Here is a 205,064-nt window from a genome sequence, read left to right as displayed (position 1 = left end):
AACTCCTAAATCCATGTTTAGCACCTACCAGAAGTGGCCTGTGGCTGCAGAGGGAGTTGTGGGTGCCTGCGCTTTGGAAAATTGGGCCACCAGGCCTCATGGTGGTTTTCTCCATCCACTGACCATTTCTAAATGTGACTTTTTTTTCTAAAGCTCTGCTCTAGGAATTTTTGTGGGGAAGTCCTGTGCTATGTAGGAGGTCAGACTAGAGGTTCACAGTGGTCCTGTCTGGCCTTCGAATCTATGGATTTAAGAACCTGACTGTAGTCAGCCAGGTTTGACAGTCTGGGCCCCAATGGGTAGGCATAAGAGGCCACGCGCACAGACCTCTGGAGCCTTTCAGAGTGGAAATAAACCTGGCTTTGCCCTTTCCTCTCATGGGTTTGGCAGACTTTCTGTTTGCCCTTTGGAGACAAGCGCTTTGTCCTATTGCACCAGGCAGGCATGGCTAGTCCCTGTGCACACTGGGGCTCCCCCAAAGGAAATACCCAGATAAAATGGTTGTATCCCCTCTTCTGCTACACTACATTAAAAATGCTTCTCTACCTAGCCCTGCCCTTGGGAAACGTATCCAGACAAGATCTTGTGACCTGCTAATGAAACTCTAACTTCATTGGCTCATGACAGCCTTGGCCCTCACTTAAGAACATAAGAATGGCCATACTGGGTCAGACCAAAGGTCCATCTAGCCCAGTATTCTGTCTTCCGACAGTGGCCAGTGCCAGGTGCCCAGAGGGAACAAACAGAACAAGTAATCATCAGGTGATCCCTGTTGCCCATTCCCAGCTTCTGGCAAACAGAGGCTAGGGACACCATCCTGGCTAATAGCTATTGATGAACCAATCCTCCATGATGGATGCTGAAAGGCAGTCTATGGAGGAAGCAAAAATCCAGCTTGGAAGAGATCGTCATTTAGCACAAATGCTGTACCCAGTTGACTCTGCAGAGGGAATTGAGGTAGATCCAGTTCCTTGTACCGTGATGTGGTTGCTGGGGTGGGGTCAGCTTTTTCCTCCATTCCTAGACAGCTCTCAGGAATCAGCTTATCTTGACACTCCTCAAGCTAGTTGAGTTGGACAGGGACAATTGTCCTTGCTGGCGTTCCCTGGACCCGAGAACGCCATACAGAGCAAGCAGTTGAGCAGACAGCAGTTTCGTATCTCTCCGAGCGGCCTTTAAAAAGGGTCTATTGCAATGATCTCTGGGATGGGAGACGCTCTACATCAGTCTGCCCCGTGGAGGCTGAAGGTGTAAGAAGCAGGTTTGATTTCCTGGCTGGGAGCAGGGCCTGGGAAGTCTCTGGGTGTTGCCTGGTTAGGTGGGGAAGTGTTAATACCACCCAAGAAGAGTGTGGATGCTTCCTAGTGCTTGTACTGAATTCTGCTGCCTTGTAAGGAGTGCAGCGCACTAGGCGGGGTTGGGATGGGATTCAAGGCTATTGCCCACCTGATGAGCAAAGGTGGTACAGTCTGGGCAGGCGGGGGTGGGGGGAAGGCAAAAGCCATGGTACTCTGACAGCTCCCTTTGTTGTCTCTAGCAGTGAATGACATTGGAGGCTGCCGGGAAGGGGAACTGTGTAATAGGCAGTGATGGCTGTGGGAGGGAAAAGTGAGCAGGTGCTGCTCGCTGGCTGATCCATCACCCAACCGGTGCCCCCCCAAGGCGTGGGCTGGTGATTGAAGTGACGCTCATCATGAAATTGTGCCGAGTTTGAAAGCATTAACCCCTGTGCGATGGCTAACTTCCACCACAGATAACTCCATCCTGCAACCGAAATTCCTCCTGCTGTTTAAAATGGCTGCTGGTGTGCTCCATCCTAGAACTAGCTGTGTTCCAAGGACTGGGGAACAATAAAATCCCGGTGTGACGTCATCTGGGCTGGAAGCGGCCATATGCACGTACCTTACTTTTTTCACCCCTGTCGAATACCTGAATTTGTGGTGTAAACATCGAAGGAAGTTTGGATTGCAAAGTGAGCCATGTGCGTTTGTGCTCTCGCCCTGCAGTTGCTCACCTTGACTGACTGGTTCTTGAGAGATGGTTGCAGTTAGATTTTCACCTTCTGTCCTGTTCCTGAGTTCTCCCAAAGCCTTCGCTGGCTTTCTAGGGCGGCCCACAGGACGCTAGGCCAGTTCTTGGCTGAGCCATCCCCATGACGTGCCTCTTTGCTTCTCATTAACTATTCTGGTTCTGCCCACGTGGTCTGCTGGTTTGCAAGGAATGTAAATCCAGCATCTGTCTGTCTGGAATTTAAGGCTGAGTCATCCAGCCGTGATTCACACTCCCAGAATTAAATGCCATGTTGCCTTTTGAGCTTTTCTCCCCCCATCGCTTCTACAATAATATGCAACAACACCCTGGCAACGCAGTAAATGGCAGGCTGTGGTTTGGACTGCATCCTGTCGGCTGCAAGGCCCCATTGCCCCCACGAGGTGGAGGCAGAAGCAAAGCTAAGGAACTGCAGTGGAAAAGCTTCACTGAAAATGAATCCTGTTGAAGTACAGGTTTCGGAGTAGCAGCCGTGTTAGTCTGTATTCACAAAAAGAAAAGGAGGACTTGTGACACCTTAGAGACTAACCAATGTATTTGAACATAAGCTTTCGTGAGCTACAGCTCACTTCATCGGATCCGATGAAGTGAGCTGTAGCTCACGAAAGCTTATGCTCAGATAGATTGGTTAGTCTCTAAGGTGCCATATGTACTCCTTTTTCTTTTTGTTGAAGTACAGTACTCAAGGGGTACGGCTTTGTGCCCTCTGGGTTTTGATATGGATCAATGCAACAGTGGCTGCAAATCCCCCTCTCATTGGCCAAGTCTATGACTGGATTCTCCTTTGCATTTAGGGTTCCTCCCTCCACCCTGGGACTAATGGGTGAAATCCACCCTGTGGTGACCTCTTGTCACAAGGCTTTCAAGCCAGTCCCATACAGTAGAGGCTGACAGTTGTTCCCAATTTGTGTTCCCCGGTAGAAGTGCAGTGAGTTGAGTGAGTCTGAGCCAAACTCCTAGTGGGCAGGTACCATCATCAGGCAACTGTTGGGATTGTTATTAATATAGGATACTACCACGACACCCCTTTAACCCGAAATTCCTTTAGTAAATCTTAAGGCCCAATGGCACTTCTACAATTGCTCTAAACAGTCTAAAAATCCTAAATATTAAGCAGTGTGCTATATAAAAACAGTAACAAAACACTTATAAGCATTGGATTAAAAATAGTTACAAAGGGGCTAAACCCCTTTTGGGCTTAGGCCCACATTGGTTGGCTCCAACAGGGGCAGGCAGGTGTCATGTTCCGGTTTGCAATCCAGACCTGTAAGAGGTGGTCACCACCTGCCCTGTAACCTGGGCTGCCTTCACACATTGGGTCACAGCAGCCATTAGCAGTGTCATTAGGGTTTACCTTTTTTATACCCTTTTAACAAACAAGTGATATCCTTGCCCATTACCAGACCTTAGCTAAGGCCAGAGGAAGTGAGGGTTTTTTTGTAATATGTTAAACTTATTTACTACAACTGGTAGCCAATTAACTGTGTTTTGTTTTCTATTTCTTCAGCCCAGTCCTTAAATAAGATAACCCTGGTATTTCAAAGGGTCACACCCACTTTAACACAGCTACTCTTCTTTCTCCTGATCTCTTTCTGGTCCCTATTTGCTTTGGGCGTATTGCTCATGCTAATGTCCCAATTCAATTCAAAACCATCATTCACCCAAATCTAATGCGGGCTTCTCTGCCTACAGCAACCCCCTGCAAGTAGCGCTAGCCCCATCCCCCAGCTGTAGTCTCAGCAGAAGGATCCAGATGGAATGGGCCATGGAGGCTAAGCTACCCGTTTCCCAGCTGTCCCTTGAGGTCTGGAGTGGGGCACCAGGGCTGGGGGGAGCTCACTGTCTGGCTGCTCATGCTGCATCTGTTCTTGGTATTAATCCCGCGTGGTGCAGTTGTTCCAGACTCCGAGCTGGACAGCAGATGGGTAAATAGATGCTTGCAGGGCAGTCAATCCGGCCCCTTTCCCCAAGGCCAGGCTTTCAGACTTGCTACTTTGGGAAATGCATTTAAACAACGGTGCCTCCTTCCCGTGCAAAGCGGGGCTGGGCCTGGGGTCAGGGTTTCCGGTTGCACCAGCTGAGCCTGAATCAGGAGGACTGCCTCTTTAAATCTGGTGAACTTCAAGCTGCCACCTGGTTGAGTTGGCTCTCTCTTCCAGAGCTATTCACGGGGGTCTCCTGGTGCCATACCACCGCAGGGATGCTCAGTTCTGATGCCCGAACCGGCAGATCTCAGAGGACGAGTTGGGAGCAGGCTGATCCTCAGCTTCCCCCTCCCTTTGGTCTGCCAGAGCTTCATTGTGTCTGCTGCCCCCCAGGTCATGCTGCAGGATCTATCAGCCTTTCCTGGAGGGGCTGCCTGTGGCTGACCTGAGTAGGGGAGGCCTTGCTTGCCGTGGGAGGGATGGTGAAAGGCTGAATGATTGGGGTCTGCAGTGGTTGCATGTTTGCCCAGGTGTTCTCGAGAAGGGCATTTAACATAGCCAAGCAGTCAAGCTGGCAGAGACTCCATGTGTCTCTCATTTCCCATCCCCAGAAACTAACGATGAAGTCCTGTGAGAAATGAAGTGAGCGAACCCCTGCTCCCCATAGCCTGGCTTAGGAGTGGTTGTACTGAGCAAGGAAGGGGGGGAAGATGATATTCCCCAGGAAGTTCTCAGCCCTCCGTAAGGACTCCATCTTGAACAGCTACTAAGGATAGGCAGAGAGAACAATGGCTCGCACCCATATTCAGAGCCTCTGGTTCCCTATTAGAGCATTACGGGCCCCCGGGGAACAGAGGAGTGTCTGGCTTCAGCTGGAGTTCCCCAGGCTGGCCCAGCCAGGGGTCTGAGCCCTGTGCTAGAGGTGATCTGCCTTACGTATCACAGAATGAGGTGCCAGGGTAAACTGAGGTCCCTGACACATGGAGGGTGAGTCTGCTTAGGGAACAGCCTCTGATGATCTAGTGCTTCCCTCTGTGACGTGTCTGGGTCATGGATCGATCCAGCCCCGCCCTGTACTCTCGGCTAATACTTTGCACGGCTGTCTGAAGCCACGTTGTAAACTGCAGCCCTGCAGTGTAAATCTCCTGGCTGGCTCTGTGGTTGGGTCTTCACGTCCCATCAGAGTCTCTCCATCCTCCAGATCACCATGCAACGCTAGCTCCATGTTGACCTTCCATTGTTCCTCAACTGGGGAGAGTGCTGCTGTCCTCAGAGGCTTTGGCTGCCTAGCAGGGGCTGGCTGGCCTAGGGGAGAGCTCATTAGCACTGGAGCTGCTTTTTCGCCTCTACAGTGGGTCACCAGTTCAAATCCCACCCTGGCCTGGTAATGCTCTTGGATGGCTCCTGCGTGAAATGAGTTTGGGGGTCTCAAGACACTTCCAACATCACAAACAGGCTCTCACAGCTGACAGGCCAGGTCTGTGCTACACCCTTGTGCCGGCACAGCTGTTGGGGAGAGGGGGTGTTCTCTGATGGATGCAAGGGCCCTAGGATCTACACAGGTATTTTGCCGGTTCCTGGAGCAAGCTACCCTAGGAGCTTTTGGCTGGTGTAGTAGACAGGGATAGCTGTGTGCATCCGATGCAGTGAGCTGTAGCTCACGAAAGCTTATGCTCAAATAAATTGGTTAGTCTCTAAGGTGCCACAAGTCCTCCTTTTCTTTTTGTCCCAGCAAAGCGCTCCTCCCATAGACTTATGCAGTCTCAGAAGCCAGGGCCAGAACTAGCTCTTAATTAACTGTCAGTGGTCCTGGGGGAAGCCTGCTTTGACCGGTCCTGTGCTGTGCAGCTAAATACCAAGCTTCCCTTCATCCATTCTACCACTTTTTTCACCTGTCCTTAATTGGAGCATGGTCTCGTGAGCTAAACCTCGGTTGGGAACCTGGAGTTTGTGAGTTCTAAGCCAGCTCCTGACTCGCCGTGTGCCCTGCAGCTGGTCCCTGCTCTGTGCTTTGTTTTCCCACCGGTAAAACAGGGATAACACCCATGTCACAGGGCTGCAGGAGCCTTATTTAATTAATGCTCGATCAGCACTTAGCCGACATAAGTGTCACTCAGAGTACTTCATGGCCTTACATGAGGCAAAGGCTTGGGGCTTTCATAGCAGAGACGGAGTTTCTAGGTGCACGGAGCCGCCGTCTCCGCTCCAGGCCCAGGACTAGCCAATTTTCTTCAGGGCTGGGCCTGAGGCTGCTGAGCGGAGCCTTTCGGGAGCAGAGTCTGGCCTCGCTTCTCTGCTGAGAGATCATCATTCCGCACAGTTCACTCTACGCAGGGGGAAGCAGAGCTGCCAGCTCCTTCCTAAGATCCCCACAGACGTGCCCCCTAATCCTGGCACGTTGTGCCTGTTTGGGGACAGGCAGAGGGGCCAGGGTTACGGAGGGGGCGGGGCACCAGTTACTGGGCCTTTCGCTGGGGCAGAAGCCCTCTCTCTGCTACCACTTCCTGTGTACGTTGTGCTCTGTGCAAATTCCGGCTGTCTGCTTTGGCAGAGAGACCGGCCTGTATGCTTGGGAGCTTTAAAAACATCCCCGGCCCCCACATGAAAGCATTTCCCCGGGATTAATACAGTCAGTGTCTTCAGCTTTGCTTAACAAACCGCAGGAACATCTGCTTCATTCTCATCCCCTCGCACGGGAGGGGAGCTGCTCGAGCCACTCAGGCAACCAAATTCAGACACACACACACACACCCCTCCCCGCCACGCAGTGCCCATGCTCTTTGCTGCTTCGGGACGGATGGGTTCTAGCCGGAGCTGGAGGATACAGGCTGTGAGTGAGAAACCAAGCGCCCAGCTAGGGGGCTGAGAGAGGAAGGATAAGGAGGAGGGTGCAAAGCAGAGGAAGGTGACCCTAGGAGGAAGGGGCCACATGAGGGAACAAGGGGGGGCTGGATATCTTTGGGGAATCCTGGTTCTATCTACCCCGAACCCTGCTCAGTGGTAGGGCAGGGGTGAGGAGCAGAGGAAACGGGCATGAAAGGCCGGGACAGCTCCTGGTGGAAACTGACGTGAGCCACCCTGCCTTTTGGTGGCTGCAGCTGGATATCGTTTGTGAGAGGAGGTGTGGACACCCCTGCCTGGCTCAGCCTCTGCGGGATGGGGCCTGACAGCATGTGGCTGACGTGGGAGGGTGGGGGCGGAGGAAGGGAAAATCCACCCAATTAATTTTAAAAAGCTGTCGTGGCTCGAGCCCAAGCTCAGGTCATGCCTGGGCTGGGGGCGCCCAGCAGGCCTGGGAGCAGCTGTATCTGCCAACTGCTGAGCCCAGACCCAGCGTGGCGCGAACTCCAGCCAAGGCTGGGGGAGCCTGCTTGCTACAGCAAAGCCGCCTCACCCCAGCGGCTAGAAAGCAGCCGAGCAAAGAGCTTCTCTCTCTCTCCCTAGCCAGCTGGAAGGGACTGGCCCACGGTTCGCCTCAGTCTCTCTTTTTAGGGAATACTGCTTAGGTGTGCGAGCACCAGGCCGTGAGACGGAAGGGCTCTGGTATGTGCCCAGAGGCACTGGGATGTCCCTCTGCAGTGTGCACTCGAGACGCCAGCATCATGCCTGTAGCACGGTAGCGTGTAGAGGCCCCCTGTGTGTAGGTAAAACACAGCACTTAACCATTGCCTCTCTAACTAACCAATCCTCGGAGCCCTCAGGGAGGCTGGCCAGTGAGCACCAGCCAAACCATTTTAATGGGGGGAAACTGAGGCACGGAGAGAGGAAACAGATTTGCTCAAGGCTGTTGCATGAGTCGGAGCCCCCCAGTACAGAAAGGATGTGGACAAATTGGAGCGAGTCCAGCGGAGGGCAACGGAAATGATTAGGGGGCTGGAGCACATGACTTACAAGGAGATGCTGAGGGAACTGGGCTTGTTGAGTCTGCAGAAGAGAAGAGTGAGGGGGGATTTGATAGCAGCCTTCCACTACCTGAAAGGGGGTTCCAAAGAGGATGGAGCTCGGCTGGTCTCAGTGGTGGCAGATGACTGAACAAGGAGCAATGGTCTCAAGTTGCAGTGGGGACGGTCTAGGTTGGATATTAGGAAACACTATTTCCCTAGGAGGGTGGTGAAGCACTGGAATGGGTCACCTAGGGAGGTGGTGGAATCTCCATCCTTAGAGGTTTTTCAGGCCCGGCTTAACAAAGCCCTGGCTGGGATGATTTAGTTGGGGTTGGTCCTGCTTTGAGCAGGGGGTGGGACTAGATGACCTCCTGAGGTCTCTGCCAACCCTGATCTTCTCTGATTCTATGATTAGAACATCTGGTTCCCAGTCCGGTGCACAAACCAGGGCAGAGTTTCAGATAAAGGGTTAAGCAGTCCTGCGTCGGAGGGGTACCTGGCCCGCTGCTGGCTGCGGGTTCCATCTTTCCCTGCAGCACCGAGTGGCCAGCTGTTGGGGACAGCGCTCTGGGCTGGATCCTGGCTTTTCTATGGCTATGGCTAGTGTCCACCATGTCTCATGCGAGCAGCACGGTGAGCTTCCTCACAGAGCACCTCTCCTCTGACCTGGGGCTCAGCAGGGACGTCCGTTCCTCTGCCTTTCTGCTGAGACTGCCACGGGGCCTGCCAGCTCCCGCTGTGCTTGGGAGCAGTGGGTTGAATCACGTCCCTGCTCCTCTGCTGGGCGGAGACCTGTCCCATGTGCCCCCGAGTCCAGTGGTGACTTTACCAGACCCACAGGGGCCAGCTGTCAGATGCTAACAGCTGCCGTGGGGCGTTTGTCTCAATTATTCTAAATCCCCTAACTCAGGCGTTCCCCTCGCTAACAGACCTTTCCGACTGCGAGTAGAATCAGGGAACTGTCGGGCTGGAAGGGACCTCGAGAGGACATCTAGTCCAGCCCCACTGCGCTGAGACAGGACCAAGAAATCCTGGCCCATCCCCCACAGGTGTTTGTTCTTGAAAACCTCCTATGATACCCTCCCGAGGTAACCCGTACCGGTGTGCTTCACTAGAGTGAGAGAGTTTTCCCCCACCTCTAACCTAAATCTCTCTGGCTGCAGATCAAGCCCGTTACTTCGTGTCCGACCTTCAGTGGACGAGGAGAGCAATTGATCACCGTCCTTTTTATAGCAGCCCTTGCGTGATGTCATCCCCTGAGCATTTTGTCTCCAAGTGCAGAGACCAGCAGCCTGTTCGTTTATTACTGCACAGCTCGGTTAATTAAAGGCCTTTGATCTTTGGCCTTGTGTCTCACGCCACCCCACACTGTGCCCCTCGGTCACGCAGAAACGTGTCACCCCTGCTCTAGCTGTCGGGGGCGTTTTAGCTCATTTATTATCACAGAGGTCTCGGTTGCAATGAGCCATTCTAGGGTGGGAAATGGACAGAGAATTTTAGAAGCCGAGCTAGTCTTTTAATAACTAGCTCTTGATAATAACGCTTGGCACCGAGATGGCAGTTTTCACCCAGAGATCTCAAAGCACTTTAGAAAGGGGTGGAATATCATCAGCGGGGGGAAACTGAGGCAGAGAGGAATGAAGTGACTTGCACTGCGAGTCAGGGCAGAGCTGGGAAAAGAGCCCCAGAGTCCTGTCGCCCAGTCCCATGATAAATGGCTAGACCACAAACGACTGCCTCAAATCCTTGTAGCATTAACTGGGATGGAACATTCCTGGGGGCTGCCAGTTGCCCTGACACCAGGGGCTCTGTGATTCCTCTCAGCTATTTCCCCTTCTCTCACCAGGCCCCACCCCAGCCACAGCTGGTTTTTCAGCCAGTGACACAGGCTCCCTCCTGTGATGTCGTTTCTGCCCTAACCTTCCCCATCCTACCCAGGGCTGAGGGGTTCCCAGGGAAATTCCAGCTACAGCTGCTGCTTTGGCCTCCATGTGGGACTGTTCTCAGAAACTCAGAAAATATCCAGAGATCTGCTTGAGGCTGTCTTAACCTGCTCCGATCTCTCTGCTTTAGCACATCAGCGGGTTGACGGGAGTTTGGGGGACGAGAATGGATGGCTCAAGGGTTTAGAGCGCAGCTCCTGTGTCCTGGCCAAACCCTGGCCAAGATGGAGAAGACCTTGGGGCCTACCTAACTGCCCTCAGACAGGGACAGTCTCCTCCTTCACTTCGTGCCCTACACCCTGCTGTTGCACCTTTAGGAGCGATTCCTGGCTGTAGCTAGTGATGTGCAGTGCCGGCGGGCAGAGTGCAGGGGGCTGTTTGAGCCAGCGTGTGCATCTGGCTACAGGGCCTGGGCTGAGCTATTGCTTCCGGCACAAGGCCGCAGGGAGGGGCAGCAGGAGGGAGCTGTCCGAGAATGAGACCAGGTTGTTCTCTGGCTCAGTTCCCACAGCAATAGTGCGCCTGGCCGCTCACCTGGCCCATAGGAAACTCCCTGTACCATTTCTGCTCTCTAGTCAATAACCCCAAGCTGACAGGACAGGGAGAGAACCATTGCCAAAGAGCTCGCAGCTGGAGAGAGATGGGAATATCCTTCCCACTGCCAGCCACCAGCCCACATCCTGGCTGCAGGGTCAGCTGGGTATCTGGGGAAGAGCACGCCAGCCACTCGCTGGCGAGGCCTGGCACCACAGTGGTGCTTATGTCCCTGCTCCAGTCCTAGAGGGCTCTTCACACATCCCCTGATGGCGAGCGGCTGTGATTTGTCCTGCTAAAAATATTTACGAGGGACTGAGTGCTTGTGGGCCACCTCAAATCCTTCCCAGGAGCGAGGAAGCGCTTTTAAGGCCAAAGAACTAGGAAACAGAGTGCATGGCCAGGTTGAGGCAGCTGGGGCTAGACAAAGTGATCTTGATGCAGGAATCATAGAATATCAGGGTTGGAAGGGACCTCAGGAGGTCATCTAGTCCAACCCCTTGCTCAAAGCAGGACCAATCCCCAATTTTTGCCCCAGATCCCTAAATGGCCCCCTCAAGGATTGAACTCACAACCCTGGGTTTAGCAGGTCAATGCTCAAATCACTGAGTTATCCCTCCCCCCCCTAGAGTTTGACTGGGCAGTATAGAGATCTCACACGTAGAATTAAACTGGCCTGTGGATTAGCCAGATCCCTTGCCTGGCATTCTAGAAGCAGGTTCTTGATTTGGCTGCGTGCTCGGCCTTTGGCACCTGGAGAAGATTATCGCCAGACTGGAAAAGCTCAGCAGCGTGCATGGCCAGCATTTGGGTAACATGGCTGTCCCTGAGCGCTGCATAATTGCTGTGTGTCCCCACGTTGTGGCTTTACGCTGTGAAGTGGTATTTTCGATGGGTTGAAACAGGGGTGGCCAACCTGAGTGTGGGAAAGAGCCAGAATTTACCAATGGACATTGCCAAAGAGCCACAGTAATACGTCAGCTGCCCCCCATCAGCTCCCCCCGGCCCGCTCCAGGCGCCTCCCGCCCACTGGCAGCCCCACTGAGCAGCACCTCCCGCTCCCTCCCCGAACCTCCCGATCAGCTGTTTCCTGGCGTGCAGGAGGCTGAGGGGGAGGAGCGAGACCATGGCAGGCTTAGGGGAGGGGGAGGGAAGGGGTGGGGTGGGGGCAGAGCCAGGGGTTGAGCAGTGAGCGCCCCCCGGCACCTTGGAAAGTTGGTGCCTGTCGCTCCAAGCCCCAGAGTCGGTACCTGTACGAGGAACCACATAATAACTTCTGAAGAGCCGCACGTGGCTCCGGAACCACAGGCTGGCCACCCCTGGGTTGAAATATACCTCTGTAGCCAGAGAGACCCCTGCACCTCACGTATAACCCCCCGCTTGGGAATTCTGCACCCAATCTCAGGCTGTTTCAAATGAACTCTTGCTATGGATCAAAAAGAGGAAGGATGGTCTTGCGGTTAAGGCCCTGGAAGCAGAGCAGAGTTCAAATCTCAGCTCTAGAATCTGCATAGTTTTGAGATTCAGCGGCCATATAGTCTGGTTTTTAAAAGACTTCACGGATGACTGGAGAACTGGTAGGTCTGTGATATTGTGCATTTATTTCAGTTCGAGTTGGTTTGCGGACACTCTTATTTTGGATTGAAAGTGATTAAAATTAATTTACCTAAGGATGCAACTGTGTGTAGTTTTCTCACTGATCTCTCCAACTCGGAAAGAAAACAGATCAGTTAAATGGGTGCATTTGGCTAGAGGGGATGCAGTTATATCGATTTCTAAGTGTTTACATCAGTTTAGTCCATTTCAACATTTAGCAGGACAACTTGCATCATAGGGACACAATACATTTAAACTTGAACCAACAGCAACGCTTTGAAATGGATATAACTGTGTCCACAGTAGGGGTTTGCACGAATGTATCTGTTTTTATTCCCATTTCCAGGAGCTATGTGAAATTGCTGGAGACATTTCTCCATGGAGACCAGGCTTTAGGTTGGACACAAACTGCCTTGAGCTAAATCAACTTTAACCCTTTTCAGTCCAAAACAAAAGTATCCACCCACAGACTTGCCCCGAAATAACGAAATCAGGGGCAATTCACACCTTTTTGTTATTTCGGAACAAGTGTGTGTGTGTGTGTGTGTGTGTGTGTGTGTGTAAACCAGCCTAGTGATCCCCTTGTCAAATCATTAAAAAAACTGAAATGTAGATAGCCTGACAGTATCCCCTTCATCACTAGACCTTGTTTCCATGAACACAATCATCCCTGTCAGTGGTACATTCGCAGCCCCCATTCCCCTGGTATCTGAGCACCGAGAGAACCTGGATTTGTGCAGGAAATGGCCCACCTTGATTATCATACACATTGTGAAGAGAGTGGTCACTTTGGATGGGCTATTACCATCAGGAGAGTGAGTTTGTGTGGGGGGGGGGGGCGGGTGGAGGGTGAGAAAACCTGGATTTGTGCTGGAAATGGCCCAACTTGATGATCACTTTAGATAAGCTATTACCAGCAGGACAATGGGGTGGGAGGAGGTATTGTTTCATGGTCTCTGTGTGTATATAAAGTCTGCTGCAGTTTCCACGGTATGCATCCGATGAAGTGAGCTGTAGCTCACGAAAGCTCATGCTCAAATAAATGGGTTAGTCTCTAAGGTGCCACAAGTCCTCCTTTTCTTTTTGCGAATACGGACTAACACGGCTGTTACTCTGAAACCAGTCCTTGGTTAATTTCTCTTCACAACCCCATGTCAGGCAGGGCAGGGCAGGGCTGTTATCTCCACATTGGAAACCGAGGCACGGACAGTCGTGCCCAAGGTCACATAAGAAGTCTGTGGCAGAGTGAGGAACTAAGCGTGGGTGTCTGGCTAGCACTCGGATCATACCCCATGCCCATTTCCAATAGCTGGTGCTAACCATCAGGGCGTACGCAGGGGCAATCAAAACCGTCTCAGGTCAGGTGTACACTACAGGCTGGCAGGTATTATGAGCTGGGTTAAACCTTCTTATGGATTGAGTTAAAACCTCATTGAGCGTGATAGGTGTGAGCTCACCCTGCAATCAACCCCTGTAAATGTAACCCCTATTGAAGACAAAAGGTGTGTGTGAACCTGCCAGGAGCTTTCAGGCTGAGGGTTGTTTTGGGTAGGTGTGTGTGGGAGTGAACATACAGATGATAAGATCACGGACAAGAACAAAAAGAGAGGCAGTCAGAAGAAAAGCTGCAGGAAAGCCAAGCAGGAGCCTGTGCAACCCAGGAAAAAGAGAGAGAGAGAGAGAGCGCTTTTGGGTCTCGTGTTGGCTAAAGAAGCTTGGGGAGGTGTGGGGGGGAAGGCTTAGAGCTAAGAAACTGCTGCTTTTCTTTTTGTATGCAGTCAGTGTTTTTGGTGCCAGGATATTAGAGCCGGGGGAGGTAATGTCTTTTATTGGACAAGTTTCTCTCTCCCACCGACAGAAGTTGGTCCAGTAAAAGACGTTGCCCACCTTGTTTCTTCTATTTTTGATGCTGTCTGTGTTCAGAGACACAGGACTTTGTACATTCCTTGTAAATAAACAAAAGCGCATCAAAGAAAACACCCAGCTCCTGTCAATTTCTGCTCCCAGCTGGACCATCCACAGAACCCTGAACTTCTGACTAGCTGCTTTGGTCGAAATGGGGCAACACTGGCATAACTATACCAGCCAACCCCCCTAGCGGAGATGCAGCTTATACCAGCAAAAAAAGGGCTTTGGCCAGTGCAGCTGATGCCAGTTCCCTGAGCAAAATGAGCTATGCCAGCCAAAGGACTTTCATGCTGGGATAATGGCATCTGTGCTAGGGGTTGGGCCAGCATAGAAATGTCGGGGCGGGGGAATCACACCCCAAATCAACTGTTATCCTGGGCAAACTCTCTAGTGTAGGCCTGGCCTGAGAGGAACATTTCAATGAATCTGTGGAGTCAGAGGTGGATATAACTGCTAGGCCTTTTTTCAGAGTAGCAACCGTGTTAGTCTGTATCCGCAAAAAGAACAGGAGGACGTGTGGCACCTTAGAGACTAACAAATTTATTTGAGCACAAGCTTTCGTGAGCTACAGCTCATTTCATCCGATACATCCAATGAAGTGAGCTGTAGCTCACGAAAGCTTGTGCTCAAATACGTTTGTTAGTCTCTAAGGTGCCACACATCCTCCTGTTCTGTTATGCCTTTTGTTTTCTTTGCACCATGCGTTTAAATCTCCGAGACTCTGCTAGATGCAGAAACAGGTGGTTATTTCTGGGTTCCGGTCAGCGCAGACTGGGACAGAGAGGAGAGACACACACGCTGTGCTCTCGCCCACTGGCGCTTGGCGTTGGTTCTTTCTTGGTTTGCTGTCAGCCATGATTTGGCTGAGAGGATGTGTTTATCGTTTGTAGACAGAGAAAACATACCAGGCCCAAAGCTACACTTAAACACTCCCCGGCCTCAGGGAAAGCCTGTGGAAATCAGTGTCCTGCATCCTGATGGACTGGAACAATAGCTCCAGCACAGTGCAAACGTCCCTCATTTCTTTTTAATGGGGTGTTAACTTCAAAGCCCAGGGGTGACTATTTAAATGCTAAAGCTGCTGAAGCAAAACGCTCAGCTTGAGTCATTGCAATGTAATGGTAAGGGCCAGCTGTGTCTGTTTGACTGTGAGGAGCCATGTGAGCTATTCCCCCTTCAATCCCACCCTTACGCAGTCACACAGGCAGCTGGCCTGTGAATGTGTCAAGCAAAACAAGGCATGTCTTCTTGGCTTGGCTTTTTTTTTTTAATAGCTGCTTCTAACCTTTTGTGTGGCTTGACAGGTGCGTGACCCTCCACTGAGGTGCAGTTACCCGCGAATATCTATTACAGCTACACGAGCGTGTACCCCTCCCCACCCCCAGAGAGCGGGGCAGGGGGGAAGGGATCCAGCCCATCTCTGCTTCTGTTGCTAGGACATCTAGGCAACCTTTGAACAAGTGGCCCCAAATTAATGCTGTTGGGTTTAAACCAGTAGCTCTCAACCTTTCCAGACTACTTGCCCCTTTCACGAGTCTGATTTGTCTTGCGTACCCCCAAGGTTCAACTCACCTAAAACCTACTTGCTTACAAAATCAGACATAAAAAGTGTCACAGCCCACTAGTACTGAACAGGTTTCAGAGTAGCGGCCGTGTTAGTCTGTATTCGCAAAAAGAAAAGGAGGACTTGTGGCACCTTAGAGACTAGCCAATTTATTTGAGCATGAGCTTTCGTGAGCTACAGCCCACTTCATCGGATGCATACCGTGGAAACTGCATATGCATCCTGAGAAGCGCCCCCTGGTGCAGAGACGTGCACCCATCAGGCGAGGGCTACTTATTACAGTTTCAGGTTTCTGCCACTACGTTACCCATCCCCTTTCCACAGCCCGCAGCACGAAGACACAGCCCCAGCGAGGGGACGGGGACAGCGTCTTCGCAGCGGGGTGGTGGTGCGGCCTGAGCACAGCCTGCTGCTGTTTGAGCTGGGACCGAGGCCAGGGTCACCGCCAGCCAGTCATGGTGCCCGGGCAGCCCCGGCATAGGCGCCGACTTCTGCTCCCACCGGTGGGCGCTCGACCTCTGCCCCCAGCCCCTGCCCCACCCCCGTTCCATCCCCTTCCCCAAAGCCCCCTCCCTGCCCCTATTCCGACTCCTTCCCCAAATCCCCACCCCGGCCCCACCTCTTCCATGTCTCCTCCCCTGAGCCCGCCACGTTCCTGCTCTTCCCCTCCCCCCACTCCCGGAGCAGCTAAACAGCTGTTTGGCAGCGGCCGGGCGGGAAGGGAGGTGGAGGAGCGGGGACGGGGCACGCGCAGGGGAGGAGACATGGAAGAGGTGGGGCGGGGGGGAGGGGAGCTTGACTGCCGGTGGGTGCAGAGCACCCATTAATTTTTCCCTGTGGGTGCTCCAGCCCCAGAGCACCCACGGAGTCGGCGCCTATGAGCCCTGGCGCTGTTATTCTGCACCCCCGCTACCTGATCGCCACTGCTACGGTTTCAGGATCAGGATCAGCCCAAGTGCTGCTTTTATTATTTGTCTTCCGGTGGGGTGGAGAGGCCCTGCTCGGGGCGAGGGCTCTGTGGGGCTAGGCACGGTACATGTATATGATGAAACACCGCTTCTGGCCCCATAAGAACTCACCACCGGAGGAAGTAGGAAGAGGTGGTTTTGTGCCACCAGGAAACCAATGTTATTATTATTCGTTTGCGTAGTGATAACGCCAATGTGTGCCCCTGGCGTGGAACAGGCCCCCAGGGTGCCAGGCGCGGTACAAACCCAGAACAAGAAGAAGTGAGTCTCTGCCCCAACGAGCCCGCAATCGAAGTAAAGCCAGCACACTGCCAGCATTTGACTAGCGCCAGGGATCTCTCGGGGCACAAATGCACGCAGCCACAGACTACAACCCCCCCCTTTCCCCCCCCGAAGGAGCTTTCACCAAAACCTGCCTCCCGTGCAGTAGCTGTCCGGGCCCAGATCCTCAAAAGGTATTTAGGCTTTGAAATGGACGTTAGGAGCCTAAATACCTTTGAGGATCTGGGCCCGGACAGCTACTGCACGGGAGGCAGGTTTTGGTGAAAGCTCCTTCGGGGGGGGGGGGGTTGTAGTCGCACAGTGACAAGCCTGTGCGAGGTCCACAGAGGGCAATTTTCCACAGAGGCCGGCTTGGAACAGCTCCTGCTGCCCACTCTGCTTTTGGCTGACTTGGCGGAGCGGCTGCCCAGTGTGACCCCTGAATCTCTTTGGGGCACAGACGGGTTGCAGGGATCTCCTGGGGCTGGTATGTACATTTCGTTCACCAGAGAGAGGTCTCAAATAAAAACCAGTGTCGCACTGGCCTTCCATATAATCGCAAAATGCATGTCCATGGATGATGTCTGTACACTGAAAATTACATCCTTCAGGCCTGTGTGTAGGGACTGGGCACCAGCAAAGGTGAAAACCAGGTTTTCTGTCCCGACAAGAGATGTTTCTCCAGCTGAGTTAAGTATTGTATGGTTCACAGTGCGTCTCCTCTCACCAGTCTGAACTGAATGCTAATGAAGGCTTGTGAAAACTTCAAAAAGAGGAAAGTAACAGGAAAAGCAAGCAGGGTGGGGGGAGGGAGCCTATCTTGAGGTGCACATCAAAGGTGCGCTCAAGTATATTTGAGGGTGAAAGCAGACACCCTGGCATCCTTCATTGACAAAGTAAAGGACCAGTGAGTTTGCGTCATGAAAAAGGGTCTCAACCAGGCATGGCTGAAGATGCTGGAGAGAACTTGGGGTGAGCTAAGCTTTAGACAGGAGGGTAAATTATCAGAGACATTTAGTCTCCAGGAAGCATGTTATGATTTTGTTTTATATGTAACCATTGGCTTCCAATAGGTCTTGCTCCCTATCGCTTGAATCTCAGTTCTTTGATAATAAGCATGCTTGTGTCCACTATAGATAGATCTCCGTGCTGCAGTGCAAAGCAAAGTGATGAGCCGGAGTTGACTCTGACAAGCTGGTGTGTCCGATTCCTTTGGGACCAGCAGGCCTGGTAACTCTGAATTATGTCGAGTGGCTAAGGGGCTGGATGCAGCAGGGCACGCTTCGGGGACTCGGGGGTTGGCGTGGGCCTGTCGCTCCCTGGACAGAGGGAGCCAGGTCTGCGGAGGCCAGGATGGCAGGACTTGTGCTGCCAGAGGCTGGTGGAGTCAGGGAGCTGATCTACAGCAGGCACAGACAAGACCATGTCATGCCACAGGCAGGTGCCTCATAACCCTGGTCCCCTGAGCATCACACCGGAGAGGGGGGAAGGGGGGGGGGCTGCAGTAACAAACACGACATGCTAATTGCCTGTCTGCTCCTGTGTGTGGCCACTAGCTGCAGCCACAAGAGGGCAGTGTGCTCGCCACCCCCTGTCCTGTTAGCACTGGTACTCGCCCACCCAGTGAAGGCTAATCGACAAGGGGCAGGGACTTCCTCCACATTCACAGGGCCAGATCGGGATGTGGATGGGTGTTTGGCACTGGCTGCCTGCAGATTTGGAGCCAGCACTGCCACCGGTCCTGCTAGCTGGGTGGGTTTTGCAGCCAGAATGGCTCAAAGACTTTTTTTTTTTTTTTCCAATGAAAGCTCCATGCCAGATGACTTGGTGAATTTCTTGAAGTCCCAGCTCCTGAACTCTGGTGAGTATGAAAGAATGTCAGCTTGCACTGGGGGGAAAAAACCCACAAAGCTTCCAGCCTTCTGGGGGTAGAGACCGCTTGAGAAGGGGACCCCGAAAGACTCAGGCACCAGAAGGCAAAGACAATGACCCCCCAATTATTATTTTTTTTAATCTTCTCCTTCTGAAGCCAATCTCATTTGTGGGGCGGGGGCTGGCTAGGGATTTGGCGATTCTGTGGGCCGGCAGCAGGGCTCTGAAAGCAGGTTATTACAGCCGTCGGGTGTGAGCAACTGAGTGGGGCTGGGGACTCTTCAGGATGGGGAGGGAAAGGTATTCATAGCAGGGAAGCTGGACCCAAACTGTGCCTTTGTAACATGCTGAAATTTTCCTTCCTGGGATAGTTTCAAAGACTGGGGCGGGGGGATTCTTTTTTTCTCCTTTAAATGGAACAGGTTTTTGGTAACCACCCGGGCCTGATTCCTCCAGTTGCACCCAGGATCCAGCTGGCCTTGTGAGGAGATGTCAGCGTCTGAGGAAGAGGCACAGACATGTTCAACCAGTTGCCCCATAAACCTGTCTGGTGAATCATCCACTTCCGGTGCAATCACCTACGCTCTCGTTCCTATCGGATTATTCTCTTTGTGAACAGCCAGCAGCTCTGCCAGCCTGGTACCCTGATTCATGGCACTTCTCAGCGCAGCCCGGCCTTGGGAATGCAGAGAGGTTTGCACTTAGCACCCAGGGATGGAAACAGGCCGGGCCATGCTCTCTGGTGATCCCTGCAGCCCATTAGCAGGTGGTCCATGCAGATACCAGGCGGAATTCTGTCTAGTCCTCCTTGGTCAGGAGGAGGGTGAAGCTGGATGGGGGGTGGGGGTAGTCAGGACTCTGGCAAAGATGGCAGCAAAGACTCGTTACTATCCCATAGCATTATTAGTTCGATAACGCCACTGCTGTGCATGGGGCTGCACAGCCGGGGACTCAGAAGGGCTTCTGCCCTGAGGCGCTTACAGGTAAATACACTGGGCAGCCCAGCACACAAAGGCCCCATTAGGCGGCAGGGAGGGGAGGGACATACAGGACTCAGCATCTTCTGTCTCTGTGTTGGTTGTTTTGCACCTGGCACTTCAGGCTGCAGTCACCTGAGCCATCCTGATCTGTTCCCTTCTTGTGCGTGGTGGTCTGCCCTGGCCCGGTGTGGGAGCAGCAGTCAGGACGAATGGCCTCGGTTCCCAGCAACACAAGCACATGGGCCAGAATTTGTCCCCTGCCAGCACTCTGTGCCCCATGGGGAGACCTTGCCACATGCCCTTCCTGGGGTTTTTTTGGCCAGAGGAAGGCATCAAGTGAGAGCCAGGCCTGCTAAGGAGCCCTGCCAGCAGAGGCTGTCCGTGGGGTATCCTGATACAATGCATCTCCCAGCTAGCCTACACAGGCTCCCGCCCCATCCAGTGCTGTCCACTTTGAGGGCTGTGCTGGCAAGCTGGGTGTTCCCCGGTGGAGGGCAGGTGGCAGCCCCTCTGCCCCTAGGCGGACTCTCTTCTCCCTTGTGTGGCGCTTTACCTCTGTGCACCATGGGGCCGTCAGTTTGAGGAACTGGCTGTATCTCAAATCAGAAAAGCGGGTTCCCGGCAGGCTCAGCAGCGTGATTGGCGAGGGTGAGCGAGCGTGTTTCTAGGACTGGGAGCCAGCTCCCGCTATGGGTACCGTCTCTCTCGGGGCAGGGAGGGTCTGCAGAATGTGCTAGGGTTTGCAAAGATCAAGCCACGGAGGAGCAGCTTCACCAGGGATCTGCAGCCGGAGGATTCAAATCCCTGACGGAGGCATCTGAAGATGAGACCTTGTTAGGGGAACAAATTGTGCTCAGGGCTCAAGGGACAGGGTGGCAAGAATAAAAAATCTTCCTTTCTCAGCCACAAAGCGTTTCATTCTATCATGCCTTCAATTATGGGTGCGATATCGGGAGTTGGGTGGTCATGGTCCTCTTTCAAGCTGTCGAGTGTGACAGCTGCCTTCCAGGCAGGCTCAGTGATGGAACAATTAAATGCCCTTTTATTTAGTGATCGCTGAAACAATGGAAAATCACCGCCCAAGGACTAGACCATGTGGGGCAGTGGCTGGGCCATGTGGTCGAAGGGATTTCCTGGGGGTCTGATAACACATGCAGGGACAGAGGATTGATTGGATTTCAGCTCTGTGCATGTGCATGACTGAACGAAAGTGGGAGAGAGATAGAAGCAGCGCAAATGCCACGGAGGCACACAGAGAAGGCAGCAAGGAAGCCCCATGACAGCCCCATAAGCATTTGTAGCATGACCCTGAGAAAAAGCTTAAAGAAAGAGCTTGTGGGTAGAGTGCTGGCTGGGAAGAGGCTTGCAGCTGTGAGTAAATAATTGCCTCCTGCTCTTTGATTCCCACTGGGTTCAGGGAAACAGGGCTTTATGTACATTCTTTGTAAATTAACAGGGTTGCAGTAGCGAAATACCCGACTCCATCGCTATTCTCTCCTCCGAATGGCAACAACGTGCGAGATCCCGAATTCTGGCTCTCGTTAAAAGGGCTAACACTGGACGTAAGTCCCAGACTGAGATTTGGACACCCAGTTTTGGTTAGTTTGAATGGGAATTGGACAGCCAACTGCCCAAAGAAACTGTGAAAATCTACTCTCAGATCTTTCCTTCAAGCCATCCCTGACCTTCCTGGTATCTGTTTTCTAGCTGGAACGAAACCCAACCCCAAGGTCTGAATAACTGCAGAACTTTGAGGAGGTTGGGATCTGAAGCAAAATCTGAATCCAGATTTTTCAGCTAGCTCCCGTCATCTCTACAATGGAATTAATCAAAACCCTGGAGCCGAACTCCTGGGATGTTTGAATTTGTGGCTGATGTGAATTAGAACGTATGGCGAGCTGGCCTCTAGCCAGAATAGAGTGAGGAGCAATCATGAGGCAATAGACCGTCTTGTCCTTCTGGTCTATGTGCTTGTGATATGTTGTTTCATATCTCTGGCATCCTCATGTGAACAATAATCACTAATTAGGTGGTGAGGTCACGTGGGTAGGGCCCTGGGTTGAGAATCAGGAGAGCTGGATTCTATTCCTGGCCCTGCCACTGGCCTGCTGGATGACGTTGGGTGAATCACTTTGACTCTCTGTGCTTCAGTTCCCCTCCCAACCTTTGTTTGTCTTGTCAATTAGCCTGCAGGCACTTCGGGTTTCTCACTTTGGGGCTGTATACTTCCCAGCACAGTAGGAGCCTGAGCTGGGTTTGAAGGCTACTGCGATACAAACCATAATCTTTTAAATGACTTTTGGTGGCACCTCCTCCAAGTGAAACTCACGAGAGATCATAAAGAAAGCAAAGATCAATGAGTGTACCAGAGGGGGATGCTCCTACCCACACCCAGCAAATCACCCCCAAACTATGCAGTGCAATCCTGCATCCTGCTCTAACACCTCCCCAAACCAGAGTCAGTCATAACCCCATAGCCCTCTGCGGGGGAGCTACAGGTGCTCAGCACCTCTGAATGTTCGGCTGTTGGGGTCTGGCTGAGTTCCCCCAAAACTGAGGGACCTAAAACCACTAGCCACACTGGAAAATGCTGCCTTTATTCTCACCTTACAATTTCCCTTTCTTCCTAGCATTCAGCTAACTCTCTCTTCCTCACCTACTGTGGGCCACAATCATTTCTGGGCTAACTCAAACCACTGCTTTTACCCCAGGGGTGAATGTGACTCACTTATGATCATATTTAGCAGCTATAGGGGAGTTTATGTTTCCAAGTGCTGTGCAGTCATTTGCTAATTAAAGGTTTCAGAGCAGCAGCCGTGTTAGTCTGTATTCGCAAAAAGAACAGGAGGACTTGTGGCAGCTTAGAGACTAACCAATTTATTAGAGCATCAGCTTTCGTGAGCTACAGCTCACTTCATCACACGAAAGCTTATGCTCTAATAAATTGGTTAGTCTCTAAGGTGCCACAAGTCCTCCTGTTCTTTTTGCTAATTAAAGTTAATGATCCACGTTGTGACACTGGCCCTAATGGAACGACCCCAGGGACGGGAATTGGAATTGTGTAGTGCTCCGGATGCCTGAGACAGCTCCACATGCAAATGTTTCTTTTTATCCCTTTCATAAGAAAGGCCCTACTAGGACAGACCAACAATCCATCTAGCCCACTGTCCTGTCTCTGACATAGGCTAGTACCACAGCTTCAGGAGGAGTGTATAAAACAGGGTACTTTGGGGAGATCTACCCTGTCTTCCCCTCCTGGCTTCTGGTAGTCAGACATTTAGGGTCACCCTGAGCATGGGGTTATATCCCTGACCATCTCTTGGCTAATAGCCATTGATGGATCTATCCTCCATGAATTTATCAAGTTCTTTTTTGGAAACCAGTTATACTATTGTTCATCACAACATCCCATAGCAATGAGTTCTGCGGGTTAACTGTGTTTTGTGTGATGAAATACTTCTTCTTGTTTGTAAGAAACCTGCTGCCTATTAATGTAACCAGGTGACCCCTGGTTTTTGTAGTGTGGGAAAGGGTAAATAACACTTCTCTGTTCACTTTGTCCATAGCATACATGATTTTAGAGACTGCAATCAGAACCACCCCCCCTTATTTCCAGTTCAAAATAACCCAGTTCCCTAAACTTGGGGCGCAATCCTGCAAAGTGTTAACACCCCCAGCCCCCACTTTGGCCTGTGAAAACAGGCAGCATCTTGCAGGACCCATCCAGAAGCCTGCAGTTTGACACATTTAGGGTCTGATCCAAAGGGTCAATGGGTTAGTTTCAAAGGGCTTTGGATCAGGGCTTTATTCCGTGCTTTCCCCCTCAGCTTCCCACACACTTCCTGGAGAAATAGGTCTGTCAAGCTGTGCCAATTTCAGAGAGGTTTGGAACATCCAATCAAAGCAAACCCACACGAGTGAGCTTCCGCATCTCCCTTTACAACAACCAGAGCAAAACCCTGTGCGGCACGAGGCGGGTGTTGTATAAGCTGCCTTGGAATGAACCCGGAACACCGTACCAGGCTCTACCCACACTGTGTCAGCCAGCACTGGTGCAATAGCCCCAAAGGTGCAAGCAACACCACCCACCCGCTTGCTTCAGCGTGCCTTTGGGTGTATGACCTGTACTCTGCGGGCCGGTACAAATAGCACGGCACTTCTTCGGCTCAGCTCTGCACTGGTTTGCCAGCAGCGGTTTGCCAGCAGCGGTTTGCCAACCCCAAATGGTCAATAACTGTGAGTCAGGTGCACCCAAAATCCTGAAATTGGCTTTGAAGTCATGAGATTATGCAGAAGTACTAGATTTGCTGTTCTTTTTATTTGCCTGCTGCTTTTTGAGCCTGTAGGGTGCCCTGGGGGTCACATTCTGATGCTTTCTCCACAGCCGGGAGGGTGAGAAACTTTCTTTTTCTTTCAGAATGAAGGCTGAAGTCACCACATTTCCACTTGCATCCAGGAGCTGGGGCTTTAGGGAAGACAATAATTACCACGAGACTCGTGACAAAAGCCTGAGAGTTGGCAGCACGGCTTCTGCAGCATCAGAATGCCCTGCGAGGGGCTTCTTTATCAGCATGTCTCTGATGAAGGCTTCCAGCGTGCGTGAGATACTTTAAAAGCTGCCACCATGGCCCCCATTTCTAATCTGGACAGGGAGACGCCTAGAGAGGTTGGGAAAACCCAAAGGTGGTTTCGGAGCACTGTTCATGTGCTTGAAACACAGAAAGAAACTCCAGAAGTCCGGTGCTCTGTGCATTGGTCTGTACGTACGCATCGGAACCCTGTGGCCTTGAGTCAGCAAACACTTGCTTAAGGAGCAGAGGTTTAAGCATGGGCTTAAAATGCTTTGCCGAGCTTGAGCCTCTATGAAGATTAAGCTACACTCCTTCCTTTGCGCTCCCTTCTTCCGCAGCGTTTACAAGCTCAGTCAAAGCCCTGCCACCACCCATGACACAAAACCCACAAACTGCTCCGGGATAGAACCAGTGTTGGCATCTCCTGTGAGACTCAGTATAGCTGGGGTTTTGCTTAAAGCCCCAGTTCCTGGAGGTGACTGCACGAGAAGCTCAGGTTTCTAGCCCTCCGGTAAGGTCACCAACAGTCCCTTATTACAAGGCACGCCCCTTATTTTTGCAGCTCTGTACAAGATTGGGAGTTGCAAAAAGCAGCAAGAAATACCCTGCCGAATGTAGGCGAGGGCTGCTTAGTATAATAATACTGCTTATGGTGATAACTTAGCCACCGTATGAGTGCAACCCTGGCGTTTCAGAGCATAGACCAGAGGTTCTCAACAGGGAGCGGGGGGGCCGAGAGCAGGTTTCAGGGGGTCCTCCAAAATAAACCAGAAAGCAAGGCCGGCTTTCGACTCACTGGGGTCCAGGGCAGAAAGCCGAAGCCCGAGACCCTCCGTGTGGGACTGAAGCTGAAGCCCAAGCAACTTAGCTTCGTGGGGCCCCCTGTGGCTGCAAGGCTTGCAACCCCCTAACGCCGGCTCTGGCTTTTAATCTCCTGGGTAGGCAGAAAACCAGGTGTTGGGGCACAGGTGGGCCAGGGAGGTTTTATAGCATGGGGGGGAGAGGAGGCTAAGAAAGAAAAATGTTGAGAAAACCGGGCACAGACTGTCGCAGTCTTCTGCTTAGCATGCTCAGTGTAAGTGACAGAAGAGGGAGCCCTGTGTGCAGGAGCTAGGGAGGGGCTGAGGACAAGAGGCCTGAGCCTGATGGGGTTGGGGGGCTGGAGGGGCTGATGTGTTCAAGGCAAGGCCTGTTTCTGCCACGTGCCAACAGTCCAGCATGTGAGTCACTACACTGAGCTCAGTGAGATAAGGAAAGCTACATGAGCGGGATTAGGCCAGAGTAAGAGCAGCCCGACTGGGTCAGACCAAAGGTCCATCTAGCCCAGTGTCCTGTCTTCCGACAGTGGCCAGCCAGTGCCAGATGCTTCAGAGGGAAGGACCAGAACTGGGCAAATTATCAAATGATCCATCCCCTGTCACAGTGGGCCAGTCCCAGCTTTTGGCAATCAGAGGTTTAGGAGTAATCAGCGCGTGGGTCCCTGACCAATTTGGCTAATAGCCACTGATGGACCGATCTTCCATGAACGCATCTAATTCTTTTCTGAACCCACTTACACTTTTGGCCTTCACAACATCCCCTGGCAATGAGTTCCACAGGTTGACAGTGCGTTGCGGGAAGAAGGGCTTCCTTATGTTTGTTTTAAACCTGCTGCCTACTCATTTCATTGGGAGACCCCTGCGGGTTGTGTTATGTGAAGGGGTAAATACCACTTCCCGGCTCCTTTTCTCCACCCCTGAAGTGCTTTTATTTTCCCCGCACTCTTTGGGCAAGCAGAGGTTTAGGAGCAATGAGCGCGTGGGTCCCTGAACATCTGGGTCATCAGCGGTAGCTCACGAAAGCTCATGCTCAAATAAATTGGTTAGTCTCTAAGGTGCCACAAATACTCCTTTCCTTTGGGCAGCGTGGGTGTGCGGGGCGGGGATCAGAATCCACCTTCTTTACTGTCCGGCTGCCAAACCTCTTCTCCGGGCACTGGCTCAGACAGGGCTGAGAACTCACTGAGGACTCAGAGGGCAGGAGTGCCCAGCCGCCCCCCTCAGGATCGGGCCCCGCCCCGGCTGGGACTCCAAAGACTTGGCAGACCTGGGGCGGGTGGGGGAGAGAAAACTACATCTCCCAGGCACCCCCGCGCCCCGGCGCATGCTCCCAGCAGAGGCCGGACTCGCGAGCCGCTGGCCTTCGCCTCTCCCCCATTGTCTGGTTCGCTTCCCACCGGGGTCGCTGATTGGCTCGGCCGGGCGTCGCTCACCCCCCCCTCCCCACCCCCGCCTCCTCCCGAACGGCCCCTTCCCCGCAGCCCCGCCGCGTCCAGGCTGCGGGCTGGCGGCGCGGGGCCGGCCGGGTGCATGGGGCAGGCGAGCCCGCTGCCTGGCTGGCGTTGCGGGGAGCCCGGCGGCGAGCGCCCAGCCCGGCACCATGATGAAGTTTCGGTTCCGGAGGCAGGGGCACGACCCCCAGCGGGAGAAGCTCAAGCTGGATCTCTTCGCCTTCAACAAGGTGGGCGGGGGGGGCGGCGTGGGGCAGGACCCCCCCCCCCTCTCCCCACCGCCCGGCCCTTCCCGGGGGTGCCCTGAGCCGCCGTGCGGGGCCTCAGCCAGCAGCCCCCCCCGCGCCTCCATCCCCGCCTTGTTGGGGGGCGCTCGGGGGGTGGGGGGGGGCGCTGAGCCGTGGCTCGGGGGCTGCAGGGGGGTCGGGCTGGCTGGGAGCCCAGCGCATGCCGGGGCCGGGGGCTGCTTGCCCTGCGCTCCCGCGCCCTCTCCCCGGGCTGAGCCGGGCTCCGCTGGGGGGCTGCGTTTGCTTCCCCCCTCCCCCCCTCGGGGCGTCTGTCATCGCTTCTCTCCCCCTCCCCTTTGCCTGCGGGCCCCGGGTGGGGGGTGGGGTGGGGGGGGCTGGAGTTGGTTGCAAGAGTGTTTTTCTCGCAGCGCTGCGGGGCTGAGCTCGGCTGCTTGAGGCTGGCCCGGGGGCGCGACTTGCCCCCGTTTGCCTGTGTGCACCGTTGAATTTCGGGTGCGGGGCGGTACCGCGTTGGTGAGCAAAGCCGAGCCCCCCCCGCCCCCACTTGTCCACCTCTTCCGCGGGCCACCCGCCCCCCCCCCACCTCCCCTTGCAGGCGTCAGTCTCTGCATGTGCCCTGCACGCTGGCGCGGAACAATAGGGGGGTGCGGGGCGCCCGAGGCGCGCTCGGCCTCCAGCAGATTTACGGGGCCAGTTTTGCCAGCGAAACAGGCGAGCCTGGGGCGGGGAGGGCTCGGGCTCGAAACAGTTAGTTTTCAGTTACTCCTGCCCTCGGACGTGGTCTGGAAACCGGCTCAGGGGCTTTTTGCAGGGGAGGAGATGGAGCTGAAATGGAAATCAGCCCCTGAGCTTCCCTCTGGGGCAGAGGCTGCCAAGTGGCAGGGCTTTTGGCGGCGAAGCTCTGCGGCGAGTTCTCATTGCATCTCGGCAAAGGGGGCTTTAAAAATGCCGAATTCCCTCTGAGCTGTGTGCTCGCTTCCCCTTTGAAGGGGGAGAGCTGTGTCCCTTTGATTTATAGCCCGTTTCATCCTGGACTTTTGTCTCTTTATTGTGCAGGCTTAATAAGCCCGCTGGGATCTTTAAATTAACCTGGTAAGTGACGGGGGGGGGGGGGAGTGATACAGAAGAAGACCAGGGATCCCAGGAGCAGGCGGTGCTCCGTGTACTCTCCCTGAAAATTACTGACATTTTGTTCCTTCCTTTACGGCCAAACAGGACTCCGCGGTCCTTGGTCTCCTGGCCACAAACACATTTTACGAGGCAGGCAGAAGCCGCCTCTGTAGAAATGCTGTAAATGTGGCTGCACTTCCGCTTTTGCATCTCTCACTGGGTCGCTTTAGGGGCTCCTCAAGCTCCCCGATCTGGGAAGTGGAGTGTGATCCCTGCCCTGGTGCTGCACACACCTGCACTTCCGATCGGCACCGCCTCGGCACAGCTGCGTGTTCTGGGGTTTTTTTTAATGGAGATAAATAAAATCTCCCCGCTCGCTTGGGAGTCCATCCCGAACAAGAGCATCAAAGGTTGATGCTTTTTCCGTCCTGTCACTTGCACACTAAAGGAAGGGAGGTCAGTTACACTTTCTCGCTTGTTTAGCTTGGAAGCGAACGCGGCATGATCCTGCCGAAGGAGCCCTACTTGCTTTGTGCAAACATCCGTGCTCGTGGCTTGACAGGCTGTGGGATAGTTGAAGGAAGAATAGGAGGACTTGTGGCCCCTTAGAGACTAACACATTTATTTGAGCATAAGCTTTTGTGAGCTACAGCGCTAGGCTGCCCTGGAGTTGTAGGTCACACCTGGCAGCTCTGACCCGATGACTTTGCCTGGCCTTCTCTTCCCAGCCTTGCTCTGTTCTCTAGTGCTTGTCTTTCGGTGTCTCATGGATTGCAGTAATAGTGAAGTAGAGAGCGGGGCCCCAGTGTGCAATCCCGGCCCCAGAGAGCTTGCAGGGTGAGTGGAAAGGGGAAGCCAGCGGAAAGGGGATGACTTGCCCACTGGCACACAGCAGGTCAGTGGCTGAGTTGGGGAATAGAACCCAGGACCCGAATCCCGGTCCGGAGCTCTGTCCACCTCCCATGGGCCTCAGAGCTCTTGCATGTTGTCTGTATGTTTCGCAGGACTCTCAGTTGCCCCATAATGGAAGTAGATCTGGACCTTAGTGGTGAAGATTTTTCCTTGAAAAGCTCATAGTGGGGCTGAAATGGGGATCAAACACCCCTGTCCTGGGGCTCGTCCTGTAGGGTTGTGGGGGTTTTGACCATCTTCTCTTGTGGTGTGTTAATCTGTTCCCAAAGTGAAGCCGTAACTTGCCTAATGAAATAGGGGATGTGAGAAAGCAAGCTCTGGGGACCCACAGACCATGAGGCTTGGCTGCCTAAATGGCCAGGCCACCCGCTCTGTGCTTGGTGGCCCCACACGTCCCATGTCAGGCTCCCACTAGTGCTCCATGTGAATTTAGGCGGCTTTGGAGAGGTGGCTCAAGAACAGCCATAGGTCTAACTGGAGACCGGGATTCAAAGGGGTGTAGTGATGCAGAGGTCTCCCAAACCAGCTAGCTGTGTGTTTTGGGCTTGGGAATGTTACTAGCACTTGAGTCCTGTAGCCAATTTGCTGGCTGTTCCGCTGTTTGCTAAAGCTCCCTCCTTAATATGTGGGTCTCCCCAGTGGGGCTGGGGACAAAGCCCCGAAAGATTCGGGTCTGCCCCCAGAGGAGCAAAATACTGGACGCCCATTGACTTGCCGGTGGGTTTCCACCTGCCTTGAATGAAGGATCTGGAGGGAGTCGCAGTAAACAGCAGCTCAGGAAAGAGGGGAAGCTCCACTCTGCGTGATGCTCCGGAATGTGGGGATGTCTCTAAATGGCCAGGAGCATGGCCAGCTTGGTTGATCTGGGGAGGGCGTGGCCAGCATGATAACTGGCAGGCGTTCAGCACGGGGAGCGCGAGTATGAAGCTGAGCGTGGTCTGAACTGATAGGGACTCCTCTTGTGGTGCTGCATGCTGACAGCTGTAAGCAGATATTGGTTTTATCCATTCCTGTTAGTATAGGAAGGCTTAATGGGCTGCTTGCCCGGAGCTAGCTATAGAATTCCAATGCCAGCAGGCGGCTCACGGAGATGGTATAGATTCACATTTCATAAACAGATGCACAATGGCCATCTCTCGTGCACTGATTATGCTAGCTCTTGTATTTGCAAGGGATTGGATTAGATCTGCCAGGGTCTCTGCCAGATCACCGTGGTCAGGGATGGAATACTAACCAGTTGCTTTAGACGCTGCACTGTCCATGTCAGAAATGGGTCAGCCCAGCCTCTCTGTCTCTGCAGACCTGGGGACAGTTCTGGCTGCTGCTGTAAACCAGTTTGGCCTGGATACCTGTCGCCGGCGCACAGCGACCTCCCTAAAGGGTAGCTTCTGCTACAGAAGCCAGGAAATGCTGTAGGTCAGGGGCAGAGCTGTGGGTCAAATGCAGGGCAGAGCAGTGCACAAGAAGCCATGTGGCCAGTGCAGTTGGTCTCTTGGTATGCTAACTGCCTTCACGTCGAGAGCCTGATCCCGTGGGGTGGGATGGTCTCTCCATCCCCACTGAAGAGCAGGCAAGGGCTCTGTACCTTGCAGGATTGGGATCTGAATTACTCACACGATGGTCTGTGATGTCCTGAACTTTGACCAGTCCTTGCGGATACAGATGTCTGCATTGCCTGTACATGGAGCCCCATTAGTCCCCTCCCCAAGCAGGTTAAGCTACAAACCCTAGGAGGTCACTTCATGGTTAGGGTTTTGAACTGGATGTCACTGGATTAAGGGCTGCAAAATCCTGGCTGAGAGTTACAACCTCCAGGTCTGTCCCCTCACTGAGGCTGTCTCCTTCCTGAGGCTCCTTGCAAGTGCTGGGCTTAAAAAGGGAAGAAGGGCTGTCAGCGGTGGCAAGTTTCTCTCGGGGCTGGGCCCAGAGCATTAGAGAGAGAGGCCTGGACTCATCAATGCTTGCAGACATCTGTAAAGGAATCCAGATGACTCTGAGGCCGAGCTCGGGCACTCATCCTAAACCGCTTGGACAATCAGTGAGTTTATATCATCCCATCCTGCAGCCCTGACATCAGTTTGTGTTTACAGAACCTTTGTATTCATGGTAAGGCTGCAGATGGGAATAATTCCAACTTTGCCCATGGAACAGCTGCACCAGTGCTGACCCCGAAGTGCAGGCAAGGACGTGAACAGGGCTGTGCTGGAAGAGCTACGTGAGGGTTACTCTCACTTGTAATTGAGGCAAATGCCAATTGGCTCAGTTGGAGCAAACCCAGGCGCTGTGCTTCGGAGCTGCATTGGTGTTGCTGACCTCGGGTGCCTGGATTAGGGTTATTGCTAAATGCAAACTAGGCATGGGCACTCTTGCTCTTCTTGTTCTTCTTGCAGCTTTAAAGGGTTGGAAATAGTCGGGTGAAACTTTTCAGTCAAATAGCTTATTTGCCCCCAAACGCTCCAGGCAACTGACACTATTTGTGAATTTGAATAGTTTTGGCTGAATTAAAAAAAAGAAAATCACAACAGTTCATTTTGATACTTTGCCAGCCAAGCGTTTAACTTTTCACTCTGAAACACTGGTATGTAGAAATGGAAGTAGATTGGTTTAATTTTTTTTAAGGGTAGACGTGGTGGCTTTTTTGGGTCAAACAAAACATTTCGCTCAACCCAAACAATGTTTGGTTGCTGAAAAACCCAAACGTTCCAGGCTGGGTTTGACCCAAAGGAAAACTTTGTTCGATTCTGCCACCCGACTGAAAAATCAACTTGCTCATGTCTAGTTGGGAGGCCCAATGCGGCTTTCTCTGTGGAAACCGCAGGGCACGGAGACCTTTGTTCAGTTTGAATAAGGGCTACAAAGATACAGTGGTGTAGGTGCGCTGCTGTGAGGATGCTCTAAGCCAGTGGTCCTCAAAGTTTTGTACTGGTGACCCCTTTCACACAGCAAGCCTCTGACTGCAACCCCCCGCCCCCGTATAAATTAAAAACACTTGTTTATATATTTAACACCATTATCAATACTGGAGGCAAAGCGGGGTTTGGGGTGGAGACTGACTGCTCGCGACCCCGCCATGAAATAACCTCGCGATCCCCTGAGGGGTCCCGACCCCCAGTTTGAGAACCCCTGCTCTAAGCCCACAGGAGAAAGCTCTCCCATCGGCTTAATGTCACCTCTGCAGGAGGCCGAATGCAGCCTGCTCTGCGAAACTACAGGGCAAAGAGACGTTCCTTCACTTTTGAGTAACTTGTCTCCCTCTATCAAGTAAGAGATGAGTACAAATGGATAGTCTGGTTGGGAGCACGTGTGGCTAATAACATGTTATGGCCCCGTCACACGTTGGACGCCAGCCGGCCCTGTCCACGGTGGACGGAATACCACCTAGCTATGACATAACGCCGATCAGTAGATCTCGAGGTGCTTGACGAAGGAAGGTAAGTCTCCTCCCCGTTTCCAGGGGCCTGCTCGCCTTCTGGGATGGCTGGTGGAAGCAGATGGCTAAATATTTCCCAACCCTGGCTGAGGGGGGGCCACTGATGTGGTCCCATTCCACATGCATGCTGAAGTGCTGACTCAACCCATGCTGTGTACAGACAGCTGTAGCGCGGCTGGCCCTGTGTCGTGTGGCCATTTGCCTCGCCCGTGGTATAGGCAGGCCTCTGTAATCGGTGACACGGGGCCTGATCCTGCGGACGATTCTGGTCATAGCACTTACTGCTTGGCTCGTCTCAGGAGGAGCGTCTGCAGGATTGGGGGTGTGATTTTTACCTTGGTATTCAACCAGAGACGTTCAAGGCTGTTGCAAGCTGCAGGGGTGGGGGAGCATGGTGCCGTTCTTGAGTCCCTGGGCGGTTACTCCTGTGCTTGGGCAGTGGTTTTGTCCTGTGCTGGGGAGGCATGGCGAGAGCAAGGTCGCTCTGCGGGCTTGCTGTGGGTGCAGGACTTGTACGTGGCCGGGGTCTCTGTGCTGCAGCAGGAACTTGCTGAGGAGCAGCTCTGAGCTGCGTTCTGATCCGCTGAGCGCTTTGGGATAGGATCGTCCACCTGACTTCTATTAAGACGTTCCCCCCTCCCCACCTTCTCAGCTTGCCTGAAATCTGACTTGTATCTGCTGTAACTAGGCCCAGAGCTTGCGTGCCAGATACAGCTCCTGGGGACGTCGTCTGGCGTGGCCGGGAGGGAGGGGATGTGCTGTAATATGGGCTTGGGTCATAGAGAATAGCTCATTAAGCTGTCGCTCCGACGAGGAGTTTGAAAGCTCTCTGTGGATTTAGTGGCAGAAGGAAGATGTTGGGGAGGGGGCGTGTTAATAGTGGAGGCTTGTAGCAGGATTAATTCACTAACCTTTCACCCTGGAGACCTGTCAGTTAACAAGTAAAATGCGCTGCCTCTGAATCTGATCCCTCGAGGTCACCGACTCTCACGCTCACTGCATAACTCAGGCAGCCCGTGCACGAGACCGGGCACTGGAGTGGCAGGTACCTCTGATAGCCGTTCCGCTGGCACCCACGGCTCCTTGCTGGCACTCGCATGCACCATGCCTACAGCTCTCCTCTTCCTCTCGCTGTCTCCGAGAAGTGCAGAGTTGTCTGACTGCAGACCTACCCTTCCAATACCAGTTGGGGGGTGGGCCCCTGATCCGTGGGGAGAAGAGCATCTCACGGGCAGTGACAGATCCTGGTTCCAGCTGTAGGACCAGTGATCTTCCCAAAGAAGCTGTGTTTCTGCACGGCCCAGTGGCTCAACTCTTTTAGCCTCGTCAAAACACAAGACCGGCTCAGTCCCTTTGGGGTGCTTGACAGCTCCCAGAAATCTGTAACTCACCAGAGCTTGGGCTAAGTAAACTACAGATGCCGACACCTGGGGAGGGAGTTGGTGGCACTGGGTGTCTCAGTGTGTGTGGTATCGGGCGGGGCGGGGGGGTGTTTGTAGATCCTCTAGCTTGTCAGCTCACCTCCCTCCTATCGGACCTATTGATCTGCTTTGGTCCTTCTTGTTGCCCTAGGTCATACTCATGGCCGTGCTCCCACAAAGTCATGAGTGATGTAATCTGACTCCCCAGTGTTGTTCCATCACACCGGGGTGAGAAGCAAGTGACTTGAGCCCTATAGCTATTTTCTGCTATATTTTTGAACCTATATTCAAGATGGCTTAATCAGCAATGGTGCTCCTATAAAGGAGGCCTGACTATGGGGAACTAGCTCTTTATCATGTTAATTGGCAACAGAATGAAAAGGGTCGGCATGACTCTGAGGTGGCCGCTCATCCTGGTGCACTCGCTAGTCTAGAGAATGGTGCGTGGGTTATGGAAGAAGGAATGTCTTGAGGATGGAGTGATGGCCACTTGTAAGCAGGTACTTTAAAGGGATCTGTTGTCAGAACTTCATCTCCGTTCTGGTTCTGAAAAATTGTTAAAAAAACCCCATAAGAATGGCCCTACTGGGTCAGAGCAAGGGTCCATCTAATCCAGTATCCTGTCTTCTGACAGTGACCAATGCCAGGTGCTCCAGGGGAATGAACAGAACAGGTAGTCATCAAGTGATCCATCCCCTGTCACCCATTCCCAGCTTCTGGCAAACAGAGGCTAGGGACACCATTCCTGCCCATCCTGGCTAATAGCCATTGGTGGACTCTCTCCTCCATGATTTTATCTAGTTCTTTTTTGAACCCTATTATGGTCTTGGCCTTCACAACATCCTCTGGTAAGGAGTTCCACAGGTTGACTGTGCATTGTGTGAAGAAATACTTCCTTTTGTTTGTTTTAAACCTGCTGCCTATTAATTTCATTCGGTGACCCCCTAGTTCTTGTGTTATGAGAAGTAGTTACAGTATCTACTTTCTCTACACCAGTCATGATTTTATAGACCTCAATCATATCTCCCCTTAGCTGTCTCTTTTCCAAGGGGAGATATGATTGTTCTGGCCAGTTATGAATTTCTGAAGATCCTCTTTCAAAGTAACCCAGCTCCAAAGCAGCTAGAAATGCAATGCCTCGTTTTCAAGCAGATGGGTAACTCCTGACCAGAAGAATGCACTGCATCTTGTCCAAGTGGGGCCTGGTGATGGCAGCAGCCCTGTGCCAAGACTCTAGTTTGTCAGTTGTTGGCTGTAAAAGCGACCACAAAGAATGGTTCGAGAACAGAACTAGGCAGAGGAACACAAACTGTGGAATGCAACCAGACAAGAGGAAATAGCTCTTTCCCTGAAAGGCTTTGTATGAAACCAGACAAGGGGAATGGGGGAGGCCATGCTAATTACAGGCGTGAGGCCCCCCCCCCCCCGACTCCTGCTGTAATATTTGGAGTAGTTATAATCGGACTCTCCTTGGGTGTCGTGGTGACAAGTACAGTGAGAACTGGATCTGCTTGAGCAGGATGGGCCTGTGAGCTTTGGTAAGCTCTCTCCAGACTTGTCATGGATTGTCCTGGTGCTGCGGTATTCTTCAGATGTGTAAAGTGCTCGAATATTTAGCCCTCCTGATGGTTCTTCCTAAGCTCCCTAGAAAGATGCACAAAGTATTGTACCCTTGGTTCAGTGTTGCGTCCCCTTAGTGGCTCAATGACCAACTAGAGCAGTGTTTCTCAATGACCAGGCTGTGGACCGGAGCTGCTTCCTGAGATCTCCCTGACACCGTTTAGGAAGGCAGCAAACAGGTCCCAGGTATCAAAAAGATTGAGAAAAATGGAACGAGAGGACTGTTTGCAAGCTGGCTGACAGCACAGAAAATCTGACCCGCTGGCCCTCTGACAATGACGAATCCCTGGCCAGATGGGGACAATCCCAACTGCATGCTTGGCCTCGACAAGTTCTTTATTAATTGGAATGTTCATAGTTCCTCCTGGTTGGAGGGCTTCAAAGCACTCTAGCTTCCTCCAGCTGAGGAAACACCATCGCCACTCAGAGGGCCAAACAGGTCTACACACCCTCCTCAGGTCATGTACAGATCTGTGACAGGGCCAGGAATTTAATGTAGCAGCTCTGTCTCCTGCCTTGATGTCTGAGTTCAGTACCAGATGCAGCTGATGTTCCCTCCCTATCATTATTGTTCCTCTGGCTGGAGTGGGGAGTAGCCATCTGAGTGGCTGCCATGAACTCATCTTCCAAACAGGGTGGGCTGGGAATCTGGTGTCTGTAGGAAAATGGGGAAGAGCTAATTAATTAGCTTCTGTAAGGAATTCTGTAGCTGGAAATGAGGCAGCAGGCCCCACCCATTGGCTGCTTCCTGGGTTCCTAGTTATCCCAGGACAGTGATCTGAGATTTGAGTAATTAAACCAGGGTGAGACATGCAGATGTCTGTCAAACAGCCGTGCACCTGCCATACCTAGCTCACTTAATTGGTCTGTGGAAACCCATCCAAAAAGAGCACACCCGTGCAAGGGAAGAGCTCGGAGCAGCTGGAGCGTGAGATAAAAATAAAGTGTGTTTGCTGCTGATGGCTCGTAATAAACCAAATCTTCAGCTCCCAGTGGGAGGCGGTTTGAGAGGTGGGAGCATTGGATTTTGGGAGCTGGGAGAAACATAAAATGAGAGATGGCTAACGTCAATGTGTGTGTGGTAGGGGGCAAGATACTAATCTGCTGCTCGTTGTAGCTCAGAGAAACATAAGGAAGTACTATATGCATCTGCAGTATGTCCTGCTTTAGGTTGAAAGGGAAAGGTTGTCTCCTGGCCCGGCAGGTTGATTGTCTGGGAATACTCTATGGCAGAGGTGGGCAAACTACGGCCAGTGGGCTGGATCTGGCCCTCCAGCCGTTTTAATCTGGCCCTTAAGTTCCTGCTGGGGAGCGGGGTCTGGGGCTGCTCCGCATGGCTTCTGGAAGCAGTGGCATGGCCCCACTCCGGCTCCTACGCATAGGAGCTACCCCTGCAGGTCCCATTGGCCAGGAGCTGCAGGGGCAGTGCCTGCGGACGGGGCAGCGCACAGAGCCGCCTGGCTGCACCTCCGTGTAGGAGCCGGAGAGGGGACGTGCCGCTACTTCTGGGAGCCGCTTGAGGTAAGCACTGCCTGGAGTCTGCACCCCTGACCCATTCCAGTGCCGCAACCCCCTGCCCCAGCCCTGATTCCCTTCCCACCCTCCAAACCCCTCAATCCCAGCCTGGAGCACCCTCCTGCATCCCAGCCCTACCCCAGAGCCTGCACCCCAACTGGAGTCCTAACTCCCCCTGTTCCCCATGCCCCAGCCCTGAGCCCCCTCCTGCCCTCTGAACCCCTCGATCCCAGCATGGAGCACCCTCCTGCACCCCAAACCCCTCATCCCCACCCCGAGCCTGCACTCCCAGGCGGAGCCCTCACCCCCCTTGCACCCCAACCCCAATTTTGTGAGCATTCATGGCCAGCCATACAATTTCTATACCCAGATGTGGCCATCAGGCCAAAAAGTTTGCCCACCCCTGCTCTATGCAGTGATGTATCTTAGGGGCATATATGAGCACCTTGCAGTCTTCTGTGCATCTGTCCTTGCACGTAGGGAAATATTAATGACCATTTTATAGGTAAAAAGAAAAGGACTTGTGGCACCTTAGAGACTAACAAATTTATTTGAGCATGAGCTTTGTTTGTTAGTCTCTAAGGTGCCACAAGTCCTCCTTTTCTTTTTGCGGATACAGACTAATATGGCTGCTCCTCTGAAACCTGTCATTTTATAGGTGGTGCACAGGCTAAGTGACTTGCCCAAGGTTGTACAGGAAGTCTGTAGCAGAGCAAGGAGTTGAACCTGGGTCTTCTGGGGCCTAACCACTGTGTGCCATTCCCCTCCAGGGGAGTTGGAGGTGAAGCCTCTGGTTACAGAGGGAACTGCATACCCATTTTATTTCAGTGGTGATACCAAATCCTTTCTGTCCTGTGTGGGCTCAGGGGATCCCATAGCCCTTGATGTAGGAGAATTGTGAATGTTTCCCTTCCATTCACCCCTTGTGACTGTGCCGTGTCTTGTTGGGAACAATGAATTATTTCCTTGTGCAAGGGACTTGGGAGAGCTGGGTTGAATTTCTTGCACTCATGCTGTCCTATGACCTTGGGCACGTCAACCTCCTCTCTACGCCGCTGTTCCCGACCTAGACGGTGGGTGACGCTTCCCCTGTGAGAAAGGGTGTTGAGGGCTGTAAATGTCACTCGCTACTTATGAGTAGCTCGTTGGTGTCCTACACTGGCTACCTCCAGCCCATGTGTTTGAGCTCCTCTTCTGGCAAAACAGTTGAGTAGTTAAAGACTGTCCTGGCTCAGCCACTTACTCGCTTTGAGACCTTTGGCAAGTCACTTAGCCCGTCTTTGGTGTATCCTCATTTACAGAATGGAGACCCACATCCCAGAGGGGCTGGGGGCGAACTGATAGCTGCAAAGCACTAGAGACCCTTGGATGGAAGGTGCAGAGGGAGTGTGGTTTGTACAGTGCCCTGGGGCTGAATGGCGGGTCTGCTGGCTCTAGTCTAGCTCCAAGGAGCCTGCATTCCAAACCCTTGCTTCATACTCGGTGACTCCTCTGGCTTGCAGGGGATACAACTCCTGTCCCCTTCTTCCTCCCATGGACTGTGTCTTCAGCGTAGGCCAGCACTAGGGACAGTGGGTGCAGTACTGACTCTGAGCACTAGCAGCAGAAACCATGTTAATAGCTGATGCTGCAGAATCTGTTTTCCTTGGTGTCATCCAAGCAGTCACCAGGCCCTGTTCTACTTAGCTTAAGAAATCGGGGTGGCTTGACAGCAGGGAGCCTAGAGCTGTCTGGCTTGGTGATGACAGGCTAACTGTACACATGTGTCCCACAGGAGGAGTAACATTGGCACCCAAGTCTTTCGAAGCTATCTGATTGCTATCTTTTAGGGTGGGAGAGAGGGCACATGTGTCCTACTCCCTGGATCGCCTTTGCCTGACTGCTGTTCACTGGAACTCTCCACTTGAGAATGTGGCAAACTTTAGTGCTGGCCCCAGCCCTGTTCCCAGGAGAATTTTGGCGATATCACGTCCAGTGCATCCTCAAGAGCAAGGTGACAAGGTATCCCTTTGTCCAGGGTGTGAAGCCCCTGCTGGCATACAGACCCAGTCCCCAAACCTGGCCTTCATCGGGCTAGAGCATTAAGTTGTTCCCATGGCATTTCAGTCTTTCCACTAACCTTGTGTGTGGTGCTGTTTCAGAATATCCTGCACGTAAGGAGATCTGTGGGTCTCTAAATGCCAGAATAGGCCCAGCAGCCACTAGCAAATCAGCGGTTTTACGATTCGTACTTACCATGACGAGATCCCGAGTCTGTTCTGTGTTGCTACTTTGCAGAGTAACCATGTGGGGCTGAGATTTCGGGGAACCTAGTTGCTTGTGCTGCAGCTGGTGTCTGTGCAGGGCATGGTCTTCAGAACAAGTGGTGTGTTTAAGATGGGGCTGATCACTGATTTCTCAAGGGTTTTTGCCAAGCCATCCTCTGACAGGTTTCTGGTAAACTTCTCCCACTACCTCTCAAGCTGCCTTGTTATAATCTGATCGTGTATTTAAAAATTTAGTTGTTCTTGGACTGTAAGTTTACCAAAAAAAACGTTTCTGGCCTTTCTTTTGTACAAGAGCATCCTCTAGTCTGGTCCTCATCTAACTCCCCGCTAAGTACTGTTGGAGAAAATACTTTTGCTTTAAAAGGGGCACTTGGCTGCTGTGGGTGACAGATGTTCCACGAGGAAGCAGGCGATTAAGATCTGCTAAGTGAACGCAAGAGTTGAGTCTGTGTGTGGAAGGTGCAGTTGGGAAGATCCTACAGGCCATATGGTGGTGGTATGGCTATGTCTACGCTACAAACTATGTCAGCAAAACGTATGTCACTCAGGGGTGTGACTATGCCACCACCCCCGAGCGATGTAAGTTCCACCGACATAAGCGTTCGTGTGCATGGCACCATGTCGGTGGGACAGCGTCTGCCACTTGCGAAGGTGGGTTTTTTATGCCCACAGGAGAGCTCTCTCCCATCGGCATAGAGCGTCTTCACCAGACGCACCGCAGTGGCATAGCTGGCTGCAGTGTCACTGTACGTAGAGGCATGGCCTTAGTCCTAGAGACAGTTGCGAAGCACTGGGGAGAGCCTTCTGTGTGAGGTGCCTTGGAAATGCCAAGTATTAAATGCCCCTGCTTGGTGAGATGGGTCCTGCCCGTGAGCATTAGGGAAAGGGGTGCTGGAGGCAGAATGAGCTTCCTTCACTCGGGGTAGGAGGAATTAACCGGTCTGTATGCTGCGCCTGTAATAGGGTCTCTTGCTGACATCGCTTCCTGGATAACTTGTCCGTTATGAACACTTTTGATGCAAAAACATCCTCTGTTTCTCTGAGTTGGCAGGTGACTGAAGTTCATCCAATAATCTAGATCCAGTTGCTAAGAGGAGTCCTCCCTTTAGCCAGCCCTTATGCTGGGCTGTCCCCTAGCTCTGGTTGCGGGTACCTAGTAGAAGGCCCATATCCCACTGCCCACCTCTGCTTGGCTGCAGGGGACTCCATTCTGTGGGTAAGGAATATATTCCCTGGGTGGTCGCGTTCAGAGCTGCACACGGATTGCCAAGTGGCTGTGAGGGGAAGCGGGGAGTGTTTGCTGAGTGAGATCTAAGATTCATTCTCTTCCTGTACTGTGCTCAGATTGACCCTGACACTTGAGAGATATAGCTGGAATTCGGATGCTTGCATGTTGGTCCTGAAAAAAACAAAACAAAAACCCAGTCCTTGGATGGAGCGCTGCTGGGACTGCTCAGGGGAGGTGGGAGGGAGCGGTTGCTCCAGGCGGCTCTTCCAGCCAAGCCTGATTAGTCTTTTCTCTTCTTCCTCCCTTCCACTTCTCCTAAAACCATGGCCTTCCAGGAGGCCGCTGGGGTGGGAGCGACGCGAAGGGAGGCTGCACCTGCACTGTGTGGGCTGCGTCGACTCTTATTAACCTTCCTGAAAGGAAGCTGTGGCCAGCAATAGAAGACTGCCAGCTGTCTAAGGAGTGGTGCTGTCTATCCAGTGCTGGGAATCCCCGCTGCAAAGATCAGGCTGGGGCCGGAGCCGCGGCGAATCCAGCGCTGCCTCCCGGTTACAGCGCATGCAGGCCGTTCAAAAGGCCTCGATGAAGTCAGTGGGACGCACAGTGATTAGCGCCCCCCCCCCACCACCACCAGGGACGTCCCGGGACTCGGTAGCTGCAAGGAGTCTTGAGCCGTGGCTCTTAAATTTGGCTGCCGGTTACAAGCTGTGGGGAGATTGGACCTACTGTCTCCCTGTCATGGTCCTGCCAGTCTTTGTCTGGGGCAAGGCCTGCTTCCCACGTTCTGGACCCTGTCAAGCCCAGTGGGCCCTGATCCTTGGCTGAGCCCTGTAGGGGTCGTCACAACACAGGTCCCTCTCTGAGGAGTGGGGAAGGCGACATCTGGCCGTTTTCAGACAATGCCACGGCTCAGGCTTGGCCAAGGGCTCGGAATGTTAGGTGAGGCTGTAGCCCATGTGGCCCTTGCCCAGCCCACCGGGGCAATGGGGCAACAGAACTGCCTGGCGCCGCTGCCATACCCTAGTAAAAAGACTTTCAGGCAGGTGCTCAAGGGGGAGTCGGTCTCCGAGCAGCAAGTGAGCGTGAGGCCCTCCCCCTTCTCCCCAGCATTGCAGGGAAGGGTGGCACGTAAATTGCGAGATCTTCGTGGGCCCCGTAAATAGGGATGCCACGGAATGTCTTTTGTGCGCGCGCTGTCCAAGCCCGTGGAGGCAGCTCCGGGCGAAGGCTTTGGGATGGGCCCTGAGCCGCCACCGTCTCCGTGGGCTCATAGCGAGTCAGTCTCGCACCGCTGAACTCAGTGGCGTGTGACGCTGTCCCGTTTCTTCGTCTTCCTCCTAGACTGTGGAACATGGGTTCCCCAACCAGCCGAGCTCTCTGGCCTACGACCCCAAGCTGCGAATTATGGCCGTTGGCACCAAATCGGGAGCTGTGAAAATGTATCCTTTCTGGGCCTCTCTCTCGTGGGACTCTCTGGAGAAGGGCGGAAGGTAAGGTCGCCTCCTGCCAGCTGGGGGGCAAACTTGCTGTAGCTCGTGGGCCACCATCCAGCTACGCACGGGCCTGATATGGCTGCTGCACATGGCTCCGGGGTTGTGTTGGTCTCATTCAAACTCTTTGGCTAATTGTGGACACTGGCTTGGTCTGCTCTGTTCCCCTTGGTAGGTGCTAACTAAGCATTTCATATGGTGTCTCAAAATACCTTGCCGGCCAAGCAGCTGGGACCTGGGGGGCGGTGATCCAGCCTTGGCGCAGATAGAAGCATTTCTTACGGGCTTGGGAAGGTGTTGGGACCATTCTACGCTTGGGCTGTATTTCAGCCCAGCCCACTGCGGTTCCAGGATCAGTATGGCAGCTGATCTCGTCACAGTAGCTCATCTGCAGCTTTGAAAACTGGAATCTCTGGCTGAAAGCCTGTTGTGTTGGTTGGGACAGCGTGGTTTCTTGTCCCATGAAATAGCTTCGAGTAGCGTGAGCTTCCCAGCGGATGTCCTGGGGCTCGGCCCCTGGCTGACTGCATTGTCCAGAGGAGAGTGAAAAGTCAGGCTTATGGCACAGAACTTTCAGTTACTTTTCTTGTCTCTGCAAAATCTCACAGCCATGATTGCAACCAAGCTTAAGGCCTGGATTAACTGCTTCCCTTCTGTGCCCGCCCAGGGCCGAAGGCTGCAGAGCATGTAGTTCTGAAGGACTCTGCATAGCCCTCCTGGAAGCATGGCTAGGCTGTGTCTTGAGCATTGTAACCCACTGCGAATGGGTGTGTTCTTGCTGTACATGTGAGTTTGCTACTACCTGGCTTCTTGTGGGTGTGGGTTGTTTATACATATCTAAAACTTGGAAAACATGGGTGCTGTTCTGTTCCCACCTTTTTTGGCAGGTGAGCGTGGAGGGGATGGGGATGGAGCAGAGTGGCTCGAGGTGGGTGGGAGGACAGCCAGTATCTGGGTAAGGCATATGTGTGGAGAGGGTGTAGATCTTAACCTACTACCTCTCCAGCTGTCTACATTGGAGATAGTGGTTGGAGCACAGAACTGGAGCCCAGGACCTCCTAGCTCTGACAGATCCCTTCATTCATGGGTCCTCGCTTGTGCCTCTAGTTTCCCCATCTGTTAAACAGGGATGATGGTGTTTACCTCCTTCCCAGGGGTGTTGTTCCATAAGGGTTAGTCACCACACCTTGGGGATGGGAAGTGAAGTCATGGCTGCATGGGCCAAGTTTGAGGTTGGGGTGGGGAAGGCTGCTTGTGCTCCAGAGAGGGTGCGTGGGTGGGAGCGCCTGCCCTCTCCCTGCATGGGTGTTGCTGAAAATAGGTCTTGCCAAGATTCCAGCCTCTGCAATCAGCTGCCTGTGCGGAGCAGTGACTCAGAGTTGATCCTCCAGCTCTCAGCAGGAGCATAGCTTTTTCCTCATCTAGCAGGGTGGGTGATGTTTCCGACTCAGTGCATCGCAACTGGCCCTCTGATAAATAGCCCAGTGGCCGCATATGGGCCTTGGCTTGGCAAAGTGGTTCTAGAAACGAGTTTGTGGGTAGGGGCAGACGTGGAGGCAGTGACCAAAAGGCAGCCTCGCATCTGATACCAGTGAGCCGAGCCTCGCCTCACCCGAGCTGTGCCATGCTGTCCTCTCCTCCTGCTAGGCTAGCGCATCTGCCTACAAATGTGGTGGAAGTGGCTTTCCCACCATGCTGCTACTTTCTGCCTTTAATGGACGGGGTAAAACAGTGTCCCTGTGAGCCAAAGGGGCAGCTTCGCTCTTGGATCTCCTTCAAGCGTGGCAAACCAAACGCCTCTCTGCGGCCCCTCACTTCAAGCACAAGCCTGCTCCATTAGCATGACCTGGTTATAGCTTGTCCTGGGCATCAGGGATCTCTTCATGGAGAGCCAAATCCAGTGCCAAGATGGATCTCTGCAGCAGCTGGGCTGTCTGACTCTGTGTGAGTGTGTGTTGGACGGCCGAGTAGAGGATAAATCCAACTCCTCGTTTCCAAAGGGTGGGGAAGGAAACAGCTGAACTTGCTCAATCTTCAAAAAATACGGAATGTGAGTTATGAAGGGGGGAGTCCTCCGCTCCTAGTAGACATGGTGTCATAGCTCACCATGGAGCGGTGCCCCGGGGAAACTGACATTCCCGGATCCTGCTGGTGGCTTGCAATAGGGAGAGCGTACATGCTCGCGCTCCTCCTCTGCTGGAGGCTTCCTCGCCGCTTGCCTCCAGCTCTCTTCGCGCTGCCGTGATACCATTCATTTCCTCTTGCCAATGGCAAGTCGGGATTGAGCAGTGATGCAGGCTGGGGAGAAGGAGCAGATGTGTGTGTTTCTTCCTCCTCCTCCTTCCTCCAACAAACCTTCAGCCTAGGGGTTTATTTAAGGAACACAAACTGCAGGCTGAGGATGGCAAATTGCAGAGGTGGCTGGGGAGAGCAGGGCTGGTGGACACACACTGGGCCAGCTGCTGTCTGGGGTGCCAGGTGTTTGGTGTTTAAAGCTCCTTGACTGGTGGTTGCCTTTTTTGTTCTTCCACCTCTGCAAACAATCAGTGAGGAACGTAAGCCTTGAATGGGGACCCTAGCCCGCCAAGTGGGCCTACTAGAAGCTGTAGGGGTCCCTCCCCCCTGATCAAATAGGGCAGAGTTATTAGACAGCAAGATCTGGTGGATAAGGTACTGAGCTGGAGCTCTGGGTTCTACATAGATTGGCAGGACTTTGGGGCAGGAACTGTGGGGGTTTTTTTGTTCTGTTTGTACAGGGCCTAGGACAGTGGGGTGCTGACCCATGGCGGTCTCATAAATGCTACACTGATACAAATAATAAATGTGTCCATGCATGGAACGTACGAGTATATGTCCAATTAGGAGCTGGATTTCTCTCTGCAGTTTAAGCTGGACGTACATGTATTTTTTCAATCAGTTAAATGCTGAGGCCCGCTCGGGCTCGGACAACATTTCTTAGCAAATAAGCTGTTTTGGTTTGTTTTTTTTCTCCAGTGCAGAGAAAAGACTCCTCTCTAGAGGCAAGACATGGGCCCAAACCCCAGGCTTAGAAATGGGGTGTCTGCATGCGGTCTACCAGCGCATCTCGGCGAGATGCCGCTCTGCGTTTGTTTTTATTACTGTTGTCTGGGAGCCCCAGTAATGGACCAGTATGCCCTGGACAGCAGCCTAGTGACTTGGGCTGGCGTTTTCAGGGAATCAGGACGCAGCCTTATAGGGAACCCTTTGGGAAAGGAGCCTCGGAGCTGGGAAAGGAGCCTCGGAGCTGGGAAAGGCCAACTGGCTGCCCCTGAATCGAGCATCTGTCTTGAGCTGTGGTGGGCGGGAGGAGCTGCCCCATTGTATCCAGGGCATCCTTAACCAATCTGCTCCACGTAGCCAAAGGCACTCAGAGGAGAGGGGAGCTGGCAAGTTCTGCGAGGCCTGGCAGAGAGCGTCCTTTGTTGCTAGCTGTGTGGGGAGACTTCAGAGGGCTCGCTGGCTGCAGGCCAGGAATCAATTTGTCCCAGGGGTTTTGAGGCCCTGTTCTCCGGGCTCCGCTCCGCAGGAATGCGAGGGGGCGTTTGTCGGAAATCAGTCGGACGTGCCGGACAGGGCGAGGTGCAGAGCTGGCCCTGTCCTGGCTGTAGAATCTCCTCCCAGCGTCGCTGCTGGTGGCTGTGTCCATGGGGCCGCTCTGCACGGGGTGGGGGGGAGGAAATCGAAGAGCCAGGCGCTGTGTGCGCACCCGAGAGGGGCTCCCTTTATTCAGCGTCCTAGCACAAAGCTGGCATTTTTTTCCATTGTTCACCAGGTCTGAATGCCGGCCCAGCTGCGATGTCACTGGCCACGCAGCCCAGAAGATGGCTCTGTTTGTCCCCGCAGCGGAGAGCTTAGTTGACAGGCACAACAGACTCTGTGTGTGTGTTGGCACCAATCTGCTGCCCTGGCAACTCCCTCCCCCATCCCATGCCCCAGTTATACAAAACTGACCTAGGAGCACAGATGCTTGTACAGGTAGAGTTTAGCTCTGTAGAAACTCCTCTGGCCTGGCCTGAGTTGTTCCTTACTTGATGGGGGAATAAAACGTTCCCTTCCTCAGGAGTTGTACTTGGGCTGGTCCACGTTAACCATACGTGTACTGGTGGCAGTTGCCCGACTGGCATGCAAATAGCCATCGGGATGGTAAGCGCCTTGGGGCAGGGACCGTCTCTGTTCTGTGCCGTGCACCCCTGTGGGGTGATGCACAGTAACAGTGCCTTTTCCTCTCGCTCCATCCTGGTTATGATAGCAGCGTAGAAGCGCCTCTCTTCACTGCCTGAGGAAAGCCAGTGTTGCCAGGTCATGTAGCCTGTATCTGAAGCTATTGCTTTTGACGGGGCTGGCTAGAGCTGCTTTAGCATCGGCTGGGTGGATTGTACCCAGCAAGGAATAGCCTCAGTTGGGTAAGACTGAACCAGTGGCAGTGGATAACTTAGACAAAGTGAGTGGCTTCCCGTTCCCCTTTCTCCCGATCTCCAAGCCCACTTCTCCACGGGAGCAAGAGCTCGGTCCGGGAGGGTCAGCACCTGCTAGCTCAGAGCCACTGGCGGAAGCAGGATCCTAACTAACAGGTTGCACTGTCTGTTTCCTTCCCTTTTGTTTTAAACCTGCTGCTTATCAATTGAATTGGGACCCCTGCTTCCCGTGTCATGTGAAGGGGAAGATAATGCTTCCCTGTTTGCTTTCTCCACCCCAGTCATGATTTTATAGACCCCTATCTCAGCCCCTTCCCCCCTCCTCCCCACAGTTGTCTGTTCCAAGCTGAATGGTCCCAGGCTCTTCAGTCTCTCCTTCTATGGAAGCTGTTCCATCCCCCTGATCGTTTTTGTTGCCCTTCTCTGTCCCTTTTCCAGTTGTGAGGGGGCGACCAGGTCTGCCTGCAGTATTCAAAGCATCAGTGTCCCATGGATTTATACAGTGGCATTTTATGTACTAGTTTGTCTGTCCCTTTCTTAATGGTTCCGAACATCCCGTTCCCTTTTTTGACTGCCGCTGCATACTGAGCAGACGTTTTCAGAGAACTCTCCACCATGACTCAAAGATCTTTCTTGTGTGGTAACAGCTGACTTGGACCCCATCATTTTGTATGTATAGTTTTGGAAAAAAATAATCCCATGTGTATTACTTTGCAATTAGCAACAGTCAATTTCGTCTGCCATTTTGTTGCCCACTTTTGAGAGAGCCCTTTCATAACTCCTAGCAGTCAGCTTTGGACTTACAAAATTACTCAAGATAGTTATCATCTGCAAATGTTACCACCTCACTGTCTACGCCTCTTTCCAGATCATTTATGAATCTGTTGACCACCACTGGTCCCAGTTCAGATCCTTGGGGGATGCAGCTATTTACCTCTCTCCACTGTGAAAACTGACCATTTATTCCTACCCTTTTTTCCTATCTTTTAACCAGTTACTGATCCATAAGGGGGCCTTCACTCATATCCCATGACTGCTTACTTTTTGTTTAAGAGTCTTTGGTGGAGGACCTTGTCAAAGGCTTTCTGAAAGTCCAGGTACATCATATCCACTGGATCCCCCTTGTCCACATGTTTGACCCCATCAAAGAATTCTAATAGATTGGTGAGGCATGATTTCCCTTTACAAAAACTCTTGACTCTTGTCCAACAAATTGTGGTTATCTTACGTCTGATAATTCTGTCCTTTATTATAGTTTCAGTCAATTTCTTAGTACCAATAGGTTTACTGGCTTGTAATTGCCTTTTTTTTTTTTCTTAAATCTGCATTACGTTTGCTGTCCTGCAGTTATCTGGTACAGAGGCTGATTTAAGCAATAGGTTACATACCACAGTTAGTAGTTCTTCAATTTCATATTTGAGTGCCTTCAGAACTGTCGGGTGAATCCCATCTGGTCCTGGTGACTTGTTGCTGTTTAATTGGCCGATTTGGTTCCAAAACCATCTGTTCCTCCTGGGTCTGCCAAAGCAGTGAGCTGCGTATGCTGAAATGCAGGGGTCTGGTTTTCACTTGGACTGGCTCCCTAGGAGACTTGGGTTCCGGATTCCCCTCCTCCCACAGCAACTCCGCTTTAGAAAGCGGCAGCCCCCCTGCCACAGACTCCTCCAAGGGCTTGTTCTACATCAGGGGTTGGCAACCTTCGGCCTGCCAGGGTAATCCGCTGGCGGGCCACAGGACATTTTGTTTACGTTGGACAGTCCGCAGGCGCAGCTCCCAGTGGCCGGGAATGGCGAACTGCGGCCACTGGGAGCTTCGGGGGGCTGTGCCTGCTGACGGTCCAACGTAAACAAAAAGTCTCGCGGCCCGCCAGCGGATTACCCTGACGGGCCATGTGCCGAAGGCTGCCAGCCCCTGTTCTACATCTTCCAGCAGGGTTCCAGTGAAGGGCTGGAACTGGGCAAGCTAATTGCATCCCAGTGCTTGTTGGAGAGGCCATAGATTGTCTAGCTCCTTAATTTGCCTGCTGAATAAACTCTGGTGGCTGTTGCATGTGAAAGGAGCAAACTGTAGTTGGGGTGTGCTGCCTCGGCCATGTGACTTTAATTCTCTAGCACACTGACTTTCAGCCTGTGGTCTGTGGATCCCTGGGAGGTCTGCAGACTGCCTAAGGTTCCCAAAGGGGTCCATGCCTCCATTTGAAAATGTTTAGGGGTTTGCAAATGAAAAGATTGAAAACCACTGATTTAGCAAAATCTTGTGCAGCTGAAGCCCTGCACGCTGCTGTGAAAATTTACGCCTTCGTGGCCAGACAACTTTGCCTCAAAATAGGCTGTGATCTGTAGGATTCTCTATAGACAAGTTCAGATCAACAGTGTGGGGATATCTACTGACAACAGACAATGGTACAGTACGGCTTCTGTCAGTTACTAAACACACAGTCCTTCCCCTGGATGACTGTTAAGCTCCTTCTGCAGAGAGAGGCAACGAAGTCTCCCCCGGTCGCGGTTGGGGAATGGGTGTTTGGATCAACGTTTCATCGCTGGCATCCAGGGATTGAAGGCACTAGGGCTAAGTGTTCTGCCCAAGGCCGTGCAGCAGTGACTTCAGCACTCGGAGAGAAAGCCCTCTATGGGGGTCCTATGGATGACTCTCCAACTCTACGTGGAGACAGAGATAGGTTAAATCAGCCTCTTCCTATTGGGGCCTGGGCAAGGCTGGTTTCTACCCCCAGTGGCTTGAGGTGTTGTCAGGAGGCTGCTAAATTCCAGTGAATCTGGATATCCATCTGAACCTTGTATAGAGCTGCCGTGGGCAATTAAGGAAGCCTGTCATTCCAGTGCACAAGGGCATTTCCCTTCTCCAGGGGCGGTTTACAGAAGACGGCTCTCCTTCTGGGACTGCAGTGGTGTAGATAGAGGTTCTGGAGGACTTCTTAGCCTTGTGTAGCCAAGTGAACAATGCAGCTGTGTCCATCGGCACAGGGAGGTTAGACTTTAGTCGCCTCAGTCAGCGGTACCTGTTAGTGACCTGTCCAAGCCTGCTTGTGAGGACAGAAGCAGACCTTTGATGGATGCCCTCATCTCTGGCTGCCTCCTGATCTGGTGACACACCACGGCTGTCCTGTAGCTGAGGGCTAAACCTATGTCAGGTGCTCCAAATGGCTCACTAGCAGTAACTAGTGGAATGGCAAACACTGGCCCTTGTCACAGGTCTGGTGTTAACCCCTCATAACCCTGACTGGTGGGGGAGGGAGGAGGAATGACATCTTTTTTCCCAGCTCTTCTGGGTATCGTACGCCTATTGCACCCTGTTACCGGAGATCACACCTGGGCTTGTCTGGGAGGCTCAGCTCACTGGCTGGCATCTTACTGCTAATTCAGCTTCAGTGGATAAATATTATTGTTGAAAGCAGGTGTCGCTGGCTTGGTCCAGCAAGAATACTTGGCACTTGCTGAATAGTCCTGATCTGAGGTGGTCCCTAGGCATCCTGGTTATCTGTCAGAACCCCCTATATTTGAGTGCAGGTTTTCTCTACGGTAGCATGTAACTTAACTTCTCCACTGTCCGTACCAGTGTAGAAAGGGCGCTGGTGGTCGTACCCACTATGGCTCAACTTACCCAGGGCATAGGGAGGCTCGCTCTTGAGCTGCTGCCACTGAAGCTGCCGGAGGAAAAATGAAATGGTGGGTGAATGCAGGAGGGGGGAAGCTAGTGCAAACCCTCGCAGTGTAAAAAGGGCCGCTCTGGGGGTGTGGTTTCAGCACTTCACACAGCTCTGGAGAATTAGCAGCAGCGTGGCAGGCGGCTCTCACACTGTTTTGAGCTTGTCTTTAAACTCCTACAACTGGCTCCAGGGTTGCTGTGAAATGTAGAACAGTAGCTGCGCAAACCACGGCGTGATGCAAACGAGCACTGCTGTGGGTAATGTTGACCCTGGGGGGAAGGGAGGAGAGCTAATAGCTCACCTCTTCGTGTACACGGATCTGTGGGGCACTTGTGCATGGTGAATTCAAAGGATCTACCCCAGGAATGTTAAAAGCTTTAAATTCCCTGTATTACTGCTTAGCTATAGTACTGAGTGGGTCTTTTTTTAGGCATTGCTATTGTTAACTCTTCACTCCCCCCCCCACCAGACATTACAGTACTGGCAGGATGCGTGTGTGCCTACCCTTGACAAAAGAGAATACTGAACACGGAAACTTTCCCCAGACACAATTACCATGAAAAGTGTTTTGTGTTTCTGTAGGCCCTGGCCCTGGGCTTTCAGATGAGCCGCTGGAACTGCATATAGGAGTAACAGTGAAACCGACCCGTCTGTTTTACCTACTTAAGCTGGGTGACGTGCAAAAGTAAATGAGACTCTCAATGTGTTTTGGTTTTAAGGTGTGAAAAGCGTGGTGTGTGTGTGTGGTGTTGTGCGGCAGTAGCCAATAAAAAGCTTTCGTTATGCAACGGTCTTCTCTCTGTTGTGCTCGGCCTGGCTTTGGAGGGAGTCTGCAACCCTCCTGCTCCAGCACAATTGTTGCCAGCGTCCATGGTCCGGTGGAATAGAGCTGTGCAGATGGTCAAGTGACAGCTGACTGTTGGCTCACTGCTCTCTAGATGTCTGCAGAAAGAAACTGCAGTCTCCTGTGGAGAAGCTATTATATACCAGATTTGCTCTTAACTGGCCTCGAATAGCTCTTGCTCATTGTAGTCCCCGCTCCATTCTCCTGTGTATCTGAGGGACCTTGATTTTGATCAAACTTTACAAAAGAAACCTAAGACTTAAAACTGGAATGAGGGAGCCAAAGTTCTAAACAAAGCAGGGATGCGCCCGAGAATCTGGAAGCAACATTCAGCCAAACTGGGGGAAGTGCAACTAGTAGCCAGCATGGCGGCTGAAAAGCAAAGCAATCCACCTTGTTTATAATGAGAGCATAAGGCAATCTCCCTGATCGTGTCACTTTTAACGAGCGCTTCGCTTGCGCTCCGGCACAAGTATGTATCTCTTGCCATTGGGGTTCCTGGTGTGGTGTTTTGCCAGTACGCTCCTGTGGGAAGCCTGCACTGATTCTGTACCAGCTCTGTGGATGGAGGGCACTGCTCTCCGGCACTGCTGAGCGAAATCCTTGTGGCCCTAGTTACTGTCCCTGGCTGCGTTGGAAAGTAGGTGCCAAAGGTTCTCTAACGTTCATCCTAGTGGCTGGACAGAATGCTGTCGAGTTCAGACCGCAAATGCTCCTTTAGGTGCTGCTATGGGATTGCTGCCTTTTGAGGATCAAATTACTTCCGGATTTTTATTCCTCTCACATGGTTTCAATTCTGGTCCTGGAACCCTAGCAGCCTTTTCCCTGTAATGTCACCTTCCCAACTAGGGCATTAGTAGTTTCCTGTCTGTGCAGGGAGCTCACCAGTTCCTGCTACAGAAGGCTCTTCGGTGATCCTGAGTGCAGATAGGCTAACTGCCAGCGTGGGACTCATTAAACTCCTCCCATCGGCAGCCTCTAATAGCTGTTGTGGCGTCTATAGGACTTCCAGCTGTGGTAGTCTGGAAGCATCCACTCCAAGCATCCCCTTACTGTAAGGCTGCCTTTGTGGAGTGAGCAGTCTCCCTTGAAGAGATCATGTCTCCTGCTAACGTGCAGGGTCTTTATTGGGGGGGAATTTTTTGTAAGCTTCCAACTGAAACGTAGCTTTTGGTTAACGCTGGTGCACTGCTCGCAGCTCCAGCCAAGATTCATGTAGGAGTCAGCAGGATCTTAACGAGCGCATAGGCAGATTTTTATAATGAGGCTTACGATAACGAGTTTGAGCAGAGGGGCAGTCACCTTGCATCTGGTGCCGTCCTGTTAGAGAGACTGAAAGTGAGATGGTGTATATCGAATTAGCACATAACACAAGTACATTGCCTAAGCCTTTATAAATTACTAGCTTTACAGGCTTCTCTCTGTAAAAGATACAGATGATGTCAAATGCATAATACTTAAGCGTTTGACACACTTGCAGTATAGCAAATTCTCCATTCACTGACTCCCTGAGTTTATCACAGCAGAGGATTTCTTGATAAGTGATAAAATGCCAGATAGTAGATTATGCAAACTGTTGGGTATAAAAAAATAAATAAATAATCCACTGCTTGCATTAGCTTCTCTGTAAATTGTTTTCTGCCAATTGTATTTTCCTGTGTGGTTAGGCATTTGGATGCTGTGAATTGAGCCCCGGAAATGAGGTCAGATAAACAAGTGAGGAAATGCCTTTAGAGAAGGAACACTATCAAACTGCTCAAATAAATTGGTTAGTCTCTAAGGTGCCACAAGTACTCCTGTTCTTTTTGCGAATACAGACTAACATGGCTGCTAACTCTGAAACCTGTCAAACTGAGCTAGTCTTTCCTATGCTGCCTTATCTGTTACTAAAGCACCTTTTAAAACGGCACTGAAAGAGATTGACTTAAGCAGAATGTCTTTTGACATCTTGTTTGTCTGGTATACTGACAATAGACTGGTGGGTTTCACTTTCGAGTTTTCTTGCACTTGCTTCGTGCAGTAGCAGGGTGGATGGAGGAGGGAATACTTGTGTCCAGAACTCTCATTGGAATTTAAATAGAAAGGGTCCAGGACTTTATTTATTTTGCAGCTCCCTCTGACAAGCCTACACTTGAGCTGCAAAATTCCTAATGAAGCCTGCGTGTTTTGGCTTTTATCTTCGGGTTTCTGCACCAGTTGGTTAAAACCTCTCCATACTCCCCATCCTGGAGAGCATGTGCCCGCGTGGCAAATCCAGTTGCCAGGTAGCCTTGCATTTAAAATGTTCCTCCAAGAACAAGACTTTTAAAGCCGTGGCAGGTCTGTTGTGAATTTGCCTTGCTCAGACACTGTAAAATGAACAACATAAGCCTTTTCCTAACAGCTTCTTCCCCTAGCTGAAAGAAAAGGAGGACTTGTGGCACCTTAGAGACTAACCAATTTATTAGAGCATAAGCTTTCGTGAGCTACAGCTCACTTCCTCAGATGCATATGATATGCATCTGAGGAAGTGAGCTGTAGCTCACGAAAGCTTATGCTCTAATAAATTGGTTAGTCTCTAAGGTGCCACAAGTCCTCCTTTTCTTTTTGCGAATACAGACTAACACGGCTGTTACTCTGAAACCTTCCCCTAGCTGAGCAACTCCTCAAACACCCTTCTGCTTGGGGCCTCTGGCAACTGCGTCCCGTCCAGAAACCCGTCCAGTGGGGCTAAGTCTGGCCCTGTGTTGTGGCACCAGTGGGTGACTGCTGGTGATTTATGTAGATGGCATTGCAGGGGTTGCACTAATTTATTGCTGCCTTCCTGATGGAGGGGAGAGACTGAGAGGAGGAAAGAGAAGTTTAATTATGGTGCCTGCTGTTCTTGGAGCCCACAGCCTGGCTTTTCATGGGGCCTGGTCTCTTCCGCGTTGCAGAGATGCTTGCAAAATGCTGCAGAGAGCTGCATCTATTCAGGCTAGTGGCTGGCTGGTTCCCTTTGAGAAGGGCTGTTTCTGTTTAAAACTTTGCAGCCTGCTTTTCAGTTCTGGCTTTTCCACACCTTCCTGACCATAAAGCTTAGTGTGAAGGTGTGGGTTACTTAATATTTCCAAATATTAGAGATGACAATTTCCTAAATTACAATATTGCATCCAACATAGGGAAGTTGTATATTAAACCCTGTCTTGATAGATAAGAGGAACTGATCACGGATCATAGAAGAAAGGGGAAGCTGATAGTAACAAATAGAAATCAGAAGCTAGAAATTGCTTTCCTTATGAATTTTCTACAAAGCGACACGAGAAGAAATCTATGGCCAGCAGAGATAAGGATGGTAAAGAGGAGTTTTTAAAGTATGCTAGCAACAAAAAGAATCCTAACAAAGGTATTGGTCAATTACTAGATGGAAATGGTAGAATCAGCAATAGTGCAGAAAAGGCAGAAGTGTTCAATAAATATTTCTGTTCTGTACTAGGGCGGGGTTGGGGGACAAATGTGGTTGTACCATATAACACTTTCCTTTTGGTGCTGTTAGTACCTCTGGAGGATGTTAAACAGCAGCTACTAAAGATAGACATATTTAAATCACCAGGTCCAGATACCTTTCATCCAAGAGTTTTAAAAGAACTGGCTGAGGAGCTCATTGGACTGTTAATTTTGGGTTTTGTTTTTAATAAGTTTTTGGAAAACGGGAAGTTCCAGGAGAATGGAAGAAAGATAATTTTGTGCCAATATTTAAAAAGGGTAAACAGGATGATCTGGATAATTCTAGGCTTGGCAGTTTGACATGGATCCTGGGCAAGATAAAGGAGTGGTTGATATGGGACTCTGATTGGAGTTAGTTACCCGCCTTTTATTAATAATGTGGATTGATAGGAAATGGCTCCTGTCAACCAAACTTGTAAAAAAGGAATCACGTTTGATTGATAAAGGCAATAGTGTTGCTGTAATATACTTAGAGTTCTGTAAGGCATTTGACTTGGTGTCACATGACATTTTGATTAAAGAATGATATAAAATTAACATGGCACACGTTAAGTGGATTTAAAAACTAGATAACTGGTAGGTGTCAATGTAACTGTAAATGGGGAGTGATCAAGTGGTTGTGTTTCTAGTCGGGTCCTGCAGGCATTGGGGCTTGCTTGGTCCTACTATGTTTAACACCTTTATCAATGACCTGGAAGAAAACAACATAAAATCATCACTCAAGTTCCCAAATCACCCAAAAATTGGGGGAGTGGTAAATGAAGAGGACAAGAAACTGAAACAGAGCAATCTGGATCGTTTGGTAAGCTGAGTGCAAGCAAATAATATGCATTTTAATATGGCCAAAGTTATACATCAAAGAATGCAGGCCATGCTTACAGGATGGTGGGGGAATCTCTCCTGGGAAGCAGGTTTCAGAGTGGTAGCCGTGTTAATTTGTATCAGCAAAAACAACGAGGAGTCCTTGTGGCACCGTAGAGACTAACAAATTTATTTGGGCATAAGCTTTCATGGGCTAGAACCCGCTTCATCAGATCCATGGAGTGAAAAATTCCATGCATCTGATTAAGTGGGTTCTAGCCCATGAAAGCTTATGCCCAAATAAATTTGTTAGTCTCTAAGGTGTTACAAGGACTCCTCGTTGTTTTTTCTGGGAAGCAGTGACTCTGCAAAAGACTTGGAGTCATGGTGGATAATCAAATGAACACAGACTCTGTGACACTGGTGAAAAGGGCTAATGCAATCCTTGGATCCATAAACTGAGGAATTGCGAGTAGGGTAGAACGGTTATTTTATCTCTATTTGGCACGGGTGCGACCACTGTTGGAATACCGTGTTCAGATCTGGTGTCCACAATTAATGAAGGATGTTGATAAATTGGAGAGGGTTCAGAAAAGAGCCATGAAAAATGATGCAAGGACTAGAAAAGCATGCCTTATAGTGACAGACTCAAGGAGCTCAATCTATTTAGTTTAACAAAGAGAAGGTTTAAAGGGTGATTTGATTTGTCTATAAGTATCTACATGGGGAACAAATATTTAATAATGGGCTCTTCCATCTAGCAGAGAAAAGTCTATCCTGCTCCAATAGCTGGAAGTTGAAGCTAGACACGTTCAAACTGGAAAGAAGATGTAAAATTTTAACAGTGAGTAATTCATTCTTCGGAGCAACTCAGCAAGGGTCGTGGTGGATTCTCCATCACTGACCATTTTTAAAATCAAGATAGGATGTCTTTTCTCAGATCTGCTCTAGGAATTATTTTGGGGAAGTTCTGTGGCTTGTGTTATACCGGAGGTGAGCCGAGATGACCATGCTGGTCCTTTCTGGCATTGCAATCTGTGAATCTGACGCTACGTGCAACCTCCTGAATTGTACCAAGCTGCTGACCGAGCTGGCAGCTGTTCTAGGAACCTGCCTGTGTTTCCCAGTCTGCCATGTGGGGCACCCACTCATGCATGACTGACTCCTGGGAGTGATGGCTGGTGCGGGTTAGAGCCTGGCTGTCAGGTAGGCATTATACGCTTTGCTTAACTCTGGCTCTTCCAGTGCAAGGTGACCCTGGCCTCCCCCGTGGGCAGAAGGTGTGACTGAGGCAGTGCTGAGATGTTGCTGCATCCCTGCTCCTGACCAGCGTTATGCCCTCTCGGGACCAGCAGCCTGCCAGTCTGATGTGTCTCTGCCAGCGGAGTGGACTCGTTCCAATTCCTGTGCAATGCTGTGGTCCCCCAGCCTGGCTGGAACGAGCGTGGGATCTTGCTACGCCGTTCTGGGTATTTACGGTAACGAAATGGCTGTACCAGTCACTGTTCCCAAAACACACATGCCTACAGCTGTGCTACACGTGCTTCTATTGCGTCACCAGCCAACGCACCTTGTATCAAACTCCCAGGGAGGCAGGAGGTGAAACCTACCAGACTTGCTTGATCTTGCTTGAGAGCAGGACGCTGCGACAAAGGGCCAGGGCGGTGACACCCCCCCCCCCCCCAAGAATGGAATGCTTTACCATACTTCGGCTGTACTAGGTTGGCTGTGCACTTTGGGGTTCCCGTCTGGCTCTGGCCACTTGCCGCTAGAAGCTGGGAGCTTTGCAGAGGTGATCCCAGATGGAGCATATTTATCCCATTGCAAGTCAGCCCAAGCCTGCAGCGCTTGGACTAGCTCCTTGTGCAGGACTCTCCTGTGGGTAGGAGGCAGAGATCCTTGTTGGGGGACCAGGCACTTGCTTAGCATTCTGGGGTCCCTTGCAGCGCATACCCAGGGGTGACTGGCTCTCCAGCAGTTCATGAGCGAGAAGAGGGTGGCAGGGAGGAGGAATCTGGGCTCAGACCACTAATTTACCTGGAGCACTTTGCCTTGCAGCAGGCTTAAGCATCCAGCCAGGGAACTTCCTGACTCCAGGCGTCTGTATTCCGTCCACGACAGCTGCTTGGATGAGTCGGAAGGGCTTGGTGTGACAGGTTAAGGGAATTGGGAAGTGCTTGAGCTCTGGGCCACTAAACATTTACTGGCCCAACCCTCTTTCAAAAATCAAAGCTGCTCCTCCTTGCTCTCTGGCTGCTAATCAGCTTTGAAACCCACGCACAAAACTGCACTGAGTGGGGGAATCTGAATGCCCCCCTTTTCCTCTATTCCAGGTCTTGGGACTACTTTCCTTCCCCTCACCCTTCAGTGAAGCAGTGGGAGTTGCAGGGCTGTTTCCTCTCACTGAGTGGTTAATTACAAGGTATAGGCAGCTTATTGAAAACCAGTCACCCTGGCTTTCCAGCTGCGGCCAGGCTCATTAAAGCCGCTGTCGTCTTCGGCATGGGGAGGTGGAGTTACTACAGCAAAGGGGCCAGCCCCTTCCCTCGCCGTTGTGTGTGTCTGCACTACGGCATTGCAGCCACCTAGCTAGTGCACAGTAGCCATGCTGCTGTTGCAGTTGTAAAATTGCTGGGACGTGGCTGGAGTCTCTTGATCCTCAGGACTCGACAGGTTGCTATCACAGTGACCCGGGGTTCTGCCTACAAGAACCTAACCAGTGCATACGGCTCAGCCAAGGGCATGCGTTCCTGCCGTTCTGTAGTGTCTGTTTTTGAGCCTTGTGGGGATCCCGCCTCTCTCTCCACAGGAAGCGCTTCGGAGGTGCTAAAACCTGAGCTCAGCAGCCTCCAGCCTGCCACGGGAGGGGTGGGGTGGGAATAGGCAGCTGAATTAACGCTAAATAGTAGGTGAATCCAGTCTCTTCTCTCCTCTGTCCCGCCCCGTCGATTAAACCTTCAAGTCACGGGCAGCGTATCGAAATTCCGAGGCTTGGGGAGAAGGTCTCTAGGAACACTCCTGACAGCAGCTGATTCCACAGGGTCCACCTGCAATGGTGAAAGAAGCCCTTGCTGAGAGCTTCATGCATGGGAAGGCTATCCTGTGCAATCACGGAGAAGGGAAAGGAGTCGCTAACCTTCCTCTGATTGACCCTAGGCCGTGATGACGCTTCCGGGCCTCTGGGAACTCCCCAGGCCAGCTGAAAAGGTGCCCCAATGCGCTGTTGGACGTCTCTCTTGCCCCACTGCCTTAGAGTCTTGCTAGCCTCTAAGCTCGGTGATTGGATGCAGGAAACCAAATTCCGAGGGTCAAGCACTCCGTAACTCTGACAGGTTTGTCAGTATTTTCTTTGCAGAACCAGTTGGCCTTGGGCACGGGAGGAGTGGAGGATGCACTTACACTGAGAGGCTGGGGCTGCTTTGCTTGCAAAGTAAAACAAGGCTGATCAAAACTGAGCTAAAAGAGGGGGCAAGTTGGGGCGGTGGGGGAGGCGGCTGCTTTCGGGACCCATTAGTGCTTGTACCTCTGTTAGGCCAGTTGTTAGCCATGTGGGACACTGAGATGTGGCCCCTTTCCCCACTCTAACTTGAAATAATTCACCTCCTGCAGCAGCATCTAAGGTAGTGGCATACTCTTCGGCATCTTGATTCCAGCTCCCACTGTCCTCTCTCCAAAGTCGCTGCGTTGAGCATAGGACCCTCGTGCACCCATCTCGGGGCACCGCTGATAACTGCCCCATCCATGCAAGCCGGGTCTCCATGCAGCGCTGTAGACCATTAGGGGCATATGAAGCAGCCTGTACCTCACTGCAGCCACCTCAGCCCTGGGCAGCAGAGATGGTCTGAACTCCTGGGGTTGCACAGCAGGGCATTCTCAGATGAGGGACCGCTCCCATCAGAGCCAGAGCCCGAATTCAGCTGTCCTTGGGATGCACCGCTGAAGCCTCAGTGACCTCATTGGGTGGTGTAAGGTGCTGAGCTGTCCAATGCTCCTGGCTATAGCATAGTGCTGAGCCTGGCTCTGTGCGGCCCCTGTCTGGGATAGCCATCTTTAGAGTTGCTCTGAAAGGAAGAGCTAGAGGGAATTGCTTAAGGCAATGAGATTTCCCTCCTCCCATCTGCTCCTCACTCTGTCTGAGCAGTGTCTGACACTTGTTGGCAAAAGCAGCTTCCTTCCCTTGCGTGGGAGCTAGGAGCCCAGGGCTGCTGGAGATGGACTAGTGTAGAACTGGCCAGAAGCAGCCGCTTGTCATTGAAAATGGTCAGTAGAGAGACCTAGTGAATTTGTCCTGGGGATCTGTCCCAGGTCAGTGACAGCCTCCTTTCTAGTGCACTGAATCAAGTCTTCATGCCTCTTGTTTACAAAGGGGCATCTGATTCCAAGCAGAACTGATCAGCTGGGCCCCTGTTGCTGTCAGAAGAGCTGATGGCTTTATGTGACGTGTGGAACACAAGGCGCTGTGTGGGGCTGGTGGCTGTGGGGGAAGGGGATGCTGGGGATGCGTTGTGGGCCTGCTGCATGCTGACAGTCAACGAGCACATCTTCCCCATGATGGGTGCCAGGCTGCCCATGCCTTGCAGCAGTGCCAGTGGGTGGAGTGCCTGTGTCCCCAGGGTGACGAGATGCTTCTCTGCCAGAGGCAGCATGTCGGCACCAGCTTAGAACGAAGGAGGAGCTTAGAACGAAGCTCCTCGCCCCTCTGGGAGCTTGCTAGGCGAAGCCGGTTCTCTGCTGAAGGCAAAGTGCAGCTTCCCTAAAGCAGGACAAACTCTGCAGCATTGACCTTGACTTTGGCCCCTGCTTTCAAGTCCCATCCACAGGGCCCCGGCCCTGCCCCAGGCCGGGAATGACCCCTGTTCAGTGATACACGGGAGTTTCTCTAACTCTGCACGGGCCAGTCTCTTAATTTCCACTGACTCTCCCAGCCGTCTGAGCCTTCAGCCTCGAGTCCCTTTTGCCAGCCCACGGTTGTGCTGCTGGTTTGCGCCATCCTCCATTCTGCCCACTGGCAGATGGAGTGCCCAGCGGGTGGGGTGTGTTCCTGGAAATAGTCCAGTGTCAGGGAATGGGAATCCAGTGCCGATTAGAGGTGCTGAACTGGGAGGGCTGGGGATGGCATGTGCCAGGGAGGCAGCCAAGCTCTTGTCTTCCTGGGAGCTGGGGGAGTCGCGTTGGCAAGTTTGGTGGGAATCTCTCACTTTCCCTCTGCTTCCATGCCCAGTCTGTGCCATGGGGGGTCCGTGACTCAGTCAGGCTAAGTGTACAGTGGCTCATTTGCTGTCCCAGTGCAGGACAGGCTTCCCCTTCCTCACACGTAGCTTCAACATGTCCCAGCTCTGACCTGAAGGACCTGCCTGTAGGGTGAAGGATGGTGGTCTTGTCAATGTTGACCTTCACCCTCTCCAGGCTTGTGAAGGTACCAGCACTTGGTCACTGAGAAATGGAGTGATGCATGCTCGCTCTCATCCTTCCTATCGGGCTGATGTCGGGAGGGGCCGGTGGGTTTCCTGTTCAGTCTTGTAGCAGTCTTGAACACTTGCAGCAGTCCTGGCGGCTCTGAGAAGCAATCTCCGTTACTAGGCCTGCATGAGCTGGCAGGCTTGGCCTCTAGGCTGCCCCAGCAATCTGCCTGGAGCCGTCTAGGGCTTCATAACCAACACAAACCCGAGTTCAGTCAATCTAGGGAGTCCCTTGTCCCCAAACATTCTGGCTGGCAGGGTAGAGCCCAGACTTCAAGGCTAATAAGCCTAGCAGCACCACGAGCATGGAGCGTGGTACAATGGGCTTTTCAGCTGAGCTCGGCCCTGAGTGGCCGTGATCAGGAACGGAGCAAAACCTAAACTGTTTGTCAGATTCCTGAGCAGGGCGCTGGCGTCTCTGGTTGGCTAAACTCGTGTGTGGAACTGGCTGGGACCATAGTGTGTGGCTGGGACCTGGAAGTAATCTGTTCTGCACTGGGGCTCGGAGCCTCTGCTGGCGGTGACTGGTCCAGGGTTAGTGCTGTGTTGCTCCCATCTACCCAAGGAGGGATGTGAATTCAGTGCACGTGAGAATAAGGATCTAAGGCAGGGCTGGGCAAACTTTTTGGCGTGAAGGCCACATCTGTGTATGGAAATTGTATGGCGGGCCATGAATGCTCATGAAGTTGGGGTGCGGCAGGGGGGTGATCCGGCTGGGGATGCAGGCTCTGGGGTGGGGCCAGAAATGAGTTCAGGGTGCAGGAGGGGGCTCTGGGCTGGGGCAGAAGGTGGGGGTGGGGATGAGGGTTCCGGTTGGGGGTGAGGGCCCTGGGGTTTGGCTAGGGATGAGGGGCTTGGGGTGTAGGAGGGTGCTCTGGGCTGGGATCGAGGGCTTCAGAGGGCGGGAGGGGGATCAGGACAGGGGGTTGGGGCCTGGGAGGAGGTCAGGGGTGCAGGCTCTGGGTGGCGCTTACCTCCAGCAGCTCCTGGAAGCAGCGGTATGTCCCCACTCCGGCTTCTATGTGGAGGTGCGGCCAGGCGACTCTGTGCGTGGCGCTGATCCCGTAGCTCCCATTGGCCGTGGTTCCCGGCCAATGGGAGCTGCAGGGACAGCACTTAGGGCAGGGGCAGCGTGCGGACCCCCTGGCTGCTCCTACGCGTAGGAGCCGGAGCGGGAACATACTGCCGCTTCCGGGAGCCAGGCAAGCCCCAGACTCCACTCCTCAACAGGAGCTTGAGGGCCGGATTAAAATGTCTGATGGGCCGGATGCGGCCCGGGGCTGTAGTTTGCCCACCCCTGATCTCAGGTGTCTTGCTGTAGCCTGGCCTTGTAGGAGGCAGGGCTGTGTCAGTGTATTTCAGCCCTGTCCTGCAATGGGCTGAGGTAGCACTGATGGGGCTGAGTTGTGGGGTCCTGCTATCACGTGGGCTAATGTCTCCCAGGACCATAGCTGATCCTATCACCCTAGTGGTAGGATTTGAACCCAGACCTGCCAGCCCAGGCTGGTCCTGTGCCACTAATCCCTCTTAATCTGCCTTCCTGCGTCTGCAGTAGCATGGCTCCGGCAGCTGACTGCGCAGGTAGACTGCAGCTTGGCCTCTGCAGCAGGAGAGCTGGAAGAATGAACCCATGGGAAAGTTCAGGGTCCTAGAGAGCATGAGCGCTAATGCCATTATCTGTGCCCAAAGGAGCAAAGCTAATTGCAGACATACCCAGCCTATCGGATTGCCCATCTCGGGAGCGCCAGCAGTTTGGGATTTTAATTGGGCAATGAAACGAGTTTATGAAAGTGAGTTAAATTCATCATGTCACCCTCTTTCCTCCCCATGCTCCTGCTGCATTGCGGACACGGCAGCTGCTGCTTTACAGAATCAGGACTATCGCATGACCGTGCAGATGGTCCGAGGAACGAATCCAAACACGGCCTGTAACTCCAGCCTGTCCCTTCCCTTTGGTCAACTTCAAAGGGGGAGGCTCAAGTCCCCTCCATCCCTGTATAAACCCACATCAGACTCACTGAGTCTACCTAGTTCGAATCTTGTCTGGGGAAAGTGTCTCTGGTGAGGATCTGTCCGAATCTTCCTCCAAGCACTGGGGATATTTACACTTGAAATTCTGTGTTGTACTAAGCCTCTGCAATACCATGATCCTCTTCAAGGGGTGTGGCTTTCCCATATCAGCTGTACCCCAGGTTCTATGGCCCTGAGTTGATCTGTACCCACGCCCAAACTTCTAGAGGGGGACCCTCATAGCAAAGAAGGCACTCCTGGCCCTTGAGCGAGGAAGGAGCCCAGATCCTCCAGCTGCTGCATCCCCATCTCGGATGCGCTGGTTTTTTCTGCTCACGTTCCCTTTCCTTGTGTTTTCAGAAGTTCTTTTTGTTTTTCTGGGACAGGAAACGAGCGCTGGAGAGTTGCTGAATAAGCATAGCGTGGAGTCTGGAGTTAGAAGAGGTGGTTGCTCTGAGCAACGGGCAAGCAGGCAGTTGGTTGCTTGGTGACCCTCTAGTGAGGGATTCCAGAGAATACAGCTCTGGGAGGCCATGGTAAACCAAAAAGAAAAGAAGGGAGGCATCAGGAGAAGTAGGGGACTCCTTACAGGGTGCTTTGCTCCTATGGAGAGAGGAGAATTGCAAGGGAGAGACATTGAAGCTGCTCTCCGCTAAAGCCTGCAAGAAATGTCCCTGGAAACAAGTGACAGACCGTCATGGGATCTCTTAATTCAGATTGGAAGGGCAGCAAATTTTCTGGGATTAAACTTTAAGCCTCTGCTGGCAACAAAAGGCAGTTTGGTTACTCAATAGTTCTCTCCCAGGACAGAGCGATTGCTTATGTCTTGGTGATCCTCTGGGAGCCATGTGGGCTACTGTTCCCCTTAGCCCTTTAGAGAGACTGCAATGTTTGATGATAATCCTGGAGTGTCCCTGCTGCAAACTGTAGGTTCGCTCTGTTAGCACAGCACCCCTTATAATGGCTTCTGTAGGTACTGGTCTGTTTGTATCTCTGGTCCAACTGAAAATGGGACCTCATTGTGCTGGGCGTTGCACATACATAGTGAGTGCCTGTCCCAAAGAGCTCGCAGTCTAAATACCCAAAACAGACTTCTACAGGCTCATTGCAGTGAATGGAATAGCAGTCTGTCTTCTGGCTACTTAGTCAACAGCTTCCTTAATCTCACAATTGAGGAAGAAGGCTGTACCGGTTTAAAAAAACGACACCACCACCACCTGACCTGGTTTAAAGGGAAAGAAAGGGAAAGTTGATAGAAATGAATATAAATCGGAAGCAGGGAATTGTAGAAAATTGATAAGGGAGGCAAAAGGACATGAGTAGAACTCTATGGCCAGCAGCGATAAGGACAATAAGGAGGAGTTTTTAAAATATATTGGGAACAAAAAAGAATCCTAAGCATTGTCAATTGTTAGATGAAAATGGTAGAATTGGCAATTATATAGAAAAGGCAGATGTTTAATATTTCTGTTCTGTTTTTCCCCAAATACAGATGATGTAGTCATATCATATAACACTTTCCTTTCCACTAGATCTCTTGAGGATGTTAAACAGTAACTATGAAAATTAGACATTTTTAAATCACCAGGTCCAGATAACTTGCATCCATGAGTTTTAAAAGAGCTGGCTGAGGAGCTTGCAGGACCATTAATGATGAGTTTCAGTAAGTGCTGGAACACGGGTAAGACTGAAAGAAAGCTAAAGTTGTGTCACTATTTAAAAAGGGTAAATGGTATGATCCAGCTAATTATGGTGTCAGTCTGACATCAAACCTGGGCAAGATAATGGAGTGGCTGATATGGAATTTAATAAATAATTTAAAGGAGGATAATATAACTAATTCCAATTAACTTGAGTTTATGGAAAATAAATTGTTACATTAGCTTGATAAATAGATATCTTTTTTAGATTACATTTTAAATGGGTTAAAAGCTGGCTGATAAGTCTCAAAAATCTAACTCTAAATGGGGAATCAGCATTGAGAGGTTGTGTTTCTAGTGGGGTCCCGCGGGCATTGGCGTTTGACCCCCTGCTATTTAACATTTATCTGTGGTCTGGAAGAAGACATAAAATCATCACTGATAAAGTTTGTAGATGACCCCAGAATTGGTGGAATGGTAAATAAGGAAGAGGACAGATGGCTGATACAGAGTCCTCTGGATTGCTTGTTAAGATGGGCACAAACAATGTGGCTGAATGTGTACATCTAGGAACAAAGAATGTAGGTCGTGCTTACAGAATGGGGAGGCGGGCTCTGTTCCGGGAAGCGGAGACTGAAAGATTTGGGGGTTGTGATCGATAATGAGCTGAACATGAGCTCCCAGTGCGACGCTGTGGCAAAAAGGGGCTAATGCAATCCTTGGATGCGTAAACGGGAATCTTGAGGAGGAGAAGGTTATTTTACCTCTGTATTTGGCACTGGCTCAACTGCGGCTGGAATCTTATGTCCAGTTCTGGTGACTGCAATTCAAGAATGATGTTGATAAATTGTTCAGAGATGAGTTGTGGGCATAATGAAGGGGTTAGAAAGCATGTCTTACAGTGTGACATAAGGAGTTCAATCTGGTTAGCTTAACAAAGAGAAGGTTAAGGGGTGACTTGATGGGGGAAATACTTAACGGTAGGCTTCTCAGCCTATCAGAGAAAGGTATAACATGCTCCGGTGGCTGGAAGTTGAAGCTAGACAAATTCAGCTTGGAAATAAGATGTAAATTTTTAACTACGGGTTATTAACCATTAGAATGAATTTGCCAGCAGTCAGGATGGATTCTCCATCAGAGGCCACTTTTAAACCAAGAGAGGATATCTTTCTGGGATCTAGGAATTATTTACTTTAAAAACAGCGGCTCAGTGCGACGTCTGCCCGCTAGGAAGAGCAGCAGTAACGGGGGGAGCAGGGCTTATAAGTCAGGCATCTCAGTCACATTGTCTGCGCTGTCCACCCGCCATGCTGGCTCATCTGTGCTGCCCTCACGCTGCTGTTTCCTCCTGCCGATCCCTGATGGCCCAGGAGAGGACTAAGTGGAAGGTGCGCCCTGGCAAAGCAGTCTCCCCGAAGGACTGACTGGACTGCCCGGGAGGTGCTTTTGCATGAACTATCCGTCCAGGAAAACAGCCTGGAGGCCACTGCCTCCTGCAGCGGTTCAACAGGGCCCCAGCTTAACTATGAAATAACCCTGCCAGTAGCCCCCAGGTGATGAGGCTGAAAGCCGATTTTTGCAGACGAGGAGGAAGGTTTGGCTGTGTGGGGCTGGGCCTTCCGTCCTGCCCCAGGCTGCAGTGCAGAATTTTTGCTAACCTCTACGCTCCACCCTGCCTGCCAGGAGGGTGGATGTTTGTCCCTGCAGCCTGGAATCTCGTCATGAATACAAAGGCCGGTGATGGCTCCCAGTCCCGCTTCTTGCTGCGTAGCGAGGGGGAAGCCTGTTCCTTTCCAGGAGCTGAGGTACTATGGGATTGTGGCACATGGCCAGCTGTGACCGGGGGCTCCAGAAGAATGTGATGGAGACCAGTAGAACCCAGGTGTCCTGGGGCTCTCTCAGTGCACTGAGCCTTCATTAGAAGTGGGGGGAGGAAGGGGGCAGAACAGTCTCAATGCAACTTTCTCTATACCTAAGCCGCCTGCAGTGCTCCCGGGAGATCCACTGTGAGCAATGGGACAGCCTCCCTGAGAGGCTCAGTCTTAGCCGACCTGAGGCAGGGGTCGACTTATCCAAACTCACCCCAGAGCATGGGAAGGTCTGTGACAGTCTGGCAGCTGACACTTCCTTGGCAGCGCAGGTAAGGACTGAATGGGTCTAAAGGCTGAAATACTCACTCGTCCAGAGAGCTGGCCTCGCTAGAGGCATACCAGGGCAGCATGGCCTATCTGGCATTGCTTCCAGGTCCTGGCACCTGCTCTGGGGCTAGCCGACTCTGGTCTCCCGAGTTGCCAGCTGGGTGGATTTTACTAGCAAGTTGGATGCTGCGAGGATGGAGAATGCAGCGCTGTGGGCCCATGAGCTGATCTCCTCCACCCTATTAACCTCTTGCAAGGTGCAGAAACGGAGCTGGGCAGGGCTTTCCAGGCAGACTGATGACAAACCTGGGGCTGCAGAGGCATCTGCCCCAGCCCCTCCCCACCTGGATAGGTACAGTTCCCCAGCACGCTGGCTTTTGAGCTAGTGAGCCCCCTAAGAAGTGCTCGTTGGGTTCCAGCTGCCTGTCGTCCCCAAGGATGTTAAAAGGAGCTTCCTCCCCTTGGCTGCAGTGAGACAAATTGAGCTACCGTTCTAGCAGATGCAAATCCCGGAGGAGAAAGGTAGAGTGCTTACACTGGCTGCTGTGAAGCAGTGGGGCTGAGGGTGAAGGATGCAAACAGTCATGCACCTTTACAGTCAGACTCATGTGTGAACTCCAACCTCTGCAGATGGCTGTCCATGGAAGGCTGAGCTCTCCAGTGCAGACCCTGGAGGTCCCCCCCGCTATGGAGGGGGGATCCTGGGAAGGCTGCAGGCCTTGACATGAGCAGCCTCTCTAAAGATCAGGACTGTGGAAACCGGCTCTGCCTTATGGAAATGAAGAACAGCCCTGGGATACCTGGCAAGCTGCCAGAACAGCTGCTGGCTGTGCCAGAGTGTGGGGTGTCTGGGCTATGACAGTGCTGTCTAGACTCACCCTGCCCAGACCAGTGCGGAGCATGAACCCTGTCCTTGGGCAGCCCTATTCTGCCTGTCTGCAACAGGTAAACATGCTGCCTAATGGGGTGGGGGTGGGCAGCCCCTGCCCCGCCTAGCCACGACCAGGACAGTGGGGTGGAACTGCCACATTGCTGGACTGCATCGGCTGTTGTTTGCGGACCTTGATCTGTGGTTGCCCCAAGAACCCCTCCTGCCAGCCTGACTCCTTGCAGAAGACTGGGCCTGCTGTGTGCCCACAGAGCCAATATGGACGCCACAGGCTGTCAGTTGCAGTGTGGGACTTTGTTTGAGCCGGTCTTACCAGGGGGCTTTGTGTGAGGGGATCAGGAATTCCTGCACTCTAATCCTGCTGACAGAATTAGTACCTTTTTGGCTTCATCGGTGCGGGGGGCCTCACATCCCACCTACATGCTCTAACTGCAGCCACTCTGTGGCCCTCCACCCCCAGATATGTAGTTAGACACCTGCAGCTGACCCATGCCAGCCAAATCGGGCGGAAGGGCTGTTTAACAGCTGTGTAGATGTTTGGGCTTTGGCTGCAGTCTGAGCTCTGGGACCCTCCCATCTTGTGGGCGTCCCAGAGCCTGGGCTCCAGCCTGACCCCAAACGTCACACCACAGTTAAACAGCCCCGGAGCCCTGCGAGCCTGAGTCAGCCGGCATGGGCCAGCTGTGGGTGTCTAACTGCAGTGTAGACAGACCCTAAAGTTCTTTCTGAGCATCCTGGACGGAGATGCTGGAGTGGAGCAGCTGTGGGAGCTGATGTGTTGCTTTCACAAGTCTAACCCTGTTCTGTATTGCCCTACCCAACCCAGACGTGGAAAGCGCAGTTAGTTCCTAGCCTCCCATCCCAGTACATCCACTACTGGGTATAATCAGTCCCTCTCCTGTTGCCCATTGAGCTCCCCAAAAAGGGTTGCTGGGACCCATCTTCTGGTGGGCACCACCCCTTGTGTGTGTCGTGCAGTCCAGCTGCACTGGGCTGGGGCAGGAGTAGGTGTGCCTAGACCGGGCAGGCAGATGATGGTGTGAAACTCTCTGGAGGTGTCTGAGGACCTCGTAAACCTTGATGCCTCATTCAAGTGCTTTGGGGGAGGTTGACCAATCCGGCGGAATGCCTACCCACAGAATGGCAGTGCCAGGCTCTTAAAATCTCCTGGCCAGCTACCAGCATAGGTGCATGGATACCTGGGTGGCAAGCAAGATGCCACCAAAATGGACATAGCTGGGTCTTAAGTGTTTAGTCCCCAGTTTTTAACCTTGGTCTTACTTGCTGGTGCGCTAAAAGGCAGGGTTACCCTGGTGCTGGCAGAGTCAGTTTTGGGGTGGAGGGCAGGGGGGTCGGTACGGGGTTGTCTCTGTCCCCTCGTTGCCTCCTTGACTCTCAGCCCGTGCCAGATATGGCGCTCCAGGAGTGGAGTTCACTGGCTTGCACAAGGAGACTGCTGCCGTCACGCAAATACACTTTTTGCCTGGACAGGTATGTTGCTGCTTTTGGTTCTCGTCACCTCGCGTCTCCCTTCAGTCAGGTGCAGTTGCCTCTGGAGGAGAGTAACCCATGTCCTGCTGTCACCAGGGTGCAGCAGCCCATCCTCTGAACTAGCCAGACACCTGGTCATTCTCTGGCAAGGAAGGCGGCAGGCCAATGTCTCTAACTCCCAAGGACTCCTCCTGACCCGCTGATCCCCCTATTGAGACCTCCTGCCCCTTTCCAATAGCTCTGCTGGGCAGGGCCTTGGAAGACTTTTTAGCAACTGCTTTGGGGTGGGTGGGTCTGGCCAATGAGCCAGTAAGTGGATGCAAGGCTGTGCCATTGGGATGGTTATAAAGGTACCTGCACCCCAGTGTCCTAGTCCAGATGGATGGGCTGGTGTGGCCAAGTCCAGCATGCTCACTGCCGGAGCAGGGGCCTTGCTGTGGGGGTGGGGGGGAGGCTTAACTCGTAATCCCGTGACATCCTTTGTTTCCTTGTGTGTTGGTGTCTCTCCCAGGGTCGGTTGCTGTCCTTGCTGGATGACAACACTCTGCACCTGTGGGAGATTGACCAGAAGGATGGCTATTCGCACTTGGAGGAGACCCGCAGCTTCATCCTCCCGGGCCGACCAGGGTTCGACAGCACTAAGTACTCACTGCCTCTTTCACGCTGATCTGGGGAGTTGGGGCTTCACTGTAGCAGGGGCTGGTCCTGGGCTCTGCTGGGTACCGAGTGCTCCTAGGATTGAATTGTGCATTCCCCTGATTCGCTGACCCGGCAATCCATCCGGGCCCTGCCATGGCTCAGGTTGTGCCGGTCCGTGGGTGGGGCCCCCGCTGCTTTGTGCGGCTCCTCCCCCAGCATTGCCAGTGTCCTGTTGGCACCATGACCATGACCACCCCTTGCTGCTGGCAGTGCTGCAGTCGGCTCAGTTCTGAGGGAGCTGGGTTCTGTTCTGCTTTGTGCATCATCCAAATGCCCCTCCCCCCCCCCAAAAAAAACCCACCAAAAAACAAAACCCTCCGAGGAAGTTCCGGCACCAGTTTGAAGCTCGCATGCACTGGGGAAACCACGGGCCGGATTTGACCTGCCAGAGTCTTGCTGGTGGTGATGGGCGAACAAGACAGAGCTCGGCATGGGCCTCTCAGATCCCAGGTTGCGTTTGCAGGGCCAGTAACTCGCCAGCTGCAGTGCAAACGGAGCCACCTTACCCAGGAGTAGCTTGAGGCAGAAACCACTGACTGTGTGCCTTGCTCCTTTTGGGACAGGTGGTAGAGTCGCGGAGTGCTGCTTTAAAGCACTCCTTACGGGCTTGGAACGCCAGCTGTGAAATCTTTAATCGCTCTGCCTTGTGAGGCTGTCCAGACAGCCCGGATTTCAGCGTAAAAAGTCTTGGGCTATTTGAACTGAATCGAAATTCCAGTCCGTGCCCTGTTCGTGCCACTCGGTGGAAACAGCCAAAGGGTATTGAAAAGGCTGCACCCCCTCCACCCCCCCCCCCCCCGTTTAATTTTATCCATCTGGTTCAATCACTTTGCCCAAGATGCAGTTTCATTCCTTCTCCCCTCTGGGAATCTCTATCCTGGCTCTGTGGCTTGCAAAGCTTTCCCTTTTGTACACAGCGGTATAGTTTGCCTATCAATCGGTTGCCATGGGAATGGTTGCAATGGTGGAGAAAATAGACAGAGCCTGTTAGCTGAGATTAGGGTTGGCTCTGCAGACACTGCTGCTTATAAATGGGGAAAGGAAGTATGGATGAGTAACTGACAGGGCAATGCATTGATGTCTGAGTTCAGCTCTTGCTGGACTCTGCAAGTTCTTGTCTTTAAATTTAAACAAAAACCCTCCCGAGCAAGCAGCCAGGATAGCAGTGCAGCTCTCGCGAAAGGTCTGCCAGAGTTTATTCTCAAATCTCTGTGCTGGGGTGAAATTTGGCTCCAGCGTTGCCAGATGCAATAGTTTATTCTTTATAAAAATTATTTAAATCTGCTTGGCCTCTTTTTACTTACAAGGGTGGGGAATGACCAAACAAGCCTAATTCTCATGGGATGGGATGGATCTTTTTGGCCAATCATCAGTATAAACCAAACATGGTTTGAGTTCATTTTAAGGACTCCTCCAACTGCAGATCTTGCTCTTCAGTTCTGAATGTAGCCCAAATAAACTCTGCTAAAGTTGATGATAACTCGTCTAGGTAGGTTTCAGAGTAGCAGCCGTGTTAGTCTGTATTCGCAAAAAGAAAAGGAGTACTTGTGGCACCTTAGAGACTAACCAATTTATTTGACCATAAGCTTTCGTGAGCTACAGCTCACTTCATTGGATGCATTCAGTGATTCAGATGCATCCAATGTTCAAATAAATTTGTTAGCCTCTAAGGTGTCACAAGTCCTCCTTTTCTTTCTTCTAGGTAGGTAGCACTCATTCCTTTTTTTAAATGGACGCTGTTGGGAGTTAAATTTTGCAGTGCCTGCTGTTGGTGGATATGCTTCTGCAATCTTTTGGAAAGATAATGGAAAACATTTTCCCAAACTTCAGCAAGCCTCAAACTGCTGCACAGCCTGCGATAACCAGAGCAGAATTCATTAGACCCTTTGTTTCTGGGCACTAAATGAAGAGCAAAAATTGAAGGGTAAAATTTTCAAAAAAGTTGATTTTTTTTTTTTTGAATTCTAAAATTAAATGCCAGCAAGGAAAGGTGTTTTCTTAAAAACACCTGGTGCCAGGACTCCCAACGCCCTTCTGTCCAATTTTCAGAATTGGTGGATGCTCAGCATCTCTGAAAGTAATCCCTTTGTGTGGAACTTGTGCAGATGCTCAGGGCAAAGAGTTACTCATTCGAGCATTCGGTTGCAACAATTGCATGCTCAAATGGTGCATTTTGCACCTACAGCTACTCATCTGAGAGGATCACAGTATTAAAAGTCAAGGGGTAAATTTTGTGTCCCTTTAATGCTGGCTAGCTCTGGAAGATGCAAGATCCTGTTCCTGTGTAACTGTCTCCTTAAATGAAGGCTTTGTTCTTGTGCGGGTTTGCACCATGGAGTGCAGGCCGTGGCATTATTCATTATCTGGGTGGAAAGCCCAGTGAAGAGGGCTGTGGAAACTTGCAGCACACAAAGCATGTGAGAATCGCTTTACAATTGTGGCTCTTCCAGGATTCTAGTGTAGGTACAAATACCTGCTTGTTCCTATTTACCTCTCAGTACTGTAATTCCATAACCTGCCAGTGCAGCATCTGGGTTTACAGAGACTGCCTGGATCATTGCCTGGGGCCAGCTTTATTTAGATCTCAGATTTTCAAGAACAATACAAACTAGGAGCAAAGGTTAACTGATCACTTACCTGGACAATGAGATCTCCTAAGGAGAGCGGTACAAGTGACCCCACGTACTTAGAAGCAGGGTATAGAAACTGGCCCAGCTGTTGATAATGCTTATATAATGGGCAACTTGGAATGACTGATCTTGGCAGTAGGCCTGTCTCATTCCGGTTTCCAGTGAGCTGAGCAGGCTCCATGGAGACAGCTTAATTCCTGGTTCCAAATCCCACGAGGGAAGGCTGTTTGGGGGTGAGGTGGGGGTGAAGCGTTGCAGTCAGAGAACCAGCTGCTGCAGCAGCGCCCGGTTGAAGAGGACTAATGAGGTGGGATGTGTAGGGTTACAAATTTCCAGGTCAGAGATGCTGCTCACCCGCTATGGAAGATGACTGTAAAAGGCAACGTCTGAGACTGAACGGCCTGGAAAGGTTAAGGAAGTCTCTTGAGCTCTAGGCCATGCGTAGGGTACTTCCCTGAGTGCCATTTGCTGCTGTGGAGGCTCACTCCATGAGCTGGTGCCTCCGAGGGAGGCGGGGACTCCACGCCCCGTGGCATGCCAAATCTCCAATAAAACAACTGTGTCAGCCCAGATACTGATGGGGCTTGGCTAGAATGGCCTATTGGCTTCCTTCCATGCTAGCCAATGCTGCCCCCTGCTGCCCCTGCGTTGGCACTGCATCTAGCAGCCCTCGTTCACGAGGTCCCAGCGCGATCCTGCTGATGGCAGAGGAGGGGTCTTCAGGACTAATTGACATGCAGACCCACACCCTCCGTTGGAGCGTGTCATTTTATTGCTGGAGTCTCTCTCTGCATGCCACTGCTGCAGCTGCTGTACACTGAATTCCCCTCTTAAAATCAGGCCCAGGGCTAGAAGCCGAAGACCAGCGCCCCTTTTAAAATACCCTCATGCCCATGCAGGATTTGTGTTAATAGAGAGCAAGAGGCTGCTTGGCTAGATAGGCTCAGCTTCTGTGATGGAGGGTGGGCTGGGGAGAACCGCACCAGCTAACTTACTCCAGAGGCTGCTGGGGGCCGGGCACAGCAGGCACCCGGCGAGAATTGCCCCAATGCTGAGATTCTGTTAGACCCTCAAATGGCTACTTCTACTGGGTTCAATGACTCCTTCCTCGCCTCGTTGCCTCTGCTGGCTTGACAGCCAGGCGGTCCCCAGCCTGGCACAGCAGGGAGCTTTGTCTGATTCTCCTTTCATAATACGCGGGAGCTTAAAGAGCGCACAAGCTAGAATCTAAGTGACCAGGCGATTGCTGTCCAGGGCTGTAGCGATCCTCTCCCAGGTGTCTGCGGTGACTTACCTGTCCTAAACCGCTTATTAATCGGGTATAGACAGAACTGCTTGCTTCTCTTTGGCCTACAATAGCCCACGTTGGGTCGAAAACCAGTTATAAACCCCCAGGTATGAGGTCTCCCTGGCTTCGTTTCCCCAGACTCCCGAGCGCCACGGTCCATCTCCACTGCGGTGGAATGTCTGTGCACAGTCTAGGGTCTGTTACCTTCTTGCTGGGCCCCAGTAGCTGGGGCAGGGCTGGGTCATCGGAGGATGTGCCGACGGCAGGAGCTGAAGCCAAAGTCCTAGGCATTGAGGGAGCTCTGCATCTCTCAGCTTGGGTCCAAACGGACGTGGCTCTGCTTGTGGCCAAGCGTCTCCTCCGAACGAGTCTGCTCCTCATTCGGGACCCTCTGGCGTCTCGTGCCCTGGGGGGGTCCATAAAAGGGAGTGACGTAAGCCCACGCAATATTGGCTGTAGGAAAACAACCCACGCTCCTCTTTGACCCATGGTGCAGCCGGTGCATTTCCGGGAGGGAATGGGAAGTCCTCTCAAAATGAGCCATTGCAACTTCGCATGTAAATGTCCAGCCTGTAAACCGGCGCAGCTCTCATTGTCTGAATCTTGTCTTCCTGGTAGCTCTCCTCCCAGCATTACCCGGGTGACGGTGATCCTGCTGAAATCTGCCTGTGATGTGGCCTGCCTGGGCACGGAAGGGGGTGGCGTGTACTTCCTGGAGCTCTCTGGCTTAACGCTGCTGGAGGATAAAACCCTGTATCAAGAGGAGATCATGCAGAGGTGAGCTGGCCTGGAGAACTGGTGCCAGTGGAGATCAGCTCATGGCTGTGGGCACCAAGAGACACAGCAGATGGGGCGGGTTGCTGGCTGGGGGCAGTGGAAAGAGGCATCCAACCCAGGGTTGCATTGGCTGCGGTTGTACCTGTTAAATGTTAGCTGTAAAGCTGGGACGTTGCCTGGCAAGTGTAGAGAGTCTGCAGCTCTTCAGAGGGCTGTGCCGAGCAGCTTCTTAAGGTGGATCTAAGATGCCTGGAGGCTGCTCCCTTGGAGATGTTTCTGGAGATGCCGCAGCCCCATGACCGATGGGTAGCAGCTATGTAGGTCACTGCCCATAGCGGTGATCTAGTACCTCTCCACCTTTACAATACCCTATCCTCTCCCAGATTCCCGAGCAGGACTTGCGAAAGACCAAAGCGGAGAATCCATCCCAGGTCTTACATGGAGCCTAGTGCCCGCTGGGGCAGGACTCTGGGGACTGGCCGTGCTAGGTGTATCCTTGTGCAGCACAGATGATTAGTGAAGTTCAAGTTCAGTTTCAAGCCTGTCCCTTGATTTAAGGGGCTCCCTAACATGCTTTTCTCTGCTTGCATTCCTCCTGGCCCATTGGAGGGAAGAGCTACTGATTCTGTGCCCATGGTTAAGAGGCTGGTCGGTCTCTGTCCCCACTGGCTGTCAGATGTTAATATCCTGATCCAGGGCTGAGAGAGGACCATCTTCTTCCTCCCCATTACAGAACAGCTGAACTGTGCGGTCTCTCCCGCAGCTCTGGGGAGGGATTAGAGAGGAGAAAACAAGGTACTTGGCTGCATGGCTGTTAACCAGCCTGGTGTTCCCCCACCCCTTTGCTTCCATGCTAGCGTGCCAGACGACTACCGCTGCGGGAAGGCTCTTGGCCCAGTGGAGTCTCTGCAGGAACACCCTCAAGACTCCTCCAAGATCCTGATTGGCTATAGCAGGGGGCTGATGATCATGTGGGACCAGAGCACCAGAAATGTCCACCACCTCTTCCTGGGCAATCAGGTACCTTGAATGGGGTTTTATGGAGAGCCGAGAACACAGTGTGCTGTCCCGTGAGTGTCCCGCTTACGCACGAACACGGGAGCTTTGGCCAAGCCATCTGCGCTTGATGAGTTTCTGTGGCTTCCCTCTAAGCCATCTTCCCGCGCTCTGCCATACCTGGTGACTCACCTGCTGGAAGCTGGTGGCCCGGAGTTGGAAGAATGCTGCTGGCCTCTTCAATGAGGCTACGCTTGCAGAGTCCATCACACTTGCAACCAGGCTCTCTCCTCAGGGAGACAGGAGGACTCGCAGGCATCAACCTGTGGCCAAACTGAACTCAATGCGTTTGACTTAACTCTTCTAACTTACAGCTGGAATATTGCAGTGGTCCCCAAACCTCCATTACTGACCTGATCTTCCATCTCGGTTCTGAAGTGTTGTGCCTTGCTCCCCATGTCCCTTTGGCAAAACCAGATTCTGCCCAGGCTGCGAATGCATAGAGGGGATGAGATGGCACAGCTGCCTCCTGTAGCCCCATGTCTCTCTCCACCTTGGGTTTATTGGCCACATCTGTTCCTTGCAGCAGCTGGAGAGCCTTGGCTGGGAGCGGAGCGGCAGGACGGTGGTGAGTTCGCACAGTGATGGAGGCTACATGGTGTGGTCCATCAACAGTAGTTGCCATAAGACTCTGCAGCCACTCATGTCAACTATCCCCTACGGTGAGTTTGCTTTGCCTCGGGACCCACCCGCCTTGTTCCTTTGCCTTCTTGCAGTGGGCCCAAGGGCAGTTTTACCTTCTAATAGAGTTTGTCATTACACCACTTCTGACTTCACGCTTGCTCCCGATACCTTGTTGGAGGGGAGGTAGATATGGTGCCACAAGGAGCCTCTTGACTGAGCCGTTAACTCACGTGGTCAGTCGTGCTGTTCTCGACAGGGTGCTCTGTGAAACTGACCACTGATGGCCTAGGCTTGGGAGAGGGTTACTGCGTCGTACAACTGCCTGCAGACCTGGCTTGCCAGCAAATGTCTGAGTTGCTAGGGCTCCCTGCTTTAACTTGGGCTCTGACGTGTCCGTGGATCTTATAGCTACATCTTGAGGATCCCAGCAGCGTTGAGTTCCCCAAAACAGCCCCCCTACAGAAGGCAATGGAGGCTCCCCTCTGGGCCCTTGGAGATGGGAACATGAAGCAGTAGGTTTAGCCTCCTACGTGGTGCGAGATGGAGTCGCATACTGTGGCTGGACAGTGATCCCTCTAACTTAGGATGACTTGGCTCTCCAGCTTCCTTCGGGAGGTGGCCACTGTCCTGTTACCTGGATGGATGGAGCAAGCCTGCATCACCAACCCCGGGGCGTTTCCCCAGAAGCTCCTTCTGTGGGCAGAACCCTACCCCATCTGCGTGGCATGCAGGTGGGGAGGGAGGCCTGGGGAGACTAGCCCGGAGCGGCTCGTGACGGTTGTGTCCTTTGCCCAAGTTGGGCTGTGAAGGCTGCTCTAATGGAGGGGAAACCAGACGCTGTGTATGTCAGCACAGAGTGCTGCGCTGAGCATCTATCCTGATACCGAAAGGAATATCTGGGAGCTTCAACCAGGCTCCAGCTGAGGTGGACAGGAGAGAAAATGTACTCAAGCCTGCTGGGGGAGCTGCTGGGATACAAATGGGAGTGGGTTGATTTACAGGGGCTAAGACGGCGACCCCTCCTAGGAGCTGGTGTTGAGCAGGGAGGATGGCTTTAATGTGGTGACTCCTCCTTCATTCCAGGTCCGTTTCCCTGTAAAGCCATCAACAAAATCCTGTGGAGGACCTGTGAATCTGGGTATGTCCCCTGCCGGCGCCGGCGAATGTTTGCCACCTCCCCAGAGGTCTGACCTTGGTTCTGAGCTGGGTGCTTATCTCTGCCACAGCCCCTGTGGCAAAGGGCTGTGTCCGCGGGGGACTGTCCCACCGGGCTGCGGTGGAGTGCTCGAATTAATGAGGGGTATGGGGGGGGAATGACTAGAGGGCCCTTAATAGAAGCCGGAGACTTTATTTTCAGGACAGGCACCCAAGTTCCTGTTTTAAACATTCTTAAATACAGCTGACACTACCTGGCAAATCACATTTTCAGTGCTGGCAGGTAAACTTGTGGACTAGCTAAACGGTGGCCCCCGGTGCCCTTGAATAAGACAGAAGTGGGGTAGCCCCTAAAAGTAGGAAGGGGGGCTCGGTCCACCCACTTGCTGCTCAGGAGCTGAAGTTAGTGGCCAGTTTGTAGAGCACGTGGCCCTGGGGAAGCTACTGGAGTCGTTCACCTGCAGTCAGGTGATATGCTGGGCAGGGGACATGCTGCTTGGCTGTGATGAGGATTAGGACCCAAGTAGGGGGAAGGTTGGAAAGGTGGAGCTAGGGGGGCCCTAAACCAAAGCCCAGATCCAAGCAAGCCGGAGCTCCGGGATCCAAATCTGGGTCTGAAGTTTTGTAGAGGGGTTGAATCGAAAACCCTGGACTCCAACGCAGGGAAGTCTGGCTCCTGACCTGTCTTGACCCCAAATCCATGTAAGCCGTACATCCAGCCCAAGTAGCCATGGCACGTACAATGCCAGCGTCTCAGCCTTCTGAGTCGGCGGGGGAGGGCCTGCAGACCCAGAGTGAGCGTCGTTGCTCCGTTCGTCACGTCTCCGTTAATCCAGGCGTTCCCTTGCTCTGGAGAAACGTCCATTCGACCAGCCTTGCTGTGATCTGCTTCTTCCTCGGGGCAGGCTGGGCTCCACTGGGCAGCACTGCCCGTGTCCTGCATCTGCTGTATTCATCTAGCTCCCCCCCCAGCCTGTGTGGGGTGGTGGGGGGCATGTAGGACGTCTCAGCAGAACTGGCCAAGCTGCTCTGCAGAGCGGGGACGGGGGAATAGCATGAATGGTCCCTTCACCGGCAGGAAGCTCGTGTGAGGAATGGCTCTGGGCTCGGGGTAACTGTCTTCATTCGTGGGGCGTGGGGGCATGTTAGCTTTATGCAACCACTCTGCTCGTGGCCGCATTGCTATAATGTCTGAGGGCCTCACACTCTTTTTCATGTGGGCTCCTCCTCGCTCCTGGGAGGTAGGGCTGATGTCCCCATTCTACAGCTAGGCAACCGAGTCCCAGAGACCAAGTGACTTGCCCAAGATGGCACAGGAAGCCTGGGATAGAGCAGGGGTCAAACCCGGCTCTCCCCGTGCCTAGGTTAGTGCCCCAACCTGGCGTGCTCTCCTTCCTCTGAATGGAACAGAGCGTGCCTGACCCAGGCCCTCCCGGGCGCAGCTCCGCATTCAAAATGCCATCCACAAGCACCTTCGAGCAGAACTCTCCCTGGAGGTGACGCCCTTTGTACCGTGCAGGCAGCTAATGTTCGGGCATCACACGGCCCGTCGGGAGAACGGAGTGTGTTGGTGTCCCGGGGCTGGCCAAAGTGCCCTGCTACCTGGTGTCCTACCAGGCCCATGGAGCCTTGGCTTATTGCCCTCAGAGGTGGGTCTGGCTGGGGATTTCCTGAAGGGATTGGGCACCCCACTCCCATTGCGTTTCTGTGGGGCACCGAATTCCCGTAGGGGCCGGTGAGGTCTCCAGCCCCAGCCCGTGGGGTGGGGTGGGGGGAAATCCTAGCAGCAAACATGCCAATAGCCAGCTACTTCTCCCCTGCCTGCAGAAATCACTTCATCATCTTCAGCGGAGGCATGCCCCGGGCCAGCTACGGGGACCGGCACTGCGTCAGCATCCTGCAGGGCCAGAGCCTGGTCACCCTGGACTTCACTTCGCGCGTGATCGACTTCTTCACCGTGCACCACACGGAGCCGGAGGAGGGTAGGCGGCCCGCTCTTCGGAACCAAGCACGTCTCTGACTCCCTCCCCAGCCTGATATCTCGCTGCTCTGCCTTCTAGAGTTCGATAACCCGGGTGCCCTGGTGGTCCTGGTGGAGGAGGAGCTGGTGGTCCTCGACCTGCAGACGCCCGGCTGGCCTACGGTTCCTGCCCCCTACCTGGCGCCCCTCCATTCCTCCGCCATCACCTGCGCCTATCACATCTCCAACGTCCCCCTGAAGCTGTGGGAGCGAATCATCGGCGCTGGAGAGCAGCAGGGCCCCCGGCATTCTTCTGGGGTAGGGGAACGCCCCCTGCTGGAGAAAAGCCACTGAGCTGTAACTGGGTCTTGCCAGAAGGTGGGTGGGGTCCTTACAGCGACTGGCACAATGAGCCTGACTTGGCTGAGGACACTGGGAGCCTCTGTGGGGAGCTGTCACGCGGATCTCCTGGCTCCTCGAGCAGCGTCCCGTTGGGCTGTGCAAACCCATCTCGATTTGGCTTGGATGCCAGCAGCAGGGCGGGAGGGGTGCGCGTGGGTGAGAGCCCCAGTGGGCTTGTGGAATGGGCTGTTGCTTAACGTCCCCCGCCCTGCGTGGGTGGAATCTGTCTTCTAGAACTGGCCGATCAGCGGAGGGAAAAACTTAGCCCAAGAACCCACTCAGAGGGGCCTTCTTCTCACGGGGTAAGTACCGCTCGGCCACCAGCCGTTTGAATGGCTAATCTTTCCCAGAGAGCTGGCCAGTGCTGGGGTTTTCACTGGGTCTTGGTCCCTGGCAGGTGTCCCAGGGAGCAGCGTGTGGGGGTATCGAAGGGTACGTCTCCACTGGGATTAAAAACCCATGGCTGACCCATGCCACCTGGTTCGGGCCAAGGGGCAGTTTAACAACACCCCCACCCCCCCCAGCAGGGTCCTAGAGCCTGGGCTCCAGCCCTAGCCCGAACGTCTACATGGCAATAAAACCGCCCCTTAGCCCAAGTCAACTGGCACGGGCCAACGGGGGAGTTTTAATTGCAGTGTGGATGTTCGTGAAGACGGGCGTGAGGTATAAATACACTGGCACAAAGCAGGGAAACCCAGAACTACCCAACCTGAATCCAGCTGTCTGGCAGGTGCTGGCCCCATGGCTGTCTAGCAGCCACCCCTCCCACAGACTGCCCAGTAGGGGCAGCAAAGGGACTGGGGCAGGGCCTTCAAATGGCTGGGGCTTGCGTCGTGCCCTAGAGGCAGCCAGCGAGGGATTCTGCCAGCCCTCCTCCAGCGTAGAGAGCCACATCTCGGGGGTGGTGGGGTGGGCCTCTTCCGGGCTCAGGTCTGGCTGAACAGAGACCCCAAGAGCAGACCTCTCCCTAGCTGACTGAAAGTCATGGCCAGAGTCGGTCCTGAAGGGTGTTCTCTGCCGCTGCAGAAGGGTAGCACTGTGTAGTGGCTAGAGCAGGGGGCTGGGAGACCTAGGTTCGATGCTGCTGAATTGCAGAGTGGGGTATGTAAGCCAGGAGGCCGGGCGAGAGGTGTGAGTGTGGACGGATGCCAGGGGAGAGGTGGGGGAAGCCCCTCCTCAGTTGTTGGGTGGCCTAGCTAACAGTCCTCCCTGTTGAGCCTGGCAAGGATGCGTCACTCTGTTTATTTTTCCTTCTCCTCGCTCTTGGTGTTGGTTTTATCCTGGCTCCAAGTTGGCGACGTGTTGTCAAATGCATCGTTGGCTGAGCGCTGCACCGGCTCCTCCGAACATGCAGGCAGGGCTTGTTAGCAGCTGCAGATGTTGAGGCTGGAGCAGGGGAGGTGGGGGCGAAGGAAAATTTGAGACTAACATGGTCATCCTGGGCGTGGAGCCTGCTGTCCCGCTGGGACGCACGCCCACCTCGGGACTCCTGGGTGGCTCGCTGGCCTGCTGACCGGGAGCCCGGCCTGGAGCGGAGTTGGCAAGGGCAGATTTGGCCGTATCTGCTCTTGCCCTCTCAGCTCCGCCCGCTGCTAGATGGGGCAGGCTGGGGATGGGGCGTCGGAGGGGCTGATACGTTACAGATGAGCCACGTCTGGGTAGTGGTGGCTGATGTGCTCCCGGCCTGCCTCGGGAGCTGGCTCCCATCGCTGTGCTGGGCCGTTGCACAGAACGCCTGGACGGGGAGCCGGAAGCAGCCGGAAGCTGTGCTCTGGACAGCCGACCGCAGAACACCCCTTGCTGTTCCGAGGGCTTAGCGGCCTGTGGTTATGGCTTGTCAGTTGCCCACCTCGAGCCGCCGCGAAGCCACGGAGTGATTGTTGGGTGGCTTCTAGCCCTGACGTCGGCAGGGAAATGTCAGCTTGGCTAGTTGTTGCTGAGGAACTGCTTCCCTTAACAATCGAGGGAAGGTCTAGCGCTACTGAGGTGCGGCTGGCTTAAGCCAAGCTGAGTGTGGGGCCGGCTGGGCAGCCACGTCCCTCCCTCCTGACCCCGGCCTGCCGGAGCTATCCAGCTCTGCGACGGCTCTGTCCTGAGGGCATTGCCGCAGCGGCAGATCGCCTGGTCTGTGGCCCAAGGACCGAGTCCAGAATCCAGATGTGCTGTGGACCAAGGAGATCTTTGCCTCACCTCGCCACCCTCCTGAGCCAGCTGGGCGTGAATGCTGGTCTCCTGAGCTCATTCCCGCCTGCTTCCTAAGCTTCTGGGCTGGGGTAGGGAGGAGGGTCCGAAATCGGAGCAGGCGGAGATCAGCCCTGATGCCTGTGGGGAGCAGGAGAACCACTGGGCGGGAGTCAAAACTAGTTCCGTGCTAACAGATGCGATGGAGAGTCTGTTTCCCTCTTAGACCTCTCCCTTGCAGAAGTGGGCAGGCCAGGGCATTGTGGCAGCCTGTAAGGCTAGGGGCTGGCCTGGATGGAGCAGCTTAGCTGGTCATATATGGGGAGTCAGGACCCCGGGCAAGGGACAGACAGCTCTCCCAGCTTCTCTGCATTGAGCGGCACGTCTCCCCCTCTCCCCTCCCCAGGCACGAGGACGGCACGGTCCGCTTCTGGGACGCCTCGGGAGTGTCCCTGCGGCCGCTGTACAAACTGGGCACGGCCAACATCTTCCAGACCGACTGTGAGCACAACGACAGCCTCAACCAGGCCAGCGAGGAGGAGTGGCCTCCCTTCCGCAAGGTACCACCCTCAGTCCTTGCCCATCCCCGGGGCAGTGCTGGCAACTCCGTGTGGGGCCCCTTCACAGGAGCCATTGGGCCTCTCCAGGAGTGTCCCTGCTCTGCCATGTCACAGCCCGGGCCCAGCTGGCTGAGGATTCCCGGGAGGGAGGCCCGTGGATCGGAGAATCTCCCCCATGCCAGGGTGGCTCGATGCAGCCCAGGGCCATAGTGGGTGACAAGTTGCTGCCATCTGATGGGGAGCCCAGAGAGCCAGACTCGCTCTGCACATCCGCCATCGCAGACCACCTCCCACCCCAGGGGACCCTTCTGCTGCCTCTGGAGAGAGGCCAGGCCATGGGCCATAAACTGCTCTCGCCTTCTGAGCAGGGCTGGAACAGGCTGTGTGGGGAGCATGCCCTGCTGCTGTCCGGGCGGGACCTGCCTTCAATTGCCAGGGCTCCTCTTGCCAGCTGTGGAAATGCCACGAGTGTGGGCAGGGTCAGGCTGGCTCAGACGGACTCTCCCCACGTGGGCCAGGCCAGTGCTGCTGCCAAGTGCCGCCTCCTACTTCCAGCCCCGTGGGCACAGGCAGGAATGAGGATGCCTCTGGGATTTGGGGCAGATGCTCTTCTGCAAACCCCTTTGGTCCCAGAGGTACGAATGGCAGCCCAGAGTCTGCATGGCAAGAGCCCCTGGCCTTGAAAATTTCCTGGGGAGGACCAGGGAAGCAGCTGAGGATGGCGTTGGTTGGCCAACTCGGTGCCCCACGGTTGGCCGACTCAGTGCCCCACGGTTGGCCAGCTGGGCTCTAAAGGGGCACTCTCTGTCATAACCATTCCCCTGCTCAAAGGCAGGTGCATGCCCTGGTATAAGGCCCAGTCTCCTCGTGCCCCGGCCCCTGAGCCCAGCCATGCTGCCCGCTGTGCTTTTACACTGGTGTAAATCTGGAGTGACGCTGATTCACGGGAGTCCTTCTGCAGTTCAGTGAGTGCAGCCTGGCCCCCTGATCCCTGAAGGAATGAGATTCGAGCCCTGTCCCTGCAGGAGATCTGTGCTGGTCGTGCTCCAAGCCCCGTGGGAATGGGTGGCTGTGAGCTCCTCCCAGCCGTTTGTCGAGTGACGGTCCTGCGGATGTCCAGGGAAGGTTAAGTTCTCTAGACCTACAGCAGTGGCAGCGTTGTCCTGTTGCTTGATCATCGCCAGGTGTTTATGGGCATTAGACAAACAGGATGTATCTTTGCTGCTGGCTAGAAACCCTGGCGTCCAAGGATCTCCTCCACCTGGTGATCCCTATTCTGCGTTCCTTCCCTGCTCCTCCGCTGGGAGCCCTTGCTGGGGTAGAGACCGTTCTGGCTGGAGCTGCACTTGGCCACATTGGTACCAGGCTTGCTCTCTGGGTACGAGGGACCAGAATAGAGAGAGGTTTCCAAGGGGAATTCCCGGGGGAATCTCCAACCACTGCAGCTCTGCTGTCTGCATCTGACTCAGCATCTGTGCGCTACGGCAGGACCGCACCGCCTGGGGTCCCCTCAATACCCCTGTGTGTGTGCTGATTCTGGGGGAGGGGGCCAGAGTAGTCTGAGGGCAGCCCCTGCTGTCAGCATCCTGGAGAAGAGCACACACAAGTCACATAGGCATGGATCCCCCAGGCCCCGTAGGCAGGGCTGGAAAGGGGTCGTCTGGTACCAGCTAGTAACGAACCTCCCATTGTCCCGTAATGCAGTTGCAGCATGGCCTGACACTGGCCATGTCTCCAGTGTGGTCAGGAGGCAAGGCTGATGGTGAGAGCTGGGCTTGCCTGCTCCCCACACCCCCCCACCCCAGCGTGAAGATGCTTATGATAAAGGTGTCAAAGAATCAGTCTTTCCCACCCCACCTCTGATATGGTGCACGCAGCTTCTTGCCTGTGTCTGGGGCAGCGCTGGGCATCTCACTAGTTCCTGGGCACCCTTGGCTGGGTTGCTGGGGCAGGGCTCTCATGCGAGTGCGGTGGGTTTAAGTTTAGTTGCTGGAGGAACCCTGCTGGCTCTTGGCCATCTCGTGAAGGACTAGAATCGCTGGCCTGTCAGCCGTGCCTGTATCAGATCTGCACCTGTCAACGAGAGCGTCAGTCCTGGGGTGTCTGTCCAGGCCCGTCCCTAATGCAAATAGAAGGGAGCTGTCCAATAATCCAGCCCAGTGTCACAGATCGGGGCCCCTGGCAAGGGCCAGTCCTGGCAGGGGGTTAAGATAGGATCTGAGACCATTGAAGGGAGAGGGTTGAGGGGGGGTGCCCGCACTGGGAGGAGTCAGTGTGTGCAATGGCTTGCCGGAGCCCTGGACGAAAGCGGTGTCCTGCCCTCTCGCGCCCCTGACCCCCTCTTCCCATCGTCCAGGTTGGCTGCTTTGATCCGTACAGCGACGACCCGCGGCTGGGCATCCAGAAGATTGCACTGTGTAAATACACGGCCCGGATGGTGGTGGCTGGGACTGCGGGGCAGGTAGGGCGGCTGTGGGGGGCGACGCTCTGGGGGAACAGCCAGTCAGCCCTGTACTGTTGCTGGGCTTTGCTTAGGGGCAAAGTTTGGGGAGGGGGAAGGGAGTGCGGGGGCCAGGGGCAGAGCCCAAGTATTTGGTGGGGAGGGTGGGATTCTCAGGCCATGCTCTTGCTTGGCTGTAGGTGCTCTGCCTCTTAAAAGCGGTTCTCCCAGGACTAGAGAGCTGATGCCAGGGCATGTGTTTCAGCTGTCCCAGTGACCTGGCCTGTAGGGTGAAGGGCAGCACCCCCTGGCTGGTGGCATCTCCCCAGGGCTTGGCAGACTTGCTGGGGGTGGGTTTGACTTGGCAGGGGAAGCTTCGTACGTTTCCCATCAGCTGTGGAGTGTCTGCTCTGTCTCCTGCTTCTGGGGAGCCTCCAGCTGCAGGGGTCCATCTGAGCAGGGATAAACTCCTTTGTTAGGGACCAGCTGTTGTGCTGTGCCCCACTGGCCAGCCAGCCCCGCTGGCAGGAATGTACCAGTCGCTTCCTAGAGGAGAGGTTTCCCTGGCCTAGCTGCCACTTAAGACTCCATTGCTTGATCCTCTACCCCTAGCTCGCTTTGGCAGGACGGGGTAGGGAGGGCAGGGGCACTGAGCATTGGCGCCGGGGCGGGCGTTGGCTTTGGGATAAGGGCGGGTGCTGCAGTTGAGGGGTGCTTCGGAAGAGCCTCGGGCCTGCACTTGTCTGCCAGACCCGGGGCTGCTGGTGCCTTGCTGTCACGGGCACCAGGCTCCCAGCTGGAGGCCAGGAGCTCTCCCCTGAGAGAGAGATGCCGGTAGCGGGGAGATGCCTTGGTGGAACTGGCCCTCAGTGCCACGTCTGCCTCTTGCCAGGTGCTCGTCATGGAGCTGAGCGACGAGAAGTCGAATCACATGATCAACGTGGCCACGGTGGACCTGCTGCAGGACCGGGAGGGCTTCACCTGGAAGGGGCATGACCGACTCACCCCCCAGAACGGCTCCCTGACCTTCAGCCCAGGCTTCCAGCCCAGCATGCTGGTGCAGTGTATGCCGCCGGCTGCCGTCACCGCCGTGACCCTGCATGCCGAGTGGAACCTGGTGGCCTTTGGCACCAGCCACGGCTTCGGGCTCTTCGACTATTACCGACGCAACCCGGTGCTGGCCAGGTAGGGAGACCCTCCCCAGGGGCCCGGCTCCAGCCATGGAGCACGTCACGTCCAGCTTGGTCCTGGCACTGGGATACCGAGTTGCGTGGCGAACAAACACGACAAACCCTGTTGCTCCTTCCCATGGCAGACGGGCAGGGCCGGGCTCTAGGGAGGTTCGGCTCCTTTCTCCCCTGTGCTCAGGGAGGGGCACCGTCCTGTCCCACAGCAGCCCTCTACTCCCCGCTGCAAGGAGCAGGGCCAAGGATTCTCCCTTTTAGCCTTTGACTGGGGGTAGTGGCCACAGCCCGTTGCTGTACTGGGAGAAGCTGAGATATGAGCTGGCGGGGGGCATGTTGACCCGTGAGTGGGGCGGAGGGAGGTTTAAACCTTGTGAGGCTGGTCCCTTTCCCATGCACACCTAAGTCCTAGGGGACTCGGCTCAGTGAAGTGGGTGCTGCAGCTTGCCAGCAGACGGTCCCGTGCAATGCTGCAGCCTCCGGCTGGCTTGTCCCCGTGCCGCCGGTGGTCCCCAGCAGTCGTCCAGTGCTCGGCTCGTACTGATCTCCTGCCTTCGGAGCTATTCTGGGCTCCTTACCGCTGCAGTGGAACGAAGGGGGGTTGGGTAGGCCAGCAGTGTCCCTGCTTGCCAGTGGGGGAGCCCAGGTATCCTGACTCTCGGCCAAGCAGAGGCTGTGGCTGAGGGATCTCCCGACCCATTACTGTGCTGACGAGGCTTGGAACAGACCAGCAGGTGCCCTGGGGGTTTCACCCCCCTCTGCTGCCGCTCTCCTGCCTCCCGCAGAGCGGGTGTGGCTGTCTGGGCTTGCTTGGGGGGGAGGGGTGACTCTGCGGCAGGGCCCACGCCCCCCGTTGTCACTCCCCAGGGCAGAGCTGTCCATCTCCCCCCGCCCGGCGGCCGCTGCTCCGTCCTTGTGTCGGGAACCTCTCCAGACGGCACTGGGAGGGCTGTTCCTTCTCCTGCTGCAGCCGGGGGGCAGAGCGCTGCATGGGGCAGTGCCCCGTTGTGGGAGCGTGGCCAGGAAGAGGGTCCCTCGATGGAGCAGTTCCTTGACAGGGGGGCAGCAGGTGCTGACCAGGGAGCGCCTGGGGGTCCTGACTGGCTCGAACGCTTGTGGAGCGTGTTCTAGACACGGTGTCCCAGCCGGACCCAGGGTGCATCCGCTAGCCAGGCTGCTCGGGGCTGAGCCCCCTACAGCCACGTCACTGAGTGCTCTGGGATGAAAGGGGCTAGCCTGGGGACGCCCGATCCTACTGTCATGGGGTGGCTGAGAGGTGCCCTCGGGTGGGCACAGCCCACAGAGGGGCCTTACTGAGGAGGCCTCGGAGAAGCTGAGGCGGGAGGGTTCTAGTCCCAGTTCCCCGTGTTTGTGGGTTACCTGATAACTGCCTGTTCCAAGTGACATTCGCGGGGGGTCTACATGGCAGGCCCTGCCGAGCCGCCAGGGCAGAGCTAGGCATTGGCACGGTTGGGGAGAAGGCCGGGAACAAGTCTCCCCTCTGTGAACATGGCCAGTCCTCGGGGCTCCCCACTCCTGCACCCCAGACCGCGGCGAGGCCCTGGCTGGCGCCGAGCAGCTGTCCGTGCCCCCGCAGGTGCACGCTCCACCCCAACGACTCCCTGGCCATGGAGGGGCCCCTCTCCCGAGTGAAGTCTCTGAAGAAGTCCCTGCGCCAGTCCTTCCGCAGGATCCGCAAAAGCAGAGTCTCCGGCAAGAAGAGAGTCGTTGCCAACAGCTCCTCCAGCAAGGTAACCACAGGGCGGGGCATGGTGGGGGACTGTCCCATCCTGCGCCTGCCCCCTGGGGTGGGGGCGTCCCCGGGAGCGGGGCGGTGACCTCTCGTACCTGAACTGCCGGGGCGGCGGGTTGGCTCTTTGACACAGACGTCCTTTGTCCCGAGTGCATTCGAAGAAGCACTGGGGTGAGATGTGAACGGAGCAGGGCGTTCGTCAGACTGTTTAAAAATAAAACTGCCCCTTCCCTGTCCCTTGCAGCTGCTTCCTTGCCGCCTCCACTCAGTAGCGTCCCCCCAGGGCCGGTGGGGCCTGAGTTTCTAATGTATAAACCAAGCAGAGTCCCTGCTCATGCTTTTCTTTGACGCACGTCTTCTGGGCAAAGGGAAACTGAGACCCGGAGCGGCTAAGTGACCTGCCCGAGTTTCCACAGGAAGTCTGTGGCAGAGGAGAGAATTGAACCTTCCACGTCTCTGACTAGTGCCCTGACTATCCTGTCCTGCCTCATAGCTTAGCACTAACTCCCAGAACCCGGAGGGTCCCCTGCTCTCCCTCAGGGACCCCAGGAGGGGCTGTCCTGCGGGTCTGCTCCCTAGCTGACGGAGGGAGGAAGTTGACCCCTGGAATCCAGGCTGTTCACAGAACTGGTGTCTCCTCCCCCAGGTGCAGGAAGCCAATGCCCAGCTGGCCGAGCAGGCCGGCCCCACCGATGTGGAGATGACCCCCGTGCAGAGGCGGATCGAGCCCCGGTCGGCCGACGACTCGCTCTCGGGGGTGGTACGCTGCTTGTACTTCGCTGATACCTTCCTCCGAGACGGTAAGGCCTGGCCGCAGCTCTGAGTGGGAATACAACCGGGCAGCCAGGAAGGGAGTCCCCTGAGGCCTGTTGGCACAAGCCCTGCCATGCTGAGCTAGACCTACAGCTCCTCTGGCTGGACCCCACTGTCTCCACCAGCCCTGAATACAAGATGCCCAAGAGGCAGGCGTTCAACACCCCTGATCCCCAGCTGGTGCAGTACTGTACTGAGAAGCAGGGGTAGTTTCTTCCTAACCTTGTCTGGTTCTCACCTTACACCCTGAGACATGAGGATTAATATCGTTTCTAGCTATGCTGTCTAGTAGCATTTCAGAGAGAGAGTTCCTACTCCATAGAAAGGTCTAATCTTTAAACCCTGCTTACTTCAGTAAAACCATGTGGCAGAGAGTTCCCCAGGCTAGCACTGCCTTGTGCAGTTCTTCCTTTGGTTGGTAGACTGGCCAGTGCTAAAGACCCTGAGCTCAGAAAGCGCAGCTTGACCCGGGTTGCTTCTGGGGCTTTGGTGTGGGTTGATGATATGCTAATACTCAGGGCTGCCTGGGGGGAGGCAGTTTGCTCCGGAGTCCCCCATTTGCGAGGGCCCCCAAACAGAACGGCCCGGTACAAAGCTGAGCGGCACTGTGACCCCGTGTGCCCGGTTGCAATGTCCGGAATGGGGAGCCAGGCCCAGCCTCGTGGGATAGAAAACACTGCTGTGGGGTGAGGTGTCTCCAGTACTTCCTCGCCCTGGGGCCACCCCTCAGTAGTCTGGCTTTTGGGGGGGCCCAGGCCCCCCAGCACCTCTGCGCAGCCCTGCTAATGCTGCTGCTTTCCCCCTGCTCCTCAGCCGCACACCACGGGCCCACCATGTGGGCTGGGACCAACTCGGGCTCCGTGTTCGCTTACGCCCTGGAGGTCCCGTCCCAGGAGAAGTTCTCGGAGCGCTCGGTGGAAGCGGTGCTGGGCAAGGAGATCCAGCTGATGCACAGGGCGCCGGTGGTGTCGATCGCGGTCCTGGACGGGCGGGGGAACCCTCTCCCGGAGCCCTACGAGGTGTCCCGGGACCTGGCCAAAGCCCCTGACATGCAGGGCAGCCATTCTGTGCTCATTGCCTCGGAGGAGCAGTTCAAGGTAAGAGAGGGGAGGGGCCGATGGCTGCGTCCCGTGCTGTCCGCCGTGGGAACCCTGCCGAGCTGCGGCCTTTTGCCGCCGTTACTCTGACCCGGGTGGCGTCGGTAGCGGGAGACGCTGCCTCCTGCTGGCTTCTTCCGCGGGGACATTCCCATTCCCAAGGGAAAGGGGTGTCTGGCAGGGGGGAGGGCGGACATTGCAAACCCTGGCTTGGGTGGAACCACGTTGTGGCAGGAGCCAAGGGCTCAGCTGTGACTTTTTCAGAGATGAAATGCCCCGGCTTTGGTGCAGGGCATTTCAGCTCTAAAAGAAGTGGGTGTCCAGGGCCCGGGCCTTTCCACAGACCACACCTCCCTTGGAGCTGGGCCTGGCTCTCGGGAACACACTTCCTAACCCAGCAGGGCAGCGGCCTCCCCCTTGGGAGAATGATCCCTTTAAGCCAGCCATGGGCTCTCTAGGCTTCTAGGCTGGTGGCTGTGGGCTAGTGAAGGGCGTGGACATGGCATACTCACACAGCCATTGCCGCTGCTGATGGCTAGCGCCCTGGTACACCTGACCGGCCTTGATCCTTGCCAGTAAGACTCAGCCGGCCTGTGGTTAGGGCCCCTATGAAGCTTGTGGCCACACACAACATGGGTCCCTTGCCCCATAGCAGTGGGGCGGGGAGGCAGGACCGGGTCTCCGCTCTCGAGCCGGCTTGCTCTCCGCCTTGACCCAGGTGTTCACGCTGCCAAAAGTCAGCGCCAAGACCAAGTTCAAGCTGACGGCCCACGAGGGCTGCCGGGTGCGGAAGGTGGCGCTGGTGAGCTTCACCAGCCTGGCGTGCGAGGACTACACGGAGAACGGCTTGGCGTGCCTCACCAACCTGGGGGACATCCACATCTTCACGGTGCCCGGCCTGCGGCCGCAGGTCCACTACGACTGCATCCGCAAGGAGGACATCAGCGGCATCGCCTCCTGTGTCTTCACCAAGCACGGGCAAGGTGAGCGCGCCGCGCTGGTGGGACTGGCGGTGGCCGGGACATGGATTCCTGGCTTGGGCTCCTTCGGCTCCATTCGCTTGGCTCCAGGCTACCCTGGTGTGGGAGACGGTGCTGTGCAGTGGGTAGAGCGCTGGGCTGGGACCTGGGAGCTGCCCTCTCATCTCTTGGCTGGCAGGGACTCTCCGTCCGTGCAGTGGGGCCCTGATCTCCTCCCTGCTGAGCCGGGGCAGCTTGGGGGAGCTGGTGCACTGAGATCCTGCTGGTACATTGAGATGCCAGGAGAGCGTAAGCCGCCCTGGTTAATCTGTCCCAGTGGGCAGTGGACCCGCTGTTGAGTCTCTCTGGGCTCCCTCTCCCCAGGCTTCTACCTGATCTCGCCTTCCGAGTTTGAGCGATTCTCCCTGAGTGCCCGGAACATCACAGAGCCGCTCTGCTCGCTGGAGCTCGTCCGGCGCCACGGCACCACCTGTCTCAGGTAGGCCAGCCGGCCGCCCGGGCTGCAGCAACTGCAAGCTGCTGCTGCCTTAAGCAGGGTGTCGCTGGTGGGGAATGCTGGGCGTGAGCAGGCTCCCAGCACCGCTGGTCCGAAGCAAACTGGCTGCTGCCAGTGTCATGAGTCTCTGAACAGCTGGCCGGTCTGGCTAACTGCCCCTAGATCCCAAAGGCCCTGCCCTCTGTCGAGCTGGGGTTGACTGTGGGCCCGTCTGCAGTTCGGTCCCCTGCAGCAAAGTGCCCCCTCTCCCCACTTCGCTGCCCTCCCCCCAGCAGGCTGGGAACTGGCGGTGACAGAAATAACGCTCTCTTCTTGCTCATCAGCCCCAGTTTCACCGGGACACCGAAACTGACGCAGGCTAATGGGACTCCCGTGCTGCAGGGCTCTGAGGCGAACGGCTCCCCCGGCGACGGCACCCGTAAGGAAACTGCTCTGACTCTCTGAACCGCTCTGGCCTTCCGCCGAGGGGCTTGGTGTACTGCTGGCGGAGCTGGCCTTCCCAGCCAGCCAGGCCTCTGCTGCCCGGTGATGCAGATGGGGAAACTGAGGCATAGGGGGGTTGGGACTCGGCTAAGATCTGTGGGGATCATGGCAGAGGAGGGTGCTTGTGCTTTTTGCTGCAAGGCTGCTCTTCTCCTTCCTAAAGCCCATGGGAAGACAGTGGACTCTAGCTGCCTAAGGGGACGGGGTCTCTCCCTGGCCTGTGGTGGGATGAAGTGTTGCTGGGTGGTGGATATCTTCCCCTCTCCAGTGCATGCATCATCTCCAGCCCAAAGACCCTCTGCCAAAGTGGACCCCTCCGACAGGCTGGCAACTGGGTGCCCTGCTGATAGCCAGGGGGCCGGAGTGCAGCCCGGCAGAGTGAGCCGTCCCACTTGGCCCAAAGCACACCCCGTCTTGTGGACCGGGGACCTCGCTGCCCCGGGTCTGAACAGCTGCTGGGACAGTTTGGGTCCCGCAGGAAGGCTCGTCCCATGGGTGCTGGCAGTCGGCACGCTCCTGGCAAAGGAAGAGGCACGGGCATCACTGGCACGGCTCCAGATGTGCTGTCTCTGAGGGCAGGGGGTGTTGTCCAGGGGAGCCGTCAGCTCCTTGCTCTGCTGGCCTGGGGTGCAGATGCCCGGCCTGCCCTCTAGCTGGCCTGGCACCATGAGGTGTGTCCTGGAACCAACCCCAGTGCTGCGTGTGTTCTCCTCCAGGGACGCCTGAGGAACCCCAGGCTGCCTTCTCCCTGGCGCCCACCGACTCGCCGAACAGCCCGGAGAGCCCCCTGGACACCACCGGGGACATCACTGTGGAGGAAGTGAAAGATTTCCTGGCGTAAGTTTGGGCTCTGGGAAGTCACTGGTGCCACGAGCCTGAGTGTTCTCGGCTGGAGGGCTCCGCTCTGGGGCCTGGCAGCATCAGCTGTGCCGTTGTTGTTCCTTGGGCATAGTCACCATCTAGGCTGGGGGATGTTTACGAGATAGAGGAGTTCCCCGTCTCCCAGGCTCCAGTGGCTTTGTTCACCTTCCCCGCACGCAGCCCCCCCGGCCGTGCCGAGGGATCGAAGCGTGCACTTGATTATCGCAAGCTGCTTGACTGGAATCCGGTGAGATGACGCCTGCGCTCCTCCGGGGGGCGCTGTGCATGCACAGAGCTGCCCACCCTGAGGCCAGAGCTCTCTGCAGTGTTGGATGGGAGAGGTGGTGAAACCACTAGCCATGCTGCGCCTTGAGGGTGGCAGAGGATTTTCACCCTGGTCTCTTCCCCAGGGCCCACCTCCCCGGTCCCTAGCTATAAGGGTCCTGCACCCTGGTCAAACCCGGGCTGTACGGACAATGCAGCCTCTCTGCTGGGAGCCCCTTGGCCAGGCGCATGGAGAGCCTGTGAGATAAGGCCGGTCGAGGGGGTCCCAGCACATGTGTGCACATCTCCCTCCCTCCCCCCATGGGGCTGGGCTTGTGCAATGCTGGACGGCCTCCTGCCCCAGCCAGGGTTGCTCTGTGCATACCACAGCCTGGAATCAGCCCTGGCCAACAACACGGCTGGCCTTGGACCCGCTCGTGAGCTAGTTCGCTGTCTGCACGCAGTGCTGCGGGAGCCTCGCTCCTTAAGATGAGAGGCTTCAGTGCGCAGCCAAGACCCGGAGAGCTCATCTCTGCGGGCAGCTCAGCGATCCTGCCCAGTCGGCCTCTCCAGCGGGCGTCCACGGGAGCGACTGGGGGCGGGGACCTTCCCAAGCAGCTGGACTCCATCCCCAGACCCAGCTGTCTCCGTTCACGGGGAAGCCGCTTGGCGCGTCCCACGTTTGGCCTCGGATGCGGGCCTGCGTTGTCCTACTCTGGTGGGGCACATGCAGATGGGTGATTCGACCAGCATCCCCTGCCAAGTGGGAGCAATGGATTGTCTTGGCTTGCCCTTAACGTCCGGGAGGCTGGGGGGTGTCCGGAGCCCAGGAGCTCTTCGCTTGGCCGTGCTGGCCCAGCGGCTGGGGGGCGTCTCTGGGCCAGCTCCTGACCGTGCTTGGGACCGGAATGGTCTGTGTCAGCGAGTCTGTCTTCCAGCTCCTCGGAGGAAGCGGAGAGGAACCTGAGGAACGTGAGTGAGGAGGAGGCCCGCTCTCCAGGGATCCTGATTAAATGAGGTGTGCGGGGAGGCAGGGGGTTCTTGCTCTGCGAGCGTGGCAGGGCTTGGTGCCGTGGAACCTGGTGCCACGCTCTCCCGCGCCCTGAATCCCTAGGCCCTGGTGAGAGCTCGCTCAGGGAGCCTCTGCTGGTGGTGCCTGTTCCACCGGGCCGCTGGAGCCCCACGCCTGGCTTGTTCTGCTCGCTGTGGAGCCTGGCTGTCTGTCCCCCTCCAGCACCCGTGGCCGGGGAACCTGGGCCGGGCTCTGCTGGGCTTCGGGTGAGGCTGTGCGGTTGCCCCTGGGAGGCAGCTGTACTGGATCTCCTTGGGGTGCGGGGCCCGGTTAGCTGGGCACATGGCGCTGCCCAGCGCTGGAACCCCCTGTAGGAAGCCGGGCCCCAGCGTCTGCACTGCAGCTAGGGAGGCTCCTACCCAGACGATGGACACGGGAGCGGAGTCGGTGTCCCCAACCTGGTGCCCCGTGAGCCTGGTGAATGGCTCCATTGTGTGCCCGGCCTGGCCTGCCCTCGGGAGAGCTGCCTGCCAACCTGCGCCAGGCGCTGGCAGCTGGGAGACTCCTCCCCTGCCCCCATGCAGAGCGAGGCTGCGCCAGACCCCAGTGGCTGACCAGCAGAGCCGGGCTGCGCTGGGCTCTGGATGGGCTGGGGGCTGCCCTTAAAACCCCCAGGCCCCAAACTGCTGGAGGGAGCAGCAAGGCAGTGGCAAGGCTAGAACTCTGAGGCTCCAGCCACCTCTCTAAGGGAGAATCTGTCAGTATAGGGACTATGACCATGAGTTGAGCGCTCCTGATTCCATCCAGCAGAGGGCCTCATGCACACCGCAATACTTAGAGGTGTGGCCTGAACACATGGCTGGGCTGCAACTCCTGCTTCCCAGTCCATGCTCAGATTCCTTCTGTATTCTGGAGCCAGTTGTTAAACTGCCCTGCCTCAGTTTCCCCCTCTAAAATGGGGGTCATGCTTACTGCCCTCAGTGTGGTAGAGGTGAGGGGTCGGCTAATGTCCGTGTAAAGGCCATGGATTTGTTCCCCCCCACAATTGTTAGCCGGGTAAGGGGTGACTTCTGGTGCAGCCTGTGGGAAGCAATAGCCTCCCCTACTCTACTGAGGGTTGGGGGCAGGTTACCCCTCGTCTGCCTGATGCTGTCAGACAGGGCGCTGGGCCAGATGGCCGGCGGCTCTGCTCCAGTCTGGGGAGGCCTGTGCTCCAGATCACCCAGTCGCCCCTCCAAGCTGAAATCCTGCTCTGTTCCCATGTGCTGATGCAGGGGTGCTTGCCATGAGGCGGGGGCCCCCCAGCCTTCCCCAACCCCCTACCACGTGTCCGGGCTGCAGCATGGGATCTGTAGGGGCCCAGGTCAGCAGGACTGGCCTGGATAAATGACTGCAGTGACAGAGCGGGTCGAGAGGCAGAATTCCCGTCCCTTGGGGATCGCTGGCGTTCAACGTTTCCGTTAGGAAACGCCTGATCTGCTCTGTGCACCCGTGAGTCAACCCCTCGCCCCTACTTGCTCACTGGCCCCCTCGGGGCTGCTGCAAGCTAGTGGATTGAGCATGGGGCTTGGAATCAGGATTCCTGGGTCCTGTTCCTGGCCAGACTTCTTCGGTCCCGTTTCCCCAGCTGTGAAATGGGAGCAATGCAGGTCCTCAAGTGTGCTGAGATGTTGCACCCAGTTCCAGGTATCCCTACTCCCAAGGGGCCTGTGCTGCCCCCATGGGGCAGTTTGCAGTGCTCCATTTAGGGCCTTAATGTAGTTTAGGGAGCTGCTGCAATTGTGTCTTGCATCATTTCCTCGTTTAATAAAGGCAGCTGGGCAGTGCGTTGTTAAAGGCAGTGTGTTAATTTAATGGCTGGCCCCCAGGGGATCTTCTAGGTTTAATAACGGGCAGCACGTGCTCCTGCAGGGAGGGGGATGGTGCGCTCTGGGGGAGCCTCCGGCCTGGTTCTCTGGAGCCCTGCAAGGCAGGGCTCAGCTGGAGAGCCTTGTACTGCACTCGTGCAGGCCTGGGGACAGCACAGTCCTTTGTTCTGTTCCTGGGAGAACTTTAAGGCTATGCCCATGGGTGGGTCGTCGGCAGTGGGGATTGAACCTTGAATCTTTAAAAACAACCCAGCTCCGTCCTCCATTCCTGGAGGAGGCTCCTCGCCTCCATGGCCCAGCCACTACTAGAGGGGGGCAACGTGCTAGGCTGGGTGGGTTACGCAACACTCTGCTGCTTGCTACCGAACCGAACCGAGAGCAGAGATGCTGCCATGGGGCGAAAGAATCCCCATTAGCGGCCAGCAGTAAAGGGCTTATGACCCAGTTCTGATTGGATCCAGCAGAGGGCAGTGTCCTGCATTAGCCACTTCATGAGTCAAGCTGGTGAAACTTTTTGGCTTGGTGTTGTTTTTTGTTTTTTGTTTTTATTTTTTTAGCCGCCTTTCCCTTCTCAAGGTTCGAAGTGGCCCTTTTTTGAGAACTTCCCCTACTTTTTGCCAGTTAAAAAAAAAAACCAACAAAACCCCTTTTTCCCCCCTTCCCCTTCTCAAGGAAGAACAAAGACCAAGAGCTGGCAGACCACAGCTGACCGAAAACCCTGGAGGGGAGACTGAGTTTCATGCAGTTGTTTCGCTGTTTGAAAAGCCTCTTGGTGCTGCCCCATTTTAAACATGGCTGGAGACTAGGTGGTCCAGCGGCGCTCACCTTTCCATGCCGCCACCCCATAGTACAGCAAACTCTCCGACCCCCCCGCCCCCAACCCTAAACGGAGGGTGGGTGAGACGGCTTGAAAGCTGCCTGTAACCCGGGGCAGGGGGCGGGGGGCATCTCCCGTCGCCTGCTCACTCCCCCCCCCCCCCCCCCACACACACAACTGCACCCAGGCTGGTAGTGTAATGGACAGGAGTGCCCTGGAGTATCACGCCTGGGGTGCTGTACTGATTTGCACGTGCTCTCTGCAGGGACCGTGCCGGCTCGTCTCCCACGCCTGGATTCCACGGACACGAGACTTGACTGAGCCAAGCTGTCGGCTCCACTTCTCCCCAGAGACCCTCCGCGTAACTTAGACTCGCCTCCTCTCTAACATCCGGCCGGGAAGCTGGAGCCTGACGCCACCCCCCCACCGCTCCGCCCCGGTTCGAAGGTTCTCTCTCCGCCGAGCCGAGCCGCCTTCCGCCAGCGGGCCCAGCGTACTGCAACACTACAGCTCTCGCCCCCCGCCCCCCCCAAAGCAAAAACCGGACCTGGGGCTGCGGGGTGAGATCACTGCTTCCGCCTGGCCTAGACCGGGAGGGAATGCATCCATCTCCAGGGACCCCATTGCTGGAGCGCGGCCTCACACGGACGCCTGGGGGGAGAGTCGGACACGGTCTGGGTTGGGGTTGTTTTTTCCCCTTCTCCTCTGCTGAGCTCCCAGAAGGACTCTGGTCTGGGGTGGGGGGCGGGGGGATAGGGACACTGCTTGGCCTGGGGGAGCAGCTTTTCCAATACTTCGACTTTCCTCGGAACCGGCTGGCCTGCCGCAGACGGTAAGTCTGTGAGCGCTGGCTGGACTCGCCTTAACACCCGTCTGCCACTAGGAGGCCCTCTTGCTCAATACCGGATTGATATTGATTCCTCAGTGGTGTTGACGGCATTTCTCCCCCCGGCCCCCCCAAATAAACTCCAGAGTGTCTCACTGGCACTGGAGGTGAATCAGCCACGCTAGGGTCCAGCTCCCTTCCTAGCACCTTTCCCTCCTCCTGGGGGGCAGGAGAGCCAAGTTCCTGCTCTGGGTTAGCAGCCTTTATTTTAGGGGCCTGGTTGCCTCTAGGGGCCTTCATCTTCCATCTTCACAGCTGGCTCCAGCTGGGTTCCCCCCCCCCCGTCCCCCTTGGAACACCTTTAAATGAAGGAGACCGGGGCAGTGTCAGTCAGCACCAGGCACGGCTCGCCCAAGATGGGACCCTGCCATGCTGATCCAGGTGTGGGTGACCCAAGGCCAGTGCCTTCAAACAGGCGTGCCTAAGGGGCAGATGCCAAAACAAGGGGCTGTAGACTCTTCCCGCCCCTTCATTGCGGTGCTGAGCAGCTGTCTCTTGAGCTCACCACCTCTGGAAACCGGTCCCAGCGATTACGCACTTTGGTTTCCGACGCCTCTGGATGAAAACGGCTTGAGACGTTTGCCGGCCTGCACTTAAGGCCATTTCTGTGCAGTTGTGAATTTACGGGCTGCTCACCGCCTCAGCCCGGTGTGAGACGGGGACTGAGTTCTGCTGGAAGAGGGGTGCCTTCCTCTGGTTTCAACCAGGCTTTGCAATAAGACAGGGGTCCAGCCAACTCCTGCCGCTTCGGGGCAAAGCCTCCTCTGAAGTGGCTTCCCACGCAGCCTGCTTTTAACAGGGGCCACCCGACAGCCCCTGGCCCAAGTTATGCTTTTAACCCCATGTGGCGTTTGAAACTTCCCTGTCCACTGGGCTGAAAGGTGGCTGCCGGTCAGGGACGTTCATTCTCAGGCAGCGGAAGTACAGGTGCCTGTCGATCAAAAGGCTTGTTCCTGGCAGACCGACCCGTTTCAGCGGGGATATTTTAATCCATTTCCTTAGGATCCTGTTTTCCCTTCAGCGCCGCTGCACGGGTGGGACGAGGCTTTTGGATGGGGCGGGGGGCGGCTCGGTGAATGTTGAAGATGGTTTGTTTTGACTTGGTCAAACCTAAAATTGAGGGACGGGGGGAGGCCCAGAGGCAGCTCTGAAGAGCTCACCCTGAGCAGCTGTTGAGGGGTCGGTCTCGTTTCCAGCAGTATTAGTTTCCTTAGTTGCTCTGAGCAGGGGTGTAGAGCAAAGCACGGTGGCCGCTCGGGATTCCTGTCTCTAAACTGGATTGGAAGGTGACTTCCGGCACCGAAGGGGCCAGCTGGCTTGGGATCTCCTGGGGCTGAACGCTCCAGCTTTCGGAGCGTTATGGCAAAGCCTCTCCCTGCGGGGCTGGGAAGGAGGAAGCGGAACTGAACAAGCCGGGCCCAGGGCTAAAATCTGGGTTGGCTGCCATCTCTCTGCTTTGAGCTCTCCATTCGTGGCTAGGGAATATCCCCTGCTGTGCTCTGTTCTTCCCATTGGGAGGGGGGAATCTCGCAGCCAGGTCAGCTGTTTGGTGGAACCAAGCTTTAGCCGCCGAGCTCTCTCTTGTGTCCAGGGTGCGCACTTGTTCCCCCCACCTTGCAAGGGCTGGAGGCCTGGAGCTGGAGACCAAGGCAGGCCCGGGATAGAGCGAATGCCATACCCCGTCAGTGCCTGATCCAGGTTGCTTTCCAAAGTGCCAAAGGGCCTGTTGGGCCCTGACTCCCGGAGGCCTGAAAGCCCTGGTACCTGAGCTGTTGTAGGAGTTACAAGGGCTGGGGATGGGGACATCCCCCTGCAGCCCCCTCACCATGCCTTTATGGGTCATCAGCCCCACCTCTTACCAGTGCGAGCAAATGCCCATCTCCCCTCGGCCGGCCTGGGAATGGCACCTGGCTGCCTTGTCACATGGCCCCTGGTGCCAAACCAGCTCTGGGCCCACCCCGGTTCTCTCTGCGGCTCTTCGGGAGGTGCATGTCCCTGAATCTGAGCCTGGTACCAAGAGAGCGAACGCTGTTACTCGGCAGCGTGTCGGGGGTGGGATGGGGGCTCGGCTGGCCAGCGGCTGATACTTTGAGTCTTTGAAGGAACTGGCTGGGCTGGGGGCAGAGGAAGAATCTGAACGGCACAAACTCTCTGGACCCCACCCGGCTCTGTGTGCGAATAGTATTTTTCTACACTCGACCTTTGCTGCTGGAACTGATACTTTGTACAGCTGTTTTGGTACTAGATCTGGGGAGGGGGTTGGGGGCGGGAGGGGGGGAGAAATGTAGTCGCCATGTGCCATGGTCGCCATGTGCCATGGGGTCCCCTGCAGTCTAACCCAGCCCTGTGGGATTCTAGTGGCCCCAGTAGAACGTCCCCCCTGTGTCTTTTTGGTAAGATGAATTTAGCATTGTCTAGTTACGAAATACTGGTTTTTAATATTGAAAATAAAGCATTTAATATCTCTTAGCTTTGGCTGTGCCTGTCCCTGCTCCCACCCATCTGAGCGTTTCCCTCCCTCTACAAGCGGGATCTGGGGGTGGGGGGGGTGGGCAGCAGAAGCCCTGTGCTCGAGGGTCGCTGCACTCCAGCCAGGAGGCTGGGATCTGCCCGGGGAGCAGCCGAGCCTGGGCCGGAGCCTGGCAGCACAAGGTACCTGGTGCTAGGAGAGGAGAAGGTTAAACTTTGCCTGTTCTCCAGGCAAAATTCACTCCCGGAGGAGGCAGCTGGCCCCCCTCCCCCCAGAACACAGCCCGGGACATGCAGTGCCTCCTACTGGGGCAGGAAGCTGCCTCCTCCCCTTCCCCTCTGTACCTACAAGCCCTAGGACCTAGGTGTTGGTCCCTGCCCCCACCAGGCTGGTCCTGGCTGTTCACCACCTGGCTCCTCTTTCCCTTGTGCTTCATCTTCCTGCTCTGAACAGATGGTCCATCGCTAACCTGGGCGCCAAAGGCCGGGTGTTGGGAGGGCCATTGGGGCAGCCCTGGGGTGAGGTTAATGCACAGCCCCTTCTATGCTGGGCGGGGTGGGGGCAAGTAGGGAAACCAACTGCTTTCAAAGGGGGGTGGGGAGGGGTTTGTCTGGCTTGGCTAAAGCCATAGCAGCTGGGGAGATGCAGGGCATGGGGCTAGGGTGGCTCCCAGCCAGAGCCTGCATGCATGGTCCTTTCCACTGCCCGGCGTGGGGCTGAGCATGTGCCCTGCACACACGAGGCTGCTGTTTGCACTCAGAGGAAGAAGAGGCAGGGCCCTTTGCAGCCCCCAATGCTGCACACCCCCCAGGTTAAAACGGAAAACCACATGCCCAGTAAGCAGCAGCCTTGGATTGTGGCCAAACCTTCTAGTAGCCCTGTGCTGTGGAGAAAAGGAAGCGGTCGAAAGGCAAGCCATCCCCACCCCCTGTTCAGCACCTTGCTGGTTAGGAAGCCCAGCTGGGCATGGCTAAAGCCAGCCTTCACCAACTCACAGCAGCTGAGGTCAGAAGGGACCATCTAGTACAGGGGTGGGCAAACTTTTTGGCCTGAGGGCCCCATCTGGTTATAGAAATTGTACAGTGGGCCATGACTGCTCATGAAGTTGGGGTTGGGGTGTGGGCTCTGGCTGGGGGTGCAGGCTCTGGGGTGGGGCAGTTGGGGTGCAGGAGGTGCTCTGGGCTGGGACCAAGTGGTGCAGAGGACAATCACAGCTGCAGGTGGTGCTTATGTCAAGTGGCTCCCAGAAGCAGCAGCATGTTCCCCCCTCCGACTCCTTTGTGGAGGCGCAGTCAGGCGCCTGTGTGTGCTGTCCTGTCCGCAGGCATCACCCCTGCAGCTCCCATTGGTTCTTGGCCCATGGAGGTGGTGCTTGGGGTGGGGGCAGTGTGCAGAGCAGAGCCCCCTGGCTGCCCCTGTGCATAGGAGATGGAGGTGGGACATGCCACTGCTTCTGGGAGCCACACAGAGTGGCTCACTGGCTGGAGCGGGGCAAGCTGCAGCCCCCACTCCCCACCCTTGATCTGGTGTAACCTGTTGCACCGTGCAGAGCCCTGATCCCACTCCTGTAACAGTCCCCTGCCCTCTGGCTGAGTTACTGACGGCCTCAGCACATGGTGGATTCTCTGTAACTTGAAGTCTTTAAACCATTTCCACAAGTTAAACTGGAGTGCGTGGCCAGGCTTGGTGAAGTGCAATCTTTATTGATATGATACAGAACGCAGCATCCTGGCACAGAGCCGGCGCTTACAGTCACTGTGAGGGGGGGGCTCTGAGTGCAAAATGTGCTTCTCGACCTTGAGTGCAAAGAGGTGGTGGTGGGGGGTGGCATTTAAACCCTCTCCTACGGCTCTGCAAGTGCCACTGTCCTAGCGTAAGGGATCCAGCCAGCTGGTTCCAGTAGCTGCAGCAGGTAGGGACTGCTCGGAAAGGTCTGTGCTAAAACCCAGGTGTCCTCAGTAGTATTGCAGTGCCCCCTAGTGGCCTGCACTGGCCACCCCAAGAGCAGGCTTCAAGGCTCAGCACGGGGCAGGAGACAGGTGGTGGGAAGCTGCACTGCTGACTAGGCCAGCAGGTGCTGGGGACACTCATGGGTGCCAGCTGGTGCTTGCCTGGATGGATCCTGTTTGCACATCCCTGCTGGAGCCACTCCCAAGTCTGGCTGCCTGACTCCATGCTGCATAACAGCAGCAAAGCCCCCGCCTGCCTCTTTGCGGCCCTCAGAGCCCCAGGCTGGCTCCTGCTCTCAGGAAGAATGAGCAGTAGCAGCCAGCACTGGGGTTCTTTAAGGCTTGGGCTGGGGGGGCTGCAACACTCCTCTCCCCCCTCAGCAATCTCAGAGGCCAGGCTCAGTGGCATGGCCATGGGCACGTAGGCCCTAGAGCACAAGCGGTGAGTGAAGGGAGGTGAACGGCACCTCCTGCCCACTGAAAATCAATAGGCAGCTGGTACCAAACTGTGGTTTGTGCCTTTGGCAGGCTGAGCACACAGCCTTGGTTGCATGAGGGTAAAGAGCCAGGCTGCTGCAGGCAGCATATGCTAGGCAGGGGACTTACAAAGTGTGAGGTACAGGCTAGGCCCAGGCCACTGCTCTCCTAGGGGCCAGCTACTTCGGGGGGAGGTGGGCTGGGATTTTAAACACAGCTGCAGCCTCCCATTGGAGAGCTAGGGCTTTCCTGATGCTTGTGTACCCTTGGGGATGATAAACTTTGCACCCACTGCTCCCGCTGCCTGGGTCAGGGTTCCCCTCCATGCTCTCTGAGCTGGCTCTAGGCCCCAGGTTGACCTGCATTCCCTCCGCAGAAAGCTCCAGCCACTTCTCCAGAGCCACTGAGTCAGCTAAGAGCACCCAGCCTCTGCTGCATCGAGCTGAATTCCCCCCTTGGCCCCGGCTTGGCTCCTTTCCCTGGAGGCACTGCGCCCCAAATTCTGCCCCTGCCTTCTGGCCAAAAGCACCCAAAGCCCCTCACGCATTGGCAGGGGAAGAAATAACCTTATCAGCCTCCTACAGCCGTAGCGCCTGGTCTGTTACACCGTGCGACAGGCTGATCCTGCCCTGAGCCCCTCTTCGGCCCCAGAAGCTGGTACCAGAGCAGAGTGGGGCTGGGCCTTGCCTCTTCAGGGGCAGGTGAGGTGCAAAGTTTGCAGCCCTCTCCAGCCACACAGGCCAGGTAGCTTTAGTCACGGAGCTTCAGCAACGCGGGGCGTCTCTCCGGGAGACGGGCAGCTCCAGGACGGGCTGGGGCCGAGCCCACGGCTAGGAACCAGCCCCAGAGCGAGAGGCAGCAGCAAAGCAGCGGGGAGGAGGGGTGGGGCAGACCGCCATTGAGGGCAGAGGCAGTTTCTGTTCCTCCCCTGGGGGAGCCAGTGCTCTCCATGGCCCGGCGGCCCTCGCAGGGCAGGTGCTCCCCCGCGGCTCCTTAGGCGGGCGGCTTGCGGAAGACGCCCCAGGCGTGGAAGCAGCGGGTGAAGGGATGGGGCTCGTTGCCTTTCCGCACCAGGCGCAGCTTCCGGGGGTGCTCGGCCGCCTTCGACCGCATGTGCTGGATGTACACCTGAAAGGGGGGGGTGGCCTCAGGCACTGGCCCCCCAAGGCCAGACCTTGCTCCGTTCCTATTGCAGGAACTGGGAGGAGGCCCCGGGGAGCTAGGGCTGCTGGGTTCGCAGCTGGGGGCTTCAGCCTCTCAACCACCAAGCCTTCCGCTGTGCCAGCAGGGGCCAAACTCCACCCCCAGGGGCTGATGGAGACACAGCCCCGTGCCCCAACGAGGGCCAGGGCAAGGGGCAGATGCTGCAGCGTTTCAAGGGGAAGGGGCCAAGCTGCTGGAGCCACCCCCCAGGAACCATGTGCAGGACAGTAGAATCCCCCAACCCCCTAGGGGGCTCTCAGAGCCTGTCTCCCCTCACCCCTCCTTGCACCGCGGCTTTCATTCAGAGCCAGGGAAGCTCTTAGAGACGCTCCGGGGCAATCCCCGGCCCTGGGCCCGGCCCTTACCTGGCAAGCTTTCAAGCTCAGCTTGATTTCCACCTGGCTCGTCTGGGTTCCCACCCACATGTAAACCTGCAGGGAACAGCAGAGACAGCAGGGTTAGGGCTGCACTGGTCAGAGAACGGGACGGGACGAGCAAATACGCTGCAGAACACCCAGGCCTGGCTCATTCCCTGCAGCACATGGGCAGGGCCCCAAGCGGCATCTAACACCTCCTGGAAGTGGGAGGATCTGGGCCAGGGAGCCCAGCTGGAAGGGTCTGGGGGAGAGACCGGATTCTCTGGGGTTCCAGCAAGAGGTTCCCTACCAGGGAGCCTCGGCCCAGCTGCCGGATGCAGAAGAGTTACTGAGGACGATCACGTGACTACAGCCCCCTCCCCACTCCGCACCGGGGCGGGGGGGGGCGCCAGGCCCCGGAAACTCACCTCCCGGCCGTTGTCCAGCAGCATGATGTCGTCATCCGCCAGGTCATCCTGGCAGAAATCGGAGCACTTCTCTGACACGGCAAAATAGCCCTTCTCGTTGGAGCACCTGCAGTGGAGAGCCAAGCCGCTGTTAGCGAGGGGGCGTGCCCTGCCCCGGGCCGGCCTGCCTGTCCAAGGCAAATCCTGGGCACCAGACTGCGGACAGGCCCCCAGTGGCCATGAGTTTGTCAGGTCTCAGCCAAGCCCTGGGGAACGTTTTCCCAAGCTCTACCGCTCCAGTGGGCAGCATGTCACAGTGCCTAGGGTTTCCTCCCCACTTGGCCAGCCCAAATTGGGAAGAGACAGCCCTGGTGGCTTAAGGAGCAGGCTGAGCAGGAGACGTGCGAGCCCGAGTTTGGAACAGGCACCCAGCGAACATATGCCAGCCGGGGACCTGTCTAGCCACTGGAGGCTCTGCCCGTGGTGACAGCTCCCTCCCTGCAGGGCCCCAGGGACAGCAGCTGCCGGCACGCACCTGAACAGCCGTGAGTACTTCATGTAGTCGGCGTCTTCGTCGTAGGCCTTCTGGCCCCCGATGCCAACCCAGAAGAAGTTCTCCGGCTCCTCCCCTTCATTTATCACCTGGCACACAGAGCGGAGGGGTCAGGGTGCACTCGGGCGGGGGCTGGAGGGTTTCAGTCAGATCCCGAGTCGTCTCCTCCCCTTGGGCTCTGGGATCAGAGGCAGGGAGAGGACCGAGCTCTCCCTGGCTGCACCCCAGGGCAGGGGCTGGCTGGTGCTGGCTAGACCAGCCTTGCCCATCTGGCATGGAGTGCCACTGAGAACCAGCCACTGGGCCGGCTCCGCCCTGCCTTACCTGCTTGCTGTATGAGTCGTCGAACATGTGATTCATGATGTCCTCGGCCAGCTTGGCCTCCTCAGGGTCGGCGGCCCGGCCCACCCAGGTGTAGACGATGCCTTGGTTGTCGGTGCTCTCGAACGGCACCTAGGGGAGGGGAGCGTGGGTCAGGGTGGCAGAAGCAGAGTCCTTGGGCTGGGTGGGAAGCCCGGGCATAAGGAGAGGAGACGTGGGAGCAGATGGAGTCTGCTTTGGCTTAAACCAGGCGTTTAGAGCAGCTTGATGCTCCCAAGGTCACCCCCAATGTGGCTTCATGCATCCGGACCAGGTTCTTCTGCCAGCCAGTCTATGCAGGGTCCTGATCCTGCCCCACTCCCTCCACCCCCAAGCTCTAGGCTTCCATTCCTCTTCCCCCTTAGACGCTCCTTGCCCATGATCTGTGGGGAGGACATGTCAGGCAACCAGCACCTTCAAGGGCAGCCATAGATGCATGGCACCTCCTCGGACCAGCCACGAGAAGGATGCCCATGAGCGGCATGTGCTGGAGCAAGGTCAAGACAAGAGAGGTGGCAGCAGGGAGCTTCCAAGGACTCCACCTCGTCAGCCTTGCTCATGGGTGCCGGAACTGGGGGGGGGGGGCATGCCCCCCCTTTTAAAACAAAAAAGCTCACAATTCATGTCCCCCGCAGAACAATCCACTCTGCTGGGGAGGCGCTGCAATTACACCTTTTGCCCACTAGGGGCTGCTGTGGTGCCAGAAGAGAGGGCAGCGGGCTCCCCACCGGCGCAGCCAGCTACAGAGAGGGGGTGGGGGGTACTTTTGGCCTTAGCCACCCCACTTCTTGGCGCCTTGTCCTCGCTCAGTGTGGACCCTGGGCTGTGGCATGAGCCGCCGCTGCAGCGGGCCCAGCTGGAGACGGTGCTAGCCCTGGGAGCCCACAGCGGAGCGCTGGGGGTCAGCACACTAGCCCCAGGGATGCTCACCTTCAGGATGAAGCAGAACTCGGAGTTCAGCAGGCAGGAGTCGGTGTTGATCTGGATGCACCTGCAAGGGACGAGAGGAGGAGGAGTTCTCACCCCAGCCTGGATCCCCCCCGAACCCCAGCACGGCCGGCCCATTCCACCCCTCCGAGGGTGCGGCTCCGGTTAGCAGAGCAGCTCCTCCGGCTCTCACCGGGTGCAGAGGGCACTCCCGTTGGTGCGGACATGGTACAGGCTGGGCTGCAGGTTGTTGTCCTTGGACTTCCTCTTGCCCTTGTGGATGATGAACTTCCTCTTGAAGTGAGACAGGAACTTGGGATTCTCCTGCTGCTGGGTCATGCGCACGACCTGGGTGCAAGGGGATGGCGTTAGAGGCGTCCAGGGAGTTTGCTCATGCTCGGCAGAGGGGACCCCGGGACATGTGCAGACCCGTCGAGTGACGGAGAGCCATCAGCTAGCAAAGCATCCTGGGTACCTACGGGCAGAGGGGACCCCGGGACATGTGCAGACCCGTCGAGTGACGGAGAGCCATCAGCTAGCAAAGCATCCTGGGTACCTACGGGCAGAGGGGACCCCGGGACATGTGCAGACCCGTCGAGTGACGGAGAGCCATCAGCTAGCAAAGCATCCTGGGTACCTACGGGCAGAGGGGACCCCGGGACATGTGCAGACCCGTCGAGTGACGGAGAGCCATCAGCTAGCAAAGCATCCTGGGTACCTACGGGCAGAGGGGACCCTGCCTTCAGGCTGCCCCCTGCAGGTGAGTGCAGGAGCACACCTGACCCCATGAAGGCTCAGCTGTATGCTCCAGCCACTTGCCTGGACCCCCAGCTGGACGGGGCTGGGCCTGCGTCACCCCCACGGGCTCCTGCAGGAGCCAGACTGGATCCTCCGCTGTTAGCCAGGGCAGGTCGGCATCGCCTGCCCCAGCCAACGGGAGCACCTGCTGGCACCAAGGCTGAGCCCAGCAGCTGGGAGAAGGGCGAGTAATGTCCTGTCCCCACTCGCCCACCGTAGGGTGCCCCACGCAGCAGAGAGACTAGATGGCCTTGGGGAATGGGATTTCACCTGCTACAGCCCAGCTCGTGGTATGGCCCATGGGGCTGTATGGAAGGGGGACTCCTAGTCCGTGGGAGGGCATATATAGGGCAGCGGCCTTGGGACTCCTAGTCTGGGTCCTGAGAGCGGAGGGGTGCTCAGGCTTCCAGCTCATGGTGCGGCCCTTGGGGACAGAGGAAATCAGGCTCCCAGCTCACCTCCAGCTTGCCAGGGAAGAGGCTCTCGAACTTCTTTTGCAGGCTGAAGGTGAAGGTGAGCCAGCCCATGTTGGAGGCCTCGCGCCCCTGCCAGAAGTACACGATGCACTGGAAATCTTCCTCTGGCTGCTTCTCCTCCTCATCTTCCTCCTCCTCATCCTCCCCTCCCTCTCCGTCCCCTTTGCCGCCACTCTTCTTCTTCTTCTTCTCCTCTGCCTCGTCCTCGTACTCCACCGGCACCCAGTACCTGCCGGCATGGGGGGGGGGGGAAATCCCGGTGATGTGGGGGGGGGAGGCAGCCCCAGTCCCACCATAGCCCAGAGCTCTCCCAGCCCCAGGTCACACCCACTCAGGAGCTTAGGGGGCCGATGGTAGAGGATCAGCCCAGAGGGACGGGGGCTCTTACAGCTGAGAAAGGAGGCGGCGGGGGGCACAAGAGCTGCCCAGAGACGGCAGGGGAGGGTGTTACCTGCACAGGAAGACGTAGCAATCCTGCGTGTGGAAGTGTCCGAACTCCTCTTCGGGCAGGCGAGCAAATTTCTTGCCCTCCAGGACAAAGCCCTCCATGCCGTCCAGGTCCTCGCTCCACTCCTCCATCAGCTGTTCTGCCTGCGCCCCACGCCAAGAGATGCGCACACTGAGGAGGACGTTGCAACGGGTGGCAAGCTGGCGAGGCAGTTAGCGCTCTGCAGGGTGGCCTAGGGGGCCCTGGGGCCAGTCCTGGTCCTGAGAATTGCGTGTGTGTGTGTGTGGGGGGGGGGTTTGCAATGTCCTTTTCCCCACACCCTCTCCCAAATAAGGGGAGATCCAGGGCCCCAGAGGCTGGGGCCAATGCTTCCACCGGTCACCTGAGCTCCACTGAGCCCGACCGCCCGGCCCCGCTGACCGCCGGGGCTCGGGCCGCCAGCCCCGACCGCCCGGCCCCGCTGACCGCCGGGGCTCGGGCCGCCAGCCCTGCAACAGGTCCCACTTGCTGCCCTCAATGCCCGGGGTCCTCTGGCCACCCTTAGTGAAATTTTTCTGGCAAACCCCCTGTAACGTTCTGCGAACCCCAGTTTGGGAACCGCTGACTTAGCAAGATGCAGTGGGACCAGCCCACACCCTCTCTCTCTCCCACCCCAGCCTTGGCTGCCCCATGGCCAGTTGGAGGGGGCACAATGCTGGTGCCCAAGGACTCAGGAGGGGAAGCCTAGGGCAGCTGCATTGGCAGAGAAGGTCCCAGCCCACCCCTACCCAGACAGGAGGAAGGGCGGGCCCAGATGACTCCCCTGAGGGTCTTTCATTTACCCCTCCACCCCCGCGTCATACCTCCGTCAGCGCCATGGGGGGCTGGCGGGGCAGGAACAGCGCCGTCAGGTCAGCCTTCATCTGATCCTTCTTCTCGGTGTCTTTCTTCACCTTGCCGGCCAGCCCCTTGGCCTGCAGCACGCTCTCCGCGTTGCGGGTGTAGTCCACCTTCAGCACGTCGTCCCAGTTCTTGAACTTGGCCTTGAACACCTGCGGGGGGAGGGAGGAGAGACACGCCGGCACGGGGCGCTTCAGCCTCTCCCGGGGGGCGCGGCCCCCCTGCCTCCCCGCAGGGCAGCTCCCAGCACGGCTAGAAGGGAAGCGAGACAGATTCTCCCACCCCACAGCCCGGTCGGGCCACTCCAGGGCGCCAGCTGGCCAGACCCGAATTCCCCAGCCAGTCCCAGCGCAGCTCCGCTGGCCACCCCCGTGGGGCAAGGCGAGCCCGGGCCCCAGCAGCCCCCGTACCTGGCACTCGGTGCCCTCCAGGTTGCGGAGGACCATGGCGTGCTTGGGCCGATGCAGCATGCTGCACAACTCCTGCCCCAGCTTGAGGGCCGCGGCCCGCACCAGGCGCGGGGACTTCCTGCCCACCCAGATGAAGACGTCGGACCAGCAGTCGAGGATGTACACGGCCTTGGTGTCCAGCAGGCTCTGCAGCTGGAGGGCAAGCGGGAGAGGAGGGATTGAGTGGGCGGGGGGAGGGGGGACTGCCCCCTATTGTGATCTCCCCCTCCACGCCCAAAGCAGGACCTGGGGGGGGCTAAGCAGGCTGCCAGCCCAGCACCTTCAGATAACTCTCCCTCACAGAGAGGGCTGTCCGGCCCCTCACCCTTCCTCGGGGCCAGGCCCTGGCAGCATCCTCCAGCTGGGAGTAGGGCCCGAGCTCAGATCCCCACCCTGATTCCCCGCATCCCGCCCCAAAACGGAGGGGGTTTCCTGACAGGCCCCACCTCCCACTGGGCTGGAGATGGAGAACGGGGCCGCGCCCCGGGGAACAGCTCTCCCGCTTGGGTGGGGGCCGCCCGGGCCCTTGCCCCAGGGAACGGCTCTCCTGCTCGGGGGCTCCGACCACTGCTGAAGCAAGAGGGAGAAGTTTTTCGAGCAGGGCCCAAACTCCCGACCATTTCCCACTCCGGAGCCTGGCGAGAACAGGGGCAGGGGGAGGAGGCGGTTGAGGGCCGGCAAATCTCAGATCCTCCATCCACGTACCCAGCCCCTGTGGCCTTAGCGGGCAACAGCCCCTCCCCAGCCGGGTGCGGCGTATGGCACACAGCCTGGTGGAACAGACCCCTCCGCCTCTGGCCCGCCTCACCCCGCCCCACCATACCAGTCGCATCTCCGGTAGCAGGTCCACCTTGGGCCGCTTCTGGTGCTCCACCGAGAGCTTGTAGTTGATCTGGGGCAGCTCCAGGTAGCCCAGCCCCAGGCCGACCTGAGCCGAGGAGAGAGGAGAGGGATGAGAGGGGGTGGGCAGAGACAAGTCACAGGGCACGAGCACCTCTCTGCCACAGAGAGACTCCCCCTGGGGGCACGCGGAGCGGGAAGGGGTCTCTACCTTATAGAGCTTGGGCTTGGCTGGCTGGAAGTCGTCAGGGACGTTGGCCTTGATCTCCTCGGGCTGGCCCCCCAGCACCTCCCAGAACTCGGGCGGCTCCTGGCTCTGGCTCAGGAGCGTGATCTCCGCCTTCCCTTTCCGCTCGTTCTTGTTGATCTTCTCAGCGAAGAGCCTGGGCGGGACGATTCGGGGGAGAGGAGCAGGCCAGAGAGACTCCAGTTAGATTCCAGGCCAGCCGCGCTCCTGGGGCCAGGCGGGGCTCACAGAGCAGCAGGGGGCACCAGGCCTGGCCTGCGACAGCAGGCGAGTGTGGAGGAAGGGCCACCTGGCCCACGATGGCAGGGGGAAGGGAAGGTGGTGGGAGGTCACGTGCCTCGTGATGGCAGGTGGGAGGCCAGGGGGATGCCATGCCCTGCGACTGCCCATGATGGCAAAAGGGAGGGCAGGTGGCAGCCATGTCCTGTGATGCCAGAGCGGCAGCGGGTGCCTTTCACACATCCCCTCGGCTCTGGAGCAGGCTTTGCCCCGTCCGGCCAGGCGAGCTGCCAGCTGGCACGTGTGGCAATCACCCTGCTCCCCGACGGGTGCTGCTGGAGCGGGAGCAGCGGCTGCGAGCTGTGGAAGGGGGCAGAGCGCACTCGGCGCCCCCCAGTGTCAGCGTCCGCTGGCTCCATCCCTGCCTTGCCCCCTCAGCTGCCCCTCTGCGGACGGTACCTGGCTTTGGTGGTGCTGCTCAGCGTGGCCTGGCTCCCCCTCCACACGGAGATCTCAAGGCCGTTGTCCAGGAGGAAGACGAACCTGGGTGGGGGAAAAGAGGGGTCAGCGTGATGCACCGCGGACCCCAAGCAGGGCTGAATCCAAGAGCTGAGAGGGGGGCTCAGTGGCAGAGACACCCCCGACCCCAAGTTGGTAGCTGCTCGGGGCAGCGGGGACAGGAGAGAGCAACTGGGCCAGTGGCCTCCGACAAGCACAGCAATGGCTTGGTTTGCTGGCAGGGGCGGGCAATTCGAGCTCTGGAGGGGTCTGCATCGTCACCGCAGCACCTGAGCCCCTCCCAGCAACAAAGGTGTTTACCTCCGAGCCCGCGGGAGGCAGGGCAGAGCTCGCAGGCCCACTGCCCAGACGGGACAGGCCGAGAGAGGCCCTCGCCCATGGTCAGCCAGGGAACCTGTGCAGAGGAGGGAATGGAGCCGAATATCCACAACCCAGGGCGGTGACGAGAGCCTCTGCTGACACACACGGGGCCCAACGTGGCATTCCCGCCCGCCGCCCTGGTGTTAACACTGCAGGCTCCGGTCCCGGCAAGTGAAATCACTACGATCCCTGCAGCTTCCACTCCTGGACAGGGGTCTGTAGGTCCCCTCACCTATCCTGGCAGGCCAGTCCCCGTGCCCCACAGGCACGGACTTGGGTGCCGTGTGTCTGCAGAGCGTCCCAATCCCCCTCCGCACTCACCGGGGGTCCAGCGAAGCAGCCTTAAGCGTCACGGGCTCCAGCTTAATATTCTTCTTCCCGTAGACGCGATACAGCCTGCAAGGACACGCAGCACGCAAGGGGGGGGGTCACGAGAGAGCCCACTGCCTGAGGAGAACCTGCCCCCACAGGGCACCAGGGTGGCAGCGCGCCCCACAGGACTGGGCAGCAAAGCGCTCAGAGTGGATCAAGGGGTGGCTTGGCCTCTGGAACTCACTGCCACAAGATAATAGAACACCTCAAGCGCTCTGTCGGATTCCAGATGGGCTTAGACCTTTCCGTGGCACCCATGGTGACAGCCACTTTATTCATAAGGCCTCCTGCTCGAGGGGAGCAGAGAGGGCCTGGAGAAGCTCATCCTCTGGGCATGTGTCCAGGACTGGCGTGCCCGAGCCAGGCAGCTTCTCTGTGTCTGCACGCCACGTAATCATGGCGCCGCAGAGGGTGGCTGTGGCCGGTAGCACCCCCAACCCGCGGCCCCCCTACCTGGTGATGTACTGTGCATCCTCGACGGTGTAGAAGCCGCTGGCCGAGCCCCCCTCAATGTAGGAGATCTCATGGTCGAACACCTAGGGGTGGGGAGAAGGGGTCAGCTGGGAGCCGGCCAGCCCGCAGCAAAAGGCTTCTGTGCCTCCCTCCCGCCAGGGCGAGGGCTGGCTGCAGGGGGCTGCGCCCTGTCGCAAGGAACCTGGAACTGCCAAGTTCTCCAGCCTTGGGACAGCTGGAGAAGGAAGGGGGGGGTCTGTACAGGGGTGGATTGTCTGTATGGGGTTGCGCGGAGGAGCTGGTAGCTGCAGAGATGGGGGTGGGAGGAGGAAGGCAGGGAGGGAGGGTCATCAGGTCGGTCGAGGGGGGAGGCACCTGGCTGAATTCCTCGCTCTCATCCCCCATCTCCTCCCGGATGGTGCGGCACTCAGCCCCCAGGTAGTTGCGCAGGTTGACGGCGTGAATGGCCGCACTGGCCTTCTTGTCCAGCGTGGCCTCCTGCCCGATCCAGTAGTAGATCTCCCAGGTCAAGGAGCCGTTGTTGTCCAGGAACGTCTGCGGGGAAACGCCAACAGGCAGAGCCGTCGGTGGGGCTGGAGGAAGCCAAGTGGGTCACTCGGGGGGTGGGGGGGCTTTCCCTGCTCTCTGGGCCACCCGCAGGAGCCCCACCTACCCACATGACCCTGGGAGGCTCCCTGCAGCCTGGCACAGCATGGGGCCCCCAGCATGGGAGGAAGCTGGAGCCCACGTAGGGGTGACTGGGATGAGGGAACCATTCCCGGTATCAAGTGGAGTGCCCCAAGGGTCGGTCCTTGGGCTGGTTTTGTTCAATATCTTCATAAATGATCTGGAGGATGGTGTGGATTGCACCCTCAGCAAGTTTGCAGATAACACTAAACTGGGAGGAGACGTAGGTACGCTGGAGAGTAGGGATAGGATACAGAGGGACCTAGACAAATTAGAGGATTGGGCCAAAAGAAATCTGATGAGGTTCAACAAGGACAAGTGCAGAGTCCTGCACTTAGGACGGAAGAATCCCATGCACTGGTACAGACTAGGGACCGAATGGCTAGGCAACAGTTCTGCAGAAAAGGACCTAGGGGTTACCGTGGACGAGAAGCTGGATATGAGTCAGCAGTGTGCCCTTGTTGCCAAGAAGGCCAATGGCATTTTGGGATGTATAAGTAGGGGCATTGCCAGCAGATCGAGGGACGTGATTGTTCCCCTCTATTCAACATTGGTGAGGCCTCATCTGGAGTACTATGTCCAGTTTTGGGCCCCACACTACAAGAAGGATGTGGAAAAATTGGAAAACATCCAGCGGAGGGCAACAAAAACGATTAGGGGTCTGGAACACATGACTTATGAGGAGAGGCTGAGGGAGCTGGGATTGTTTAGTCTGCGGAAGAGAAGAATGAGGGGGGATTTGATAGCTGCTTTCAACTACCTGAAAGGGGGTTCCAAAGAGGATGGATCTAGACTATTCTCAGTGGTAGCGGATGACAGGACAAGGAGTAATGGTCTCAAGTTGCAGTGGGGGAGATTTAGGTTGGATATTAGGAAAAACTTTTTCACTAAGAGGGTGGTGAAACACTGGAATGCGTTACCTAGGGAGGTGGTGGAATCTCCTTCCTTAGATATTTTTAAGGTCAGGCTTGACAAAGCCCTGGCTGGGATGATTTAGTTGGGGATTGGTCCTGCTTCGAGCAGGGGGTTGGACTAGATGACCTCCTGAGGTCCCTTCCAACCCTGATATTCTATGATTCCCTTCAGACTGTCACTCGCCCCGAGAGGCTGGGACCTCGGATTTTGCCTGGTCTTATCTTCCGCCCACAGTATTAAACCTCTTTGAACCCAGGGAGGGAGCGTGGCTAGAGCAGGAGATCAGGACGCCCTGCAGACCAGTGTACTATCTGCACCTGGGAGGGAGCATGGCCTAGTGGTTGGGCGGGGGCGGCTGTGAGCCAGGACTCCTGGGCCCTATTCCCAATTCAGTCCTGCCTGACCTCAGGCGAGTCACCGCGCTGCTCCATGCTCACTTTCCCCAGGGGATTGGGGGCTCAAGGCCCTGGGTCACGCTCCAGGCACCCGGCAGGAAGGCATGGGGGCAGGGCAGGGCAGCGCCGGTACCTTCAGCACAATGTAGCAGTCAGCTTCGTAGAACTTCCCGTTGAAGGCCTCGTCCACCAGGGTGGGCACGAAGTTCTCGATCTGCCAGACGGAGACACCGGGGATCTGCCCCACATCCTCCGTGAAGAACTCCGAGTAGTTGAGCTGGGGCTTCTCCAGGCTCTGGTCCCAGCGGCGTGTCTTCGGGTCCGTGTATTTCATGTCCCCGTTCTCCTGTCGGGTGCGGGGGACGAGAGGGCAGTGAGGAGCGGCCTGGCTTCTCTCCACTCACAGCCGTAGGCCTAAACCTTGAGCCATGTTCGACCCCACACAGTGTCCCTAGACGCTGAGAATCTTCCCAGGAGCAAACTGGGGCTGGGACCCGACATTCACGCTGGGCCTCCGGCGCCGTCCCCAGCAATCGAGGCTCCTGCCCGGAGCTTGGCCGGCCACGCGCAAGGCAGAAGCGGGATCCAGCCCGCTGCGTCGGTTCCACCAGGGCTCACGGGAGTGACGCCAGCAGCTTTGACTCAGTCACCCAGGGAGTGGCTGGGTCGGGACAGTCCCGAGCCCAGCTGCCCAGGAAGGCCTGGTCAGTCCTTACGCCTGGCAGGCAGAGTGCCTTCTGCAGACGGACGCCCTTGTTCTGAACCCCACGCTCACACCATACACGAGGCTGCGAGTTCTGATCCCGGCTATGACGTGGACTCTCCCCCGTGGCCGGGGGCAAGACAGCGAGGCCTGCGTTCTCAGGAGCGGCCTCTACCGGCGGGTGCCCCCATTTCTGGGTGCTCATCAGGAGAGAGCTAGGGCCGGATGAGCAGAGGCACTGAGCGCCGGCACTGGCCTCGGGAAGGGGGTGGACGCACGTGGGCTGCGGGAGGGAGGGAGCCGAGATGGAGAAAGGGGTGTGTGTAATAGACAGACAGACGGCACCCGCCTCCCCACCCCACCCCTTCCTACCTCCAGTTTCTTGTTCTTCTCTTCAGCCACATCCGACATCCCCTTCAGCACCTGCTTGGCCTGATCGTCCTGCGCGGCTGAGTCCTTGCGCCTGCGAAGCCGCGTCTTGCGGGCCGTGGGGTCCTTCGTGCCGCTCCCTGGGAACACGGGCAACGTGTGTGATCGCAGCCCAGAAATCACCCACACCTACTCTAGGCAACTGGCTGGATGGGAGACCCTACCCCGCGGGGCGCTCTCAGCCCAAGGCGGGAATCGCCTGGCAGTGCCGGCCCCGCGGCAGCAGAGACATGCCACCACATGGCCAGGAGCCCTCGGGTTCTGGGACTCGGCTGCCAGCGTCTGGGATTCCCAGTCCTCCCAGCTCCCCAGGAGCCAGGCTTCAGCTGGATGCGACATTGCCACACCCCCGCCCCCCATTGCCCCTTGGTTCACCTGCTGCAGCTGCGGCCACGGTGGCGGGCGAGGCGCCAGCCAGGCGCAGCTGGTTCTGCAGGGAGAAGTCGATGTTGTACCACTCAGAGGTTTTGTCCACCGGCTTGGGGGGCATCACCAGGTTGGGGTTCTCCCGGACGTCCAGGATCTGCAGGGGCATGGGAAAGAGAGGTCATCCAACACCAGCCACATGAGCGATCTGGGCACCAGCTGGTTCTCGCTTCGCCCTGGAGAGCTCAGGCGGCATTGGTGGGGGGCGGGGATCCTCCCGTGCCCCATCAGGGTTTAGGGTCAGTGTCTGATGGTGCAAGGCTACAGTTCAGCAGGGCGAACGTGACTTGTTTCCCAGGTGCTGGGGGTTGGGATGCCACGCCCTCCCCTGCCAACACGAAAACCACGTCCAGGGGCACAGGCTTAATCCAGCCAGGAGAGCCCATGGACAGCCAAGCACCATTCAGAACAGATCAGACAACCCCGGAAACGGACCCTCGCCGAACGCACCGGTCGTCGGCGGGGGGCTTCTCCACCACCCTCAGTGCAGGCCCGGCGGGCAGGGATTCTGCGCCAGGCAGGGGTGATCCAGGATCTCCCCACTCACTCGTGCTGCACGGCATAACCCCCTTCAGCATGGCACCAGCTCACTAGGCCTGGCTGGGCGCCCCAGACCGAACCGCCGGGAGGCAGAGGGAGCAAAGGGCTTTCAGCTGGCTCCATAGGAGCAGCTCCTGCCAGGGATGTGCTGAGCCAGGGCGAGGGGCAGCACGATCAGTAGGACTGGGCATGGAGCTCGAGCCCCACAGTGCCTTAGTTTAGTCCCACTGCCTTGCTGCATGGCTTGAGGTCTTACCCCTTAGAGCCTCCGGCCCACGTCCTCAATGGGTTTAGGCTCACAGTTTCCTACCTTTGTGCAGTGGGATTATCCCGACCCAGTACATTAACTCAGGTCACCACATGGCTGGCCAGGGGCGTAGAGAGCCTCCCCGCTGCCCTGTGTCAGACCCAGCCCATCCGGGGTGGGGAGCACAGGTTGGCACTGCTGGTGGGGTGAGCCTCCGCAGAGGGGTCCAGAGCGGAGCCTTGCCCTCCGCTCGCACACCAGCCCACACTGCCCTGGGATGCATGGATCCCCCCAGGGACCGGCTCCCACGGAAGGACGGGGCCTGGGACATCTGCCCAGAGGGCGCCGGCAAAGCACAGAGGCCCGTCCCTCCACGGCCTCACCTCGACGTCTGTCAGGAAATGAATAGTCTCTGGCAGGGTGACCAGGCGATTCTTGTTGAGCACCAGCTTCTTCAGCTTCGTGCACCTGGAGGGGCAGACAAGAAGCTAGGAGAGGCCTGGCCCCCGCGACACGCTGCGCTGATGAGCTGCAGGGCAGGGGGGACCAGGAGATCAACTACAGCCAGAAAGTCCTGCTCCCAGGCAGGAGAGCCAGAGCCCAGAAGGGGAGGAAGGAGGGACGCAGGACGTGGAGGGGACGCTGGCTCAGCCCGAGCCGAGTTCTTCAATTTTCCCTGCTCCGCGTGTCGTCCATCTGTCCCGTCCCACCCGGACGCTGCTCTATGCTCAGGCCCAGCTTGGACCGCAAGAAATGCGGAACCCTTCCTTCCCCTCTGCAGAACGCACCCACCAGCCTCTCCCTCCCCTCCGCCCCAGACATGCCAGGGAAGGGGGCGGCAGCTCAGAGATCTGCACCGAGTGGGACTGCCCTGGAGAAGCCAGACTGAGTCACAAGCGCTCAGCGCAAGGGATCCACCCCGGCCGGGCTTCGGAGGGGGCTGTGAGCTCGCAGGGGGTGGGGCGGGGTCTTTCGCAGCCAGGCTGCGGACGCTGTTAGCGGCAGGTGAGCTCTGCACATAGCAGGGCTGATGTCGGAGGTCCTGAGTCCCCACCAAGGTCAGCGATGGCTGCGGGTATCAGCCTCTTGGGCAGACCAGCCCTTTGCAGGTGTTTGGGGCGGGTGGGTAACCGGCAGCCAGAAGGCGCACAGGGATGGAGAGGACCAGCCGGCCTTGCCGCTCGGATCCAAAGCGAGCAAACGGCTTCCTTCCCTATCCCCACACAGCAGCCACCTGGGGGAGACTCTGCCCCAGGCTGCGGGGGGTGGGGATCCCGCTTCTCTCTCCCCAGGCCAGGGTGGCAGGCGGGTCGCTTACCTGCACAGGCTCTCGGGGATCAGCTCCAGGTTGTTGTTGGCTGCCATGAACTCCTCCAGGCTGGTCAGTTTGCCAATGCCAGAGGGAATGCCGTCAAAGTCCAGCTTGTTGGAGTTCAGGTAGAGCTTCTTCAGCTTGATCAGCTTGCAGATGGCAGACTGGGGACGGAGAGACACACACACCACAGATCAGGGGGAGGCTGTAGCCTGGGCCCCTGGGCTCTGCAGGGGCTACTGTCCAGGGCATCCCGCCAGCTGCTTGGACAAGTCACTTAGCCGCTCCATGCCTCAGTTTCCCCAACTGTACCATGGGGATAACACCATCATCTGCCTGCCAGGGGTTCTGTGAGGATAAACCCATTACAGACCGCAAGGGGCGCTGAAGCTATGGGAAGGGGGCCCTAGGAGCTCTTAGCTTGGCCTGAACCAGCAAGGAAAGCACCGGCCTGTTGAGTCAGAGGATGGGGAGCCAGCGGGATGCTGGGACCAGCCCCTCGGGTCTGTGATGCCGCTGTGGCATTCACAGCTTCACAAGCCAAGGACCAAGGTCCAGAGAAAGCCACCAGGCCCGTCCCACGGAGACTGTGCCCTGAGCTTGGCCGTGGGAAGCCAGGCAGCTCCCTGCTGTCGTCTTGGGGGAGACCGCTACGTACGGGCAGCGAGGTGAGCTGGTTCCGCGACAGATTGAGGGTCTCCAGCTGGGTCCACTGGTCGATGCAGAGGGAGAGCTCGGAGATCTGGTTGCTGCTCAGATTGAGACGGCGCAGGCTGGAGAGGGTGTAGAGGCACTCAGGGACCCGGCTCAGCTCGTTGCACGCCAGGTCCACGTCTGGGGAAGAAGAGCAGAAGGGAAGGGCAGCCACCCACCGGACTGGGCCCAAGTCAGCTGACGGGCATGGACAACCCAGGGCTCTGGCTGGGTTACACAGTAATTGTGAGTGCATGGACATGATGCCAGGATAATATAGCAGGTCCCGGCCTAAATGCATCCACTTTCACAGGGACGAGGCAGGCAGCCCATCTAACAGCTGCACTCTTCCCGGGGTCAGAGCCTGGACCATCTCCACCAATAGGAGCCTGGCCAGTGGGGTCAGGACCATTTTGGGGGCCAACAGCCACACAAGGCGATTGCCTCCATCATCCTTGCAACGGCTTGCCCCACCCAGCCATGTGGCTCGTGTTCACAAGAGGAACCTTAACTAGGTGGCTGTCCCAGGGCGCTCTGGGACTGCAGGAGAATCTATGCCATGGGCTGCCCATGCTGGGACTGGGAACAGGGGCTTCTGGGTAATTTCCCCAGACACAAGGCACTGCATTGTGGGATGGAGGGGGGAGGAGGAGCAGCTGGACCAGGGACGATGCAACAGTTGTGGGTTGCCATCAGGGAAGATGCCGCTGTGGGTGACGGGTTCAGCCAGGCCTGGTCCTGGGAGATGCACCCGGCTGGCTCACACAATGCTGGGGACAGCCACCGTATGCGGACACAAGCCGCCATGCGGGTGGCGTGCGCTCAGCCAAAGGCTCGCTGGGAGTGGGACACCTTTCTCCGAATGCAGGGCCTCCCGGGCTGCACTCGTCGCTGGACTGGCCCTGTTGCACGGCAGCAGTGGGAAGGAGGTCCGGAGAGGTGCTGTTTCCCCATGCCCACCTTGTCCCCACACATGCCCCCTCAGCCCCGGACTCTGGGGCGAAACTCAACGGGCAGCTCACCTGCGAGGTTGGTCAGGCCTTCCAGGCTGGTGGGCAGATTGCTCTGCGTGCGCTGCGTGTTCCTCAGGTGCAGGGTCTGCAGAGCCGTCATTGCAGGGAGCTGCCTTTACATGGAAAGAGAGAGAGAGAAGCAGTGAGGGGAGATCCACTGCTGGGCTGAGCCAGGGACTGGAGGGGAGATCCCGGACGGGAGGAGAGCAGGACCCCAAGCTCTGGTTCAAGAGGAGGCAAGATGCAGCTTGTCCACACCAGGACTAGTTTAAACGTGGTCTCGCTTCGCTGAGTTTCAGCCCAGCTCCCCAGGGACATGAGCCCATTCCACAAGAGCCATCCCTGCACCCGGCTGGAGGCCAAGGGGGGACTGCGCCGTGGGAGCCGGATCAGCCCTTCCTTCCTAGAGGCCAAGCTGCTCGTTCACGGCAGGCGGGGGACAGGACCTGTGCCTGCCAGAGCCATGCAGAGAGAGATGACCCGTCTTTAGGGCTGTGGCTGGCACCATGAGGTCCAAGAAACCGGTCTTATTTAAACACTTAAAGGCCGGATCCAAAGCTTCGGAAGGGCTGTGGGTGGGGTTTCCATTGATGTCCTGGGGGGCTCTGGATCAGGCCCCAAAAGGCTGACCGTGTCCCTTCTAAAAGGGCTTGCTGGAGAAGGAGCAAAGGGGCCCCCCAGGCTGGGTTCTCAGGCGTTTATTGGGGAGAAAGCCTTTCTGGTTGTCTTTTGGTGGCTACTTTACCTCCCCAGGCCGATGCAACCAGAAACCAGGCAAGAAACTGGACCCGCGGCTGGACAAGGCTCTTCCCAGCCAGGCCCAGGAGAGCGGCTAGAAGAGCGTCTAGCCAAAGGGGACCTCTCCTGAGCGCGACCCGCCCCCAACAGCGCCGGCAGCCTGCACCCCCGCCCGGCAGCGCAGCGGGACACCCCCCTACCTGAGCTGGGCGTGCAGCAGCGGGTTGTTGTTCAGGATCAGGGTCTGCAGGTGCACCAGCCGTCTCATCTGCGGGGGCAGGCTCTCCAGAGTGTTCTCGCTCAGGTCCAGGTACAGCAGGTCCGTCAGGTTGATGAACAGCTGGTTGGGGATGTTATCGATGCTGGAGAAGAAAGATGAGCCGCGCTTGGTTTACCAGCCAGGAGAGGGGGAGGAAGAGCTGCGCCACCCTATGCTGGGACGGGTACGGAGAGATTGCCGTGTCGACACACCCTATCAGACGTGTCCGCAGCACGTGGAGATGTCCCCAGGCTGGCTTTGAGCTTCGGCCAGGGAAGCAGCACGGGCCAGCTGCTCGAGAACATAGCCAGGGTCCTGGGCTGGGTCGTGCAGCCTCACTGCTGTGGTTATCGGCGCTCGCTCAGGTCTCCACCTGCAGCAGTCACCCCTCCGCCCCCCGCCAATTGGGTGCAGACACACACCCAGGTGCTCAGATCCCCACTCAGAGACAACAGAGCTCTCAGCTCCCTCCCCGGCACAACAGGGAACGGTGAGGTGACCCAGCCTAGTTACCCAACACAGCCGGGGGCACGATCCTGGCGGCGACGCACAGAACGGGGATCTCCCGGGTTCCGACAGGGACACCAAGGATTTCCCCGGCCCGGGGCGGGAAGGCGTTTACGTGGAGGAGCCGAGCAGCATGGGACAAGCGCACAGTGATCTTTACCAGCTGCTCCAAGCGCCCCTCGCGTCAGTTCCGCCTCCCTTCTCTCACACGTCCCCAGCCCCCAGAGGCGCAGGCCTCCCCTAGATCCGGAGAGGGGGGTTTGTTTGACAGGGAAATCCACGCCTGGTGAGCCAGGGGTCCCTGCCTGCGTGCCCCGCTGGTGCAGTCGGCCCAGGAAACCCCTGCACGCAGCCTTGGCTGGAACCCCGGAGCAGCCAGACCCACCTGTTGTGACCGAGATTGAGCACCAGCATGTTCTTGGCATTCTCCAGCTCCCGGGGACACTCTGTGAGCTGGTTGTAGCTCAGGTCCTGGGGGCAGGGAAGCAAGAGAGCTGTCAGGAGAACCCCTCCATCCCAGCTGGCACGGAGAGGCCCACCCAGCAACAGCCCCATCCCCCCCAGCCAAAATCAGCCCCTTCCCACCACCGCAAGGATCTCCAGGGCCACACTGCTGATATATCTGTGTGTACATCCAAAGCCAGGACGCGGCCTCCAGTCTTTTTAACCTAGCCACGGTTTGTGCGACCTGCCCAGCGGACCACAGGGACACCCCTTACTGTGCCATTTCCAACACAGCGGCAGCCAGAGGCAGCTGTCCTTCATCGGTTCCCTTCAGAGGGGCATCAGTGCCACTAATTGAGTCGGCAGCTGCCAACTACCTGGGGGAGCTCATGTGCATTGGGGTCTCACACCAAAACGATGGCTGCTTATCTGACGTTTACTTATTTCTCAGCTAGAGCATAGTGTTTACTAAAGAAGGATTAGGAATCCCCAAGGATATTCCTGAGCAGACTAGATCAGCTTTAAAATGGAGATGAATTTAGAGGTCAAGCAGGTTATGATGTGTGTTATGGTAAAGTGCATTACAGGAATGCCCTAAGGTCCTGATCAGAGGTCAAACTGGGCATTACCATAATACACACACTGATAACCTAAGGTCCCAATCAGGATCTAGGCTACATCGTGTTAGGTCTTGTACAGACCGATAGGAAGAGCCTTGCCCCGAAGTTAACAGCCTGTCCCTTTAAAAAGAAGATCCAAGAACAAAGCCATTATAGTATACGTAGCTGGGTTCCTTGGGGAGAGTGTGGCCTATCGACAACAGCCAGGTTTTATTAATAAGGGCCAGGATCGTGAAACCTGCCAAAGAAAGTTACACTCCCAATTCCCATGGAGAGTCAATGGGAGTTAGGCACTTTTTTACAGGCTCACCCTCGGTAAACAGGACGGTGCCTTTACATCCAGGAATCTCAAACAGTCACACTTTGCGGCACGGGTACATTTGTAAAGGGTTAATCAAGGATTAATAGATGTTAGAAGCATGTTGCAAACAATCAGGTAGAACGTGGTATTAGGTAGGCGTGGAAGGATTAGATAGTACTGGAAAGTATCGGTAAACGTCGATTTCACCGCACGCACACACCAACGACCCGGAAACTATTTCCAACAGTCAAAATGTACAGATAGGCAAAGTCAGAAAAGTGTTGCTCGAGAACCTGGAGTTTGATTGAAGGAAATTTACTTATATATTATATATATTGACCTGGGACGTTAACAATTTGTGTTTTCACGGTTCTAAGGCTTTAGCTTTTTGAATCTCAGCATCTACGGTCATTGGCTAATCTCTGTCCGACACCACCCCCCCATAATTTCACACAATTGAGATCATTTAAATTGATAATCTAAAAAATGCTTAAAAACAAACATTGATTACTCTTCATTGAAACTGTAAAATAAATTAAAAATCAAACGCTGCTTCGCCCCGCTATAGGTGGGGAGAAGCACATAAGTACGTGGGGTTAGAGATAGTTCTAAGCCATCGTTTATAAGTGACCTTTGCTGCTATTGGACTTTAACAACCGAGGAGCCATTTGTTGAAACACCGATTTATTGAGCCTGTATAGCGTTAAGCCATTCATGAATGTGCCCTTAAAACAAAGCGTGACTCAAAGCCATTCAGAAAGATGGGTACAATCCCCATTTTAAAAAGTGGTGCAGACAGGCAAAGAGACTTGGCAGAGGTCACACAGCACGTCAGTGGCAGAGGCAGGAATTTAACCCTGCAGTGCGGGCTCTCACCCTTTGCTTTAATCACTAGACAATGCTACCTCTCTTTTGGGTTGATTGAGCATGCTGGTTTAGGATTTCCTTCCCCTCCCCACTGATGCTGTTGGAATCTCTCTGCTTCTTTAGTTGCACTGCACTGATTGGGTTAGGAGAGCAAGGAGGGAACCAGAGCGAACAGGGAGCACATACCAGCACCGAGAGGTCATCGAGCTGGAAAATGTCATCAGGAACTCCTGAATTCTTCAGGCTGTTCGCTCGAGCCACAATTGCCTTAAAAGGGGAAGAGAGATTTATTGTCAAGGCTCTGGATCCAGGCACGGCCCGGGCCCTCCCAAGCCCCTGACTCAGCACCTGCGTCGGAGCGGGGGCAAAGATTGACCAGACGTGAGCAGGTCCCACTGGGCCGAAAGGAGGAGGATTAGCAGAGGGAGGCAGCATGTGGAAGGGAGGGCTAACGGGGACAGAAGAGAAGCTGGGTGGGATCAGAGGAGAGAACAGAAAAGCTCCTGCCATATGGAAGGGAAGCCGTGGGTTGGGGGAGGGGGGTGGATAGCAGCACATTCAGCCTCTCAGCCACAGCGCTACATCCAGGGATCTCCTCCGACCCACCACCAGACAAAACTTTGACCAGACCAAGGGCCCAATCCTGTCAGCTCCCAGCAGTGCCAATGAGTGTTAAGGGTGTCCAGCCTCCCCCACCCCCTCAGAGAAGGGCACCGGCACCCGCCCCCCCAGGGAAGAGCCCCAGGCTGCATCTCCACAGGTGCCCCATGCTGGGCCACATTAGAGCGGCCGTATTGGGTCAGACCAAAGGTCCATCTAGCCCAGTGTCCTGTCTTCCGACAGTGGCTAGTGCCAGATGCCCCAGAGGCAATGAACAGAACAGGGGAATCAAGTGATCCATCCCGTCACCACTAGCTAACAGGGGTTTCCAAGTGTAACGTGACACCCCCATCTGGAGGTTAAAGCCTTACATATGCTGACAGTATCGACATGGGCACCGAAACGGACCTCCGCAGGCGGGGAGCCCCAGAAGGCAGAGCCCCTCTCCCCTGGTAGCCGGAGGGGGGATAACCATTTAGCCTCAGCATCGCTCTGCTGACCCCGGCAAGAAGACGCTTTAAAAGGCATGCAGCCCCGGCAGCCAGGCGCTCTGCCCGAGAGCGGCCCAGGGTGCCAGCCCCTTGATGGAGCCGCAGCCAGGAAGCCGGCCGGGTTACAGAACAGCAAGTGGTTCAGGAAGTTACCAAAGCATTTGGGGGGGGGTGTATCTTTGTGGACTAAGCTCTCCTTCAGGGTTTGCAGCAGATCCAAAACATTCGCCAACCAGAGGGTGGGGAGAATCCGGCTACGGAGCAGCCAATCCCTCCTCCCCTGCGCGAGGCGGACCGGCTACAGCGGCCACTCACAGGCCCCGGGGAGGCATCGGCGCTCGCTCTTGGAACTGCGAAAGGAGATGCAGCGCAGGACGCCTGCATGCAGGACAAGCCACTAACTGCAGACAAGACCAGCCCCCCTGCTGAGGCAGCCCTGGAGCATTTCCATGCAGCTAGAGGATTCAGCCTCTAGAGCGGGGCAAGTTTCTAAGGTCACATTGAAGAGCTCGCTGGCCCTGTTTGGACGAGTGCCACTTGAAGCCCTGGGGAGCTCTCCAAGCTCTTCCATCGGCCCAGCTGGGCTTCCAATCTGGGATCTGTCCAATAGACACGTCCGGGGCGGGTTCATGTTGATCAGTGGGAGAGGAGATGCCAGCAGCTAGGGGCTGGCTGCCGGGCATCTGCAGAGAAGCGCTCTCCCCTAGGGCAGCAGGGTGCTGGGCAACAGAGGGACGCGGCACGGGTTACTCACCCGGAGGCATGGCAGGCCGGAGAGCTCTCCGTGGAGCGTGGTGAGGTTGTTGTGACTCACAGACAGGTGCTCCTGTTTGGAAAGCAAAGAACAAACGCCTGGTTACAAACACAATGAAAAGAAACCATGGAACTGCCATGCCGTTTGCTGCTGTTCACTCTGCTTGAGCCTTCTGCCCCTTACCCTGTCTTGGGGGGCCCCTTGTCTCTTTAGACTGTCCAGCTCTTTGGGGCAGGGACTGTCTACTACTGACATGCTCTGAACACAGGCAGGCTCCTTCATTCAAGTCCCAAACAGTCCGGCTTATTTTGAAAAACATTGTTTTTAAAGGCACTAGACACCACTAGGCAGGTTGATGCTAGAGAAGAGTTCCCAGCATTTGCTTTTATCATTCCAATGGAAACTGGGATTTATTTATTTTTTAAATATTCGCCCTGCTGCATCCTGAACATTGCAGCAGTTTGCTGAGCGGCAGGGTGGCCTCAACAGGACTCAGAAGATCCAGGTTCTTTCAATTCCCTGCTATTCCACAGACTTCCTGAGCAGTCTTGGGCACATCACAGTCTCTGTGCCTCAGTTTACCAGATTCCCTACCACCAGGTGTGTTAATATAAATCATAGAATATCAGAGTTGGAAGGGACCTCAAGAGGTCATCCAGTCCAACCCCCTGCTCAAAGCAGGACCAATCCCCAATTTTTGCCCGAGATCCCTAAATCCCTCAAGGATTGAACTCACAACCCTGGGTTTAGCAGACCAATGCTCAAACCACTAAGCTATGTGAGGATAAATACATTAAAAGACTGTGGGGGGGTGGCGGCTAAGATAAATGCCTTGGATAGAGAAGCACCTCCCCTGTAAAGCTCTTTGAGCTCTATGGACAAAAAGCACTATTTAAAAACTAGGTATAAAGATACCGCAGGGGAACCTCTAAGTGAAGCTGACTACAAACTGAATAGGCAAAGAACAAAAGTGAAATTGACTGAACTATTTTTAGTTTGGTTACAAACAGAAATCAAAGGACTGGTGAATTTGGTTTAAAGACATTCACTCCACTTTAATCAGCAAAAGCTTCCCTCTTGCAAACACTGATGAGCAAGTTTAACTTGACCCCTGTGTGTCATCGCATCGACATCCCTAAGACTAGTCACGTGAGTGAGGTCAAGCCACGCACGCAGCCGCTAGACTAACATCTAGGACAGCATCAGTCACACAGGTCATGGGAGTTATTGGGGGCGTGGTTAGAAGTGAGAGTTTTAACCTGACGGGATTCCATTAAAGGTGATTTGAAAAAAAGAAAAAAATAATTGGGATTTGAGTCCATTTTTGCTTCTTTATAATGTAGGAAGCAGGCTGGAAAGGAGCTGCCTTTGCCCACACCACTAGATATTCAGATCTTGTCTACTAAAGAAGGCTCTGTGGAGAACTAGTGAAGTTATGACACAGATTCCAAGGCCTTGGAATTATCTAGTTAGAACACAGGCTACACAATACCACAGAGCAGTTCACGAATCAAGCCCACCTCTTGTAGCTCAGTCAGAAGTTATCTTTTAGAAAGATGCGCGGTCTGGACTTAAAAGACTTCAAGGGATGGTGAATCCACCACATTCCTTTTATCACAAGATAGTGAAAGCCCACCAGCAGAGCGAGAGAAGGACCGTGCAGCGCCTTGCACGGGGGACTCCTCTCTTGGTTTCATTCCAACATCTAATGAGCACTTTGGCTAAAGAAAAGACGCAAGCCCAGGTTTTGAAGATCCTTTGCGGGTCACCCTTAAAGTGTGTGTGTGCGCACGCCTGGACACCAGACCAAGCCGCACGGGTTTTATTCCTGGCTTGGCCACTGGCCTGTTGGGTGAGCTTGGACAAGTCACAGCACCTCCCCGTGCCTCGGTTTCCCCAGCTGTAAAATGGGGATAATCACACTGACCTCCTTTGCAAAGCTCTTTGAGACGGTATAAATGAAAAGCACGAGTTAAAAACTACGTATTATGATGGGGATGATTGTAGGGGAAGCTTTTGGGTGGGACTGCCTGCCCATGGCACTTTCTGTTTGAAGCCTGCCAGCTCCGTTTACTGGTGCTCAACGGCTCCATGCGATCACCTGCATTACAACTCACACCCCCACCCCAAAGCCCAGCTTCCCAAGAGGAGCGTCTGTGCAGCAGAGAGGGCTGGCGGGTTTCTGCACAGCTCTTACCAGTTTCTGGAGGGAAGAGAGCTCCTCCGGCAGGTAGCACAGGCCCGTCCTGTTCAGCTTCAGCCATCGCAAGCTGGTCATGGCCTTCACGTGGTCAGGAAAATAGCCACCCTGAGAGGAGAGGGGGAGAGAAAGTCATGTTGCGGCATCCGATCTACAGAGAAATGGGCATTGCCAGGTTTCTCATCCACCTGAGATGAAACAGCCTCTGTGCTCTTAACACCCTCCACCACACCCCAGGTGTGAAACCAACCCAGGCCTCTTTGCCAAGATCCCTGTCAAACATACCAAGGCGACAGGCCGTTCTGACAGCGTATGCCTTATTGTAACAAACCCCCAATGAAATGCACTTGGACATCGCAGTTACCATGAGGCTGACACATCGGATCGTCACAGGGACAGCTGGACAGGACTCGGAGCCGCACCCCACTGTCCACACCTCAAGGGCTCTCAGCCCCTGCTCCCCCCTCCCCCAAACATCCTGCAGCCCCCTCATGGGATTCTTACCCTGGGACCTGCACCCTCAACAGCCCCCTGCTGTCCCTCCTGTGCGGCTCTCGACCCCTCCCCTCCACCACCCTGCTTATGATTTATTTCCCTGCTTATGCAGCCGAGGATCACGGTTGCCCTCTTAGCTTAGAGCACTGGTGGCTACAGGTACCTGGTCTACAGGTTTTAGAGAAACTACCCCAGTGCACACTTGCCCAGCTAGGATCTGCCCTGGGAATTGACACAGAGGAGGGGAACATCTCCATGGCAGAGTGTGAATGGAGAAATGGTCAGGCAGGTTACGCAAGATGACAGGGCTTGGAGGCAGCATAAATCCCATGAATGGACACCAGCTGACCCTGATTCTGCAGCGGCCCAAGCATACGGGTAACTTCATTCTACAAGAGCCTGCTCACTGGCTTCGAGGGAGCTGCTCCCATGAGTGACACGTCATGCATGAGTTTCGGTCCCTGAAGCATCATGGCCTTAGCAGGCATGTTGCCACCTCTGTCAGGAAGAGGATTTGCTTTCTAAAGAACAACCCAGCCTCCAGAGCCCCATCCTGGGAGGGGAGGGGCAGAGGCTCGTACCTGCAACAAAAGGCCTCTCTAATGTGCAAACTGCTTAACCCAGATTGTGCAACTGCATTTTACAGGCTGGCTTAGCAGTTGGTTTCCAGCAACAGGCGGAGGCCTCAACCCTGCCAGCCACCTCACAGGACAGACCCCTGCGCCCGTCCCCAGTCATACCAACGGGAACCTGCATGGAACCGCTGGGACGATCAGGGCCTAAGTGGCTATTATTTTGTTTAACTACCTTCCAGGTCAGGTATGCCAACACTGGAATGGGAGGGCTCAGTTGTTGTGTGTGTGGGGGGGAGGTAATCGCAAAGGAAGCACCTGAATTTTAACCTCGGAGGAGGTAAAGTCTCTGTGGGCCCCATCAAGGGCCAGCAGAGCAGCAATCCCGCTCCTCAGATGCAGCGACTGGCATGGGCCAGCGTGAGCTCATTATCTGCCCGGCCTGGTTACAGTTTCACGGAGGGTAGGAATCAGTATAAATGTAGCACATTGCTTCATCCCAGGGGTCAAGCTCCTTAGTAGCACAGTCAAATTATGCATGCACTAAATATCAGTCATGTCACACCACTGGGGCAAAGCTGGGGGGAGTCATTTATGTCTCGCGTACGCAAGCAAAATCACCCGTGGCCAAGGGCAAGTAATGGGCCCAGGGAAACAGGGTTGACTTGCGAGCAAAGCCAAAGGACTAGCAGCACCCAGCAGCATCTTAACCCCTGGTCGGAGAAATATAACTCAGAAGAGCAGCATTACCAAGGAGGAAACACGATTGGGGGATTAGAGCAGGGTACTGGGAACAACAGTGCCTGGGTTCCATTCCCAATTCTGCCAGCGTGGCCGTGGGCAAGTCACTTCATCTCTCTGGGATGCATCAGAGGTTCTCACCCTTCTTCTTTCTGTGCCCCAGAACCCCCCGGACATGTTATAAAAACTCCACGGCCCATCTGTGTCGCAACAACTGGTTTTCTGCATATAAAAGCCAGTGCCAGCGTTAGGGGGTAGCAAGCCAGGCAATTGCTCCGGGCCCCACGCCACAAGGGGCCCCATGAAGCTAAGTTGCTCAGGCTTCAGCTGCAGCCCCGGGGGGCAGGGCTCAAGGACCCGGGCTTCAGCTCCATATGGTGGGGCTTTGGCTTGGGCCACAGCAAGTCTAACGCTGGCCCTGCTTGGCAAACCCCCTGGAACCTGCTCGCGGCCCCCAGTTGAGAACCGCTGTTTTACAAACTTGCCCCCTTTACAGGGATCATGAGGAGACTTAATTCGTTTCAGTGCATGGAGCCCTGGTTTAAAAATGCTAGGCAAACGCCAAGTCTCATCAATGCAGCCATTAATAAGAGCATAGAGCTGAACCAACATGACAGTACATCGTGCTTTTCAGCCTGCCATGGGATCCATTCACATCTCCCCCCCCCCCCCCCCAGGCCCCAGAAAGGGGCTCTGAAATTGCCAGGCATCTCTAACAACTAAACACAGCCTCTCCTCCTCTCTCAAAAATCAGCTCAACAGAGGCACGCACAGCTCCAATCCCTGGGGGAGGTCTCTGGAGGATAAAAACCCACCGCAGTAGCTCAAAGCATGATCTCAGGCCCCACGGTGCAGCCACAGGGGTGAGCAACTGTCTAAAATTAGCCATGCAGGAAGCAGGCAGGGCCTAGACTCTGGGAGCTGCCCAGCCACCTCCCTGTCTGTCTCCCAGCCCTGGGCTTTGCCCACAGCCCAGCCCCAGAATTAAACTCCCCTCCCCCCACCCAGCCCAGTTCAAGGGGGGCCCTGATTTACCTTGAAGTCATTCCCACTCAGATCCACCCCCCTGATAAAGGGGAGCACTCCAGTGGCAGCCATTATTCCTCTCAGCTGCAGCCAGTGGGGCTGGCTGATCCTCTTGGCAGGGTGTGTTACATTGACACAGCCCTAAAGGAAGCAGGGGCTGGCCCTTTCGCACACTACAGCCAAACTTGATGGAGGCTGGGCTCTCCCTCTTTTAACCCCTTCATTGACAAGGGCGCTACCAAATTTCCCAGACTTAGAGAAGCCTGCTTTTAAACATACACCCCAGGAGGAGAAGTGATTGCAGCTGCCTGTCTTGTGCAGACACACAATTTGGTGCAAAGCCCCCTTTGTTTGGTCCCTGTGGGGAAATCTGTCCCCATTCTCCTTTGCAGTTCATTCTCACCTACTGCTGAGAACTCTCCTAGCTGTGCTCCTCCAAGCACGATTTTTAGATCATTTTCATACCCTCACGTATCCCGGCCTAGCCCCCTGGAACAGTGATGGTGAGAAGAGGATGCTTGTGAGGCAATCTGACTGTTTGTGTTTTCATGTGTGATGTGGAATGTTTTAAAGACACGTTACTAGCATTACAGCCTTATTGAGCACACATGTTGTTTGCAGTCATTAGATGTGCTTTGTTCATTTTTATTATAGCTCCTGTCCTCGTGAAAGATCCAAAACGCTCCCCAAACTCCCGAAACGCCGCCATTTCCGGGGTGAAGGGCAGCAATCGGTGAAGGAGCGGGGGTGTATTTGTGAAGGATGCTGGGACGAACATGGACTGCTAGGAAAATAATATAGAGCAGACCTCAAAGTGCTTTACAAACAAGGGCAGCATCATTAGCCCCATTTCACAAAAGGGGGAACTGAGCCAAGGTGCTTTCCCAAAGTTACCCAGCTAGGACTAGAACCTAGGTCTGCAGAGTCCCAGTCCAGTCCAGTCTAGTCCTCTCTTCAGCATCAACATGGAGCAGGTAGGCCCTCAGCCCTTATGGTCTTACTTCAGCTCTGCTCACGTAGCTGTGCAGTGCCCGGAAGTGGGGGGGGGGGTTACCCACAAAAGCTTATGCCCAAATAAATCTGTTCATCTTTAAGGTACCACCGGACCCCTCGTTGTTTTCATTGATTTTGGTGTATTTAATTGTCTGCACGGACATGCTGGCTGTCTTTGTGGGCAAAAGGAGACAGGCTATTAATAATAACTAACAAATATTAATAATAAAACAACGCTAATGGCCTCATTGTGCTCCCCCCATCCCTTTTGTCTGTAGCCACTTGCTGTCTCTTGCCTCAGATCCTGTGGGGCAGGGACCTCTTTTGGTTGTTTGTACCACAACCCAGCACAGTGGGCTCCTTTTGGTCCACGACTGGGGCAAGCCACGGTTGCCACCTCTGAGCTCCCCAAAAGCCAGGACACCCGGGAGGATCCTGAGCCCATGAAGGTCGACAGGTGGCGGCGTGGACTGAACACCCTTTACAGATCTCCCGCTCCCGGGACAGCGACCTCAAAAAAGGGACGATCCCGGGGAAACCAGCATAGGTGGCAACCCTAATTTAGGAGTGAGGGATGCTAGTGCGTGGCGGCGGGGTGGGGGGGTGTCTCCCGGGGCGGGTTTTCAGCGCTTCCCCCCAGAGTCTCGGTCAGCTCGGTATGTAGGACCATGTGCTTGTGCTAGAGCTGAGCCCCCCCCGCCCAGCCCCATGTCCCCAACCCCTGTGCCCGCTGGAAGGCTCTTCCTGGCCCCGCGGTGCCTTTAAGGCGAAGAGCTGCCGGGATCCGCCCACGTGTGACGAGCCCGGAGCAGGGGGCGAGGGGCGGGGTTCGATTGGCAACAACCCACCCGGTCGTTCCGTTTCGGAACGCTGAGACAACGGGCGGGCGCTCCCATTGGTCCGCCCCGGCCCGACCGAATCTCGCTGTCGCCAACGTTCGCGGCGGGGCGGCCGCAGAAGAAGCGGCCGCTGCCCTAACCGTGGGGCCGCCCGAGGTGTGTTCCAGCCCCCCGGGGCTCGGGCCCTGCCGGGATCCGCCTCGACATGCCCTGACCTAGCGGGGCTCGCTGCGCAAGGTGAGCGCGGGCGCGCCTTGCCCGGGGGCAGGGCTCAAGGAGACGTGTGGGGTGTGTGGATCTAGAGCGGGGCCCCGTGATCTAGACCCGGGGAGGAGAAAGGGGGCGGGGGAGATCTAGACCGCTGTGTGAGCGCTACCCGTCGGTTTACACGGCAAGGGCACGTGGGGCGGGAGCAGAGTCCCTGCTCCGCAGCTGCGTAGGTCGGGCCGCTGTAGGGGACAGGGTGCGTCCGCGTACCGCAGGGGAAAGGGGGGCGCTTCCCTGCTTCCCGCCCGCCTGGGCTGGGTGTTTCTGGCCGCCTGCGTCCGATCCCGCCTGGGACCGGGCGTTGGTCCCCGTCGGCTCCCAGGACGGGCCGATCCCCCTGGGCGAGCCTGGCTTGGGGCTGGGGGCGCTCTGCAGCTTTGGCCTCTTGCTCGCCTTGGGCCCGCTCTCCCCCACCCTGCGGGGACAGGAGCCCACAGCTGAGGGGCCAAACCGCATCGTGCCCTACGGGGTGGGTGTTGTGGGGGGTGACTCTGCCTCCAGCTGCGTAGTGGGGCTGGGGAATGCGGTGTGACCCTTTCACTTCTCCCCTGTGTAGTTCTCCGCACCCCGGGCTGTGAATGGGGCGCTGCTCTGGCTGGGGGAGGGGGGGGTGGCTGAAAATGGCAGCCCAGCCGAGTGACAGCAGCGAGGCTAAATCATAGAATATCAGGGTTGGAAGGGACCTCAGAAGGTCATCTAGTCCAACCTCCTGCTCAAAGCAGGACCAATCCCCAATTTCTGCCCCAGATCCCTAAATGGCCCCCTCAGGGATTGAACTCACAACCCTGGGTTTAGCAGGCCAATGCTCAAACCACTGAGCTATCCCTCCCCCCAGGTGGTGTGGGGCTGTGAGCTAACAGAGGTGGCATGTCGTCCCCCCCAGCCCTGGAGACTCCTGCTCTGGTGTCTTAAACCGTCTGCACTTGTCAGTCCTGCTGTGGGCAGCCACCCACCAGGGTTGGGTTGTGCTGTTCCCAGCCAAAGTGCAGTCTAGTGGCTGGAGCAGGAAGGGTGGCTTGTGTAGCTAGCTCTGCAGCTTCCGTGGTTGTGTGCATTTGAGCCACTAGGCTTGCTGTGCCTGTTTTATCTGCAGGCAGGCAGATTGGGGGAGTGGGGGGTACTTGCCTGCTGGAGCGATGCTGGGGCTTAATATTAACTTTGTTTTGCATGGGGAGTGCTAGTTAATTGCAGGTTAATGCTTCAGGGCAGCCACCTGTAGCTTGTGACAGATCATCTCCAGACAGAGAGGGGGACATTCTGTGCCAAACGCAGGGGGCCGCGATCTTGTTTCTTTGTAGAAAACAAGCTCCGTCCAGCGTTTTCAGGGACATGCTGCCTGCTCCCATAAACACCGTATATTTGAGGGACTAATAGACTCGTTTCTACTCTTTAAGCCGGTTACCTCGGTGAGCCTGCTACATGTTCATAGCCTTGTTGATTCCTTGATCTAGCCCCGCTTGGCATTCGGTGACTGCCTGCTGGTGAGGGCGGTGCATGCTGATATGAGGGGCTTGGCACCGGAGCGCCCGCTTTGCCAGTAGGCGCGCTGCCCTGTGGTGCGTGTGTTCTGAAGCAGGAACTGCGGCGGGGAACTAGATTTTGAGCCCTTAATAGCCTGAGATCCTAGCCACCCATAAACTGTTGATTTGCATCTCTCCTGTTCCCATAGTGACACAGTGAAACTGAGCCGTTGTGGGATCATTACTCATGAGCTGTGCCTGCCCTGTGAGCAATGGACACAGACGCTGTGTGGGCTTCAAACTACAGGGGAGGGGAGGTCTACGCTGTGGAGTTCACCAGCAGAATTGTACGCTCCCAGTGTTGCAGGATCTAATAATTTGGTTGCGGCGAAGCAGCAGTAGGAAAGGAGTAGGGCTCGGCCTGTGAAGGGATGTGCGCAGTGGTCTCCAATGCTGGCTGTGGGGTGAAAATAATGCCCGTGTGGCCCTGCAGCTTGGAAAGGGGAGGATTGCAACGTTAAACTAAGAGGATGGACATAAGGCATGGTGGAAATAGGACAAGGCAGCTGCTTGATTGCCAATGCTGCTGGAGGAGCTTCAGCCTTGTTTTGTTCACTGGCTGAAGGAAGCAGAATCTCCACGTGAAGGGCAGTGCGAGGTGCCTTTATCTTGAATAGACTTTAAGCAGCTTGAGCAATCTTAGACAATCCCCTGCACTGTATCTTTAAGGGAATCCTGTCGGGGCTTCAGCCAATGCTTTATAATGATACTCTGTAATGCCTGCTTCCTTACATCTGTAGCTCGAAAAGCACTTTACAACATACCTCTGGGTAAACAGAGTCACAGGGGGCCCGGGACTTGATCGTGGTACTGCAATGAGTCACTAGTGCTCTGGACTCCTGTCCCAGCCCCCTGCTCTAACTACCATCCTAGAGCAAAGATGTTGTCTAGAAACTGAATGTGAGTCTCAGTTAAGTTTCCATTACAAGAGTCTGAAAATCCTGTTGCACCAAATATCTCCCTTTCTCAGTGTAAGAGAAACAGGGGAGGACATCCGTTGACATCCATCTTTGTTTAATTATCTCTCCTCCCGTCCCTGTCACGTTTTCAGGGCTGGGTTCAGTAACCTGTAGAGGAAGGACTCAATGTTCTCACTGTAGCAGATACATGTTAAATGGAGGACTTCTCCTCTGATCACCAAGTGCTGGTTATTGGGGCTGTTATAGCAACTTGGGGGCAATTCCAGGTTTGGCAGGGGGAGGGCATGGAGCTGAGAGTGGTAAGAAGGTGTTGATAAGGCCAAAGGGCAAGAGGAACTAAGAGGGGAGATGGAGGTGCGATTATGTAGACCCAGGAAGGTGAGTATGAAGAAGGTATCAAAGACTAAAGAGATCTACTGCGTCTGTTCCCTTCTTTCTCTAGTCTCGATTTGGCTGCACTGGGGATTACAGTGGACAGGAAGCTGCATTGGAGTCAGCAGTGTGCCCTCGTTGCCAAGAAGGCTAACGGCATACTGGGCTGAATTAGTAGGAGCATTGCCAGCAGATCGAGGGACATGATTATTCCCTTCTATTTGGCACTGGTGAGGCCACATCTGGAGTATTGCATCCAGGTTTTGGCCCTGCACTACAGAAAGGATGTGGACAAATTGGAGAGAGTCCAGCGGAGGGCAGCGAAAATGATTAGGGGACTGGGGCACATGACTTACAAGGAGAGGCTGAGGGAACTGGGCTTATTTAGTCTGTACAAGAGAAGAGTGAGGGGGGGATTTGATAGCAGCCTTCAACCACCTGAAGGGGGGTTCCAAAGAGGATGGAGCTCAGCTGGTCTCAGTGGTGGCAGATGACAGAACAAAGAGCAATGGTCTCAAGTTGCACTGGGGTAGGTCTAGGTTGGATATTAGGAAAAACTGTTTCACTAAGAGAGTGGTGAAGCACTGGAATGGGTTACCTAGGGAGGTGGTGGAGTCTCCACCCTTGGAGGTTTTTAAGACCTGGCTTGACAAAGCCCTGGCTGGGATGATTTAGTTGGGGATTGGTCCTGCTTTGAGCAGAGGGTTGGACTAGATGACCTCCCGAGGTCTCTTCCAACCCTAATCTTTTATGATTCTATGAAATGTCCCAGCCAATGACCATCCGTCCCTTCCCTGGGGAGGCTGTTCCACAAACTAGTAGATGCTCTTGTGTGAAAAATTTCCCTGATTTTCATTACCCTCAAATGGTTCCACAAAGCCACCTTGGACCCCAGCCTGGGCTCCTCACCTTGCATATTTCTTTCTCCTCTGCAGGTTGAACATGGCTGACCTGGTTCATAAAAGGGGGAAGAGGCGGGACGACAACGGCCTGGGCGGTGCTGTTGACTTCCTGTTGGCCAACGCCAGGCTGGTGCTTGGGGTGGGGGGTGCTGCTGTGCTGGCCATCGCAACTCTGGTGGTGAAACGGGTAAGCCTGGGTTCCCTCTGCAACATGACTAGTGACTAATGTCCTGTTCACACTTGTCGAGCTGTGACTTCTGCATTGGGACTTCAGGAACTTAAGTAGCTGTCCCTTATTAACAAAAGAGCGACACTCCCAGATTGCAAGGGATTAAGACCTTGCAGTGCATCCTTCCCAAAACCACCCTAGCCACATCAATGCAGCAGACCTTCTGTATGTGTCTCTCTTTCCAAACAGTCTTTGGCCTCCTCTAAGTAGAGTCTGTGATCTGGGCCAGTAGAAGCTCTGCATGTGATATCTATGTGATCAAAGATCACAGAGCCTGTTATGTGTATTTTTTGAGGGAGGAGCATTACTACAAGGGGCAAGGGAGAGAAAGCAACTTGTCTCCATCATTCTTCCCAGCCTGGGACCCTGAAACATCGCTGAACTCTGCCTATGAAGGCGATTTGGCTTTCTGTTAAAAGGAAGAAAACCGTTTGGTTTCCTCATCAAACAAAAAAACAGGACTGCAAGATTTTTCTCATTTAGAACAGGGTGAATTGTTTTCAATCAAAGATTTAAATGACTGATTTTAATGATGGTTTGCATTTGTACTGTCTAGTTATTTCCCTAAAGAAAAGTTGATTCTCATTGGCTGGTAACTGTGTTTTTACGTTGATTTGCAACTAAATTTAGCAGTTACAGTTTAGGTATATTTAGTGGGGTTTTTTTTGCTAACCAGGAGGATACATTGTATCTATACACATTTATTTAAGCCAGGGGTCCCCAACGTGGTGCCCGCGGGTGCCGTGGCGCCCTCCGGGGCATTTTTTGTGCGCCCACAGGACACCCCACCACCGAGAAGCGTTGCCGTTTCTTGGCAACGGCAATTCGGCAGCGGGGTGTCCGGCGCCCACCACGGTCTTGTGGTTCCCACAAGAAAGGTTGGGGACCACTGATTTAAGCAATTCTATAGCATAACTTAGATTTTGTATGTTAGAAAATGGTGAATGATGCATTCCATCTTTAGTAGATTAATCTTTTTACTTGTTGTTTGGGTCAAATTCCAATCCCATTTGGATTGACATACAAATTCAGTTAAAATGCACAAAACCAGCATTTAAATTTTTATGAATTAAAACTACCGTAAATGTGCTGGATACATATTTTGCATTTAAAATTAAGTGATGTATTAAACAAAAGAAGTATTAACTGTAGTTAGTGACTTGAACTGATTATTTCTGGCCACTGCATCCTTCAAGATTTTAGGTCCTCACACCTAGTTTTCATCCATAGATTGAAGCTCTCCTGGTTTTTCAGCTCCAGTTGGTGTCTCATCTTTGAATGAACTAATCATTGAACTGAACTAATTGAATAAACTGAAATAAAGAAAATATTTTCTCTGAGTCTGTAGAAGAGGCTACTGCTGTCAAAAGTGGTTTAGCACTTCATCAAACTCTGGCTCTAGGCCAGAGACTTCCATCAGTGCAGTGAATTGACCTTTTTTAAAACTTGGCAGCAAATATGTACTGCTTAATATTATTTATGGTGTTTAATTTAAATGATCATAAGAAGTTTAGGCCTTAACATAGGTTGCCAATTTCAAATTTAGTTTTAAATTGATTTATTTTAAAAAAATCATCCTTGTTTTCATTTAAACTAAGGAAAATCTGATTTTTTTTAATCCATTTTTTTAATCCACTCTGATTGAGAATAAGGAGCGAGGATTCAAAGGGAGAGGAAAGACTGTGCTGTATCTACATGTTCACCGCCGACAGAAGCGCTCTCTGATTTGTCTAGCGTCTCTGTTCGTCTGGTGTGGAAATTCTAATGTCTTATAGTTAGACTAAGACACAGCAAATCCCCTGTAACATTCACAAGTGGGAAGAACAGCTGAGCTCTGAAACAAGCCCATCAGTCTACACAACCCATTAATCTATGATACATGTCCTCATGTTACCCTCTGCATGTCTAGACATGCTCCCTCTGCATCCGGTGTGGGGCAGTGTACGGGGGGCTGCATTGCTGCTTGCCGTCCATACTCTTTGTTCTGTAGTGCTGGCAGCTGAGAGTAGTTCATGGGCAGTAAAAACTTGCATGAAAACTAAATAAAACTGTTCTAGAGCAATCCACTTCTGGACGGATGGATGCTTTGGCAGCAGAGCTGGGGTGAGTCCGTCGGAGATGACCACTGGTAAGAGCAGTGACGCAGCTGTGAACCTTCATTCTTGCATTTGCTCCCACAGCTGATAGACCGAGCCACCAGCTCGCCCGACGAGGACGATGCTAAGGCAGAGCAGAAGTCCATCGAGGAGAGCTGGCAAGATCTGAGCTTGATTAAGGCGGTGCCAAAGCCTCCAAAGAAGCAAAGCCGGGCAGATCTTAGCAAGTCTCTGCTGTCCCCATCTGCGACCCTTCCTGCCCAAGGTCAGGATCAATGCTGCGTCTCCTTACTGCTGCGTCTCAAGTTGCAGTGGGGGAGGTTCAAGTTGCAGTGGGGGAGGTTTAGATTGGATATTAGGAAAAACTTTTTCACTAAGAGGGTGGTGAAACACTGGAATGCGTTACCTAGGGAGGTGGTAGAATCTCCTTCCTTAGAGGTTTTTAAGGTCAGGCTTGACAAAGCCCTGGCTGGGATGATTTAACTGGGAATTGGTCCTGCTTCGAGCAGGGGGTTGGACTAGATGACCTTCTGGGGTCCCTTCCAACCCTGATATTCTATGATTCTTACTCCTAGTGTCCAAGTTCTAGACAGGGTTAAAACACCTGTCCTAGGTGTTCACTGCATGTTGTTGCCATTAGGCAACCTCTTGTTTTCGTACTGATTGTTGTTCCCTAAGTCATACTACACGACCATACGAGAACTCCTCCATCCTCTGGCTCCTGGGGAACTCATCCTGTCTCCTGTCATGGACCAGTCCTTGCCTACCCTTTTCGGCTAGCCACGCTGACTCGTCTCCATGGGCTTCTTGTTTGGCATCGGGGTGTTACACCAGTGATTAATTTGGCCCAGTGTGTTCCACACAGCTGGCTGACTAGTGGGTGGCGGATGGCACAGTTCACAGCTGGTTCCACATCACTTTAGCAGGGGAGAGATGGTTACATTCACTCCTGAGTCTCCTTGCCACCTAGACCAGATGGGGCGTATTTTAATCCAGAAATGAGAGAGCTGGCCAGATTGTGGGAGGCTGGTCTAGACTGCTTGGAGCATCAGCCAGGTAGTCGGTGTAGATACTAAGATACTCTGAGGCATCAAGCGAATGGTGGTCATGGAATGTGGAGCTCTTCTCATCTAGGTGCCTGTTCAAAGCCAGCCCATCTGGCAGTGATTGCAAGTCACTGCTTCTGTGTTGTCATTGGCTTCCATAAATTACTTATTCATAGAATATCAGGGTTGGAAGGGACTTCAGGAGGTCATCTAGTCCAACCCCCTGCTTAAAGCAGGGGCAGTCCCCAATTTTTGCCCTAGATGGCTCCTTGAAGGATTGAACTCACAACCCTGGGTTTAGCAGGCCAATGCTCAAACCACTGAGCTATCCCTCACTCACTTGTAGTATTGTAGCCTGGAGAAGCCCAGTCACAGACCAGGTCCCCATTGTGCTAGGTGCTGTACGAACACAGAACTGACAGTGACTGCCCCCAAGAGCTTTTGTGGTGGTTTTATCCAGTTTGTAATGGGGTGTGCCTGAATCAAAGCCACCAGGGTAGAGAGCCCCCATTGTGGAACTTGAGGGGACATCTGTGCTGTGATAAAAGACCCATGGGCCAACTGACCCAGGCTCCTGGGACTATAAAATTGCAGGGTAGAGGTTCGGGCTCAGAGACCGTCCTCCCTCTGGGGGTCCCAGAGCCCAGGCTCCGGGCCGAGCCCAAGTGTCTACACTGCAATTCTGTAGCCCCGTAGCGTGAGCTCGAGTCAGCCTGGCCTGAGTCAGCCTGGCCCAAGCCAGCTGCATGTCTCTTACGGCAGGCAGACGTACCCTGAGTCTCTAAAGGACCAGATTGAGTCAGGAGACCTGGGTCTCATTTCCAGCTTTGGCACTGAATCGATGACCCAGGGCAAGTCACGAAGTCTTTCCTACTGTGGCTTTTCAGTCTGACATATGAGGGTAATCCCTGTCCCGGCATGGTCGTAGGGCTTAGTTGTGATCTTTGAGTGAAAGGTGCTGTGTAACTGCAGAGCATTCACTGGTACTTTGCTGGCAGTCTCAGCTGAGAGGCCAAGGATTGGATGACCCTGGATATCAAGCTAAAGCCTTGATGATCCTTCCAGGTCAGGAATGAGACGTGTCGGATGCAGCTGGCATGGGGGAAGCTGGCACTGCCCTTGCTCATGCTGTTGCTGTTCTGAGTACAGATTTGGTCTCCAGCTCCGATGATGGTGATCATTATTTTTTGTACTTACAGTGCCCCCTCTGGAAGCATTGACTCTCTAATACATCTCTTTATTCCCTTCCCAGCTGCTGAGCCTCATGGCCATCCCACCTCCCCGGAGACTCCCCAAGAAGAATCCAGGACTCTGCTTTGTCTCACGTTCCAGGAGAAACTCCTCTCTTACTACAGAAACCATGTCACCATCCCAGAGACGGACGTGGCCCTGGGTAAGCAGCTGGCAAAGGACATCTGCATTGAACTGCAGAGCTTCCTGCAAAACAAGTGCCCAGAACTGCCCTTCGGCAGCATGTTCCTCAGTGGTTCCCTCTGCGACGACCTCCAGGTTGTTGCTGCTGACCATGTCTGCTTCATGCTGCCCTTGGTATTTGAAACCACGCTCTGGAGCCTCATCCCAGGCGAGGACACCATTGTACAAGACCCCCAGTTCTGGATGATCAGGCGGACTGACCTGGAGTACTTCCCTCGCGGGAGCAGCCCTTGGGACAGATTCATAGTAGGCGGGTACCTCTCCTCCAACGTGCTCAATGAGGTGCTTCATAAAATGCTGGTGGCCTCCGTCAACTGGCCTGCCATAGGCAGCATGTTGGAGTGCCTCATCAGACCCGTGGTGGCTTCTGAGGAGCTGAAGTTGGAGGTTACACATTACGAGACCCAGCTGAACATAACCCTCTGCCCAGTGACAGAAGCTGGGGATAAGGTTCTTCTTGCCATGCCTCCAAAAGGACTCGTGGGAAACCTCTGGCGACAAACCTTTTATAGGTCTGAGGTCTCCAAGCTTAAAGATCTGGATGCTGCAGACTCTGGAGCCAGGCGGTGCTGCCTCAAAATCCTAAAAGGCGTCTGTAAAAACCATCCCTTCTTGAGCAAACTGACTGGCAGCCACCTGACTCATGTCCTTCTCCACCTGAGTGAAGCTGAATCAGACTGGGCAGAGGAAGCCCTGGCTGCGAGGTTCCAGCACGTGCTCGAATCGTTGGTTGGCTACCTGGAGACAGGCTTCCTCCCCTGCTATTTCAACAGTCAGATTAACTTGTTCTGCGAGCTGCTGGAAGAGGAGATAGATGAGATGGGGTATGCACTCTACAGTGCTGTATCTCAGCCAGACCTCTTGTTGCAGGAATGTGTCGATAAATGAATTGTGAGCCTGGGAGATCCTGATTGTAGGTCTTTTGTGCTTCTCTGCATCCACTTCTCCAAGATGAGTGGATTGCAAAGCTTCTCACTTCCTAGTCGCTACCAGGTGAAATCCTTGCACTTAGTGAACGAAGTATTCACTTTTTCGACACAAGGTGCCTGAGTAAAGGGATGGGAAATGGGATCTGGAGCCCAGCACCACCAGGTCTCGCCACTTCCAATCCAGCCCATGGCTGTAGTCTCAAGAAGTCAGGTACCATCTATTGAGTGGTGAGGCCTGGGTGAAGTGAGTGTGGTCTCCCTCCAGTTCCTAGTGAACTAGTGTCCCTACCAAACTGCCATCACAGTTGGCACGATGAGGCCCAGGACTGAATGGGCCTGGAAACTGAACTGAATTACCCCTTGTTCCTGGAGATAGGCCCTGCAGACCAAGGCGAACCTTACACTGCCACTGCTTGTCCTGTACCTTGGCTGTGTATAAACTGGACTTGTCTTCAGGGCTCTCAGTCCAGCCCCTTTCACGAGCACAAGATTCACTCTTAAAGAGCCAGGCTCTCAACTTCTTGGGGGGCGGTGTTGGAACCTGGTATGTATTTGCAAACCCAGGATGTTGGCAGCATGAAGGGACAGGCCTGAGGAGAGAATCAGTATCAACTGATCATGCACCACAGGATATTGCCATAGCCAGTCAGCTCCCATCTGCTTTTTCCTGACGCACTTTCAGTGTTACGAGTGCAGCTGCCCCACAGGACAAGCTAAATCTAACCGGTGTTGCTCATTCCGTTAACGTGAGCTCCAATAATAGGGGTTCAGGACGCGATTGTGAGTCTTTTTTTTTTTTATGTTTTCACTCTCCCTCCTTATGCACTTTTTGCTACAAACTTCAGCGGGAGCTCCACAGCGGGATTAAGGGTGGTGATGATTGAGGGAGAGAGATGGGTCCTACAGGGTTGTTTCCACAAAGCCTTTCGGTATAGATGGAACTAAGTGATCCTGAATCTTGCTACAACTGGACACACACAAGATGGTAGCCTGGCTGCAAGTTAGGACAATGCTGTAGCTACTGCTGTCGTCCCCAAGTTCCCCTCTGCTTTAAAAATGAATCATGTTGACAGTCCCCACTCCAGCTTTTCAGATTCAACTGTTTTTATGCATATGTTGCTGCTATCTAGCAATCCTGCCCCTTCTAGGTCACCAGTAAGACTCCGCTTACCCCAGAAAGGGGCAGGATGGGGACGATGCTTTAAGCAGAAGGCTTCCTGTTAGCAAGAGCTGAAGTGGTTTTATGTTTGTCTTCCTGTTAAGAAGGAGTTGGTTTTGTAGTGCTGCTCACAGATTTACTTTGGTACCAGCTCTATTTCAAATACTAGAAATACATTTTCTGACTGTTCTCGTGAATTAAGAACCATGCCTGTTTTGCACACTATGGGTAGAAAATAAACCTGCAGCCTTTTAATGTGAGTATCTACTGGGGTTTAGTTTTCTCTGCAGAGATGGTATTTTGTGTTTTGTGGGGGGGGAGAATAATCTATTTCTCAATGCACTGTGATTTCCTCTAATCTGAAGACTACTTGATCTGTAGGCACTAAACCATGTTAGTGACGAGAATAAAACCTCACTGCAGAATGGGTGTCTTGTGTTGGATAACAGCATTGGCTCTGCCTATCTGGGTACTTATGGCCCTCGCTACCAGAGGATGACTCCCTGCTGCTTTAAAGATAGTACAACTCTATCACTCTCCCCCAGCCCCTTCACAGATTTCACCCTGAGGGGAGATTTCACTCAGGAAACGGCAGTTTGAGTTGAGGGACTCAGGCCTTTAATTCTACTTCATGATGAGCTGTAGCGTAAAAGGCATTTCTTGCTGCCTTAGTTTTCCTGGAGAACAAGATTCCTGTACTTGCTACTAGGGTTTCAAAACGGTCTGCGCTCGCTCTTACGTTCCCTTTAGCTGAATGCGTGTATAGTGCTCTGACAATTGAAGTACTTGGCTGGCCAAATGGGGACACTGTCTTTAAACCACACTTTGTGTTGTGCGGTGAAACTGATAAGAGATCATGCTGAGCGTGTTTTAGCTGTGTGGCAATAAGCAGCAGAGGCTTGCTTCTGTGGGTGAATAGGCTGCAGCCAGCTTACTGCTACCGTAGTTATAACAGTGCTGACTAAAGTTCTGCTCCAGTGTTCAGCCAGCTCAACGCTTGCCCTACAAAGCCTCTTTTAATCCTTTGATTTTAGCCAGCAGGTCGGGGATGTATTTTTAGGCCACAGCTGCTCCTAACAGTAGGAGTGAGGGACAGAGAAGTAAAATGGAATGTTACATGGTATTTCTGTTGACCTTCCTTTGTATTTTGCCCTGATCCCAGGAGAATTACTGCAAAGTTGTCTGAAGGTGGAGAAGTTGCTATAATTCAGTTTGAGGAAGGACACTTCCCCTGCCCTCATTCCCAAGCATTTTAAAATGGGACTGGCTCTCTGAGGATGAACTCCATGGGTTTCAGTAGAGTTACTCCCCAGTTCCTGGGTGAGCATAATGCAACCAGGTCTACCTATAACTGATCAGATCAGCTTCTCTGACTCAAGTCATGTCTAGCAAGTATTTTTGCTTTTTTCCTTCCTGTCTGCTGAACCTTCTGCCTCTACTCTGTACTAACAAAGGGATTCCTGTTTTCTGTATTTCTAGAGCTTCATTTGCAGTGTCTGCTAAGGAAAGGGAAATCAAGGCTCTCTTCTAAACAGATCCACTAGCTACCAGAGGGGGTAGAGGGAGTCTTCAGAGGTACAGGCAAGCTGCATGTTGAATGCCAAAGGACTTTATACATCACAGCAGAAAAAGGCATATAAACCACCTACTTTCCTGAGCAATATCAAGTCAACTCTTGTTTTGCAGGTGATAACATACAGACTAATAAACTTAACACCTTTTAACAGTTTGGAGAAAGGAAGAAAGAATAGTTTGACTCAGAATCCCCTTTCATTCAACTTTCAACTGCTTGTAAATGTCATTTTGTTTAATGCTTTAGACTGTGGAAAACACAATAAAGCAGCCAGCAGGGAACAAGATCAGGCTTTTTTCCTTTTGTAGATCACTTCTAAATAAAGCTCCCTGGATTTACTGCCCAGCAAGTGGCCACATTGTTCCTGTGAATAGCTGAGGTGGGGAGTGGTGGAAACAGCTGCTTTTAGGAAGAGAGTTTTCAGCTGAGCCTACGGTCAACTTATTTAGGCAAGAGGCAGTAAGGAGGGGGGAGATAGTGACACCATTCCTGGGCATAATTTAAAACACAGAGCTTAAGTAAAATAAAGAGTTCTCCTTTTTATTAAAAGGCACATCAATCTGACCAAAACAATTTGCATTAGCTAGCAGCTTCATTAAGTTCCCTTGCTCACAGTGTCCAAGGAGTAGCTGGATTCTAAATTCAGTATCAGCCTACGTGAAGGTTCTCAGGTTCAAGCACTTGCACTAAGCTCCCTCTCCAGGGCAAGGGATTGAGGCTTTACTTTCTCTGCTGTTAATTCTCCTTTGGAGGTGAGAGTCAGGGGTGTAAGGAAATACTGACTGACTAACCCTAAGCTGGAAGGGTAACTTAAAATATCAAATCCCACCCTGTGAAAAGCAAGAAACTGTTTCACAACCATCAACAGAGATGGTTTCCTGGACAGCATCATCCCTAACTGCTTCCTGGTCTGCAAACAAACCACACCAGCTGCTCCAGCAGTGTGTGTAAAAGGTTTCCTCCCAATTCCTTCAGTGCTACTCCTTTTAGCCCCCCACTATTTCCTAGACAGAAGGGCCTTGGAGAATAGTGGCTGTGGAGAGATTTGGGGTTTGCAGCTCTGGGAAAAGCCTCTCTTGCTCCCCAGCAACCAGCTGTATTTTTGTCCAAAGCATTATCTGAGAAGGGACCTAGTCTTTTGGGTTTCTAAACACGCTGCCTGTGTTTACAAAATAGCCCACAGAATACTAGACCAAGGAATGGCAGCAGTAGTTGAGTCTCCTTTAGAAGATAGCCCAGTGTCTGAATAAGTAAGAATGAAACTTCCCAAGGCATAGTGGAGTGTGCTGGTCACCACCAAGAGCAGACCTGCTTTAGCCATATTTCCAGGAAGTGGTTTGAACACAAGCCCCAGAGACATTCTACTTTTAAAATCCACTGCATCTCTACAGCCAGCCACTCCTGGAGCAGTTCAGGACTGGCTTTTTCAGCGTTTCCTACAAGAGCATCCCATCTACTGTCCTTCCTCAGTGGTTCTGAGGACATGTCTTCCTGGTGTGACCAAGCTGGTGGCAAATGCCACAGGTCCGTTGTCTCTTGGGAGTAGGTCCTTTTTCAGAAGAGAGATTACTTGGTCTTTTAGCTTTGCTTCCTGACCCTCTTAAGTGCCCGTCGCTCCTGAATTGGTTTGAAGAGAAGGCTCCAGCAGTTCCTACAGAGAGAGAGAGACAGACAGTTGGTTCTAAGCAGTTTAACACCATGTGAGCCACAGAAATAGGGGAAGAATGCCAAGTCCAGGTGCAGGGGACATGGCCAGGGAATTTGGGTCCATTTAAATGTTTTATTAATCCCACTACTCAAAAGTGTTCAAGAAATTAAAGATGCTTCTGTCCTGTTTGGATTTATATGCTCTCGGGCAGCATCTTGCAGCTCTGGGCTAGTGCACGAGATCAAAATGGGAAGCTACCTCAGTAATTAGTTTAAACTATACAAAGTCCAAACTGTAAACAGCAAAAATAATACAGTCGACTTGACTTCAGCTAATTTCACTTTTCCCCCCTAAGTTTGCTTAAAAAAAATTGGATATTTAAGGGTCACATTAAATACTTGAGTCCCTTTTAAAAAAAAAACTTTCTGTACCTACTATAAGTGAAATGAGTTGTACAAACATCTTTTTCAGCTCCTCCTACTTTGTAATTTGCCAGCACTCCAGGAATAGTCACTTTCACCATTCCCCCCCATACGGTCAGTTTCTCTGTTGCTGAAGAGACCATTAAGAATAAAAGGGAACCGGGAAAAAAACGCTTCCTTTTAAAAAAAATAAAAAAGGAATAAAAGGATTCCAGATAGGATTTAAAGTTTTAAAAATAGCCAACTGTATCCCTTTAATATTTGATTCCCTCAGTTGTCCCTCTGAGGAAGGTTTGATGCTGCCCTACCTGGCAGTTTTAGCTCTTCCCATTAAGTAGAAATACAAGAGGGAGGATGATCCACATTTAAAGAAGCTTAAACAGAGGTGGTGGGATGAAGTGCAGCTCCAGTGCCAGCAGAGGGCACAGAAGCTCCAAATTGATGCCCACTCCCCTTTTCAAGTTCTCATCCACTCAGAAACAGATTTCCTGAAAACAGGTATTTCCAGCTGGCAGCACATTCCCCAACCTATGAAGGTTAGGAAAGGTCAAGAGCTCTGTGCCTTGAACTGTGCCTTTGAACTGAATACCCACGCAGCTTACCACAGCCAGCCGTGAGAAGTCCCGTTACCTGAATAAATCTGTTCCGGGCTAAATTGTATCGGGGTACCTGTCACATACCCTGCTCTAGCTCAGTCAAAGGGACAGCAATTTAAGACAGAATTCTGAGTTTCCTTATTGTTACAAAGAACCAGGTAAGATTTTTAGACTAAATGGACAGTTCTTTAAAGGACAAATCTAATGCATTTCAGACGAGTTACCTTACAGCAGCCTGAGTCCCTCTGCCAAGTTCTGTAGCTCTGCAGTCCTTTTCCTGTTTTTATCTGAAGTTTTTGAAGAATGTGCCTGAGGGGTGCCCAATATCTCCCTTCAGTTCAGCTTTAACACACAGCCCCCAGCCATTACATCCCACCCAAACCCCAACTCCGAGCACAAGCCCATCCTCACCTGGGGCCACATTTTCATCCACCCACTGGAAGAAGCCGCACTGCTGCTCTCTCGGCTTTGGGCAGGTGTGGAACTGACGCCCTTTATTGGGTCCCTCCTTTTGGACTGTGCGTGTGATAGCCGGCTGATCGCACTTGCACATCGTGCCACTGCCCCCTCCTCCCAAGTCAAAACCATTGCTTCCATAGCGGCCCAGACCTCTTCCTCCTCCAAGGCTCCTGAAGCTTCCTGGAGGCCTTTCACCCAAGGAATCGGGGGGTGCAGCAAAGCTCCTGTGGGTTACGCTGTTTCCATCATCTGATTGTTGATCGGCCCAGAGGAAGAAGTTGCAGCTGCCGGCACTGCATTTATAGAACTGCCTGCCCTGGTTGGGCCCTTCTTTACGCACCGTGAGCAATGCTGCCTCCTCCCTACAGTTGCACACCACTGCATTGTTCTCAGCAGCAGCAGGAGCTGGATGACTAGCAGCTCTGGCTGCCCTTGCTACACCAGGGTTTGTGGTAGGCCTCATGTGACCATTCTCATAGCTGGCCATGCGGTTAAGGGACTGGTTGACTTGTAGGTAGTTAGCTGGCCGGTTGACTGACTGTACCGGTCTGGATGGTCCTTGTAAATATTTCAGGTCCAAGATCTCTCTCAACATCTCATCGCAACCTCCAATACAGCCAACAAATTCCAGTGGCAGCAGGGGTGGAACGCTACCTCGCTTGAACTTAAATTTCAGCCTAAATGAAAAAATCCGTATCTCAGATCAGAGTTCTCCCCCTCTTGATTCTCAAGGTTCCAGCAAAGACATGGAGGTCCCACCATGCTTATTCTATTCTACCTGCCCTCCTGGCCTGGTGCTGCACCCATCATTCTTCCAGTCTAGGAGGAATGGACTGCACTGCTTTGGAGGCCAGTCAATGTTGCTTTTAAAGCGACCATAGCCAGATGAATCATCCTCCTCAGACCATCACGGGACAGGACAGTTGTGTGTGTCTGTATGTAACGAATGATACTCACCTATGAACCGGATGGGGTTTACACACAGCGCAAACACTGTCATCCTTGCTGACTTCCAGCACAGATTCAGGAAACCACACAGCTGCTTTACAGTTAGGATAGTTCATGCAGCCCAGATAAAAGCTGTGGAGGAGTAAAGGGTTAGTATGAGGAAGAAGAATAATCAAGAGAACTCATCAGCCATTCCACCTGCAGCTACACACCTTATGGGACAAGGATCAGCAACCCACTGTTAAAGACAAGCATAAATAGGCTGTTTTATAAAAACTATCATGTGCTTCCAGAATTGCGGCTCAACTGGGTATGCACAGCTCTTACCGTTCATGGCATCTGAACTTTGGCCTTATGCCCAGGGCCCTGGAGGCACAGGGCAGTGGCATAATCACACCCCTTGTCATTGTAGTTCAGATGCCCTGTGAGGGGGAGAAGGGCTGGGTGAGTGCTCTACCCTACACTGAGCTACAAGGGAGCCACACAACATCAACACACCGAGCTGTCCTCAGCTTAACAGAGATCACTGACCCGCCATTCTTCTTGCTCTTCAGGACCATGTCACTGTTGCACTGTGGACATTTCCGAATGGAAACGGGCATTGCTGGGTAGATCTCCTCTTGCTGCTCAAGTGCCCTTACTTCTCCGAAATACTGTGATAAAGCCTGATCCAACCTGGAAAGAACCACACACAGTCGCATTGGTTCCCTCTGCCAGGAGCATTTACATTTGCTCCCATTTTCCATACGACGGAGATGGTGGGCGAGTAGCTGCTCCTGCAGCTGGGCTCTAGCGAACTTCACAGTAAGTCCATTTAGGAACGTCATGAGGACAAAAATGCGTCCATTTCAGTCATGGTGTGGGTGCAACTCCAGAGGTCAGCACAGACTGGCACCTTCCGACACCAGCTCCAAAGCTGCCCACCAGGCACACAGCATCAGCATTCAGACTCCATGCCTCCTTTTGGAAACACCTATGCACATCATGGAAATAAGCTCTGACGTGATCAGAGCCCCAGACATGAAGCTAAGTCCTCTACTTTCCTGGCTCCTGTTCTGGGAGACTGCAGAGACAAAGCATGGGGTTTCCTGATACTCACTTGTTGGCTTTGGCCACGGCTTCAGTGAAGACTTTCTGGTACTTCTCAATCTGCTGCCTCAGCACCACAAATTTGTCCTTCTTCCCCTCACAAATCAGCTTCAGATCAGCCTCCAGCTCAGCACGAAGGTCAGGTTTTGACATCTCGTAGCCCATGGAATCGTAGCCTGAGGAACGATACCTTGCTTTAAGTGAAAGGAAGGGATAGCAAAGGCATTTGCCCTCCTAATTACAATCAACATCCTTACCTTCTACCAGCCCCATGCCCAGGTGCCCCGGAAGGAACCTCTGATCTGGAGTAAGCCCCACGTACATCCGTGACTTGATGGTCTCGATGTGCTCGGCGTGAGTGGCATCAGTCCCTGAAAGTCATTGTGCAGTCATTTAATAGCTGGCATGAACAAACCATCGGGGCTCTACAAGCTGATATTTACTAATGTAGTGACTTGGGATGCTAAATACAGGCGCAAATTTATCACAATGGGCAAGTGCAGGCCCATGCTGCCCTCAACCCCCACTGACTCCAATGCCAATTGTAAGGGAGCCTGGGAGGGCACAACTGGGCCCTAAACAGACTGAGATGGGAAGTAAAGTTGTATCTCCAGTGAGCTAAACTGCAATCTGCAGAGTCCTATATAGACTCCAGACTTGGCCTTTAGATCTTCCCCCTTCCATTACTTTGGGAATGCAAGTGTCCACACAATGTCTTTTATCTTGTATCAGCTGTATTTAGAGAATTCTCCACCTGGTGGAAGAGAGAGACCATTACAGCTACAGATTTAACAGAGGACCACGAAAGAGGGAAGAGGTATACCAACTCCATTCTGCTAAAGACAGCTGAGGTCACACAGTCCCATATGATGCAGATACTGACCGATGCCATGTTTCTCCATGAGTGAAATGAGATCAGCTTCCGTGAGGAGTTGTGGTGGGCTGGTCTCCCCATCCACCATCTCGACTGTGGTGGGCTGAAAGCGAGACCCTCTCTCATACACTGGGAGAACCTGAAGGACAGAGAGAAGTACAAACTCCAATGAAACAACCTTCTGCAACATTTGTTTAATAGAATTTAAAAATCCAAAGCAGGCGTGGGTCTAGGGGTACTGCATTGTACTGTTCTGCAGGAGGCTCATGTCTCATTCCCTGGGGAACACAGACAGGAGCCTGTTCACCAGCTTTTAGATTCATAACTGCTACCAATTCCAAGGCTGGACTCTGTCTTAAAGAGATACCACACAAATCCAAAGAGTTTGAGGGTGAGAGTTTGCTTGCTTTCCCCTACATCCTTAAGCATTCAGCCATACAACTGTTCTGCTCTGAAACATCAGTAACCAAATTTATCCTTAGACCCTGAAGCACAGACTGCTCACTTAAAGAATTAGAACGGAGACATTCCTCTCTCAACAACCTTGTCTTCCCAACGAACTGGTCAAGCACAGCCACTTGGTTATACTGCTGTTCAACTTTCTTAACAGCTTTTACTCCAGATTTTGAGCGCAGCATGCTCAACGTCTGGGAAGAAAAAGTGGGCCCAGCATTGTTCAACAGTGACCTCTTTTGGCAAGTGACGGGAAAGCACCAAGTTTGCAAAAAAACAAACAATCAGATCCTCATGCAGAATGCAGACCCGTGACACGGTCCCTTCCTCAGGAGGTCAAATGAGGGAGGGGGAAGGGAATTGAGCAATCAAAACTGCCAAAATGAGCTGCAGGTCTTCAGGTGAGAGATGAACCTCAGGGTAGAACAACAATTGGAACAAGGGAGTTCTCAATGGAAGTTCTGCAGGTAATCTGACAGCAGAATTTGGCCCTTAAGCGTTTACACATCAGCATGGAGCCAAGGCAAGCTAAACTACTGAGTAACATTAAACCCAGTTGCATCTTGTAATGACCCCTCCCCAATTTACCATCTCCCATACACTTTGATCAAGATGGTTACCTTGTCACTCCACTTCTCATAAGGATAGACATCCAGATAGTTTCTGGCCAGGATCATTAGTCCATGAGCAACAAATCGCTCATTAGCAATGTCAATCTCCACAGTTGTTTCTTGTCCCTTGGCATCCTGAGAGCAGCAAGCCAAAAAGTGACGCACAATGAATTCATACAGTCGCTGTTCATTCCCCTAAGACCGCACATGAAGAGAAGAGGGTCAGGAGTCTTCTCCAAATAAAGGACACCACACTCACACAAATATAGGTTTAAGAGCCCTCTTTCAGAACACAAGTCCCTTGGGACCAGAAGTGAAGACATCAAGAGGAATCCAGTAGAAGTGCAGATCAGAGCAAGAGATTAAGAGTCAAGAGACGTGGATTCTATTCCTAGCTATACCACTAACCTTGTTAGGCAAGTCATTTAGCCTCTGTGCTTTCGTTTTCCCACCCATAAAATACACCTAATAGGTACTTGTACACCTCTGTTAAGAATGAAGATCTTTCCATGAAAGGGACCTTAGTGTTATAATAATTACTCCCCCCCCCCCCGCCCCGACACAAAGCATAACTTTAAAACATCACTTGCTTCAGGTTGTCAAGTGGTTTAGGTCCCTATGCCTTTTTAAAAAAAAAGTGTCTATAAGGAAAAGGTCCAGTATGCACTGAAAGCAGCATCTCCTCTGTGTTGGGACTAATGAGGAAATGTAACTAGGGGCAGTGAACAGTTTTAGGATAAGCAAAGAGAACCTCCACTGAAAATCTGATGTGGACTTCAAAAGTCAAAGCTTGGAAGTGGGTACGAGGTGTATATTTCCAGCTTCGATTTTCTATAGCACCTAGTATTTTCCAGCCAGGTTTCTGTGCAGAAACATTTATGATCAGGACAGCATATTTTAGAAAGGCTCTTTCAAGAGATAAACCCACTTTTGAAGATATGGAAAGTCTAATTCAATTTGCTAATATATGCACAGCAAGCCCCTGTCTGTTATAATCACCATGATACCCAGTCACTGATAAGGTGCATTGTCGATAGCAGAAATCGTGCTAGTGACTCAACTCCGCTCTGTGTTAGACTCACCTGCAGGTTACATGTATATTTAGTGGGGTGAATGGGAGGGTGAGCCTGATCAGATTTGGTCCCATTCCGAGGGGTTGGCCCACCCCGGTCTAGAATCCCCTGTGCAAAGGCTCCCCAGTTGGGGTCTTGGGTCTGCTGTTGCACCAAAGAGGTGAGGTTTAGGTCTTTGGGGAAAATGTTGGTCTCAGTTCGGGGATAGCTTATGTACCTTAGAGACAAAAAGAAAAACGAATAACCACACTGGATGCTAACCAGTCACCGTTCCTCTTGTGGGCTTGTCCCATTTTTGATTAAAGGTCTGCTATTCTGTAAAAGGTATTTAATTCCAGCACATCCAGGTCTGGAATTCTTACCCTTGAGTGTAGAGCTTTTCTGCTATTTTCATGGTTTCTTTGGCATTTATTTTTAGCTTGCGGGAAGCCAGCTTCTCGAGTTCCTGTGTCATAAAGAGACAGAGAAGAATGGGAATATTTGCCGCACAAACCTGAACAGTCACTAAAACTCATTTTCAATGCTCCTTTTAAAAAAAAAAAATCTTTTTAGCATCATCATATCAAACATACCACAGTGTCTAGTGCCAGGGGCCTCCATTTGCTCTTCGGTTTGCTCCCAATCTCGACAACAGTGGCCACCGGATCCTAAGCACAGAGCACGCAGAAAGGAAAATCAAACTGAGGTGTCTATATGGAGTGCTGTTCAAAGGTTCCCATGAGGCATCAGCTGCTGTCTAATGCTTTTGCCAACCAGAAGGAAAGAGGTAGAAATGCTTGTTTGATGCTGGACCCTATATGTTTGACAAGGTTTCCTACCTCCATACACATGTGGTAGAGGACAAGGCATGCTGTGTGGTTAAAGAGTCGGTTCCTCTTCCAGTTGAAGTCTACCATGCTGTCCTCATGTTCATGGGCCACTGCATTGAAAAGGAGGTCACTACATCAGAGAGATGGTACAAAGTAAGACTGCACTGGCTAGACAGGTAAGGAAAGAGGGCCACAGAAAACTTGCATATTTTTGGGAAACCTTCCAAACTGCTGCATGACCACGGCAAGGGAAGGGGGGAAAAAAAAAAAATCACACATCTGTAGCAATGTTTGTGTATTACACAAAAGCATCTCCCTCATTCATGTTTTTCAGTAAAGCTGTGTTTCGTTTCCTTTTCAAAAGCGCTGAACCCTGTCAGACACTGAGAGCACTGCACTATTGTCCCAGAACATACCTTTAATTTTATAGAAGGCCTCGGGAACAAAGGCCTGGATGGCTTTAAATCTTTCTACCACAAATCCCAGAGTTGGGAACTGACAGCTACCATAGCTGATCAACTGCTCAGCTAAAACGTCGGGGAAGAGCTTCTGGAGCCTCAAGGTCTGGAATCTGGTGAAGGCAGCACCTGGAAGAAAACAAAAAAGGGATTTTAAAGTTGGGATAATAATTTTATAAAGTAATCACACTACCTGCAAGTTTGGTTTCTGTTACTCAACTAACACAAAATGCAGAGGCCCAGCAAGTGTTACATAAATAGTTAAGAACCTAACAGCTCCTTCAAAGAGCAACTATTTTATTGGAAACAACTGAGTGAAGGCATGATCCATTTGCAAATTTCTGTCTCATGTCACAGGGATATGCAAACGGATGATTTTGAACCACTATCACCTGCTGTGCTTTGGAAGAATAAACAATGAGAGGTTGATGCCTGCTCTTTATCCTGGAACTAACACGATAATCCTAGAGGAGTTTAGATACTTTAAGCCCTCCACTTTGTTGAGCTATATATTGATAGCAAGGCAATGAACGCTCCCGGAAATCAATTACCTGCCAGGGCAATTTTACAGAATCCCTTAAAGGAGAGATTTAGAGAGCAGCAAACACTTAGCTACTGCCCACCCTAGCTTCGTACCTATCCTAAGGTCCAGCTCCTGTCTGACATCCACAGCATCACTAATGTTCTGATCAGGTTGGACGAGGTTCTCGCAGGCTCCTCTTATGGCACGAGGAGTGATCTCGGAAAAGCGGGCTCGGAACACCTGAAGGCTTGGCTTCACTGTCAACCAGAAAGAGGGATCAAACATGATTTTCAACCCAATGGCAGAGACTGAATACTTAGTGATTTCCTTTAAAACTATCGGTAGTAGAACCAGAACCAGTTTAAGCTTTCAAAGTAATGCCATTCAAGTTAGACGACATATATAGGCTGATCTGGAATCCAAAAATAAAGTCCTTTGTAGACCATTGAAGCTTTATAATGTCCTAGTAAGTTTCACTGATTTCACTCTTGTAAATCTAGTAAAAAAACAACAAAAAACCACACACATCTAGTAAGTGTGGGCCATTTTTATATCTTTGCCGTCAAAAGGATCCAGATGATGGTTTCCAATGACACCCTTCTGCACTCACAAGTGCAGTCTGCAGCTTCCAAAACTGGCCTAGAGTTATAACATAAATGGAAAAATGCTTACAAGGCCTCTAGCAGTGAGAGAGAGGGAGAAGCTCATTTACTTCTTTGGAGAGAGCAGAACCTAAGTTACTCCTGCTGGTCATCTTAATGTGACTACATTCACACTCCCCGTCTCATCTCTTTACATCATCTGGGAAGTGAACAGGCCCAGTGACAATTAAGCAAGCCTAGATGGAATTTCACTGTATGGGTAGAAAGATGTATTTACAATACAGCTGAGAAAATTCTGTGTTCACTTCTGATACCCACCAGTACCACAGAGAGCCAAGACGAGCTTTTACACCTTGACTGCAAGTTCTGTCCAACTTAAACTGTATATTTTGGCTATGACAGCAATAAATGTGTTGGACAAAAAACCCTCACTAACGTTAACCCTGTCCATACCAGTTGTGCTGCCTCCACCCACCAAGATGCCATTAAAATCAATGGACTGTAAATGTAGCCCGGTTGCTGGTGATGTGTTACATTAACACATCCCTGGTACAGTCAACACCACAGCCAGTGCATTCTACTTGGATCTACTGCAAACATTCAGCAGCAGCCTTTGGAGTTACATTACTGAACAAGGTATGTTTTTAGTCAGCATTTCAAAGAATGAAACAGTAAGTCCTCCACCCACCAGCTTTGCAAACATGGATTATTTCAAAACCAATGTTCTCTCCTTCTCGATCGCAGTCGGTCCAGATCACCAGAGCCTGGCACTGCTGGGCTTCTCGTTCTAGGGTTTTCTGAGATGAGAGAATGGCACAGCATGAGACACAGCAGGTCACTTATCATGCCATCTAATTTAGTCCAGGAGTGACTCACCAACAGCAACGTCAACAGTCTAACTTGATCTTGAAATGGAATGCATATCCATAGCGACAAATTTATTATAGTGAATTGTTCTGATTTTCCATTTTATTACATGCAACATATCCCATTCCTCCAGGTACATCGCAGAGTAATGCTACTGTATTTTATTTTAACCTTACTGACTGCAGAGATGTATGTGCACACGAGACCACCATTTGTGTGCTTTTTCCTCTCTGTTGTGCATATAGCTGAAATTAACTGCATTGGCTGCTCTGCAGATTTTCAGCTAAAATATAATTTTATTCATACAAAACACATCAGAAAGAGTAGGACCTCATTAATTTTCCCTAAGCTAATTAGGGGAGCGTTCAGGTATTGTACTAATTTCTTGGTTGTAAATGGGTGCTGGAGTAACATTGTATGAGAGAAGCTCCACATGGCCATTTATGAGAACAAGATTTGTATCTCACGAGGTTAGTAAGTGAGCAAACAGGTTTTGATGACTATAGTAAATACTCATTTATCTGCATCCATTTTATTCAGAAATAGTCATTATCTAAATCTGGATTGTGTCCCTTAATAAGTTTTATTAAACACAGGACTTTCCAATGTAATCTAGATGGAACTGGGGCCATTAATACCTTGATTCCTACAGAGTGGATTCTACTTTAAATAAATCAGTCCTTTGACCTGACTGACTAATTGTGCTTAGGCTAGGAAACTAAGTTCAAAGGCAGACAGCATGTATAGACTGAAGAATGTGAGTGAAAATATTTATGTTGGCTACAGTCCCAGAGAGCTAAAGGTTATGGACAGAGGTCCAGTCCTCTCTCTGTCTGCATCAATATTTGTGAAACATGTCACTAATATTTGAGTATCAGGTAGCCTTTTACAAGCACATACCTTAATATCCACAAAGTTTTCAGGGCAGTATTTCTCAATTTCAGCTTCAAAGAGTACAAGTGGGTTGCAGCTATGCCTGGGGAAGAGATGATAAACAGCACGACTTAACGTACAAAATAAATCAAAATATTCACAAGAGATTACCTGGTAATTTCTGTCTCTTATTGGTGTACTGATGAAGTGCCAGAATGGTGGTTACAGTGGCAGTATTACTATCCTTATCACTGGTACACATACACATTAGCCAGTTCATTAATTGTCATAAATTACGTTCCACAGGCTGACCTTGAAAGGCTCATTGCACTGCACATCTCAGCATAAAAAAAGATGACAAGCATCATGTCACCAGCTCTCTCAGATCAGTGGTACTAACCATTTGCGAAATGGCATCTTAAAGTCATGAGCCAGTAAATGTCCCGAAACAGAGGTCATCGCCACAGTAACATTCTGTAGGAAACGGATCAAGACAATTAGTTTCTAACAGTTGCTTCTGTTTTGCTAAAGCCTGCTTATGTTGGTGTCCAGGAGCTCCAGACACATCACTTTCATTTGATAGATCAGACACATCAGTTTCTAGTCAATTATATCTGCCTTGCTTCTACTGACATAATAGTTTTCCCTTCCAGCCACAGCTGAGCATTGTTCACACATTATCATATATATAATCCTGGAATTCTGAATATATGAGTGATCAGACGGAAAATGCCTCCTTGACTTAATAGCATGTATGCAGAGCTTTTCATCGGTGGATATCAGAATGCTATTTTACAGATGGGAAAACCAGGGCAAAGAGATGTAAAGTGCCTTCAGGCCACACTGGAGATCAGTGGCAGAGCCAGACATAGAAGTCAGATCTCCTGACTCTTAGACCAGGCCCTTAACCACTGAACCTTACTATATCTGTAGGAGATAAAGACAGCACAACACTAATAGTGGGAAAGACATTTCCCCTACATGTTCAAATGAAAACTTGAGATCTCAGTTTCACAGTAATTTGGTCATTCTTCATATACACATTCCTTGCACAGATATTTCCATTACTGAATACATAATTCTGTCCCATTTTGGTTAATGTTTTCATTAGATAATCAATCAGCATTTTGTGTTTCCCTAAACCAGAAGGGTTATAGAGCGTTATGAAGAAAAGATGGAACCCTACCTGGCCAAACATATGATAGTCATATTCATAGATCTTGTTGAATTTGGAAAACCCTTCTCTCTAGGCAAAAAATGGAAAAGATGTTTAAAAAATTGCTCCCCCACAAAAAAAAACCAACGACCCAAATCAACGTTCACAAACAACAGTTATAGCAGAAACCATGGAAATATGTGGCAAATGAAAAACAGGCTGCTGGTGTTCAGGTGTGCAATCATTTTTCAGTGACTTAAATAAGATCTAGAGGAAAGGCAGGCTGGATGGAAAGGATACCGGCCATTTATAGAAACATTTGACACTTAATGGTGCTTTACAGCATCAGAGCACTGTACAACACCCTTGAGAGATATGTAAGATTGAAAACAGGTGCAAGGAGATTGTATTGAACAAGTCGCTCAGTTAGCCAGTGGCACAGCTGAGATTTAACTCTTTGGATGAAGACTGAAAAATATTCCAAGTTCCCAATGAACTGTCAGCCTACAAAAACGACACATAATTTAGCACACACTGTTCCGAGTGTATCCTCCACTTATCAAGGTTTGTAGAGGCTTCTAGATTGGGCCCAAACATTTCACATTATCTTCTTTGGAAGCATGTCGTTATCTAGATTGAGTCAGACCATCAATTCTCAAGTAATCAATTTTTTTTTTACTTCTATTATATCTTTCAACCTAGGATCTGCCTGCACTTTTATAAACATTAAGCCTCCCAGCACCCTGCCACAAGGATATTAGACCTATTTTACATAAGGGTAGATTGAGGTACTGAGAGGTTACGTGAATTGACCATTGTCACATAACAATGGCTTCCTTGACCACGGGATGCTGTTCCGGGAAGAAGGACTGCTAAGCAGAGATGGGATCCATCTATCAAGGAAAGGGAAGAGCATATTTGGATACAGACTGGCTAACCTAGCGAGGAGGGCTCTAAACTAAGTTCGACAGAGGCAGATGACAAAAGGCCATAGGTAAGTCAAAAACATGGAGACCTGGGAAGAGGGTCGGATCTGGCGGGAGCATGGGCTGTTATAGCAGGGATGAGGGAGAGACAAGAGAACATACAGGGGAAATCAAATCAGTATCTTAGATATCTGTATGTTAATATGAGAAGTGTGGGGAATAAGCAGGAAATTGAAATGCCAGTTAATAAACACAACGATGACATAGCTGGCATCACAGAGGTGCGATAATGCGCATGACTGGAATATTGGTATAGAGGGGTATAGCTTGCTCAGGAAGGGGACAAAGGAAGGTGTTGCCTTATATCAATGGCAGAGCAGGAACAGAACATTGAGGTCTCTGCTCTAACCATTAAATCATATTCACTGCGTTAAAAACTTAAGCCACTGGAATTTGATAAGCAATAACAGCATTGCAAGAAGCAGCATTTTTGACCTGCTAAACCAATTGCATTAAATGGCAGAAGATGCCCGTGGCTGTTTCAGGTTCTAATATTTCTCACATATTCAACAGACTACAAGTTAGGAATGACAGCAGAAAATTCACCAAGGCAGTACCTCACTGCAAACAGACAAGACACAGTCCATTTTTCTGTGCGTCGGGAAACCAAGATTAGGACTAAAGAACAGAATTCCAACATTGCTTCTGTCACAAGGGGAAATGAGTCTGGTGTTGTCAGCCTCATCTTGTCCAATATGCATTTGTCCACCTCACCTAACCTGGCACAGTTCATCTTCAGTAGGAATCTGTTTGGGAAAGGCCAGAGACTGGAATAGCACAAGCTAGTAGAGCTCTGCAGAGTGGCCCCCGGTTCTAACAAAACAGGGTGCTGCAGGTCAGGGCTGATTTAAATTGGCACTAAAATGAGGATGCAGCTTGCATATTTCCTGGCTTTAATGGGAGCTCAGGCAGACAATGCAAGCCTGATCACATAAAAATAATATCAGCTTTAAATAGTCTCAGTAGTCCTATTTAGACTCTATAGGGCAGCCCCACTACATTATATCTATTTTAAGACAAAATGAATTAACCCAGAAACAACTGAATGATTGGCAAGTACCACCTAACAAGTTGTTTATGTAGCTGGAGAAACAAAGCCCAATTAGAAAGTGACCCAAAAAGAAACCGTTGCTTTTACTCTCTTACCCGCCTCATTCTGCTATTGGAGAGAATATCTGCAATTCCTCTGGCAGCATCATTTTTCTCTGCCACACAAAGGACCTTCTGAATCTTTCGGAATGTCATATCCTCTGCAGCCTGGGAGAAGAGACTCCAGGACTGAGACAACAACCTGACCCCACAGCGGGCAAAAAGCCTGGCCTGAAAGTTCATTTTGAGAGCTGAGGGCAGCTCCCAACTTGCCAAGACATGTTGCCGTTTCCTCACACTGCTGCCACTTTCCCGCAATCAGATACCCAACAGGTATCAGTAAAAGTCTTAGGTAAGGATGCCACCTCCAGGAGGCGAGCAACCACTCTAAAGGACCCCGGCGTGATTTTGATGGGGCAGAAATTAGAGACCCTCAAGCTTCCTCACTGATGTCTGCTGGCAACTCACTGTAAATTCCACCTCACGTGTTTTTAAAACTTAAAGCAGATGCTAACTCAGCATGTATATCTGAGCTACAAGAGATTTCCAGTCCCCTCCCCAAAAACAATGCAGTATTTACCCCATCACCCATGTCCTTTCCCGACTAGACTCAACCTCCTGAACCCTCCCCCTCTCAGCCCAATGGCAAGGGCTCCCCCTTCCCCCTCAGCCCAATGGCAGGGGCTCCCCCTCAGCCCTGCCCCTCCCCCCTCAGCCCAATGGCAGGGGCTCCCCCTCAGCCCTGCCCCTCCCCCCTCAGCCCAATGGCAGGGGCTCCCCCTCCTCCCTGCCCCTCCCCCCTCAGCCCAATGGCAGGGGCTCCCCCTCTCCCTCCCCCCTCAGCCCAATGGCAGGGGCTCCCCCTCTCCCTGCCCCTCCCCCCTCAGCCCAATGGCAGGGGCTCCCCCTCCTCCCTGCCCCTCCCCCCTCAGCCCAATGGCAGGGGCTCCCCCTCCTCCCTGCCCCTCCCCCCTCAGCCCAATGGCAGGGGCTCCCCCTCTCCCTGCCCCTCCCCCCTCAGCCCAATGGCAGGGGCTCCCCCTCTCCCTGCCCCTCCCCCCTCAGCCCAATGGCAGGGGCTCCCCCTCCTCCTGCCCCTCCCCCCTCAGCCCAATGGCAGGGGCTCCCCCTCTCCCTCCCCCCTCAGCCTAATGCAAGGGGCTCAGCTCCCCGCCGTGCTGAGGTCTCCTAGGACCAGGGCGCCACGATTCCCGCCAACGCTTCGCCTTCCCTCCTCCCCGCCGAATTCCACTCCGCCGCCGCAGTCCACACTGTCGTGACGACAGAGGGAAAGGGCGCCGTTTACCTATTTTTACGCCTTGCCGCAAAGTGACACCGCCGCTTGCTGCGGGCGAGAACTACAACTCCCAAGAGGCCCCGCGGCGTCATTTCGATTTTGAAAACGGTGATTCGCTTCTGCTCCCGCCCGCGAGGCGCCGCCGACGCTTTCAATAACGTCTGGAGGGTTACACTGGCAACACTACACAGAGCAACCCGCAGGCACACACACACAAACCGAAACCATTTCCGGGTCAGGGGTCACAGCCCGGGCGGTCATGTGATCGGAAGATGGCTGCCGGGCCGGGGGGCCTGTGAGGGAAGTGGCGGTTCCTGGTTCGAGCGCCAGCCCGGGGGAAGCGGGCCGGGGCGGCTCGGCTGGCGCTAGCGCCTGGCGTGGAGGAGGCCCCGGGCCGGGGGAGCAGCCCGGAGGGCCCGAGCTGGCGGGGCAAGAGCCGGCCCCTGCCCGTGTCCGGACTGGGGAGAGAACCGGCCCTGGGCGGGAGGCCGCCAGCGTGAGCGAGGAGCTGGCTGGGGGGGCCCGCCCCCGGCATCCCGGGGCGTGGGGGACCCGGTCCTTTGGGCTCGTGACTGAGAACCTGGGGTGGGGGGGAGAGGCTGAGACTGAGCCCCCAGGACTGCGGGAATTAGGGGTACCTGGAAAACGGCGTGAAGCTGATCTCTAGGGGTGCTGAGTGCGTGGCTGGGGCTGAGGAATAGTTGATCCCGGGGACTGAGAACCAAAAGAGATGGGGAACTAACTTGCCAGGCACCTTGGATGAGGAGGGCTGACTCCCTCCCCTCCTGCTCCACCCCCCAGAGACCTTGAGGTGGGAGGCCCTTAGCCCTGGACAGGGTTTGGGAAAGGAGGCAGTTCCTTTAGTGGCAGAAGGGATCCTTCTCTTGATGGGTTCTGGTTGATCTTTTCATTTTTGGGGTTGGGGGAAGGGTTCCCTTTTCCATGTCCTTTCATTCCACCTATAAATATGATCAGCGCCCCTGATGTGGTGGCTTTTACCAAAGAGGAAGAGTTTGAAGAGGAGTCATACAATGAACCATCCCTGCCCGAGGAGTACTCTGTGCCACTTTTCCCCTTTGCTAACCATGGTGCCAACCCCTGGTCCAAGTTTTCAGGCTCCAAGTTCACCAAGGACTTCATTCTCATCTCTGAGTTCTCAGAGCAAGTGGGCCCGCAGCCTTTGTTGACCATCCCGGATGATGCCAAAGTTTCTGGCACTTTTGATCTGAACTATTTTTCCCTCCGGATCATGTCTGTGGATTATCAAGCCTCCTTTGTGGGGCACCCTCCTGGATGCTCCTACCCTAAGCTAAACTTTGTGGAGGATTCCAAAGTGGTGTTGGGAGATTCCAAGGAAGGGGCTTTTGCTTATGTGCATCATTTAACTCTTTATGACCTTGAAGCTAGAGGCTTTGTGAGGCCTTTCTGCATGGCGTATATTTCAACTGACGAGCACAAAATCATGCATCAGTTTCAGGAGCTCTCTACGGAGTTCTCCAAAGCATCAGAGTGCTTAAAGACTGGTAACAGGAAAGCTTTTGCCAATGAACTTGAAAAGAAACTGAAAGACCTTGATTACACCAGGACTGTACTGCACAATGAAACAGAGATACAGAAGAAAGCCAATGACAAAGGATTTTATACAACCCAAGCCATTGAGAAAGCTAATGAACTGGCAAGTGTTGAAAAGTCCATTATTGAGCATCAAGACCTGTTAAAGCAAATCAGGTCATATCCTTATAGAAAACTGAAGAATTCTGATTTCCATCCATATGAGCCAGAGTGTGAACTGGATCAAGCTAACGCAAGCTTTGATCAAGACTCTACTACCGCTAACCCTGATGAGCCTGGTGAAATGCATCTTTATGCACGGATGCCATCTTACACCCCTAAACTCATCAAAGCAAAATCTGCCAAATGTTTTGACAAGAAGCTGAAAACCTTGGAGGAACTCTGTGATGTTTATTTTTTCACCCAAACTCTTGATCAGTTAAATCAAATAGAGAAAACATTTAGAGGTGATGTGTGCTACCTTTTGACAAATCAGATCTGTAAGGACCTTTTAAAGCAGCAAAGTATAACTAACTTTCTTTTTGAAGATAAGTCTGTTTTAGATGAAAAACCAGCTGAAAAACAGTACAGTGGTTGCCAGGGATCTAATCAAGACACTGTCAACACGAAGTGTTTGGAAGAATCTCCAATTCCTAAAGTGTTAATCAGCTTGGAATCTTACAAATCTAGTGTGGAGTCTGTACCTATCAAGATGGAGCAGGAAATTGAAGATTCCCAAGAACCAGGAGTGACTGAACCTATTGGTTTTGACCAGGAGAATTTGGAATACCTTGATGCAGACATTAAAGGGAGTATTAGTAGCGGTGAAAGCATTGAGGTTTTGGGAACAGAAAAGTCTGCTGCTATTCTGACAAAATCTGAGAGCCAGGCAAGTTTGCCTATCCACCCAAGTCCACAAGTGGTCAGGAGCAAGGCAGTCGGCAGAAGGACCATCAGTGAGGACAGCATTGAAGTCCTCAGCTTGTGTCCTTCGGAATCTTTAATCCCTGAAGATTTTAAAGCAAGCTACCCAAGTGCCATTAATGAAGAATCTTATGCAGATGATGAAGGCCGAGGTATTCACGTCAGCCCAAGTTTAAATCCGTCTAACGTTGAACAGATGGAAGGCAATTCTGAACAGGAGAAATTATTGCCAGTTGATTCTGCCTGTTGTATTGGGAAAGAGTCTCCAAACTTTTTAGAGCCTCTACCTGACCTCGCACATAAACATTTTGATGATGATGGTGTGGTCAGTATTCCACCACAGCCATTTCGGCAGGTGGATCAGGGATTTCATGTGAACTTCACAGACTGTTCTTCACATGATGACGTCTCAGGAGGACTCCTTTCATATGAACTTGATACGCATTACTTAAGCAGTAAAGAGGCCAGTAGAATTAGCCTGGATGACTACTCAGACTCCACAAGCTATGTGAGCAGTGCAGCATCCACATGTTCTGATAAGACTCCTTCTCCTGCTCATCCTCTCAGTCACTTTAATGAAAGGCACAAAAAAAAAGCTGGCCAGAATGCCTTGAAGTTCATTAGGCAATATCCCTTTGCTCACCCTGCAATATATTCTCTGCTCAGTGGAAGGACACTAATAGTGCTGGGGGAAGATGAAGCAATGGTAAAGAAACTTGTGACTGCTCTCTCCATCTTTGTTCCTAATTGTGGGGTGTATGCCAAGCCTGTGAAACACTGGGTCACTTCCCCTTTGAATATCATGGATTTTCAGAAGTGGAAGCTGATCGGACTGCAGAGGTAAACTAACAGAGATCTCCTTCAAACAGTAGATTCGTGGGCTGATGAATGTTAAGAGGTCCAAGCGAATAGTTCCTTTTTTGAGACCTCTTACATTAAAAAAGGAAGTATTGAAGGGGAATTGATACTGTAAGCAAACCCTCCCGCCTCTGTAGTCACTTTCATTTGGTGGGGTTTGTTGCTACACATTCTGTTTGTTAGGTGTACATGTGTGTCTGTATAAGGCAGTGGTCCCCAAACTTTTTATGTCACACCCCACCCAGGGGCCGGGAGCAGTGGGGGCCAGGAGCTGAAGCTGGGGTTGGGGCTGGAGTTGGTTTGCGCTCCCTCCCCGCCCCCTGTAGGGGCTGGCCCGAACCTGCTGCACCCCCCCCCCAGAATGTTCCTCTGTGCCCCACTACGGTGGCACACCCCACAGTTTGGGGACCACGGGTGTAAAGGGTGGTATTTCCTCCAATACTTTCCTTCCTAGAAATCCTTTTAAGTGTTAAACTTCCAGTGCATTCTGTTGGGTGTTAGCTATCAGATTCCTTTGAAAGTCAATGGGAAATCATTCAGCTAAAATACCAAAGACCCGCCCCATCTAGCAAAGCACTCAAGCAAGTGTATTGGTCCAGTGCTTTGCTGGAGCAGGGCCATAAGACTTTAAGGTGTTCCTTTGAATTCGTTCTTGTGTTCCCACTAGAGGGGTCGGAACCTCTTGGGTAAAAGTTTGCTTTTCTTCTAGCTGAAGTTTGTTTTAAACCGTCCTCCTTGTCACATGGGTCTTTAGTTTTCCATTACGTTTTTATTTAGAAATGTGCTTTCGATTAAATGAAAGGCCAGAACATCTGACCAACAGCAGTTGTTTGAGTTAGAGGGAAAGTGGCCTGCTTGTATCAGTGTATTAGCAACCTAACCTGGGTTAGGGTTAGGTGATGGGGAGAGATGCAGAAGTCCTGTTCTGAGCCCTGTGGTGATGTCTAAATACAGTGGAATGTGTTTAGGGTGAAACCGCACTGGCATGACAGGCACAAATTGCTCCATGTGCTGCAAGGTTCAAACGACAGTTTGGCTTATTGGGCAACTTCAGCTGTAGGTGAAGATATTCTATGGAAAAGCAGCACTGGAAGAGGGTTTCCCTGGGGCTGTAAGATATTTCTAAAATCTGATTATTCGCTTCTTAAAACGTACGGTATTACTTTGTTTGCTACTATATAAAACCAGCTATACAACAGTGCTCTTGCCTGCTGCATTTCCTACCTTTATAGAATGAAGCTGTGTTCTAGAAAGTTTGCACTGTCACTCTTGCCCACAGAGAATATAGATCAAAGTTTATAATGCTAAGAGTTTAGTTACAATAATTTCCACTAGAATAGGCAGTTTTTTAGCATAAAAAAAAAATCAAAATGCAGAAATCTGCCTGGTGAATTGTTTGTGCTTTTTTTGCTTTACCCAGAAGCTCTGAATTATTAAATCATCTTGAATGGTACATTTATTCAAACATCCATGTAAGTCAAAATGACAGTTCTTTAACTGTGCTACCAGTTACTACTGTGCTCTGGCTTTTGTGTCTGGGTTGAGATTAGAGTTTGGAGGGATGGCTAGTGCCCCCTGTTACAGATCAGCAACTCTTTCCTCTGGTATGAGGTTGGGGTGCACCTCTCCTGACAAGGTGACCTTAACCATGCAGAATTGGGAGCACTGGGCAGAGTTGTCTTAGGGTTATGATTATCTTGGTTAAATCACATACACTTGTTAGTCCTTGTTAGGTGACTGCTTGTTGTGAATGTCCTTTGACTTTGCATCTCCGCGAGAAAGGCCCAGACTCTGTAGTGGAACTCTCTTGTCTAAGGATTGTTTACAAGAAGTTTCTCTACAAGTAGAGTTTCATCAATATCAAAGCAACTATCTAGTAAAAATAATTCTGGGGGACAGGGGGCGCTGTTGGAAAGGGGACCCCTAAAGGCTATTCCTTCACTTCCAGTAGGGAACAGTTGTAGCAGTATTTGCGTCTGTTCACCAGCAATTTTTTCTTAGTTCTTGCATGCCCCTGGATAGTAGTGACTTGACTTCCTATCTACCACCTCTCCCGCTCCCCGCAGAATTCCTGTGTTTCCCTGCCAAAAAGCTGCCTGGGGAAGGGGGACTACCATAGGTGCAGGGTTTTTTGGGGGGATTGCCCCCCCTCAACAGAGGCGAGGCATGCAGGGTTATCCTCCGCCCCCCCCCTCCCCTCCCATTTCTGCAAGTGCAGAGCTGCCCAGCTGAAGGAAGGAGGCTACATCTCTGCTCCGCTGACTCTGCAGCTGAACGCTGCCTCCTGGGTCCTAGTGCTAGTTTTGCAATTCTTTTCTGTGCTGGGAGCCTTCCTGTTTCTTGTGCAGCAGTGAGTGCCTGAGGTGGGGGAAATGAGGGAAGGGGGGACCGAGGGGGTGGGGGAAAGAGGCAGTGGGAAGGAAGGCGGGGGGGTGGAACAGGACAGGGGCAGAGGAATGTAGGAGTGAGCGGAGAGGGATGGAGAAGAAAAGGGAATAGGGGAATCATGGGTGGGCAGCAGGAGCTCGGCATGCGGTATCCCCTTGGCAGCAGCTGTGGCTTCCCCGTTAAGCAGGCCCATCGAACCCTGAACCTGACAAGCCCTACCACCCTACAGCTGGACCCCTCTGATGAGCCCCACACCCCACTGAGCCCCAACCAGCTGCACCTGGACCGCCACCCCATCAAGCCCCACTCCGCCAGCACCCAGACCCCCCCGTCGAGCCCCAACCACCTTCACCCGGATCCCCTGCAGAGTCCCAATTGCCCCTGCACCCGGAACCCCACAATGAGCCCCTGTGCATCCAGATCTCCCACGGAGCCACCTGCACCCAGACTGCCCCACATAGAAACCGCTCACCCCACACCTGGATCCCCCCCACTAAACCTCTCCACACTTGGATCCTGCTGGGCTGAGCCTGCCCACCCACAACAGGTGCGCCTGGCACAGAGGGGCAGGGCCCCGAGATGTTTCTGGGGCAGGCCCAGCCCTTGCACTGTATCAGGGTCAGGTGCAGCCTCACGGCCAAGTCCTTATACTGCGGGAGATGGGGGCTTCAGGGTGATCTCCCACGTCAGTGCAGCCAGTGGCATGTGCTCCCCACTGCCATGCTGGAGCCACATTTATTTATTGACAAATACAATTTACAGAATTTTAAAATATTGTACACATCATTTTTTTTTTGGTGCAGAATTTTTAATTTTTTGGTGCAGAATTCCCACAGGAGTATTTCAGTGTAAGCCAAGGTTCACTGTGGACACCTTTAAAGGCTCCTCTACGTTCGATCTCTGCTACCAAATCCGAGTGACAAGTTTACTCTTAAAGATGATTGTGCTGTAGTTTATGAAACCTTTCAATCTAGTTTGTACAAACATCGTGTCTTTGTATCATCTGTCAGTGTTTCACAGCTTCCCTTGTGTTCCTTAGTATGCTGTATCTCTCTTCTCTTTTGCAGAGTGGTTTCCCCTGCTGGTGTTAATATGCTGCACTCCTTGAGTCGATACAGCCGGTACATCAGCATTCTGGATGCAGACAGTAAGACTCTACGCTGCCCCCTTTATAAAGGAACCCTGGTGCCCATGCTTGCTGATCACCGCACTCAGATCAAACGAGGCAGCACCTACTATATGCACGTCCAAAGTATTCTAACTCAGCTGTGTTCTAAGGCCTTCCTGTATGCCTTCTGCCATCACTTGCACCTTCCCATCAACGAGACAGAAACAGAGGAATCCATTGTGTCTCGCAGGATGAACTTTCTGAAACTTCATCTGGGACTTGTGAATGAAGATGTCAAAGTGGTACAGTACCTAGCAGAGCTGCTGAAATTGCAGTACATTCAGGAACCTGTCAGGGGTATTAACCCTGTGCTCAGATATGACTACGTTCCCAGCTTTTTGTACAAAATTTAGTATCATCTGGGCTGCCCTTCTATGGACTCTGATTTTGATGAAGATCATCTGTGCTTGACTTGGCTATTTACAAATAACTGATATATCGGGAAGAATGCAAAGCAGTCAACATATTTGCAAGCAAGAGTCTGCTGTGTAGAAAACATTGTGTCTGAAGGAACCTGATTTCTGTGAGACTCCCAGCAGCTGAGAACTGGATGTGTTGTACCCCAGCAAAGAAACGAGATCTAAAAATATTGGCCACTCCATCTTTATATGTTAAAGGGACACTGTCAACTTTTAAAAACCTTACTGAGAACACCATTCCTTTCATGTTCATGACGCAGTGAGGGTGGGAGAAGTCGGCTATCCTTGTGGGGTGACATCTGACGAGTAGTGTCCAGTCCCCTCAGTGCATGGTAACTTGTATGTTCAAGGTAAAACTTTGCATTTTCCTGGCGACATCAGCGTTGCTAGTGCATAGACAGGAGTAAAGTATGAGCCCTGGGGGTTTCGACTGTTTTATATATACAGCAAAATGCATTTGCCCAAGTGTGGGGGTGATATTGATCTCTATATATTAAAGCTTCCAAGCATGATGGAGGCTAAAAATTACCCGCCCACATGAAATAATTTACAGTGCCCCTTTGCATTGTCTGTGCTCGTTAATGGTTCATGGAATTGATTGTTGCTGAGCCTATGAGCTAGAGATCGAAGCATGTATTCTTCTGTTGACTTCTCAGCTTTGCTGGAAGACGAAAAGGTGTAAGGAGTCCTTCTGTGTCTTCAGACTGCACGGAGGCTCCCCCTTCGGTGCGAATGTAGAGCACTGTGCCTTGTTAATTTGCAGCATACTCTTTTCTTGATGACCTGGGGATGGGGAAGGAGACCTACAAGTCTTTAAAGCTTGCTAAGACTTTGCAGCACTGCTGTGGTGTAACCTTGAAGGAAATATGCTAGTTGAATAGCAATAAGGGCCCCTGTTGGTTGCTCTCTCAGAGTTTAGAGAACGAATAGTGCAACTCATCTGAAGCTGCACGCAAAGGGAGGGATGGGGACAAGGAGCCTCTTAGGGCAGGCACTCAGAAGAGATCTGGAATGAATGTTTTATCTTTTGTAGTTTTGTGTCGGGGGCTAGATTGCATTGGATAGGAAAATGAGTGTAGGCGTGGCGGCAGCAAGTGCTGCTGCTGGCTCTGTCTCACCACTCCAAGTTTATTTATTTTTAACGCCATGCCTTTGCAACTTCTCTACTACCTCTCCCATAGCATCCATTGGGTAGTTCTGGATGCCGCATGCAGTACTGCATTTCACTGAGCCTATTTGTTGGATATTGAGGACTTTCAAAGCTCCACCCACATTGCAAACTGTGCCAGAACCTTCATATTGCTTTTATGGTGGGTGCTGAAGGATTCATGCTCTGCTTTCGTCATGCATCTCTTCCATTGCCACCCCTTGGCTAGAGAGTACCTCAGTACATCCAATGCCAGCCCCCCAAGTTCTTTTACTTGAGAGAAAAGTCTTGGTGGAAAAGATCCCCTTGGTTTTATTTCTTTTTAGCACTGTTCTCATCTGATTCGGGGGGAACATAAGTTTTACTAGAGTAGCTGAAGTGTGTGTGTGTGTGTGTGTGTATTTTTTAAACCTCTGTCTAATGTGATTATGTGAGACAGTGCTGAAACTGAATGTATATTTCTCTAATGTACCAGAGGAAGCTGCAATGCAGAGTGTTGGGTTTGTTAGTGTATTTTAGATTCCATTGAAACTTGACGCGATGGCTGCGCTATTATGTAACATGCATCCCAAACAAAGAGAGGCTCCTTAGAGACATATTGCACTGAATGTTCCTAGCATCCATAGTGCTGTAACACTGACTCCTCGTCACACACAGAAACGTCTTTGAGGCTGTACTGAAGCAGGCCAGGGGGAAGCAATGGGGAGGGACGACTGTTTTAAGTGTTACTATCACAACTGATGGCTTACAGTGAGACCAGGTCAAACAGGAAATAGTGAGTTACCACAGGCTCACTAAAGTTGGCGGTTACCTGTGATTTTTAGCATGCCGTCAGGAGCCAGTGCAAAGTAGCCTTTTGCTGAAGGGTTGAGCAGTGTATGCATGTGTCACGTCAGCTTTACATGTTTCTGCACACCACACTGAAGAATTGTTTGCACATTTGAAAAGCGTGTTTAAAGAACTTCTCTTTTTCAGATTCTAAATGTGACTGCCTGTATGCAGCTACTGCATGTGAACTGGGTCTGCTAAGTGAAAGCTATTTTTATGCTTGTATAAAAACACTGTAATGTACTAGGTGACTGAAGCCACTGCTTGTTAAATCAAGGATGTGTCTTAATAACCTTAAGCCTAGACAAGATTCCAAGTAGAAAAAGAACAGCTGGGATCTTAAGTGAATAATGCAGGTAATATGATTGTCGTAACCTCTCTGCCTATTAATTGACCGAGTGGAAATATATTCATCTCAAGACCGCATCTTTGTACTGAAAAATAACCTGACGCTAATCGGGAGTGAGGAGGGTAAGACATACTTAAGTCCTGGGAGACTTTTGTCTCTCCCTAGCTGACAGCTCAGAGCAGTGGAGCAGGACTGGTGATGATTGCAGGATACAATATTATGGGACTTTCTAGTTACAGCAGCCTTCATCTGTACTTTGTTTAATCAGACTCCTAAGGTGGTGAATGAAGATTCTCATTTTTCTCTATGTGCAAAACTGCATCGGGGTCTAATGTTCTGCAAGGTGGGGTTAGCAACAGTTGGGCTTCCACCAGTCTCGCTCCTCTGAGCTACCTATCGCAATGCAATTCTTCTTAATTTCAGAATCTTCCCCCACTTTGGGGGTGATCCTGGACCATTTGACCGGCCCCTTTTGTTCCTGATTAAGAGAGACCCCTATGCTACACGCAACTTTTATTTGTTTTAACGTTGAGCGAGCAGTGCAGATAAACACACTTCAGGAAACAGAGGCTGTTCCACTGAAAGTAGGTAGGCACAGCTGGAGTGGATCTTAAACCTGAATTGGTAGATCCTTGTTGCTTGTGATTCCTTTTTCCTTTCATCCACAGTGAGGGGGAAAGCCTACGGAAGCCTGAACTGGCTGACGGTGGTTGGAAAGTTGAGACAACTCTTAGAAGTTGCCTCTCTTGATTGAAATCTTTCAAAGTCTATGGACTTACCGTATTGTAAGAATCCTTGCTTAGGCACTTTAAGACTTTACCTGGTCCTTAACCATGTTGCCTCAATACCTTCAGCTATCAGGAACCATTCGTTAATTAGGACCGTAATACTAATGGTCCCCACTGCTGATCCTGACATGCATGTTAGTAACTGGTTTACGCTGCAAAGGCCAAGGTAAGACACCAGTGCCTATTGAGAGTCAGCCACACTCTTTAGACCGGGCGTGGTACCAGACCCTGCTGGCTAGTGGCTGCTGCTGTACATTACTAAATGAGGTCTCTCCCTCTGAAAGCCTGCAGACCCAGTGTCGTATTGTGTTTCTGTGAGTGCCACCAGCATGCACCCCACGACACGTTGCATGGCTGGCTGTGGGTCCACTTCCTATTTTTGTGTTGTCTGTGTCAGGGAGACGTGGTTTGTAAGCCCCACATGAGAATTCATCAGAGCAAAGGTCTCCCGTGGCCTTCCATGACTAGCCAGGACAGCAGGTTGCAATTACTGTCCTCTAACTTCCCATGTTTGAAGATGTATTGTTGGCTTGCACTCTTAATTACCCTAGCCTCATGCTTTCAGATACAACAATTAGGATGGTCAGCCATACGGAGGGAGGTGATGTTAATTCTCTACCAGCTCTGTTTCTCCGAGAATAGTGCTCAGATTTACCTTAAGCCAGTAGCAATCATTTCTAAGCAGCTCAAGAGCTGTTTTGCCTTTAAACTAGAAGAGGGAAGCTCTGCCTGTGCTATGGCAATAGTAATAGATCACTTTTTAAGGGGTTGGACATGTGGCTGGGGTTTGAAAGCCTGTAGGACTGACTGAGGACTGTGCATTGCATGATGTTCTCGGTTTTCATTAGGCAGCGGACTCGGTGTGGTCAGAAAGCCTGATTGTGCAAGATACTGAGTGCCCAACTCATGTTCAGACTCAGTGCCTGGGAGCTTTGGGCCCCAAATGGATGGCAGGGGGCTGCTGTTGGGTTACAGCAGTTACAAAAGCCAACCGTCCCAGTGAAAAGCTAGAACAAGTGTTAGAACTGGAAATTCAGTGAGCTGTGAAGGAGGCTGGTCCTGAAATACAGAGCTCCTGTAGTCCACTGGACCCCGAGTGATTAGTGCTACGCAAGGGCTTATGTTGGCATAGCTTCGTCTCAGGGGTGTGAAAAATTACTTGGTCGACAGAAGAATTCTTCCGTCGACCTAGCTACTGCCTCTCAGGGAGGTAGGTTAGCTACAGCAATGGGAGAACCCCTCCCATTTGAGTAGTGTCTACACTGAATCACTATAGCTTTGCCACTGTAGTGTCTTAAGTGTAGACATAGCCTTAGCCAGCCAGCGACAGAGAAAAGACTGGACTGCCAAGACGTTTTAAAATGAGAGCCTAGAACCTGCTACCATAGCTTGAGAAATCATAAACCTATTACATACTGGTTGCTGAGAGATGCATTTTAGCTGGAAGGCAGAAGCACAGGGTATCTGGCCTCTGGGCAGGGTAGGTCAGTAGATGAATGGGGCTGGGCTAAGACCTGCCTTTGAGAGCGGTGAGTAGGCTGTGATGAATTCTCGTCTTATTTTAAAGCATCATATCTTATTACTGCATGTCAAGTTCCTTGTCTGTACCTGGGTACAGAGCACCTGCATCAATAGCTAGACCGAGTGTCACCTGGAAGAAATCCAAGCTGCATATTGTAATGTGTGTAGTGATGTAGGTGTGGCTGCACAAGAGCTTAACCGATGTTAACACCAAATGAATCGTAGGAGAAATGTACTTTTAAAAAAATTATTTATTTGGGTTCAGATATTTTTGAAATTCAGAAAAAGTTGGTTGTATTTTTTAAAGCTTATTCTTGTCATACATTGTGGTTACATTCTAATCTGACTGTGCTTATTAAAAAATGGTCCTAACAAAGCTTTGGGCTCAGATGTTTGAAAAACTGACTGGACGTGGTAGCTTGAAATATTGAAAACGTTGATGAATAGGAGAAGTCTGTGGTGTGTGCTTTGGAGCCATAAAAGCACCAGAAATGTGTTTCTTTCAGTAGCTCGGTCTTGCAAAACTGCACCTGGACTAGTATGTTTGCCAATCATGATTACAATGGAGACTTGCTTGTCAGAGTTTCTCTCTCATGGAGAGGGGGATTGTGGAAGGCTGAATTAGCTATTCTGAAACTAGCAAGACATATTTTAAGGTAGTAAAGTCTGATGCTTTCCTACTGCAACCTTTAAATACAAAATGTGACTGTATGTTAAGTGGCTCCCATGGGAAATCTGAATATAACAGCTTATGTTGCTGAGACTCTCTTTAAAATATAGCATAGATCCCTGGCTCAGAGCAATGCCTGTTCATGCATTCCATTAATCAGTAGTTTGGAAGTATGCTAGCTATAAGTTGAGCATCTGCAGCCCCCCTTGACTCCAGTGGGAGGTGGGGATGCATCAGCACCTTTTGCAGATCTGTCAGAAATTGGACTTTAGAGCTATCCTGTTTGTCCTCATTACAAAAGCAGCTGATTTATTAAATATCAGGTGCCAATTTCAATCCTTTGAAAAGGGTTAAGTGCTGCACCGTTCACAGTTACTAGAAAAGGACCCCTTTCCTAAAGGGAGGCTTACCAGCCCCTTGGTCGTGCCCACAAGTGTGGGGCAGCGCCCTACAGGGGTAGCCTAGGGGGAGAGGCGGGTAAAAAATTAAAAACTTTTTTAAAAGCCATCTGCCTTGTGGGAACAAATCACAAAGCGGAGGAGAGAGGAGGTTAACGGAAGTGGGGGCGGGGGGAGTGACATTTCTCTTAGTTCTCTTGGCTTGTCAGATGGCAACAGATGCTTTCCTAGTGGATGTGGATGCACCGCAATCCCAGTTTGCTTCCCCAGAGCTCTCTGGTAGCTCTGGATTGGGTGCAGCTGCTGCCTTGTTTTAAAGGACAGGCAGGCCAGGGAGTGGGAAGGCAGCAGCAAAGGTCTCCACCTCCTCTTTCAGAGACTTGAGACCCGCCTGGTACTTCCCATCGCTCACCAGCCTCTCCTTGAATTCCTTCAGCGTCGCTTTGGGGCTCATGTCGTTCTGAATCCTCAGCGTCAGCTCTATCCCTGTGTGGACAATTGGTTAATGCTGCCAGAGGGCGGCTCAGACTGACAGTCGTTCCCTCCCTGTAGCCCACGGAACGCAAACCCGTTAGCTCTCCAGCCCCTGCCATTGGAGGGTAAACTGGGTCTGAATGCATGGCGCAGGCTGTATCCTGCTCCCATAAAGCTCTGCCAGCCCTGCTGCCGTGCACCATGCTGGTGGGCTGAAGACACCTTCTTCTAGCAAATGCAACTGGGAGGAGTCAGGAGGACGCTGGGCCTAGCCTGCATGGGATCCGCTGCTCTCAGCGGAAGTGTGGTTGTTCCCACCACAGGGTGACGCCCAGAGAGCAGGCCTGAGTGCATCACAGCAGCCACCATTAGTGCCAGGTTACTACAGGCCCAAAGGGGAGTCTGTGGCACCAACCGTTCGGAAAGCTCCTTGGAGTTGGAAAATGGGCAAGTTAGATTAGGAGTGGACACAGCACAGGGACTGGCCAGGATCCTTCAGTTCAGTAGAGCCACACTGAAATCTAGTGTTCACCCAGGGCGTGGTCCAACTCCCAGTGTAATCAGCAGAGTCCCAAGAGGAGCTGGCTTAGGCCTCTACAGCAGAAACCTTTGCTCTGGAACCTGCTGGAGCCACAGCTCCTCCTTGCTCAGCCAAGCGCAGCAGCCTCAGCCTTACCTTTGTGGATGAAATGAGCTACTTTTTGGAAGTCCTCTTCCCGGAATCCCCGGGAGGTCAAAGCTGGTGTCCCAAGCCTCAGGCCGCTTGGGCGCAAGGCACTCTTGTCACCTGTGTCAAAAGGACTCTGTCAGGAGAACCATGCTCCCACAAGCACTACTGGAAGGAGCAAGCTTAGTCCCATGACCAGTGGTCTTAGCTGGAGTTATTTCGGGGGGAGAGGCAGGAGGGTGGGATCCTTCATCTTAGAGCTCTCTCTGGCTTGGTTTGGGGTTTTCCACATGCGCCTCTCTGCCCAGCTCTCATAAGGAGGCTGCATGGCGAAACAGGAAAGCCACTGGCCTCTAGGTTTACAGCCCCAAGACTTGGCCGTGACCTTGCCAATTGCCTGGAAGCAACAGTGAAGAGGTACATTTAACTGTTGTTGGGTTGGTGGGAACAGCAAGCCAGGTCCTGATCAGCCAGTGCCAATTCCCTTTCAGCCCCAGCATGAACCAGAGCTTAAGAAGGAAAGGAAGAGCAGCCCCCATGCTCCCCACGGGAAATGTCTCCAGCCAGCAAGGCCGTGAGGTGAGTCTCCCCGCTGCATTCTAAGACTTGCTGTCAGCAGCATGGAGGCTGGGAGAGAAGCCTGCCCCTGCTTCCAGCCTACAAAGCTCCTGCACCTACAGGCTTCCCCCAATCCCACTGGTTTGACACACTGATCAGACATGGAGAGAGCAAGAGCACCTGCTTAAATAGTACATGGTTATGTAGTCCCTTTTATACAGGCAGCTCCAGCATGGAAATGCAGCCACTTCAGGGGTGGAGTGTAGCGCAATGCAGTGGAGGGCAGAGGGGTAATTGGGGTGAGGTCAGCAGGCAAACAAGTACTCTAATATGGGATTGTCTGCAGAGGAGCTAGGCATGTGCTGGTTTAATGCCTCCCTGGCACATGCACCAGAGAACTTAGAGTAAAGCCTAAATTACCCCTGCCGGGTGTGGAACTTGAGGGGCCGGGTGTTTCCAAGGTCAGGAGGCAGAGAAGAAGAGTTGAATTCAGCTTCCTGAACTGGTCCTAGGCATGGAACTGCGGCACGGTCTGCGGCCACAGACCAAACGCATCAGTGTGAAGCTGGTTCATCCAGAAATTAAGGCTGCGATTCTGTCATGGAGATTGTGGAAAGTCACGGATTCCAAGACTTTTCACGACCTCTGCAGGTGCAGCTGACCCCAGGACCCTCCCTGGGGCCAGCCACTGCTTGGGCGGCCCCAGGGATGGCCTGAGCAGCGGCCGGTACAGCCGTCCCCAGGGACGGCCTGAGCAGCCACGGTCCAGGGGCAGCCAGGGCAGCAATCGCGGGGAATGCCCAAGCATGTCCTGGGGGCAACCCTGAGGGCTGTCGGGAGAGCAGTCCCTAGGTGACTTGGAACAACGGGCCAGCAGGGGCAGTCAGCCCCCACCCCTAGAGCAGGGGCCACCCAGAACAGCAGGGCCCCAGGAGCAGAGGTTTAGTCATCATGGGTATTTATAGTAAAAGTCACTGGCTGTGAATGTTTATTACCAGTGACCTGTCCATGACTTTTACTAAAAGTACCCAGGACTAAATCTTAGCTTTACCAACAATACTTCAGAGTAAATCTACCCAAAGTGCTTACCAGAGAACAAGCCCACAAGTGAGAACCCCAAGGGCACAGGGAGGTGAGGGGTTAACGCTGGGAAAGGAAAACCTAGTCATGCTGAAGAAACATTCCCCGGTGCTGTCCTTGGTGGGTCTCCAGCCTTCAGCAGAACACACAGAGAACAGAGCCACCGGCCCCTTTTCAGTCCTTACGCTGTAGGAAACCTTCTTGCCTGCCTCAGACCTTCCTCCTCTTGGGATCTTACCCCAGAGCAGAGATCTGGCCCCGCCACCAAGGGCAGGTTTCTCAAGTGAGAGGAGGTTTGTCTGGCTTGACCCTACCTCTTCCTTCAATGAAGTCTCTTCCCCTCACTGATTAAAACAGTTCTAAGTGTGGCCACTTGGGGGCCAAACACAGCTTGCCAAGCCAGCAACACTCAATTGTCAGCCAAGACGCTCAGATCTGCAGCCCTAAAGATAAGGCTCCTAAATCTGTCTTTTGGCACTTAGCAAAGTGGCCCCGTTTCCCCAGGGATCCTGAGCAACCCCAGCTCTCTGGGTGCTGCCCTGAAGCAGGCTGCAACCTGTGTGAAACTACAAACTTGGCTAAGCAGTCAGTTGAGAGAGGACCTCCTCACCAGGACAGGTGTTCTTGTTACAGGCGATGGAACAGACTTCCAGCACCCGCTCAGCCCTCCCGCCATCTGTCCCTCTGTTGCGCAGGTCCACGAGGATCAAGTGGTTGTCAGACCCACCTGGGAGAGGAATACAAGGACGTGAAATGGACACAATCTAGTGCGTTGGAAGTCAAGGCGCTGAGGCTGGGATATTGAAAGTTAAGCGCTTAGGCTCAGTCCTACTCCCACTGACCATTGCCGTTACAACCACAATGCTGCCCGGGACTGCGGGGAGCAAGAGTTGGGCCACAGGGTGGTGGAGCAGCCTGCCATGGGGCAGGGAAGTGCTCCAGCACAGGGAGGGCTAGGAGAACAGGAACTATCCGGAGTCTAAAGGAAACAGGCCTAGTAGCTAATGTGTCCTCCTTATTGGCTTGAGGTTTGCTGCTGTGTCTATGGCTCGGGCCACAACAACGTATTAGACGCCTGTATCATTTCTGCGTGCCAAGCTCTGCGCTCAAACTCTCCCCAGATGGGTGGCCGGAGGAAGATCTCCCTGCACTTGTATCCTAAAAGGCTGTGTTATAACAGAGCTCCGGCCCTTTCTATAACCATCCCAATCCAGCCTGAGCTGGAGTCAGCGGGAGTCTGTGGCCTTCACTAGGGTTGGGATCGGGCCCTAGGCAACAGAAACGGCCTCATTTTCAGGAGGAAATGCAGTGGATGCCTAGTAGTTGTCCTTACCAGTGACGACATGGTAGCCCAGTGCGATCATAGTGGCAGACAGTGCCTGGCAGTTTGCGACAACCTGCCGTTGATAGGCTTTGAATTCCGGGGTCATGGCTTGCTTCAAAGTGACAGCGATTCCTGGGCAGAAAGGAAAAGCGTTACGTCTCTATGCTAGCATCAAGAAGCCAGGCTGCTCCGTGCCTGGGCTCAGCAGTGACCTGGAGCATTGACAACGAAACCCTGGCCTGGAAAGCTGAGGAACGATCCTTCCCAAGTCAGGCCTAGAATAACGGCTAGAAGGCTTTAAAGACACAGCAATGCAATGTCCCAGAGCTGTTCTTCGCCACACAAAGCGCCTGTTGGCCGTCAGTGCTGCACAGTCCACGTTTACGCTAGCTGTGTCTTACGAGGAGTTCTAGTGAGAGGCACAAGGGCTTGTGAACCCCACGGTGGAATTTAATTCCATTATACAGCTGCCAAAATCTCACTAGCTTTCAGTGGTCTGATGGGTCAGTCACGGGCCCACTGCCGGGGGATGTTTCTACAGTGGGATTTCAGATTTCTCCAGCGCAGTGGCCAGAGGGTTCGAATGTGTGGTATCTTTCCCCCACCTCAGCATTGAATACCAAGACGTGGATCTGGACTCTCCCAATTGAAGGAAAATCACCTGCTGCCTATTTCTATCAATAGGGAGAGGAATGTGGGAATCCACAGAGAAAAAGCTGCTCTTGCTAATTAACAGGAGGGGTTCGGCCAGGGGAGAAGGGTTCCAGCCAGAGGATGATACTCTGCTGTTCTTCAGTGCTGGCTATCAGAGGATCTCAAAGCTCGCTGCAAACTGACTAATCCTCCCTCCCTCTGAACTGTGGGACCATGGTACAGCTGAGGAAAGAGGCAGAGAGGAATCTGACCCAGAATGACAGGAAGTCCGGGCTCCCCACTCTCATGCTGAGGCCTGCCTATGGAAGTAAGGTCAGCCCTGGGTTGCCAGCCCTTGACCTTCATATCCCCATGCACTACCAGCAGCCTTGATCACCTTCAATACTGGAGTTTTAGCTCCCAGATGGTACAAGGTAAGAGGCAGTACTAGAGACCAGCAGAATATTGGGCAGCAGGGCGGCTCCAAACTCTTGTCTGGGTGCTGGTCCTAGGGGGGCTGTAAACTCATCCTTAACACTTCATCCATGGGACCCTGCACTGGGCCCTGCCTCCCCAGCTTGTGTGACCCGGCTGGGACTCCCACATGGAGCCAAATATCCCTTTGGCCATCAGCTGCAGGGAGCACTGTTAAGCAAAAAGTGCATTTTCTCCTGCTTCAAGCCCTGCAACTTTGGCTGGAACTAGAAACCCCCCGGCCCTGCGTGGTGGTGCAGCGCTAAAGTTCAGCCACTGAGCAGCCCTCCGGGGCCCCTACCTGCAATGGCATGGTTGTGAGGCCCTCCCTGAAGCCCTGGGAAGACGGCCTGGTTGATGGGGCTTTCCAGGTTGTATGGAATTTCCTTGCCAGTCTTGGGATCCACGCTGCGAGCTCCTAGGAGGGAAGGGGGATGGTCACTGTCTATGGGGCCTAACTCACTCGTTGTTCTTCATGCGACTTCCCCCATGTTCTATACCTGGGTGGGTTTAATCAGTCTCGTTTTAACTCTGTCGTGGCTGGAGTCAGGACAGCACAACACTGCGCCCCAGCAGTGTGCTTGGAGCTGTGCAGAGCCTGCTATGGCCTGTGGAACTTGCAAACTCAAAGCGCACCAGAATAGGTGGGCACCAGCTTGGTGGTAGGCAGGAGTGGAAGAGGAGGGTGGTGGGCTTGGCAGAAGGAGTGAGCTGAGGAGGGATTTGAATGAGGAAAGGTGAATGTGTAACCCACTCTTTGGTGCTCTGGCCCCTTTAAGGGGTGACGGGGGCCACAGCCTGAGGCTGATGAGCCTGCGACAGCCTTGCCGGACGAAGGTAGATCTTTTAGCTCAGGCAATAGAGGCTCAAGCCTTAAAATCCACAGCCCCCGGTTCAATCCTTGCTGCCCCTGACCCAGCCCCATACAGGGAACTGAGCTGGCCTAGGCAGGGAGGGCCAGGCAGGGGGCAGCATGGAAGAGATCTCAAGGGAATGGCAAACTGGGATTCATTGGCAAAGCCAGGCTCAGGGTGGAGGGAAGAGAGAGCAGAGAGGGAAGCCTGGCTGGGCAGAGCCGAGGAACCCAGACTGAGAAGCTTTGCGAGAGGGTGATGATAAATCTGTCCAGCTCCACCCTGGGAGCATCACTAACCACATGCAGCCTGGGACTTCGTTAAATCCGTTTGGGGATCTAATACAGCAATGGGAAGGACAAGCCCTTTTTCCCGTTCTCTGAAAGCTGCAAGCTTTGCTTCCATGGTTCCTGCCAGCCAGAGGGAAGAGGCACCAGCCTTGGCTCCTATTCCGCACTAGCTCAAAGGTCCCCAATGGCCCACCCGGCCCAGCCCGGAGCCTTTCATCCTCTGCTCGCTCCATGGCCCAAACCTTTCCTATAGAAGATCATGCCGGCCCGGCAGCCTCTCAGCGTCTTGTGAGTCGTGGTCGACACAACATCACAGTGTTCAAATGGTGACGGCACCACACCGGCTGCCACCAAGCCGCTGATGTGGGCCATGTCGGCCAGGAGGTAAGCTCCGTTCTCATCCGCGATCTTCCTCATGCGGGCGTAGTCCAGGTTACGCGAGTAACAGCTGACGCCTAGGCCAGGAGAAAACACCAGCCTCAGGGTGTGTCTACTGTGTGATTGACACCCCTGAGTTAGTTCTAATGGAGCTAACTTATGCATCAGTAATGGCGTAGCTGCGGCAGCATGGCTGTACAACCCACCCAAAGCCTGGGTAATTAGTCAGGCAGCTCTCCTAGCACAAGACCACACGGAGGAAATATTTCGAAGTCCAGGAGCCAGACCATGGCGGGGCCCAGGATTTGGCTGTAAGAGGCCAGGGTGAGACAAGTGGCAGGAAAAGCCTGACTGCCCATTAGGGAGAGACAGACACTGGGTCACCAACATAGCAGCTGCTGAACTGCCCCTCAGAGTCCTTGGGCTCACTGATCCAAACCAGTGCATCCCTGCGGAGGAGAGGGGTGAGTGGCTTGCTGGTGGCCACGCAATGCACTGGTGGTGGCAGAATACAGGAATCCTGATTCCTAGTCCCCTCTTCTAACTACAAGGCCCCCTCCCCAAGTCGCCGCAGTATCAGGACAGAGGCAGCTCGGAACATAAGGCAGGATGCTGCGTGTTTGCTGAAATTTGCCACACTGCTCCCGAGTGTCTAGCCAGTGACTAAGCCCTGTGGCTGGGATCTTTCAATAGCCTAGAGGAAAGGATTTTGAACAGATTCTACCTGCTGCCCAGAGCCTCCGACAGCTGCTTTTCCTTCCCCAGCCGCTTACCTGCTATGATCAACTTTGGGTGGAATAAACGGGCGTTCTCCTCCAGCTGGTCGTAGTCGATATAGCCAGTGTTGGGACTGACCTGGTAAGGGAGCAACAAGAAGAGACATGAAGGGTAAGCACCACGTGATGTCTCTCTAGCCTTAGAGGAGAGACCGCTACATCTCGCTCTGCAGCACTGCCCACCCCAGCTCTCCCGTGAAGCCCTCGTAGAGTTAAAGGGTTAATGACGGTGGCTCCATGACAGGTCTGCAGTGGCTATTCCCTGCTCCCTGGGGTTGTCAGAGAATCTCCTGCTTGGCTTTCTGCACAGCCATGGTCTGATCTCCCTGGCATCCTCCATTAAAGAACCACAGGTCGAGTCAGCTGTTGGACCCCGTGACTTCACCCAGCAAGTCGTTACCAAGTGCGGGAGGGAGCAACTGGCCCCCATCTGTTCTCTGAGAACACAGAGCCCAAGGTCAGTCATTAATAGCCTAGTAACTATTACTATTTGTTACTGAACAGTAACAAAATGGGCATTCAGGCTCAATATGGCAGCCCTAATACCACACCAGCTAGAGAATTTGCCATGTTTAATAAGAGGGAACCTTTACAGAGCGGGTCAAAGACGTTAACACAGTTTGGGAACCAACCTGTGAAAGGTAAATATCACTGTTCCCATTTGATAGGGAAACTGAGGTATTGAAGTGACTAACCCAGGGTCACCCACTGAATCGCTGGCGGAGCTGGCAACAGAAATCAGATCTCTTGAGTCCTGGGCGGAGGCTCAGCTCACACAGCCCTTGTGATTGGAATATAAATGTGAGCTTAGCAAGATCCTGGCTAATTCGTACTTCCACCCAGGTGAGTGCTGGTTTCATCAGGGGCTCCATCTCTGCTGAAATAATCCTGCAGTCATTGCTGATGCAGCTCCAACTCACTGAGGAAGCTACTGGGAGAAGTTTGGGCAATTGCAGCAGAAGTTTTCACCCATGTCAGCTGGGTTCTTAGTGCAAACACTGGCTTAACCCACCCATCAGAGTCTGGCCCAGCTTCTGTTCTATTTCCGCTTTGGGACAATGGCCACAGAGTTGGAACGCTGCATGCCTCCTTCCTCCAACTTGAGACCGGAGCCCTATTCAGGGCTCAGTAGAGCTGGCACACGCTGGATAGGCCATTAGAGCTCTGGAGGGTTAAGGCCCTGAGCTAATGTCTATCAAAGCCAATAGAAAGACACGTATCCCGTCCCCCCCCCCGCTCACCTTCAATGGGCCCTGGATCAGGCCCTGAGTGTTCGTGCTGTGGCCCATCAGCCTCCAGCATCACCATTTGTCTTAGGAAGACTATTTAACCCTTCGGTATCCACCATCATAGCACACCCTCTCTTTGCTAATACGGGGCACACTAAGAAATCCCAGTACCTCAGGCAGAGCATGAAGCCAGCGTAAGTCGCTTGCATGGAAGAGGGGTGACAATTGCTGGCCTCCACTGATCTCCCCACAATCAGCCGGGTGGCGTCCCCTTACCTTGTAGGGCATGGATTCAAAGAAGATTGAGGTAGCTGAGATTTTCTTCTTGTCCGTCATGAAGCCATGTGTCAGGTGCCCCCCATCAGGCAAGTCCAGACCCATGATCCTGCCATGGGGCTCCACCAGGGCCGTGTACACCGCAAAGTTAGCGGGGGAGCCTACAACGAAAGGCAGCCCCTTGAGCACACAGAGTACTTGGTACCGCTGCTCTCGGAGGTGGGGGGGGGGGGGAAGAGTCCGGGCTGTGACCTTGGGAAGGGGTTTTTAAAGCAGTCCCCTCTGTTGAGCACTCACACTTCTACCCAGTCCAGGGAGAGATGACTGAGTTAGGGAATGCAGGGGTCCCAATGGCTCTGCCATCCCCTTTCTCCTACTCCCAGGGAGGATCTGGGCTTTGTTACCTGAGTATGGCTGGACATTGACCCCCCATTTCTGCGGGTCCAGCCTGTAAGCCTCCAGAGCTCTCTTCTGGCAGAGGATCTCCAGCTCATCCACAAACTCTGTCCCGCCGTAGTACCTACGACACGGACGAGAAAAGCAGGAGTCTTACCACATCAGCGATGCCACAAGTTTCCATCCCCAATGCCAGTGGCAGAGTAAGAGCTAACCAGACCCCTCTTCCCTCTCCCAGGGGTCTGTGGAAGATCCGCCTGATGCTCCTCAGGCTCGGCAGTGACAGTCCTAGCAGGAACCGCGGGAAGCTGCAGGGCGACAGCCCACATTGGCCTCACTCTACAAGGAGCGAAGTGCAGTGCGTCTGTTCCTGCCTTGGGAAAGGAACAATTTACAGCCGGTGGCTGCTTGGACCCGTAATGGAGCAGCAATCACTTCCTCGAGGACAGTGAGGCAAGCCAGGGAGGGTTGGACTTTCTCCCACCCACAGAGAACACCCTTTGGATGTGAATCTCCCCCACATTCCACACCTCTGTCCTGGGTACCCTTCCGAGTATTTATTGTTCATGCAGGAGCCCAAGGCCTCCAGAACCGCTCGACTTGCGAAGTTCTCAGACGCAATCAGCTCCAACCCAAGCCTCTGGCGCTGCTTCTCTTTCTTGATGAGGTCGTACACCTTTAAGAGAGAAGAAGCCCCATCCTTATCAGTTCTGTACAGAGCATCAGATGCTGGGAGGCACTCTCTCTAAGGCAAAAAAGCAACAGATGGTAGAATGGAAAAATACAGACACATCCCGCCATGGACAAGGGAGGCAAGAATCCTTTCTCCTGTGGCTCTGAACTTGGAACCCTGGACTCAGTTCTGGGCATCATTCTATCAGAAAGATACTGACAAACTGGAGCGAGTGCAGAGAAGAGCAAGGAGAGACCCGGGGAGGGAGGCTGACTCTCTGCAGTTAAAAATAGAACTTGGCTAGGGGAATGTAGACAAGGCGGAGACAAATCTACAAATACTGGAAAGATGTAAATATGCAGGATCGGGAGAAGTTATTTAGGGCGGTGCCAGGGGGAATAACCTAGGCCTAACACGATGAAATTAAGGACACATTAGCCTGCATGTTAGATGTTTCCCAAAAATGAGCACTTAGAGGAACATGTAAATTGAACAGAGCAAGGCACTATGGCAGTGAAAATTGGCTGGAAGAAAGAAACAGACAACGTAACAGCTCATCTAAATTTCTAATGGCTATAGATCGCCCCTTCTCGTTTGCTCCATTGTCATGTAACAATGTGCTAGATGCAAGGGCCACAGCTATGCTCATTTCCATATAAATAATATCCGATCCCACAGAGGAAAGAGACCCTGGGCCTGAGAAATCTGGGATGAGACACTGAATAGACCTATTATGTGGCACAGCTATAGGCCACCATGTGGGAGTGTTGGGTTTTGAGGGACCTTCAGACTCACGGCAGCAGGGGCTGGGAACACCATGGAGGTGATGCTCCCAGACACTGGTGAGGAGAGCTACCAAGCATTCTCCTTTGCCACCCCCCTTGGGGCTGCAGCATGTGGCAGAGGGAATGGGAAATGAGGTGAGTGGAGGCAAGTGGCAACCCAGGACTGGATGACCAAACTTGGACTGACCTGCCATCCCGAGTCATTGCCTCAGGAAGATCAACATCCCTTTGGCTGCATGGGTCCCAGAGCTGGGAGGATGAATCAAGATCTCCTGCTGCGATTGCTTGGGTTTCCCCTCGGCCAAAACACACGCAACCCTTTCCCCACCACAAAAACTGGAAAAAAGCCTTCTCACCTCTGGGTCACTGGCATCAAGTGGCTCCACGACCATCTTGTTATGGGACACCCAGAGTTCAGCACTGGGGAGCTCTCCATTGACATTGGTTAAGTGAGCCATGCCGGGGGCGGTTGCTTGCTTGGTGTAACGTGGTCTGAAAACGAACAGAGTGGGACAGTTTGTAGAGCACTGTTAAAAACAGCCACCCACCAGAGGTGAACGCTCCCTGTAGCACTCCTGTATTGTTTTTAAATAGATTCCTTCCCAGGCTGTGATCTGATGTTCCAGTTTGCAGCCTGCAGTGAATTAAGTTTTATAAATTATAAGACCCAGTAAATCTATGAATACAGGGCCTGATCCAAATCCATGGAAAGAAAGTATTTCAGTGCGGTTTGGACCAAGCTGATAATGAAAACCCTACAATTCTTAGAGACCCCATCCATTTAAAATCTAGTCCTTTTTTTTTTTCTTTTTAAAGTGTGTCATTTCAGGACTATCCCTGCCCCTGCCAATTGCTGTGGTTCTACAATCACTTTATTTTAGCTGTTTTTTCTTTCGCTTGTCCCTGGGTCAGAGATCCACACATACAACCGGGGAAACTGTTGACCTGACTCTACACAGGAAATAGCAAAACTGGGCATTTGCCAGCACTCGGTGTGATTAAAATCACACTGAAGAGAGAAAAGCATTGTTTTTCCTCCAAACTCTTAGTTCTAGAAATTTTAAGAACTACTTGTAACAGTAGTTAGTAAAAACATTTTTGGACAGAGGTATGTTGTTTTTTAATAGCTGCTCTACTTAAAGGGACAGTCTGCTTGATACATACAAGAGATATTAAATTCAGCATGTCTGATAAATGTCTCTGGCACCCTTATTTACAAGTAGCATCTTGCGTGCAGGAGTAGTCCCATATGAGACCACAGGATTTCTCATATGAGCAAGGCCCTGATCAATATGAATACAGGTTGCAGAGCAGGTCGAAGGCCCAGAGCATGTGCTGCGCTTCTCAAGCTATCTGATGTGGGGGACTGGCAGTTTTTTTTTCCAATGTGTGCACAGACTGGCAGCCAATGGCTCGTGGACCAGCACCGGTCTGTGGACCACCACTTTGAGTAGCACTTTGGAACACTGGATCCATGCCAAGCTCCATATTTACAGTAAACATGACAATCAGGCCTGACAATGCAAAAAGCTAAGCATCCACTAATCGAAGTCCATCACTGTGACTTCTATGGAGATCATAAGCTAACAAGCATAAACTCTCAACGAGTCATGAAGGGACAGAACAGCCTCTGTCTTAGTCAAAAACAAAAACTCCTTTTAAACATTAACTCCTCAAGGCTAGTGAAAGGTCATGTACAGCTAATTAGGCAATCGCATTTGTTTGCTCATGCCAAATAACTAAAGTCCATTTGGAAATCTGTCTGCCCTGGCTTGGAAAGGAACAGCTGGTTAGAAGAGCTCCTCCCCCCTGCAATTCTAAATGTACCTTCATTTCCCCATGAATCTGCTGTTACCTCTTTGTGGCACTGTAAATTCTGCATATCAGAAATGCTGAATTGCAAAAATGGAGTCAGAATGAGATGTTGCTTAGAGTGGAAAAGTAGGATTGGCCATTCCATCCTGGCTGATATCCCAGCTCCTGCCAGACCAGATCATCATTAATGAATAAATAAGCTCTTGTATAGCATTTTTCACTGGTATATCCTCAAGTACTTTACAGAAGGTGGGTGGACAAGTACTGTTCTCTCCACTTCACCGATGGGGAAACCAAGGTTAAGCAAATTGCCAAAATTCACAAAGAAAGTGGCAGAAATGGAAGCCGGTGTACAGAATTGAGTGTCTCCCTCCCTCCCATTCTAGGGCCCTAACCACTGGACCATGCTATCTGTTAAGAGCTTATCATTTATTCAGTGCTATACAGGAAACAAGATACAGTCCCTGATCCAAGGATCATATCTGACCCACCGGTCCATCAGATCCTGTATCTCAACTTTGGCAGTAGCCAACACCTGATGCTTCAGGAAAAGCACTATGTAGTTCACTTTGTGCCCTTCAGCTAGCGTCTGTGTTATACATTTTGGCTGGAGACAGCTACCATTCAAATTATAAAATATTACAATCAGTAAAATAATTATAATTTTCCTATGCATCTGCAGTAGGCCTCAGAGAAAAGATTGTTTTAGATAGAAGGGGAGTATAGAAACTATTTCCTCCCACTTCAAGAACTTTAACTACTTTCAGTCACTGATTTAAGAGGAAATTTAGATTGCATTTGAAACCCACTTTCCCAACAACCCCAGATCTGTGTGTCCTGCTGCAAAAGAGGGAGGAAATCACTTTCCGTCTCAACAGTGATTTTGCTTCAGCCTCTGCTATGTTACCTCCAACTTCAGTTCTGCCACCCCAGCCAGCGAGGTGCTAGGGGCATACAAGAGACAGGCAGGCATTCTGTAATGGGTTACCTAGGGAGGTGGTGGAATCTCCATCCTTAGAGGTTTTTAAGACCCGGCTTGATAAAGCCCTGGCTGGGATGATTTAGTTGGTGTTGGCCTTGCTTTGAGCTGGGGGTTGGACTAGATCCTGAGGTCCCTTCCAACCCTGATATTTTATGATTCTAGGGATCCCCAAAATAGTAGCATCAAGATCCTGGCTCCAACTTCCTGTTGCTTTCCCAGCCCCCAATGCAAAAGGCAGAGGCAGCTGCTGCTAAACTCCGCTCAGCTCAGCTCAGCCCAGCCAAGGCACAAAGCCCATACCGTTCAGCAGATGGGGCGAGAGACAGCGCCCCCCCCCCCAACCCACGTGCTGGAGCTAAAGCTAACTGAGGTCGCCCCCGGCAGAAATTTACCCGGATCCCAGTGAACCTGGCCCAGGGGCTACTCTAGACTTACAGCCCCGACGGGAACCCACCGCCCTTACCAGGCTCCCGGCGCGCCGGGGGCGGCAGCAGACTCGATCCACTCGCACCTAGGGCAGCCCCGGGACTGGAACGTTCAGACTCGCCCCGCCTCGCTCGAGCTGCCGCCGGTCCCCGCGCATGGAACCCTTGGAATCGCCTCAACCAATCGGAGGCACGAGTGCGATCCGTCCCGCCCTCTGCCCCACGCTATTGGCCCAGGCCGAGCTCGCCGGCCAGCTGGGTCTTACCTGTCCCGGAGCAGCACGTGGGTGGGAGGGAGGACGAGGGGCCCGATGCCCAGCGGGAGGGGAGCATGGCCGCCGGCAGGAGCGGGGGAAATCCGCCCCCGGAGGGAGGCAAGGGGGGGTCTCCCACCAGCTGCCAGGAGCGGGCTGAGGAAGGGAGAGCGCTTTGCCTCTGGGGGCCTGGCTCACACCCAGAGCTCTTTACTATCCGGGTCCTCGCAGTGCATGGCTTCGCCTTCCCCCCAGTAGGCACCTGCGTTACTGCAACGGTGACCCACTGGTGAGTGTTTGTTACAGACTCCCCCTCCCCTGTGCCAGTCCACAGAGACTAGGAGTCATTACAGCCAGAGCTGGCGCTAGGCATAAGCAGGCTAAGCAACTGCTTAGGGCCCTGAGCAGCTCAAGCACCTGCCCCCCACCTCCTATTAATTATTAGTATGTGGGGTGGGGGGATATGCTCGTTTAGGGCCCCCAGTGGGCTCGGATCGGCACTGCACAGCCCAGGTGCAATGGTTGCTCTGTGGCTCAGGCTGCAGTTGCACAGGCTGTATAGCTGTGCAGGTCAATGGTTCAGTCCCCAGTGTATCAGCCAAGAGGGAAGCGGACACACAACATTAAGGATGTAATTTTGAATTAATGACTCCTAGAAGGGGGCACAACTTCTGCAGGCGCCCGTGCGCCTCACATGGCAGAGGACAGAGCGAGATCGAAAGCAGTAAGAGCAGGTTCCCTCCTGTTCTCAGTACAAATTAAAAAGCCAGGAGAAAAAACTTCCCCTGATGTGGACTTCCCCTGATGTGGAAAACTTCTTCAGCACTCAGGGGCAATCTTACCCCGGGACACGAATAGACACTGAGGATCAACCCCCAAATACAATGTGAAGCCTCATTCTGGGCAGATTGTGCTCACCTCAGTGGGTCTCTCAAGGCATCTGTCCCTTTGTGATCCTCTTGGGGAATTCTCTTTGACTTGTGATCCTAATACAATAGTGAATTTGGGCCACATGTCCCCAGCATTACAGCTTCCACTTGGGATGGGGTTGGGTCACTTGGCACATTTTCACAGCTGCACCTTTGAGACGTCTTTCATTCTGCCAACCACAGTGATTGCTTAGGACAACATCTCAGGACAGGCTATGGCCAGAGATGCCAACGGGTTAAATTCTACTCCCTGTAAATTGAGGAACAAGAGGTTGGAATAAATGATACCCCGTAAATTCCCCATGAATTCAGGCCATGGAAAGACCAAACAAGCGAACCTGAATCATTCTCAGAGCCACTCACTGTCTCAGAAGCTTCTTGACCATAAGCCCAGCGGCTGCACTGCTCGCTGTGCCCAGAAGCTGAGAGCAGAGAAGCGGTGAGAAGCATACAGCAGCGGTGAGTGCTCCCAAGTGAATCCGAGTGCCAGGAATTAAATGGGGGTGAGAGGCCGTGAAAAAAGCAGGAGGTGGCTGGGACTTCAAAGGGGGATTTGCTTGTAAATGGGAGAAAATCTGTCCTACTAGATTATAATAAATTATTATACTTAAAATGTATCCCAAAAGGCACTTTGCTGAAACAGAATTCAATCATAAAGCACCAGGTAACAGCAAGTTGGCAACAGAAAGTTGGCAACTGTGCTTGGAGGGAAATAGAGACTTTTTGTGTGTGGCTTTCTTCTTTTTTGCTACTTTCAGAGTAGCAGCCGTGTTAGTCTGTATTCGCAAAAAGAACAGGAGGACTTGTGGCACCTTAGAGACTAACCAATTTATTTGAGCATAAGCTTTCGTGAGCTACAGCTCACTTCATCGGACGCATTCAATGGCTGAACTGTTGCCAACTGTGTCCACATATCTATTCAGGGGACATCATCATAGGGCCTAATCACATCAGCCACGCTATCAGAGGCTCGTTCACCTGCACATCTACCAATGTGATATGTGCCAGCAATGCCCCTCTGCCATGTACATTGGTCAAACTGGACAGTCTCTACGTAAAAGAATAAATGGACACAAATCAGACGTCAAGAATTGTAACATTCAAAAACCAGTTGGAGAACAGTCCACTCTCTTTGGTCACTCGATTACAGACCTAAAAGTTGCAATTCTTCAACAAAAAAACTTCAAAAACAGACTCCAACGACAGACTGCTGAATTGGAATTAATTTGCAAACTGGATACAATTAACTTAGGCTTGAATAGAGACTGGGAGTGGATGTGTCATTACACAAAGTAAAACTATTTTCCCATGTTTATTCCCCCCCTTCACCCCCCTACGCCCCCCCCCCCCGCTGTTCCTCAGACTTTCTTGTCAACTGCTGGAAATGGCCCACCTTGATTATCACTACAAAAGGTTCTCCCCCCTCCCCCCCTTCTCTCCTGTTGGTAATAGCTCACCTTAAGTGATCACTCTCTTGTTACAGTGTGTATTGTGACACCCATTGTTTCATGTTCTCTGTGTATATAAATCTCCCCACTGTATTTTCCACTGAATGCATCCGATGAAGTGAGCTGTAGCTCACAAAAGCTTATGCTCAAATAAATTTGTTAGTCTCTAAGGTGCCAAGAGTCCTCCTTTTCTTTTTTCTGTTAGAGGAGAAAAGCATCCCGGTGCGATTCTCCCTGTGAGTTGGGTATTGTGCTTTCTAGGCATTCTGGAGTCTTTGCATCAATTATTTTTGTCTTGACGGATTTCAGAGTTTCCATTTATAGTAGTGGGACTCTGAGGTGCTCCAAAGGCGGCTGGGCTTACGCCTGAATATCTTACTTTAACTGCTGGACAAAATCAGGCACCAGATACAGGGCTCATTTAGGACCAGTTTCCGCCCTCTGATATTCACACACAGCTCTTCCCTACGCCTAGCTGTGGCACTGTCTTGCTGGGATCTGGGCCAAGGTACTCAAATGCCTTATGCCTCACTTTCCCCATCTGTAACGTAGGTCTGCCTTTGTAAACTGTTGTTGAGAATCTCAGATGAAAAGCTCTAGATAAGCATTGTCAATACTAAATGTTAGTTATTTCCCAGATTCAGGGTCTGATGGGTTGTTGGTGCGCTGTTGTTGGCAAAGATTCTCACCTTTGCAAATGTGATGCAAATACTAGCAGAAGTGTGCTTGTCTAGTTTCAGGAGCCCAGATGGTGATGGAGAACATCTCTTCCTCTTCACTGTTCTCGACCAGCTCCACCACTCAGCATGAAAACTCCACTGTGTCCAGTTACTTCTCTGGCCTCCAAAAGAGCATGCATATCCTTTCCATGGTGGTCTACAGCATTGCGTGTCTGCTGGGGGTGACAGGCAATGGCCTTGTCATCTGGATTGCTGGCTTCAAGATGAAGAAGACAGTTAATGCCGTGTGGTTTCTAAACCTGGCTGTTGCTGATTTCATCTTCACCTTTTTTCTGCCCTTCAGCATTGCCTACACTGCCCTGGGCTTTCACTGGCCATTTGGGAAGCTCCTGTGCAAATTGAACAGCACCATTGCCTTCCTCAATATGTTTGCTAGCGTCTTCCTCCTAATGGTGATCAGCATAGACCGATGCATTTCGGTGATCTGTCCTGTGTGGTCTCGTAACCACCGGACACCAAAGTTGGCTTCCAACATTGCCCTGGTCACATGGGTCCTAGCCTTCATCATCAGCTCTCCGTATCTTGTTTTTCGAGACACTGCTACTAATTCGAAGAACGTTACCAGCTGTTACAATAACTTTGCCCTGTCTGATGACTATAAATCTGAGGAGACACGGCGGCTGTGGAAAATGAGGCACAAAGCTATGATCGTAACCAGATTCTTATGTGGGTTCCTCATCCCCTTCACTGTGATCCTCGTCTGCTACAGCATCATTGTTGTCAGGATGAAAAGGAGCCATCTAGCCAGATCCACTAAGCCTTTCAGGATCATTGTTGCTGTCACAGTGTCGTTTTTCCTCTGCTATTTTCCGTACCATGTCTTCTGCTTGCTTGAAATGTCTAAAAACTCTTCCAATCAGGAGCTGAAAATGGCCCTTTACATAGGGATCCCCTTGGTTTCCAGTCTTGCCTTCTTCAACAGCTGTATCAACCCCATCCTCTATGTCTTTGTGGGGCAGGACTTCAAGGAGAAGTTCCGACAGTCCATTCTCTCTGCCTTCGAGGGGGCCTTCAGTGAGGACTCCATCCTGAACACCCTGGCCAGCAAGAGAAAATCCAGAGCCACTTCTGAAGCAGAAATTCCAGGGGTTTAATCAGTAGCTAATGGCCCAAATTTTAGTGTTAAGTTACAGGAGACCCAGTTCTGTCCTCTGCCAGTGCAGTTCCTGTGGATTTCAATCAGAGTCGTATTGTGTCACTGAAGGCAGAAATGGGCTCTGGGTGATAAAGAAGTGTGATTTGCTCCAGTTTGGATGTGCAAAACCCAGGGTGACTTACACACCAAGGAGGTGAAACAGCTGGATGGAGTGGGGCTGTAGAATGAAAAGCAACTGACAGAGGGTTGTTAAATAAAGTAACAATTCCCTGCCATGTACACTTTACACTCTCCTATTTGTTGCTTTTCCTGCTATTTCCACCTTTTTCATTTCCCTCAGTGTAAGTCGCACTCATTTTGACACACCCACGGAGGACCAGATCAGTGCAAATTACTCTGTTTGTGCCATTCTGCTCATTTTTAACTTGAAACATAAGCACTGAATGTGGCCCAGAGAATTTAATGCCAGCCGGGTTAAACCCAGTCTGCAGTTGGCCCGTTATTTCGAGATGTAGCTTGTCTGTTTTATTGCCCTGCCTTGACTGATAACCGCTGCAGCGTTCCCTTGGAAAAAACCTAATATGTGCTTAGCAAAATGTGTTCCCCAATATCCATGTTTAAAATATTAAGATGCCATTTCAGATTTCCTTTACTAGCAGTCAAACCGTACCAGTAATCAGTTCAGCGTTGCTCACCTTCTGTATAAACATCCAGCACCTGAAGAGCAAACCCTTTAGGCCTAATGGCTTGTGCACTACGTTATTTTGTTGATCCGCTGACAGGTCTCCCGGCACCTTCCTTATCTTTCTAGGGTTCCCCATAAAGAAGTATTAGGATCCTCTCCACAGTGACTCATTTAACAAATGTCTTCTATTCAGGGTAACCTCAGGGGTGACCTTGTGGATTCTGATGCAACACACCCAGGGCCAAACCCCACTTATATTTACAGCTGTGTAGCCTCATTGACTTCACCTGACTTCCATCAGGTGGCAGGAGCATAGCTGTAGCAGTTGCCATGTGTGCTGCAAACTGCTCTTTGCAGAGGTTCCAAAATGCTTGAGCACCACTAAATGGTAACATGGTGCATTGCTGCTCCTATATATATATATGTGCACACACAAGAGGAGAAAGGGGGAAGCTATTCTGATAAATCCTGATTACAAATAAGTTAGACCAGCAGATGTGCAGATCCTTTTTCATGTCTGGTGCACTGGTCCTAGTGAACGAGAGGCTTAGGAGAAAATAACCTGCTCAGCAAAAAGGTGGCTGGAAGACACTGTAGGATCCACAAGGGTTATTGATCCTCTTCACATTGTGTCCTTATCCTCGTTGATGCTATTGTGTATGGGGCTTGCTCCAAAATGTACTGAAGTCGATAGAAAGGCTTCCCTTGCCTTCAGTGGGTGTAATGACAGCATAACTTTACTCCCAGGAGTAATCCCTTTTGAGTTAATGGGACAACTCATGTGAGTAAGGTGATGTGTTTTTGCAGGATCAGGACTCTAGGTAGTAAAACTATATAATTTTCCTCCCACTATATACTGGGACATGGACTAATAGCTGCGCCCTGTTACTCAAGTTTGATATAAAATACACATTTTTCTGACTGGCAGCTCTCAATGTTGGACATTTTACTGTCTCTCAAATAGCTGAGACCTGACAGTTTGTACTTCACGTAATGAATGTTAAAAATCAATAAAAACATTTCAAAACACACAGCCTGTGGATCTAATTACTGCCGTGTCACTGTGTGCTAAAATACATGGAAATACTCAATGATCACAACTGACCATGCTAGTTCCCCTGGGGCAATGGGACAACTAACCAAAACAGCCAAACAATCCGGAATTCAGAGACCACTGGAGTTAGGGCCAAAACTGAAGTAAATGGGGCTCCAGCCTGGGCTCAGGGTTCTGTGCATGTGGATCCAATTGCAAGACTGGGTTCCTACCTTATGAGTCAATCTCAGTGCTTTTAATACATTGGAAAACCAGTTGGTTGAGAATGATGAAATAATACCCCCCGTATGCCTCCAGGCTGTATCTGCTTGAGCGTCAGATTGGAAGCTGTTCCGGATGAGGATTTTGGTTTTGTTCAGCAAGAGCAATCAGTCTTTGGCCAGGTTTATTTTTTTAGAAGAGAAAACCTGTGTGATCAGGAAAGGCATTTCAGCGTAGAGTGAGATGCTGTTATAGGAGAGTGGGGTGGGGGGAGAGAAAATGTTTTGTAGTGGTAAACACCCATTTTTTCATGGTTTGTGTGTATAAAAAGATCTTCTGTACTTTCCGCAGTATGCATCCAATGAAGTGAGCTGTAGCTCACGAAAGCTTATGCCCAAATAAATTGGCTAGTCTCTAAGGTGCCACAAGTCCTCCTTTTCTTTTTGCGAATACAGACTAACATGGCTGTTACTCTGAAACCTGTTATAGGAGACTGTCATTCTCTTCTTTCTGTCCTTGTGTAACTTGTCCTCTGCTGCCTTGCCCTTCACCTAGCAGGTTTGGAAAACCCAGTGTTCAATACCAGTCTGTTAATCTAAGTGAGAAAAAAAAGCCCAGCTAAGAGCATAAATTATATCTGCTCTGCTCCCCCTGCTTGTCAGTACGGTTCGCATACATATGAACACACTGTGTGGCTGTATGGAATGAGAACTGTCACTCACATATAGGGTGACCAGACAGCAACTGTGAAAAAACGGGACGGGGTGAGGGGTAATAGGCACCTGTATAAGAAAAAGTCCCCAAAAACGGGACTGTCCCTATAAAACTGGGACATCTGGTCACCCTATTCACATACATGTAGGGAGCCAGTAGGGGTCCATTGGCCCATGCAGTATTTAACAGAATTAATGTAGACATTGATCGTTCCAGTACCACATAGGTGTTTAACTTTAGGCATGTGAGTAATTCCATTGAACTCAGTAAAAACAACGAGGAGTCCTTGGGGCACCTTAGAGACTAACAAAATTGTTTGGCCACAAGGACTCCTCGTTGTTTTTGCTGACACAGACGAACACAGCTACCACACTGAACTCAGTGGGACTGTTCACAAAGTCAAGCACTCCGGTAAGCGCTTGCAGGGCTTACCAGAGAGAGTTGACCTTTGCCAGAAATTGCTGTCTGTTCTCCAGATCAAACTGCACCCAACTAGGGCACTGTTTGTTCGGCAGCATGCAGCTGAGGGGGTATTTACTTATTCCCAGAGGTGAACTGCAGTATCAAGGTTGTTCAGACCAGCCTTTGACCTCCCTGCTTTTTACTTATGTTTGCAAAGTCCATGTAATTCCTATAGAGGAGTGGCTCTCACAGCACAGACCTTGGCACTTCTGATCCTGACTCTGACCCAGATTCTCTGGACCAGCTAAACTACGTTTGGCAGAAATCCAGAGGAGGAGGCCCCAATCCCAAGGCCTCTGGGCCCTGACCGAGTCCCCATCATAAAAGGGAGCAGACTTCAGAGGGCATTTAGGCAGCAGGGTTCTGGGTGCCCCCCACAACAGCCCTTTGTCCCACGGCGTGGCACAACCACAAAGCAGCCTTTATGAACCACAGACTCCAGCTGACAGAGAGAAAATGGCTTCAGTCAAACTGTGCAGCCGTGGGTACCTAAAATTAATTGCCTAGATTTGTATTAATTTCAGTGGGAGCAGCAGGTGCCCAGTGCCTTTGAAATTCAGGCTACTTATTCAGGTGCCTAACTTTGTTGCCCAAATATGAAAATGTAGGACTCAACAGCTCTATGCCTCGGTTTCCATACCTGTAAAATGGGGATAATACGTACCCTGCAGCACGTCTCAGGGGTGTCGTCAGGCTTAGTTATTATTTGTAATGCAATAGTGCCCAGAAAGAAAGAAAATACAGTGTGTCTCTAAACAGTGTGCAAATGTTAGTAAATCAAGCCCTACAATACCCCTGTGTGGTAGGTATTATTACCCCCGGGAACTTAGATGTTAATGTTAGGCATTATAGAAAATCCTATAGCAGACTAAAATCTTAAGGGTAAACTGAGGCACAGAAAGGTTTTAATGCTCCAAGGTCACACAGAGTCAGGAATAGAATCCTGGAATTCTACCTACCAGTTCTATGTCCCCACTTGACCCACCTCCTTTCTTGCCCTCATTAACCCCCACTCACTCTGTCCTCTGCCTAAACATGCCTCCTTACAGACCTCTTTGTCAATTCATCCCACCCTGAACTTGGTGCCTTCTTTCAGGCCTCCCTGTATGCCCCAGAAAGCTTCCCCATAATGCCTGCCAGGTGCCCCATCTTTAAATAACTTCCAAAAAACCACGTGTTCTGCACAGCGTACCAGTGATAATATCCACGTGCCAGGATTGTTCATAGGTGCTGAGCACCCTCATGTCCCCTCCCTCGTCCATTATATACTGCCCTCTCCTGAGGCCAGTGTCCCACACACAGAAAGGGCACTAACGATTTTTTTTAACAAAAGTAATTAACTGCTCACCGTCATGGCTCTGTTAATGAACACTCTGGAGACAGAACAGGTGCTATCATAGTCTGATCCCATAGGCCTTACGCAACCGAACACCCAAGTAACATCAATGCAGCTGAAGCTGGAGACAGGATCAGTCCCAACATAAATCTTCCCTTGTGCGGAGTCCTCCCATGTCAGACCCTCTCACTATCACAGGGTCTCTCATTTGTAACCAAAGGAAGACCACTGATTTTCTTCCATGTCCACTTTAGTTGTCACTCTCTTATTGGAAAAGGTTAATTATGAAAAAAGCATAAAATAGTCCCCAAAACCATAAAACTCCTTCAAAGCTGACCAGTGAGTCCAGGCAATAGACCCCCCTCTTCTTCCCACTGATACACTTGTACTTTCAAGGTGATTTTAAATTTAATCAGGTGGGGGGAGGGGAAGAAGGAGGTGTTCTCAGAAAGGGCTGAGAGCTCCTCCTGACTGTTTGCAGTAGCTGAAAAATGTGTTAAATCTGCTCTCCCCACCGATATGAAAACCTGATTGGTTCCTGTGATGAGGCAGCTCATTTGATCAAAGTGGAGGGTTAAATCTCTGTGTAAAATCGCTCAAGGGGCTTGTAGGAGGCTACGAGCAAGCAGTATTGCTAGGAATGGTCTGAGTGAGGGATGAGCCTCTGCAGGGGATGGGAAGAATAAATTAGGGTTTTAATAGGCAAGACCCCTTAGTATGGATTAGCAGCAGAGAGGTGGATCTGGCAAAGCTGTTAGCGTTTGGTGAACTGAGTAAGGCAAATAGAGTATTAAAAGCAGCTTGGTGAGGGAGATAGCTGCACGGTGACTCTTGCCGGAAGGGTCACTGTAGAGTCAGACGTGTATGGTGAGCCTCTAGGCAGGAATTATGTTAGCTTGAGCCATGTTTGAGTGTGGTTCTTGAGGGCAGGGTAACAACTGCGGTTTCATTGGCCACTGTAGACCTGGAGGAATGTTGTTACAAAGCCAGGCTCTAGTGAGTAGATTTTGGACCTGTGTTGCAAAAAAGCACGGCTCGAAGAGTCCAGTTACAACGTAGTTATGTCCTGACATATTTAAAACACAGCTACATCTTGCACTGCAGGCAGAGCCTAACCGTCTTCCTAAACCGTGCTAAAATCTGAGACGGAGCAGAGCTCCAGCACTCTGGCATACACTGTAAAATAGAATGGTATTATAACCATGATGGCGGATAACTGTAGGGTAAGTGGGCTTCTTCCTGTAATGAAGACAGGACCTAAGAGAAGGGTGTGAGGGGATTTCCGGTAAGCTAAGGCCTGGTCTAAGTTGGAGTGTGAAACATATTCTTAGCATCAGTTGGTTATTATTTATGTATCATGGCGCTATAGTGACACAAATGTATACGATGTGCTACACCTCTTAAGTCAGGGTCTTTAGCCCCAAGTGCTTCCAGTCTAGCTCTGGCAAAGATGATGCATGAGGGTACTGTGCAGGTGTGAGCATCAGTGAGGAGACCCATCAAGGAGGCATGGTGAAAAGTGGGTTTGGAGGAGAGAGAGGGCATTTACTTCATGAGTTTCAGAGACTATCCATGAAAGGAATGAAGCTAAGCGTAGAGGGGGACACAGAACAGGTAAGAGGAAGCCAGAGAGGGTATAAGAGGAACTGAGAGCCAAGATGAAAGCAGGGGAGGAGTTACACAGAGCCTTGAAGGTGAGAACAAGGTGCTCTGGCTGAATGTCATGGAACAGGAAGGGCCAGGGAAGTGAAGGAGAAGGGAGGCAATGTGACAGGGGAGGAAGTTCAAGCTGTTTGGTGACTCAGACATGAGGAACCTCTTGTGAAACCTAATACCCTCCCTCCTCCTCCCCCCCACCCCCCGCCCGGCAATGGAGATAGGAGGCTGCCTCCTATGAGACTTTCCAGGTCAGTCAATCTTTTAAATAAGTGTCTCCTTGCTAGGTTGGGAAATGGACTGGTTGAGTAGCCCAGCTCTGAGTTCAAACAAAGCATCGTATGCAGGCACTTGGAGAATAGCTGAAAGGGGAGCATACTTTAGAGCCTGCTGATTTGGCAGGAAATGTAGACTTACAGTTTCCTGTCATGAGTGAGATGTGGTCGAGACTTGAAGATGAGACAGCCTAGCCCAGGGGTTCTTTTTCTTTCTGAGCCCCCGCCCAACATGCTACAAAAACCTCCATGGCCCACCTGTGCCACAGCACCTGGGTTTCTGCCTACCCAGGAGATTCAAAGCCGGGGCTGGCGTTAAGGGGTAGCAAGCCGGGCACCTGTCCGTAGCCCCACACTACAGCTTTCTACCCTGAGTCCCAGGGAGTCTAACGCTGGCCCTGCCCTCTGGTTGATTTCGGCAGCCCTCCCCCCTCTCCCCCAGGGGCCCCAGAACCCTGGTTGAGAACTGCTGGGCTAGAGAAGGACTAGTTAGTCGGAAGGCCGGCTCTGTTTGCATAACACAGGGTACTGACTATTGTTGACCTTGTCCCAGCAATCTTAGAGGCAGAGCTTGACCTGTGCTAAGCTGATGAATGTAAACGGCTCCACTGCCTCTTTGCGCAGCGAAGGGTCGGATTCCCACCCGGTGTTCAAAAGCAGCAGGGAAGGGGTCTATTTACCCTGCCAGTGCATCATGGCCTCAGGAAGTGTGGCCTGCTGCTCAGTGGTGAGGCCAAAACATATGCGGACTGCTCCGATAAGGATCAGACAAGTGCAGCCAGTAACGCAATTCCTGCAGGTTGCCCTGACCCATCCTGGAGCCAGATGTACAGTAAATGATGCTCTGCTTTCCCCACCCTGCCTCTTGTGCAACTACATATGCTATGAACAGAATTTTTTTCTGTGTTGTGTGAATTTCGTGCCCCTGTATAGATTCTTGCTGTGCTGAGATACAAACCTGTTCTGGATTAGCATATCCATCAGTAATTACAGCCTGTTCCATGCCAACGCCTATGAAAGAAAATCTTACTGCTACTGACCAAATGCCTACTCAGGGCATAACACTGACTGAACCCTCTAATCCAGGGGTGGGGAAACTATGGCCCGGGGGCTGCATCCGGCCCTTCAGACATGTTAATCCGGCCCTCGAGCTCCTCCCTGGGAACAGGGCCCAGGGCTTGCCCTGCTCCGCACATCTCCTGGAAGCAGCAGCAGTCCGCTCTCCGGCTCCTATGTGTAGGGGCAGCCAGGGGGCTCCGTACACTGCCAGCACCCCAAGCACCGCCCCTGCAGCTCCCATTGGCCAATGGGAGCTGCAGGGGCGGCGCCTGCGGACCGGGCAGCGCGCCGAACCACCTGGCTGTGCCTCCATGTAGAACCGGAGCAGGGACATGCCGCTACTCCCAGGAGCTGCTTGAGGTAAACACCGCCCAGAGCCTGCACCCCTGACCCTCTCCAGTGCCCCTACCCCAGCCCTGATCCCTGTGCCACCCTCCTGCACCCCAGAGCCCACCCCATCAGCCAGAGCCCTCACCCCGCCACCTGTACCCCAACCCCCTATCCCAGCCCGGAGCCCTCTACCGCACCCCAAATTCCTCATTTCTGGCACCCCCCAAAGCCCGCACCCCCCGCTGGAGTCCTCACCCCCTCCCATACCTCAACCCCCAATTTCACGAGCATTCATGGCCCGCCATACAATTTCCATACCCAGATGTGGCCCTTGGGCCAAAAAGTTTGCCCACCTCTGCCTGCTCTCATTTTTAGTGAAGCAGTGGCTGTAAGGCACTGCAGGATGCAAATTAAGTGCTAAGTGGTGCCTGGGTATTTGACTACTAGTACTCAGCTTTTCAGTTTCCCTATTCTAAAATGCGATAACTCCAGTGAATCTGCCCAGCTGAACTTCCCTCTTTTGTAAATGAGTTTGAGTGCAACAAGTGGCTGTAAAATAGCAAATTGAACGAATGTTACTAAAAAATTTTGCAGAATGACAGGACTCCCTAAATCACAGAATTGGGGCTGGGCAGGTGGAAGTATCAGTCAGTTCAGAGGGAAACAGAAGCCACTAAAGGTTGTACTTTTAAGGCAACACTTATAACACATCTTTTCTCTCTCCCAGCTCTCGTTCTAGATGTGAGACTTACATTGTGTGTATCTGCGTGCATGCACAATGATCTGTACAGGACAGGCCTAACAAAGAAAATAACAGAACGCCACTAGCCGTCACCTTCAGCCCCCAACTAAAACCCCTCCAACGCATTATTAAGGATCTACAACCTATCCTAAAGGATGACCCAACACTCTCACAAATCTTGGGAGACAGGCCAGTCCTTGCCTACAGACAGCCCCGCAACCTGAAGCAAATACTCACCAACAACCACATACCACACAACAGAACCACTAACCCAGGAACTTATCCTTGCAACAAAGCCCGTTGCCAATTGTGCCCACATATCTATTCAGGGGACACCATCACAGGGCCTAATAACATCAGCCACACTATCAGAGGTTCGTTCACCTGCACATCCACCAATGTGATATATGCCATCATGTGCCAGCAATGCGCCTCTGCCATGTACATTGGTCAAACTGGACAGTCTCTACCTAAAAGAATAAATGGACACAAATCAGATGTCAAGAATTATAACATTAATAAACCAGTCAGAGAACACTTCAATCTCTCTGGTCACGCAATCACAGACATGAAGGTCGCTATCTTAAAACAAAAAAACTTCAAATCCAGACTCCAGCGAGAAACTGCTGAATTGGAATTCATTTGCAAATTGGATACTATTAATTTAGGCTTAAATAGAGACTGGGAGTGGCTAAGTCATTATGCAAGGTAGCCTATTTCCTCTTGTTTTTTCCTCCCCCCCCCCGCGATGTTCTGGTTTAACTTGGATTTAAACTTGGAGAGTGGTCAGTTTGGATGAGCTATTACCAGCAGGAGAGTGAGTTTGTGTGTGTGGTTTTTGGGAGGGGGGTGAGGGGGTGAGAGAACCTGGATTTGTGCAGGAAATGGCCCAACTTTATTATCATGCACATTGTGTAAAGAGTTGTCACTTTGGATGGGCTATCACCAGCAGGAGAGTGAATTTGTGTGGGGGGGTGGAGGGTGAGAAAACCTGGATTTGTGCTGGAAATGGCCCACCTGATAATCACTTTAGATAAGCTATTACCAGCAGGACAGTGGGGTGGGAGGAGGTATTTTTTCATATTCTCTGTGTATATAAAGTCTGCTGCAGTTTCCACGGCATGCATCCGATGAAGTGAGCTGTAGCTCACGAAAGCTTATGCTCAAATAAATTGGTTAGTCTCTAAGGTGCCACAAGTACTCCTTTTCTTTTTGCGAATACAGACTAACACGGCTGCTACTCTGAAACCTGTAGTTAGAGACTAGATACTCTATCAAGCTCCTCATCCCTCATGAACACTTGAAACCTGATGGGGGGGAATAGCCAAGTGCCCATAACATATGCTGCCATTTTAATTCCTGCAAACATGGTAAATCTGTTTGTCAGTTCAGACTAACCCTAAAGCTGAGAACTCCTGCAAACAGGAAAACAACGATTGAAAGGTTTGTTGTCAGTGAAAAGCCACCCAACCCTGAAGAAACTAGACTGTAACAAATAGCTGGGGTGCCTATTTCTCTTAGGCTATTATGTCACCATAAGGCAGTAGTTGTTGACAAAATATTTATATAATGTTTACATGACACTTAACATAGCATAGATAAGACCTGCTCCATGCGTCTAGCGAACCAGGCTGTTGTCAAGAATCAGAATGTGGGAAATGTTGTTTCCCACAATGTTTTCAAGTATGGGGAGGGAAAGAGGAAATTGCACCATTGGCTGCACTCCCCCTTAGACTTGTAACAGTATTTATAGCTTCATTGATATGTTCTGCCTCCTTTGCTGGCTACTGTCCATCTCTCCCACTACACTGACTTGGGAACAGCTCTTCTTGTCCATTACTTACAAGGCAGCGAAGAGGGAGAGGCTGATAGTGGCTCATAGCAGAGATGGTGGTTTTTGAAAACTACCATCCGTGTGAAAGTATCTGAGCAGTGCAGAGCACTCTTACAGGCTCTAGGAGACAATGCATTGTAATGGAGGCTGCGTTTATGCATTGTTGAACTCCAGTTTACAGGGGAAGACTAATCCTATTTATATGGCTCCATCGCCGTAGTATCTGAGTACCTCTGTGGTTCTCGAGTAGTATTCCATTCTTGCCAACAGTCTTAATCAAAAGATTGCTTAATAAACAAGCTTTAAAGACATGCAGCTGAGCTTTGCTGGCTGGAAGACAGCTGGGTGACAGTAGCCAGGGGAGGGGGAAGTATTGGACTCAGTGTTGCCAACTCTCATGATTTTGTCATGAGTCTTATGAAAATTATTGTTTTCCTTAAAGCCCCAGCTCCTGGAGTCAAGTGGAGGTGTGCTGATTTCAGCCTTCATTCTTTTCTTTAAGAAAAAGTAAATGTCTAGCCCATGTGGCTGTGAAGAAAGCTTCAAAATGTGACCTTAGTTCACCCTTAAGGCTCAAAAAGAGAAGGCAAATAAGACCACCAACAACCTTATTATTTGTACATAAATCTCATGACTTTGAAGCCAATCTCCTGATTATTGGTGAGCCTGACTCATGATTTTTGAACATTTGGGGTTGGTGATACTGTGGACTAGACGACAGGTGTTAGAAGGGAACTGTTGTGTCTATGTTATGGCCAGGTTCTAGAGGCGACTTAACCAATTAGCAGAATCCCCCATCCTGGTGCATGTTACTGCTCCCACGAATCAAACAAATAGGGACTTCAGGGGGCACCAGTTCTGTCACAACTGCCAAAAGGAAACTTCCCTACGTGAGTCAGTATGAACTGTAGTAGGGTTACACCAAGGGCTGCGTCCCAACTGAGATATCTTGCATAGGCCTTCAAATGACTGTTAACTGAATAATTATATTTTATAAAATACAAAAACAAAAAGAACCATGCTCATGCCTGATCCTTTGGCACAGGTGTATTAGTAATTCTTAGCACTTGTATAGCACGTTGTAAAATTAACTAATCCTCTTCTCCCTAGGAGTTAATTATTCCCATTTTACAGATTTGCAAAAGGAGGCACAGAGAGAGGTAAAGTGACTTGCTTAAAGTGACAGAAAGCAGTTAGAGTCAGAGCAGGGATCAGAAGTCAGATGTTCTTGATTCCCAGCCCTGTGGTAGGACAATGCTGCTATCTTTGCCTGGACCTATAATAATAGTGTCAGGGAACTGGGGCAATGCAGTCCAGATCAGACCCTCAACCAGCAGATTCTGGGTGTCCTAAGGTAGCTAAATGTTTCTAGGGAAAGCTGCCAATTGTGTCAATGGTCAAATGCTCCAAGACATTTTATTGCCATCATTTCTGAAATAAATTTCAGACCTGCCCTGCCAGCTAGAAGTGAGGTGCTACAGTGGATGCTCCTGCTAGGTGTGAAATCAATGCTGCATCAGGGAGGGAGTCAACCCAAGAAGCTGAAAAATAGTTAAAGAAATGGAGGGCTTAGTGAGCTTGGGAAACACCTATCAGGTTACAGAGAAATACATTTACAGGGCTTGATTTTTTCCTTTCACTTACCAGTGTAAATCAGAAGTAACTCCACAGAAATAAACAGAGTTACTTGAATAGAAAATGTGTGACTGAATCAAGCTCACAGTATGTAACTTATTTTGTTCACACAGAAATAAATGCTTTAGTTCTGCATGAACATGTGGAGAAAAAAAATGACATTTTCCCATCTGGAATCTGTTCTGTGCTCCCATGTTAAATGGATCAATAAGCTCCATTCAGTTTTACCAGAATATGAAGAGAGATGATAAACTGGTTGATGGAAGGAAGTAAGTTTTAAAAATATAAGCAAAGGTTATGGAATCTAAGTGAAATGAGCAATCATGAGATACTAGAGTGATAAGTGCTATATGCAGACTAAAAATAAATAATCCAGCTCATGCTAGTGAAAACTGAAATTTATAGATATGAAACTGAATGCAGGACCACTTGCCTGACAGGAGGCAATGGATATCACTTGACTTCCCTTCCCCTTTTATGTTAGGCTCTCAGAAGGATGAAAGAGAGGGGGAGGGTTCAGTACTGATATGAATATCTGCCTAGGAGCCCTGTAAAGTAACGATATATGCAGCCACACAATGAAAAATAGAGGTTGGCTGCTTGTCATGGAAAAAACAACAGCTTTGTCATGGCAAAAATTTGGTTTTTAAAAAAGCTAAAATTGATTATAATTATTAAATTATATAATTTATATATATAATATAATTATATTAATATAAATATAATTAATAAATTGATTATAAAACAGATTATAATTAACATTGTTTATCATGCGAAACTGAAAAAACTAACGTATCCTCCATTTTACAATAAAAAGTTTTAAACTCATTTAAAAACTGAAAACCATCCCTCATATAAGATACAAATCCAAATGTGTGAAAATTCATAGCAGTCTTACTTATTTACAGGCTGTGCAGGATGACAAAGACCATGACTTTTATAAAAAAAAAATAAAAAAATCTGAAAATCATTGAAATCA

General features: G+C 52.9%; 6 protein-coding genes, 1 long non-coding RNA gene and 1 pseudogene across 14 annotated transcripts; 5 read left to right on the top strand and 3 right to left on the bottom strand.

Moving 5' to 3' along the window:
• The first annotated feature begins 17,772 nt into the window (after positions 1-17,772).
• LOC311527199 lies at positions 17,773-20,344 on the top strand. The gene is made up of 3 exons (XR_014713275.1): positions 17,773-17,862; positions 18,441-18,493; positions 18,961-20,344. It is a non-coding gene; the product is annotated as an uncharacterized lncRNA (long non-coding RNA).
• Positions 20,345-26,337: 5,993 nt separating this feature from the next.
• LLGL1 (LLGL scribble cell polarity complex component 1) lies at positions 26,338-98,951 on the top strand. The gene is made up of 23 exons (XM_084641522.1): positions 26,338-26,554; positions 41,417-41,514; positions 68,321-68,402; positions 68,914-69,044; positions 73,638-73,796; positions 74,654-74,816; positions 75,379-75,514; positions 76,560-76,614; positions 78,459-78,613; positions 78,692-78,909; positions 79,228-79,295; positions 81,581-81,734; positions 84,091-84,195; positions 85,067-85,359; positions 86,956-87,109; positions 87,758-87,911; positions 88,738-89,021; positions 89,740-90,004; positions 90,365-90,479; positions 90,821-90,915; positions 91,697-91,817; positions 93,044-93,123; positions 96,068-98,951. Exons 1-22 carry the CDS (start codon positions 26,474-26,476, stop codon positions 93,120-93,122), a joined length of 3,165 nt encoding a protein of 1,054 aa, XP_084497648.1. The 5' UTR covers positions 26,338-26,473; the 3' UTR covers position 93,123; positions 96,068-98,951.
• Positions 98,952-100,841: 1,890 nt separating this feature from the next.
• Positions 100,842-129,566, bottom strand: FLII (FLII actin remodeling protein). Its single transcript, XM_084641521.1, has 30 exons — positions 129,435-129,566; positions 126,589-126,699; positions 124,392-124,463; positions 122,733-122,813; positions 120,700-120,785; positions 119,749-119,910; positions 118,820-118,923; positions 117,763-117,938; positions 117,111-117,268; positions 116,176-116,260; positions 114,955-115,102; positions 114,523-114,659; positions 113,581-113,793; positions 111,826-112,005; positions 111,451-111,533; positions 110,947-111,021; positions 110,206-110,289; positions 109,492-109,663; positions 109,264-109,368; positions 108,402-108,593; positions 107,955-108,143; positions 107,116-107,255; positions 106,647-106,893; positions 105,584-105,738; positions 105,394-105,454; positions 104,428-104,556; positions 104,086-104,192; positions 103,572-103,677; positions 103,153-103,218; positions 100,842-102,712 (listed from the first exon to the last, which is right to left on the bottom strand). Exons 1-30 carry the CDS (start codon positions 129,495-129,497, stop codon positions 102,578-102,580), a joined length of 3,822 nt encoding a protein of 1,273 aa, XP_084497647.1. The 5' UTR covers positions 129,498-129,566; the 3' UTR covers positions 100,842-102,577.
• Positions 129,567-131,261: 1,695 nt separating this feature from the next.
• Positions 131,262-143,590, top strand: MIEF2 (mitochondrial elongation factor 2). Of its 2 annotated transcripts, XM_084640658.1 has the most exons (4): positions 131,262-131,494; positions 135,272-135,425; positions 137,648-137,828; positions 139,862-143,589. In XM_084640658.1, exons 2-4 carry the CDS (start codon positions 135,279-135,281, stop codon positions 140,929-140,931), a joined length of 1,398 nt encoding a protein of 465 aa, XP_084496784.1. In that variant the 5' UTR covers positions 131,262-131,494; positions 135,272-135,278; the 3' UTR covers positions 140,932-143,589. The 2 variants fall into 2 exon arrangements, with proteins under 2 accessions (XP_084496784.1, XP_084496785.1); XM_084640659.1 differs by lacking the exon at positions 131,262-131,494 and having other exon boundaries at positions 135,276-135,425; positions 139,862-143,590.
• Positions 143,591-144,223: 633 nt separating this feature from the next.
• Positions 144,224-159,858, bottom strand: TOP3A (DNA topoisomerase III alpha). Of its 4 annotated transcripts, none has more exons than XM_084640656.1 (19): positions 159,298-159,858; positions 157,196-157,255; positions 156,410-156,483; positions 156,037-156,112; positions 154,958-155,066; positions 153,781-153,924; positions 153,103-153,273; positions 152,696-152,796; positions 152,450-152,524; positions 152,240-152,322; positions 151,887-152,094; positions 150,814-150,939; positions 149,750-149,879; positions 149,124-149,237; positions 148,877-149,042; positions 148,309-148,452; positions 147,787-147,909; positions 146,782-147,506; positions 144,224-145,355 (listed from the first exon to the last, which is right to left on the bottom strand). In XM_084640656.1, exons 1-19 carry the CDS (start codon positions 159,481-159,483, stop codon positions 145,171-145,173), a joined length of 3,000 nt encoding a protein of 999 aa, XP_084496782.1. In that variant the 5' UTR covers positions 159,484-159,858; the 3' UTR covers positions 144,224-145,170. The 4 variants fall into 4 exon arrangements, with proteins under 4 accessions (XP_084496782.1, XP_084496780.1, XP_084496783.1 ...); XM_084640654.1 differs by having other exon boundaries at positions 150,814-150,999; positions 159,298-159,857; XM_084640657.1 differs by lacking the exon at positions 146,782-147,506 and having other exon boundaries at positions 150,814-150,999.
• Positions 159,859-160,784: 926 nt separating this feature from the next.
• On the top strand, positions 160,785-172,580 carry SMCR8 (SMCR8-C9orf72 complex subunit). The gene is made up of 2 exons (XM_084640388.1): positions 160,785-163,852; positions 167,326-172,580. Exons 1-2 carry the CDS (start codon positions 161,505-161,507, stop codon positions 167,777-167,779), a joined length of 2,802 nt encoding a protein of 933 aa, XP_084496514.1. The 5' UTR covers positions 160,785-161,504; the 3' UTR covers positions 167,780-172,580.
• A 131-nt stretch (positions 172,581-172,711) lies between these two features.
• Positions 172,712-187,801, bottom strand: SHMT1 (serine hydroxymethyltransferase 1). Its single transcript, XM_084640389.1, has 12 exons — positions 187,674-187,801; positions 184,770-184,905; positions 183,486-183,631; positions 182,964-183,079; positions 182,560-182,720; positions 181,052-181,133; positions 180,143-180,355; positions 179,058-179,174; positions 177,659-177,781; positions 176,936-177,052; positions 174,697-174,807; positions 172,712-174,032 (listed from the first exon to the last, which is right to left on the bottom strand). The coding sequence occupies exons 2-12, from the start codon at positions 184,869-184,871 to the stop codon at positions 173,860-173,862; spliced, it is 1,461 nt and encodes a 486-aa protein (XP_084496515.1). The 5' UTR covers positions 184,872-184,905; positions 187,674-187,801; the 3' UTR covers positions 172,712-173,859.
• A 106-nt stretch (positions 187,802-187,907) lies between these two features.
• LOC311526925 (chemerin-like receptor 1 pseudogene) lies at positions 187,908-193,816 on the top strand (annotated as a pseudogene). Of its 3 annotated transcripts, XR_014714722.1 has the most exons (3): positions 187,908-188,178; positions 189,002-189,277; positions 191,001-193,816. The product of XR_014714722.1 is annotated as a chemerin-like receptor 1 pseudogene (transcript). The 3 variants fall into 3 exon arrangements; XR_014714721.1 differs by lacking the exon at positions 189,002-189,277; XR_014714724.1 differs by having other exon boundaries at positions 187,908-189,321.
• Positions 193,817-205,064: the final 11,248 nt, after the last annotated feature.

The sequence above is a fragment of the Lepidochelys olivacea genome (assembly GCF_965140295.1).
Source record: "Lepidochelys olivacea isolate rLepOli2 genome assembly, chromosome: 10".
In the NCBI taxonomy this organism is placed as follows: domain Eukaryota; kingdom Metazoa; phylum Chordata; order Testudines; family Cheloniidae; genus Lepidochelys; species Lepidochelys olivacea.
The sequence above is the reverse complement of the archived record's forward strand: the minus strand, read 5'-3'. Positions and strand labels throughout refer to the sequence as shown.

Excerpts from the sequence above, each read along its gene's own strand:
- SMCR8 (XM_084640388.1), top strand. The coding sequence starts at position 161,505 with ATGATCAGCGCCCCTGATGTGGTGGCTTTTACCAAAGAGGAAGAGTTT. Across the intron at positions 163,853-167,325 it reads AAGCTGATCGGACTGCAGAG|AGTGGTTTCCCCTGCTGGTG; the intron begins GTAAACTAACAG and ends TCTCTTTTGCAG.
- MIEF2 (XM_084640659.1), top strand. The coding sequence starts at position 135,279 with ATGGCTGACCTGGTTCATAAAAGGGGGAAGAGGCGGGACGACAACGGC. Across the intron at positions 135,426-137,647 it reads CAACTCTGGTGGTGAAACGG|CTGATAGACCGAGCCACCAG; the intron begins GTAAGCCTGGGT and ends TTGCTCCCACAG. Across the intron at positions 137,829-139,861 it reads TGCGACCCTTCCTGCCCAAG|CTGCTGAGCCTCATGGCCAT; the intron begins GTCAGGATCAAT and ends TTCCCTTCCCAG.
- FLII (XM_084641521.1), bottom strand. The coding sequence starts at position 129,497 with ATGGCTGCCACTGGAGTGCTCCCCTTTATCAGGGGGGTGGATCTGAGT. Across the intron at positions 118,924-119,748 it reads CTGCTGCACGCCCAGCTCAG|GCAGCTCCCTGCAATGACGG; the intron begins GTAGGGGGGTGT and ends TTCCATGTAAAG. Across the intron at positions 117,269-117,762 it reads ACCAGCTCACCTCGCTGCCC|TCTGCCATCTGCAAGCTGAT; the intron begins GTACGTAGCGGT and ends CTCCGTCCCCAG.
- LLGL1 (XM_084641522.1), top strand. The coding sequence starts at position 26,474 with ATGATGAAGTTTCGGTTCCGGAGGCAGGGGCACGACCCCCAGCGGGAG. Across the intron at positions 69,045-73,637 it reads CCAGGGTTCGACAGCACTAA|CTCTCCTCCCAGCATTACCC; the intron begins GTACTCACTGCC and ends TCTTCCTGGTAG. Across the intron at positions 73,797-74,653 it reads CAAGAGGAGATCATGCAGAG|CGTGCCAGACGACTACCGCT; the intron begins GTGAGCTGGCCT and ends CTTCCATGCTAG.
- SHMT1 (XM_084640389.1), bottom strand. The coding sequence starts at position 184,871 with ATGGCTCACTTAACCAATGTCAATGGAGAGCTCCCCAGTGCTGAACTC. Across the intron at positions 179,175-180,142 it reads CATGATCTTCTATAGGAAAG|GAGCTCGCAGCGTGGATCCC; the intron begins GTTTGGGCCATG and ends CTTCCCTCCTAG. Across the intron at positions 174,033-174,696 it reads AGCTCATTTCATCCACAAAG|GGATAGAGCTGACGCTGAGG; the intron begins GTAAGGCTGAGG and ends TTGTCCACACAG.
- TOP3A (XM_084640654.1), bottom strand. The coding sequence starts at position 159,483 with ATGAACTTTCAGGCCAGGCTTTTTGCCCGCTGTGGGGTCAGGTTGTTG. Across the intron at positions 153,274-153,780 it reads GGAGCTGGACCTTAGGATAG|GTGCTGCCTTCACCAGATTC; the intron begins GTACGAAGCTAG and ends GTTTTCTTCCAG. Across the intron at positions 152,323-152,449 it reads CCCTGGCACTAGACACTGTG|GAACTCGAGAAGCTGGCTTC; the intron begins GTATGTTTGATA and ends TTTATGACACAG.